Consider the following 243,793-nt stretch of genomic DNA (forward strand, 5'->3'; position numbering starts at 1 on the left):
TATTGACGTAATTTTGAAGACAGAACTGCGAAAATTGGTATGAGGTTTCTTGTTCAGAAAAAAAAAGAAAAGGAAAATGCAAGCATGTTGCAGCACTTTTGGAAATTCAACCACTAAGGGGGTAAAACGTTTTTTGTAAATAATTCATGATTAAAGAATGACGAAAACATTTTAAAGCTACATCTTTGGAAAGTGGTATTTGACTTCTCGGTTTGAAAAAAAAAAGTGTCTCATTGTTTTTGGATTTCAGTCCCCTAAGGGACTGAAACAGGGGATGAAAAGTTCTGTGAAATTATTTCATTATGAAAACATTTTCAAACTAAATCTATGAAAATTTAAGTTTGATTTCTCTACTAGAAAATAAAAAAATACTTGTTTCATGATCTTGGAAATTCAACATTCAACCCCTTAAGGTGTGAAATGGGTAGCAAAAATCGTTAAAAAAATATTTCAGTATATTACAAAATATTAAAATCTAAATCTGTGGAAACTGATATTTCACTTCTCAATTAGGTATAAAGAAAAATGTGTGGCATGATTAACAAAAATCTTGGACACCAGCTACCAGAATCACTTTTTGGTCAGAAGTACATTCAGGAAAGGTCATGCTTCTATGGACTTAGTGTGAAAAGTTTAGAAGATGTTGCAATTTGTGAACAACATAAAAATTTGATTAAAGAAAAACAAAGGAAAAAAATCAGTGCAGGCCATACAGACTACGGTATGCGAGCGAAGCAGCGGGCACTAAACTAGTATTTATATATAAAAATGTTATGCCTTTCTGACACTATCCTCTATGCAGATAACTCAGCTGTGATAGCCTGCTGCAAAGCTGACAAGTTAATTACCCCTATTAAGCAGACACTTGGAGAGAAAGTGAAATATCAGTAGAATTCAAACAGATATGGATACAATGCGAACTGAAATAAGTTCCGCTATGAAAGAGGAAGTTGAAAAAGTTATGTGTAACCTTGAAAAAGCAACTGATGATAAATTGAAATGTGTCTGAGTGGATATGGGGAAAATTACAGATGAAGTTGTAATAGTAAAACCTAAAATCGAATCAGTAGTAAATAATCCTGGGGAAAAAATGGATAAGATACAGACGGAACTTGGGGCCAAGGTAAGTGACTGTATGAAAATGCAAGATGCTCATAAAAGCAATATAAATTTAGCAATTAGTGACATCGCCAATTGAGTAGGTGAGGGGGAGAAAGAAGTGGGCAAAATTAAAGATAAAATAGAGCCCAGTATCACTAGTGAAAATGAATTTAAAAAACAAATCCAACAGATAAAAAGTGAGTTAAATTCATTAGCCTCCCAACAGGCCATGGCGTTTATAAATATCCCTTGGGCAAATACCGGATTTGTGAAATGTTACACCGATGACGGACGATGTCACCCAGTAAATTTATTGGCTGCGTGTAGGGACACTTTTGTTCACGGCATGTCAGATGAAGCGAAAATAAAATACATTAAATGGCATTGGGACGGAGACCAACAGTCTTCGGAAAATGTTAAATGTTGTTCACGTGCATTGTACGAAGATTCAAAAAGTGTTTTTTGAATAAATTTTGGAGCAAGGCAAAACAGATGCGGATCCAAAATGAATTTTTAAATGGGTTGAGTTACAGCTATGGTAATCGGACAGTGAGAGATTTTTGCAAGCGTGAACTTGTCAAGCTTATGCATGTGAAACATCCTTTGGGGGTTTTAACAGGAATCACCACATTAAAAAGGTGATTACCCAAAGATTTGCAGTGGGACCGTGTCCATAGTCCATGTGATTCTGTGGATGAGTTTCTAGAATTTGTAGAAAAATTAGAGAGGGCTTTGCAGTTTAAACCTTAGAGCAAACTGGGTGGTAGTTATCCAAACGGGAATCCAAATAATCACCACCAAAATAATAGTCATGAGAGAAATCAAAGGAATTCTCAGGAAGATAGTAACTGGAATGAGCAGAATGGTTGGAGAACGAACAGGAGTGATAACTTCTGTGAATGGAATCCATGTAAAGAATGCAGATTTGATGGGAGAAATTCATGTGAAGTGCAGTCGTGTAACAACCGGTCGGGAAACTGATGTTCGCCACACCTCAGGTCCAGGGATGGCGATCTAACCGGGCAATGAAAAGGATTGGAGATAATGGTAATGGTAGAAATGTTGATAGGTTTGGAGAAAGACAACAAATATGTAATATGGAGTACGCTAAAGAGGAAGGCTATATAGGTGGCTCTTTCAATAAAAGCAGGCATGGGGAATGATGTAAGTTATGAATGTGTTATGAATGAGAGTGTGAGTGGTGATGAATGGAAAGATTCAGTGGTTTAAAAAAAAAAAAAAAAAAAAAAAAAAAAAAAAAAAAAAAAAAAAAAAAAAAAAAAAAAAAAAGTAAGTTAAAGATGCGATGAATTTTGTGAAAGCAAATTGTGAGGAGAATCCTGAAGAGGTATTAGCAAATAGTAGCAATTGCAGTAAGGAAGGTGTCGTGGCGAAAAGTGTCGATGTCGGTGAAGGTGGTGTAGCTTTGATCTTGCCTGCTACAAGTGAGGGTGATTGTGTTTTGGCGGAAAGCATCAATGTTACTAAGGGAGGCTTAGCATTGGTCTTGCCAGCAGTTGAAGTTAAAAATGTATCTGCGGAGGTAGATGATTTCTGTTTAAAGGAACAGAGTAATGGTAATTTATGTAATGATGTAAAAGCTACTGGTATTGATACTTCGGAAAAAGGAATTTACATGTTTGTTGTCATGAATGAAGGTAAAACGAAGCTTATTGATGAACGTGCGGATCCAAAACGTTTGTCAGAGTGTGAACATGAGAATGTATGTAAAGTAGGATTGGGGGTTAATCTGGATGAACAGTGTGTGCTGATTTCTGTCCAATCACAGCAGAATGTAGCAAGTCTGGAAGTCCCAAAATTGTATGACAAGGTAGCAGCAATTTGTTTTATGTAGCTGTGGAGGATAAAGTTGTGTACGATTCACGTAAAGTTAATTTGTCGATGGAGGAAAGTAAGGTTTCAGATGTGAATTTATGTAGTGATTTAAATGGTGTATCAGCAGGTAAGTTTGCTGAGATGAATATTTATGGTGTGATGGCTTAGGCATCGATGTATTATTTCAGGAAGATAAAGTGTTTAACAGTGAATTGACGTGTAATTTTGTTGAAGCTGCAAGTGTCGATATTTTGGAGGGGAAAAACAGTAATGTTGTGTATGCTGTGGGTGGGGGATTGGCGAAATGTGTGGAAGAACTAACAGAAATTTAGAGAGGGCTGGAGTAAATAGCATGGATGGGGACAGTTTGTGTAATGAAGTTCGTACAAATTGGTATGTGAAGGAGGAGTGTGATTCTAGTGAGACTGATTGACACTGGTATGGTAGAACGTTACGGTCATTACTGCTGCATGTGTGGAAACGAGGTAAGTTTAAAACTGCTAAGGGTATATATAGAAAGGGTAGAAGTGAAAAGCTGTTCTAATCTGTAAATGGTGGTAGTAATTTTGGAGGGATAATTTGTATGTGTATTTGGGGATTCATTAGTAATTTGTTAGTTTATTGTGGCATTGTACGTGTGCAAAAGGGGGAAGTTTAGCACTGAGGGTGCGTGGAGGTCAGTGACCTCACGGGTTTAAGTAAAATATGTATTGATTTATGCTTTGTATAAGAGTGTGGCAAAGAATTTAGTGGTCAGTTTGAAGGGTATTAAAATTATAATTGTATGTGCATGCATTTTTTGGTGCTTGGAGGTAGGAAGGATTGATTAAGATCAATTAAACAGAACTTACGGGGAGTTGAGCTTACTGGGATTCATTCGTTTGTCTTGTGACTTTGTTCCTAAAGTATCGATTGGCACTGGAGGGAATCTTTAGCAAGGATCCTGGTTGGTTTTGGGAAATGGTTTGTTGAGGGGTTTGTACTTTTGGTTTTTGTTGTAGACAGATTTGTCGCGATAAACGGTGGAGCTTGGAATTCAGAGGCAGACACGATTTCTGCAAGGCACTTGGTCAAAAGACTGATGTGAGTTGATCAAGACTTCGTGCAAAAATCTGAGTAAGCATGTGTAGTGCGACAGAAAAAATTAGTGCAAGAAGGTGCCTTAGCGTTGAGTGAGTGGCATAAGAAGTGCTTACAAAATCTCACATAAGTGAAAGTGCATTTAAAAATTTTATATCTTGTCCAAAAAAATTGCATGCAGGCATTTATATAATATGCTGTTTCATTCATAATTTGTGTTAGTTTAAGTTTATTTCGAAATTCATGCTGCTCTGACACCACTACAAAATATTTGAAAACACTATTGGCCTAGCGTTTTAAGCATTTCATTCTGTTGTTTGTAATTTGTTTATATGTACTAGTATGAACTGAAGGGTGCTACTTCCAAACATTCTGGCAAGCCAGAATGTAAATAAGTGGAGGTGTGTGAGGTAACGGGCGAATTGTGGCGACCTGGAAATATTATACGTTCAGAGTTGGTGCAGCCGCACGGGCCGCTCGGCCAGCTGCGGTCCAGCAGCAAAACATGTGGTACCGAATGCTAGCCAGGTGAGAGGGGTAGCCCCAATGCATGGTCCAGCCGCATGGCTGGGAATTCTGCTGTGACAAGGACGGTGTTTTGTGTCGATGAAGGAGATGTCTATTCCGGGAGTGCCAAAGATGGCGGACTTTGTGAGACCTTAATGGCAGACATTTCACAGTCCGCATAGAAATTAATAGTAGCCAGATGAATCATGGTACCTCAAAAAGAAACATGTACATTATCATTATTTGCACAATGATTCTGATGGTGTAATCAGGTTTCCAATATCTTTATTAGTTTAAAGTTTAGTATCTGACGATAAATTATACAAGTTACACCCAGCAACGAATTTCCAAAATCTAAACAGTTCATCTGATTTCATTGATCTACATGTCTTTAGAAAGCTACTAGTGTAAACCTAAATTGGTATAAATTACAGGCATGTAACTTAAATAGTACAGGAGTTATTGGAGGTCAAAGTGGCCAATTACTATCGATAGCGTCAGGCCGTAAGTACTCCACAGTTACACAAAAAAACGGTAGCAGCATGCTTATAAATATATTTATTCATCTATGTCTTTGTTTATATCTGATATTTACTATTCATGAAGAAACTGGTTAAATACCGGGTGATCAAAAAGTCAGTATAAATTTGAAAACTTAATAAACCACGGAACAATGTAGATAGAGAGGTAAAAATTGACACACATGCTTGGAATGACATGGGGTTTTATTAGAACAAAAAAAAAAAAAAAAAAAAGAGAAAGTTATGGGGCCTTTTTTCTTTGAGGAAATGCGTGATTCTGGTTTGGTAACTGCTACCGTGATGGGTGAGAGGTACGCCGATATGTTACAGAATCGCATCATCCCCAGCCTGGCTGATAAACACCTGCTGGAACGTATGATGTTTATGCAGGATGGCGCTCCACCCCATATTGCTAGACGCGTGAAAGATCTCTTGCACGCGTCGTTTGCTGATGATTGAGTACTCAGCCGCCACTTTCATCATGCTTGGCCTCCCGGTCCCCAGACCTCAGTCCGTGCGATTATTGGCTTTGGGGTTACCTGAAGTCGCAAGTGTATTGTGATTGACTGACATCTATAGGGATGTTGAAAGACAACATCTGACGCCAATGCCTCACCATAACTCCGGACATGCTTTACAGTGCTGTTCACAACATTATTCCTCGACTACAGCTATTGTTGAGGAATGATGGTGGGCATATTGGGCATTTCCTGTAAAGAACGCCATTTTTTCTTTGTCTTACTTTGTTATGCTAATTATTGCTATTCTGATCAGATGAAGCGCCATCTGTCGGACATTTTGTGAACTTTTGTATTTTTTTTGGTTCTAATAAAACCCCATGTCATTCCAAGCATGTGTGTCAATTTGTACCTCTCTATCAACATTATTCCACGATTTATTCAGTTTTCAAATTTATACTGACTTTTTGATCACCCAGTATTTACAGTGTTTTAGAAAGCACAGAGACTTTAGGCTACTGGCCTACCTTTTGTTGCTATTCCTTTGGTATAAGTTTATTTAATTTGTTTAGGTATTTAATAACGTGTCTTGGAGTGTGTTTATGGTCCAGCCATAGGAATATTTATTTAATTTCAGTTTTTTTAAATGTAAATCCAGTATTTGTTATGTGTTTCAATATGTTTGTGAGTGCATGTTGTCTTGGAGACATGGAGGGAGCACTCTAGCCAATCACAGCACTCATTACTAAGAGAGACGTATGGAGGTTCGGGAGGAACATCATTTACAGAGAGGACACGAGGTAGTTTGGAATCCTGTTATTCAACTTATATTTTATTTAATTGCTGGACCATTGACACCAATAAGTGTTTTGCAGAAATATACTGCATTCTCAGAGGTACTTCTACTATCATACTCATCATTTAAAGTCATTACGATAGTACCTGAAGATTTTATTAATTGCAATCTTTCATTTATAAATTTGTATGTTATATTCATAATTTACAATTACCGAGTGATAGAAACCTCTGACCATTTGATTCATGTGTGTCTTCTTATCATATACTGTAGACTCAGCAGTATTTGGCCTGTAATGTGGCAACTATGTATCCCAGCCACTAGACAATGAAACCAGCCAAACTCTGAGTCGGCTGAAGGCCACATCATTTCATTCATTGTCTTGAAAGCCTGCATTATTCTGCTTTATTATTTTTTTTATAACTACAGGCTGATGCTTATGATTTCTTGATGAAAATCATGACACCAACTCCCTTGCTTTTGTTGATCAATTACTGAATTGAACAGAAGGAATAATGTTCTATCACAACAGTAATAGTGCTGAAAATGTTACTAGCTCCCCACTTCTCACACCTGCTACGTCCATTACAACTGCACCCACAATGGTGGTGTCAATTAGAGAATAAATTTTTGTGCCATGGTTTCAGTGATCTCCAAATTCACAATATTCTAGCTTTCAATAAGCGAGACATACACCTTCCATTACACTCTTTTTCAAAAACTTATGGTACTTGGGAAAATCTATGGTATATCTGGAACCATCTTGCCTTTTCTGGAAACTAATGTTACTACACTTGTCTTGCTACTCTAGCACAATGACTGAGTCTTTGACCATTACCTCGAATTTGCCTCACAAGACTATGTCTATCCATCACTGTCTCTGGAAGTCTTTCCTTTTACTCTGAAAGTAACTACAGAATTATTCCACTTTCACAAATAATTGTTAAATTCAACAACACCCTTAGTGTTTTTCCAAGATATAGAGAAGTAGTGGCTTTAGTTTAAAGAGTTAGTGGTTTTACTTTATAGAGTTTATCATAGCTAGGAACATCTTTCCTTAGTGGATTTGTATTATCACTGAGTAAGGATCTACATCAAAACACTCGGCAGTGATTCATCCTGATCAGTTTCAGCACCCTCATCATCATTCATATCCTGAATAATTGTCAAATTTGTGAGACAATATGCAATGGTTCAACAAACTCCATGAACTGAAACATTATTGTCTGCTATTGATGGCTTTGTGGGTGAAAAGCAGTTTCAGAATGTGGGTAAGTATTCAGTAAATTTTCTTCCTCATTTGTTAAAACATTGTTTTGTTTAATGTTGCAAAGCTATAGCATGTTTTCATCTTTGGTAAAGTAATTCTGTAATGTGAAACACAAACTAAGCAAATATGAAAAAAATAATATCTCAATAAACATGTACAACACGTATACTAAAAGTGGTAAAGACATGTTCAGCTTTTACCTTGAGATCAAACATTCCCACATATACACATCATGGTTTTGGTTTGTTCCACTTTAACAATGTGATGCCACCATAATCCATGCTATATCTACTGGAGAGGCAGTGCTCCACCCCAGCAGACTTTGTTGGCTGTTCTTTACCTGTGTGACGCTTGTGCTCTGTGCACCTTTTCAATATTGTCTGACTTGCATACATTTTCCTGCACTGGAATTGTATGTGGTAGACTCCTTGTTTTGGAAGTTCTAGCCTGTCCTTAGCTGACCCTAACAAAGCTTTCTTCTTTGATAGTGGGTTAAACACATACTTGAAATTATGTTTCCAGGTATTCCTCCAACTTCCATGTATATGTTACTAACATAAGGAATAAATGCTATTGCTACAGGTTTCTCTTCTTCCTCCGTAAGGTGTTGCCTAGCTTCCTTCAATTTTATTGAAATGCTGACCTTGTGACATCACAGCCGGACTTAAAATTTTTCCCTCACTTCATGAACAATACATATCATATGACCACATGTAATATGCATATATATCTTTCTCTCTCTGTTTGCTATTACTTTTACTGTAATGATAATGAGAAGTGTTTATCTTTGGTCAAAGTGAATTATTTAAATGCAGAGGCTTTTCTTTTGGTTCATGATCTTTTCAAGTGACATTTGTGTGTGATTGTTATTTAATTATCATGGGGGAGTGACAAGTCGATAGTCGACAATACACTGAGAGATTCTCTTTACGAGCGGCGTTCTTTGGAGGACACGACGAGTGTTCATTTTCCCGCGTTAACGTATGTATCAAGTGTGTTTTGTGCGGTACAATAAAGGTGGTCGTTCACAGTATAAATTCCACACAAGTGTTTTCCTTTATGTAGTGAAATTACCCCTACTTAAGTGGTGACCCCGTAACTAAGCAGTGTGACAGTAGGCAAGTTTCTTGAGATATTTTCCGCGACGTCTCGTATCGACATGTCGTCTGCACAGAACCTCTTCCGCGACATCGACGGCGTCATCCAAAACATCAAAAAGGAGCTCGACACGATGCAGCAAAACCCTCAGTTCACAGTGCCATGGACGCCTACATCTCAAACCGACTTCGCCCACGACGTTACGTTTCCAACCGCGCCGCGTCTGCCGGCGGGTCCCGCGCCGCCGCCACAGGACATTGCCTCGCACAACCAGCGCGCAGGACACGCTGATATCAGACCCAAAGTGCTCCCACGCTAGTGATATGCAACCTGGACCAACGTGCGTCGTCAGTGGTATCGGATATAATTATGCAACACCCACCACAACAAGCCTACGCCACTCTCAAGACGGCTTTAATTTCGCGTTGTACAAAACCTGTGGATCAGCGGATATCACAGCTCCTGTACCACGAGAAACACAGTGACAGGTCACCTTCAGACTTTTACCGGCATTTACGTGCTATGGTGGACCCTTCCGTGTTCTCAGACACATTACTTTTGCACATATGGCAACAGCAGTTACCTCCGCAGGTGGGCTTAACCTTAATTGCTTACGAGGGCCGGCCATTAAGTGAGTTGCTGCAAGTAGCCGATAGAGCGCACTCCCTGTTCGACTCGCGCGCCACAGTGGCCGCCGCCGCAACCACCTCGGCCAACGACACCAGCCGAGCATGGCCGGAGCCGGTCGACGCGGCGCCTCCAGCTTGTGCTGCCACGACCGCACGACGAGCGCCGGACGCGACCGAAGATTTCCGATCTCTCCACGCTGCCATTGATCAGCTGACCGCCCAGCTGCAGCGGCTAGAGCTACGCGACGTTGCGGTGGCTGACACACACACACGCGTCGTCGCCAGCCGACGTGACCGCCGCGTCACGCAAACAACGGCACCGGTTATTGCTGGTTCCACCAGCGCTTCGGCGCGCAAGCTACGAAGTGTAAGACGCCGTGCTCACACCCAAACACATCCCACGGCCTGCTTTAGGCGCAGCCGACTGTGACAACAAGCAACTGCGCCTAAACTCACAGACGCATGGAAGGGGAACACCCCCATTTCAGCACGAGCCTACGTTATGTGGATCGACTTCTCCCACAGCTGTAAGGTACGCTGCTTCACAAAGACTTTTCGTTCCTGATCACTCTACAGGATGGGTGTTCTTGGTCGACACCGGCTCAGATGTCAGCACTCTGCCTGTAAATTTCTTCCCTTCAGATAAACGCACTGAAGAGACCACTTTGAAAGCAGTCAACGACTCAGTCATCCACACATATGGACAGAAAACACTGCCAGTGGACATTGGGCTACCAGAAGAATGCAACTGGACCTTCGTTATGGCCGATATCGATCAACCTATACTAGGTGCTGATTTCCTGGCAAAACATGCATTGTCCGTGGATTTACACAAGTCACAACTCGTCCATTCTGCCAATGGATTTGTTATTCCGGGAATACAAGGACGTCCGACTTCTCATGCATGCCAAAGGGTAGATAACCTCAGTGCACCCACCTGGGAGGACACCATAGCAACGAAGGAAGCTGACCGGCACATGGCTCAAACGACACAACAACAGGCTCCTGCTGTTTCAACCACAAAGGCGACACCCAAACCACAACAGGGAACAGGAAAGAGCAGGGCGAAGCATGAGACGGTGCACCACATCCGGACAACTCCAGGCCCACCAGTCTCCTCACGTGTTTGCAGGCTTGCACCTGATCGCTTGCGGGAAACCAAGGCCAATTTTCAACGAGATGCTACAGGAAGGAACTATACAGCCATCCAACAGTCCGTGGTCCTCTCCTCTGCATCTTGCCCGTAAAAAGAATGGGTCATGGCGCCCGTGCGGTGATTATCGAGCTTTGAACGCCCGAACTGTTCCAGACAGATACCCTGTGCCACATATACAGGATTTCACCCCTTCACTGGCCGGGGCATCCATATTCAGTGTTTTGGATTGCCGTAAGGCTTATAATCAGATCCCAATGGCAGAGCAGGACATACCAAAGACTGCAGTGACAACCCCATTCGGGCTGTTTGAATTTTTGGTGATGCCATTTGGGCTGAAAAATGCGGCCCAGACATGGCAACGGTTCCTAAACAGCGTACTAAGAGGACTACCATATTGTTTCGCCTATTTAGACGATATTCTGGTGTTTTCGGAGAATGTTTCTGACCATCAGAAACACGTAAGCGAGGTGCAAAGCAGGCTAAGCGCTCATGGAATTACACTTAACAAGGACAAGTGCGTGTTTGGGGAACCCGTTGTAACCTTCCTGGGTTATAAAGTGTCAGCTCAGGGCATTTTCCCACTGCCAGAGAAGCTGGAGTTGTTGCGTACCCTACCACGGCCTCAAACCTACCACGATCTCCGATGTTTCCTAGGGATGATAAATTTCTATCGACGCCACCTCCCTGGAACAGCAGCAATCCAGACGCCACTGAACAATGCCTTGGCCGGACACAACAAAATTGGCAAGCGCCCACTCCCATGGACACCCGAGATGGACTCGGCTTTCAAGGCACTGCAAAACAGCCTTCACAACGCAGTGGGGCTTGCACACCCTGCACCAGGAGCTCAGCTAGCCATAGTAGTGGACGCAAGCCAAGTCGCAATCGGGGCAGCACTGCACCAGAGAGTGAAGGGTCATTGGCAGCCACTAAGTTTCTTCTCACAAAAACTACAGATGAGTCAAACTCGTTGGAGTGCATATGACAGGGAACTCCTCACAATGTATGAAAGCGTCAGGCACTTCCGCCCCTTAGTTGAGGGCAGGCAATTCACCATATACACCGACCACAAACCTCTCGTGGCAGCTTTCTACAAAGTCAGCGATTCATGTTCCCCCCGCCAGGCCCGCCATATAGAGTTTATATGCCAGTTTTCGACAGACATGCGTCACATCCATGGTGCCGAAAACATTGTGGCAGACTATTTCTCACGTATTAATGGGATAAGTCCAATGTTAGATTATTCCGAATTGGCAAGGGCTCAGGCTTCAGATGCGCAGCTGCAATCCTTGTTGGCGGACCCGTCCACTGGCCTACATTTACAACTTGTGGACGTCCCCTGCAGCCCATGTAAGGTATGGTGCGGCACCTCCACGGTTAGACCACGCCCATACATCACCCCCCAGTTCCGACGAAAGGTATTCGACAGCATTCACAACCTGGCACATCCGGGAACCAATGCCTCAGTGAAATTAGTGACGGACCGTTTTGTGTGGCCTTCAATCAAGAAAGATACACGGGAGTGGGCCCGCAGCTGCTATCAGTGTCAACGTAGCAAAGTGGGACGCCATGTTCACGCTCCAGTAGGACAATTCCCAAACCCAATGGCACGTTTTGGGCATGTACACATTGACTTGGTTGGACCCCTCCCCCCTTCAGAAGGTTACAGGTACTTGTTTACGGCAGTGGATCGTTGCACGCGGTGGGCAGAGGCTACACCAATCAGGGACATTTCTGCAGAGACTACTGCACGCGCATTCTTGGAAACTTGGATGGCTCGTTTTGGGTGCCCATTTTTCGTTACCACCGACCAAGGACGCCAGTTCGAGTCAACGCTGTTCCAACAACTGTCAAAACTCTGCGGCTTCCAACGAAACTGTACTACTAGCTACCACCCGGCCAGCAACGGTTTGGTGGAAAGGTGGCACCGGACCTTAAAGGCTGCCCTGATGTGCCACGAGGACTCATGGACTCAAGCGTTGTCATTGGTTTTGTTGGGGTTACGGACCGCATTAAAAACAGACATCAATTGTTCCTCGGCAGAGTTGGTATACGGAGAACCACTCCGAGTTCCAGCAGAATTCCTTGCACCAGTTCCTCTCCCAAATGACACACAACTACCCCACCTCTTGCAACAAATGAGGAAGCAGGCAGAGACACTACGTGCAGCCCCGACGTCTCAGCACGGCACGCATCCAGTGTTCATACACAAGTCCCTCGATACTTGTTCCCACATCATGCTCCACACAGACCTGGTACGTCATTCGTTACAGCCACCGTACACTGGACCATACCAAGTGCTAGGACGGGACACACACACAATGGATATCCTCCTCCAGGGAAAGTCGACCAAAGTTTCCATTGAGCGAGTAAAACCCGCTTGGACAATGCCAGCACCGACGACAGTCTCACAAACGACTTCAGACACAACTTGCAACGAACCCACACCTTCCGCAGAACCAGGCAGTTGTGTCCCACATGAGCCCCACACCAAGGGGCCTAATGCAGCAACAGAATCAGCAAGCAGCACCCACACCCGCACCATCCGCACTCGGGCAGGCCGAGAGGTGAAGTTTAAGTACCCCACCATACCGGGTGCTCCGCACTTCAGGGGGGGGGGGGGGGGGGGCTGTGTGGGAGTGACAAGTCGATAGTCGACAAGACACTGAGAGATTCTCTTCACGAGCGGGGTTCTTTGGAGGACACGACGAGTGTTCGTTTTCCCGCGTTAACGTATGTATCAAGTGTGTTTTGTGCGGTACAATAAAGGTGGTCGTTCACAGTATAAATTCCACACAAGTGTTTTCCTTTATGTAGTGAAAATACCCCTACAATCATATCCGTTTGAGTCTGCAGTCATTTTTTATTTTTTAAGTCTGATATTATTCCTAAATAATGTTTCCCATAGGGGTAACATTTCTTTTCAAGGTCTACTAAGAATTACCAAACAAATTGTTGTACAAGCTTACTGTGGGCCATAGATACTTAAATAAGTGCAATAAAAATCAAATCACAGCATTGGCAGTTATTCTTGACTTTTACATGCAATCATTCCCAAAATACAAGAAAGTAAATATTTTCGTTTTTGGTTCCAGTTTTTCTTATGATGTTGCCACCAAATACTGAATTTTTGATGATTGAGTTGCATAACTTCAAGCTAAGCTATTAACTTAAACTGAAATTAAGTTAGATATCACACCGTACAAGGGCGGTAATGCTAATACCTGTCAGTGATTACAACCATTCTCCTGGAAAGCTATCTGAAGGTGCTGCAACTCAGCTGCTAAGATCGCTTAATTGGAAATTTCACGGGCCCTGTGCACTGGTGTCCTGAAGATGAAGTCACCCGAGGATGGCTTCCTGGGTATGGCAGCTAGAAGCACTTAAGTATAAATCTGTATGCATTGGTTTATGATACATGCAGTGTCCCAGTGTGCTATCTGGTCTCCACTTGACTAGCACCCAGGAGCAGAAGGTTGGTTGTTCCTCTATCTCTATTGTGAATCTGATGTTATGGTACAGTGAGTTCAGATACTGCAATCACAGGGAGGAGTGAAGACCTTATCTTCTCAATGTACGCATGTATTGTTGGCAGTTCTCCAGTGGTGATGTGGAGCAACACACAGGTGCCTGCATGAAATGAGCTACATATAATCATCCAAAAATTGTACTGGCAGTGATAGAATTGTTCCTTATACTTCCCACTATAAAAGGGCAGAATAGTGAATATGGGTTTGTGACTGATCAATTTTGAAATGACTGTAATGCTACATCGTAAAAAGGTATAAGGATTGTGCAGGGTATGTAGTTCTCTCACATAATGTTAAAATAAATGAACTACTGCTTATATCCTGTTGAAAATCCTTGTTAGTTTTGAAACTACATATGTAACTACTCCACTGTAATTATACTAGTTGAAACAGATACCTACAGTGAACTTTCAAGATCAAAAGCTTTGTAAATCTGCTTAATATGATGTACAGTGCAAGCCATTAAATTTGCAACACTATGAAAATGGTATGCAACTAACACCAAACTGACACAAAATGTACTAGCTTGCTGGCATATGCAAATGATTATCATTCCAATGCAATTGGACAAAATAGGTAGGAGTAAAGCTGTCTATGTTCTGTATATAAGGGAAGATTGCGCCATGGGCTCCTCTATCAAAAATCACATTTGAAAGTTAGTTGTTCATGAAAAGACCCTATTATGCCTACTGCAGAAAGGAAAAACATCTACCATCATGTCAGGATTGTTTCATAATGAGACTTTGGTTTATAATTCTGTGATATTGTTGCTCTTGGTGGTCAGAACCCCATGACTCACATGAATTTGGAACCAATAGGTTCAAGATCTCAACAGCCCCTGTGACTAGTATCTGAGGGGACAAATATACAGGATGGAGAAAAATTGTGTCACGAAATTTTAACCCTGGATAACTGATGCCAGTAGGAACCAAAGTTACTACTGTTGTGTAGGTCAACAATGCACAGTTTTTAAACTATGGAAACTTGGCACCATGCATTCTAATTGGTTGCATGATTGCACAGTTGCTGGATGCTTTGGACAACGCATGGCTGCAGATGTTTTGCCTGCTAGAGATCATGATGTATCCAATGCGATCCGCACACTCGGTGGTAGTGTGCCAGCCTTCCACTATGGGGGTCAATCCACTGGTGTCCTGACACATCCATTGTAGTGTCATAATAAGACGTACCAGGAACAAACCTAGCAATAGCTGTTAGTTCGAGTACAGAAAGTCTTTTACAGATTGTGTAGGCCATGAAAAGGGTCTTTTTTGTAGCTAGGGCATAGTTTACTTAAAGCAGGTGCTCGAACTGGTGACCCTCTGACGTGACACGAGCTTGGTAACGTCGAATGGTGTTTTGCTGAACTCTTTCAGGGATTCCTGGCATTGCCCTGATGTGATTGGCGGCATGTTGAATGTGACCCATTAATTCCTCTTTGTTTCTAGGTGGTTTGCATCCAGGTTGGATGAACTAGAACCCACAGGATAAAGTCCGGTGGCATGAGATCTGATGATTGCAGGAGCCATGTCCTACAAACACCTCTGCCAATCACCTGGCTGTTGAAGAGTTCATTTAAATATCCGCGCACATCACAACTGTTATGTGCAGATGCCCCATCATGCTGCAACCACATGCATAGCTGTACATCAAGGGGAACATCTTCCAGCAGGCTGAGTAGAATTTCTTGCGAAAAGTGAAGGTAATTTGCCCCGGTAAGTCGAGGAGGTAGACGGATCGGCCCAATGTTGAACAAAAATTGTTACTGGTGTCCATGGAGGTAAATGACATGAGGATTTCCCCTTGCCCAATAATGAGCGTTTCAAGTGTTGTAAACGCCATGCCGATTGAACGTGCACTTGTCGGTAAACAACACAATGGTGAGGAAGTCAGGATCTCATGCAACACGTCACAGAAACCACCGGCAAAACCCTAGCCTGTGTTCACAGTCTGCCTCAGGCCTTGGACAGGGTGGAAATTAAATAAATGCAGGCCATCATCCCTCAAAACCTCCCAGACTAACCGATCAATCACCCTCATGTCATGTCCATCCACTTGAGTACTTGTACTTGCTGCCTCAAAGCACTTGAGAACAGTCTCTTCAAAGGCAGCATCTTGCCATATTCGAGGTCTTGCCAAGGTGCTGGTGAATTGCTGTAAACATTTGTGGGTGTGGGTGGCATCTTGCTGGGTACTCTTCCTCATACAACCATCAACCTTCATGCACATTACTGTTGGCTAGTCCATAAACAAAAATCATATCTTGTTGTTCTTCAAACTAATACTGTGTTGCCATGCTTACCGTATGACTAAATCACAGGTGATGTGTGTGTGCTCTGAAGCGAAGCTTACATATGAATGCCTGTGTTGTGAAGTGGAGACAAACAGCAAGACCTATTCGACACATGTGCGTATCATGTTGGAGTAGTGACGAGGCAAGGGACATTTATATGTGAAAACTGACAACCATAGCACTGTCCATCAACTGACAAATGGCAACAGAGCAATCCCACCACCAATTGGAGTGTGTGGCACCAAGTTCACATAGTTTAAAAATGGTACATTGTCGACCTACACGACATTAGTAATTTTGGTTCCTACTGGCATCAACTATCCAGGGTTAAAATTTCATGACACAATTTTTCTCCTCCATGTATATTGTCCATTCAGCTGTGCAGGATTATACAGCTATCTCACATATCAAACTGAGAAGAGGTTTATTTGCAACAAGGCAATTACCCACATGGACAGAGCAACAGTATCTGGAATATCTCAACTGTCAGTCTGCTAACCACTGTTGCACCTTTCCTTGACACAGCAACAGAGAGAGGTACACTGACCAGTGGTGCACTTAATGACAACACTGAGCAAAGGAGTGGCATGACGTCATCTTTTCACAAGAGTCTCAAGTTCTGTGTATGACATTACATTGGATATATCTACACTCCTGGAAATTGAAATAAGAACACCGTGAATTCATTGTCCCAGGAAGGGGAAACTTTATTGACACATTCCTGGGGTCAGATACATCACATGATCACACTGACAGAACCACAGGCACATAGACACAGGCAACAGAGCATGCACAATGTCGGCACTAGTACAGTGTATATCCACCTTTCGCAGCAATGCAGGCTGCTATTCTCCCATGGAGATGATCGTAGAGATGCTGGATGTAGTCCTGTGGAACGGCTTGCCATGCCATTTCCACCTGGCGCCTCAGTTGGACCAGCGTTCGTGCTGGACGTGCAGACCGCGTGAGATGACGCTTCATCCAGTCCCAAACATGCTCAATGGGGGACAGATCCGGAGATCTTGCTGGCCAGGGTAGTTGACTTACACCTTCTAGAGCACGTTGGGTGGCACGGGATACATGCGGACGTGCATTGTCCTGTTGGAACAGCAAGTTCCCTTGCCGGTCTAGGAATGGTAGAACGATGGGTTCGATGACGGTTTGGATGTACCGTGCACTATTCAGTGTCCCCTCGACGATCACCAGTGGTGTACGGCCAGTGTAGGAGATCGCTCCCCACACCATGATGCCGGGTGTTGGCCCTGTGTGCCTCGGTCGTATGCAGTCCTGATTGTGGCGCTCACCTGCACGGCGCCAAACACGCATACGACCATCATTGGCACCAAGGCAGAAGCGACTCTCATCGCTGAAGACGACACGTCTCCATTCGTCCCTCCATTCACGCCTGTCGCGACACCACTGGAGGCGGGCTGCACAATGTTGGGGCGTGAGCGGAAGACGGCCTAATGGTGTGCGGGACTGTAGCCCAGCTTCATGGAGACGGTTGCGAATGGTCCTCGCCGATACCCCAGGAGCAACAGTGTCCCTAATTTGCTGGGAAGTGGCGGTGCGGTCCCCTACGGCACTGCGTAGGATCCTACGGTCTTGGCGTGCATCCGTGCGTCGCTGCGGTCCGGTCACAGGTCGACGGGCACGTGCACCTTCCGCCGACCACTGGCGACAACATCGATGTACTGTGGAGACCTCACGCCCCACGTGTTGAGCAATTCGGCGGTACGTCCACCCGGCCTCCCGCATGCCCACTATACGCCCTCGCTCAAAGTCCGTCAACTGCACATACGGTTCACGTCCACGCTGTCACGGCATGCTACCAGTGTTAAAGACTGCGATGGAGCTCCGTATGCCACGGCAAACTGGCTGACACTGACGGCGGCGGTGCACAAATGCTGCGCAGCTAGCGCCATTCGACGGCCAACACCGCGGTTCCTGGTGTGTCCGCTGTGCTGTGCGTGTGATCATTGCTTGTACAGCCCTCTCGCAGTGTCCGGAGCAAGTATGGTGGGTCTGACACACCGGTGTCAATGTGTTCTTTTTTCCATTTCCAGGAGTGTATATGTGGAGGTTCTGAAGCAAACAAACTTTATCAGGCAGCATTCATTATTATCATATGGCCCCAGCACCTGGTGTTACGGTAGGGGTGCCATTGGGTACACATGATCATCTCTGGTTTACGTAGCCAGTAATTTGGATAGTGACCACTACATTTCTGATGTGTAAAGGTTTGTGGCTGTGCCCTGTATTTGGTGTTTCCAAGAGATCATCTTTCAAAAAGGTAACTCAAAACCGCATCTTGCTCTTGCTGTTATTGTTACAGTGTACAGTAAGCGCCAGCACACCAATCAGGACTGACACATGCTGACCGGCCTCCCTCCAGGACAGACTTTTGGTAGAAGTGGTTGCTACAGGGTGTATACGTGGACAAGGAAAAAAAAATTTCCGGATTTTTCCCGGTAAAAAATACACTTTCTCCCGGGTGAAAATACACTTTTTCTGTGTTAAGCGACAGTATACTCTTCCTCGGCACTGCAAAATTCATCAATCCTTTGAACGTTTATGGTTTTATATACCGACGTAGTTCCCGGCTCTCTAGAAAACATGACTGGGGTGGGGGGGGGGACGTTTTGTACGCCAGTTATAGCTCATGTCACATGATCTCGCCAGCTGATGACAGCATAGGACACGTGATATAGTCAGCCAATAGCAAGATCTCTCTTAAGTAGTGCGAACACACAAGTAAGAAAAGTTAATGGTTTAAATTAATATACGTAGCATTCACAGATAATATTGGTCTCAAAGATTAATAAGCTGGAAGAAAAGTTAAGCCTCCACATATAATGTTGATCTTATTTGCGCGTGTTGCACTCAAGATACACACAAAATGTGCCAGTAAAATTTTTAATAACGACGCAAATGTCTCATCTTCTGGGCTCGAACTTCTTCTAAATGGTCGTCCTCAAAGAGTTGATTTTTAAATCAGAGTCAAACGCTTTGTGATTTAAGAAATTCATCGTACATTCTCACACATAGTTCATCTTGCGCAAAAGGAAATTTGCTTTGAATGTAACGCTTTTCAAACCACCATTCGCAATACTTTCCCACGACCTGTTAGGAACAGGTTCGTTTCAGCAGTTGCAGGAAAGCACCAGATAACAGGCGTAACCGCGCCTGCACAGCTACGATGACGCAGGAAGCCCATATATATGTTTGTAGGTGTGAAACATTAAAAGAGCTTACATTATGTCATAAAAGAAACAAGACATCAGAGGAAACTTAAAAAGCGTCGGAATTTCGTGAAACATACTAAAATGCATAATTCGGCTTAAAATGCACACTCGTATGTAAATTTTCTTGGAGTACCAGTACTGTATTATCTGATGTTTGGTTCTTTATTATGGCATAATGCCATACGTGCACTTGAAATGCAGTGAACAGTTGAAACTAGCCAATAGTGTGAAATTAAATACATCGATCCAAATAAATTGACTTCCTCAGCAGAAAAGATTAATGTAAGCCAAATCTCTTTAGCAAACCGGCAAAAATAACTTCATTGTTCCGCACGGCGATTAATGCTCGACTGTCAGAGAGGTGGAAATAATATCTGGAACTAAAGTGCACGTCATTTATGTTGGCGGCCGAGTTTAGGTTCGTTCTGCGCATCTGACGTCACAAAACACAGTCAGCCAATGAACAGAGAACGACGTTGCCACATCTCGACGGCAGTGCAGAGCATGGACGAGTGTCTTCAGTTTTAGAAACGTTCAGTCATAAATAAAGTAATAGAACAAAAGCAATGTCTTGATAGCAGACATTCTTTTATAGAAAGTTTGAAAAAAGCATTCTTTATACCAATTGCTTCATATTCTATTAATTAATTAAACCAAATAAGCAATAAGACTCCTAATTCAGGCGATAGCAAGGAAAGGTGTTTGTATCACTCTCACAAACTGCTTTTTTGCAATAAAGAACAGCGGTAATTGTTTATTTCCTATTGTACTTCGACGAAGCGTGAATAATTCATAGCCATACCAACAGTGTTTGTCAGTATTTTGCGTGACGTGTTATAGTCCTCATGGCGTTATGTAGTCAGACGAGGTGCGTTAGCGTAACGGTTAAGGTGTTGGGCTGCTATGCGAAAGGTTTGAGCTCAAACCTTATGCGGTGCTTAATACACTCCTGGAAATTGAAATAAGAACACCGTGAATTCATTGTCCCAGGAAGGGGAAACTTTATTGACACATTCCTGGGGTCAGATACATCACATGATCACACTGACAGAACCACAGGCACATAGACACAGGCAACAGAGCATGCACAATGTCGGCACTAGTACAGTGTATATCCACCTTTCGCAGCAATGCAGGCTGCTATTCTCCCATGGAGACGATCGTAGAGATGCTGGATGTAGTCCTGTGGAACGGCTTGCCATGCCATTTCCACCTGGCGCCTCAGTTGGACCAGCGTTCGTGCTGGACGTGCAGACCGCGTGAGACGACGCTTCATCCAGTCCCAAACATGCTCAATGGGGGACAGATCCGGAGATCTTGCTGGCCAGGGTAGTTGACTTACACCTTCTAGAGCACGTTGGGTGGCACGGGATACATGCGGACGTGCATTGTCCTGTTGGAACAGCAAGTTCCCTTGCCGGTCTAGGAATGGTAGAACGATGGGTTCGATGACGGTTTGGATGTACCGTGCACTATTCAGTGTCCCCTCGACGATCACCAGTGGTGTACGGCCAGTGTAGGAGATCGCTCCCCACACCATGATGCCGGGTGTTGGCCCTGTGTGCCTCGGTCGTATGCAGTCCTGATTGTGGCGCTCACCTGCACGGCGCCAAACACGCATACGACCATCATTGGCACCAAGGCAGAAGCGACTCTCATCGCTGAAGACGACACGTCTCCATTCGTCCCTCCATTCACGCCTGTCGCGACACCACTGGAGGCGGGCTGCACGATGTTGGGGCGTGAGCGGAAGACGGCCTAACGGTGTGCGGGACCGTAGCCCAGCTTCATGGTGACAGTTGCGAATGGTCCTCGCCGATACCCCAAGAGCAGCAGTGTCCCTAATTTGCTGGGAAGTGGCGGTGCGGTCCCCTACGGCACTGCGTAGGATCCTACGGTCTTGGCGTGCATCCGTGTGTGGCTGCGGTCCGGTCCCAGGTCGACGGACATGTGCACCTTCCACCGACCACTGGCGACAAAATCGATGTACTGTGGAGACCTCACGCCCCACGTGTTGAGCAATTCGGCGGTACGTCCACCCGGCCTCCCGCATGCCCATTATACGCCCTCGCTCAAAGTCCGTCAACTGCACATACGGTTTACGTCCACGCTGTCGCGGCATGCTACCAGTGTTAAAGACTGCGATGGAGCTCCGTATGCCACGGCAAACTGGCTGACACTGACGGCGGCGGTGCACAAATGCTGCGCAGCTAACGCCATTCGACGGCCAACACCGCGGTTTCTGGTGTGTCCGCTGTGCCGTGCGTGTGATCATTGCTTGTACAGTCCTCTCGCAGTGTCCGGAGCAAGTATGGTGGGTCTGACACACCGGTGTCAATGTGTTCTTTTTTCCATTTCCAGGAGTGTATTTTATTATTTAAAAACAATATCTAAGTGCCTTACTTCACGAATTATATTCGTTTGAATGCAATTTTTTGAAATTTCTAGTGCTTTGTCTCTTCATTAACCCGTTCGCTGCTGCTGACACGTGCTCCCTGCATTCCGCTCTGTGCGCGATTTTGTCATCACTGTACTGCTCGCCTGTGCAGACACATGGTGGCTGCTTTGACACACTTATCATTCGATTTCACAAAACTATTTGGCCCAAAAATTTGATTTTTACACGTCTTCTTGACTGATACCTTCCCCCCATAAATGACTTAATTTTGTTTCGATGTTCAATGCAGTTATTATGCAGCATTAAATGTAGTAAACCATTGCACGAAATTTTGAAGAGTTTGCAGAGGTAGAAGTCCATAGCGTTTACTTTCCGTATGGTCGATTTTAGTTGCCACAATAATGAGAATGAGATGTGGACAAGATACCTAAATTTCATATAAAATTTACTGTGTCTCAAAGCAGTCGGAACACGATGTGTCTGCACAGGCAAGCAGTGCAGTGACAAAATTGCGCACAGCGCGGAATGCGGGGGGCACGTCTTTGTAGCAGCGAAAGGGTTAATGCGGCCATGGTGGCTTTACTTCATGAACTGAACTGCGCGCTTCCCCCTACACGTAAGCTTGCGAACTATGCTATACTATGGTGCTGCTTCTATTGGCGCGTGCGTCGTGTGCAACTGGCAACGCAGCAATCTCCCGCGTCTGGGCGGGCATGCGCGAGTCGCCAAGATAAAAAGCATTGAACTATAATAACATATTTTGGCCATCCGTAACTATGCGAACGTATTTTAACAAAATACACAAAAATCCGTTTTGTTCTTATTTAACGTGAGAGCAATAGACGAAGAGGAAACAACAAAATTACTGAACGTAAACACAGGTCACGTGGAGACGACCCACCTCCCCACCACACTGCTCTGTGCATCTACGATATTTCTGAACAGGGGCAATATTAAGTAGTGACGCCCAGCCACACTTCTGTAACCAAAAGCGGGAGAAGATACTACTCATACGCGACTCAACTGCGCATGTTATGAAGCATTGCAGTCTTCCTAAAGCCTTTGACACACTTTGGTGTTGGCAGACGCTTGTATGAGCACTATTTTGTTGTTGTATATGGCGCATTTCCTTCGCAACTTAAGTTTTATTTTCGTTTTTTTTTTCTCTCGTTCATGTTTTGTTGCTGCCGTATTATTCTGCAGTAGCGGGATACAATAACATCCTTTGTTAGAGTATTGGTTCTTACTAGTCAAAATCACCAAAATTTAACTGAAAACTAAAACAATGAAAAATTCCCGGAATTCTAAACAATTCCCGGGTATTTCCCGGTTTTCTCCCGGATGAAAAAATTCCCGGGTTTTTCCCGGATCTCCCGGGTCGTATACACCCTGTTGCTAGTACCTGAAGTGTAACTTTTGTTTGTCTGTTCTGAAGAAGACATTATTTTGTTATGTTGCCTTTTGATTGCAACGCATCTGTGTAATTGCGCTTGTTGATGATTATGTATAAAGGACTACAAGAGGTCTCAGATCAATGTTAAGTATTTGTATCTGTCTTATTGTAATAAAACTTATTAATGATGTTGTTTAATTGTTTGTTTAGCGAACCAAGTATGCAGTGCAGGATCCTAGACACAACAACATGGTGACGAGATGTACAAATAACATGGTGCTGACGATATAGGAGCAATAACATAGCAACAACTGGTTAACGTTTCGGGCACAGTGCCACCAGCTGCCACAGATTGTCTCTATTTTGTTTTGTCATGGGCTTTTGTATTTTGCTGGTGCCTTACTTCTACCTTGTCTTTTCTTTGCAGGAGTGTGTTTACATGTTTTGACAGTGTTTTTTCTATTCAGTGTTTTCAGGCAGGCTGTGCAGAAGTTTCCTTTGCTTGTGTGCTTATTTTTTTTGTTTGCATTGTCTATTTGTTGCATTTACTTATTCCAAAATGAGGAAACCCTCCTCCCCCAACCCCTGCTTAGGTGCCTCAGCTGCGATCAATAGATACAACACAGCTAACACTGATATTTTAGTTTGAGATGCAGCAGATTGCAATCCTTATAAACACAGTACAGCAGTTACTGGCCAATCAAGCAACAAACGCAATGCAACCACCTGACCAACATGCAACAACTGTAGCTCCAAGTGCCATACTGTCTTTTTGCCAGTTTAATGAAAAACAAGAGGAATGGCTCGAGTGGTTGCAACAGTATGAAGCCCACATCATTGCTCACAAAGTATCAGGTATTGTGAAACAACATTACTTTTTGTCAATGGTGGGATGTACAGTCTTTCGCCTCATTCAGAAGTTGTTCCCTAATGCCACTCCAAGCGGACTTTCTTATGATCACGTTGTATGTTCTCTAACTAACTGTTACGACCAACAAATTAATGTGGTGGCAGCTATGTACCAATTCTTTCATTGCAAGAAAAGGTCAGACCAAACTTATCATGAGTGGGTAATAGATTTGCAGGGTATTATGAGGAAATACCAATTCAAATGTGCTTGTGGTGCTTTATATTCAGATGTTATGTTGCTTGATATGATCATGTACAATGTAACTGATATCAAACTTAGAGAACAGATTTTGAAACAGTTGGATCCATCATTGCATCAGTACTGCAAATTGTACATCAGTATGATTAAGGTGCTGTGGGAGCTGATAAATTTGAGCAGCCACCAATTTGTTGGGCTGAGTCGTCCCTTGTTCATGACCAGTCCAGTAGGCAGCAACAGCATGCGTGCACCAAGTCACATAAACAGTTCTCTAAACAGGTGGCTACATCAGTGAACAGAATTAAGTCATGCTCTCGGTGCTATTCAAGGCACAAACACCATGAATGCCCGTCCAGACAAGTACAGTGTTACACTTGTGGCAAGAAAGGTCAAGCACAATCCCTATGTTTGCAATGGAACAAACATAAGAATTCTGCCCACTCACAAAAATCTAGACACAAGACCGATATAATCAATGCAGTGTTTTCAAAGGCTGCTCCAGGTATTAGCGAAACTAGCAAGCAAACAATTTCTTCAGTGCTACACCAGTCCAACAAACTTTTTGTTCACTTGCATCTTAATGGAAAAGTGTAAAGTTTCAGTTGGACATGGATGTCTCTGCTATATTGATGAATCGTAACACATATGAACTGTTAGGCTCTCCACACCTGTCTAAAATTAGCGCACACATGACAGCTTATAATGGACAAGACATCCCTGTTCTCGGAAAATGTACTTTGCCTGCCATGTATTGCTTGCATATGCGAACTGTGACTTTCACTGTGCTACAATCGCATGATTGTGAGAACATATTTGGCTTTGATTCATTTGGCTTGCAAATTCAGGACAATGTATGTACAGTGATTGCATTCAATGCCAAAGACAGTGTAGCTAACTTGCTGAAAGAATTCTTTTCTGGAGGTTCAGGCAAGGCTAACAATTTTGTTGCACGTATTAATATGAAAGACAATCCTCAGCCGAATTCTTGCCAGGCGAGAACTGTTCCCACTGCAGTACGAGACAATGTGGCTGCTGAACTTAAAGAACTGCAAGATAGTGGAGCTACTGCACCCATAAAAACTAGCCAGTGAGCAAGTCCACTGGTTTTGTTCCCCAAACCTTCAGGTCACATTTGCCTCTGTGTTGATTTTAAGTCAACAGTAAACCCACAAACTGTGATTGATACTTGTCCATTGCCATGCCCAAAGGATCTCATGGACAGATTAGACACTGGTCGTAGCTTTCAAAAATTGATTTGCTAGCGTGTACCTTCAAATACCACTCGATGAAGAATCTCAAACTGTGAGTGTTGCGAACACTCATTTGGACTTGTTTAAATATTTGCGTTTGCCTTTTGGCAGTGCTTCTGCACCTGATATTTTCCAATGGTACTTGGGACAGCTAACTGCACAAGTACCAAAAACGAAGAACATACTCAAAATTGCATACTTTGTTTCATGTGTTATCTGATGCAGGACTAAAGTGTAGACTGGACAAGTGTGGTTTTTTTAAACCTGAGTTGCAGTATCTTGGTCATGTCATGAACAATCAAGGTGTACATCCTCTTCAGTCACATTTGTTAGCCATACATGACATGCCAGTTTCTTGCAATGTGACGTGCCAGTTCCTAGCAATGTCACAGAATTGTAGTCAATCTTAGGGAAAATGGAACTATTATATTCAGTTCATATTGAATTCTGCACATATCATAGCTCCATTGCACAGCAAGAACGTCACCTGTATTTGGACAGAAGAGTGACAAGAAGCTTTTCAAAAAACTTAAAGATGCATTACTCAGTGATCGATGCTTGGCTCACTTTGATCTTGACAAAACAGTTGTGTTGAAAATTGACGTTTCCTCTCACGGAATCAGTGCAGTGCTTTTGCACAGATTTGGTGATAAAGACAGGCCTATTGCTTTTGCATCAAAAGTGATGTCCAAAGCTCAGTGTAACTATTTACAAATAGAGAAAGAAGCATTGGCTATTGTGTATGGTGTCACCAAATTCCACCACTATTTGAATGGCAGAAAATTCTACTTAGTAATGGATCACAAGGCATTGTTGTCCTTGTTTTATCTGATGAAGTTGGTTCCTGTGCGAACTGCCCAAAAATTGTAAAGATGGGCTTTGTTGTTGTCTCAATACCAGTATGAGATTGTGTATCATTTGACAGTTCAACATGGTAATGCAGACGCACTATCATGTCTTCCGATTGGCCCTGATACAGCCTTTGACGCTTCTGATGCATTTTTACATTGATGCTCAGGATTCTGAATTGCTTCAGTCCTTTTCTCTGAACTATAGGAAAATTGCACAGGCCACGGAAGCTGAATCATATTTGAACATTTTGCTAAAATACACTCACACATCTTGGCCTTGCTCACTTCATAGCATAAAGAACTCTGTCATGCACGGAAACTTTGCACATTGGCATAACCTTGCTATACAGCAAGGTGTGATTCTTGTACAAAATGACAGTGGACAGCCATGTGTATTTACTTCAGCAAGGACATTGTGGGAATGTCCATACAAAACAGTTAGTGCGTCAACACTGTACTTGGCAGGGTATGGACATCCAAATAGAACAGATGACATCACAGTGTTATGCATGTGTGGAAAATCAGTCAGCTCTCCCACAAAAATTTTCTGATTGGCCTAAGTTGCAATCACCATTGCAACGTGTGCACATAGACATTGCAGGACCTCCTTGGAACGCTCGTTGGTTGATTGTGGTTGACACGTTTAGCAAGTTTCCTTTTGCTGTGCCAATGTCATGTAGCACAATTCAGGTGTTGTCCTTTATTTTTTTGCCTCAAAGGTTTACCTGAAGTCACAGTGTCAGGCAACAGCCCTCAGTTCACGTCAAATGAATTTGAAACATTCTGTGAACACAATGGAATACAGCATCTAACTAGTGCACTGTTCCATCCACAGTCAAATGGCGAAGCGGAACATTTTGTCAGAACTTTCAAGCAGCAGATGGCCAAACTGCACACCACACGCACCAGGGATCAAGCACTGCAACTGTTTCTCACCTCCTATCATTCGCATCCATGAGATGGACCATCGCCGGTGGAATTGTGTCACAGTCGCCACCATCAGACACTGCTCCACCCTCTCAGCACTCTGGCACTGAAGGAAGCCGCAAGTATCGCTTTGTGCCACATGATGTTGTGTTTTTAGGGTTTTTAGCAGTAGCAGATGGTGGGCGTTGGGCAAGATCCTTCGTCGACTTGGTGCATGCATGTATCTCATTTCAGGTCCAGGTGGATTGCAGTGCTGACATCTCAATCAAATTCGTCACTGTTGTGCGCATGGTGATCCTTCTGTATCTCTTCCCCCAGATTCATGGATCTCAAGGACAGCGCATCCACAGCAGCCACCAGAGGGTGTTATCACGACACTATGGGACGATGCCCATGGATAAGGGGCCTTTGCCTCCTCTCGCCCTACCGATGGAGCTAGACCCGCCCACGCCACAGCATCTAATGCCTTCTACAGTACAGCTTGGTATGGTCCTTGGGAGGTGGATGCATACCCTTCTGGGCATTTTCAGGGGGACTTTCCAGCAGAACAAGAGCGGATGGTGGGGTACAACTGGAAGTCTGACATCCCCTGCAGCCACAGCTTCCAGTCCATCAGAGCATCCACGTTCCTACCTCCCCGCCCGTTGTCATGCTCCATATATGATGATAGTCCGTTTGCTTTGTGGGGAGGGGGCGGGGGATGCAGCATAATACAGTTAGCGCCAGCATGCTCGTCGAGAATGAAAGAGAAGAGAAGGCTGTGAGAAGAGGTCAGTCAATTGCATTCTGAGTGACCTCCCTCCAGAATGATAACATGACAACAGCAGCCCCTAGGTGAAAAAAAACAGAAGTGTTGGGCCTGACTAGCAGCAGGCCACTTTGATGGCAGCTTCAGTGTTAGCCACTTTACTTCATTAGCTGATGCATCGTAGCATCTTCGTTAGCTATCTCAATGTAGCACAGTTAGAGGTCAACAGTCAGTGCAGTTCAGTTAACAGACTTTTGTTGGAAGCAGTTGCTACGACCAGAAGTGTTACTTGTATTTGTCTATTCTGATTATTTTGTATGTCACCCGTTGCTTGCGAGACATCTGCGTAATTGCACTTGTGGATGATCATGTATAAAGGACTACAAGAATTCTGAGATCAAAGTTAAGTGTTTGTATTTGTCTTGTAATAAAACTCATTAATATGAGTTGTTCAGTTGTTTTTCAGGCAAACCGAGTATGCAGGATTCCTAGACAAAACAGTTACGGTCTATGTCAAAACAGAAGGTGTTCAACTATTATTCTATTTAGCACAATCTTCCCATATCTCAGCCATCAACAACCGTTGGTCATGCGTTGTTGAGAGAATTACACACCCTTGCTAGCCAGCCACTATGGCTGATGAAATCTGACAAAGTTGAAGCCAACACAGAATAACTTTCCCATATATAAAAAAATAAAAATTCTGAATCATTGCACAGCTAGGTTAGAGCTGTTGTGGTTGCCATAGGAGGCAGTCCTCATCATTCAATTTCATACCCTCTATATCACCAAACCAGCTACAAATTTAGTCATGTATTCTAGTTACAATATTGTATATGCACAATAAGCAAGATTTCATTGTTTTCTGTAATGTCTGGTGTTGCAGTTTTAATGGCAAGGTGTGTCTTCTTACCTGTCCAATCAATCATTTGCCTATTACTTAATGGGGTAGTCCTCTTTGAAAGTTTCAAAAACTGATATTTTGGGTTAAAATGTTCTCTGCAATCTCTACTTTATTGCAGTGTTTATTCCAAGTTCACCAGAAACTCCATTATTGAGTTACAAGGGAATTTGTGATCAAATGTCTCCAACAACCATTCACAATGGGAAGAAAATAGTTAACAAATAATTTCAGTGATGGCTTAACAGACATTATGGAAATTACGAACATCCTTTAACTTGAGATCGCACCAGCCTGTTACAACTTCTGCACAAAAGCAGATGAAAAGTGTGTCGACCATAAGCAGTGGATGACAGAATCTGCCAAAGATGCCTGCAGAATCACCGTGGCCAAAAAGAAGATGGAGAAGGACTTTCATTTGGATATGGAAGGACTGCTATGTGGGCCAAGAATCACTGACTAGAGGTATGTTTCACTTAACTACAAAAAATGTAACCCAATACTTTAAATATGTTTTTTCAAAACCATATTCTTCAAATTGGTGGAAAACACAACTTGCAAACTGTACATACAATTTTGATTGGAATTTGATTCCAGCATTCTAAATTGAATTATCTGTCAGGATATGTAGCCATTTTGCAAGATCTTCAAAAGTCTATTTTTGGTACTCACTTTTGCCTCGATTTTATTTTGTCAGTGAAAAAAGTTGTTAGAACTTCAAGATTTTTTAATAATCCTATGCATGCTAATAGATAATGATTTATGCAAAGTTATTTTGTTACTGATCCAATAAAGACTTCCCACTGAGGACTAATTTCTGGTTGCAACCTGATGCAGTGGTTAAAGGGAGCTTTTGATGGAACACAAAAATGATTAATTGAAGACAAAAATGTAAGGAATAAAACCATATCATCAGATTCAGCATTACTTTTGCTTTATTTGAGAAAAAATATTTAAAAATTCATTAAAAATTACCTATCTTGTTGTGTGTTCACCCTATTAAGTAACTCATAGTGTAAATGGTGAAAACTTTACATCTGCACCTAACTTTGGTTGATCTTTCCTAAATCGTGGCTTACTTCTCAAATCAATGCTTTTTTACGTTTATTGATCTCACCATAAACTTCAGCTTCAGCAGTTTCAAGCATACAAAGGATATAATTTTCTTCCACTCATGCCAGAAATGTTAAAGCCTTTACATAAGTGCTCCACAAATATTTTACCACAACCACTAAGGAGGCTGCTTTGTACATCACATTATATTGACTTGGCTTGACTTCTAAACTCTGTTATTTTGTAATGATATCAACTTGTTCCCACATTGCAATGTGATTGAATGTAAAAGACAAATTTCTGTATATGTGATTATTTTACTAAAGTTAAAACATGTCTGCTTTTAGACCAGATAAAATGTTCTCTGTTTTCATGCTACATCAATTATATGAAATTCTTGAGCTTTTGTAACCTGCCACTGCCATTGTCCTCAGATCTTACAACCTCAGACTGCCATGATAGGCAAGAAGTCTGCCTAATATATGAGGCAGTGCCATCCTAAACGTTACAGAGGTGTGCTGGATGAATGCATCTGGGAAGATGAATTAAGCAGGCTGCCACAATGCCAGCTCACTGTTGTTCGATGACATCAGCATTCAAGAGTGGCCAGCAAATCTATTTGTAACTACCATTCCACCAAAGTATAACTGTCAAATATTTTACTGTTTCCATTCAGGGTTCAAAGTCCATCTCAATGGTCAAATACACTATGTGATCAAAAGTATCCAGACACCCCCAAATATATAAGTTTTTCATATTAGGTGCATTGAGCTGCCATGTACTGCCAGGTACTCCATATCAGCGACCTCAGTAATCATTAGAAATCGTGAGAGAGCAGAATGGGGCTCACCACGGAACTCAAGGACTTCGAATGTGGTCAGACGATTGGGTGTCACTTGTGTCGTACATCTGTAAGCAAGATTTCCACACTCCTAAACATCCCTAGGTCCACTGTTTCCATTGTGATAGTGAAGCTGAAATGTGAAGGGACATGTACAGCACAAAAGCGTACAGGACAACCTCATCTGTTGACTGACAGAGACCGCTGACAGTTGAAGACGGTTGTAACGTGTAATAGGCAGACATCTATCAGACCATCACACAGGAGTTCCAAGCTGCATCAGGATGCACTGCAAGTACCATGAAGGTAGGCAAGAGGTGAGAAAACTTGGATTTCATAGTCAAGCTGCTGCTCGTAAGTCACACATCACGCCAGTAAATGCCAAACAATGCTTAGCTTGGTGTAAGGAGCATAAACATTGGATGATTGAATAGTGGAAAAACATTGTGTGAAGTGACAAATCACGGTACACAATGTGGCAATCCGATGGCACGGTGTGGGTATGGTGAATGCCCAGTGAACGTCACCTGTCAGTGTGTGTAGAGCCAACAGTAAAATTTGGAGGTGGTGGTGTTATGGTGTGGTCATGTTTTTCATGGAGGGGGCTTACACCCCTTGTTGTTTTGTGTGGCACTATCACAGCACAGGCCTACATTGATGTTTTAAGCACCTTCTTCCTTCCCACTGTTAAGGAGCAATTCAGGGATGGCAATTGCATCTTTCAACAAGATCGTGCACCTGTTCATAATGCACGGCCTATGGTACAGCAGTTACATGACAATAACATCCCTGTAATGGACTAGCTAGCACAGAGTCCTGACCTGAATCCTATAGAACACCTTTGGGATGTTTTTAAACGCCGACTTCGTGCCGGGCCTCACCGACCGACACTGATACCTCTAGTCAGTGCAGCATGCCGTCAAGAATGGGCGGCCATTCCCCAAGAAACCTTCCAGCAGCTCACTGAACGTATGCCTGCAAGAGTGGAAGCTGTCATCAAGGCTACAGGTGGGCCAACACCATACTGAATTCCAGTATTACCGATGGAGGGCGCCATGAACTTGTAAGACATTTTCAACCAGTTGTCCAGATACTTTTGATCACATAGTGTAAGTTTTCTGATGCAACTATTGTTAATCAAATCTTGGCTAAAAATGCTGTCACAAAAGATTCATGGGACACATGCTTTTAAAATAAGTTTATTTGAAAATTTTTCTTACCTTCCACAGAATGTGTAGGGGCTAAGTGCCAAATGCTTTAACACTATCCTGGAGTAATATAACTGAAAACTATACTTGCAATATTTCTCTTTAGTTTATTCTTGCCTGGTAGAAACTTAATGTCTGTTCAACATTTAAATTTGCACTCTGCAAGCTACAGTACAGTGTGTAGCATGTGCAGATATCGCTAACCCATTAATATCTGATTTGCGAATCAGTAGCACTTGTGTGATGAACTGTAAATTAATTTAGTCTTTGTTTTTTGTTCACATGCTTCTGCAAAGAAACAAACTGTATATGTGTATTTTACTTTGTAGACTAGTGGTTAAAAAATTAATCGTAGTTTTTGTTTTTGCGTAAGTCTTGTGAGTATCATTGTGTAAGGCGGCTTCCTAGTGTAAAATTTCCGTGTAGAAAAATTTATTTTTGTTTAATAGCTTGTGATCTCAGAGTACAGTGGGAAATATGCACACCAACTTTTAGTATTACTTTATTCTCCTTTGGTATATTGTCAAACTCAGTAGCGCCATTTGAGACATTATATCTATTTTATACACAGTTAAGATATGGCTAGGGACTGTGCTTGTTATGAGTGGACACAAGGAGAGTTGTCTGCTATCCGTAAAGAGCTGGAAGCTGCGTTGGCTACTGTTGACAAGCTTCTAGGTAATGCTCAAAGTTGCGGGTACGTTGGGGTGCCCGTGACGAGACCTGCAACACCTTTGGTACCACTGGAATCTCTTGGTGAGCCATATGTCGTTGTGGCTTCTGATATGCAACATCTGACTGGTCCATCCTCACTCCACAGTGGGTGGCAGACAGTGGTGGGTCCACATGTCACTGGGTGGAAGTTGAAAGAGGGAGCAGGCCATGTGGCTGGCTCCCTACATCTTAGCAACAGGTATGAGGTGAGGTGCTTCTCAGTGTTGATGATAACTCTGAGCCAGCACAGGAGGCCTCTCCTGTTGGGCCAGCTGTTGATTTTCCTGCCCAGTCCAGACAAGTACAGAGGGTGGGTACGCTAGTCATTGGGATCTCCAATGCTAGGCAGATGATGGAGCCCCTCAGGGAGATAGCAGGCAAGGTGGGAAAGAATTCCAGTGTGCATTCGGTATGTTTGCCGGGAGGTCTCATTCGTGCCCTGCCGGCAGCTATTGAGCACACTTGGTGCAACCAGCTGCATGTAGCGGCACATGTTGGCACGAATGATGCCTGCCGCTTGGGTTCTGAGACCATCCTCGGCTCTTTTTGGTGGCTGGCTGATTTGGTGAAGCCAACTAGCAATGCAAGCGGGGTGCAGGCTAAGCTGTCTATTTGTAGCATTGTACCCAGGGTTGATCGCGGTCCTCTGGTTTGGAGCAGAGTGGATGGTTTAACCAGAGGCTCAGACGGTCCACCAATAGTATTGGATGTGAATTTCACGACCTCCACTATCCAGTGCAGAATTGTAGGGTTCCCCTTAATATGTCAGGCATGCACTACATGCAGGAAGCAGCTACTAGGGTAGCGGAGTACGTGTGGCATGCACATGGTGTGTTTTTTTTTTAATTTTTTTTTTAGAGGACCCCTTCCTTGGGAGCAAAACTGATTTGCATGTTAAATCAGCCACAGTGGCCTCAGAGAGTCTTGGTCATCGCAGATCAGAGATAGAAAAGATTAATATGATTTTAGTAAATGGCAGGAGCATCCACGGAAAGGTCCCAGAATTAGTATCGCTTACTGAAGGTTATAATGCACAGATAGTATTGGGAACAGAAAGCTGGTTGAAGTAAGACGTCAATGACAAAGAAGTCCTACGTTCAGACTGGAATGTTTATCATAAGGATAGGTTAGTTGCCAATGGTGGTGGTGTGTTTATTGCAGTAAAAAATTTAATAAAATCTAGCGAGGTAATCACAGATTCAGAATGAGAATTAATCTGGATGAAATTGAGTTTTGAGTATCAAAGAAGGGTCAAAAATGCTGATCAGATGCTTTTATAGACCAGCTGGGCCAGGATTTGTAGTTGTAGAGCACTTCCGACAGAACTTGTAGAATATCATTAATAATTTTCCTGATCGTGCTGTTCTAATAGGGGGTGCCTTCAACTTGCCAGGTATAGATTGGGAGTGTTATGCCATCAAATTTGGTACCAGAGACAGGGAATCGTGTGTCATTGTTCTGGATGTCATGTCTGAAATTATCTTGAGCAGATAGTCAGAGAATCAACACATGAGGGTAACATCTTAGACCTCCTGGCAACAGATAGAACTGAACTCATTGAATCAGTTAATGTAGAGGAAGGTATCAATGATCATAAGGCTGTGACATTTAGTACAACGGGTCCTACAAGGAATGTTAAGAAAGGTAGGAAGATACAATTTCTCAGCAAGGGTGACAGGATACAAATTTCAGAGTATCTCAACAGTCAGCAACAAATATTCAGTGATGAGGATAAAGTGTGGAGAACAAATGGAAAAAATTCAAAGGCACTGTTCACTATGCCCTAGACAAATATGATCCATGTAAGGTTTTAAGGAGTGGGAAAGATCCACTGTAGTTTAATAGCCATGTTAGAAAAGCGCTACATAAACAAAGAGCACCTCATCTCAGATTCAAGAGAAGTAAAAACCTAGCTGACAAACAAAAGCTGAAAAAAGTGAAAATGAGCATAAGGAGAGTAATGAGAGAAGCACTGAATGATTTTGAAAGTAAAACGTTGTCAACCGACCTGAGCAAAAACCCTAAGAGATTTTGGTCGTATGTAAAACCAGTAAGTGGGTCAAAATAATCTATTCATTCCCTCAGCAACCACACCGGCACCAAAACAGAAGATAACAAAGAGAAGGCCAAAATACTGAATTCAGTCTTCTGAAGTTGTTTCACTGCGGAAGATCGTAACACTGTCCCTCCTTTCAGTCATGTGAATGTTGAAGTGGCAGATATTGAGATAAACAATCTTGGAATTGAAAAGCAGCTACAATTGCTTAGTAGTGGAAAGGCTTTTTGACCAGATAAGATACCTTTAAGATTCTATAAAGATTATGTGATAGAACTTCTAGCAGTAATTTATCATAGATTGCTTGAGCAACGGAAGGTACTTAATGACTAGAAAAAAGTGCAAGTCATTTCTGTTTTTAAGAAAGGCTGTAAGACAAATCCACACAATTATAGGCCTATATCATTTATGTCAATCTGTTGTAGAATTATGGAACATGTTTTATGCTCAAGAATTATGACGTTCTTGGAAAATGAACATATTCTCTATAAAAATCAAAATGGATTCCACAAACAGAGATCCTGCGAAACTCAGCTTGCTCTGTTCCTCCATGAGATCCACAGCGCAATGGACAATGGTGCTCAGGTTGATGCCATGTTCCTTGATTTCAGTACAGTATTTGACACCATCCCGCATTGCCAGTTAAGAAAAAAATACGAACTTATGAAGTATCAGAGCTGATCTGCAATTGGATTCAAGACTTTCTTGCAGACAAAAATCAACACGTCGCTCTTAATGGAACTAAATTGACATATGTAAAGGTAATATCCGGAGTATCACAGGGAAGTGTGATACGACCGTTGCTGTTTACAATATATGTAAATGGTCTAGTAGAAAGTGTCGGATGCTCTTTAAGGGTATTCACAGATGATGCAGTTGTTTATACCAAAGTAGCAACGCCAGAAGATAGTAAGAACTTGCAGAACTGCCTGCAGAGTATTGATGACTGGTGCAGACTGGCAGTTGACTCTGAACATAAATAAATGTAACATATTGTGCATACACAGGAAAAGAAATCCACTACTGTACAGCTACACGATTGATGACAAACAGCTGGAGGCAGCACCTGCCGTAAAATATCTAGGCATAAGTGGAATGACCATATAAAACAGATAGTGGGAAAAGCAGACAACAGACTCAGATTCATCAGAAGAATCTTTCGGAAATGTAACTCATACGAGAAAGAAGTGGCTTATAAGGTGCTTGTTCGCCCGATTCTTGAGTATTGTTCCTCTATCTGGAATCCCTATGAGGTAGGACTGATAGAGGATATAGAGAAGATCCAATGAAGAATGGCACTTTTCGTCACGGGATCATTTAGCTGGCGAGAGAGCTTTACGGAGATACTAAACAAACTCCACTTGCAGGCGTTACAAGAGAGGCATTGTGCATTGTGGAGAGATTTACTATTGGAATTTCGGGGCAGCACTTTTCAGGAGGAGTCAGACAACTTATTACTTCCCCCCACATACATCTCACTAATTGACCACGAGGAGAAAATTCAAGAAATTAGAGCCAATATAGAGGCTTACCGACAATACTGGTAATTCTTCCCATGCACTATTCACAAGTGGTACAGGGTTGTAGGGAACAGAAAGTGGTACCAAAAGTACCCTCTGCCACAGAGTATGCAGAGTATGGTGTAGATGTAGATGTGAATAATGTTCAGGGAAAACAACAATCACTACATCTCTGTGGAAGCCAGAATTACATAATTTAAATGCCACAAAAATCAACGGAGAAATATGTTCGAGACAGTAGTATGTTTATTGACTGTTCTTGGAATGTACAGTAGATCTTTATGTGATGTGTAATGTCTATCCTGTAGCATCTCCCATTGACTACTGGTGAGGCACTATCTTACTGACTAAACATGAATTCATTCATCCATTCATTCATGTTCCACAGTCCTATCAAGAAGGAGAACCTTCTGGGATGTGGTATTGTCAAACATTGAATTACAGCATATCACTGTTATAGATTGGAACATCATAAGGTCTACTCCATCAGACATGCTGACCTTGCAAGATATGCTACGATAGTGTGGTATGTTGCTCCACTCAGTGCAGCCCACTCTATAAGTGCCAGAAATTCCTGAATGGAAGAGACTGATGCAGTCTGTCAGTAACACGTCAGTGGAGTGTTAATGTACGGTGTGGTATTGTATGACAACACATCATTGGCCCATATTTCATTGATGTCACTCCTAAAGGGGGATAGTTTAGCCCCTTCTTGAGCTGTACCTTACTTGAACCGATCCATCTCTTATAATGTGTCAAATAATGTGGTATTAGACTGCACGTCCTGTGCATAATGTTTATTGTTGCGAAATGACAACTAGAGGTACAATTAGTGGTAACACACTTGGTTTCACGTTTCTAAACCTCTATAAGTTCTGAAATATATGGCTTGTTAAGGATAGCAACGGCGTCATGGTTTCTGATGTAATACATCGCAGGTAGTACTGTGATCAGACCAGGGGTTGCCTGCACTGGTGCCTGTATCCTACTGCAAACATACCAAATCACCATGGCATGCACTACCTTCAGTGTACAAGTGTCTTCTAATCTGGTCTGCTCAACTTTTCTCATACTGTAACGTAATTCACATACATTGCCACATTAAAATCTGTTTTCTTGTTGCTTGTTACATTTGCTGTCATCTAGTCGATATGCCGGCCTTCAGTAATGAAGAAAAACTAGATATTATTTTAATTTATGATGAATGTCACAGAAATGCAACTGAAGTTGTGACACACTGTATGCTGACCGCTAACCAGATTGGCGGTGTTTGTCACGTTGAACCATTGGCAACATCTGCAAGACACTCATGGAAACAGGAAACTGGGCTTCCACAAAACGTCGACGTACAATGCCAGTGAATGGCAATCGAAACAAAACTGCTGTTCTGGCTGCTGTAGTGCACAATTCTCAGTTGGGTGTATGAGAAATTGCGTGAGGTGTAGGAATAAGCCATAGTACTGTGTGCAGAATCTTGCATCGGCATTGGTTCCTTCCATTCCATATATCACTGCACCAAGAACTGTATGGGAATGACTTTGAATCCCGCATTGCATTCTATCATTTTGCACTTCAACAGTTGCAAGGTAATCCAGTATTCCTAAGCAATACGTTGTTTATGGATGAGGCTTCAGATACAAATCCTGGTAATGTGAATCTGCAGAACACGCACTACTGATCTGTGCAAAATCCCCACTGGATTCGCCAAGTTGCTCATCAACAACAGCAGAGTGTCAATGTTTGGTGCGGTATCATTGCTAACTGTATTTTAGGTCCCTATATTTACCATGGAACATTGAATGGACAGTGATATGCATCATTTATTCAACACACACTAGCGCTCCTCATGGAGGATCTAGGATTGGAAACTCATCTATCAACGTGGTTCCAGCATGATGGATGTCCCGCACACAATGCAAAAGTTGCCAGAGATGTTCTAGATGTGACATTTCCAAATAAATGGGTGGGGCGGGGAGGTACTGTGCGATGGCCAGAATGGTCCACGACTTGACACCATTCTCTGGGGCGCAGTAAGAGACAGAGTGTATCTAGAACCCCCAATGACAGTAGAGGATATGCAACATCATATTACTGCAACGTGTGTGGCAATATCTGTAGAAACTCTTCAATCTGTGCCACACTCTCTCGTTACCTGTCTGCAAACGTGTATTGGTGCAAACAGAGTGCACTTCGAACAAATGTTGACGTGACACAGTTTCATTGGTCAACATGTGGGTGTATTTTCTATGCTGGATGTAATGCACAACAATACAGTTCTGTGGGTGACAGGGCACTAGTAAATGTGTTTAGTAAAGTGAATTCAAGTGTGTTATCTGTACTTGTAGCTCTATTTGTCATTTCAATAGAATAAACATACATTTACAATTTGAAAAATGTAACTTTACATTGGACATGTTACTTGTTTATTTTTGTGAATTGTGCATACATTCCCTTTGTGTGAGCCCCTGACACGGGCAGTGTGAGGTGCACGCTTGAGTCTCAGGACGCGCGGTAGCTGTGTGCTTCATTTATTTCAAGTGTCAACTTCGCTTCACAATTTCTCGAGATGTAAATGACGTATTGTGATGCAACCAATGCCAATATTTTTGTGATTTTTCATACTGTTGATTGCATACGAAATAATAGAGAGTGTCCATTTAAAAATACACAAGTTTGTGTTGAAAGTAATATTTGTTTACGTTTTAAAATTTTGCATTGTATTTGGTTTCCTAAGCCCCTGCTGTTCATGTTGGTGAAAATTGTTTTTGAATATCTATTGTTGTTCCAGAGATATTTGAGGTGGCAGAGTTAGATGAGACACCCTGTATAAATATGAGTTCTATGTGCAAAATACTATTTAAATTTAACACAAAATTACAGCCCAATTGGTGGGAAAATTTTGTTAATTTTTGTAAACAGGTTAAACTTCCAGAATGAGATTTTCACTCTGCAACAGAATGTACGCTGATATGAAACTTCCTGGCAAATTAAAACTGTTTCAGGTTAAACTTAATTGGAATTACTTTAGTTGTCATGTGTACTCAACAGAAAAAAATGACTGGGCCACTGTAGACAAAATGGCAGGAAAGTATGGCAACAATAGAACAAAAACCATGCATGGGCATGACATCAAGCAGAAGTAATGGATGACTGTTTCAGTAAATGCAAGATATCTGACAGTGACTCTGTATCCACCTATGCCCCATATGCTAAAGATTACAATGCAGATTATGGTTCTGACTGAATATTCATATAGCAAAACAGCACCTGGATACCAACAGCTGTGAGGCACAGAGGCTATAAAACTGTTAATAATGCACTAATAAGGGCTCACAGTCCACCATTCAGGCTTAACTAAGAACGAGAGACCAGTTTCACCAACATTCTTTTTGCCTTTTTCTAAAATCCCTTTTCTCCCATCTTTTGCAGCTTGAAATTATAACTTTGCACGTTTTGGAATCATGTTTAAAGTCACAAAATTACATTCCATGAGCACATGGACTCATGTTTCCAAGGAGACTATTACTTTGATAGTGGTATCGTAATTGTTAGAAGAGCGGAGTAATGATTTAAAGGTGCAGAGTTCAACCTTTTTTTTATTGCTTGTACAAATTCGCTTTGGGGAAAAGAGAGAGAGAGAGTGAGAGAGATAGAGATGGAGGGAGGGAGAGGGGGGGGGGCAGCAATTTTGAATTGAATGTGAGAGTAACTTCATTGTAATTCAAATATTTTGCCTCACGTAGCAGAAGTCACATGAGAAGTGGTGTCTTATGTCATAGAAAATACCCAACCACGTAAGATCTCAATCTGCTGCATGTATTTGTGGATGAGAATTCACCACACCCGTAAGTAATTACAGAATACGGACTAAATGACAATGAAATTGAGTATTACAAACTAGATGGTTATGCGTTAGCAGATAGCAGGCGACAACACAAAGGGGGTTGGGTGGCAATATCTGTTAAGGAACATCTTCCACTCATTCGTTAAACAATACTGCACAGAAGGAACAATTGAAATGGCTGGTGTTGTGGTCCACATAAACACTCATTCAAGCAGGATAGCTAAGCATAAAGTTATTGGTATGTACTGCCCACCAAATACAGATATGTTGTACTATCGTGATAGACTTCATAGGGCAACTAGACAAACAGGCCCCACTGACCTTAGCATAGTTGGAGACTTAAATATTGATGCAACTCCTGTAGTATAACCTATTAGAAAATAACAGATATATTAAACCCATATAATCTCACAAATATAGTGAACTCTTGACACTACAGTAACAGAATCAAGCTCCAGTGAGATAAATTATGAGCCTGTGATAGTCGTAAGTAATAGTCAACAAAAATGTAAAAGATAGTAGTAACGTTCAAAGTGTTGATTTTCATTACTCAGAGCACTATTGTCAGGTGCTAGAATATTTAAGGTTTGCTGTACCAATGGCAACTAAGATAATTGAGAAGAAGTGGATTCTGAATAGCAGCAACATCAGTGCCTTCAAAACTAAGTTAGCAGAGGAGAAATGGGACGCTATTTACCAAACTAAAGGGTCAGAAAGCAAATAGGAAAACTTTTATAGGACAATGCTGAAGCACTTTGACTGCTGCTGCCCTCTCAAAGAAATATCGAGGGTATGAACCAACTCTCGTCTTGAAAGTAATACTAGGCTGAAACTTTCACCTAGGATGATTAAGTTAAGGCATAATATATGTGATCTTGACTGTTTATATAAGGAAACAAAGCTATATATATTTAAGTAAAAGTACAATCAGGCCAAAAAAACTTTTAAGACAGACCTTTTTTTAGACTGGAGGAAACAGATAAACAATGCTGCAGCAGAGCATTCAGCCAAAATAGGTAAGGCATCCTGGAGACTAATCAATAAACATTGTAAAGCCACCGACAAGGGACAGAGTGAAACAGTTAGCATTAGACATGAGGGCCGTCCAGTGAAAGATCCAAATGAAGTATGTAATTTATTCAATAAGCATTTTCTCTCTCCTTTTGACCAACCAGCCCCTATTATAGATCTACAGGCTGGCACACCAAATGATTTCATGGATGGTATAGAGCTCGAATTTATGGAGGTGAATCAACAGGAAATATTTAACACAATACAAAAGCTAAAGAACAAGCATTCATCTGGATGGGATGGTATGAAATAACTAAACCCCTTATCAATGTTATCGACTGTAGTATTAATGAAAACATAACCCAAAATGCCTTAAAAATAAGTGTAATTCAGCCAATCCATAACAAGGGAAGTAAAGAAGGAGTTTCAAATTATAGACCAATATCACTAATCCCTACCTTCAGTAAAATATTTAAAACAGTTATTCTATCACAACACTACAACATTTTTCTCAAGACACAAAATGCTTACCGAATCGCAACATGGGTTTAGGAAAGAACTAAGCATGGCCATTGCTGTTACCAGTTTCTTCCATGAAATATATAGCAATGTAGAATGGGGTTTGCACACAGCCAGAATATTCCTTGACTTGAGCAAAGCTTTTGACTCAGTAAACCACGAGTTTAGCTTAAAAAAACTGCAGGCGTACAATATCAGTGATGCGTCATTGAAACTTCTATTCACCTATCTGGTTAATTGGAAATAGTGTACCAAACTTACACATAAAATTGTCAATAAGATCTTAACCTTTAAATCCACAAGTGAAACAGTGACACAGGGAATCCCTCAAGGCTCAATTCTTGGACCTTTCCCCTTTTTAGCACATGATGACAACATTGTACGCCCCATTAACTCGCACTTTGTAAATTATGCTGATGTCACCTCAGTTTTATTTCATGGTAAAGACTGTGAGGAACTGAAATTTTCAGCAAGTAATGGGATACTAGAATTAAGTTCATATTTTCATGCACAAGGATTAAAGGTCAATGTAAATAAATCCCAGATGCTAATATTTACAACTGGCAGCTCACACCACTCGTATGTAAATGAGATATGCGGTATGGTGGCAGAGGAAGCAAACAAGTGTAAATTTCTACGGGTCCATCTGGATGCAAACTTTCACATTAACGCTGTATGTAAAAAAGTCAGCAATGGGTTCTATCTTATTAGCTAACTGTCCAAAATGGTGCCCACCCACATGCTTAAAGCTGTGTATCGTGGGACAATCTATCCCCATCTTAGCTACAGTATAGAAATATGGGGTTGTGCTGCTGACATTCACCTTAACAGATTACTATTGCTACAAAAAGAGGGTTAAGGATTATACATGGTCTAGCTATAAAGACTCTTGCCATGATGTCTTCACACAACACAAGTACTTCACTACATACTCTTTGTATCTTTATAAATTAATTACAATTTTTGTATCACAGAAAACTGAAGTAACTAAATGTACTGATATAGATGACCACAACACCAGGTCCAAAGAAAATTACTGCCGACAAAGAACAAGATTAAAAATGACGGACCAGATCCCATATACTAATGGATTGATATGGTATAATAAACTGCCAGAGTCCATGAAAAACAGTAATAAAAAGCAATTCAAATCAGAACTAAAAGAATTCGTAATTGAAAAGTGTCTCTATTCACTCAACGAATTTTAAATGGTTAAGTTTAAGAGCTGTAAAATAATGTATAAAAAATAATTGGCTGTATTAATAAGTGTAAGATGTAATGTATTTTGACAAGCATCAATTTACTGTTTAACTACTACCTGTAAGGCTAAGATCTAAATGTATTTTATGCTTGTAACTGTACTTGACGTTTGCAAAGGCCATCATATTGACGACTCCACGCAAAAAAATCTAAATAAATAAATTTTTGGATAGTTATTCTTAAAAGATAGAACAGAACATGAAACCATTAACAGTCCAGCTTAAGAAATGTTACACATTCATACAACTACACCTAATAGTTACTATCCCTAAGTGTGAAGAAGTAGTGATTATATTTTCCCAATAAATTGATGACAGCACACTTCAACCAACAGTAATGATGTAACAAGTACTTAGGTGCCTACAGCCATTAAAGCTATCATGAGTGGGCAGTATTATCAAAATAGTAACACAAATTTACTGAATCATCTACTTTTCAAAAAATATTCACTGTATTATAAGACACCTATAACAGACTTCTAGAAATGTAGTGTGCACACAATTCAAAACTTTGCAGATTAGTCTAAACTCAGACAATGGAATTTTGAATAATGATGTAAGTGTAATTAATTGGTCTTTAATTTGGTAAATTTACTAAATACAAACGAAACATCAGTAAAGTGATGAAAACAGTAAAAATTATGATTCCAAATGTCCTCTTGTCACTGATCTAATTAAGCAAAAAGTTACATCACAATCCACTATTATAAGCCTATAAATCTTGTCCATCATGTGTGCTGAACTATGATTTCATTTTCCAGCCCCATGACTAAAATGCTTACATAGGATCCAGTGCACATGTCGGCACTGTGAAATGCTATTCCACAAACCCATCTACTGCAAAAAGTTTCCAGTTTCTTCATGGGGCTTATAATGTTACTCAGTTTTCTTCAGGCATAGTTAGGTCTTTGGCACAAATTCTAAGACACAGGAAACATCATGTTGATATGCCTCTGGTTATTTGCGAAAAGACTACCCATCCCTGACAGGAAAAATCAGTAGGGGAAGACAAGGAAGAAGAAAAGACAGCTGCAATCATGTGGTGGACCCTTATGGCAACAATAGTACAGGATGCAGAGCTGTGGAATAAGTCTGGAGAGAAGTTTTAACAATAGTAGGACACTAAGTGCTAATCTAATCTAAAGTAAAAAAACATGTTAAATAAACACAAACAAACAAACACACCACTGGATGTCATTATTTGTGACCTAACGTAAACTCGAACAGTTGACCTCTGATTAACTGTAATGTGCTTGTGATGTTGATTGGGGATGGATGACTGTAACTGTCAAAGGGGATTAAGACATATATGTCAGTCATAGCATACTGATCTGATGTTGATGTATCTCTCACCATGATTCAAAGGTGGTATAAAGCAATTGTCTGTGCCCACACATCTTGTGCTCCAACATGAACCTAACTGCATCTGCACAGGATGCAGCAGACATTGCAGTAGATTGATAAAGTGACTTGCTATAGATGCTTTATGAGTTTTTAGGTATTTTACATCCATATAACATTTGTTTTCAAAGGCTGTACAAGTTCAAGCCTATGACAACTGTTGTTGTTGTTGTCATCCACGGTTCATAATTGGGGGTGGGGGTTGCAAGGATGACTATGTGAAGAGAAATTGCCTTTTTATTGGAAAAAGTGGATGGGACCTCAGAATAAAGGTCTGTTCCCAGACTCAAACTCTGGATACGGTACATGCATAGTACTGAGAACAAACGAAAAACAGCCCGACATATATTACACACCTTTGGTGTAGCTAATTTCATATTCTTGAAACTGTCATTCAACAATTAGGCCAAACAACCATTCACTGTGTTTTATCATTTATTACCCACTAAATACACAATAAAACAACACAAATTCTGCATGAAAATCGCTGTGCTTTGGGCCAAAGTGAAATCTGCTGCCTCTGTCTTGCTGCCTTGGTTCTCTAACAGTTTCTGACAACAGGAGACAGTGTGGTACTGGGGTGCATGACTCACATGTCTCTCACAGTTGACTCACATATTGTGTGCAGCCGATCTTCTTCTCGGGTCAGATGGCTGCATCGATCTTCACAAACTCTTCTTCTTCGAAGACTACAGTTGGTTAAGGGAATTTCAAAATAGACTTCTTTTCTACTCTTGAAATGATTCTGTACTCTCAGGATACTTTCGTTCAATTCTGTTATATTTTCTTCTCCACAATAAAACAACTTCATAAGTTTCACACTAGCGTTCAACTCTCGTGAGTCAACCCCATCTTGGACCATTAGATACTAACAGATACAATTACAATATGTTTGGTTTAATAATTCCTATAAAGCCAGTTCTTCTTTCTCGCAAGTCCAACACCAGAAAGTCAAATGTAAATGTCTTTAGTTCAATACATAATTCATTTGTTCACAACAATACAATTGTTACACCACCAAGGAATAGAGCGGTCTTGCTCCTTGTACTGGACATACAGCTTCTATGGCTCGCACTGCAAACACTTGTCCGCACCGATCGACCATCACTATTGCAGTATTCTCCCAATACACGTCCATCCTGCACACACAGAAATCGGCGGTGAGGAGGACACATCTCCACTCTCTCACCCTCATACTTAAAATATTGGGTGTTTGAGACGGTGGAAAGCCGAGAGTCTCTACAACTTACACCGAAATTCTTGGGGCACTACAGTTCCATCTGCAACAAGTGGTCAGCCAAACAGTCCTTTTTATTTACTTAAATATACACATTTTAAAGAACGTATCCTCAAGCACTTCCCTGCTGGAGATGCTAGCTACTAGCATTGAGCAACATTACAGTACAGCTATGAATTATTTGTTTAAAGTCAAGCAAGTTTCTTAGAAACTAGTTCACAAATGATTATTCAGGGACACACATAGACAAAAACATACATAAGGCAAAATCATTCACATCACTGATTCGAATCCACAACTTCCAGAAAAGTGCCTTTGTGTTTTGGCCCACATTATCTCCCCAAGCTGGAGTCACATTGCCTTAAGGGCAGACTTTAAGTGGTAAGAAGTTTTGAATAGCTCTTCCTTCGGGCTGTCACCACTGCTGTTCCTTTATGGAAATACATTTGTTTCTTTCCTAGGCATTGTCATAAGGAAGGCATGCAGAAATCACATCACAGGATGTCATTTGAAATGGCTCACTGGAAGCATTCAGTTCGAGACAAAATCATCACTCCTACTGAAGAAGGCAGGAGGTATGGTGTGCCACCTACTACTGAAAAAAGATGGTGGAGGAATTATGTTGAATGAGACACCACCAGTAGAGTTCCTGGCTCAGGCAGGAATAGACTAACTGCACACCAGGAGTACCCAGAATTTGTGAATTAGACCCCAACAGTTTCCATTCCCAAAAGCAAAGCAGTTTTGATGAGAGACCAATTTCCTCAATACCAGCTACAACTGATGCTCTTTGGGACTGCATTCTCGAAGCCTGGGATGAAGCTGCCTCTTCAGGCAAATACCGTCTGACGCCTCAAGGGTGCCATGTGAAGACAGATGAATTGAAGTTAGAAATAATGGATTCTGGACAAGATATCAGAGCATGAAAACATAATATTTTACTTATTTGATCTTTTGCTCAATTTTCTGTGGGAGAGAGCCAAAGGAAGATCACTTGGCTACAGAAAAGTATCGAACCAGTGATAATAGAGTTAGTTTTCGTTTAAGTTTTTAATTGATTAAGTTTCTTTTACATATGGAGTGTCCCTCAAAGAATGCAGTTTTTACTTTAATAATAAAACACATAATTTATTTGAAAATTGCTAGTATTATCCTGTCAATAATACACAGACTGTGATAAAACATGAAACAAAATATCACTCAAATGTCCTCCATGGTTTAACTTGCACACATCCCCTCTGTGTACAAAATTTTTGACTACTGTAGAGCAAAGTTCCACTTGAATTTGAGCTATGACATGTATAATTTATGCCTTCAGTTGAGGATGGTCCATGGAATGTTCACTTAAACAAAAGCTTTGACATACCTCCCTCAAGCAACTCACAGATGTCAAATCAGAAAATCTTGGCCGGTTCGTGTAGCCAGTTCCAATTGCCATTGTAAGAGATGAGATGAGATGAGATGAAATGAGCAGGGAACCTATCTCTCAGGAACCTAGTCATTTCAACAGCAATGTAGCATGTTGCCCCATTCTGTTGGAACCATCTGTGTTCCACATTCAATTCTTGCAATTGTGGCTATAAAAACTGTGTTATCAGGTGTCAATAATAATCACCAGTCAATGTCACTGCTTTTCCAGTCTTGCCAATTAGTCAGCCAGCCCGTACGTAACCTGCACCACACAGTGACTTGTTCTGGATAAGACATTTCTCACGGAGCATGGAGGGCTTCTCCGTACCCAAAGTCTGGCGATTTTGTTCATCCGCATAACCATTAAGCTGGAAGTGTGCCTCATCAGTGATGGTTATTTTCTTGTGAAAATCACTATTGAATTCTTGTCTTCCGAATACACAATCGACAGATGTCCAATGCTTCAAATGGTCCATCGGCTTCAGCTTTGTGTTAGTTGGACTGTAAAATGACGCAAATGCATATCTTTTGTTAAAATTTGAAGCAAACTGCTTTTTAGAATGGCTAACTATTGAGAATGGTGGCAAATCAACTTCACTGGACTCTTAGCGACATTCTCTCCAACAAGGTGATTTGATGTTCACTGTTGACGCTGTATCTTCAAATTTCCTTACTAGTCTCTACATTGTTGACACATTAGGTGCATTTTGCCTACCAAAACTGGTCTCTGCCTTGCATTCACCATACTTCAAATGCACTTTCAAAATCTTGATTCATTGCTCTATCATGTATCACTCCATTTTGGCTGATAACAGTACGCACAAATGCCAACTGACAATGACAATCAGTAATCACAATATCAACACATGGCTGCTGTTTAAATTTCAGGTCCTGCAACCTAACCAACTGAACGAGGCACTCAGTTTAAAAATTGCATTCTTCATAGGACACCCTATATTTTTTCAGACTATTACATTTCTCTGTTATTTGCTCTCTGCCAACATTCTTGTAAAGTAATAAATTAGCATGGACGTTTTTTAGGCTTTTTTTGTTATTTTGAATCCATATTCCTCTCTATTGCTACTTCTTGCATAAAAAAAAAAGAGAGAGAGAGAATACTTCATCTAATATGTATTCACCTTTTATTTCATCTCCTGCCTCTGCATCCACAGGGTGGCATAGGAAAAACCAGTCCCGAGTACTAGACTGCCCATTGTATTGTTTGAAAGCTGTTGCTGCTACATTGGGTATTGTCAGTATGAAAGCTGTTGTAACTTGGTTAAGACGTGTGAAGTAAAGCTCTTAGCTAGATGAATCCTCTTCAAGAAAGAATTGCAATAATCGAGACATATGAAAATACAAAATATTTTTGCGAATAATTTTCCTGGGATTTCCATATGTGGTATACTACAGAATCCGTTACAAATGCAAACAGAATCTAGCCCTATCCATTCATACACCTGCTGTGATCACAGATATTTGAGCACAAATGCACCTGAGTCCAAAGAAGACAAAACGTTAATTGTTGCAACAAGTGTGCGTTCCGCATAGGTCTTGTGTGCGTATGTTTAAGCGCACTCAACGGTGAGGTTATCAGCACCCTTACACACATTAAAAGAAACGAATGCATAGGATTTTTTCATGTGTTTTACACCATATAAGGATGAAGCCCTTCAATATGACATGCCCAAGAATTGAAGGAGGGAGATAAGAGTGGAATGTTGGCTTCACTGCTGTATTTCACAAGTGATGAAGACTGCTTCCACCTGACAGGACATGTGAACTCCCAGATCATCAGATACTGGTCAAGAAACAATCCCTATACAATTAATGAGGAACTTGTTTTCACTGAAAAAATTAGTGTGTGGTGTGCCATGTCAGTAAGTCATATTGTGCATTCCTTTTATTTTAAACAACAGTAAACGTTGCTGCGTGTATGTGCATCTGTGAGAAATTTTATGCACAGTTGTGTCCCCCCCCCCCCCCCCCCACACACACACACACACATGAACATATGTATGCTGTGTTCCAACAGAATGTGGCAATCTGCCACATGTCCCGGGAGTTCATAAAAGGTTCACAGAAGAAGGGACTGTCAGCAAAAGACTGTGGCTGCCATACTCACTGGACCTAACCACTTGTGACTTATCTGGGAGGCAATCTAAAGGGAAAAAGCGCAATCAAATAACCCAATAACATTAGAAAACTTGAAGGAAAATATTCGTAATGACATTTTGAGAACTGATGTGAGAGAGTTGCTCAAATGTATGTGGGCTGACTGAAAAGTAATGCCTCCACCTTTGTAACTCTTCAACAGTTGGCACCATTGGTATGTGGAAGGTACTGGCTTGTTCCATAGCCTCTTCTCTACAGCTCCAGTTGGCAGGAAGCCTTATCATTGAACAGTTGTGTTGTTACAGTGTAAAGTATGGAACTCTGCGCAGATGGTCGGTCAATGTGATTTAAGCAATGTGCAGACAATTAATTCTTGACAGGAGATTCATCAGAGAATGAAAGCAGTTTATGGTGACTGTCTTGATGTGAGTCCTGTGCATCAGTGGGTGAGTAAGTTTAAGGATGTTGAGGTGGAAACATCTGACCTGCATGACAAACAAAGGGTTGGACGTCCTGTAACAACAACCACCGAGTTTCACAAACAAAATGTTGACAGATTGATTTAGGATGATCGTCGTTTCACTAAGAGAGAAATTGCAAGCACAATCAGCATTTCACAAGAACGTGTGGGTCACATTATCGCTTTGCTTGGCTATCGGAAGATCTGTGCACAATGGGTACCCTGGATGCTACCACAGCAGAATTTCAGAGACTGAATCTCACCACCATACGGCATCCTCTACGTGCAGAAATTCTGTGTGTGCTTGTTGAAGGACTATGTTGTACGGACTGAATAATGTTTTCTACTTCATCCACAGTCTGTTCATTTACATGTTCAGGGCAATACGACTGCTGAGCACTGTACCAGTGTCATGCAGTGTATTGAGAACATGAGTAAACACTCGGGCCAGGTAGTCTGTGGTTAGGAAACCATTGCAGTATTCCTTAGAAGTAGCAGCAGCATTTCCATTACAAAATCCGTACACAAATACCGTATCAGCACACTCGACATGTGTAATTACCGGCAGCATGCTTACATGCTACTGTACAGCAGACTTGGTCACAAATCACAATGGAAACTTCAGTGCAAACTAAAGCACAACTTCACAACATGAACCTCAACACATTACTGCTGACATTCGACAAATATGCCCATAGCAACGGTGTACCAACACATGAAACAAATATGCACTGAACACAGCCGTATCTCCGCATTCGGGACCGATGACGGTCGCAGTCTGGTCCCTTCAATCCCACAAACCAACCAATCTCCGCACTCTATAAAAATTGGACACGTTACACGACACTTTTTCTTGCAGTTTGTCCATACTACTACCTCCTAAATTATTTACCGTTCTTCCTGAAACACCCTGTATTTTACTTTGCATTTCTAGCCCCCACCCCCACCCCCCTGCTCCGGTCCTTCACTTCTCTCTCTCTTCTCAGTTTGCAGTGACTAATGCCAATAGCATATCAGTTACTTCAGACAGCTAGTTGTGGTCTATTATGGAGATTGAACAAGCTACACTTTGAGTACAGAAGGCCTGAAGAAACTTATAATTTATTTCCCTGTGCCAGGGCGTGGACGTCCCTCAGCAGTTCCTGACTTCTGAAGTCGCACAGTGAATAAGTGCAAGACATGATGCCACTAACTGTCAGCAGTGATAGCTCCGAAACAAACTGTAGCTACAGTGCTTACTAACATGAAGGCATAGCTCTTATAATATTTCTGAGGCAGCTAGGAACTAGTGGAGTGGGTGAGTCAGTTGCTGTCCTTTGCCAGGGACAAAAGATAGGTCCCAGTGTCCAAATGGATGCAGATTTTTTTTGGTAGTGTATCAATTTATCAAAAATGACATTTGGGATCTGTAGCAACTGGCCAAAGTCATTTTGGGTACTGGAAGGCTATAAGAACAAGTTCTGTTTTTATGCGTAGGTGTTGAGTTTTGTCACTTCCAGTGATAACTGGTGATCAGCAGTTTTGTTTTTCAAAGTGTAATGCATGGAGACAAAAGAAGACTGTGTAACTAACTGAAGGCAGCCTTACAGAGCAAAATAACTAGCGATGAGAGTTAAAGTTCATTATGAGGTTTATTAAACTGGGAATAAACCATGTTTTTTTACTTGCTTTTTTATTTTGTTGAAATTTCTGGCAGTTTTACTTGATGTTAGTTGAGGGTCAAACAATGTAAGTTTCTAATACATTTTTCCATTACCCAATGACTTTTCATGTTTTCCCACAGTGATTTCATCTGGGAAATTGCTCGTTTTAATGTCTGTTGATCATTCTGGTTTTTCATTAGTTGCCTACCCAATTTTTTTCAGTTTTTTTTTTTTTTAAACGAAAACGAAGGAAAAAAAAGAGTTGGTGAGTAATAATATCTGCAGACAAATAAATGTGATCAAGAGATATCTTGAAGGCACTATTAAACCCATACAGTAGTGTACAGACTTCCTGATTGTTTTGGGACATGTTGAATGCTTCATAGGCTCAGATAAAACAATGAGTGCTATCTTATTTTGCAAATTGCCACACAATATAGCAGTCCATTTGAACAACTGCTCCTTGCTGATTCTCATATAAATATTGTGACAGGTTAAAGAAGTCATTAATATGAAACCATTTGAAAATAAATTAAGAAAAAACTGCACTCACTGTGAGGCATTGCTTTGCAAATGTGCTCCATGCTCAGCTGAGTGAACCAGTTATTTGCTATTTTTCTCTGTCTCTCTCTCCCTCTTTCCCATAAGCAGACTGCAAATTGAATAGCTTATTCATCAGAAGATTTTCAACTTTATGAAGCATCAGCAATGATTGATTGGATACTTACTTTTTGTTCTTTTGATAATTATAGACTGAATGACAGTTTTACTTTAGAATTAAATATTAAAGACTGTACTGTTGACAAACTGTGTTCCATTTTTCACTCCCTGTTTTAATTTCTTTTTGCTTTTGCAGCACATTTTCTGTAATGGCACATTGTTTCTGTGCACAATTCACTTCAACAATTTGAGACTTTATATTACTTACAGCTTATTAAATTTCTCTGGGTTGTTCATGTTTTGCAATCAATACTCTGTTGCTGTCTTATCATTCATGTTCCTCTTTAGTGGGGCTACTGCCAATGACATTGTTCTCAAAGCTGTGTGAAGTACATATAATGCTTACACTACAAGCAGCAACATACGGTGGAAGGGGGGGAGGAGAGGGTAACCACTTTTCACGAATGAGTTTTTCAGTTTTCAGTTCGCCTAAAAATAATCATAATTAAGACAGCTACAGATTTATGATTTTCAGCTTCCAATCAATGCGTATGAGTGTTATTAGGATCTGGACTCTTGTCCCTAGCCTAGTTACAGCAATGAGAGTAAAAGTCATTGACCAATACTTTTGATTTTTTGGCCATGGGTCAACTAGGCAATGCATCTTTGAGATGCGAGCTATGCTTCTCACTTCCAAGTCCGCTAAGGGAAATCTTCAGCTGTGCAAACGTATTACTCCCATGGCTAGTACAATTGGCAACACTGCGTAACATGTTTGGCAACATGAAACATATCAGCCGATTTTTCATTAGATTTTGAAGCTAATCTGGATCACTTTATTAACTGTTAAGCCATTTGGTAGGATTCATATGTAATTTCGCCTTTTGTGCTCTGCAATGTGATTTTCAACAACTTCATGGCAAAGTATTGGCTAATATTACATCCATTCACTGGTAGGAATATGTATTGCTGATTTGTTTAGCTGCAGTAAGGACATTTCATTTACGAACAGTTGGATAAAAAAATAATACATACCATATGTCATAATGTTACAAACCTTTCGTGAAATCTTCTCGGGTGATCAGCCGAGTAAAGGCGTCGTCTTCTCGCAACGTTTCGAATGGTTTCGTACCCATCATCTTCAAGCGAAGTGTCGAGATGCTGTGTTGCGCGGTCCTATAAAGGCTCCTGGACCAGTGACTGATTCCAGGCGCCGACCAATCTGGTACCTGCGGAATCGGCCACCGCGCCAGTGGTGGGGGGTTCGCGGCGCGGACCGGGCGTCGAGTCCCTGCCGGTTCCTAATACGTCTGTGGCCGCTACCGTCTTCGTGCCAGAGCGTTCTCTTCTAATTTTAGTTATTGCGGGATTCCAAGCTGTACTGAGTTGGAAACCAGTGTCTCGATTGATCAGGTTGCTGTTCAACCGAATTTCTACAGCCTCTTTGAAAACTGAATCCCAAAATCCTTTAGCGTCACACAGCTTCTTCGTACCCTCAAAGAGGAAGGTGTGTCCTCCGTTAAGACTATGTTCCGCTACCGCCGATTTTTCTGTCTGACCAAGGCGTACATTTCTAATGTGTTCCGAGCGCCTCTGCGTGATGCAGCGCTGCGTTTGTCCGATGTATTTCGTACCACATTCACATTCAATACTGTATACGCCCGGAGTCTGCAGTCCTAGGTGGTCTTTGACTGAGCCAAGTATGTCCTTAATTTTACTTGGGGCATGAAAAATTGTCTTGATGTTGTGTTTCTCCAGAATGCGGGCAATCTTGGCTGTTGGCGGTCCCGCGTATGGTAGAAATGCCAGGCATCTGGTCTCATCTTCTTCTTCTGGTGTGTCTACCTTCCTGCTCTTGTGTAGGGCGCGCGAGATTTGCGTCTCATTATAACCGTTGCTGCGGAAGGTCTTCCTTAGGTGTTGTAACTCTGCAGGTAGGCTGTCATCATCACAGATAGACTTGGCCCTGTGCACAAGTGTGTTAAGCACTGAGTTGCGTTGTGCTGGGTGGTGGCAACTCTGTGCATGAAGGTATAAATCCGTATGTGTCTTCTTCCTATACACAGCGTGACCCAAGGTGCCATCAGGGTGCCTCTTGATTAGAATGTCAAGGAAGGGCAAGCTTCCGTTTTCTTCCACCTCCATGGTGAATTGTATGTTGCTGTGTATGCTGTTGAGATGTCGCAGGAAGTCTTGCAGGTTCTCTCTGCCATGTGGCCACACGACAAAAGTGTCATCCACATATCTGTAAAAGGCTTTCGGTTTCAATGGGGCGGTGTCCAGGGCTATGTCTTCAAAGTGCTCCATGTAAAGATTAGCGATGCCTGGAGCTAAGGGGGACCCCATGGCTACACCATCCACTTGTTCATAGAATTTGCCTCCACACTTGAAGTAGATGTTTGTTAACACATGACGGAACAGCTTTATTGTGTCCTCACTAAAGTGTGTTTCGAGCAGCGCTAGGGAGTCTTCCAGCGGTACTCGTGTGAAGAGTGAGGTGACGTCAAAGCTGACAAGAAGATCTTCTTTATCCAGGCGAAAGCCTTGTAGTACCTTCACAAACTCCGCCGAGTTCTTGACATGGTGCTCACAGTGACCCACGATCGGTTTGAGCAGTTGTGCTAGGTACTTGGCTAAACCATATGTCGGTGAGTTGATGGTGCTCACTATGGGTCGCAATGGAACTCCGTCTTTGTGGATCTTAGGGAGCCCATATAGCCGTGGTGGTGCCGGTGCTCTGAGGTACAGCTTCCTGATGACGTCCTTTTCCAGTCCAGAGTCATTGAGCAAGGCGATGGTCTTGCGAGTCACGGAAGCTGTCGTGTCCTTGTCCAGTTGCTTGTAGGCAGTATCTTGTAGCAGTGAGTTTATCTTCTGCCAATAATCTTCTTTCCTCAGTATCACCGTGGCATTGCCTTTGTCAGCAGCTAGAACGACAGTGTCCTCATCCTCACGTAGGGCCTTAAGAGCCTTCCATTCAGCAGAAGTTATGTTGTTCTTGGGCATTTTTGCCTTCTCCAGGACCCTGCACGTCTCTCTCCTAACTTCCTCAGCTGCCTCCGTAGGGAGGCCGCGCACGGCTTGCTCGATGCTGCTGATAATGTCTCGCTTAGGTAGTGTCCTGGGTATGGAGCAAAGTTAAGTCCTCTCGACAGCACTGATATTGTGGTCTCGTCCAGTTCTTTGCCTGCCAGATTGATGACAGTCTTGGCATTGGTTGTGTGGTCGGCATGTTGCCGGGCTCCAGACAGTCTGGTGAACTTGCCACATTGTTTTTCCGTGGCTTTTCTCTTGTGGATCTCACTGCTTGCATATGTGTTTCCATCGATCCACTCCCATGTGTGTGGTGGGAGATAGGATGCCAATCGAAGGTGTTGAGTAAGCAGCATCCTTGCGTTCTTATCTAACTCCTGCAACATGCCGATGTCGTGTTATGTGAATATCATTCTCTGTTTAGATTAAATTCTCTCACAGAGAGATGTAGCTGAAATCTTTAACATAGATAAATGAAATCATCTTATTTCTCCCCATGAAGTGTTTGGCATGTCCTAAAATATTCAAAACTCTTGAAGGCTATTGTGGCAACAAGCATCAATGTAGCCCCATGCACTGAGCTGTGCAGCATATGAGGCAATTTTGCCATTAAGTGAAAAAGTTATCAGCACACCTGTATCAACTCGCAAAACTTCAGTATTACTGAAACAGTTTAGGTTAGGGTCCCCATCCTTGATCCAAGAGATGAGGATAAAACAACGTTATCACCAACATATAACTGTTGGCCCTGTAGCACCTGATTTCATTAAGTTCCCAATTCCTACCACTGAACATGAAACACACATTGTTACTGGTCTCCACTTAACTCCAAGCTAGAGCGCTGCAATGAGATAACAAGTGAGAACAAAGAAAAATTCTCGAGACCAATGATCAAAACAAGAAAGATCCAAGGAGCCATAGGAAATCAAGCACATCTATCTCAGGTGAACAATATAGTTCACTCTCCTTTTAAGAAGTCTTTGACCATTAGTAACTTTTGACGAAGTGCTGCCTTTGATTAACACTGTCAGCTTCTTCTACATTTCCACTTTCCACATCTCTACTTTGAACTACAAAATTTCCAACTAGCCATCACTGCTGGCAGCTACCACCAAAATGTCTCACTCCTTTGCACTTAATCACAACACGACTTCAGAAGCCCAGACGTCAGAAGCTACTGATAAATTTCCACGCTCATGCACAAGGACATAACTTATAGCTGACATAGTCCAGTAGCTTGTCCAGCCTCCATAGATCCTTAGGAGCTCTCTCATACTAAGCTGCACGCGCTTGTCCAACATGAATTCCTAAACAAAAGAAAAAAAAGTGTGTATCTCTACTAATAAATATCTACTCAGATGTATGTGGAATGTACCTCAGGCTGTTGTTGGTAGGCCCTGAATACCTGGCATTTATTGGGAGCAGAGCTCGAGTCTAGTAATACAGCCGATTAATTACTGTCATGTGGATAGAGGATACCAAAAAACTCATAAATGTGACAGATACGTGACACACACAGATAGCAAGTAACTTTATCGGCACACTGCATGTGTTTGCTGAATCATGTGCAGCTGCAGCCAGGCTCACATTGGACTACAGACTGGGTAGTTGACACCTTCGGCATTATCAGTGTGTGTTGTGTGTTTTAGGAGTTTATGGGCTCTAAATGGTGAGGCTATCCGAGGGTGAAATGTGCTGTACCTGGTATTAAAACATAAGTAAAACAAAAGGGGCTAAAACAATAACATAGGGAAATGTGACTGGCTTACAACTTACAAAAAACATGGGTGACCCAGTCACCCTGTTAACACATGAAGAACATCTTCCTAAAATTTTTGGAAAGAAGTTGGACAGATCACAAAACTTTAAAAGTCTAATCACATTTGTTACATCACTTAAAATAAGAGGGCAGATTGCTGACAAATCTGCCACTGCCCTAAAGTTGAAAATACAACACTGTCGAGCAAAATGTAGCTTATTCGTTTCTATCATGGCCAAGTTTCTCTCTAAAACCAGCTGTGTAGATTTAACCACAGTGATTGCATCAATATTTATGCTGCACAGCTTTGAGAAGGCATCTTACTATCAAGGAACATAAACTTGAAGACTAAAATTGGGGCCATTGTAATACTTCTTGCTTTGCAGCCATCTTATTCAGATACAAGAAGCAATTCTTAGAGCAGCTGAGAAGGCAGCAGTTTCAAGATGACGTAACGTGTGTGACATACTGATGACAGATGATTTGTTTGGTATGGGTGTCATGAGGAAGACTGCCTAAATTGTGGTCCTTCTCTGTGAGTGGCTGCTGCATTCAGAATTTGCAAACCAAAATAGTAACCTTCTATTATTAATATTTGAAAAATTAAATAGCATATTTACTTGAATTTCAAGTTAAAGCACCTCTCAGTAATTGTGCTATCATTCTGTTATTTCACAAGTATTAATAACCAGCAGAATAATAAACAACCACTAAACAAAAAGGCAGACAAAACATTTCAGTGATCTACGGATCACGCCTAACTTGGATGGCAGGCGAAGTGGTTCGGCTGTAAGATCAGAGCTCGTTCAGCAGTCTCAGAGGACGGAATTTTTGTCTGCCGCGATGTCAGTTAAGACTTAATTTTCAATGTATGGATATATGGGCGAGTAGCTGAGAACAGTGTGATTGCAATTGCAGAAATACGCAGTTCATGACTTTGTTGAAGAACAGAAATTACTTGTGACTCTAAAGTGGAATGTAATTGTGCAGTTTTTAGTGAGCCGCCAATAAAAAGCGAGTGGAATAATGTATAAACAAACCGACTGGAAATTTAATTATTTCTAAAATAACAGTTCCTCACTAAGTGTTTCTTATAGCCTCAAGATAACAGATTCATGACCGGTGTGCTGTTTTCTGTGCAGGGGACAGGAACTGTAGAAGACATTTACTAGAACTTACGCATTCCACTCAGGGCGGTGGGAGCAAATAGGCACCTCGCGAGTACTGAAATCTTAGTACAAATGAGATCAATGACACGTCACCTGTGTTAACACAGAGGAGGTACGAAGGAGAGAAACATTTTTCAGGGAAGAGGCTTATCATATGCACACACGTGTGTGTATAACTCTCTCTCTCTCTTTCTCAACTTGCGTACTGTATGCCTACCAATACATGCACTATCAAAATCACCACATTTGCCATGGAAAATCTTCAAACTCAGTCAGTTCTAATAGATAGACACTGACTTCATAGAACTGAAAGGTTTATTATCTCTAGTACAAGGCACTGCATATGTCCCTAAAGTTTCTATGCAGACATATTAACATTCACTCTTATTTTGGCCTGTTATTACTTTACTGAGGTAATTGTCACTTCTACCAATCTTTGCTAATGACTTGCTTCTAATATTGATAAGTTCTCAAACCCATCCATAAACACTGCAGCATTTAACCAATTTACTGGACTTCTCACAGCACTCAGCAATGTATCATCCAACCATGTATGGCATCCATCCACAACTCCCCACCACTCATTGCCTTCCGTGACAATTGTTACCAGTTAGTGGCAAACTGAGCTTCTTAATCCCTGGGAGCTCTCCTGCTGCTGCATTAGGCTACTATGTGTCAGGCACAGATATTGATACTCAAAGAGTAACTCTACCTGTAAATTACTTATTTATTTCCCCCTCCCCCCCCCCCTGGGTCATCAGTTGTGACTCAGCCCACCATGAATTCCTCTCCTGTACCAACCTCTTCATCTCGAAGCAGCCCTTGCAACCTATGTCCTCAATTATTTGCTGGATGTATTCCTATCTCTGTCTTCCTCTACAGCTCCCTCTAGTAGGATGGAGTCATTCCCTCGTGTCTTAACAGGCGTCCTATCATCCTGTCTCTTCTACTTATCAGTATTGTCCACATATTCCTTTCCTCTCAGATTCTGCACAGACCCACCTCATTCCTTACCTTATCAGTCTACCCAATTTTCAACATTCGTGTGTAGCACCACATCTCAAATGCTTCAATTCTCTTCTGTTCAGTTTTTTCCCATAGTCTTTGTTTCACTACCATGCAATGCTGTAGTTCAGAGGTACGTTCTCAGAAATTTCTTCCTCAAATTCAGGCCTATATTTGATACTAGTGGGCATCTCTTGGCCAGGAATGCCTTGCTGCCTAGGTTGTAGAATTCCTTAACTTCATGTAATTTGTGACCGCCAATCCTGATGTTAAGTTTCTCACTGCTCATTTCTGCTATGTCTCATTACCTTTGTCTTTCTTCAATTTACTCTAAATCCATATTCTGTACTCATTAGACTGTTCATTCCATTCAGCAGATCATGTAATTCTTTTTCACTTTCACTCAGGATAGCAATGTCATCAGTGAATTGTGTCGTTGATATCCTTTCACCTTGAATTTTAATTGCACTCCTAAACCTTTTCTTTTATTTCCATCATTGCTTTATCGATGTACAGGTTGAACAGTAGGGGTGAATGTCTATGTCCCTGTTTTACACCCTTTCTAATCCGAGTGCTTTGGTCTTGGTCATCCACTCTTATTATTCCCTCTTGGCTCTGGTCCATATTACCCACCTCTGCCTATAGCTTACCCCTATTTTTCTCAGAATTTCAAACATCTTGCACCATTTTACATTGTCAAACGCTTTTTCCAGACTGACAAAACCTATGAAAGTGTCAAGATTCTTCTTTAGTCTTGCTTCCATTATCAACCACAATCTCAGAATTGCCTCTCTGGTGCCTTTACCTTTTCTAAAGCCAAACTGATCGTCACCTAGCATACCCTCAATTTTCTTTTCCATTTTTCTGTATATTATTCTTGTCAGCAACTTGGATGGATGAGCTGTTAAGCTTATTGTGAAATAATTCTTGCATTTGTCATCTCTTGCAGTCTTTTAATTATGTTGATATTTTTGCAGAAGTCAGATGGTATCTCACCAGACTTGTATATTCTACACACCAACAGGAATAGTCAATTTGCTCGAACAGTCCACGGGTATACTGCCGGTTCATAGTGTCCAACAGGCACAATATTATGGCGATTCGACATGTTGCCATCGTCAGGTGCGCTGACGAACTGAGCACCTGTGGGTGGGCGGCCGATTTAAATCTCAGATGCAGAGAATCTGCCCCAGGAATTGGAACACCTCAAAACCGTGTTCCGAAAAAACGGGTACTCAGAATGGCAAATTAGACGCGCTCTCTGTCCCACCACCACAGCACAACCTGTGGAGACTGATGAAGTCACGGAAGAAGAGGTAGCCACTGCCTTTATTCCGTACAATGGCGCACTATCGGGGAAAATAGGCCGTATATTAAGAAACACCGAGTTAAAACCGTCTTTTGCCCACTCAATAAGACACGGGCATTACTGGGAAGAGTGAAAGATGACCTAGGTTTGAAGAAGGACGGCGTATACCAAATTCCCTGTGAGTGTGGGAAGACTTATCGGACAAACAGTACACACCATCGAAGTTCGTTGCTGAAATATCCAAATAAGTCGGCGGTAGCAGAGCACTGTTTGTCCGAGAAACACGAGATGGATTATGAGTGTACCAAGATCCTGGCTCGGACCTCTAAATATTGGGACAGTTATAAGGGAGGCTATCGAAATTCGCACCAGGGAAGATCTTATCAACCAAGATTGCGGCTACAATCTAAGCAAGGCTTGGGACCCGGCACTGAATGTAATTAAGAAGACTCTCAGCAAGATGTATGAACTGGTGACCAGGGCGGACGTAGCAAGCACATCGACGCTACGACAGATTCCGACGCCCACGTCTTCGCGGCCGCTGGCACACGGGTGCGGACGGCGAAGATAGCGGCCCGCGGGGAGAGGGGATTTAAATCGGCCGCCCGCCCTCAGGAGCTCAGTTCGTCACCGCACCTGACGATGGCGACATGTCTGATCGCCGAAATATTGTGCCCGTTGGACACTATGAACTGGTAGTATACCCGTGGACTGTTTGAGCAACAAATACGCCGGGAGAAACTGAAGAATCACAGGAATAGTCATTTTGTTACCACTATCCCAATGATTTTAGAAATTCTGATGGAATGTTATACATCCCCACTGCCTTATTTGATCTCAAGTCCTCCAAAGCTCTTTTAAGTTCTGATTCTAATACTGGATCTCCTATCCCTTCTAAATCGATTTGTTTCTTTTTCTATCACATCAAACCAATTTTCCCCCTCATAGAGGCTTTTAACCTATTCTTTCCACATGTAACAGTACAATTCCCATTGCACTCTTAATGTTACCATTCTTGCTTTTAATGTCACCAAAGGTTGTTTTGACTTTCCTGTATGCTTCCGACAATCATTTCTTTTTCAATTTTTTCACATTTTTCATGAAGCCATTTTGTCTTAGCTTCCCTGCACTTCCTATTTTATTTCATTCCTCAGCGACTTTTACTTCTGTATTTCTGAGTTTCCCTGTACATTTTTGTACTTCCTGCTTTCACAGACCAACTGAAGTATTTCTTCATTACCCATGGTTTCTTTCACAGTTACCTTTTTTGTTCCTATGTTTTTCTTTCCAACTTTTGTGATCGCCCTTTTTAGAGATGTCCATTCCTCTTCAACTTTACTGCCTACTGAGCTATTCCTTATTCCTCTATCGACAGCGTTAGAGAACTTCAAGCGCATCTTGTCCTCCCTTAGTACTTCCGTACCCCACTTCTCTGCGCATGATTCTTCCTGACTAACGTCTTAAACTTCAGACTACTACTCATCACTACTATATTGTGATCTGAGTCTATATCTGCTCCTGGGTATGCCTTACAATTCATAATCTGATTTCAGAATCTTTGTCTGACCATGTTGTAATCTGACTCACTATCAGTAGCCTTCCATACTTAATATCATCAGCTTGACAAGAAATATAAATCAACATCAGATCAATATGCTATGTCTGACATAAGACACAAACCTCCTCAACACCACCTCAGACAGTCATCTGTCCAAGGATCAATGAGATCAAGTGATGTGTTTATTTGTTTGTCTACGTATATTTGCTATGTTTGTTGCTAACAATTAGTGTCACACTATTGCTAAAACCCCCTCTCTAGACTTCTTCCACAGCTCTGTGCTGTAGTATTGTTGCTATACTGGTCTCCATCCCATGACAAAATCATCTCATCTTCTCCCTTGTCTGCTCCTTGTGTGTGTGTGTGTGTGTGTGTGTGTGTGTGTGTGTGTGTGTGTGTGTGTGTGTGTGTTTTTGGGCATTTAGCCTGTTCTCAAGTTGTTTGCAAATTACCGCAGGCAAAACAACACAATGTTTACTGTTTCCCAGAATTTGAATTCAAGACCTAAACTATACTTGATGAAAACTTGAAGAATATTAAAACCCGTGACGAATTCTGCCGATGGGCTCAACTTCAGACTCAGAGGGATGACACATTTATCAATTTGATTTTATTTACTGACGAGGCTACATTCATGAACCATGAAAATGTTAATTTGCATAAAGATGTGTTGTGGCCGGCTCGTTCGCCAGACTTTATGGCTCTGGACTTTTTTTCTTGTGGGGATTCGTAAAAGACATTGTTTATGAAGACTTTCCAACTACACCTGAAGATACACGAGAGAGAATTGTCATAGCATGTGCTTTAATAAGTGTCGATGTGATGAGGAATACTACTCAATCCATGATAAGAAGACTGCAGCACTGCACTGATACCAATGGTCATTACTTCGAACACCTTCTGTAAATGGATGTTCATGCTACCTTTATGACCTTCCTTGATCTTCAAAGACCTTACTTTTACACATCATTGGGTTTGTCTTGATAGCCGCTATCAGACAATAGGTACCAAACTTTAGCATCCCATTAACACTTTCGGTGCGGGTGGGTAATGCTCGAGTGCGGGCCGGTAACACTCTGAGCAGACGCTCTTAAGCACACCTGAGCTACAGCCTGACATCAAGACCTTCTAAGATCTGTAGGATCATGTTCTATACCGACTTAATGATGACACCTTAGATGCATTACTTCAAATAAGCTTCGACTGTATTGTGGTCTGTTTGCTGTTGGACACCTATAGGAGTCACAGGGGTCATTCAAATGTTCATGATTTGTTGATAATGTAACAAAAAATACAATTCAAACAAGCAACAAATCCACTGCATTCAGGAAAAATTTGGATTCCAAAACGCAAATTCTTAAGAAGGAAAAAGGAAACTGGATTCATTTGAAATTATATTTACTTCCAATGCGCATTTTTTATGATTGACTCTGACAGAGGTCGTCAGTTTAGTAGCATATTTGCTCCTGGTATGAGAGAATTAGCCGTCTACATTTATCATAGACGCTCAGGGGACGCCCGGATGTGTAGAAATTAGTAAGCGAAACACACCCTACGTGCAGGCTTCTCTCGTGTTCCCCATCACTCCAATTGCGGTGCTATTAAAACAAATTTAGCACAACAAATTCTTTCGCAAAAAAACTTGGAAATTACACAGCTGTTCAAGCAGTATCCAGGTTTGTCTGGGCAGGTTGCACACTCGTATGGTGTATCAGGGCGCTTGCCTTGTTCCGTGCACTTCTTACACTGCTTCCTCATAACTTGCTTCTTCCCTGCAGCAGCTTCCCACTTTTGTACAACATGTGTTTGTTTGTGATGTTTCTTGCTCACATTTCGTGGAACGTCCATTAGTGGATGGAAGCCCTTTATAATGTTCATTCTGTAATCGTACAACGTCATTTTATTTCCTGAGTATTTGTTGTACAGATATCGAGAATTGAAAACTATCATGTCAGTGACATGAAAGAATAGTTTTTCGGCCAGCAGATAGTCTTTCGTTCACATAAATAATGCAATAACATCTGATCTTGTTTATCAGTCCCAGACATACATGCATTGTACCTAATAATAGGCAATGGTTTCGTTACTATTTGCTGGCGCGCATTTGTTACTTGCTCCATAATATTTAGATGTACTGTGGAAATGTAGGAAACCTCTCATCCATCCTTCCATTTTCCAATCATAACTCCATTAGAATACCGCGCAATTCTCTCTCCTCTCCCAGTTTTGCCTATACAATGTCTTCGGGGGTATATTTCCTATTTACTTTCAGAGTACCTGTGGAAAGTGTCTTTAGGTTCAACAGAGTTGTAGCTAAATGAAAATTGTTATAATAATTGTCCAAGTAAATGTGATGACCAACATGCATCAAATGCAAAACGACTTTTTCAGCATGTCCTTTTCCCCATATTCCACTACTTCCTGTGGACTCAGCGCACTTATTTATGAAACCGTCTGGACTGTTGAGCATGTACATCTTAATGCCATATTTACAACGTTTGCTTTTTGTGTATTATCTAAATGACAATCTTCCCCTCCAAAGAATCATTGATAAATGTCTTCCCGGGTAACACATTCAAGACATTCTCGTGTTACAATAATCCAATATAGGTTGTATCTTATATAAACGATCGTTTGGTTTCGGGTTTCCTGGAAGTGGATTTTGCCGGCCGGAGTGGCTGAGCGGTTCTAGGCACTACAGTCTGGAACCGCGTGACCGCTACGGTTGCAGGTTCGAATCCTGCCTTGGGCATGAATATGTGTGATGTCCTTAGGTTAGTTAGGTTTAAGTAGCTCTGAGTTCTAGGGGGCTGATGACCTCAGAAGTTAAGTCCCATAGTGCTCAGAGCCATCTGAACCATTTTTGAAGTGGATTTTTCCAAAAGGCAGAGAGTGTAATATGATCAAATACCGGTCTCTGCTTATACTTATCACTATTCCTCTATTCTCAAACAGCGGTTCTTTCTTCCAGTAGTCTCGTAATCGCGGATATTTAACATTATTCATATGTAACGAAACAACCAGGAAAGTAGTAATTCACCTATACTTAGAGGTTTCTATTTACAGCTCCTAGATCTCTTTTTTGTATTTTCGCTTGGCAATATGCGTTATTGTTCGTTTTGTCAACTACAAGTTGCAACAATTCGTCTGTTACCAATAATCTGAAGAAATCCACAGGAGAATTGCCAGTAGGATGAATCTGCAAAACTTCTTCAAATGGTTCAAATGGCTCTGAGCACTATGGGGCTTAACATCTGTGGTCATCAGTCCCCTAGAACTTAGAACTACATAAACCTAACTAACCTAAGGACATCACAAACATCCACACCCGAAGCAGGATTCGAACCTGTGACCATAGCAGTCACGCGGTTCTGGACTGAGCGCCTAGAAATGCTCGGCCACAGCGGCCGGCCAAAACTTCTCCCCTCGTAAATGGGTGATACTGGATATTATGTGGTTCTTTGTGCCAGGACTCACCTGGATTCTCTCTGTGCGACAGGTTGGGCTCTTTTTCGTCGTCTATTTCCACACAGTTGTCATGACCCGTATCGTCAGATTCGGAAATGTCACGAAACAGATTCGAAAGCTGTGCTTCCACGCTATCATCACTTTGCAATTCTTCTCAGCCTCTAAATGACAATCTCCATGGTATGCCTCGTCCTCACGACACAGAAAACAACTGTCATCTAGTACACTAAGTAACTGTTCCTCTGTCAATTTAACACTTTTGCTGCTCCTTTTCACACTGGAAGGTCCAGGGGTCTGTTCATTAGCCGCCATTACGAACAATATACGTTCGATAACTGACCACACAAAACAGAAGTTTACACGCTTTGTTGCTAGCTTACATGCTGCAACTAGACTGAGTAATCCGACAGTGAGCGCAGACGCTTATCAGCGTCAGCCGCACTGGCTCATGGCTTGTTGTGACGCTTATAAATGTCAGCCGCAGCGAAAGTGTTAAAAAAAAGTTGAACTTCATATCTCTGAAGTAACCCCACCTAGCAACAAAAAACCAAAATCATATTATGGCCCCTGTTGACCCATGCAACTTTTCAGCTCCTATCATGTTTTCGGAGTTATTCTTGGTGTCAACAGCTAGTGACTCACCCTGCACATTAGCACGGAACTCCCAATGTTGAGCCAAAGTGCAGTGGAGATCCTGATTCATTTTTGTGAGACAACTGTTTTTCAGCTTTGGCAATTACAAAATAAGCTACATGAAAGCAACAAACTTAAGAGTGGCTGTTTCTACTATTACTCTGTCTCTGGAGAAACTCTTCTGGAAAGCAAGTTTACACAGCACAGCAAACTTTGTAATTTAAAATTTTAATGGTCTTGTGCTCCTGATTTGCTAAACTGTAAATGATGTTCATTTCATAGCTTTTGAACAAATGAACGTGTGATAAATATAAACAATTTGTTCCAAATTTTGGATATAATGATTCATGCAGTTTCAGTTTATGATGATGCTTAAGATCCTCCTCAACCGAATTTAAACATAGAATAAGGCAAAGAAAATATGGCTACTCTTATTAATAGAATATGCAGGAAGAGGGCCATCTGATTGTTTAAAAAAAAAAGTTTTTGCAATACTGCACAAGTCTGTTTACTAATGAGTCATTTATTCTTAATGCTGTTTGCCCCTCTTCATGTCTGATTGTACCAGTCTCTGCCTTCACTATATCCCGTATTGTCCTTATTTTTGTTATCTGATGTTCTTTTTTATGTACTTGCTTTAAAGTCCCTGAACTTCCTTTAACATTTTGCACTAGGTCTTTTAATGTGCTATAGCATCAGAGCTGTTTCTGACTGACAGTTTCTTTTTTGTTTTACATGATACCTTTATTCCTTGAGTAATCCTTTGTTTCTTTGTAGACTTTGGTCTAATCTGGGTTAGTTTTTGGGGAAAACACTGTTAAAATAAGCTAAGTACTTCATTAATGAAAGTGTTGTATTTTTTGTTCATGCCACTAGCACTGCAAATATCACTCCAGTTCATGACTGAGGAGTGTCCCAAAATAACCATTTTTTGGCTTACTGACCAGGCTCGAATTCAGATTTAAGAGATTCTATATTCTGTTCAGTATTAACATTTAACAAAAGAAACTGCATGCCATGACCTCAGAAGCCATTGTCTATTAGTTTTGTAATATAATTTTGTTCATTAGACCTTTCTATAAAGGTATTATCAATGGCTGGCTATGAGCAATTGGCTATCCTAATTGGGAAGTTTACGATAGAAATGAAGTCAAATGATAGTGTTACTGATTAACAGAATCTTTCTCGGAGAGTTTTTAAGAAAAGCTAAGTTAAAGTGACCGCCAATCACTATTTCTTCATTTCTTGTTATTAAATAAATCAGTAGAGCTTTAAGGTGTTTTATGAACAGATTAAAATTCCATGGAGGTGTTTAATGTACACTTACTATTATGAAGTATTTATTATGAAATTCTACTTCTGTTGTGCTTGCTTCCATATGCTGTACTTGGAAAAATTTATGAGCAGAACGTCTTTAAATTTATGAGAATTCCTGATGAATGTGGCAACTCCTCCTTTCTTCACGTCTGCTCTCAGATTATTTTTCTTCACGAAGGGGAGCCCCGAAGAAAAAAGATAGAAAACCACTGCTGTGGATAATAAGTGTTACTGAATCTCAGCTGCAATTTACATCTCAAACATTAACGACGTCTTAGCTCACATTAAAGCTGAGCAACAATAGTTCCTTTCATAGACTTTAGGGTGCTTTCAGATATATTCCCCTTAATCCCTTGTGTCCCAATTTTAAGCCCCTTTAATACGTTCAAAGTGCGACACTTGTGCTCGCAGGAGTTACAATGCTCCTTGGTATATAAAATGATTATTTGGACCAACAATTTTTCTGAATTTTTTGTTGACAAATGCTTTCACTTGATTTGTATCTGAGAGTTTCTCTTGTAGTCTATCATCCAACACTTTGTAAGATGGAACTGACATTTAATCTATGCCTAATTAATGTACTCCCAATATACTACTTAACTCTTTTTGTTTCTGGTAAATAGTCTATTTCAGGATTCAGAGAACAGTGTAGTGGAGTTGGTGATGACTGGCAATACAGTTTTGTTAAGCATTGCTGTAGAATTCCTTTTTCGTGCTGGAGAAGAAGCAGTATCGATTAGAATTCTTGTGGCTACCACTGGTGGGCCATTATCATAGACTAATATTCCCAAGCTGATGCAGGAGGAAGGCCGTTACTGGCTAAACTTTTGTGGATACTATTGGTGGCCCATAACATCATTACCATGAACCGGGTGAGAAAGGCCTGGTTGCTTTGTAACTTACCTCCTCTTCTGCCAAGGTTCTCCAGTCTTCTGGTGGTATAAACCTCCTGCTAATACAAGTGTTTTACATAAGTCTGCAGGCTTTCGTGGCCATTGTCACTAAAGTTAAAATCTTCTGGGGTGTTAGGCCGCAGGAAAACTCCCCTCATAATGGAATGTGACGCTGGTCGAAGAAGATCCCAGCAGAGGGGTCAAAACGTCGATTATTTTAGAAGGAATTATGATGTGGCCTAACAACCCAGAACATTTCAACTTTAGTATGCATGACATGTGCAGATTGTCTCACTCTTCAGGATTGCTTTTCTCACATAGCGATGTTTCCAGAGGGTCTCTATTTTATCAGGACCTGGAGGCTGCTTCTTAGTAATATTTCCTGTAGTTCTGAAAGCTGTAACCTGTTATAGGACAGACTTGCGACTTGGGGTTGTGTATTTAAATTGTCTTTAAATACTCTCTGTGTTGCAACAACAGACTCGGCATTTAGGATGAAGTTATCATTCATGAATATGCGATGCTCTATCGTCCACTGCTCCAATGCTCCTGAAGTGGCAAACAGTCCCGAAGTGAATGATGTAAGTGCCGTCTCCTTTGTACAGCAGTGTGTTATTCAGTCAAAAATGTTCCATTTCCCGTAGATCTCTGTACTTTTACATGGTATGGTACATATGCCATGATCTTGGCCAGTCAGTGTGTAATCAGCTATTGGGAGGAGTTAGTTTCTATGATAAGTGTTCTAGTTCAGCTTTGCAGGCTAGCAGGGATACTGGAGAAGGGTTTTCAAATATTCCCTTCTTTCACTGTCCCAAGGAATAACATTACAGCTGTGAGCGTGTCCCATTACTGTAATTTTTATTACAATTGACATCAGATTTTTCTAGTTTATTCTCCAGACGATTAGTTTCTAAAGTTCTACATGCAGTGTATTGTTATTTACTGACTACCAAACTCAAACCTTTGAAAAGATGTTTTAATTGTTCACTATATTGTTTTATAAGTGTGTCCACTCAGTCACAATTGTACGAGAAAGATATTCTTATTGCAAATTCTTCACAAATGGGCATGTATAATCTCCTCAGCTGGGTTACATGCACATCATCATTTCTACTCAGATGGTGTCCCACTTCAGTGTTGTTTGTAATGCAGCAAATTCCAATGAAAACTTCTTCGCACTACTGAAACAAGAAGAAAACTCATGGATTGAGATAAGCATTTCCCTGCAAATTGCCATTAGATTATTTTCTGGAGGTCTACAAAAATAACCAACTTTGTAGAAGTAAAGTAGATGCATTCAATGTCTTCATGAACCTAGCTTTCATTATCATTACTCAGTATACATGGTAGTGTAAGGTAGTGGAATGTAACAGCAGCTAACCATTTTATTTGTCACCAAGGAGCACACAGACAAGTTATTTGTGGCCCCATATAATTAAATGTACTTTTCTCTGTTGAATTACTTATATTTATCAAATCTTCAGACTGTATTTGAAGATGAGATTTCGAGGACACACAGCCAATTTCACAGTACCCCAAAAATTAATAAGCTACATTTTGACAGTCATGAAATACCCACCAATTTCAGCTCCCAGATAGAACGTACCATTATAATTTAAGCAACAACTTCTGGTTCTACTGGCTGACTAACTTATCGTTGTCCATCCCAAACCGCTATGGATAGAAATTTGGAATTTGGAGAAGGTGTAGATCTTATACTGTAGGCGTAATTTAAGATGGGATTTTTTGAAACTCAAACCCTAAGGGGTGAAACAGGGGACGAACTCTTTTTTTTTAAAGCTAGATCTACGAAAATTGGTATTTTGTTTCTAAGTGAGAAATAAAGAAATATGTGTTTCAGCATTTTTGGAAATTTAACCCTATTGTGAGGGGGGGGTCGATAGTTGGTGAAAGCTTTTTCCTGAAAATGTATTATTAAAGAGCTACTGAAGCATTTTTACAGCTAATTCTTTAAAAATCGGTGTTTGGCTTCTCTGTTAAAGACGAAAAAATATGTGTTTCAATGTTTTGGAAATTCTACCACAAAGGGGATGAAAGAGAGTCAGACTGTTTCATCATCGCCCAGCCCTAACTGCTGAGGATAGAAACTTGATGTTAGGAGAGGGTGTGGATCTTATACTGCAGGCATTGTTTAAGAGGAGATTATCCGAAATTTCACTCCTATGGGGGTAAAATAGGGGATGAAAGGCTTTTTGAAAGTGTGTCACTGTTAAGGGAATTTTGAAGCTAGAAATGCAAACACATGTATTTGGTTTCCCAGCCAGAAAATAAAAAATACCTGTTTCAACATTTTTGTAAATTCAACCACTATGGGGATAAAATAATGGGTGAAAGTTTTTTGAAAGTAAATAATTACTTAAGAACTACCAAAGAATTTTTAAGGTTACATCTAGGACAATTTGTATTAGACTTCTTGGTTAGAAATAAGAACAATGTACGTGTTTCTGTGTTTCTAAAAGTTCAACCCCTACAGGCGTGCAATACGGGATGAAAATTTTTAAGAAAATACTCCTTTAAATTAAAAAAAAAAAATTTATAGCTAAACTTGAGAAAACTGGTATTTTACTTCTCATCTAGATATGAAGAAATATTTGTTAGAGCGTGAAAGTTGCTATGGAAATATCTTCACAAAAATGCGAAGGGTATGACTAACAGATACTTTGGACTACCAGAATCACTTTTTGCTCAAAGTACGATCAGAAAAGACCATGCTTATATGGCCTCAATTAGTGTGAAAAGCTTAGAAGGTGTTGCAATTTGTGAACAACATAAAAATTAAAAACAAATCAATCTCTGCAGGCCATACAGTCTACATGTGCGAAGCAGCGAGTTAGAGATCTACATAAAACTAAATATTTGCAGCACATTGGAAAATATTTCTAATCTACACGAGTCAAATTACATGGTGTTTGGAAACAACATAAATGAATGGTAAGTTCGATGCTCCACTTACTGAAGTCACACAGATGGTGAGAGGAAATAGGTATGCTCCTCTCTAAAGAATTTTTGTGTCCTTATCAGAAGCTATGAGAAGATGGCACTAATCAACTGAACACCAAGTCTCAAAGTTGAGTGCATCACCAGCTCATAACTCAAACAGCTGGTGCTGACACTACCAGCAGCGAGTATGGTAGGCAACATGTCTGGCCTGGCCATGCCAGTGCTATGTTTAATTTCGACTTCAACACGTCATCTAGTTTACCACAAGCTTTGACCTACGCTTGTTAGACCACAGTTTCTATTAGGACTGTTCCAAGAATGGGTTTTGATACTCTATAGTGTTTTACATTCCGCTATGAACATGAACTTTCGAGTTGAGCTGTTCATTGCAATAAATCAGAGTTTGTGTGAACTCTTAAATGAATAATCTTAGGATTCACCCCAAGTGATTTAGAGGTAGGCCAGCTGGCCATTTGATTTTCATTGCACTTAAATTTAGTAATGGGGAAGTTAGTGAGGATTTTTTTTCCTTCATAGATTGATTTCATTACTGCTATGATCTGATTGACAAAAGGAAGATTAAACATCCTCCAGACGAAGACGTCGAGTTGGAGGATGATCTTGGAGATGGGAAGGACTGACAAGGAAATCAGCCATGTACTTTCCAGTAAAGTCATATTCAAATTTGAGGCAAATGATCGAAAACCTGCAGATGGGGATTAGAGCCTTCACCATCTTAAAAACACGCCCAGTGTTTTACTGTGTGTTTTTTTGCTAAGTGCTTTATGATTGATAATGGTACGTTAAGTTCCGATTCTTCACTAAAATGTGGTATCAATTTTGAATATAGGGAAACTGGAGAGTAGTCTGGAAAAATACTTACTTTCAAGCTGTTTCAGAAGCTGCTTAATATGACTGTGCCACATTTCAAGTTTTTCACTGAAACTAAGTAATGACTTTGGGACATATAAATCTAACTTGACAGACAATATGGTTCGATAGTATTTACAAACCAAGTAGCAGATTTCATTTTTCATACATTTGCACTAACACACTGTGTGTCATGCACAACTGACAGTGCTCAAGAGAATTAAAAATATATCCCCTTTAAGCAGGCCCTTCCTCAATTTCACCGTATTAATACTAATGTACATCACCGTATTAATACTAATGTACAGTGATGTTGCAGCCACCTGCACAAAGTTATCAGCCTGTTTACACTTAAAAACACAAATTTATGTGGTGTATTATCCGTTACAATCACAGTATTAGTTAATGCAAACGAACTAATTTATTAAAATGTTACAGACATTCATCAAAAGTGAATTACTTATTTCATTTAAAAGTATTCATTTCAAGACAAAATTGCTTTAAAAAGCATAGCTGGTGTATACTGCATGACAACCAATTTACATCTGCCATCTGCTTTCCTGGCAACGTCTCGCCTGTTCAATGACAATCAAACAGTCATGTACGATTTTGACTGCTGCTATAAAACACTGGTTAACAGACGAATTAACCAATTATTATTTAAAATATTATCTTTGATAAAATTGCAATATAAGAAATATATTAGCAGTCATGCAGAAATAAAGACAGACCTGATGATGCTCTTAAACCAAGTGCTTTTTTTAGTCTACAGAAATAGTTATGTTGCACACAAGAAAATTACTTCAAAATTATTCATGCCACAGCAATTAAAAAAATAGTATGTACCAACATTCTCACTTCATTTCGTAAGACATATTTCTGCTCTGTAATTACTTATTCCTCCTGCGATTTGTGCGTTTGTTGTTATTCCCTTGTACCTGAAACAAAGATTAGATTAGGGATTAGAGTAATTATTCATTCCATAGACCCATAAAAGAGGGAATCCTCCTGGGTGTGGTACATATCAGATAAACACATTACAAAAATGTAATTAGAAAAACTTGAGTTTCATTAATTTTAATGATCCTCAGTCACTAAACAGTAAAATTATGTACATAAATTAAATTTAAACTTCTAATATTTACAGGTTTAACACTTGCATCTGCTTTCATTAAATCCAGCATTCATTCAGACATTTGCTAGTTTCTTGGCTATTACAACCAATGGTTGGTTGGTTGTTTGAGGTTAAAGGGACCAAACAGCAAGGTCATCAGTCCCTTGTTTCAAATAGACTCCATTCTGCTAACGGGACATCTCAGGAAAGTCAGAACAATAAAACGGAAAAAGGGAAAACGTAAAAGGGCAGTCACGTTGTCATTAGTAAAAACAAATGAGGGAAGTTGGCAAGAGAACGAACCCAACACTATGCTGAAGCAGCATAGGCAAAACCACCTGTGACTTAAAACGTACAACTGCTATAATGCAGAAAGTACGTATGGGAATAGAAAAACTAACCAAGCCTTAAAAAGAAGGGGTAAAAACAGAGTAAAAGGGAAAGAAAAGAGGATTAACACTGTATTACAACCAAGTATTGTCAGAAATTAAAGTATAATAAATTTTCATTAAAATGGTCTACTGCACTTGTTGAGAAACTCATGGATGGAACAGAAGGAGTTGGTCACCAAAAATTCTTTTAAATTATGTTTAGATTGTGCCTTGTCTGAAACTAAACTCTTCATGGTTGCTGGTAACTTACTGAAAATATGCTTTGCTGAATACTGGACTCCTTTCTGGGCAAGAGTAAGTGATTTTAAATCTTTATGTATATTGTTCTTATTCCTAATATTGATACTGTGTACTAAGCAGTTAGTTGGAAAAAGAGATTTATTATTTACAACAAACTTCATTAAGAATAAATATACTGAGAAGCTGTGGTTAATATGCCCAATTCTTTGAATAGGTTTCGACATGATGTTCTTGGATTTACACTACTCATTACTCTTATTGTACGCTTCTGTACTCTAAAATTTTTTTCTCTGTTTGTGAAGTTACCCCAAAATATGATACCATATGACATAATGGATTGAAAATAAGCAAAATATGCCAATTTTTTTTTATATATATTTATATCTCCTATGTCTGACATCATTCGCATTGCAAACACAGACTTTATTAGGTGCTTTAGCAGTTCGTTAGTATATTGCTCCCAACTGAATTTATTATCAAGTTGTAATCCCAAGAATTTTACACGCTCAACTTCTCCTATTTCCATGTAGTCATATTTTACACACACACCAGAAGGAAATCTCTTGGAAGTTCTGAACGGCATATAGTGGGTCTTTTCAATGTTTAATGACAGTGAACTGGCTATGAACCACTTATTATGTCAGTAAAAATTTGATTAGCTGCACTTTCTAGATTTATATTTGATTTACTATTTATTGCAATGTTTGTATCATCTGCAAATACGACAAACTTGGCATCTGGTAATGTAACAGATGACAGGTCACAAGGAAACAGTAGTGGACCTAGTATGGAACGTTGGGGAACACCACATGCAATTTCTTCCCAGTCAGATGATGTCCGATTGCAGACTGCTGAAGTGTTACGTAATGACACCCTTTGTTTTCTATTAGTAAGATATGACTGAAACCACTTTGCAGCACTACCAGTGCCGCCATAATATTTTAATTTACTTAAAAAAATGCTGCGATTCACAGCCTTTGACAGGTCACAGAATATGCCAGTTGCCTCTAATTTGTTGTCCAATGAATTAAGGACATTTTTGCTGTAAGTGTAAATAGCTTTCTCAATATCAGAACCCTTAAGAAACCCAAACTCTGACTTCGACAGTATGTTATTTTCACTAAGGTGCTTAAGTAGACGCTTGAACATAACCTTTTCAAAGATTTTTGAAACAGCTGGCAAAAGTGAGATCGGTCGGTAATTTGATGGAATTTCTTTGTCCTCTTTCTTGTGGAGAGGTATAACTTCAGCATATTTAAGCCAGTCAGGAATGTTCCTGTGGCAAGTGATTGATTACACAAATAAATTGAGATATGACTAAGCTCACATAACACTCTTTTATTAACTTTGTTGATATGTTATCTTAATCACTAGGATGCTTTGATTTCAAGGACTTTATGATGGATTCTATTTCTTTGGGTGAAGTAAGTGTCAATTCCATTTTACTGAGATTGCTTGTGTGCATTGGTCTCAGATATTCCATTGCATTATTTACTGAACCTGACAACCCCATGCTGTCAGTAACAGAGACAAAATACTTGTTTAAATCGTTTGCAACACAACATGTGTTTGTTACCAGGGTTTCATTTATTTTTAGAGCTACTTGTTCCTCCTCATTTCTGGTCCTACCTGTCTCTGACTTAACTATATCCCATACTGTTTTTATTTTATTGCTGGATGTATTTATCTTCTTCTCATAATGCAGGTGTTTAGATTTCAGGATAACATTCTTCAATATTTTGCAGTAATTTTTGTAATGAGCTATAATGCTAGAATCAAAGGTGTCCCTATGTATCAGATAGTGTTTCCTTTATGGCTCACAAGATATCTTTATCCCTTGTGTGATCCATGGTTTCTTATTAGATTTCTGCTTAATTTGAGTTATCTTCAGGGAAAAACAATTTTCAAATAAGGTGCTAATTTTATTAACGAATGTTTTGTATTTTCCATTTGTCTTTTGGATGCTGTAACCATCAATCCAATTAATTTCTTTGAGCAATCTCCTACATTTCTCAGTTTTTGACTGCTTTATTGGCCTTCTGTACTCAGTTCTGATAGATGTTTTACCCTGACAATTTTCAAACTTTAATGTTAGGTGTTTCATGTCATGGTCAGATAGCCCATTTATTACTGGTTTTGTAATGTGACTTAGTTGCCTAGAATTGTCTATAAATATATTATCAATGGCAGTCTTAGAACATTTGTATACCCTAGTTGGGAAATTTACAGTAGAAATTAAATTGAATGACAAAGTAACTGATTTCAGTAACTGTTCACTGACAGTGTTTTTCAGGACATCTATATTAAATTCACCAGCAATCACTAGTTCTTTGTTTTTTAATTTTAGATGAGACAATAAATCTTCAAGACTATTTATAAACAGGTTGAAATTTCCTGAAGGTGCTCTGTATATGGCTACTATTATAAAGGACCTATTATGAAATTCTATCTCTGTTGCACATGCTTCTAAGTGCTGCTCTAAACAAAATTTATTAATGTCAATATTCTTAAATTTAAAACTGTTTTTAACAAATGTGGCAATTCCTCCTTTCTCCATCTTTTGTCTACAGAAGTAGGACTACCTACAACTACCTAACAACAAAACTTACTTTCTCTTTGCTGATGTTCAGAGAGGCAGATTATGTCAACTGGGTTCGATGACTGATTCATCAATACACATAAGTAGTTCATTAATTTTACTTCTAAGCCCTGGAATATTTTGATGCACTAAAGATAGTTGGCATTTCACATTTACCGACATGAAATTGGGTGGAAATAAAATTTCTGCTGATTGCTGTAAATTTTTAACCAACAGCTGTTTTCACTGATCCAATGTACCAAGATTATTCTGTTTGATTTCTTTATCGAACTGAAGGTTTGTTTCAATCTTTACTCCTCTCAGAACTTGACTTCGTTCTGTCCTACCTATCCTAAAGAAGGTGGTGCTCCAACACCTATGACCAGTGGTATATTACCACTCATGGCAGTGCCTCCCCCCCCTTACATTTCCTGCTATTAGCCCAGCCAGTTTACCCTACTCTTTTCTGTTGAGGTGTAGGCCATGTCTAGTATAATCCCACCTACTGAGAGAATCAACAGGAACCAAACCAATATGTGACCCCGCACCTGACCCAAGCAGCTGTTCCAACTACAAATTAACTCTCCCGACAGAAGAGTTTAAATGAGGTCGGTCATGGCATCTCGGAACAGACACGAACTCAACACTGGTATGTCTCATTGCTGATTCAATCTTTGCCACACTCTATATTGTACCCAGGATCTCTGTCAATACTATTGCCTGGCCCACCCAGAATAACCACGGTGTCTTCCCTGGTAAAATCTTTACTGAGTGAACCTAAATCCTCTGTCACCTGACCCAGACCAGCACATTGTTTAAAAAATTTGTGACCTGGTATTCTGATCTTAACTGGTCCTTGCAAAAGTTGGCCTACACCTCTGGCATGTGAACTACCTAACAACAAAACTTTCTTTCTCTTTGCCGACTTCCCTACATTCTTATTCAATTTTCTACTGAAAGTTTGTTGTGCCCTCTCTACACCTACCTCTGTCTGAGGTTCATCAGCTTCTAACTGAAGCAACAGGTCAAACTTATTCTTCACATTCACCACAAAGCTGTCTGATAAAGTTCTAGGTCTGTTACCCCTGTTAACTGTTGCCACTTCCCACCTCTCTTTACCCTTCTCCCTCCTTAACCTGTTCAGATCTTCCCTAGCTTGGTCTAACTGTGCCTGAAGGGCAGCAATTTTCCCCTCCTGTTCCACTATTTTCCTATCTCTACTGCATATCCTACAGAACCACTGATGAGTCTGATCCACTTCCCCATTTCCCCACGCTGCTACAGTCACCCCAATGGAAAAACTACTGCACCCATCACACCAAACCCCAGAGCTAACAATTCTACGGCACGTCAGGCACTTTTCACTTATGGTAAAGATCTTACTTTAGCGAGAATAGGTCAAATTAAATTACAGAAAAACAAGGAAACACATTTATGAAAGATTAGGTCTAGTGCTCAATCGTATGTAAACAAACTTACTTTAGTGACAATAAGTTAGATTACCGAAAAGAAGAAGAAAAACACGTTTACAAAAATTAGGCCTAGTCGCAACTATGTAAACAAAGCTACTACCGCATGTGCAAAGTTTCCAGATACCGTAATTTAAAATTTACACTGTGTTTCGCAAAGTAAGAATTAAACAACAAAGGAATACGCTTTTCTTAACTTGCTGGAATGGAACAGAACAATTAAATGAGATTCTGGGATAAAATGTATGCAAGAATACGATCGAAACCCTACTTTATGTTTCTTTCACGTTTTCTAGAATAATACACAGAGAGAAGTGAAACGTTTAATAGTAAGCTTGCAAAACACACTAATACATGTACTGAACTAGTTTCCTGAACTAAACAGAATTTTATTACACTCTAAATCGCTTATCTGTACGGCAGCAAAAAAACTCACGCGTCTCGCCTGGTGCACGGCTACTAAACATGGCGTTTATCACACTAATACTTAGGGATTAGAAAAACAGTTTGAAGAAGAAGAAGAAGAAGAAGAAGATGATGATGATGGCACCTGCAAAGAACTTTTGAGAACTAAATGTTGCGGCGATCTTCAGCGTCTACATTTTAATGAAATGGAATGAAACCCACATTTTAACACGAATCACCACCAGAGACTTTTCTTTTTGAGACACTGCAGTATCAAATCCACCTACATGCAGATGATGTAACAGGTTGTTAATTTGTTAGAGGATCTACTCCCATGTGTAGTCAAATGGGCAGATGAAACACAAACCAAATTATAAAACTGAATACATAACACCTCTCAACAAAACACAGCAGCACAGCAATTTAAGCACACTTGTGGAGATAATCACTGTGTTTCTAATTTGTATGTGACCTACAGGCATCTCCAAAAAGTAGCCTGCTCTTTGTCTGCAAGTATTGTGTAGACATTTCTGAAGAACTTAGCAGATGGACTAGGTATATATTGTCTACTTTTAAGTGAATATAAAGGGTCTTAATTTACACAATCAATGTGTGTGTGTGTGTGTGTGTGTGTGTGTGTGTGTGTGTGTGTGTGTGTGTGTGTGCTGAAAACAATATGAAGGAGACCATGTTCACCAACACTTCAGTGTCCTTTAGAATGACGTCTGGGATGGGTTTCCTTATCGTTATATCAGAAAATCCAATACATCGTAACATGTATGCTTTTAAGCTAAGCCAGTCCTAGTGTAAGGAAACAATATGTTTCTTTTATCAATTAAGGGAACATATTTGTCCCATTTTACTTAAATGTTCATTCAGCTTGTGACATGTTTGTAAATAAGTAAGGAAGATACTGCTAAGGTCATAAATTTAACTATCAGATACTCTTCCATGGTTTGCTAGCAGGTACAACTGGATAAAATGGTGGAATAGAGAAGCAAAGCTGCTTAAGTGAAGATAATAGTAAATGCAAAAAATCTGTGGGGACAAAAATCATATCAGGTTGATGTTTAAGTGTGCAGTAGTTCTGTGTTACATGTTGGAACTTCAGTTGCTATGCTTTTATTTATCGATTGTCATTTTGTCTTCGCAGTTCACTGAAGCTTTTTGAGTTTACTTGTTGTCATTTGGAGATAGTGAATGGAGCTGTGGAAATTAGAATGTGCAGTGCCAAGTGGAGAAATCTGAACGTTTCCAACACATTCTTCTGTTTGAGTTCAACAGAGGGGTGACAGCAGCAAAGGCAGCCAGAAACATTTGTGCATGTCAAGAAAAGGGTTTACTCATTTTAAGGAGCATCATTTTAACATTAGTGACTCTCCCCATTCAGGAACACCTTCGGGGTTTGACGAAAATCATTATGGGTACCACTTGCTCTAAGCTAGAATCACAAAAATCAGGTTGTGATCATACGTACATCTCTGCTTGGTCATCATCAACTAGCTCGTGAACATCACCAAGCATTCCTATCCTGTATTGTTACTGGTGATGAGAATTGGAGTCTTTATGCTAATATAAGGAAAAGAAAGGAATGACTAGGGCCAAACAAATCAGTAAGTCCCTGTACAAAGACCTGTGTGCATCCACAAAAGATAATGTTATGCATCTGGTGGCACAGCAATGGTGTGGTGTACTACAAATTGTTTCCCCTAGGTGTAACCATCACTGCTGTCATTTACTATCAACAACTGAGATGCTCGCAGACACAATACAAGAACAATGACCAGGAAGAATATCTGAAGCGATACTATTCCACGATAGCACCTGGCCACATTCTCCTAGACTGACAGAAAACACTATCCTTGAGTTGTGTTGGGAAGCCATTCTGGACCCACTTTATTCAAATGATCTTGCACCCTCAGATTTTCACCTTTTCCATTCTCTATCGAACAATCTTCAAAGAGCTTCCTTTTTGGATGAAAATGAGCAACAAACAAGGCTTGACAAGCCCTTGGCCTCAAAACCATTCGATTTCTACAGCCACAGAATTGAAAAGTTACCTCAGCATTGGCAGACTGCTGTAAATAGTGAAGGAGACATATTACTGATGACTAAAGTCTCTGTTATGTGTAGCTGTTGTGTTTATTGAACTTATGGAAAAAGACCATGAACTTGTGCATCAACCCAATATAATCAAATAGTTATTGTCTTCACCTTAAAATGTCAGCAGTTACATTGTGCAAAACTGACAGATACAGCTGCTTCATATTCTGAGATAAATTAACAGCAAAACTATTAACAAACAACAGCTACAAAACAGAAATGTATCATTTGTGTACAGTAAATAAGAAATAGTAACAAAAAGCTAAAAAAAATATTGTTTGATGACACCACTGCTTCATTGTATGCTTTCAGCAATTAACTATTTCAAATGTGAACTTAAGATAATGAGATGGAGAATCATCTCAAAATTGGACCTGAAATGTTTCCAAACACAGTAATCAATTAAGAAGGTCATTGTGCTCTTTTCCGGCCCAAATAAGGCAGTATGAGGATTCTAACTATTACGCCAATTTTATTACTTCAGTTTGCCTCTGCTGCAGCTAAACAACGAGTCAAACGTCATTTGTGATACGTCTTCACTGAATTTCCCAGACAACAACCGGTAATTCCTGAAGCCTAATTAACAGTCCAATGTACTACGGTTGGATTCACAGTGGCACTGATGATTGCCAGACTATCGCCAAAGGTCACCCAATTCCATCAGCTGACAGTTCAGTCTCTCAGTTCTATCAAGGAGGATAGAATCTTGTTCCTGAGTTATCTGAGCAACCAGACAGTTTTACGAAATTTACAAGATGAAGAGAGAAATAATCTATTGCATACTCATGTGATTCATGGTGAAACTCAAAAGCAAGATTACGAACACTCTGAAGGCCTTTAATAAACTCAGCAAAATAGACGAACGTCAAACTTCAATGACTGTATTCAGCATATGTCTCAAAGACAAACATAAGTTTCAGAATAAGGCGCACTGAACAACTGAAGCACTGAATTTGCAAAACACCTCAAACAAGAGAACCACCACACTATTGGCATAAAAATACCAGCAAGCAGTAATAAATATGGAAAAAAAGTTCTGTCAGAATGAAAATAATTTATGACTGCTCAGACAGGCACTAACCCCACAACCCACTTCCATAAACAGGTTTCTCGTGCCACATCCTCACACAACCCTAATCCTACCACTACTACAGAGAATCAGCGGCAAAGAAGTACTTCCCTTACCACTCAATATCACTGTGCCCAGAAATGAGGGACATCCTACTGAAGATCCTTCCCATCCCTCTTTAAGTGCTATTCTGTCGCCTACTCAATATACACAACACCTTCGTCTTCCCCACTCCCAACCCCTTTTGTTGAGGAAGACCCAGGTGCAAGACCTGTCTAATTCACTGACCCAGCACATCCTACTCCAGTCCTGTCGCAGGCTTATCCTACACATTCAGAGGCAGCGCCATGTGTGAAAGCAGCCATGTCATATACTTTGCTGTAATCACTGCTAAGCATTTTATGTGGGCATGAGCACCAACTAGCTGTCCACCAGAATGAATGGCCATTTCAAAACTGTGGCCACGAACAAAGTTGACCGCACAGTGGCACACCACACTGCAGAGGACAACATAAGTTAAACAGCTGCTCCACAACCCGCACCACCTGGAACCTCCCTCCCAGCATCATCTTTTCTGAACAATGCACATGAGAGTTATCCTTGCAACACATCCTTCACTCCCGTAATCCTACCCTAAGTTTCCACTAATCCACTGTACCAACAACCTCTACCCAACAGTTTCACCTTTCTGTCCTGTCACCCCCTCCCAACCATGCCTCCATATCACTGTCGTCGTGTCACACCTCGTGTGCTTTGGTACCTGTGTGGCACAGGCCAAGTCTGTACACCTGCCATCTCTCACTCCCACATTCATAGTATGCACACTGACCAACTCCCTACGAGCTGCTAGCCACGCACTAAAATTTTAAAAAGTGGTACTGTATTTAGAAGCCTGATTGACAATTTCAGAAATCACAGATGTTATCTGTTGCAGCTTCACGTTGCATCTAATGAGATGCAACGTAACAGCAGACACTGCTACAAACTGAAAATAAACTGAGATTACAACTTCACAGTTTAACTTGTGAATCTGTTTTGTTACACACTATCAGCAGCTGATGCAACGTTAACATTTTTATTTGTAGCACGACTATTTTGAACAGCACACTCTTAAAACAAAAATAGTGTTACTACCTAAAACATTACCTTTTTTAACAGTTTTCCGATTGGTGTTGATGTATCTTCAGTAAGTTTGATCTTTTCTGTAAAAGAACAACAAGCACCTATTCAAAACATTGACTCATTTACCAGAAGCAAGGAGGACTGCATGGTCAAAAATATAAAATGAACACAAACAAAAGATATGAACACAAACAAAAGATATGAACACAAACAAAAGATATGAACACAAACAAAAGATATGAACACAAACAAAAGATATGAACACAAACAAAGGATACGAAAAGCTGGAATGTACCACAATCAAAAGTGACATTTATCACATTTCTGGAAAGAAAGACTCATATTTTTTTTACATTAATGAAAATCATTATTTGTGGTGATGCCAAGGACAACTGAAACATCTACAAGTATCATCATAGGTGTGTACAATATTAATGTTGATTGCAAAATAATTTGTCAATTAACACTATACCAATAGTAGAAAAATGTACTGCTAGTTTCCTGTAATCCCAGAGAAAGAAATATAGTACTGCAAGATCTGTGGGCTTTATAGGGCACAACAAATGCAAGCATTCCCCAGATAACACAACAGCTACTCAAAGGATTGATTACTGAAGCACAGTGTTCAGTCAGCACTAAGTCTAGTAGCCATCGAAGTACTGCTCTCCCAACATCCTCATAGCAGGCGGAGGACTCTGGTTAATGAAGACTTTTTATTCAGAGAAAAAAAAACTAACCAATTTCTTGCCTTTCTCAACTATTTTCAATGACTACTAATTAAAAGAGGGTCATATCCATAAGTTTTCTTGTATGTGATGCTCAAAATTGTTTTGTCCAAGAGGCAGGAGTGACAGAACAGAGCAAGGTGGGACTGAAGAAAAGGGTGTGGGTGCAGGTAAGTGAAGTTAGGGTCCTATTGTAGGCTGGAGGTGGGCATGGGGCACTGGTTAGCAGACACTGATGCCAGGAGGATTGGGTACCAAAAAACAAAAACCTAAAAATGCCATGCAACAATGGGCCAATGAGGCAGAATCTAAAGCCTTCAACCAGAGTCTTCATGAACAGCTGGAAGACTAGCTAAAAAGTAAAAGTAACAGCATCTGAACCAAATACCAAACAGGTTTCAAACAAGCATAGTAATCACATTAATAAATGTGAAAATTATACTAAAAAGGCCACTTTTTTATACATCAATTACAAAAACGAAACAGCTGAATTTCTCAAACAGTGCTACACTACAGTCTCACAACTATTTAAAATACAGGTACTAAAGAGTAGACCATTAGTTTGGGGAACTCATGCTGGAAACATGCTCTCAGACATTCCCCAGAATTCAGTGATAGGTCTGTTGCTCTCCTCCCTATACTGTATGTGAATGACATCTCACCTGTGTGACATGCTTGTTTGACAGTATTTTTGTAGTGCCTGTCTGCGACTCAACATCTCTGCTGTATGGTGAGCAGCAGTATATGCTTCTCATAATATTGTCATCATTCTACCCTTGATTTTCCACTGTTTTATTTTACATTCTTATAACTTTTTTTTGAGAGAATAAACTGCCATTTGATTGTGTATTAGTGTATTTCTCTTCAGTACTACCTATATTTCAGCTTTTATGTCATTATCAAGTATAATGCTAAAAGTTCTTATATCATTAACATTTCATATCTGTTAAGACATTCCAAAGCACACGAACAGGAGTAATACATACCTTTAAGATGCAACTTTCAAATAATATATACTGTATAAGACACAGTGAATATATTTGAATCTGGCAGAAGGCATGGTAACCCCTCAAAAGGTTTGAGAATGGTCATCAGTCAAATGTGTTTCACGGAGGGCAATATACAGGGGGTGGTGCGGGAACTTCCTTATTTAAAAGAAATCATAAATCAGAAAGCATTAGAGACATCAATTTAATTATTTTTTCTTTACAAAGAGTAATATCTGAAGTTTTGTTCCATTAAGTTTTGAAAATGATATCTTGAAGGTGGCCTCCGTTCTGTTCAGTGAATTTTGGAGGGTCGAAATCTGAAGTTTTGATCCACTTTTACCGATGTGTGAGTCAATGTTGGCAATAGCAACATGTATATTGTTCCATAGCTCAGCCAGGGTCTGCGGACAAGTGGAATACACTGAGGATTTGAGATAGCCCCATAAGAAAAAATTGCATAGTGCTAAATCTGGCGAGCATGCTGGCCATTGGAGATCGCCCCTCAAAGATACGAGACGATCGGGGAAGTGTTCATGCCATGTGAGCTGTGGTGCCATCTTGTTGAAACCAGACATCACCCACATTCATTTCCTCAAGTTCTGGAATGAAGAATTGATAGGTCATCTGGACACAATGCCCAGAAGTGATTGCCTATTGACTGACCCTATCATTCTCTTCGAAAAACCATGGGCCAATAATGCCAACTTTAGATAGTGCACATCAAAAAGTCACACGTTCTGTATGATGCAGGGGCTGCTCATGAAGCTCTTGGAGTTTCGTGCCACTCCAATACCGCATATTTTGCTTATTCACACGGCCAGACAAATGAAAATGTGCCTTGTTGCTGAAGAACACTAAGGCTTCATGATGCAGATCCTCGAACAAGGCTTCACACACATTTTTTTGTGTAACAAAATAATGTGGATGAAGTGAATGCACCACTGACAGTTTATACGGATGATATTTCAACTACTCACAAAGAATTTATCTCACTGTGCATTCAGAAATTGCAAGGCCAGCTGCACATGGGGGAATTAAAAATCAACATCCTTACCCTCTCGGTGTTTTCAGTCGTTCTGGTGATTCTTGAAAGTCCTGGTTTCTTTTTCTGCATACTGCCTGTATCCATAAAGGTGTCTACCCACATAACAGTTGATTCCCATCAGGAACACAACCTGGAGGTGGGATGTTAAACTGTTTCCTGAACGCACGCCGAGTTCTGATGACCGAAAGTCCATTTGAAAAGTAGGCCACAACAGCGAACACATGCTACTCTCTTGCCCACTACTAAACTAAATATTTAAAAAAAAGAAAAGTTAAGTCTTGCACTTTTGATGGCACTGAAACCCACGCAACAATGATTACAACCACTGTGTGCCGGGTGTTCCAAATAAGAAGTTCCCACACCACACCCTGTAGAACAGGACACAACTGTTGGAATGTGACAGTAACATCCATTCCAACTGCATTGAATTATCACATTAATTGCATCCTGGTTAGGTGTGAAGGGACCAAATGGACGAGTAATGCCCCTGGATCACTGTCGGTCACTGGTGTTGGCGGAACAACATTGACAGACACACTCATGTACAATGTCATCGATGGATCTGATGCTTCCTGATTCACTGGAACAGTCTTCTCCTGTGATTTCTACCTTTTCTTCGTAACTACTTTTGAGAGTCAGAACTCTTATGAGGGCTTAGCTGCTGTAAGGAAAAGAACTGAAGAAGAGTTAGCACCCCTGGGACTTTAAGTCCGTGGGTCCATCAGTAAATGGCTGATGTTTGGTCACTAGTCTGTAGATTTCTATGGAGAAGGTTTCCTAAATGGAGTCTGTCACTTGTAGACAGCCTGGGAGGCTGATGCTTCTATAGCTGGATACAGTGAGGGAAGATTCTAGGAAATGGTGCTACAGGAACCACAAGACGGGGTGGGATGGGTGGGGTTCTGTCTCCCCATGGGCTAATTTTTACTTGTGCAACTACCTGTGTTTGGTGTTTGACATTGAGGGAGACTACTGCTGATCTAAGTACGGTTATGGCAGAAGTCAATACTATTAGGACTGGATATATGTGATTGTATATTTTCCGGGCTACTAAATGTCAGATTCAATCTGAGGCCTTAAGTTCCTAGAATTTATATTCCTTAATTCAGTTATCACATTTTGAGGGTCAAGGGAGGGGTGCCTCTGACATGATGTATGCCCACAGCAGTGACATTTAAATCACTGCATCAGTGATGGGAAATACAGCTTCACATCACAACAGTAGTCTATGTTTCTGACTTTCTTAGGAAGCAAGTCCCTCTTAAAAGTGAGGATGAACGTCTTTTTGTTGACCTAGCTGTCTGGCAAAGTGGATCCCTCTTTTCTCCAAGTTTTTGCATAATTCCTTATCTGCTTGCAGTGTTTAGTCCTCATGAAAAATCAAATCTCTTAACAAGTTCAAGGTCTAGTGAGATTTTATGGCGACAAGTATGCCACAAAATTGCTTGCGAGAAAGTAATGCTCAGGACTGGGTACGAGTCACTGTTTTAATTCAGGCAGAACTACTTTGTGGTTTATGGATGGAAGAAATTTCTCCGAATAAATTTTGGTATTACCTACGAAGAACAAAGGCTTAGTAGTTAGGAAGGACCCGCCATCAATGTGAGTGCAAACCAGGAACTGGCGGCAACAAGTTTCAGCAATTCACTTGACTTTGCTTACGTCCCATAGTTTGGCAAGGAGGAAAAGTTCTTGGGTTTGTAACAATCCGAAACTGAATAATTCAAGTTTGTTTGGAGATACTACCAGAGCCTCACAGCCTTGGACCTCTACACTGTATGAAATATCAACTATAATGCCACCTGTCCCAGTCGAGGGCTCTTCTCGTGGGTGCCGTCTAGTCAGAGCAATGGTCCCCTGGCGTGATGGTCACTGCACATAGGCCCGTTGCCCCCAGACAAACAGGCACCTACTCTTTGGCATGCAGCACCTACTCTTTGACATGCACTGTGTAATGGTACTTGAATTACGTAACCATTGCGGGACCTCACCTCAACTTCTCGATACCAGCCATATTCTACTGTGATTCGGTAAAGTAGTTAACATATTTCTGAGACAACATTCAGATTTGATTTCATTAATGTAGAGGTACTTTGATACATCGATATGTTTATATTGCAATGATATTATTCTTATGTGAATTCTTTCTTTTATCACTATGATCTTTGACGTACTTGTAACTCTGATTTTTGGGCGCGTAAGCGGTTATTAGAGAGAGTCAGGTCTTGGTCGTCATGTTGAAAAGACACAAATTGTAGTCAGTTTATATAACGTTAAACAGTGAGGAAGATATTTTCAAGTATGTTTTATATAGTGAAGTGATGTTTTGTGAGTTACGTGATATTGCAACAAAAGTAATAAAAAAGAAGTGTAACTTAAATTCGGAGTGCTGATTACTTTTTTACATCACCATTGTGCTAACTTGCAAAGGTTTAATCTTCAAGAAGAGTTTGTGAAACACATCTATAAAACTTTCGAATATCACATAATAACACCTAGGTCTCTTTGCATCCGAGCTTGGAATCATCACCTAGATTTTCGACAATTGAGCCATGAGTTCACAACGAGACCAGCGTGGGAAACATGAAAAGATGAGTGCATAGTTTATCCATTATTTCATGAAATGACTTTATTAACTGTGCGCTAATGACACTTGCCACATAATATAACATCGTCGTTGCCCGAAAATGCAATATTTAGTAGCGTGAGCAACATTACAATCATAATTAATTTTTTACCTTTGTTGTGGTAGGGTTGTTAGAACTGGGAGATAACAGGTTGATCAATGGCGTAATTCCAGTTTAGTCAGGTGCTACCATTATGTGGGCTACACTACATGGACTGGCAATTTTTTTGAGCAGAGGTCAAATCCAAACTTTGGGACCAAGCATGAGTTAACTCAAATACAGTAAAACTTCATTTATACATCTCTCTCTCTCTCTCTCTCTCTCTCTCTCTCACACACACACACACACACACACACACACACACACACACACACACACACACACACTTTTTCAAAGTTAAGCATTGGTCAAATTTACTGCATGGAGAAATCAACCACTTGCAGTGCTAGCATCGTTGCAGCTGTCTGACACACAATGTTTATCAATAAGACTCCCAAATTTACATGGGGCTTCCCGTATATAACGAAACTGACAAATATTCGAGGCAGATGAAGCAATGTGTAGCTTATGAAATCCTGGAAAAATATATAATAATAATAATAATAATAATAAGTGAGAACCATAAAAAAATTGCAGATCCTATTAGCCGTGAAGTAAGGCCAGGATATACCTCTGGGAAAAAGGAGAAAATCTACAACTTCTGCGGAAATAAAAGTTTTCATGACTACAGTACGTATTAAATTTATTTGCCTTCACATATTCCTCCTCCAGTGCATTATAAATAGCTTCAAATGTTTCTGGTATTATTTTTGTCATTGTGCACTGTAGGATTTGAGCGCAATACTGGTATTGTAAACTAGAGTAGCTAGAAATTGCAGTATTACGTAATTCTTTCTTTTGCAGATGTAGCATTTCTGAGGAATGTGTTTCACTTCATAATATGAGGAGCCACTTTCTTGAGCACATACTGAAATGTGCTCTCGTTCATTCCCAAAGCGATTTTCATGCGACGATGATGAAAACCTCATCACTACAGAACCTATGGCTATCGCTGAGATAGTTCAATGTGCACTGCAGGACCTGGACAAGGAAGAAACTGACGATAAGGATGATACAGAAAAGCCTCAGCATTCCTGTGACATTTAACGATGCAGTAAATGTGTTAGAAATAATTAAACAATTTGTGACGCATCACAATGTTTCTGTCAAAATGATGAAAAAGTTATCCTGTTTTGAGGGTACAGTCACGCTATTGCCGCATCAAAGAAAAAACAAACAAAAATTATGGACTTTTTTTTATGAAATGACGTTTTCTTCTGTGTAGAGGATTACATTTAATCATTAGAAACAGTTTTAAGCTGTTGCTGGAACATTCTGAGAATGATGCCTATCTGCTTACCATAGCGTTTCTGGAAAAATCCACATATCATGTCTGTGGAGATGTAATATGGCACAACTGAAACGTGTGGGGATGTGGGAGACTGAAAACCTGCATGTTAAGGTAGGGTATGAGCACCACCACCTTCAGAAAGTGTGTTTTGAAAGGTGTCAGTTTTGTAAAGGAAGCAGTGAGCTAAGCTAAGCAGCTGTTAGTTGGCTGGGATGAATTTGTTCAGCAAACCAGATGTGATGAACAAAAAATCATTCTATCTTATAGTCAGATTGGAGAGAAGCAAAAACAAATAGGTGAATGAAGCAGCGTAAAACCTCTTTAAATGACACATGTTAAAGGGCCTATCATTAATATGTTCATTGTTAAACAACTTGTTATTTTACACAATCTTCAAAAATTATCAGATGATGCTATTTCAATATCCTGGTCAGTTATACATGAAACTTCATAAAAATAATTTTGCTGTTATGCACAGCATTCAATTTCTCTTTTACATATGCTGTATAAAGACACGGTTCACTCCTCCACTTTAAGAGATTCATATATTAATGTAATGACATTTTGTTCACAGATGACAATTTCTGAAGTGAAAGAAATTTTCTGTCATAGTGTCAATACACCACAGTTATCTTCCTACATGCAGAAGATCAACACTTCCTATATTGAATCCACCAGAATTTCCTCAGAAACTCTTAAAATCTGCAGTATGGTATTCTACAGATTTTATGAGGGCTGTTAAATACATTTTCAAATCACATTTATTCTTATGAATTAAGATTTTGTGGTAATGCAGTCTCCATCATGTTCTATAGCCTTATGCCAGCACTGTGGAAGAGCATGCGAAGGCCTCATTTCAATAGCGGTACTCCTACAATTTTGTTCGATTTGAAATACTGAGGCTTACAAATAACTGAGTGATGACAACAGAAAGAAATGGTAATCCCTTGCAACAAGCAATGCACTGCAATAATTCTGATATCTCAGGGAACGGTCATCACTCAGAATGTTTAACACCCAGCATTCTGAAATGAACAAAATTTGAGGTGTACCACTATTGAAATAAGCTCTTGTATACTCTTGTTGGCAAAAGCTCTTGTCTTCTGCTCTGCTGCGATAGTATTAGTCTTAGCCGTAGGAAAGGGGAATTTTGTTACAATTCAGTATAGGCGCGGCTGAGCGATGAAGTCTGGGCCAGCCTTTAAACGAAAACGGGACTGCTTCAACTGTTGCCGGGCAGTCCCAGTGAAATTAGGTAATGCACTTGTAGGTGCACAGACAAAATGCTGCTTATTCGAGGTTTCTGGTTGAGATGAGGGCGCACATGTCTTATTAGTCTAGACTTGGTTGGCAGGAGAAGGCTTGAGTCACCACGTTATAGGTTACATGGGGTGAGGGATAATAAAGTGGAGTCATTGGATACGACAGTACTTCAATTTATGATTGCAGGGACTAAGTTTAATAAGCAGGTAGAGGTGTTACCCTGTGTGGGTGAGGGGTATTCAGTGATTCTCAGACTGGACTTCCTTGATAAACATCATGCAAAGATAGATCTTTGGCAACAAACAGTGGAACTCTGTGGAACAATGTTTTGCATGGGGGAAACGGTTGCAAATGGATGAATGTCACAAGGTGCACTTAACGCGAAGGTGACGCCAGCTAAACTGCAAACGGATCGATTAAAGGTTGATCAACAGGATAACGTACCAGCAGGTACAGGGAAGGTAGTTTGGGTTTCAATAAATATGGACTTACCAAAGGAGACATTGTACATGGTGGAGTCACTCTCGAGCAATGAGGAGTTGGATAATGCGCACTGTTTTGTGCGGAGGAGTTTAGCTCACGCAAATTATGTGGAAGGAGATTAAAGGGTTCCTGTACGTATACAAAACTTCGGCAGAGCGGATTTTAGCTTGTCGAAAGTGGTGTTGTTTGGCCACATTGGGGTTTTTTTTGAAGAAGATGACCTCGATAGGGAGGATTTAGAGGCGAGCCATAAGCAAAATGTCAATGCAGCGCAATTGAGGGGAAAATTACAGCATATGCAGGGAGACGACAGGGTCAGTTGGAGGAATTGTTATTGACATTTAGCGATTTATTTGGAACGGAGGGTAGGTTACTAGCAACACCGATTACGAAGCATCACATACCAACAGAGGCTAATACACCAGTGTTTTGGAACCTGTATAGGGTAGCACGTCATATGCAACCACTACTAGAGGAGTTTATAAAACAACAACTACGGGATGGAATCAAGCATAGCGATAGTCCGTATTCAAGCAATGTACTTCTCGTACCTAAGGAGTCAGTGGATGGTACAAGGAAATATAGGTTTTGTTGTGATTATAGGTTTCTGAATGTGAAAACCATTTTGGACGCATATCCAATTCAGAATATCACGGACACATTGGATAATCTGGGACAATGTAAGTATTTTATGACAATGGATTTATGGAGTGGATACAACCAATTGGAATTAGTGCCAGAGGATAGTGCAAAGACAGCTTTTACTGTTCCTGGGGGACACTATCAGTATATACGTATGCCATTCGGGTTGAAGAATGCACCGGCAACTTCTCAGCGATTATTAGATGGGATTTTAAGGGGATTGAAATCAAAGACACGTATGGTTTACTTAGATGACGTAGTATTTTCGAAGGATATACCAGAACATGTATCGCGTTTAAGAGGAGTCGGCATGGTTATAAGTTTACAAAAATGTAATTTTGCGCAGAGGCAGGTCAAATATTTAGGCCATGTAATCAGTGAACAAGGGGTTGAAGCTGATCCTTGGTTAACAGAGGCAGTTCAAAATTTTTCCACACCACGTACAACGAAGCAATTACAATCGTGTATTGGGTTATGTTCATATTATCGTAAATTTGTAAAGGATTTTGCTAAAATAACCGAGTCGCTAACAAAGCTTTTAAAGAAAGGGTTTAAAATTCAATTGGGGGTGGTGGGTGGGGGGGTGGGGGGGAGGTATGCCAGCAAGCTTTTGATGAATTAAAAATGAGATTAGTTTCTGATCCGGTGTTGGTGTTTCCGAATTTTGAAGAAGACTTCATCTTATCATGTGACGCTTCAAATGGCACAGTAGAATGTGTTCTGGGGCAAATGGTAAAGGAACAGGAGCAGCCAGTGGCAGATGCTACCAGACAGTTAAATAGCGCAGAGTGGAATTATTCCACAACAGAAAAGGAGATGTTGGCTGTAATATATGGAGTAATGTATTTTCGTTGTTACCTTTATGGTAGGAAGTTTAAGGTCGTGACAGATCATCTGGTGTTGAGATGGTTTCTGGGACTCAAGGATCCTTGTAGTCGGTTAACATGGTGGGCTCTAAAATTAAGTGAGTCTGACTTTGAAGTAATTCGTAAGTCAGGGAAGAAACACGGGAATGCAAATGCATTAAGTTGCAAGTTAGACGCATTAGAAGTAATGGGTTAGAGCGTCGTGGAATGGCAAAGGGCACAAGCAGAGGATGAGGAGTGCCAGGGTTTTAGAACTCAACCACATGTCATTGTGGAGAGAAATTTGTTGCACAGAATTACCAGTTGTGGACCATGAGTAGTGGTACCAAAGAGTTTGAAAAAGGAAGTCTTAAAGCAGGCCCAAGATCGTGTACTTTCAGGGCATGGGGATCGTCGAGCAATGGAAAGATGGGTAGCGGAACGATTTTGGTGGCGCACTCTGAGAAGGGATGTGGAACAATATGTAGCAAATTGTGTACCATGTGCACAGCAAGTGGATGTGAAGTGCGCAAGAATTCCATTGCAATGGGTACCAGAGGTTTTGAAACCTTTCGAGTTTATTGGGCTACATGTCTGCAGACCATATAACAAAAACGCCGGCAGGGAATCGTTACTTTTTAACTATAATTGGTTACTTTTAGCAGTTTCTAGCCATGGTTGCAATACCAGACCAACAGGCAATTACAGTAGCACAAGCTTTAGTCAATAACTGGTTATTGAAGTTTGGGGTGCCTGATACCATAATTACTTATCAGGGAATGAACTTCATGTCCGAATTAATGTCACAGTTGTGTCGGTTATTGAGAATAAAAATTTCGGACCAGTCCATTTCATCCACAGACAAATGGGTGAATGGAGCAAGTACATGAGAAAATTTCAAAAATGCTAAGTTATTGTGTGAATGGAAACCATGATAACTGGGATGTTTATCATCCATATGTGGTATCGAGTTGTAACACTAAAATACATTTGGGGGGGCGGAATGTCATCGTTCGAGGTGGTCTATGGAAGAAAGCTGCCATCACTGTTTGGCGTTCTACGTCCGAAATCGAGAGCTAAAGCGGCCGCAATGAGGAAATTTGCACGGACAATACGAGAAGTATGGAAGAGGATACAGAAGGCAAATACGAAAGCACTGGAAAGGCAAGAACAACAGAATAAGCTTTTGGGACCTTTACCACAGTACAGTGTAGGTCAATGGGTACTGATCACGCAACACACCTAAGGGAAAGACGAAAAAATTCTTGACAAAGTACCACGGACCATACCAGGTCGTGGAGATGGCTTCGCCTGTAAATGTTAAAGTGCAGCTGCCAACAAAAACATCCGTTATCCAGTAAGTAGAGTAAAGCCTTTTAAAGGAATGGTGGACGGATTACCTCAATTACAAGGAAGTGAGCCAATTGCAGCGGCTAAACAAAGCGAACGGAAGGAGGAAGTCATGGTGGAGAGACAACAGCGGACGCATAACGTTCCGTATGCATTACGGTCACTGGGGGAGTAAATTATTGTGTGTATAGTACTGTATGGCATGTTTTCATTTTGTGTTTTTGTATCAAGGGATAATTTGCGGTTTTTTTTTTTTCCTCTCTCCAGAAAATTCTATAGGGGCAGAGTGAACTATTGGGAATGTTTGAGGATGTCATGGTGTAGTGACTTGTAGTGGGAAGGGGTTCTGGAGATATTAGCAATGCAGAATCTGACATATTTAAACTCCATGTTAAACCCACAGTTTTTGGAAACGTTGCATTCCTTCATTAACACACAGGAAGGATCTATAACGGTTAATGAAGTACTGGAGCACGTTCGAATGTTACAACAGCATCGGAGCAACAGGATAATGACAGATCATTTCAGCCACAGGGTGTGCCATTTTTCAATTTTTCTTTGGTATAGCTTTGTGGAGAGTGTGGAAATGTGCACCAGTAAAGGAGGTGCCAACACATCAGTTGCCTACGGCATGGGTGACAGGTGTAAACAGTGTATAGGGGTAGCGTTAATGTTTCTATGTTCTCGTTAGTTTTAGTCTGTAGCATATAAGTTTGTGAACTAGGTATGTTTACGCAGCCACAAGCCATGACTGTTATATTTCGATTCACGACGAATCTTGTTGAAAGGAGGGAGGTGTGCTGCACTAGTATTAATCTTAGTCGTAGGAAAGAGGAATTTTGTTATAATTCAGTAAAGGTGCGGGTTGAGCAATGAAGTCTGGGGCCACTGGCAGTGTGTAGTAATAGTCAGAAGTCAGTAGGCCACGCAGAGTCAACAGGGCCGGAGCTGCGATGGCGTTGTTGCACGTGACAGCGTTATTGCACGCACGATATGTTTGGTGTGAAGCAACAGCGAGGCAGGGAACTGCAGTGTTGCTTGAAGTTATTGTGATGTATGAGGCTGGGGCACTAGGCCAGAGCCAGGAGGGTGATGTGTAAATGGCTGACGCATGGGAATTTACCCCTGCCCAGTTTCTGTCTCTCTCTGACACTACATTGGAAGCGAGGGGAAAAAGCAGTAAAAATAGACAGGCAATTTTAGCTAGAGACAAGTGGGTGCCAGGTCAGACGAGAGTCTAGTCGGACCTGTGCTGGTCTACGCTTATAGGGGCCAGTCTGGCAGCGATGTTGTAAATATTCTGTGTAACCTGTTCATATTTCTATGTACTTGTTTGGGTTGGAGTCCACCTCTGGGGACGGAACGGCAGCCGGGGTACTTGGAGATTGCACGGTCTGCCTGATGGAGGGCAGTGACAGCGGTCTAATTTGGGTCCAGGACAGGCCACGTTTGCTTCCCTCCTGGCGTACTGGAGTCTGAGCGAAGCGTATGCTGCGGGAGGCACAGCAATGCTGAAACAGTGTTTGAGACTGCGGCGGGTGTTGCCATCCAGCAAGCACCACTAGTGGCAAGTTGCAGCACAGCATTCATAAGGGCACAGGTTCGAGTCTGGTTCTGTCCTGGGAGCAGCGGGCAGCCCGAGGGGCCTGGGTGAACAGTACAACCACCTCCGTCCCATGGTCGGACAGAGCAGGCCAAACAGGGTGGAGGGCGGCAGGGATCAAGGACTGTAACAGTCTCCGGAATCGTGGACAGAACGGCGCCAGTCGCTACGCCTCAGCGAACAATGACCGGGCGAGCACAGCTGGTTTCCAGCTGAGCGGCCTTGCAGACGGCAGCAGTGGTGTCTGCAGTCCAGGAGTGCTGAGACGGCCGGACTCAAGGAACAGCATATGGGCGGCGCGCCTACATTATGCTTCTGTAAATTATGAGAATAAAGCAATGCTTCCGAATACCGCTGTATCACTCTGCACTGCCTCATAACGCTATTGAACTTGCTCGGTCTCCTGGTTGTGTATTCATGAATTCTGAAATGTGCACGAGAGTGAGCTGTAGTGTTGGACCAAGATCTATTTTTGATTCTTGTCAGATTGAACACTTCGGAAACAGTTCCTGAGTTTATTCAGTCTCTTTACATATGCCTCTGAATTAATAGTTGACCCTTTTGGCAACACACCCATGAGATAGACACAATTACTATCCCAAAAGATTGTCATTGTGACTAATGCAGCTAAGAAAGCTGCCTCAGATTTCTACACTTACAGTGAGTATGGGTAGTGCCACTCCACTGCCTGCCTTTCCCTTTCCAGTTCAAAGTGATCTCTCCATTTGCTGTAAACTGCTCCAACAATACCTATTACATGTCTTTTGATCTTGTGCTCTTTTGTCAGCATTCTTGGAACCCATCTTGAGCACAACTCTCAGTATCCAATATTCAGAATCATTGTACACATCTTTCCTATGCTTGCCAATAGCTCTGTCTAGTAATTATGTACCAATCTGCACATGTAATGGCATCTCCACTATTCACTATGTCAACAGCAGTGGCTGTGACATGGAAGTCCTGATTGTAGCCAGTCACGAAACTCAGTTTCTGCACTTTCTGATGCTTTAACTCTCGTTGTATAAGGATTTTCATTTTTAAAGACAATCTTTTATTTTTTTATTTTACAGTTTTTTAGTAATGAGAATTTATTCTCACTAACATGCAAACAAAGTCCACACTCTACCATTACATCATAACATGTATATTAGCACCTTTACTTTACAATTATCTATGTTACCAAGGAACTATGTTGCTAAGGAAGTATCCCGGAACCCAGTACCAGTGGAGGTTGCCCAACTAACGGATTTGTGGGGCAACAAAACTTTGATTTTTAACATTTCGCAGGGCTATGACAGAGTTTAAAATGTTGTCATAATCTACTCATTAAGAGATATAATCTTATGTTAAAGATTCACCACAGTAAGACAAGTATTACTATGGGGCACTGTGTGTGTGTGTGTGTGTGTGTGTGTGTGTGTGTGTGTGTGTGTGTGAGTGAGTGAGAGAGAGAGAGAGAGAGAGAGAGAGAGAGAGAGAGAGAGAGTGTGTGTGTGTGTGCAGGTACTTTGACTTTAGAGCACTTAGTGGCTTCCAACAAACTAAACTTTACACACACTTTCTTTCAAATGTTTACAAAACTTTTTCTCACTGACCGTCCCTCGTCAATGTCTACCTTGTGGAGCTATGTAACATATCATGGAGAACTGTCACTCAACAATTATGGATCTCAGCAGTCATTTTCCACAGACATTGTGATCTTTATTGCTTGAAACTGTTCCTGGTTGCTTGCTGTTTAAAGTGTGGGTCCGATGATTGCCAAAAAACTGTCAACCGAGGACAAAATTAGTAAATTAGGAACAGCATTAACATTTCTGCAGCAGTACCACGATTAGAGCAATGATATGTGGGTTGCTAACTTTATCACGGAAACGATGCAGCAGTCGATGCATTGGTGGCATGTGGATCTTTGGTCAAGACAGAGCAAACAGACTGTGTCAGTTCGAAAAACTGATGTGGACAGTGTTCTGGCATAGGAAAGGCATTCTGCTTCTTGACTTCCTGCCCAGAGGTGAAACATGGATGCTATATGAAACACTGGAAATTCTGACAGGCTACAGAAAACTAGCAGTGAGGAGTGCTCAATGCAAGTGTTGTTCTGATCTATGACAACACTCGATCACGTATGACTCATTATTAAACAATGGTTCTGGATGAGCTTCTCAGTTCAAAATACTAATAATAAAAGAAGATACAAGTGTTTCATCATTTTTGGGAATTCACCCACTATAGAGACGAAAGATTTTATGGAAATATTTCATTGTGCAAGCATTTTTGAAGCTTAAGTATGAAAATTTGTATTTGGCTCCTCTTTCAAATGCGTGTCACTGTTTTTGGAAATCCAACCCTTAAGGAGGTGAAACATTTTATGAAAATATTTCGCTGTGAACGCATATTTACAGCTAAATTTTTGGAAATTGGTGTTGGCTTCTCAGTTGGAAGTGAAAAAATACGTGTTTCACTGCTTTTTGTAATTCAACCACTAAGGGAGTGAAATAGGGTCAGACTGATTCACTGACATCACCGCTCAGCCCAAACTGCTAAGGACAGAAACATTAACTTGGGAGAGGGTGTGGATCTCATATTGTAGGCATAATTAAAGAAGGGATTGTCCGAAATTCCACTCTAAAGGTGGTGAACTAGGGGATGAAAGGCTTTTGGAAAGTATGTCACTATTAAGGCAACTTTGAAGGTAAAATTTTAAAAACTGGTATTTGTGAACAAAATAGAAATTTGATTACATAAAAACAAAAAAAATATCTGCAGGCTATACAGTCTACACCAGTGAAGCAGCGGGTGTGACTGACACACACACACACACACACACACACACACACACACACACACACACACACACAGACACACACAGAGGATGAACATTAATAAAATGACCTGCAGGGGGAAATGCAGTGTTGCCATGGTAGATGGTGCTGGACAAATGACAATTCCTGCGACCACATTTCGTGTGTTCCTTGCATGTTCCAGGCTGTGTAACTGACTGTACCACAACAACCAAGTGTCATAATTTAATATAACAGGTACTTACCCAACGTAACGTTAACGTTCGATGAAGATCTGAAAAGATAATGTTCTATTAGTAAGCATTAACGGAATGGACTTTATGCAAATGTGAAAGTACTTAATTCGAAATTAGCTTTCCTCATGATAAACCACTTTCCACTTAAATATAACCAAATAAATACCTTATACATTTTCATATTGTGGCACAAATGAGAGCAATGTGAAACATATCTTACCTACTGTATTCAAGAGGACATGGTTCCACATTTTCATCCGCACCTGCAATGAGAAAATAAATGGCATGTAACAACTACTTCGCCTCAAATGGGTTTTAGTATGTACATACACAAGTACACACAAAACATCTTTACAATAGCAACACACTACTAAAAATCAGATTACACTATGCAATCTTTCATTGCTCAAGTTTAATTCTTTGATGAGAAGGAGTGTTTGTGGCTTAGTGCGATCTTGTTTAAAAAAATTTACAATAGGGGAGAGGGCGCAAAGGGAGGGAGCGGGCTGAGGACGTGGCAGCGGCAAAGGGAGGGGGGGGCCAAGGACGTGGCAGCGGCAAAGGGAGGGGGGGGCCGAGGACGTGGCAGCGGCAAAGGGAGGGGGGGGGCCGAGGACGTGGCAGCGGCAAAGGGAGGGGGGGGGGGCGAGGACGTGGCAGCGGCAAAGGGAGGGGGGGGGGCCGAGGACGTGGCAGCGGCAAAGGGAGGGGGGGGGCTGAGAACCTGGCAGCGGCAAAGGGAGGGGGGGGCCGAGGACGTGGCAGCGGCAAAGGGAGGGGGGGGGGCGAGGACGTGGCAGCGGCAAAGGGAGGGGGGGGGGCCGAGGACGTGGCAGCGGCAAAGGGAGAGGGGGGGGGGGCCGAGGACGTGGCAGCGGCAAAGGGAGAGTGTGGGGGGCCGAGGACGTGGCAGCGGCAAAGGGAGAGGGGGGGGGCCAAGGACGTGGCAGCGGCAAAGGGAGGGGGGCCGAGGTCGTGGCAGCGGCAAAGGGAGGGGGAGGGGCGGCCGAGGACGTGGCAACGGCAAAGGGAGGGGGAGGGGGGGCCGAGGACGTGGCAGCGGCAAAGGGAGGGGGAGGGGGGGCCGAGGACGTGGCAGCGGCAAAGGGAGGGGGAGGGGGGGCCGAGGACGTGGCAGCGGCTAAGGGAGGGGGAGGGGGGGCCGAGGACGTGGCAGCGGCAAAAGGAGGGGGAGGGGGGGCCGAGGACGTGGCAGCGGCAAAGGGAGGGGGGGCCCAGGATGGGGCAGCGACAAAGGGAGGGGGGGGCCGAGGAGGGGGGCAGCGGCAAAGGGAGGGGTGGGGCCGAGGAGGGGGTCAGCGGAAAATGGAGGGGGTGGCGAGGAGGGGTCAGCGGAAAAGGGAGGGGGGGGGGGGCGAGGACGGGGCAGCGGCAAGGGGGGGGCGAGGACGGGGCAGCGGCAAGGAGGGGGGGGGCGAGGGGGGGGCAGCGGCAAGGAGGGGGGGGGGGGCGAGGGGGGCGCAGCGGCAAGGGGGGGGGGCGAGGGGGGGCAGCGGCAAGGGGGGGGCGAGGGGGAGGCAGCGGCAAGGGGGGGGGGGGTGAGGGTGGGGCACCGGCAAGGGGGGGGTGAGGGTGGGGCACCGGCAAAGGGGGGGAGGACGGGGGGCGAGGGTGGGGCACCGGCAAAGGGGGGGAGGACGGGGGAGGGCAGCGGCGAAGGGGGGGAGGGGGGGGGCAGCGGCGAAGGGGGGGAGGAGGGGGGGCAGTGGGAAAGGGGGGAGGAGGGGGGGCAGCGGCAAAGGGGGGGATGACGGGGGAGGGGCAGCGGCAAAGGGGGGGATGACGGGGGGGGGGGGGGGGGGTGGGCGGTGGCAATTGGAACTGGCAGCAAAGGGGAGGAGATGAGGAAAAGGATAGGGAAGGAAATATGGTTTCACGTGGACCGATAGGGCTCACGAGGCAGAATATGCAACAGAGAGAGAGAGAGAGAGAGAGAGAGAGAGAGAGAGAGAGAGAGAGAGGCACATGACACTCTTAAGATGAGAATGTTGCTTTGCAGCAACAAACTGCATTTGTGTCCGGCACATTTCACTCAGAAGCCCTTACACAATCTAGATACAGTTGCAATCTCTTCCTATGCATACGAAAATGCCTACAGAATAGGAGTAATTATTATGCCGAAGTATTGAAAGTGGTTCCGAGGAAACTAGATTTTTTAGACCAACCACTGACTTGACTGCTGTGGATGCATCTAAGTATGGTCTGAGTTTTCCTTCATGTTATTGGTGTGCTGAGGTGACCTGTTCTGTCAGCCCTCTCATTGCTGCAGATAAGTTCAAGTGCACTCCGCAACAGGTACCTGCATACACTGGACATGTTAACACCCAAAGCAATGCCTTGCTAGAGAATTTCAGAGTTCCAGCTACATCTGTGTTTGCTGCTGTAGTCCCTCAATGCAAATATAGACTTTATTTTTCGTGTTTTTGCCCAAACGTTAAGTACGTCCATTCTTGTCTCATCGAAATGGTTGATCAGTCTATAGAGAACCTTTAGAACTCATTACGAGTAACAGTGAGTGTTAATTATGATGTCGGTGAGACTTCAATAGAATCTTAAAATGACAGTCACAAGCCCTGTACATCAGAAGAATCAAGAAATGATAGAGAAACATTTCAGGAAAGTGCATGCCTTAGTGACCCTTTTGATTGGAAACAAACCTATTTCCAGCCCTTACAGCATGTATTTGATGAGTGCTTCAGGGCATAAATGTCAGCTGGTTAATGACTCAAGCATTCTCGTATTTTTCGTGATACTCCTGTCAGAAGACCTGCAGGTGAAACAACTCTTTTATGTATTTACCTACAAAAGTACTTCAAAACCTGTGCATTGTCTGTCACAGTGGAAAAATACTGGTTTTGAAGAACTTAGTTATGCTTTGCTTGTTTTCTAATGGCTCAAGTTAAAGTTACTGGATCAGAGAGATACTTTTAAACACACCAATTTTCAGCAAAATCAGGTCCTGAGAATTTTACTTTTGAGAATGCTGGGCTTTTGTGACATTTCTGTTAGTATTGGAGATGACAGTTTGTTTAAAATTAGGAATATCTGTGATAAAGATCTCATGAAGTTTCACAGTGCATTTAGTTCATGTCAGGTGGTTTGCATTTGTGAAAGTCTCGTTCAAAAGTCGAATTATCTTTTAAACAATTTATTCCATCCAAGGAAAGTAGATTCAGAAGGAAGAAGGAACAAAGATTGGGTTTAATATCCCGTCAGCGTTGAGGTACATTAGAGATGAAGCACAAGCTCGGAATGTGTCAGGGAAGGGGAAGGGGGGAAGGGGAAGGAAATCAACTGTGCCTTTTCAAAGGAACCATCTCAGCATTTGCTTGGAGCAATTTAGAAAAATCATGGAAAACCTAAATCTGGATTGTAGACATGGATTTGAACCGCTGTCATCCTGACAGCAAATTCAGAATAAAAACATTTGTGTTGTATGACTGTCAGACTAGGTACATTTTGGACTTCACTGTATATAAAAGTGAAACAACAAATACTGGGTTTGACAATTTATGGAAAAGTGGCGACGTACTGGCAACACTTTTGAGATATATTTAGAGCGTGTTCTGTACGTCGACAACTGGTGTTCTGGCACAGACCAGCTGCTATTGCTTGACAATGAGGGAAGAACTGCAGAAGAAATTGAAATGAGGTGAAACTGTTGCACTGTGCTCTCACCCTTTGTTGAAAGCATCAGCTATCACTCTTTGCTTTGGATAGTATTAAATGCTTTACTGCTGTTGCGTGATGCTCTACAAACAATGTCTACAATTTCCATTCGTTGTCCACCAGCAACATGTTTTAAGATGAGGAGTGCTGTAGCTCAAAATTAATTTTACAGTTTCTCATCCAGTCAGAATATCTCACTAAGTTGTTTAATGTTATAGAAAGCTTTATATCTCATTTGTTTTCCTTTTAGAAGCAATTATTAATGCAATTTTTTCGTGGCGAATTCTTATGTTATCGCGCCATAGTAACTGTGGTGTAGTGTGTTTCACTGTCATCGTTTATGTTGTTATGGTAAACGTATGTGGTAAACTGTGTGAATACCTTGCAGTGCATGCTCTATAGCAATACAAGTACACTGCACATTTTGCCATGTACGGATTCATAGAAAACTTAACAGTGATTGAATTGGGTATTTATGGCATTCAATTAAATTTAAACCAATAAAAGTGCCCATGTTTTGTAGCTCCTGGAGCAGTAGGGAGTTACTAATACTGGTATCAGCAAAAACATCTACAGAGGTTGCTAATTGCTTTTATATAGGCTTAGCACAGAGCGTATATGAAGTACAGCGCACTTGCAGTACAAAAATTAAATGTTCCGTCTCTCTCTCTCTCATATTACGTGAGAATGCCAAAGAAATTTAGCGGAACAATTCAGGACCACAAGCTGAAGTAAATGCACAATCACAGGGTTGCCAAATATATGCACAGATGTTGTCAATTCTTAGCTGTGCTACGGGCAGCTATGTAGCAAAATGCTTGCCATGCTCATCTTATACAGGATCCCAGACGGAAGGCACGAGCATGTTTGGTTTTTATGCAGCATTATCTCCAAACACATTCTAACGTTGCCTTTCACGCTTTCTATGTTTAAGGCATTCAATTTGAGATAATCTATAATTCCCCATTTCTTGAAGCTTTCTGGCATGGAAAGGGGCTTTAAAGTGTGTGATATATAATTTCATTGTTGGGATAGCAAAGCTAGTGATATTCGTTTCACCTAATGCTGTATATGGGATTTGAAATATTGAGGTATATATTTTTTCATCATGATTGAAATTTCCCTAAAATATAAAGGAATAAAACACTTACTTTTTAAGTTTTCAACGTAACTTATTTTAATGAAATACGAAGTAACTGGAAATCAAACTTGACACATATGTCATGAAACATTAAGATATTAAACAATTTGCACCTCAAAATCGGCTTGTCTAGGTGCACTCGTGTGCCACATACAAATAGAATTTCACAATTACTACACGATTGCAGAAGTATGTCACCAGGGATGGAAGCAATCCCCATCAAATCAGAAAGAAGTTACCTTGAAATGTCTTACTGCGGGTAGTATGTAGTTACCGTAAGTCCATCTAAAATGTGAAGTCTGCAATCCATCACAGACTTTCTAATTTTCGTTCCTGCACTCCTTTTTTCTTCATAAATTTGACAATAGTTAAATTTAAATCAATAAATAATTCCAGGCATGGCTCTTGACTTAACCAATGCACTTTGTAGTAATTTATGGAGTCTCTATACTCTCCATTCATTCCCATTAAAAACTGTTGCAACTGAAAATAGAATAATGGATACAACATCAGAAATTTTACTATTTGTATCACCAGTTTCTTCAAGTGTTCCATGCTTGCAAATTTAGCACAAAGTGCTTCTTGATGTACAGAACAATGAATACCGTCTGCCACCATCTTAATTTTTTGCTCTTTCATTGTGATCTAAAAGTTTGAACTCTTCCTACTTGGTATTATAATGTCATTTCGTAGCAAATAAGCAATATCGTTGCTTATCCGAACAGAAAATTCTTAACCCTCTCTTCTACGATTCCCATTCAATTTTATGGGTTATGATGACAGATCACTAGAATGCCTCTTTTAGTGCAAACTGCCATCAGACCTATGAACATATTTTAAACCTCAAACAAATAGCAAAGGATTAACAGCAGTGACACATGACTCTGCCGAACTTGGGGAGCTGTGCCGACCGGAAAATGCCGCACCACAATGCTAAATGAACTGCTGTGCTGTTCCGGGTACTTCCGAGACGGACTGAGCAAAGTTGAGTGACAGTGCCAGGTCTTGGCCCGCATACACTGCACACATGAAGTTTGGAATGCTGTGGCTGGCCCTGATACAGATAATGTGTCTATACATTTTGATGAGATAGTTTGTGAGCATCAAAATATGTGACAAATGGCGACTGCTCTTGATTGCATTGATTTTGAATCTTAAAACATTTACATTGCCAAGGGACTGTAGACATTAGTATTTGACATAATTTTCAACTTGATACCTTTTTCCTATTCCTAAGAGAAAGGAGTCTTAATACACTAATAAAGTCGGTTGTAATGGTTTGGTTTGGTTTGTACCGACTGAGATATGGAACCATATAAATATGTAACCTATGTCCACCCAAATATTTCATAATACACTCCTGGAAATGGAAAAAAGAACACATTGACACCGGTGTGTCAGACCCACCATACTTGCTCCGGACACTGCGAGAGGGCTGTACAAGCAATGATCACACGCACGGCACAGCGGACACAACAGGAACCGCGGTGTTGGCCGTCGAATGGCGCTAGCTGCGCAGCATTTGTGCACCGCCGCCGTCAGTGTCAGCCAGTTTGCCGTGGCATCGCAGTCTTTAACACTGGTAGCATGCCGCGACAGCGTGGACGTGAACCGTATGTGCAGTTGACGGACTTTGAGCGAAGGCGTATAGTGGGCATGCCAGAGGCCGGGTGGACGTACCGCCGAATTGCTCAACACGTGGGGCGTGAGGTCTCCACAGTACATCGATGTTGTCACCAGTGGTCGGCGGAAGGTGCACGTGCCCGTCGACCTGGGACCGGACCGCAGCGACGCACGGATGCACGCCAAGACCGTAGGATCCTACGCAGTGCCGTAGGGGACCGCACCGCCACTTCCCAGCAAATTAGGGACACTGTTGCTCCTGGGGTATCGGCGAGGACCATTCGCAACCGTCTCCATGAAGCTGGGCTACGGTCCCGCACACCGTTAGGCCGTCTTCCGCTCACGCCCCAACATCGTGCAGCCCGCCTCCAGTGGTGTCACGACAGGCGTGAATGGAGGGACGAATGGAGACGTGTCGTCTTCAGCGATGAGAGTCGCTTCTGCCTTGGTGCCAATGATGGTCGTATGCGTGTTTGGCGCCGTGCAGGTGAGCGCCACAATCAGGACTGCATACGACCGAGGCACACAGGGCCAACACCCGGCATCATGGTGTGGGGAGCGATCTCCTACACTGGCTGTACACCACTGGTGATCGTCGAGGGGACACTGAATAGTGCACGGTACATCCAAACCGTCATCGAACCCATCGTTCTACCATTCCTAGACCGGCAAGGGAACTTGCTGTTCCAACAGGACAATGCACGTCCGCATGTATCCCATGCCACCCAACGTGCTCTAGAAGGTGTAAGTCAACTACCCTGGCCAGCAAGATCTCCGGATCTGTCCCCCATTGAGCATGTTTGGGACTGGATGAAGTGTCGTCTCACGCGGTCTGCACGTCCAGCACGAACGCTGGTCCAACTGAGGCGCCAGGTGGAAATGGCATGGCAAGCCTTTCCACAGGACTAAATCCAGCATCTCTACGATCGTCTCCATGGGAGAATAGCAGCCTGCATTGCTGCGAAAGGTGGATATACACTGTACTAGTGCCGACATTGTGCATGCTCTGTTGCCTGTGTCTATGTGCCTGTGGTTCTGTCAGTGTGATCATGTGATGTATCTGACCCCAGGAATGTGTCAATAAAGTTTCCCCTTCCTGGGACAATGAATTCACGGTGTTCTTATTTCAATTTCCAGGAGTGTAGTATCGTGCAGAAAGTTTTAAGTACACTGGTAAAAAACTTTTCAAGGTCTTTTTATTTATTATAATTTCATGTTCTGTAACTTCAAAGTGGGGACAGCTGCAAACACTACCGAAAACTGTATCCTGAAACAATTACCACAGATACTACATATTATGTTGTACATCCAATTCCCATACATATTTATCAAATGCGAGGCACTGCCGGTTCGCTACTTTCTATGTATTGGGAAATGTAATGGTGCTACAGCATTCACTTAGGGTAGCCCAAAGTTAATTTTTTGTCTGAAGATGTCTCATCTCATTTTGCATGAATATTTAGCTGAGTAAGAGATATGTACCCACTGCATTCCACACAATTTGATGCAAGTTCAAAAACAAGCTCATCTCAATTGGTGTAAAGAAACACTCAAAAAATTCAAAATGTATAATCTGTTCCTCATCATAATGTGGGTGGGTAAGGAGGGGGCAAATACATTCATGAGCCACACACTAACCAGCAATACACTTTGTTTGTTTGTTTGTTCTAGATAAATGAAAATCAACAAAAGTTAAGAAAAACATCAAATTAACATCTCACTGCCTTCATTCACCTGATTTATTACCAAACAGGTTCATTTTTCCTTATGTAAAAAAGACAGAAACATGGATAATTATTTTAATCATTTCACGTAATTATTGTGCTTGGTTTTCTTTCCGGCACTTTTGAATTAATGCCATAGCTACCAACTGAACAGTCCCTCTGCCTGTTTTGCCACTCGTTGTAAGCAGGGATTTCACACGCTGCTATTATGCTATTGGATGAAGCTGTCGCTTTCTGGAGTGGCCATTAGGCATTAAGTGCCGCCTCGCAGCCTCTCAGTTTGCCATCAGTAACTGCAGCAACAGTATTAAATTTTTGGAAGGTGGTTATTAGCAGGCATCAAGTAATGTTTGTTTCACCAACAGCCAATTTTTTTTTTTAAAAAAAAACCCAAATATCAATCAGTTTCAGTCACAGACCACCTTGACAGATTCTATATAGACACACAAAAAAATTACATGTAGTACACAGGAAACATTACACATTCAAAGATTTTTAGAATCAAGAAACTTGTCATCTAGATGTTTTTATGCCATATGATGAAATACTTTTGGTAGATCTTCGACAAACTTCAATATTTTGTACAATTATAATATTTATAACACTGATTTTCTTTTCAGTACGGCTCTGTTTACATTTATTAGTATGTTTGCCTCTAAAAGTTCTGTGTTGTATACAGGAATTCATGACATGTTCTACACGCGAGATTTGGCCGTTATTTAAGTAATGACAGATGTGATGTCGTGGCTTACACTGTTCTGATCCTGTTAGTGTTCATGTATATTTTGCACTTCATAGGAAGATAATTCGTAAAATTTCCTGTATACTACATGTAATTTTTTTTGTATATTTGGCTAGAACCTGTGAAGATGGTTTGTGACAAACTGGTCGGTATTTGGTTCTTAAATAAAAAAGCAGCTGATAGTCAAATTTTGTTCATTTAATAACAGCATTGTCTAGGGACTCTATAGTGGTGATGGTGAGTGTGGCATTTGCTGTAGACCTGGTAGTCAGTCTGGTTCCCGAAGACATGATAGCAATTTAGTGGCTTGGAGTAGGGTAAAAGGTTTTATTGTGTGTATTGCTTAACAGAGATGGGCAAACTGAAACACTTAACTGTTTCGAAACAAATGAAACAGTACAATGTAATGTTTCGATACGATGTTTTGAAACAGTGAAACAGTTTGTGTTTTGTAATCTAATAAACCTACACATTTTATCATCTTGAATGTCTACTGTATAAGTATGTCCATATAAACATAAATGAGGTGCGAGAGCGCTAATCATATCGCAGAAAGTATGAAACTATCACTTAGGCGTCTTGGCAGTTTCGTATTTCCTGAAGCAAATGCGCTGCTTTCGTGTCGTGTGACTTTCATACTTTTCAATTGGCCGAGGACAGCCCTAGCTGAAGACAGAAGAACGAACTGGAGGTGGGAGCAAACTGCAGAAACAACGGATATGCTACTGGGATTCCCACATTCCGTTAGTATGGGTAATATACCCATCTTGCTAATTTCCATGCACACAAAGGGAATCATTGTGGATAATAGGCACAGTGACTATAGACTCACAAATAATGCCAAATAATTCGAATAAATAACAAAATATAACAGAAAAAAAGTTTTGTCTTTTAAGATGTTTCGAACCGTTACTATAAATTCATTATGCTTCCCAGCCCTTCCCGTTCACCATTACACTATCAGTGATATGTCAAACAGATTGCTTGCAGTTATACCTACATCAAATTTATGTATATGTCTAATAACTGTCACTTTACGCTTCTTTTTATTCAAAATGTTGTAGGCTTACTTGCGTTTCTTAATATGATTACTGTACATGACCAGAGAAACGTATGTTGTAAAAAAAAGTGTAATTTAACTGAATGATTTTCACATATTTATTATTTTGAATGTGAATAGAATACGTTGTTTTATTGTTTGGTTAGTGTTTATAAAGCAGATGTTGCGCCATTTCGGAATAGGACAGTCAGATAGAAACGAAGCTTTATTTTCGGATATCTTAAGCTTCATGCTATTGCTTGTCAAAAAGATTTCAACACTCTTGAAAGTGTTTCACGAAGTGGTATGTTGTGTTTCAGTACCTATGCCGAGCCCGAATCTTGCCCGACACAGTGCTGAATGAAACATCACTGTTTAGATACAATTAGTCCATTCCAAGCAGAGGTGGACTGAAACAGCCTTATTTTGAAACAACGATACAGTTTCTGCGTCTGGCTCGAGATCGAATCTGGTCCTGTTACCCGAGACAGGGGCGGAATGAAACACCACTGTTTCGAAATAGTGAACCACAGCCGTTCCGAAACACTGAAACAGTTCCACGTATCGGTACACTGTATCGAAACATATAAACAGTGGCCAAGTCTATTGATTAACAACCCACACTTGACAGGTTACTCGCCAGGCCACAGCGAAGATACAGGCCAATGTAATTTAATAGTGCTGTCATCGTGAGTGTTTGCTGGTGTATTTGCAACTCGTCACACCGTTGCTGGTGGAGCGGTTGGTGGTATCTAAAATCCACTGAGTTACGGGGGTTGAGTTGTTTGGGGGAAGACACCAAACTGTGAGGTCATTGCTCTCATCGGATTACGGAAGGACGGGGAAGGAAGTCTGCCGTGCCCTTTCAAAGGACCCATCCCGGCATTTGCCTGGAACGATTTAGGGAAATCATGGAAAATCTAAATCAGGATGGCCGGATGCAGGATTGAACAGTCATCCTCCCAAATGCGAGTCCAGTATGCTAACTACTGTGCCCCTTCACTCGGTCTGAGTTAAGGTTCAGTCACTGTTTAACACCCAATTACAAGGAGATATGTGCTGGAGTGCACACTGCCAGGGAGTATATAAAATTTCTGTATGTTGCTACTATATGTTACAGCAATATCTGATTGCAGTGTAACGGTTAGTTGGTTTCACTTGTGACCAAGTGCTGATTATTGCTCAGTTCAAGTAGATGAGCTATGGAGCCATGTGCTACGGTGTTGTGAACGCTTACAAGCTAAAACGGCTTTGTGCTTTTGGTGCCCTCAATCTGGTCATTTTCTGTAACTGATTGAGTGAGTCTGGCAGAGCATAATCACTTTATCTCATTTTGGTTACAAGTCTGTAGACAAATTGTGGAAGGATTGATGTGCGTTTGAATTATGTTGTCGACAGGTCACACAATTTCGGGAGTGTAATTGTGCTTTGAAATGAATTGGGTCTGGTAGTGATTGAGTGGCTTCCGCCCCAGACTTCGAAGAACCTGGTATTGCACAACTATTCCGTCCTCTGTGGCAGTTATTCTAGATGGTACCTTACTATTATTTTATAATTTATCTGATGATGTTATCACAGCTTTAATTTGCCCAGCTAGTTTTGTTAAACTTATTGCTGAGTTATGATGGCCCACTGCATTTGTAATTTTAGAGTACTCACAAATAAAGTGGTTACAAATGGCTCAATGGCTCTGAGAACTATGCGACTTAACTTCTGAGGTCATCAGTCGCCTAGAACTTAGAACTAATTAAACCTAACTAACCTAAGGACATCACACACATCCATGCCCGAGGCAGGATTCGAACCTGTGACCGCAGCGGTCGCTCGGCTCCAGACTGTAGCGCCTAGAACCGCACGGCCACTCTGGCCGGCCTAAAGTGGTTACAGTTTTAAGGCAAGTTTCACAGTCTCATTAGGTATATGTAGTAACTGTTTTGCCTGAGCGAAGAATTCTGTTATATATACACTGAGCTTTCAATAGTAGTGTATTTCAGTACAAATTACTTTGTCATTTGTGGTTTCCCTTAATTGTTGCAGTGGACATCAGGGTCCTTACTAAGCTATCATCAAAACTTTGGTAGGGATTTATAGTGACAGTTTCCAGTTTCCTGTAGCAGTACATAGGAGATTACACCTCCCTGCATCCAGAGCAACAATGGGACATTATGTACCAGTCATCTTTAAGAGATTCAACTATTCTGTCTAAACTTTATTCTAACAACTCAGAATCAAATTAACCCTGTCTGAATTAATACCCAGCCTTCCACTCCCATCATATGTTCCTATCCTGCTTCACTAATAAATCCGTCAAAATCTATGTTTCAAATGCACCAACAATATAATAGCAAAAAATGGCTTCAAAGTAGATTCAAATGCATGCAAAAGTGTATAAATTTTGTTGTAAAAGCATGAAAGATGGATGTCATAATACAGACAAAAATGTATAGAGGCAAATAAGACATATATAATAGATAGCAACGCACGAACCTTGTTTAGCCGCCAATTTCTTGTTCCTGAAACAAAAGGAGATGAAACCATCAAAATTTTGAACATACTAAACATTACACTGTAACACAAAATAAAAATTATACCTACTGCTTATTATTTGTTACAGCAGCATCTTTACTTGATTCAACGGTCTTTTTCTTTGCATTTACAACTGTTCTCATTCGTGTACCCTGTAAATGCAAGCAGATGGAATGAAACTAGGAACAATCTAAATAATGTATGGTAATACATTACATCTGAAAAATGCATTCCAAATTTTTGCTGCAAAAGATTAAGTTTTCTGTTGGGTCAAAAACTATGCTTTTAAACAGAGACAACTGAAGAGAAGAGCTTGGGAAAGTAATGTGTGCACTGGAAGAACAGCAGATACAACAAAACCAAAGAAAAGGAGAGAGATTGGGAGCGTCAGACAGAGAAGGTTATCCAGGGCACAGTGTAAACACATCATGAAGGTAAGCAGACCAGAGCAAACAGGGAAACCGAAGTTGAGAGAGGGGGGGGGGGGGGGGCAGTGAAATGGGGCAGGTTGAAGGAGTGGGATAGGGCACATGGAGAAGGTTGAGGTTGGCCGAGGGCCACGGAAGGGTGGGCCGAGGAGTGGAAGCAGAGAGGGGCGTGTGAAGCGTGATAGAGTGATGTAAGACAGGAATGATGGGACCTAGGCCTCAGAGGTTCGGATTAGTGCGGGGAGGGGGAGGGGAGGGGGGGTGGAGGTGGGGAAGAGCCAGACCAGCTGCTGGGGAGGCAGGGGGGAGAGACCAGCTGCTGGGGAGGCAGGGGGGAGAGACCAGATGCTGGGGAGGCAGGGGGGAGAGACCAGATGCTGGGGAGGCAGGGGTGGAGAGACCAGATGTTGGGGAGGCAGGGGGGGGAGAGACCAGATGCTGGGGAGGCAGGGGGGGAGAGACCAGATGCTGGGGAGGCAGGGGGGGAGAGACCAGATGCTGGGGAGGCAGGGGGGAGAGACCAGCTGCTGGGGAGGCAGGGGGGAGAGACCAGCTGCTGGGGAGGCAGGGGGGAGAGACCAGCTGCTGGGGAGGCAGGGGGGAGAGACCAGATGCTGGGGAGGCAGGGGGGAGAGACCAGATGCTGGGGAGGCAGGGGGGAGAGACCAGATGCTGGGGAGGCAGGGGGGAGAGACCAGATGCTGGGGAGGCAGGGGGGGAGAGACCAGATGCTGGGGAGGCAGGGGGGAGAGACCAGATGCTGGGGAGGGATGGAAAGATGTGGAGGAAGGAGGTATATAGAGGAGGGAAGGATTGAGGGAGCAGTGGATGAGTGATGTAGGGCGATATAAAGTGAAGAAAGGAGGGAGAGTGGGAGAGATGGGGGTGGGGGAGAGATGGGGGAGAGGGTTGTGAATTGGGTCATGGAATTGCAGAATGTCATTAAGAGACAATATGGAAGATGAAGAATTACAATTGAGGGTATGAGAGTTCCTTTTTGGAGTCTTTCAATGTAGTCTTTCCATCTATCTGCTCTTTCCTCTCATTTCAAAAATGTAATTCATCTTGCAATCTAAATATTTATGACTTTGCCTTTAATTTCACTGACACTTGTTTTAACATTCCTACAAGCTGACAACTGTTTCTATTGTAATTTCTTCAACTTTCTCTTGCACCCTTTGCTTTCTGCAATTTCTTTTTATTTCATTCCTAAATGGGTTATGTCTTCCTGAAGTTCACTGGACATTTCTGTACTTCCTATTTTCATCAATCAACTACAGTATTTCTTCTGTTACCCACAGTTTCCTCATAGTTATCTTCCTTGCACAGTGTCCACCAACTTTTGTTATTACATTTTTAGAGATGTCTATTCCTTTTCAACTGCACTGCCTACTGTGGTATTCATTATCGCAATAGCAATTGCTTCAACACACTTCGAACGTATCTTATTAACCCTCATTAATTCAGCAGCTCATTTCTTTGCATACTGATTCTTCTGGACAAGTCTCAAACAACAACCTAACCTTAATCATTACTAACTTTTAATCTGAGTCTGTAACTAATCCCAGATACGCCTTACAAGCCATTATCTGATTTCAGAATCACTCTCACCACAATGTAATTCAGCTGGAATCTCCCATATCTCAAGGCCTTTCCCAAATATATATCTTGCTCTTGCAATTCTTGAAAGAGTATTCACTATTACCACTGAAATTTATTGCAGAATTCAATTATTTTTTTTCTCATTTCTTATTCCTATTCTAAGCCCACATTTTCCCGCAAGACTGTCGCCTATTCCATCCCCTATTACCACATTCCAACCCCCAATGATAATTAGACTATCATATCCGTTTACATAGTGAATTACCTGTTCAGTACCCATGCAATATCTCTTCATCTTATGCTTGTGTTGTCAGCATGTGTCCAAGACTATTGCTTGCACTGGTTTTCTCTATATTCTGGTGATAGAGCAATGCTATCACTGTACTGTCCATACTAACTCAACTCTCTGCCCTACATTCCTATTTATAATGTACTGTACTACTGTTATACCATTTTCTACCGCTGTTTATATTCCCCAATATGATTTGAACAGAAATCCTTATCTTCTAATGCATGGTTTCCTAGCGACATACACAGATAAAATTCTCTCTCACTTTCAGCGGCACCAAGTGGTTTAAAATCCATGATCATTCAATCGAGTACTCGTGGACCACTGAAGTTATGACTGTCATGTGATTACTGCTGCCAACATTATATAGCTGTGCTACTACCTTTAACATTACTGGTGCCCAGCCCAATGCCATATAAAGTAATTCAATTGTATATCATGTAAGACAAGTGTAATGTGCTGCGAATACGTAGAAAGAAAGATCCTTTATCATTTAGCTACAATATAGCAAGTCAGGAACCGGAAGCAGTTAATTCCATAAATTGTCTAGGAGTAGGCATTTGGGGTGATTTTAAAATGGAATGACCATATAAAATTAATTATCGGCAGCTGCTTCAGCCCTCCAGTAGCCAGAGCTGTGCTTAATTGGAGAACGCCATCTTTATTGAGTGTGTTTCAGAAATTTTTATCACAATCACTTCTTTTATTATGCTATCCCAGAAACTATTTGTTCATTTAATAATAGATGTTTCATCAAATGCAACTTGGCATCCATTTTGCAGAGTATGCTCTGCTACTGCTGATTTCTAGGGATAACATAGGCAGAAAAACATGTCCTATACAGTGCTGTTCAATAGAGCACACAGTCTGTCCAACAAAATATTGTCCACAACTGATGGTATTCTGTATATTCCTGGTGTCCTGACACTTATATAATTTTCACAGACTGCATGAGTTATTGAATTTTTTCTTGGGGCCTGAAGACAGAATCGACTTTATGCCTGTTTAGGAATAGATAATTTTTCCAGTTACTGTGACACACAATGGCAAAAATGCAAACTTCTTGTGTCCTCCTCATGGGCCTTTTGCTTTTAAGTTTTCTGTTAAATGGCTTGCGAAATCTGTTGATTTTTGTAGCAGTTCTATTGGAAGGTTTTCTGTGTCTGCAAGGGCTTCTGCCTGATGTACCATGGCCCCAGAACAGAATGTTTCTGGCCTTGGTGATGGTAGCTGGTAGAATGTAGATGCCCATCCATGTAGGTAGGGTTTCAGGTAATACTGTGGTTTCGACACCCATTTGCTTTACAGTGGATGATGATGTCAATGAACAGCCTGGCACCACCCATCTCAACCTCCATCGTGAAATTGACAGGGTCATGGATACTGATGATGTGATCTAAGAAGTCTTGACATGGCCGAGAAGTAGTCTGCCAATATCTTATGGATTTTAAACCGTTCAATGTGGCCAGAAGCCCACACAGAATTTCATCAATCATTATCTCCTTTTTGTTTCACTTCACTGACCCCCTCAAATATTACGCCTGAGCTTTTACATTTCCCTTTTGAGATTTTCTACCTTTCCTACCATGTATAAACTTCAAACATTCCACATTTGCTAACTCATAGAATGTTACCGTTTCACTGGTTATTTACTCCTTTTTTCATGATTAAGTTAGCTGTGCTACTGGTAGAAATTTGACCTTAATTTTCGAAAGGAAGCTATCTAAATCTAAGTTTGCACCCCCCCCATGGACATTGAAATTTTGGATTTCCTTCTCTGTATGTCTTGGGATCATTACATGATTAACCTGGAACTCTCCTAGTAGAGAATTGGGAGAGACCCATGTTTTCTGTTTTCTTAGAAGATGTGTAAATGCTGCTGATTTCATTATCAGATCAAAACTCTTAAAACACTTCCACCAGATTTTCACCATTCTGATTAGTCCTGTTGTTGGATGGATAGTTCCCAATGATGATCTTGAATTCTTATTCTTTCCAAGTTGAGCATTTAAGTCTCCAAGTATAGCAAAATTCTTTGTTGAAATCCCGGGTGGTCTCTCCTACATACATTCCCAAAAGTCTTGTATTTTCTCTGTTCTGTTTGTCTCATTTTCAGGGTCATGTGCATTATTCACTGTGTATATTTTATTTGCTTCCCTAAAATAAGTGTGGAAAAACTTTTGTTCTTGGAATTGAAGTCAGTGATGACTCCCAGTATTTGCTTACTGATTATAAAACCTGTGCCGAGGTGAGGTACATTCTTCATTATTCTCTTGCCTGGCTTTTCCTTCCAATCTAATGCTGCATCATTTGTGTGTAAACCTGTTTAATGAGTTTTTGTTTGGCCATGGTATCTGTAAGGTGTTGCAGTTTTCCTGCTGTGGAGAGTGAGTTAACGTTGAAGGTAGGAAAATATAACACTTTTTTACTTTTAATCTCTTGCATGTTGGTGTGAGCTCCCCAGAATCCATTGGTGCAGACTTCACTGACAACAGTAGATGGTTCCCACCTGGGTTAGTACTCTCAACGAGAAAATAGTCTTCCTTAATGGAAGAAATAATTTCTTTTATTTTATAACAAATTTTTCCATTCTCTTGATTTTGGGTCAATACTTTGCATCTACCTTGGCCTTTGATGACCCATTCACTGTACTGTTTATAGTAACTTAGTTGCATTCATGTTTTCTTGCTCATTATTGGACTTATTCCAGCAATACCCCGTTTGATTTTGTACTGATAATCCTGTACTGACCTGAACAGAAATCCTGTTCTTCCAGCAACCACACTTCACTAACTCCAATTATACGTAACTTCAACCTATCCCTTTCCCATTCAAATTTCTGTAACCTACATGCCCGATTAAGGGATGTAACATTTTATGTCCTGACCTATAGATTTGGTTTTCCTGATGACATTATCTTAGTGGAGAGAGATCTTCATACAGTTTAGGTATGCGAGCCACCCCACTGTGTCAAGATCTGTGGTATTTTTTAAGGAGGAAGCTTCAAAAATATGTCACCCTTAACCACATTCCCAAAAATGTGGAATTCCACCTTAACCAAATTTTAAAGATTTTTCCAGCTGTTGCCAGTTGATCCACTTCTCTATATGAAGCTGTTTGTGAGTTTGCCGGTAAATCACAAGTACTGTGAAGTCACAAGATGAGGCTTTCAGCTCCAAGTACTGCAACTTGCCTGGAACAGGCAACAGTCTAATCCTTGGAAGGAAGATTATGACGAAGCTACTAAATTTTAAAAATCTGTTTTAAGAAGTAAGTATGTTGTCAAAAACTTGTTTGTGAAATGATAAATCATTTCTGCTTGTGTGACACCCACATATTATATCACTGTTTTATTTTCAGTTGTTTCTCTCTAAAATAATGTTTCATTTAATTTAATTAAACTTTATCTTTGTCATACTGTGAGCTGTTACATTTTTTCAATCATTGGGAATATGCTTACTGAAGCCGACAATCATTTAACGAATTCAGACTTTCTTCAATGCGAATAAATGCAGGGTCCTCAGACATGCTACAACTTGGTTGCATATTTCCATCAAATTCTGATTCTTTGCTTTCAGTTATTAAAGAGTTCATGTTTCCTTTCTCTGGACAATTTCAGTCTGCTCGAAGTGCAGATTTTAATTCATTGTACCATATTAAAGTTTAGGTGAATCATCAAAGAATTTACATTCCTAATATCAACCATCCACTATGATCCTTTTTTAAAGGAATTCCACCCAAATTTTGATTTTTCATCCTTGGCATTCCTTTTGAGAAAGTCACCGAAATATCACAACGACGAAAGTGAAAAATTCAGATAAAAAAATAATATTCTGTAAGGACAGAATAATATAAAATACTTTAAATTACACAATATTAAAAGAAAAGTGTTAAACACTTTTCAAAATCTCATTTTACAAACTCAGTAATGGAGTACAGCGATGTTTAATAATAATTTCCTCTAACTCAACTGAAAACTATTGCATTCCATGTAAAAACCTACACCTGTCTGATAAAGGTCATAGATGACTTGTGAAGTTCACATATTTTATGAGGTATATGAGTACTATACATTCACACACAGCAATATGCTCCCTCCTAATGGCAGCAGGGTTTGGCTAATTGTATCTTAATGTTTTCTCGCTTCTGAAGTGGATTATATGGCCAATAGAAGGGCTATATATTTTTCCCTTTTTCATGAATATATTTTACAACAACTAAATTAAAAGTGATATTGAAATAAAAAATATATTTTTGACAAGTCTGATAGCTGTAATAAAAAAAGGAAAGATGAGAAAAGACAGGGTAATAATGGAGTTGACATACAAGGAATCCCTACAATAGAAAATTGAAGAAAAAAAGGCTAAAATGGTACGGGCATAGGAAAAAAAAAACGGATGAGATGAGGATGGTTAGGAAGATGTGCAAGACTGAGCTGGAGGGCAAGAGCCAAAGCGGACGGCAAGGGACAAGTGCCTAGAAAGGGTGGAAGAAAGTATTCGAAAGAAAGGGGAGGGCTGAACTGACTGAGAAAAGAGAGAGGCTGGTGTTCAAAGTAGACCCTGCTGGTGATGGGAAACTGTAGATGGTTATTTATGATGAAATATATAATCAAATATTCCTTAGATTTTTATGTCACATATATGACAAAATGATAAGCTTAAGTGTGGTTAATGAACACACATTAATTTCATTTTAACTGCAGTTTTATGAACCAGCCTACAAGCTATGATCAGCTAACAAAGCACATTACAAAATAATTATGTTAATATGATCCCACTGAAATACCACATGAAATTTAGCATATGTAGTAACAAATAGTACATGAAATATGTATTAAAGCAACTCCATATTTGAAATTTGGAAATAAAAAAAGAGGTTCCAGTGTGGAAAAATTTAGCATTTTTAGGAATATGGTCAAAACAACACGTCTTACTTCATGCTTGTAAGAAACCAAATAAGAGAGCAAGCACAAATTTACTGTGTGTACATCAAATAGTTTGAGGGATGGTCATTTCAACTTTTTAAAACACACAAATCAAAGGTGAGGCAGGCCACTCAGGGACTCACCAGACCGCATGGTCCCCCCCCCCCCCCCCCCCCCTCACCCCAGGGGTTGAGTAACCTGCCTCTCCTCTAGTTTCCCCAAGCTATTCCTCTTTTCTTCTTCGCGAAGGGAACTATCAGTTCTGAAGGCTAGGACAGTTTCTTGTACTTTCAAATGCAAGTGTTATGTTTCTTCTTCGTCATCTTCATCAGCATTTTTCTATTGCTTTACTTAGAACTTCACCTCCTGAAGGTATTCGTCAGAAATTCTGTCTTCTCGCACTTTTGTAGTTTTCTCAATGGAATATTGTTTTAGACCATTTTTAATGCTTTCACTAGAGTAATTTTTATCTCTACTATTTGATGTTTTGCCCATTTTATGTTTCATTTCTTTTAGGTATGCTAGCTGCATAACAAAATTTGTTATTTCCTGTTCCAAAAATGTAATTTGAGGAAAAGTGTGAATTTTGTCAATGTCTCTGAAGCAATGCCACAAACCTTCCTGGTATTTGAAGTACTTGTGTCCACTGATCCATTTTTTATATTTTGTAAAGGATCATCGTTTGTCTCATCTGATGACTTCATCTGTTGGGAAAAGAAAAACATTACTTTTTTAACATCACACCCCAAGTAAGTATTACTTACAGGCAATTGCATGTATTACCTTTTTTGCTTCTTGTTTCTGTGATGCAACTCGTTCCTTCTTTGATCCTGAAAATACAGACATTTTTAAAGTGATTCTCTCTCTCTCTCTCTCTCTCTCTCTCTCTCTCTCTCTCTCTCTCTGTCTGTCTGTCTGTCTGTCTGTCTGTCTGTGTGTGTGTGTGTGTGTGTGTGTGTGTGTGTGTGTGTGTGTAAAACAACTTATAATTGATTATGAACTTATGCTAACCTTTGGCCCCTCTTTGACCTCTTTTGGTTCCTCTGTTAACTCCAAGACCCAACTCCTTAGCTTCATCCTGGATAAAACATATACAAATAATAAAACACAGAAAAACTATTCAGCATCATTTAGCAAAAAATACAGAAAATTTTTGGCTCTTATAATATCATCAAATAGTAACCACAATCAAATTCATACCCAAAAGCTGGGTCTTTAATCAAGTACAACACTTAGCACCAAATTAGGTGTAGTATGTACATCAACATACAGATGGAACAGAACTGCCTCCTGGATGAACGGTGCTACTATTTATACAAACATCGAATACTCCAGAATATGCAAATATTACAAACAAGGTTTTGAGAACCTTCTAGAAACATTAAATGCTCATAGATGAGCAAAAATAGTTTATTAAAAGTATTTAAACACAAAATGCTATTTTTTAGTTTCAAATGTAAATACAAAATGGTTTTAAATAAAAATATTTAAATACAAAATGCACAATACATATTTTCAAAATATGTTTATTGAAATATCTCCAGCCAGTGAACATTTTCATGCTATTTATTCACCAATTTTAGTATCAATAATTGTTCAAATACTTCATCTCTCATATCCTGCCTAGGTGGCCTCATTATTCCACCAAAGAAAAATAGTTGTTCAACAGAACAGAACTTTTTAAATGTTGTAGTGTTTACAGATCTATTGTAGTGTTGGCAATACCTCTGGCTACAGAAGTATCAGAGCCATCGACAAACATATAAAGGGAGTCAACCTCCGTGTTATCAAAATGTTCCAAGTTCTTCCCATGTTCTTCTTCTTGTCTGATCTTCTGCACTTCTGAAATTAACAGTTGTTTAACGTATTCTCAGATAGCCTTCGGCACCCACTCCAATTCAAAAAAGGATAAGGTATGGGTGCCAATATGCCTTTTTTCTGGTTCTTCTAATTTATTGAATTTTTCAAGATGCCTATGAAGACGTTCTTCAATAACTGTTATCAACACACCACAATTCACAGGTTTACCCAGTTGCAACCTGCTCAGCATTCTCATTACTTCTGGCAGAAGACATTCATAGTAGGTGCCTTTGTCCCTTACTGAAGTTCTGATGCCATAAGCTACAGGTTCTGAACAGCTTATGTATTCACTAAGAAATTGTATTTCAATTTTTTTAAACCCCAATAATCCAAGATTACTTAAAATTTCATTTACAGTATAAAAATTGGTATTTTGCATTTCAAATACATGTATTTAATATAATTCATGTCTCTGTAAACACTAAATAACAAATATTCGCTAGTGACTGGATCTGAACGGGCGGCACACAGCGTACTAGCTAGTAGCAACAACTGCTGCTCCACGTTGCATGACGTGCAACTCACAGCATAGACTTCAAATGACATGGTGCCTTCCACTTGGTCAGCATCAGCTTATGTCTCCACAGTACTCTCCAAGTCAGAGAACAACAACTCTGTGATTGAGAATGTGTGTCTTGCAGTTGTTTGCGCAATCACTAAGTTCCAATCCTATTTACAGAGCAGACCACTCACTACTGACTCACTAGTCTTCATACTATCAAATGACAAGGATCCATCAAGACTCTCAGTATCATGGGTATTGAAGCTTCAGGCATAGGACGTCAAGGTAGTATGCAAGAATAAATGCAAACACAAGGATGACAACTACCTTTTGCAGAATCCACTGGATGCACAATACAGTGCTAATAATATCTCGTCTACATATATATCTACATGGGAAAAATTATATATAAAACCAAAGATGAGGTGACTTACCGAACAAAAGCGCTGGCAGGTCGATAGATACTCTGCAAATCACTCTTAAGTGCCTGGCAGAAGATTTAACGAACCACCTTCTCAATAATTCTCTATCATTCCACTCTAACAGTGCATAGAAAAAACAAGCACCTATATCTTTCCGTGCAAGCTCCGATTTCCCTATGATGATCGTTTCTCCCTATATTGGTCAGCATCAACAAAATATTTTTGCATTCAGTGGAGAAGGCTGGTGTTTGAAATCTCATGAGAAGATCCCACTGCAACGGGAAACACCTTTGTTTTAATGATGTCCATCCCAGTGACATTCTCTTCCCTATTTTGTGATAATACAAAATGTGCTGCCCTTCTTTGAAATTTGTAGACGTATTCCGTAAATCCTATCTGGTAACGGTCCCACACGGAGCAGCTCTATTCCATAAGAGCATGGATAATGGCAGTGCAGGCAGTCTCTTTAAATCTGTTGCATCTTCTTGTGTTCTGCCAATAAAATGCATACTCTGAGTCACCTTCCTCAACATTTTCTGTGTGTTTTTGCAATTTAAGTTGTCTGTAATTTTAATTTCTACGTATTTAGTTGTATTTATGGCCTTTAAATTTGATTGCTTTATCGTGTAACCAAAGTTGAAGCAATTTCTTTAGCACTCGCGTGGATGACCTCACACTTTCCATTATTTAGGTTCAATTGCCGATTTTTTGCACCATATGGATATCTTTTCTAAATTGTTTTCTAACTGGTTTTGGTCTTCTGATGACTTTAATAGACAATAAATGACTGCATCATCTGCAAACAACCTAAGAAGGCTGCTCAGATTTCTTTCCTAAGTTGTTTATGTAGATAAGGAACAGCATAGGGCCTATAACACTACCTATGGGAACGCCAGAAATCACTTCTGTTTTACTTGATAACTTTGCAGCAATTACTATGAAATGTGACCACTCTGACATGAAATCACAAATCCAGTCACACGAACTTTCCATAAGCACGTCATTTGATTATAAATCACTTGTGAGGTACAGTGTCCAAACCGTTCTGAAAATCTAGAAATAAGGAATCAATCAGAAATCCATTTTCAATGGCACTCAACACTTCGTGTGAGTAAAGAACTAGTCATGTTTCACAAGTACAATGTTTTCTAAATCCATGTTGACCATGTGTCAACAGACCATTCCAAAATCCTGCTGCATATCAACATTAATGATATGGGCCTGTCATTTGGTGGATTACTCCTAATGCCTTTCTTGATTACTGGTGTGACCTGCGTAACTTTGCAGTCTTTGGCTATGGATCATTCATTGTGTGAGCTATTGTATATGATTGTTAAGTATGGAGCTATTTTATCAGCATACTCTGAAAGGAACCTAACTGGTATACAGTCTGAACTGGAACACTTGCTTTTATTAAGTGATTCACTGCTCCGAGGACATCAACTTCTAAGTTACTCATGCTGGCAGCTGTTCCCGATTCGAATTCTGGTACATTTACTTCATCTTCTTTGGTAAAGGAATTTCAGAAGGCTGTATTTAGTAACTCTGCTTTAGCAGCTCTGTATGAATTGTATTTGCATGTTGCACTAACAAACATTTCAGCTGTAAAAGGGTTTTTGGAACACTGCTGGAGCAAAAATAATTCTAAGTACTATTGCAAATAGCTAAATAGTACTTCTCAGAGACAGAGAAAGTCCATAGAAAATTTTGTGGACAGAATTATGAATCTAAATATTAATATCTAAGACCTTACAAAAAATGAAACCACTAATAAAGCTATTCTACATGAAGCAGAACATAATGCACTGGATGAATTCCTGCAGAGTTTGCCATCTCAAATTCCCCTAAGGTACAAGCACAGTTTTAGAAATCATAGAACAATGCAGTGGCAACTGCATTGGCACTAGCAGAAACAGATGCAGTGACCTGCCTTGGAGAAATATGGATAGTATTTAATATACAAATCATATGTTATTGGTATGGTCAGGCTCATCAAATTCAGCATACTGCAGGAAATCTGTGTGGCAACCGTAAACAGGTTGGACATGAGGGGTGGGAAAGTCGGTAAAGATTTTCACAAGCACAGGCTAGTGTAATTCACACTCTGGCATTAAATAGAAGTGGACCACTGTGCAGCTTCTGTAAATTTAAGCATAGAAAATCCATGTGTGGAATCACTGGCAGACTACTGCATAACCAACTTCGTGAAAGGAAGAGTACGTAAGTTTTTATTCGACACGGAGCCACATGCTTGCATGGAAGTACTACAAGTCAGCCTCGGCTATGATGTTTTACTCTATGTTTCCTGAGTAGAGATCATGCTAAAGTCAATATGGAATGGTCCGTAGGAAAGATGGATGGTACATCATTCTGTTTAGGTTCTACTGCCAAGAACACCAAAAGCACTGCAAGGCACGTCTCTAAGTCTGAAGAAGCCACCTAAACTATACACACAGTCTTTTGGAATTGAATTGGAAGATAAAATACTGCAGGGTACAGTAAAACTAGTCCGAGTAGACACAGGAGTAGATTTGCCACTCAGTATTTTATCTTAAGTGAAATACTTAGTGGACTGTGAGGAACTGGACAAATTGCAATGTTTTGTGCACTGTAATGCATCATATGTGCAATGGATAATTTCAGTTCAGTAGAGGTAGAACTATTATGAAATACGATACTAGTCTACCTAGAGGTAATGGAGGAGGAATATTTGGATAGAGAATTAAATATGGAGTACTCTAAGCCAAGACAGTCTGCAAATTTAGCCAGTCTGCAGGAGAATATGTTACCTTTACAGAGAAGTGATAGGGAGGAAATAGAGAAGTTGCTAGAGGAATATGTGGACTTGTTTAACCCTCCTGAATCATTGCCTCCAATAATACAAAATATAGAATTCCCACAGAACGAACAGCCAATGTACAAGAAACAATATCAAGTTCCACATCACCTCCAACTGGTGATAAAAGAGTTTTTCTTTTAGCAGTTGCCTGATGTGATTAGAAAAGAGTAGCAGCCCTAGAGGGCACCCAGTGGTAATTGTACCCAATAAAATAAAGGATTGGACCAAGGCACATCAGTTTTATTGACTGTCAGTATTTAAATCAGTCACATATACATACCCACAGCCAAATATGGAAGGAAGAAAATGAAGACTTATGGCACACACAAAACATTTACAGCTTGGTGACAAATTCTTTGAATATCAACAAAACTGGAGATCTCTTACACAGTGGATCAGCAATGAGCTTTTGCCAAAATCAATCTCCAAGTACAAACCCAGGCGGTTTCCGCAGAGTGCACAAATCAGGGAGAATAGAGAAAATAAGCTTTAGTTTTCAACAGGTCTAAAGGGTTAATGCATGAAGATAATGAATTATATGTTGTAAAAATTAAATAATTCTAGAAATACATGAAAACAAGGCTAAATGAACAGGTAGGATGTACATGGTTGGAACTTATATAAAGGACACGAATACTCAAGACAGATAAATTAATGTCATTAATGTATCAAAGTGGACCTCATATAATACAACTTGAATTGACATTACACTTCTCTCTTTACAGGCAACTCAGAGTGTGTCATTACAACACAAAAAGCTGCCCTCCTAAAATTTAAAATACACTTAGCACAGAACTCAGAAGGTAAACTATATTGCGTGTTCTCCCAACAGAGTAAGTTGCTGGATGAAGTCTTGTTGCATGTGTTCCATAACATTGATAGATACTGCTTATTACTGCTTCCTTCCAACTACTATTGTGCAGCTGTCCTCAAATGTGAGGTAATACCAGACGCCACAATCACCCCAATGTTTCTCTTAGAAGTTACCATTGGTTACACTGAAACTGGCATAAGAAGTCTTGCTACTGGCAATCTTTTTAACAAGTCCCACTTTACGCAAAAAAATCTTGCTTTCAACAAATAAATTAGAATCTCCATTTCTGACAGGGTACTAACTCCTACGAAGGTTTGTGGTTAGTCTTCATTTTTAAACATATTCAGCTAAAATTTTAACTGAATTGACAGCAGTAATTCAAACTGATACTTTCTGTTTATAGGTAGATCACAGTTTTCGGTCAATATTTTCCATCTCCATTTTAGGGAGTTAAATGATACACTAATGCTTCCTGATGAAGTTGTACAATTGTGCATTTGAGGTTGTATTGCAGATGGTGCATTGAGAAAACATCTCACCATGTGACATACGGTATTTGTTTTGAAATCGGAGATGCCCAGATATATGAGTGTGCGAGTACACCCTTGTCTTATTTTGCCCACTGTAATACCTTTTCTTTATTTCATTTTTTTTAGGGGGGGGGGGAGGGGGAGGGGAGTGGATGAGGGATCATGCAAAATATTTGCAGCCATTCTCATAAAATGGTATATGGAATGATGAGTGGAAATATTTCTTTAGCCAGAAGCAATTGAAGTTGTGAAATACTTGGAGAAAAAATACTTTATTGGAGCTGATACTAGACATGGAGAGAGCATCTGTCATTAACAAGGCCAAAGACAACTTCATTTCTCAGGAACATCAATGCAGTTGTTTCCCCCTACAAATTGAATCACCTTCAGCTGTGGAATGAGGCATGGTTTTCACTGCAGGAGCAAATACAGAGTTACTGCTCTGCAGGGGAACATTTTCCTATTGAACCCTCCACATCACATCTGGATACGTACAACGGCACCAGGCTGATGGCAAACTACACTCAAATATGCCGCAACAGAATCTGTGCGGGCTGGCCACCAGCAGCTTAGGCACATGGGACGATACCTACCATACCGCACATCGGAGCTCTGCTCTATATAAGGATAACGTGGAAGGTGTCTGTCCTCAGATTGTATTCTACTGCTTATTGTAACTTTTCTTCATTTGTTTTGCTCACTTCCACATGCTCAATCTATTCGGTTGTTCTGTTGATTCTGTGCTCAAATCTCCCCTCAAGAAGAACCAGCAGCAGCAACAAAATGTGTAAGTTGTTGTCCAATTACCCTTGTACATCCATCTTTCCAACCTTATCTTCCTCATTTCCCAGTATTCTTAACCAATGCAGTCTTAAATTTCCTTTTGCCAGAACTTGATGTATCAAAACACATATTTTGCAAACCTATAAATTCTTCTTATTACTGGCAGCAGCTGCAATAGTACAAGTAATGCCAGTAGTAACATTGTTAGTTCAGTCAGTATAATTACTCACACTACCACCTCAAGAGACCCCAGTCTCACTTCAGTACCAATTGTCATATCAGAATTGTTATTTCTAAGGTGCCTATGATTCAATATATATTGTATGCAGGGTGTAAATGCGCACAAGGGAGGGGGGGGGGGATTCTAATTTCCCAGTTGAAAATTCACTTTTTCCTGGGTGAAAATAGTCTATATCCCTGATGGAACTACAATTTTTCTATGTTAAGAGACAATACACTTTCCCTCTGAGCTGTACACAACTTATCAATCCTTTGAATGGTGAAGGTTTTATACACCAGGATAGATCTTCCTGGCATTTAGGAAACGAAAAACAGCGCGTCTTTGGAAGATCTTTGGTGTGCGGCAACATTTACGCTGCACGTTTCTCATAACGAAAGTATAAATAGCAATTCCACCAAATGCAATACGGTAGCTTCCGAAGCACTGAAATCAAGATTGTGACTGCTTTTATCAGCCATATTCCATGTCACGTGATCTGGCCTGCCAACAACAGCAGATATTCAGAGCACAGGACACACGATGCAGTCCGACAATAGTAATGTCATTGTTAAGTAGCGCAAAAGCACAACTAGGAAAAGTTAATGGTTTAAATTAATATATCTTCAGCACAGCTACAAGAAAAGCTAAGCTTTCACATATGATACTTGAAGTAAAAAGGGTTTTTTGTAAGCCAGTCTTAGCTCATGTCACATGATCTCGCCAGCCGATGACAACAGATATTCAGAGCATAGGACACATGATGTAGTCAGCCAATAGCAACATCACTGTTAAGTAGCATGAACACACAAACAGCAACAGTTAATGGTTTAAATTAATATACATAGTATTGCTACAAGTAAAGCAAAGCTTTAACGTATAATATTGGTGTCTAAGGTTAAGAAGCTGCAAGAGAAGCTAGGCTTTCACATATAATGTTGGTCTTTTATGCGCGTATTACACTTTATGATATATCACACAAATGAGCCAGGAAATTTTTTAATAAAGACACAAATGTCTGATCTTGTGGGCTCAAAATTCTTCTAAATGGCTCGACATTGAAGAGTTGATTTTTAAATGAGAGTCAAACGCTCTGCGATTTAAGAAATTCATCGTACATTCTCGTACACAGAAAATTTACTTTGAAAGTAACGCTTTACAAACCACCATTTGCAATATTTTCCCACGGCCTTTTAGAAATAGGTTCGTTTCAGTAGTTGCCAGGGAGCTCCAGATAACAGGCGCACATTAAAAGTGCACATTAATATGTCTGAATTCCCAATGAAGTAGGCCTCGACCTGATATTAACCTTTTCAATGTGATTTTCGGGATGTAAATTTTCTTGTAGTACAGTACTGTGTTATCTCATGTTTGGTTCTTTATTATGGCATAATGCCATACTTGTTAGAAGATGAAAACGTGCACTTGAAAGGCAGCAAACAGTTGAAACTAGCAAATAGTGTGGAATTAAACACTTCGTTTCAAATTTTGCCTCAGCAGTAAAGATTAATAAAAGGAAATTTCTTTAGCAAACCAACAAAAATAACTTCATTGTTCAGCAAGACGATTAATGCTTGACCATCAGAAAAGTGGAAATAAAATAAAATCTGAAACTAACAAATTTTTGCCTTCCGTAATTATGTGAATGTATTTTAATTCACTTGATAGCTACTGGCCACAAAAATCTGTTTTGTTTTCATTTGACGTGAGAGCAGTTAACAAAGAGGAAACAGCAAAAGCACTAAATGTAAACACGGGTAACATTAAGACTACCCACTTCCCCGCTACAACTCAGACTGCTCTGCGCGTCAGCCCTGGCTCTAAGATATTTCTGAACTGGGGCAATACTAGATAGCATTGCCCCTGTAGCATCTAGCTGCTTGCTGCTACTGCTTACACAGCCAAAAGTCACATTTCTGTAGCCAGAATCTCCTATTACAGGCTCCCAGATTGCAGCTGCTGTTGCTGCTGATGTAGTTTCGTGACAAGTTGTTCACCTCATTCAGCTTGGTCGGGCAGGCCTTCTGATCCTTTATTTAACTATTTTGCCCTCCATCACCATTTTTCAAGGTCTGATGGTGGTGGTGTTCTCTTAGGTATAAAAGAGCTCTCACCCAGGGTTGTAGTCTCAGCTGCCCTACGGTGGAATGTGCTTCAGCCAGACCTGGGGATATCTTGTACCAAGTCATTGGTCCATTGATATGTGTTTTGATTTGGCATCATCAGCGACATTGGATGTCTTGTCTGGTGTGCTACACTCCAGGCAGCGTTGCAGCAACCCTCTCGCCACAGCTTGCACAGCGATGTCTGTGGGAATATGTCCATGTTGATTTTGTAGGTCCCTTCCTAAGTTCTTACTGGGTTTGGTTGTTTTCTCAACTACTTTACTTTATTTGCTATCCTTGAACGTTAACGGTTGAGGCCCTCTCAAAATTTGTGACATAATGGCTCACTGTTCATGTTTCAGATCTTAAGCATTTGCCACACAACTGCTCTTCCAGCTCACCCCCAATCTAATGGTGGGATAGAATGGCTTGTCCCACAATTAAGGTTCAAATCAAGAAGTATACTGTGGACTCTTCCATGGAAGATACCTCAATGTTCTTCTTGGTCTCTTATAGGTTCGTGATGGTGGGGACTTAGGCAGTCCAGAAGAAATGCTCCAAGGTCGCCATCTGCGTACCCTCCTGCATCTGCACATATCGCTTCACCAATGTCCTCACTGCATCAGTGCAGTTCGTCGAGGGCCTGTATGTTACAAAGCAACCAGTGCCCTTGTCGCTGGTACTTCGCAAATGTGCAGTAGGGGAGTAGGGTGAAAGGGCGGACCACTGCACCTGTCCAGGATCACACTGCTTCCATCCCTACTCACCAGTTCTGATCAAGAATCCCTTTCCCATCATCACCCATTGCAGAGGCCATTGATGTGTCTTAAGTCGCCCTGCTTCCCACATTGGTTTAACACCCTTTCCCCAAAGTGGCAGGGGGGTCCTATAACCTTGTACATTGTATCTGGATACGCACCTGGCAGCATGCCGCTGGTGCACAGCACTCAAATATTCCACAAACAGCATCTGCGCAGGGCAGCCACCGCAGGCAGCCTACAACTTGTGCACAAGGCATAACATTCACCATGTTATCTACCTGAGTTCTCATCCATGCAAGTGCAAAGTAGCACGTGCCATTCCTCAGACTGTGTTCTATTGCTGTTGCTAGCAATATTGTACTGGTGTTACGTTGTTTACTTAAATGTGGATACATAAACTTTAGTACTCTGTTGTTGCACTATGTCTAGAATTAAGGACTTTATAGTACTAGTTAAGCTATTATCTTCAGTTACACCAGTTCTTGCAGCATCAACCAACTGGAGCAACAGTGCTTGCCAAAAGATTAGGCTATAAGAAAGAACCCAATTACTTTTTCTTAGAAAAATAAGTAAGAGTAAGAGGAGGAGGAGGAGGAGGAGGAGGAGGAGGAGGATGATGATGATGATGGGGGGGGTGGAGGGTGCGGGGACACTGACTTGCGGAAAATTAAAAATTCAAGCACAATATAATCATGAAGTTAATCCAAACAGCTTGTCTGTAGCAAGTTGACAAAGAAAGATATCCGACAGTTATAGTGCACTAGGCACAGCAGCTCCATGTGCCCTTCTCAACCAATCATGTGATGTGATTTCGTAAATGTCTTTATGGTAACGCTTCAGTGTTGTTGCAGCTATATAGCCCACTATTATTTGTGTCTGCAACCATTAGCACTATGCAGCTGAAAGCTGGCAACAGTGCTGCAAACAGTCAGGGATCATCTTGCACTGACTTGATTACAGTACAATGTTGCAAATGCTTCAAGAGTGAGTTTAGCTTCTGCTACACTGTTCATAGCTATCTTGTACTATTATTCACAGTCATTTCTTTCCATATCCAAGCACAAATGAATGGAAACAGTAATTTGTTCAGCAACACTACATGGATACTTTATGTAGTAGTTTTCAAACATTTCTAATGCAGTTTCACAGCTTTTAATGTTCTTTTTAATAAATATGTCAAACGGAAATTAAACTGTGTTCATTTTTCATGGTTTTGTTATCTGTGCAAACTTAAGGCTGTACACCAGACTGAACTGCGACTCCTGACTTTTGAAAGCAAGTACACCTCCAATAGTGTCTCCTAGACTATCAGCCAATGGCTCTCTTCAGAGTGGCTCTTCCTGTGTGTGTGTGTGTGTGTGTGTGTGTGTGTGTGTGTGTGTGTGTGTGGAGAATGAGGGAGGGAGGGAGGGAGGGAGGGAGGGACAATTCTTCCCCTCGTTTCCTTCTGCCCTGCAGCTGTCCATGATTTGTATTATTGGCCATCTAACAAATACTGACTTACTACTAGACTTCATTGTCAGCCTTGTTCGGTTTCGCTGTTCACCTATTCATGGTCTCCCAAATTCTTTAATTTTTATGTACAGCATCAGTGTCACAGGGAAAAATTCTAGTGAAACATGCATGCATGTGTGCTTGCGTGCATACATACATAACATACTTCTTCACTGTGTGTAAGAAACAAATAAGAAAATCGTACCATTTGAGATGTTTTAATTTGATAAAATGAAACATACATCACAGGGGCGGGGAAGGGGGGGGAGGTAATTCAGTTGTTGTATACATTATTTATACTGCCGCTTCAGATACCATGTAAAAACAAATAAAGAATTTGACCAACATTATTCCGGAAGTAGAATGCTGAAGCAGTGAGACTATTCATAGCAAACAAATACGGTATTTGACATTCAAACCTCATCTGGTCAGTCACAGTTAAAACATTAATGTAATTGCATTCATGAAAATGTTTTTAGAACAGTGCATACTATTCTGCTCTAGAGCATGTCACTATGTGCATTGTGCTCACTGCTGTATTCCTGCTGTGTGTGTCTTCTCAGCAGCCGATAGTAGCTGTCTTTCTTCAAATTGCTTTTTAAGAAATATATAATAAATGCAAACGAGATTCTACGCTTTCTGTAACATAAATAATCCACTATATACTATATTTGTACCATGAGATAGTATTGTCTTGATGCATAATGAATTTTATAACTGTGGTTTTTTTTCTCTCTCAGTTGATGATATACTTACCACCATTACTTGTTGCTCCTCAGTGAGTGATTGTTCTGACAGGCTTGTAAGAGCACAATGCTCAGGCATATTCTCTATTGATTGCAGCAGACCTCTTTTCTCCCTTTGTGTATTTACATTCAAGAGCTCTTCTTTTCCAAGTGTAATTTCCTTTTCTGCTATACCATTCATATGCAACAAAATAAAATACCTATTGTTACTGACAGATAATATCAGGAATCAGTTTAAAAGCATATATATATATATATATACTTGTTGTTTGAGGTTTTCTAATTCTGACTGGGATATCCTGTTGTTTTTGATTATTACACGGATTTGATCAGCTAGTCGTTGTTCTGTTAAAAATTTTAATTCTGGGTATCTGGTAATATATGTTGTGTATACTTGTGATCTGTATCCAGTTGTGTTGGTTCCTAAGTTTGTTGCTTGGTAATAACAGAACATGAGGTGTCGGTTAACTTCATCTGACCATCTCATCCTCTGTCTTTGTTTTCGTTTCCATATATATATATATATATATATATATATATATATATATATATATATATATATATATGGAAACGAAAACAAAGACAGAGGATGAGATGGTCAGATGAAGTTAACATATATATATATATATATATATATATATATATGGAAACGAAAACAAAGACAGAGGATGAGATGGTCAGATGAAGTTAACCGACACCTCATGTTCTGTTATTACCAAGCAACAAACTTAGGAACCAACACAACTGGATACAGATCACAAGTATACACAACATATATTACCAGATACCCAGAATTAAAATTTTTAACAGAACAACGACTAGCTGATCAAATCCGTGTAATAATCAAAAACAACAGGATATCCCAGTCAGAATTAGAAAACCTCAAACAACAAGTACAACAAATACTGGTACAAATAATGTGCAATCAGAAGAAGAAGAAGAAGAAGAAGAAGAAAATACAGTAATGGACTCTAACATCACAGAGCAAACAAAGAACAACACGCATAAATTAAACAATCAGAGGAAAACGATGTCTTAAGACAGCCACCAGAACAAGCACAAACAGAACACGAAGTGATACACATGTTAGATGGAGAAGAAAAATTTAAGCTGACTGTTGTGACTCGCTGATCTTTCAAAGTGCCACCACGCAGTTACGCACGTCCTCTACATGCGGCGCTGTCTGGCAGCAGCCACTAGACTCAGACTCAGATATGATTTGACTGTTAGGTGGCATACGTCTTACTCTGTTTACTTGATCTGTTACTTTCATGTCTTGCATCGTCCTTGAAATATAGTTGTTCAACTTGAATTTATAACAATTGGCGACGAGGTAGTGAATTTTTCTTTTTCATCGTTGACCCACGTGTTTCCATGGCTACTTTAGAGCAACTATTGCAAGGTCTCAGAACAGCAAACACTTCTCACAAATGCGATTCATGATTTCGTCTGGGCATCAAATGCGGGGCGTCTCTCGTCTTCGTCTCTACCTTCTTTTCCTCCTTACGAGATGGCAGAAGACTGGTCTGATTTTGAAAAAAGGCTTCAACAACACTTCTTGGCATTTCGTGTTGCAGGCGACCAAACATGTAAGTCTCTGTTCCTTTCATGGATTTCCCCTCAAATGTATCGGTTGTTGTCGCAATTGGCTCCTTTGAAAGATCCTGCATCTTTTTCCTTTGCTAAAATGTGCTCACTTCTGTCCGTCTATTTTCAAAAGCATACGCATGTGGTAGCCTCTCGTGTTGCCTTTCATCGTTGTCAAACACAACCGAAGCAATCCTATCGCACTTGGGCTGCTGAACTTCACGGCCTCAGTAGAAAGTGTCAATTTGTTACTGAAGTTCACAAAGAATCCTACGCTGATTCCATGGTAAGGGATGCTATTATCCGGTCGGCGCCCGACAAGGAAGTTAGGCAACATGCCCTTCAGTTGGCAAATCCGACTGTAGATGAAGTCCTATCCATCGCTCAGTCTTTTGAAATTTCTCGCGCTGCTGGAGCGCAAATAGAGGCATGGGGTGACATTGGGGAAATACAACCTCTGTGCACTGTTGACGAAGCGTGTGGCGCATCCCCCCCCGGTCGACGTGGCCTCAGTACGCTCCCAAGCCCAGCCTCAGCCTAACCGTGAACAAACCTTTAAGAAACTGCAGCAAAACCCACGGCAACTTCCTTCATGTCCGCGGTGTTTCACGGAACATTCACCATCTGACTGCATACATGATGTTCATGAACATAGCGCTGATTCTGATTCTGTGTTGTCTGTCAATTGTACTTCTTCCCTTTCAGGGAAGTTGTTCCTCACTGTCCAAATACTTGGTCGAGATGTTCGCATGCAGGTGGATACTGGTTCTGCTGCCACTATCATCAATTCTCAGACATATCTTCAGTTGGGTTCTCCAATCCTGTCACCTGTCACTAGGCAATTACGGATTTAACAAATAAACAGAAGATTTCTCTCTTGGGACAATTTGATGCTGAGGTATCTTACAAATCTGTCGTTCGCACTGTTCCCATATTTGTGGTCGACCATAGTAATGCGGAGAATCTTTTTGGTTCCGATGCCTTTTGCGTTTTTGGGTTCTCCATAGATGACTCTGTCAAAATAGTCTCTGATGCGATTCCTTAGGCTCAATTGGATTCCTTGTCGACGACATTTTCGTCTCTTTTTTTCTCCTGGGTTAGGCCGTGCAAGCGACTTTGAAGCTCGTATCACTCTCAGACCCATTGCTTGGCCCCATTCCTGTGGCCCTTCGTGATCAGGTCAAACGGAAGCTGGATCGTCTCGCTGCTTCAGGGGTCTTGCTTCCTGTCACTTCCAGTGAGTGGCCCTCTCCTGTCGTTGTTGCTAAGCCAAATGGTGATATTCGTCTGTGGTGATTTCAAAGCCATTGTAAATGCTCAATGCCTTATCGACACTTACCCTATGCCTCAACCTGAAAAATTGTTTACTAAACTTGCTGGAGGCCAGTATTTTTCTAAACTGTCAGAAGCTTATCATCAACTTCCTCTCGACGCTGCTTCCCAGCAGTTTCTGGTCCTTAACACGCCTTTCGGCCTCTATCAATACCAACGATTGCCATTTGGGGTTGCCAGAGCCCCTGCTCTCTTTCAGCGATTCTTGGAACAATTATTGCTCACTGTCCCTAGGTGTATAAATTACACGGACGACATTGTTGTCACTGGCTCCACCACTGACGAACATCTTCAAAATCTCCGCACACTTTTTCATGTCCTACAGACTGCCGGTCTTAAGTGTAATCTTCAGAAATCAAATTTTTTTCCGGCATCTATCACGTATTTGGGGTTTCAACTCTCTCGGGATGGTATTTGTCCGCTTCAACAAACTGTTGCTGCGATCGATGCCCTTCCTTGCCCTACATCTGTTAAGGAACTGCAGACCTTCTTGGGCAAAATAGCATACTATCACAGGTTTTTACGGTCTGCTGCTTTGGTGGCTCAGCTGTTGCATCGCCTGTTGCATAAAAACGTGCATTTTCATTTTCACTGGTCCGCATCATGCGATGCGGCTTTCCAGAAATTGACGACTATGCTGAAACAGGCCCCATGCTTGGCTACTTAACGACCTGGCCAACATCTTGTTCTTGCCATGGATGCCTCTCAATACGGGTTTGGTGCAGTCCTTGCACACCGTTTTTCTGACGGTTCTGAACAACCCATTGCTTATGCCTCCAAAACGCTCAAGGATGCCCAACAAAAGTACTCTCAAATCGAAAAAGAAGCTTTGGCCATTATTTATGCTCTTCATACATTTGGTGTTTTTCTCTATGGATCCAAATTTCATCTTGTTACGGATCACAAACCACTTGTTTCCTTGTTTCATCCATCAACGTCACTTCCCGACAAGGCTGCACACCACCTCCAGTGTTGGCTCTTTACTTGTCTCGTTTCAATTATGAGATTCATTTCCGGTTGACGCCTCAACATGCGAATGCTGATGCACTGTCACCTTCCCATGGGTCCTGATCTGGCATTCGAGAGGGACGAACTTTTGTGTTTCCACCTGGATGTTGCCGAGCAGCGGGTTGTGGACGGGTTCCCCATCACCAGGGACCAGCTGGCGGCTGCCACGGGTTCTGATCCTACCCTCTCCCAGGTTTTATGCTATATTCAGAAGGGTTGGCCAGATCATCCGTCCGCTAAGACTTCTGATCCGCTCTGGAACTACTACGCTTTGCGTTACCGCCTCACGGCTAGAGATGGTGTTATCCTCCTTTCCACCGAAAATGCTTCGCCGCCTGTTGTGGTAACTGCATCTTTGCATGCTTCAGTCTTGCGCCTCCTTCACCGAGGGCACTGTGGTGTGTCTCGCACAAAATCTCTAGCGTGCCGTCATGTGTACTGGCCCGGCATTGACTCTGGTCGCTGCCTGCAGCCCTTGTGAGTCACAGGCCGCCGCCCCGAAGTCATCTTTGTCGCCGTGGCCTTTGCCTGAGAAGCCCTGGGAGAGTATTCATGCTGACTTGGCGGGACCTTTTTTAGGTACTTATTGGCTTCTCGTTATTGTACGTTGCTCGTCGCCTACCACCGCGGAACCACCAATGCTCTAAGCTCGCATTTTCTCTTTGGAAGGCCTTCCCTCTACTCTTGTTACTGATAATGGTCCGCAATTTGCCTCTTCCAATTTTGCGGATTTTTGTGCCCGTCATGTCGTCATGTATGTCATGGCTCCTCCGTTCCATCCACAGTCAAACGGTGAGGCTGAATGACTGGTCCGCACATTTAAGGCTCGGATGAGGAAACTCCTTACTTCTTCTGCTGCTGATGATGCGCTTCTCCAATATTTGGCTTCTTACCGTTTCACCCCCATGGGCGACCACAGCCCGGCTGAGCTCTTACATGGCCGACAGCCCCGCACGCTACTTCATCTTCTGCGGCCTTGCACCTCACGGCCGCGGGTGCCTTTGCTTGGCCAGTTCACCGCCGGCAACCTTGTATAGGTACAGGGATATGGTAGGCGGCCAAAATGGAGTCCTGGCCGCATCTATGACACCGTGGCTGACGCCTGTATGAAATCCAGACTGACACCAGCTTCGGCCCCGTGTGCCGGCAACGCCTGTTCCGGATACCGCTACACCACCTTTGGCTCTACCTGACGCTCGGGATCCTGGAATCTCTCAATACTCACAACGCAGTCCTCTCACCATCATATCGGTGCCAGCACAAGAACTGACGCCAACAGGAGATATGCCCATGCAGGAAACGGATGACCATCACCTGTTGGAGCAACTCTACTCGCCTCCTTCTCCTGAGGACGCGGACATATCACCCATGTCTCCTGTTATAACAAACGGACTTGCCGCAACGGGCAGGTTGGTGCACGGGACCCCAGCAGATTCGACCCCCATGTCTCCTGTCATCTCGACCCGTTATCATCAGGGACACTTCCGTCCGTATGGAAAGCCTCCTCCTCCAGTCAAACAACACCTATGGATGTTAGCAATATACAGGCCACCTCCACCAAGACCTGTGCAAAAAATTCAAAGGAGGGAAAAGTGTTGTGACTTGCCAATCTTTCAAAGTGCCGCCGTGCAGTTACACGCGTCATCTACATGTGGCGCTGTCTGCCAGCCAAGCAGCAGCAGCGCCACCTAAGCGGCCAGCCAGCCAGCGGCAGCTAGACTTGGACTCAGTTATGATTTGACTGTTAAAGTGACATGTCTTACTCTGTTTACTTGATCTGTAACTTTCATGTATTGCGTCGTCCTTGAAATATATTTGTTCAACTTGAAGTTATAACACTGACATATATAGAATGCAAAGACACAATACAGACATTAGACCACTATTAACACAATCATACACAACAAAATAAATGAAAATACAACTATGGAAGTGTTACAACTACTAGTTTATATAGGAGCACTCACTACACTAAATATACACACTAAGCAGAGATCAGAACCAACCAACACACAGAAGAAAATTCCACAAAACCAGCATGGCAACACAGGCTACAGATCAGAATAGAAAAACTGAGAAAAGACATTGGACAGCTAACACAATTTATAAGAAATGAAATATCAGACAAAAAACGAAAAAGGTTAGGTAAAATCTCACAACAAGAAGCGATAGAGCAATTAGATGAAAGGAAGCAGAAATTACAAGCATTGGCCAAACGACTTAGAAGATACAAAAATAGTGAAAATAGAAGGAAACAAAACCAAACATTCAACACAAACCCAAAGAAATTTTACCAGACAATGGATGCCACACACATTAAAATAGACAATCCACCAAACATAACAGACCTGGAACACTTCTGGAGCAACATATGGTCAAACCTGGTACAACGTAACAGACATGCATGGTGGACACAAGCAGAAAGACACATACAAGATGATATCACAAATGCCTGAAGTGATAATTTTGCAACATGAAGTTACCCGAGCAATTAATTCTACGCACAATTGGAAAGCCCCTGGAAAAGATAAAATAGCAAATTTCTGGCTAAAGAAGTTCACCTCAAGACATTCGCTTCCAACTAAATTATTTAACAGTTACATTGCAGACCCATACACAGTCCCTGATACACTTACACAAGGAATAACTTAACTGAAACCTAAAGATCAAGCAGACACAGCAAACCCAGCAAAATATCGCCCCATAACATGCCTACCAACAATACACAAAATATTAACTTCAGTCATTACACAGAAATTAATGACACATACAACACAGAACAAAATTATAAATGAAGAACAAAGAGGCTGCTTCAAAGGAGCACGAGGATGTAAAGAGCAACTGATAATAGATGCAGAGGTGACGTATCAAGCTAAAACTAAACAAAGGTCACTACGCTACGCATAAATTGATTACTGAAAAGCTTTTGATAGTGTACCCCACTCATGGTTAATACAAATACTGGAAATATACAAAGTAGATCCTAAACTGATACAGTTCCTAAACATAGAAATGAAAAATTGGAAAACGCCACTTAATATCCAAACAAATTCAAATAATATCACATCACAGCCAATACAGATTAAGCGTGGAATATACCAAGGAGACTCATTAAGTCCTTTCTGGTTCTGCCTTGCTCTGAACCCACTATCCAACATGCTAAATAATACAAATTATGGATATAATATTACTGGAACATACCAACACAAAATCACACATTTGCTATACATGGATGATCTAAAACTACTGGCAGCAACAAATCAACGACTCAACCGATTACTAAAGATAACAAAAGTATTCAGCAATGATATAAATATGGCTTTTGGAACAGACAAATGTAAGAAAAATAGCATAGTCAAGGGAAAACACACTAAACAAGAAGATTACATACTGGATAACCAAAGCAACTGCATAGAAGCGATGGAAAAAACAGATGCCTATAAATATCTAGCATACAGACAAAAAATAGGAATAGATAATACAAATATTACAGAAGAACTAAAACAAAAATCAAAGACTAACAAAAATACTGAAAACAGAATTGACAGCAAGAAATAAGACAAAAGCTATAAATACTTATGCCAATATTGACCTACTCATTTGGAGTAGTGAAATGGAGTAACATAGACCTAGAAGCACTCAATACACTTACACTATCACAATGCCACAAATATAGAATACATCACAGCAACAGGAAGATTCACATTAAGCAGAAAGGAAGGAGGAAGGGGATTTAACAACATAAAAAACCTACATTACGGACAGGTAGACAATTTAAGAAAATTCTTTATAAAACAAGCAGAAACTAGCAAAATACACAAAGCAATCACTCATGTAAATACATCGGCTACACCATTGCAATTTCATAACCACTTCTACAACCCTTTAGATCACATAACATCAACAGATATGAAGAAAGTAAATTGGAAAAAGAAAACACTACATGGCAAGCACCCATATCATCTAACACAGCCACACATTGATCAAGACGCATCCAACACATGGCTAAGAAAAGGCAATATATACAGTGAGACGGAAGGATTCATGATTGCAATACAGGATCAAACAATAAACACTAGATATTACAGCAAGCATATTATTAAAGATCCCAATACCACAACAGATAAATGCAGACTTTGCAAACAACAAATAGAAGCAGTAGATCACATCACAAGCGGGTGTACAATACTAGCAAATACAGAATACCCCAGAAGACATGACAATGTAGCAAAAATAATACATCAACAACTTGCCATACAACATAAACTAATAAAACAACACGTTCCCACATACAAGTATGCACCACAAAACATACTGGAGAATGATGAATACTAATTATACTGCAACAGAACCATTATAACAGATAAAACAACACCATATAACAAACCTGACATCATACTCACCAATAAAAAGAAGAAATTAACGCAACTAATCGAAATATCCATACCCAATACAACAAATATACAGAAGATAACAGGAGAAAAAATTGAAAAATCATCCAACTGGCTGAGGAAGTCAAGGACATGTGGCATCAGGATAGAGTTGACATTATACCAATTATACTATCAACTACAGGAGTCATACTACACAATATCCACCAGCACATCAACGCAATACAGCTACATCCAAATATATATATATACACACACACACACACACACACACACACACACACACACACACACACACACACACACACACACACAACTACAGAAATCTGTAATTATTGATAGATGTTCAACTACCCGAAAGTTCCTAAATGGAATGTGGCATATACCGTACAGTTAAAAGGAAGTCATGCTTGATCAAGGTCCACGTCACTTTCCATTTTTAACCAGACATAATGTCTGAGAAAAGAAAGAAGAAGAAGAAGATGATGATAATAATAATAATAATAATTCCCAATTATGGTCTGTTCCTTCCCCTTGGTGTCTCCATTCACTTCAACAACTTTGTGTTATTTAGTCTATGAGACCTGCTTTAATTGCGCGCACTACATTTTTATTTCTTTATTTGCTAGTTTACAAATCTGATCTACTGCCAGAGTATCACAGCTAATTGTTTGCATTTGTCATTAATTTATTATTTTAATTAACTGTACATATATCCAAAGATCAAACAATTGAAGATTACCTTCCAGCTGTGTTAGTATAAGCTGTTAATGTACTATAGCTATGTGTATTACTATAATGTGTCAATACTTTGGTTAGTTGGTTTAAAAGGGGGGGGGGGGGGGGGGAAGAGCCATAAGAATGACAGAAGGACAACCAACACTACCATGGAAAAAACAGAAAAAGAAAACCATGGAGAGAAGCAAGAAACAGGTAGAAGGGGTAAAAACAAGAGAGCAGGTGACTGTGGCTGGCCGACCACAATAACAAAAAGGAAAAGCCAGCCATTCTGCAACACATCAAAACATCCACTCTAACATCCACTCTAAAAGCAGCAGAGTGGAAAACACAAAAGGACAAATGACATGCGCTAAAACTTATATAGAATGATATTACCCACAGTCAAGTATAAAACTTAAAACTAAATTTGCCGATGAGGCGTTGTCAGCTAAAATTAATGGCAACGAGTCTGGCAACTGAAGAGTCCGTCGAAGGGCAGCCAAAGATGGACAGCTTACCAAGATATGGGCCACTGTCAGCCGGGTGCCGCACCGATACAGGCGGGTCATCACGGCGCAGGAGGTAGTTGTGCGTCACCCAAGTGTGGAGCTGGCAGAGAACCACAGAGTCCCTGTGAGAGGCCCACATGGAGAACTGCCACACATTCATAGTCTCCTTAATGGCAAACAGTTTGTTGTGTGTGCTGAGGTTATGCCATTTCATCTCCCAAAGCCACAAAACCGGACTACTGAATGCAGGTCAGTTGCAGAGAAGCCGATCTCCATAAGCGGTATCTATGTAGCCTGTTTGGCCACCCTGTCAGCAAGTTCGTTGCCTAGGATTCCGACGTGACCTGTGGTCCAGACAAACACCATTGAATGACTGGACTGTCCCAGATGGACTCGTGGATGGTCACTACCAAAGGATGACGAGGGTAGCACTGGTCGATAGCTGGTAGGCTGCTCAAGGAGTCAGTACACAGAAGAATTGACTCCACAGGGTATGAACGGATGTGCTCAAGAGCACGAGATATATCCACCAGCTCAGCAGTGAAAACACTAAAGCCATTGGGCAAGGAATGCTGTTCAATATGTCCTTCAGGGACATACGCGAAGCCGACGTGACCATCAGCCATCGAGCCATTTGTGTAAACCACTTCACTTCATGGCCTCAGTACATATCAGTAATCTAGAGGAAGGGGCAGCCAAGGTTAACTGAGTCCTTAGGGCCATGTGAAAGGTCCAGTGAAGCTGCAGCCTAGGCGTTCACTAGGGAGGCGTACGTGAATGGACCTCGAGTATAGGTGGTAAAGGCAAGGACTCCAGTTTGGAAAGAAGGGATCAGACACAAACTGCAATTGGAAGCCCTGACCTGGGCCGCTGATACGGGAGATGAACTGCTGGGGTGGGAAAAGGAGACTGATTCGGATGCGCAGGAAAACTACGAACATGTGCAACATAACTGGCCAGAAGCTGTGCATGCCTAACCTGCAAGGAGGGGCTCCGGCCTCCACAAGGACACTGGTCACTGGACTCATCCTAAAAGCTCCTGTTGCTAGGCTAATGCCACAGTGGTGGACTGGGTCGAGTAAACGCAATGCTGAGGGCTCTGCCGAACCATAAACTAGACTCCCATAGTCAAGTCATGATTGAACGAGGGCTTTGTAGAGCTGCAGCGGTGTGAAGTGATTTGCACCCCAGTTGGTATTGCTAAGGCAGCGGAGGGCATTGAGGTGCTGCCAGCCACTTAAGCGGATGAAGGTGAGGAAGCCAAGACAATCAGGCATCAAAAACCAGTCCTAAGAATCGATATGTCTCCACTGCAGTGAGTGGATCATCATTAAAATAAAGTTCTGCTTCTGGATGAATGGTACAACGCCGACAGGAGTGCATAACACCCGACTTTTCAGCCAAAAACTGGAAACTGTGGGCTAGAGCCCATGACTGTGCCTTGTGGATGGCTCCCTATAGGTGCCGCTCAGCAACACCAGTATTGGTGGAGCAGGGCAGGGGTCTGCATTGCAAGGAACCAGGTTTCCTGGAGGGCAATGCAGAAAGCAAGTGCAAAGCTTAACAGTTGCCATAGCTCAGCCAGGAGGTGGAGAAAAAAAATCGCCACAATTCCACTGGAGGATGACGTCATTGTGAGACTGGGAAAGCATGGAACATACAATGAGGCAGTTTACACCTAGTCACCTGCTGCCACAGACTTTTTGCCCGAGCATTCTATATCCATTGTGTCTGAGGGTCCAGCAAGATCTAGGTCCTCAGCAGACGCCAGAATCTCCACCTCATCTGCAGACGCAGAGCTTGTAGGTAGCGGTAGTGTGGATGCCATCGCAAATCCCTTCGTCTTGGGGACCTTCTCTTTGGATTTCTCTCACTGCTCCTTGGGTTTCCCTGGCTGGGAGGACTTCACTGATTCAGTCTACAGGACTGAGGATGAGCACGAAGCCCTACAACCAGCTGCTTTTGGGCTCTTCAGCCTCTGGCGGGTGTCATCTTTCCCACTAGCAGAAGCCTGGGAAGGGGGTGACCCAAGGGACCCCTTCCTAGCGACAGGAGCCGAAGAAGACCTATGCTGCTATGGCTCAGAGGTGGGATCTGATATCCTCGATGGTTGGGGGGTGTTGCTCCCGAAGTAGGTGGTGTGGGAGCAACAGGGAAGGAAATGCCCCCCACCATCAAGGGAGCAGGTGTAAGTCTTCTGGTTCTGGGAGGCAACAGGAATGCGAGGAACTGATGGAGCGACAACTGTTCTTGTAGCGGTGGCATAAGAGCAGGTCATGGCCACAGCATGTAGGCGCACAAATTTACTCTTAGCCTCAGTACAAGTCAGTCAGTCCGGGGTCTTATATTCCATGATTTTCCCTCTTTCTGTAGTTAAACTTAAAATGTTTAATTTCAAGACTCCTTTTCCTCAAAGTATGTCCACTGAGTCAATATTAAAAGAGTGGCAGTAGTAGACTGAGAAGACCTCCGTCAGTCACATGGTAATGGAGGTTACAATGATGAGAGATGTAGCTCAGGAATAAGTTATCTGTAAATGCTGTCTACAAGTAATGTGATGCCGAGTCAACACAATAGCAAACAAAAGGTCAAGCAAACAAAGAGTTTAATAAAATTGTCCAAGAAGCAACCAGCTTACAACCTGTGCGCATACCCATATGATGCCACGTACCTCCAGATATCTACCAGAGACTTGATGTGTGATGATGTCACCAAGATGAATGGTTGAATCCATGTCACACATAACTGCCACTGTGTTATCACTGGCATTAGATTCAAATAGGAAATAACTGCTACAAAAGGTTTTAATGTTTTAATGGCTGCATTTATACCCGGATCAGAACAACAAAGTGATTGATATCTAGCTGTCCACAGGACTGCTACCTCAGCAACAGCTAATCATAAAACAAGATTGGCTGCATCTCCTGTTCTGTTCACCATTGTCAAATCTGTGCTACTGAAGATAACGGCTACTGTAGTCAGTTGTTGACGACTTGCAGTCTGTAACAACAGTTGTCATCAGTTTTCTTTTGCACTTCATTTCTCTGTGTTACGAGTTTGTTTTGCGCTACCAAATGACTGCAACTTGTAGTGGAAGTATGCTAAACAGAAAGTTCAGTGATCTACTCATGTTTTATGTGATCAGACATGTGAGTGTGCGCGCTCAGTGCGAGAATATTTCAAGAACGAGATAGACAATGGTGCAACTCTATTGCCTCTAATGAAGGTAATTGAAAGAACTGCTGATGCTTTGATGATACACAAAAATACTGCCACCAAAATTTGTAAGAAGAAATATTGTGCGGAAGAGGAAGAGCCTGATTCATTTAAACTGTGAGCACCTGGAAAGAGGAGGATAGAACCACATGTAACAAACTTAGACTCTTTTCAACAAGATGCTGCTCGTCACCACATATACGGTTATTACGAGAGAAAAGAACATCCAATTATTAAAAAAACTGTGCATCAGTCTTTGCAAGGCATAGCTATCCAGTGGCAGCAAAACATCTTTATTAATGGTTGTCAGAGCCTTCAGTTTATGGCATAAAGAATTAATGGATGGAAAATTAAAATGGAGAGACTTGACACCAGAGCATGGCGGCATAAGTTTTTTAGAGCTATTGTAAAGTGCCATTTGAAGACACTGTGTGGCTTGACGAAACCTGGACAAATGCCAGCCATTCTGTCAGAAAAAACTAGACAGATGATAGCTTATGTGGAAGTTCAGCTATTCTGATGGGAAAGGTTGCAAAAATTATTGCCTTGCACGCTGGAACTGCATCTGATTTCGTACCTAAGTGTCTCCTCGTTTCAAAATCTGACGACTATCATGACAAGATGAACCACAATATTTTTCTGAAGTGGTTCAAGGGGGCAACTACTGGAAAACTTAACTTGGCCATCTACCATTGCAATGGATAATGCCCCATACAATTCAGTTATTAAAGATAAAGCACCAACAATAGCAACGAAATAAGCCAACATCGTTGAATGGTTGAGATGCCACAACTAGTAAATTCAGGACAATTTATGTAAACCAGAACTCATGAAAACTGTAAAGAAAAATAAGCCACAGTTTCAACAGTATGTTTAGATGAGGCAGCTAAAGAACATAGCACAGTGCTCTTAGGCTTCCACCAAACCACTGCCACTTTAAAGCCATCAAAAGGATTTGGGCACAAACTAAAAATTATGTGGTAACAAATAATAAAAGTTTCACTATGGCAGAAATTCAAAGACTGTCAGAAGAAGCAGTGGCACAAATAATGCCAGGAAAGTGGAGAAATGTTGTACACCACACAGAAATGATTGTTAAAGAAGCATGGAAAAGTGATGGGAGTGTCAAGAATAATATAAAAAATATTATTACATCCCTGGGAAATTCCAGTGGCCCGCCCACAGACTAGAGCTCAGATAACAGTGTTGAGGGGGGGGGGGGGGGGGGGGGGGGGGAAATATTCTGAACAAAGTGGCATTTACCCTTTGCCCTTTATTCATCTTTATCTTTGTGTCTGTATTTTGTATTTTTGACTGAATGGTGTGTACTGCAGTTGCACAATAAATCTCATCTCGTAATTAAGGAATACTCCTCTGCACAAAGATGACACACTGCATGCACACTACAGTGACTGGGGAGCGCTGAAGCAGTTTATATCAATTCTAATGCCCCTTACTTATTGATTGCGACAACTGAATAAAGTTCGTTGTGATTGTTACAACAGTGCTCTTCCTGTTGCTTTTGTTGAGATATACAGATAATAGGAACACAGAATCATTTTATACATGGGAGAGCATTTATTAAGCCACAAGGATGTAATGATCCTGTAAAGCAAACTCAGTACTGCACATTAAAAGGCAGCATGAGAAGGTAGTCCACTAAGGAACTACACAGCTGTTCTGCTACAGGCATAATGCGCATGCACGCACTGGCCAACTGACAATGTCACCTCCTTCAACACTCAACTGTGCTTTGCTGTCAATCACTTTGTTATTCTGATTTGCATATAGAGCCCAATATGACTATCCTAGTTTGCCCCTCCTTAGGGGATTGTGCTTAAGTGGTGGTGGTGGGTAAAACCACACCCCCAAAAGGGGAATTTTTTGCAGTTTTACAGTTACCTTTAGTAAAGGACTCACAATATTGAAAACATGGTCCTATTAAAACTGTAGGGCATTAAATTCTGCATTGAACAAGACCAGACACACACTTTTTGACAACCCATCCCTAAGTTGGACATATTTTGTATATTTGTGAGAAATTTTTGTTTTAACTTCTCCTTTTTGGTAATAACATCTAACTTAAGCCTTCTATCAGTTAAGTAGCCATACGAAAGTTACAGATCCATAAATTCTGTGTTCGATGAGATCAAAATAGTGAATTTTTTTGGACAAAATGTTTCCGTACAGCTCCACCTTAAAGTTCAAGCAGATCACATTAATTGTGTATGTTGTGATAAAGAACACGGAATTTTTTTTGCATCACATTTTGTATTGAAAATACACAAACGGTAGAACATAGTACTATAGCACATCTTAGTACTAGTCTTGTGCCTAATAAATATAATAATAAGTTACTCAACTTTGAAATTTACAATTAATTTTGTTGCATGTTGGAAACAAGCACTTGTAAAAATCACAGATTGTGTCCTGTATGTGAAAAGATAATATAGGAGAATGAGGCAGTGACTTTGAAAGCAAGAGGAATCAGAACTTTGTGGGAGTGCAGTAAGACGAGACATATTGGAAAGGATGTTCTTTTTAAGATATGTGATACCGTAAAACTTCATGCCTCCTTATAACTCACAAATCTTACACCAGGGAGGAAAATGTGGCTGCTAGTGGAAGGGGAGTTGCATGTCCAGTCCGATCACAACAGCCAGTTCTCTCTCTCTCTCTCTCTCTCTCTCTCTCTCTCTCTCTCTCTCTCTCTCTCTCTCTCTCTCTCTCATAACACAGGTGCCAATGATGATTTCATTTCCAAACAACTAAGACTGAATGTCTATTGGTGGTTTGCTGTCAGTACTGTAATCCTTCCTCTCCAGCAGCTTGGGTTGGTTGGTTGGTTTGGGGTATGAAGGGACCAAACTACAGGGTCATCAGTAACTTGGGTGTAAGAATGGTGGACTATTCCAATTAATCCTAACCAAACAAAGTGCAACACGTGTTGTAAGGGGTCCGTAGGCCCTTACTATGAATTTGCACTCGGCACAGGTCGATAGGGCGAACAATCGATTGTGTCGTGTTGCGAGAGCGAGTGTAGAGTTGGGCCAGTGCCATGTTGCGGGTAGAGGTGTGCGGAAGCCAGTTGTTGTAATGCAAGGCTTTAACGACGAAGGGAGTTGCCATCGCCACGGTTTAACACCTTTGTGCTAGAATAATACTGGGAAAGTGAAGAAGTATTGTTATGAAAGTGATTAGTGATATTCTAGAGCCGATATTTTGGTTTCGCATCTACCGCACCGGCATCTCTTTGGATTGCAGTGATGGATTAACGTGTGACGATAATGAAAAATGAAGAAGCCTGTGCTGAGATTAGCCGTAATTAGATATGTATGACAAAGGCAGTGGCTGTCTCCTCCTTTTTGTGTTTTTGAGACGAATATAGGTTCGTAATTAGTGAAACTGTGTTGGTGTTTTTCTTGTTACCAGACATTTTCTTATTACAGCATTTGAGAAGGACGAACTGGAAAGTAACAACTTCCGTAGCAGCCAATTCCGACTGCCAGCCCCATTAGGTATACGGTCACATTAATAATAATTATTGGGCTGCTATTCGACCAGATCAGATCAGGTCGGCTAAAATAAACGGAGGTGTTACAGTGTGGTGTTTGATGGCTACTCAGAAGACCTGCCCACCAAGAGTACCAAATATGCTGAGCGTCTCCACCGAAACAAAAGACACTACTCCCGAGGTCATCTTTACCAATAACGAAAATAAAGTCATCTCATTAGCTTGCTTCCTGAGAGTCTTGAAGGCTTCTCAGTAAAGCAAGCTAAGGAAGACACAAACCACCTGATTATTACCAGGGCCCTTAGGGTACGACAGGAGCATGAGAAAGTTGTGGTAGTTGGTGAGGATACGAACCTTCCCATCATACTACATGCCCTAGACACACCACCAGCAAACATATATTTCTCAGAAACTGAAAGAGGAATGACCCCCTCAAAAGTATTTGGTCCCAACAGCTTCAAACTGGCAGACAATACCAGAAGGCTACTTCAATTTCTCCGCATCATAAGTGGATGTGACAAATTCAGCACTCTTCAAGCAGAGCAAGAAGAAGGTGATCTAGCTGTTGGTTGAAAATAAATGTCTTATAGAAGGCATCAAACTTTTCTTCAAGCATGACACGCGAGCTGAAGCTATTGCCGAAGTTTGCTAACGATTTTTAACAATCCTCTACGGAGGTAGGGCAGGAGATACTTTAGATAAACTGGAATTCGAACTGTTTTCCAAACTCCTCGTGAAATCCAAAATTCAACCTGGTACCCCTAACACCAACAACTAAGAAGCCACCAACACAGCTTGAGAATTTACCTACAGGTACAAATGTGGTTAGGACATCCAACAGATCTGCTCCTCTGGGGATGGCAGGCTTCGAAGTTTGGTCTTGATCCCATGTCTATCTCCTAGGAACTGGCTCCACAATCTCTTGTCTTCACAATTTTCTGCAAATGCAACAAGGACTGTGCAGGTGGACGTTGGTGTCTGATGGCTGTGATTAAGTGCTCACTGAGTTGTGCCAACTGCAAGGGGAACTCTTACACTAACTCCCTCCAACCAGATGAAACTGACAAACCAGATGTTGATGAAGACCTGGCCTGCATATACAGACTGATGTAAAGCAAAGAATTTGAGGAGCTGAGTGATGGAATCCAAAACACAAATTACAGACTCTGAAGGGCTGAGAGGCCCAACAAGTCAAATGTCGATGTTGTGTACTTACCTATTAATGCATTAGCTAGTTTCAGCCCTTTTTCTGCTCAAACCAGTGTCTTCCTACTTTACACAACTACCGCTTCCTTGATACATTTTCTGAACGTAGTCAACCTTCCAGTTCCCTTTTTTGGAAGGTTTCCCAGATCTTTCCTTTTTCCACACTATCATATGCTACCTCAATGCCCATAAAAACCGTTAGTAAATCCTTACCATATCCATATTCTTTCTTGGAGGTGTCTTAAACTAAAAATTAGATTCATTGTCGACCTTCCTAGTCTGAACGCATATCGTGTCTCTTTCAGGTGTCCTGATATTTTCTGTACTGCCTCTTCCAGAATCTTCTCAAATACCTCGGCAGCATGACATCATAGCATCTCCACTATAATTTTGACGGTTTCCTACAACACTCCTTAAAACTTGCTATTATGATTTCATATTTCCAGTGTTCAAGTGTCCTTTCTATACTATTCGCAAGACATCAAAGAGCCACTGCACTACAATGATGCCAATTGCTCTCACCACTTCCACACTTTATCAGTTTCTCTACTTCTGTCCAGGTTAGGTCCATCTTGACATCCCCTTCATCTCCTGGCTCCACATTTTCCTCTTAATTATTTTCATTTGGGTTTAGCACTTTTTTCAAAATATTCCTTCCATATCTCTGAGTTCCCATAAACTCTAATCATCATCTCAACTTCATTTCATTGTTTATTTATCATCCTGATACTCCTCTTAGCCTTAATCATTTCACAGAAGACCTTTATACTTCACTCACCATACTCTTCCATCATTTTTGTCCACTCTTCTATCCATTTCCTCTTTTCCCCTGCTGAAGTCCAATCCACAAATGATGGTAGTTCACGCATGTCGGGGCATGGACGGGGATTGCATTGTTGATGATGCCAAGCGACAGTTGCAGTACACGCATGTGCGTGCTATCCACTTGAAGAAAGCATATATCCTGCAAATTATGTCTCTTGGTTGCTTATGCAGAATTTATCACATACCACCACCATCAGCAATGACAACTTGCAACAAATGAAATAGAAATTCACTCAACAACTCACATTAGCTATTTCATTCACAGCAGAGTCAGCACATTGGCTGTCGGAGAATGTGTGATGTAGATGCGCAGAACATGCCTAAACTCTACAGCCATCGTTCAAGATTCCAAACATAGTACTCTCTTAGCCAGCTTCTCAGTATATTCCTTTCCTGCTTCCTCTGTTCTTTCCTGAAATCAAGCATGAAACACTTTATTTTTCTTTGCATCTTCCTCCCTTATTGTATCACTTCACCAGGGTATTTTGTTTCTTTCCATCCTTTCTCATCACTGATCCTTCCCCACATTTCTTGCTGCTTCCATCACTGCAGTTATGAACATTTCCCATTTCCCATTTCTCCTCTACTGGTATGTTGCTCTTTACTATTTTCTGAAATTATTCTTTGCATCTCTCTTCTGTCAACTTCCTCACTCTTATCTTTCTTTCCCGTCTTTTAGCCCTCTTTTCGTCTTTAAGACAGCGAACAGTATCTAAGTGTTTGTAAGTTATTACCTTGACATCTGTGACCATTTTCTTTGTGTCCTGGTCACACATTGTAGTCTACTACAAATTTACTCAACAAATCACAGCTGTACTATATCACCTTATGGCTTTCCTCCTCAAATCAGGTGTTGCCTACTGCTAGTCTTTTTCATTTAACAAAAGTCTAACAATTTCCATCCGCCTTCCCCACTCTTCCACACCTAATATTTCAACATACCTTTCTCCTTCCTTGTTCAAGTGTGCATTTAGGTCTCCCACTTTCGTGACCTTTCATCTGGTTAGTCGCATCTGCATTTCCTCCGCCTCCTCAGAAGAAGAACATCCAACTTGTGGTGTATACACTTGCAGAACTTCCATACACTTAACTTTCACTTTCACTCTGACTATCATCTTGTCACTTATTCCCTTCATCATTTCTTTCAGCTATCCTCTTCTAACTGCTGCCACTCCATTACCCTTTCATCTGGTTTCTCACAATCCTAAAATATCCACTCTGCTCCTATTCATCCAGTCCACCACTTTCTTCACCTTCCCTGTCTGTATCTGTACGTTCAATGTACCAAATCTCAGTCCTTGGGAATACCCGTGTCATCTTCCACTATTTCTATTCTATCTGAGGCTTTTTCCATGTTTGAGAGCTTGTATTTTTTCCACTACTGGATTGCTTAGCTAAATTTGTTAATTGAGTACTCTCTTCTGACTTCTTGAGTCACGTGAAGTAATTTATTTCCCTCCTATCTTTCAACAGCTAGGAGCCATTGACAAGAATTCCCTGATCTGCCTCCTATGTGCACACCCTTTCTAAAGTTAAGGGTCCCACCCTAATGGACATATTATAATCTGACAAGCAAATCATAGCTACAGACAAAAACCAGAAAGTTACTTGCAAGTGTGTGTGCTGTGTAGTTAAACATGCAGAGAGAGAGAGAGAGAGAGAGAGAGAGAGAAAATGGGCACTGTATAATTATTTATTAAGTTATTAAGCTAATTTGTTCCAAGTATGCAGATGCATATGAGAACTGCAGGTATAACCAAATGAAGTAGTACATTTGCTAAGGCACTAGCCCCAGATTTGAGGCTCATCTTCTGTCTGGCCATATTGATTTAGGTTTTATTAAATCACTTCTGAGGATGATTCCTTCCAAAAGGCCACCGCCACCTGTCCTATCCTCATGTCATTAAACATTTGTGTGTATTCATATGTCAGTGCATTGATTTAGTTTCTCCTTGTATTAAGCTGATATATCCTATAGTATTGCAAAATAATCCTTATAAAAATAAATTACTATTACTAATATAATGTGATTTATTTGGATCTCCAAAATATACAAGCACTACAGAACCCGTAAGCATTATTTTAGTAAGTTGTTATTTCACTGCAAATTGTACAGACCAGTAGTATCTGACTTACATATTTTATGTATAATGTAACAAAGTTTTTTTTTGAACTTATGTACAGCACCTGGACAGAAGTTTGGGCACAGGTGTGGTGTACGGATGGACAACAACATTTTGCAGATTGAGCAGACAGAAGGGGATGGAAGGATTGAGAGTAGGATTTTACTGATTTCAAGGCACAATAACAAGCAATTGGAGCCACGACAAAGGATCTCAACTGGTTCCTGGGGCAGTTGGAAGATAAATGGGAATTCTGTTTGTGGATCAAGTTTGATGGATAATGAGTGTCTGAGAGGGCCATACTAGGACCTTCAGTGTAGTTAGTATGGAATTATTCATCATTATTACAGAACAACATCCACAGGTGGTCAAGCCTATATAGGACAGATATTCTTAGTGTTGAAAGTACCGTTGATGGTTAGTGGGCTCATATGGACAGAGGTCTGCACAGAGCGATTGCAGAGGTGGATGCTAACATCCAGGAAGGTGACACACTGGTCTGAGAAGGAGCAAGTATAGTGGATTGTGAACAATGTGTTAAGCCTGTGGAGGAATAAGAATGTCTTGGTCATGGGTTCAGATAATCAAGATATTATCAGTGAATCTGAACCAGACATGAGATTTGGGATTTCTGGAACCTGAGAAGGTTTCCTAGAACCAGTCCCTTAAAAGGATAGCGTAGGAAGGCGCAATGTTGGTATCCACAACTGTGCCACATGCATTCTTGTGTATCTTCCCCACATAGGAGGCAGTTACACTTAAAGATGTAGGGTGTCAGGTGGTAGGTCCAAAATCTGTAGACCTTTAGGAGTGGAAATTCTCGACAATGGCAAGGACATGGACATGGACACAGACATGGACATGAGGGATGTTGGGGTGTGGGAAGGTGACAAGGGTGGTAATGGAGTGGAGGAGGTTCAGAGGGGGTAAAAAAAATGGCTCATGTCTGTGACATCGAAGCTAGGTTGCTGGCCACGGATTGGAGGTGTTGATCAACAAGAGCCCAGATTCATTCTATGGGAACACAGTAACCAGCTACAACAGGGTGTCCACGATGGTGACAAATATGGATTCTGGAAGCCTGTACCTTCTAGATCCTCCCATCCCAATGCCAGTTTCATTAAATACATAGATGTGGATTGTCCTTGCAAAATATTCTTTTGGTCCTCTAATCCCCTCGGCCACCATTCCTGGTAGTCTCTGCCCCACCTCCACCTCTGCCCATGACCTTAACTTCTATCACATTGCATCCACAACTCTTTCCCCACAACTTCAACTTCTCTTCCTCAGTTCTCTTTCTCTCTCCCAATTCACTTGTCTACATCACTGCATGTTGAACACAATTCCCTCAGTATGTGGCCCCAAGATCATCAGTGTCACATTCCTATCACATGCACTTGCTGGCTGGCTCTCTCTCACACCTGTAAGCCATCCTTCCCCAACTACTACTTCCAATCCCCGCCTACTATCTCCCTGTACCCATTACTCCACTTGAGCTGCACTGTTGGCCAGCACAAAGTAATCAGTCAGGACATGTAGTTGTGCTGGTGCTTGTGTATTCCATGGTTCTTAGGGAGGATTTGTCTGAAAGGTAGCAACGTCTTTTTTGTGCGCCTACTGAAGACTCTTTGCTTCGTCTATTCAGTTAGTAGTTAAATCTACTACCGTATTTACTCGAATCTAAGCTGCACTTTTTTTTCCGGTTTTTGTAATCCAAAAATCCGCCTGCGGCTTAGAATTGAGTGCAAAGTAAGCGGAAGTTCTGAAAAATGTTGGTAGGTGCCGCCACAACTAACTTCTGCCATCGAATATATGTAGCGCTACACAGGCATGCTTTGCCTGTCTCTGCATCAGTAAAAAAAAAAGTGGAAGACGAGCTTTTTTTCGATGCCACGAGTTTCGACCACTGCATTTATTTTCACACATCATACAACGAAGTAAATAGAAATTCCATATTGTTCATCTTCGAATGTAGCAGCATTTCAATGTACTACAAAAATCCGACTGGCAAGACTATTTGGGATGTTTGTCAATACGGCCAACTCTACATTCTGAATTTTTTTCCTACCTGTGAGAAGAGATGGTTGCTAATAGGAACTTTTATGAATTGTGAATCACATGCAGTATTCCCTTCACCATAAGAATAATGCGAATATAAACATTTTGCCATGTATTCTTTCATGTTTGCTGCTATCTCATTTAAATCCTGTCTGCCTAATAACCTACGAAATTAGCGTGAGACAGCAGCAAATGCGGAAGAACATACATATCATGTCATGTTTATGTTCGTATTATTCTTATGCCTAATAGTGATACAATCAGAAATGAAGCACGGCAATTGACTAGATTTTTAAATCTAAGATGACTAATTTTTGTGCAGTATGTAATGTACAAAAGAGGCGTCTGCGAAGATTTTCAAATGGAGAAAATTTTTAGCTAAACTCTCGTTCAGAACATCTATCATACGCAGTCTATTATTTGGTTCTTGTTGATCATTATCAAAGAAAGCAGCAGTGTAAGTAACAACAAATAGCAGTCTCTTGCCATTGTTTCGCTAATGAGACAATTCCTCTCTTTTTTTTTATTGTAAGCGGCGGTAGCGCGCACAAAAGCAAGCTATGCCGCGAGCGGCGACAGGTCGTGAACACTTATTATCAGAATGTGACAAACAATGCATGACACAGTACAATGATGCATTTTCAGCCTAGAGTGACGTAAACACCTATAACAAAGAGAACGGCACTTATTAAATCAAAGAAAAATAAGCAACCGATCCAAACCAGACGAAGCACGCCTGACGCATAGCAATGGCTACCTGGTAAAGCTTAACTGCTAAGCTTATGATTCGAACCAAACTACTGTAGCTGTATCGTCATTCATTTGACCTAAATTGTGTCTCATATTACAGTAGACCAACTGTTTCGATTTGGAGGTGCGGCCTAAAACTTTTCCCTCTCCTTGAATTTTGAGTCTCAAATTTCAGGTGCAGCTTTGATTCGAGTAAATACGGTATTTCTGTTATTCATATTCCACCAAGGACTTTCCATTACCATGAAATATAATTTTGCTAGGAACTGTCATTGAGTTCAACACTATTTTACAAAATTTTCCGATAAGTTGTAAAAATTTTGTTCCGAAAATGTACAACAACAACAATAGCCGTTTTGACACTGGAAAATCTGTATACATAAGAAACCTTGTGCATGAATAATAAAAAAGTCAACAGGTTACTTAAAACAGAAAACAAGATAGTAAAAAAGATCTTAGTCAACAGATGAGTTAACAAGACCCATATGAAGTACAGAGCAACATGGAGCCAATAGTTATTTTAAAAATGATTACTATTCTATGGGGATATGTTCCTTATGAATATGATCAGTTCATGAAAATTTACAACTGCAGTCAGAATGATTCCAAGAATGTGAGGGAGTTCTACGAGAAATGGGCGCTGTTGAAGCTAAAAATAAATGATAGTTTCAAAAGGACAACAAAAACCTATCAGGATTTAATGGTGGAATCAAAACCCAGAAGATGGAGAGTGTCTATATTGGGATCTAAAGAAAATGCTGAGAGCATGTCACAACCAGCTGACAAGAGCTGGACACTTGAAAATGAGAATAATAATAATAATTATTCAAGTTTAGGTCACTAGAGGACCACGTGAAGCATCTCCTTTATGTGATATTTTCTCAGACATCACACTACTTTTATCTTCTCACTATGCATTTTCCTCCTTTCATTTGAGCAAGTTGTTCCTGTCTCTTAAGTTCTTGAATTCTTCACTCAGTTTCCACCTGAGTATATTGTGCTTGAATGTCTGTCATGTGTATCTGATATTACGTCAGCATCCTTCAGGTAGGTCTTTTTTGATTCCAGTGATCCGCCTCATGTTCTTAAAGCCCTCTGTGCACTCCAAGATCTATTTAGTTTTGTGTGTGTCCGGCATTCTTTTGATATGCCAGAAAAATTTCAGTCGACATTTCTTCATGCCGTGTGCTATATTAGATATACGTTTGATCTCTTGTGTAGTCTGCAATCTGCAACTTTCTTCTGTCTTATTGGGACTTAGGATTTTACTGAGAATTATTCTCTCTACTTTCATGATATTTTCTAGTGCACCTTTCTGATCCATGACCAATGTTTCTTGTGCATCTTCCATAATTTTCTACTCTTCTTTCGATTTCTCAGACTGTGAGCTGCTTTCTCTATACCGTTTGCCTCTATCATCTCGCTAAAAGATACTTCAATATGTGAACTACCTTGATCTCACCATATTTTGTCGCGATCTTTTTGGTGCATCTTTCCAGTTCTTACATGTATTCTGTTTACTCAAATGAGATCTGTGGTCCTATCTTTTCAGCCTTCTTTTTCAGAAACTCTGTTTGTTTTAATACAGTTTGTGTGTTATCTGTGACTATTACCATATCAACAATTGCTAGACAGCCAATAGCAAGTCTTTTGGCTTTCCTTCCCAACCTGATTGGTTTATAAAGTCAATTGTTTTGCTCATTCCCTGACAACTTCGTTTATTAGTGTATTTAATAATAGCAGTGAAATACTATCGCCCTGTCTCACTCCAGTTCCAGTCTCGAAGGATTCTGATAACTCTCCCATGACTAATTTTAAATTTGGTGTCCACCTGAGAATGTTCACTGTCTTCTCATTGAGGCCCCAGTCTTCCAGTTCGTGGGTCAATGATGGTCTATCTACAGAGTCATATGCGTTTTTGAAATCTACAAAGGTGCACATGGTCTCACTACTTCTCATTGTTTGCTATCTCAGGACTTCTTTAATCTGAGTATCTGTTCACCACAGGATCTTTCCAGTCTGAAGTCTGCTTTGTATTCCCCTACCTTGTTTTCCAGTTGGAACTGTGCCCTATCTAGCAGGCATTATGACAGAACTGTGAATGTGGCAGGCATTAAAGATATCCCTCTGAAATTGTTTATCATCAGTCCTATCCCCTTTCTTATGCAGAGGGTGTATGTAAGTCTCCTTCCAGTCTTGTGGTATTACTCCGGTCTCCCATATGTTTTGTATAGTATTTATTACTTCTCTGAAGGAATTCGGCCCAGCTGCCTTCAGCAGTTCAGCTACAATGCCATCTCCCCCTTCTATTCTACCATCTTTCTATTTCGTGATTTGTCTCTCTACCTCCAGTTTGTCTGGTGCTTTTGACTTATCTCTCCTGGGTCTCTTGGCTCCTTGGGTTTAGGGTGTGACGTCGCTAGTTATTACGGGATAACATTTATTACAGTAAGATACCTAGACGTGGAGCCCAGTGAATGTACAGGAGGCTGCAAACTTGTGTCTTAGCCATGACTCTTAGAACATCTGTCTACCGGCCAGTGTGAGAACAGGCTTCTGTGTCACTTAGAAAGACCTTATAATCATATCCCCTTAGAATCTAGAATAAAACATACTAAATATTAACCGATTTCCTTTAAACTTGGTATACAATGTTTTGTTATTCAGATGAAGATCTCCACCAAATTTCCAAAGCTGTACATATAATAGATTTGGAGATGCAGAAAATTACCTAAAACCCACCAAACCAACACTCAGGGTGAAAAATTCTGTTAGGAACAATTACAGTTTGCCTTCTGTTACCATTTGAAATCATTCACAGAGTTCTCAATATATCAAATCAATTAGTCTGGATTTTTATTTTCAGAACATTAATTATTCTTCATCTGTAGTACAAAAATTCAGAAAAAATTAGTATCTGTTTCTCGTGTTGTTGTGTGAATAAATGAGAATGAGTGATAGGGTGTATGTGGGACATACGAAAAAATTCGATACTATATTATGTACAACATTACGTAATTTGAATGTGGGAAAGATTTAATTTCCCACATTGCTGATGACGCGTGTCTAGGGGTGACTGCTTTTGTAAGAAGGCAGCCGGAGTATCAGTTTAAAGTGTAATCGTTTTCTAAATTATTTTCAAAATTAATTTTATTCCGTTTTGTTTTATTAAACATTGTGTTAGTAATTGCATTTTGGGATGACATAAATTACTTTCTGAACAGTGATTGGCTTAGGCAAGTTTTTCTGTGAGAATGATCTCTAAGGATCATTCCGATTGGTCCATCAGACTGATCAGCCAATCAGTAGTAAGTAGTTCCCGCACACAGCTAGTTAGATATGCTGTGAGGGAGGCAGTATCGAGGAAGTTGCTCGCCAGCTTCGGACGCAGAAGGACATGTTAAATGTGATGGATGATTCTCATTATGTGTAAAATGGAGGAATATTCAGTTCCTCGCATTCAATAAATGTCGGGACTAACGCTGATGTAGATATGAACAGTTTGATCTAAGTTTGGAGTTTCGGGAGTGTTTTGTTGGAAAATTAGTCACGTGTGAACTTTCGACCTTTTTGAAAATTCCATGTGGCGTATTCTGTACTCAGTTATGGAGTACTTGGCGAGTAGTTTGTTATAAAGAAACCCACTGAAAAGGACCGAATGTGAAACTCATTTATAATAGCGGATCTGTGACTGAGATCGCGTCATCAATCGGGTCGGACTTGTGAAAATTTCTAGCTGCTTTGTGTATGAAATTGTTTGTATGAACTGTGAACAGAGAACTATAGATACATTAGTTAGGTAAATGCAGACTTGATAGGCCATTTTCAGGTGTGCTAAAAGCAATAAAAAGGCTTATCTACAATTTTTTTGAACATTTATTGTCAGAAAAAAATGCTCCATATCACTACCTGAAATCTTGATATATGTGAGACTTCAGGAAATGAAATACTACTAGAGTTTACACAGACTTTGCAGGACAGATATTGGGCACAATTTTCTTCAATGCAGTTTTTTCGCCATCTAGTAAGTACCTATGCTTGCAGAGTAAAGGGGCGTCTAGCAGAAGCCGTACTGAGGTAGGTGAACATTTATTTTGAATAGTACAACTAACTTTTTTTTTCTTTTTTAAACCTGCCCCACCATAAGGGCAATTCAATAGTTCAGTGAAGTACTTCACCAATGACTCAAAGTGATGTTTGTTGTTTGGTGCCAGTTCTTCGTCCTTTTTTTCTGAAACACAGATTTAGTGGTTGATATCGAGCGATTCTGATTTTAACAGTTTTGTACAAGTCTATCATGTTGTCCTATAGTTTCAGAAATGCTTTTCTATTTCTTTTAACATTCTCTTCTGACTCTCCTGATGTCTGTTGTTTGCTTTCTCACCTTACATATACTGACAGAGTAACTTCTGTTTTGCCACCGTTTCATTTGCCATATGGTATTTTCCAGTTTTCAATTGCTTTACCGAATATGTCATTTCACCATGGGCGTCTAATATGGTAAGAACTTTTATATTTCACTTTACAAACTATCTTCTCTTTGAATTTTTTCCACGTCATGGTTCTCTCTTCCTCCCATTCACCACTGATCTTTGATGATCTTAATTTGGTTGTATGAAACTTTGGTACCAGTGTGGTCTTCTCATTCATTCTACTTGGTGTTGGCCGGATTTTAATTCTGGTGGGATAATGATCAGAGTAAAGGTTTGTCCCACTTCAGACGTGTACATGTGTGATTTTTTGTTGGCTATTGTTGTAAGGGTACAAAGATGTGAATTAATAATTCAGGAGTTTGCAAGCCACCTAACCCAGTAATAGCTGACATAAGTCAGAAATCATGAATAGTTGGCAGGCAATCGTGTTATGTTGTTAGGGTTAGTCGGTGTGTTGAACCGATTCTGGGTTTGCTGGGTTTGGATTTTTTTGTCAGAGGTGCTCTTGCGGCATCATATAGCAAAGAAACTGTTTTATGATGAAACCATATCATCGTAAGTAGCTACTGAGTCTACAGCGTCTTGCATTGCACCACAGGGGCTCTCTACGGTGAAGTTCCATGATGATGGTCTATGCTGACCTGAAATTGAATGAATAAAAGGAGGTTTCTGCCAGTAGCCTTGGAACAGTTCAGTCATGCTAGTACTACTAATGAGTTGTTACTTGATTTGTGAACTTAAGTCTGCTTTTAATCTGGCAAATAAAACCTGATTATTTTCTACAACAGCTGAGTAGTTGTTTTTTGTAAAAAGCAATTTCCAGGAAGAACTTCTAGAAAAAGTGGGGAGTTCTGCCAGCTGAAGGTAAAAGTTTGGATTCAAGATGGCAGAACCGCACATGGCGATCAAGGTTCTTTGACAAAGAAAGAACACCAATATGAAAACAATGTCTTGAACCTGATGCCGTGAGACAAGAATATTACACAGGAAGATATATGTGACAGGCAACCACATTAGTAATAGAACTGATAACAATGGCGGAAATTTAGCAAAAGAGAAAGGTACGAACTCAAACATGACACTGCTGCAATAATACCACTGACTGTGTTGTAATCTTAGCTACCATATAATTTAACGAGTTAAGGTTATGACTGCATAATAAGCAGTAAGGTGAAATAGGCCCTATTTGCTTGAACGGGTTGCCAAGCAAATAAACAAAAAGGCAAACCACTGATATGGTGTACTGCGAAGAGCTTATTCAACAGCAGTTCACTCGATACAACCAAGAAATCTTTGAGGAGATTAGTTTCACAACACACACTGTAATTGCAATTCTCAGGGTGACTACAGTCAAACCAAACAGATGATCATCAATTCACCCGATCACCATTACAATAAGCAATTATAGGAGCAAAGATTGGCATCATTTATCAACAGTTATACCTCGACAATGAGGCATTACAATTAGAAAGCAGTCGGATGCAGTAGTGGCAGCCCACCTCTTCACCAAGGGGAATGCAGCTGAACCAAGAGGTCTATAACAATGTGATGCAGATGGACACTGTAGTAACAGCCCACCACGCTGCTGATAAGGGGGCATTCCTATGCAGGGACTACAACCAACAGAATTAAGCTACCCAATGCATCGCACAATGTTTTATAGTGAGCATTCTCGCACTTTACTGTGAATCCTTATTAGTGTGTCACGTATAGTGTTGGCAGTAACAAACCATAAGGTCATTGTTCATTTCAAATTTATTGCACAAAATAATAACTTTTGCCATACTTAATAGTGAAAAAATTATCAAATAACATTTTTATAGTTTATTAAGTGTGTATATCGACAATTGTTTGTTAGTAATGGGTTTTGGAGCAAAGACGGCTTAAATGGAAAGTCAGACAGCAATTGAAGTGTATGTGGAGAATTCAATGGACAAATTTATCCAATTAAATTTAACATGGATATACAATTTAATCAATCGGTAACAGAGACAACAGACAACAGATAGACAATAGATTTACGCAAGTGAACACTAGATTCAACCAGATTGACAAAGCATGGGAAGGATGGATATGTTGGAACATCAATTGGATGTGGGATTCAAGCATGTGGTGGAAATGGATACCCAACTGGAGATAGTAGGGGATAAACCAGAAGGCAAATTAGAACATGCACATACAATTAGCCTAAGTCAATGCAAGACGAATTACTTCAACACATTAGTGTATCAGAAAAAGAATTGTTGCAAACTAAAACCAGTTTAGAAAAAGTTATCAACATAAACATAGAGACTATTTCAGCGACGATTAATTAGAGCCCAGGGTAGAATGGCTAGAGAACAAAAAGAGATCAACTGAAAATAGGGTACAATTTATAGTAAGCCTTTTTCAGTAATTCATTGTTTAATACAACCCCTTCATTCTTGAATTCAGCGTTGAATAGTACAGAACATGCTTTTAACAGTAGTAGACATGTAACATATATAAGCATTAGTCCACCTATGGTTGACTAGACAAGTCAGAACACTGGAGGTAGATGTGAGGAAGAATCAACTAGTATTAAGGTAGATTATTCCTAAAATGAAGATTAAACATCCCAGTGATTTTAGGTACAGACTGGTTGTCTGAACAGGGACTTGTATTAGATTTCAGGAAGGGGGGATAAATTTCCCTTATGGAAACAACGTAGGACTGGTGACATTACTGTTTGAAACAACTGAATTGTTTGGTTCTCACATGTCACTAGCAGTCTAAAACAACTCTTAGATAATTTTGGACCAGAATTTTTATACAATTATGATAAGCACTTAAGTGAATACAACTTAATCAACAGCACTAGTAAATCACTAGGATAAGGGGGAGAGGAGCAGAAGTGGAGATGATAACACTACTGAAGAAGCATATGAAGATATTCTCTATGGCACTTGGATTAATACATGACTTTGAATGCTGTGCAAGTTAAACAACCGCATAAACTATTTTTTGTCGAATCATATCAAATACCAACAGCTACCAAACAGTCAGTAAAAAACAAAAACAAAGAAGATGGTTTCATGGAATTTTATTGTATCTTCACATAGCCATTACAACAGTCATTGGTAGTGCTTACAAAACCTCATGGATCAGTACAACTGGTACCGCATGCTTTTACATTAAATAGGATAACTGAGCCATAATGAGACATGCCATCACTTACTGAGGCATTACTGATAAAATTCAGAGGAGCTAAGTATATCAGTACAATGGATTTGACGACAGGATATTGGCAGATACCACAACATTAGATGCAATAAAACATTACCCCACATGAACAAATTAAAGACAACTTAAGTCGTTCCTTGGAAGGACTCTGATTTTATAGCAAATTCCTCTTGAGTAAAATAATTATTGTACAACACACAATGAACTTACTAAAGGCCAACACACCTTGGAAGTGAACAATGGAGTGTAATAAGGAATTTGTACAGATCAAAGAACACACAGCAGTAACACACTTGCTAAATCTGAAATTGAAGCTACCCTTCCTTTTAGATACAGACACCTGGACTATTGTCTTCGAGTACATTTGTACTATGAAGAGAATACTGCAATTGCAATAGAACATTACACAACAGCATTTGCAAGCCAGCTGTTAACACATCAAGAAATGAATTATGGAGTAAGAGAAATAGAAGCATTAGCAGCAGTGTAGACTAAGAAGTTCAGATACATACTAGCAGGCTACGAAACCACAGTCCACAGCAACAACAAAGCACTGACATTTCTATTAAAAAGTAAACTATTACATGCTAGACTGATGAGGTGGGCGATGGCTCTACAGGAATTTAAATTTTCAATTGAGTACATAAAGAAACAGGACAAAACAGAACCAGATGCTTTATCTCCATTACCAATAGGCTTACACCCAAACAGGGTTGCCACAAGTGAAATTCCCTGATATTTCTCCGATTTACATATAAGTTTAGCATTTTTCCCTGTCAAATTTTGAGATCTCAAGGACAAGTTGAGATATAAGTTGACAGTCTGTCTTTGCAACTACGGTACAAGAAACAATAGTGCAAACGAGGAAGAAAAAAAAAAAAAAAAAAAAAAAAAAAACCTTGCAAGCAGATGGCGTTTTCTGATGTGAGCAAAAATCTTAGGTACCAACACTAGCATCTTTTGTAATGGAACTGTTTTTAAATGGAAAACGCAAGCCAAATGATATATGTCTGTCATTAAGACCAGTGATATTTTGTTTCAATAATAAGACACACATTTGGGGACAAAAATATGCATTTCCTTGGAGTCTCAAACGGATTTAAAATATGTCCACTGATTTCAGAAATAAACTCAGAAAGAAGTACGCCTGTTGAAAGAAGTGTATAAAGTGGGGAAGAATTGTGTAAACCAACACTGTAGGTGACCGCCAATAAAATGTTGGTTTTACTCTGTTCGTTAGTGTCAGTTACTACCCACTGTGTTATATCTATTATTTTACTGATATTGTGTGATTTTTCTTTCAAGAAATACATGAGTACATAGCATGCAAACTGCCAGTGACTGACATTTTCTTCTTATCATCCATACTTTCTAACATATAAACTACTTTTGAAGTGCCAAAATCTACTAGAACAAATGAAAGTCTATAAAACGCCACATTGTAGAACATATTTGGGGTGAGACAGTCGCAATTCCTGAAATCCATCGCCCAAGGCCTCTGGCCTGCCGAGAAGCACCTCAGTCCTACGTCCATGGATAAACCATGAAAATCCAACACATTACGCCACACACAAACAGACCCAGCCTGCGCGCAGATCGGTGAGACTAGATCCGACAGGCAGGACCTGCACATTAGTGGGAAACAATGAGCTTTAGATCAGCAGGCCCGATCTGGTAGAGATAGCTGCAGAGACGGCCCCTGGTTTTGGCCTCTCGTGGAAATCCACTCGTGGCCAGCTATTCACAAGCCACGGACAGCATGTCGATGAAATGAGGTTGCAGTGATTAATCCATGCAACAGATAACTTGTTCAAATACTCTGAGAATCAATAATAATGAGGATAAGTAGCAACTCGCCGTAAAGGTGATTGCTGAGCCACAGACAGGAACATAGAGAAGATAATCACACTCTCACAACTAAATTTCCGGCCATAGCCTTTGTCAGAAAATGAGCGCGAACACACACATTCACTCTGACACAACTCATGCACACATGACCGCCATCTCCAGTCACTGCATCAACAATATCTAATAATCGGATCCAAACAAATCACTCCTCACGTCTCCCTGCCTCTTGTCGGCAGCTGCTCGGCTAGCTGTAAGAAGTGGTGGCAGCACTGACTGCAAGCTGAGGGGAGTGGTAAGAAGGGGAAAAGCAGTAGGAATGGGGAAGCAGGGAAGCGGCACACGTACTCAGATGCACCCAGCCAGGAACAATGCATGACACTTCAGTGAACAAACTATTTCATCTGCTGAGACAAAAATGAGATTTTTTCCAGTGTTTTTTTTCCAAATTTCCCTGACATGTTTGAAATTCCCTGATATTCCTTGATTTCCAGAACCTATGGCAACCCTGCCAACTGAAGGCGTGAAAGATGAGGGAACTTTGTGATTTATTTTCTGAAAGTCAATAAATAGGAAAAGAATATTATATGTTATGGTGAAAGATAAGACATGACTAATACCAAGATGACGTTTATAAAATACGTATCCAATAATTAGAACAAAATACAACGGACATTAACACCAAATGGATACACCATAAAGGAGTTTTATTTCAGAATAACAGATGGTCACTGTGTATGCCTCACAATACCCTTATCTCTATGATACATACATCTAGGCTGTGCACAGTTCAGGCTGAAGAAGTGTGTCTGGCATATGAGGCAATATAATTGTTTCAAATACATTCAAGAACAGTTAAAAAGTTACTGAAGTCATGTGAAATATGTCAAATCAAAAGTATAAACTTTGAAGATACACTTCAAACTTTAACCCATAATACTGCAGGATTTGGTTTGTCATTTCGATAAACTACTACTGTTATCGCTCATCACAGGCTTTCTGGGATCAAGTAGCAGTAGACTTCTGTAGTCCATTGGCTATGAGGAGGGGAGATGTAGAGTATATCTTTGTAGTTTCAGAATGTTGGTCAAAGCTAGTTAAACTATGTCTTTTCAAAAGGGCCATGACCAGGAGTATAATAACTACACTGAGAAATGAGTACTTCCAATACGTGGGGAGAATAAAAAACTTGCTTTCAGAAAATGACACAGTTTACTGCCTATTGGTAAGAAGTTCTTAGCCTGGGAAAAAGCAAATCACATTTTAATATACAAATACCATCCACAAGCCAACCCAGACAAGAATGTTACGTGTAAATTAGGTAGACTGTGCATGACATTGTGAGAACAAGCATTCTATTTCCTACTGAACGAATGTATCTATATCCACTGTTTAAGAAGGGCATCCATCTTTTGGAGTTTTCTTTTTTGTCAATCATTTCTTAATTCCCCTGTTGGGGTGCCTCTCTGCCTTCCCCTCTTTCAACGATTCAATAGCTCCATCGTGCAATCCCTTCCCATTTCTGTTTGTCAAAACTTTCACACATAGTCCGAGGTAGCGCTGACCCAGAGAGCTTTTGGCATTGGTAGGCTACGATAGTATAGTGTGGTATAAAATGGTATAGTATAATGTTAATTTAAAAGATACGGCTAAAGTGAATGGGCTACCACACTATTAGTGTAAGCACATGCTTGGAGCTAATGATAACAGCACACATTCGAGTAAGTGCTTGTAGGTCAAGATGATATGTTGAGGATTGTTAATAAAGGTATTTTATTGAGGATTGTTAATACATACGTGACAGAATCAAGAATGTCCAACTATTGACTGTAGTAAACCTGAACTTCTGACGAAGGGTAAAGACTCATTAGGTGTGATAAGTTAGTATTTTAAAACCTTACTCCTCTCGTGTCAGAAGCTTATAAGGAAGGAGTTTGCAAACTCCTGAATTATTAATTCACATCTTTGTACCCTCATATTTGCTGCCTCCATAATTAATTATGATAATTTGTGACTAACTTAATGCAATTAGGCTATAATAATTAAAATTGTCATCATATGGTCTCAATAAATTATTCATCTTTGAACGAAATCTTATAATAGTTGGACATTCTTGATTCTGTCACATATGTATTAACAATCCTCAACATAATATCTTGACCTATAAGCACTTACTCGAATGTGTACTGTTATCAATAGTTCCAAACATGTGCTTACACTAACAGTGTGGTAGCCCAATCACTTTAGCCGTATCTTTTAAATTAACATTATAATATACCATATTATACCACACTACACTATCATAGCCTACCAATGACGAAATGCTACTGCACAGCAGTTTGTTTTGAATCACTATTATTTATATATATATTTGACGATGCTGGCACTGATTTTGTGTTTAGAATTTGACGACACCACTATGGCTCCAGTATATTAGTACACGGTTTTATAAAACAGGTATGCCTCTTCATATCTAAAATGCACATGTATGTCAGTAATACTTTTCCTTATGGTCTATTTTATTGTTTTAAGCTGTAGGCAATCTGCTAATGTATTAACTTTTTTCTTATATTTTGCCGCAGATCTGAAGATGGTCATTATAGACTAAAACTGGTAGTGTAATGACAAATTTGTGATCATAGACGTAAAGTAAAGGAAACTGATTATCCTCAAATAAAAAAGGCTACAAAATTTAAATACCTAAGTGAAATAATAGAACCAAATGCTTTAAACAAAGAAGCTAACCTAGCAAGGGCAAGGAAAATTGAGGTGGCTTTTCAGCTAACAAAAAACCTGTATGATGATAAATCTATTTCCATAAATGCAATGGCAAGGAAAGCATTTGTGAAGAAGAGAAATTTGTTAACATCGAGTACAGATTTAAGTGTCAGGAAGTCATTTCTGAAAGTATTTGTATGGAGTGTAGCCATGTATGGAAGTGAAACATGGACGATAAATAGTTTGGATAAGAAGAGAATAGAAGCTTTTGAAATGTGGTGCTACAGAAGAATGCTGAAGGTTAGATGGGTAGATCACATAACTAATGAGGAAGTGTTGAATAGGATTGGGGAGAAGAGAAGTTTGTGGCACAACTTGACTAGAAGAAGGGATCGGTTTGTAGGACATGTGTTGAGGCATCAAGGGATCACCAATTTAGTATTGGAGGGCAGCGTGGAGGGTAAAAATCATAGAGGGAGACCAAGAGATGAATACACTAAGCAGATTCAGAAGGATGTAGGTTGCAGTAGGTACTTGGAGATGAAGAAGCTTGCACAGGATAGAGTAGCATGGAGAGCTGCATCAAACCAGTCTCAGGACTGAAGACCACAACAACAACAACAACAACAACAACAGCAAAACTTCAGCATCACAATACTGTCATTAAACCAGAATGCCTTTATGCATCAGAATGCATTTCGTTAAATGCAGCCAAACAATTGGTTAAAACAGAAGGGAAAAAAAAATCAGGAAAATCTTGGGAGCAAAATATGAGATGGGAAATTGAAATTAAGAAGTAACAAAGAAGCTTATGAAAAAATTGAGTGAATATCACACAATGAGGAACAGAAAAGTTGCATTCTATGGAAACCTAAAAAGACTGTATGAAAACAGGATAAAAAATATTTAACTTCTTTGGCAGAAACCCCAAAATATTAATGATGTGGATAAAACATTCAAGCAGATATAATGGAAAAATGGAGGAAGAAATATGAAAAAGAGAAAGGTTCAGAGCAAAAGTCAAAGGTTTCAAGGGCTTCCAGAAGAAACGAGAAAACTGCAGGTGCAATATGGACAAAAGAAAGAGAGAAACACAGGGAAAGAATGAAAAACTACTGTAAAGAAATAAAGAATGAGTACGTAAGTCATTTCATAATGTAAATGGATAGATAAAAGAATCTACTCACTAAGCGGTGGAAGGAGAACAAACGCAGAAAAGGTTTAACTTTTACAAGCTTTCAAAGCCAGTGACTACTCCCCCCACGGACAGAAGACATGAAGGGAAAGGGAGAGGGGTGAAGGAAAAGGATTGGAGAGAGTAGGGAAAGGGTACAGTTCAGAAAAGTCACCCAGAAGCCCAGGTCAGGGGAGACTTACTGGACAGGATTCTCATCCTGTCTGTTAAGTCTTCCCTCACCTGGGGTTCTGGATACTTTTCTGAACTGTACCACTTTCCCTAAACCTCTCCAGTCCTCCTCTATCCCTCTTCCTTCCCCTTCAACTCTTATGCCTCAAGGAGTGACTGTCTCCAAAAGCTTGTAAAAGTTAAACCCTTTTGTGTGTGTGTGTGTGTGTGTGTGTGTGTTTCTCCTGCCACCACTTGGTGAGTGATTTTTTTATTCTATCAATTTACATTATATTGTCAATAATTGATTATTTTCGTTGTTGTAAGGTATGTCATGTTATCTCTAGTAGGTGAGACCAATCAGAAAATAAATAATAATAATAATAAATCTTCCCTAGTTTCTGCCAGCCAGTTTATTCTGACCTCCCTCAAATTAATAATGTTGAATCGTCTTCTGATGTGTCTAGTGTTGTACATTCTATAAATGTGGCAGAGAATTTCAAGCACCTTTCATGCATCGTGGTGGTGGTGGTGGTGGTGGTGGTTGTTGGGATGTTTAAGGGGGACTAAACAGCAAAGGTCATCAGTCCCCCATTCCAAAAACAGGCGAGCCGAAAATTTGCAGAGCAGGTAAAAACCAAAGGGCGGAGGAGACTCTCCCCTCCCCCCCCCCCCCCCCCCCCAGGCACTAAAAGAACACAAATGCAGCAACAAACACTACAGACAAGAGGAGTACAGATGGACACCAGACAGAAAGAAACAGAAGAAAAGAAGATGGCCGGAGACTGGTTGACTGACCACCAGAACAAAAAAAAGGGAAAGAGTCAACCATCCGACGACACACCAAAACAGCAACAAATATGGAGAGACGCGAGGACAAAAGACACAGAAACAGAAAGGTGCAGGACCCCCCCTAAATGGATCCATAAAAAGGACTAGCACGGATAAAATGTAAAACATTGTCAGCCATGGAGGCATCGTCGGATAAAATCAAAGGCAAGGTGCCCGGGAGATTAAAAGACTGCCGAAGGGTGCGCAGTCGGGGACACTCCAATAAAATGTGGGCGACCGTCAGCCGGGACCCACACCGACACAGGGGGGGATCCTCCTGACGAAAAAGATGGCCGTGCGTCAGGTATGTATGGCCGATGCGGAGCCGACACAGGATAACAGAGTCCCTGCGAGAAGAAAGCAGGGAGGAGCGCCACACATCGGTCGTCTCCTTGACAGCCCGCAGTTTATTAGGCACAGTCATGCCTCGCCACTCAGCAGACCACATCCCAAGCACCTTACGGCGCAACACCAGCTGCTGATTGGGAGCCGTGAGGCCGATCTCCAAAGCTGGGGCGTCGAGCGCCCCTTTGGCCAGCCTGTCAACACGTTCGTTCCACAGGATGCCAACATGACCTGGCGTCCAAACCAAGGCCACCGAACGACCAGAACGGGCAATGGCGGAAACAGACTCCTGAATAGAGGACACCAGAGGAGAAGAGGGATAGTAGCGGTCGATGGCCTGAAGGCTGCTCAGAGAGTCACTGCAGATGACGGTGGACCTACCTGAGCAGAAACGCATATGCTCAAGAGCGCGCAATATGGCCACCAGCTCTGCAGTAAAAATACTGCAGCCAGCCGGCAAGGAGCGCTGCTCAACATGGGCAGCGTGAGCAAAAGCGTAGGCAGTGCGACCATCAACCAGGGAACCATCAGTGTAGACAGTCGCACAGTCCGAAAATGAGGCGAGGAGCACAAGAAAACGGCGATGGAGGGCCACAGGCGGAACCGAGTCCTTGGATCCCTGTGCCAAGTCCGGACGGACGGACGGCCGGGACAAACACCAGGGAGGCGTAGGTGCATGGACCCGGAAGGGAGGCAGAAGAGGGAATGACCCCAGTTCCGACAGCAAGGACCGGATGCGGACAGCTACGGAAAGCCCAGACCTAGGTCGCCGTTCGGGCAGATGGAGGACCATGGCAGGGAAAAGCAGGCGATGATTGGGATGGCCTGGCGAGCAATGCACGCGGACAGCATAGTCGGCGAGCAGTCGATGGCGGCGAATCCGCAGCGGGGGAACCCCGGACTCCACCAGTAGACAATCCACGGGGCTGGTACGAAAAGCGCCAGTTGCAAGTCGAACCCCACAGTGGTGGATGGGGTCTAACAACTTCAACACTGAGGGTGACGCAGACCCATAGGCCAGGCTCCCATAATCAAGCCGGGACTGCACAAGGGCTCTGTACAATCGCAGCAGCGTGCAGCGATCTGCACCCCAAGACGTGTGGCTAAGGCAGCGGAGGGCGTTGAGGTGCCGCCAGCATTTTTGCTTCAGCTGAGTAGGTGGCCGTCGAGGTAAAGTTCAGGATGAGGGTGGACCGTCCGACGCCTGCAAAAGTGCATAACTCGAGCCTTGGCAGCAGAGAACTGAAAACCATGAGTCAGAGCCCATGATGCTGCCTTGCGAACGGCGACTTGCAGCCTGTGTTTGGCGACTCCCGTAGTCGTGGAGCTAAATGAGATGCAGAAGTCGTCGGCATACAAAGAAGGAGACACCGACGACCCCACTGCTGCAGCCAGACCATTAATGGCCCCTAGAAATAAGGAGACGCTCAACACCGAGCCGTGCGGGACCCCATTTTCCTGTATATAAGATGAACTAGAGGTGGCACCGACTTGCACCCGGAAAGAGCGGCGCAATAAAAAGCTTTGAAGAAAAGCCAGGAGCCGACCACGAAGACCCCACTCATGCAACGTGGCGAGGATGTGATGCCTCCATGTGGTGTCATACGCCTTCCGCAGATCGAAAAATACAGCAACGAGATGCTGACGTCGGGCAAAGGCCGTACGGACAGCAGATTCCAGCCGCACCAAATTGTCCGCTGCAGACCGGCCCCGGCGGAAGCCACCCTGGGATGGAGCGAGGAGACCGCGCGACTCAAAGACCCAACACAAACGCCGCCCCACCATACGTTCGAGCAATTTGCTCAAAACGTTGGTGAGGGTAATGGGACGATAGCTGTCCACCGCCAGTGGGTCCGCACCGGGCTTCAAGATGGGGACAATAAGACCCTCTCGCCATTGCGACGGGAACACGCCCTCACTCCAGATGCGGTTAAAGATGGTGAGGATGTGTCTCTGGCAGTCCCTGGAGAGATGCTTCAGCACCTGTGCGTGGATGCAGTCCGGGCCTGGTGCTGTATCAGGGCAATCGGCGAGGGCAGCAAGGAATTCCCTCTCGCTGAAAGGAACATTGTATTTTTCAGAACGACGCATGCGGAACGATAACGGCGTCTGCTCGGCACGCTCCTTGAGAGAGCGAAAGGCGGGGGGATAAGTTGCAGTCGCAGAGCTCTTAGCGAAGTGCGCAGCAAGGTGTTCAGCAATGGCGGCAGCGTCCGTGCAGACAGCGCCGTCCAAAGAGATCCCAGGGACACCCGTAGGGGTCTGGTGTCCATAAATCCGCCGTATCCGGGACCACACGAGCGAGGGGGAGACACGGGAGCCCAAGGAGGAGACATACCGCTCCCAGCACTCCCGCTTACACCGTGTAATAAGACAACGGGCGAAGGCATGGAGCCTCTTAAAGGCGATGAGGGTCTCGAGAGACGGGTGCCGCCTATGACGCTGGAGAGCCCGCCTACGGTCGCGAATAGCCTAGCAATCTCCGGCGACCACCAGGGTACAACCTTCCTCCAAGGGAGTCCAGAAGAGCGGAGGATGGCAGCCTCGGCCGCCGAAATGATTGACGTGGTTAACACACGGACCACCTCGTCAATGTCACCCTGTGGGGGAGACTCAATGGTTGCCGCGGAAGTAAAACCCGGCCAGTCAGCCCTGTGGAGAGCCCAGCGGGTCAGGTGCCCAGAAGAATGACACTGGGGCAGTGACAAATAGATGGGAAAATGGTCACTACCACACAGCTCAGGATGCACTCTCCAGTGGAGGGATGGAACAAGTCCGGGGCTGCAAAGAGAGAGATCGATGGCCGAGAACGAGCCATGGGCTACACTGAAATGCGTGGGAGCACCGGTGTTCGAGAGGCTAAGGTCGAGCTGAGCCAACAAATGCTCCATGGCACGACCGCGGTCATCGGAGACAGTCCCACCCCATAGAGGGTTGTGGGCATTGAAATCGCCCACCAACAAGAAAGGTGGCGGCAGTTGGGCGATCAGAGCAGCCAGGACATGCTGCATGACAGCACCATCCGGTGGAAGGTAAATACTGCAGACGGTAATAGCCTGTGGCGTCCACACCCAAACAGCAACAGCCTCTAAAGCTGTTTGTAGAGGTACAAACTCGCTGTGAAGAGAGTTAAGGACATAGATGCAGACGCCACCAGACACCCTTTCATAAGCTGCCCGGTTCTTAAAATAACCCCGATAGCCACGGAGGGCGGGGGTTCGCATTGCTGGAAACCAAGTTTCCTGCAGAGCAATGCAAAGGAAAGGATGAAGGCTGGTAAGTTGGCGGAGCTCAGCTAGATGGTGGAAGAAACCGCAGCAGTTCCACTGGAGGATGGTGTTGTCCATGGCTGGGAAAGGCGTGACGGGACAGGGAAGGCAGATTACGCCACTGGGTCACCTGCTGCCTCCGATTGAGCACCTGCGCTAGTGCTATTCATGGCATCTGAGGAACTGGCGAGATCGAGGTCCTCAGTGGACGCCAGAATCTCCACTTAGTCCTCAGACGCAGAGCTGGAAGGTGGCAGTGGGGTGGCTGCCACCGCGAGTTCCTTGGGCTTAGTGCTCATCCTCTTTGATTTCTCACGCTGCTCCTTGGGTTTAACTGGCGGGGAGGGCTTCACCGATTCAGTCTCCGGGACTGAGGAGGATCGTGAAGCCCGTCGACCAGCTGATTGTGGGCACTTACGCCACTGTTGGCCGTCAGCCTTCCCGCTGGTGGAAACCTGAGAAGGGAGGGACTCAAGGGACCCCTTGCGAGCGTGGGAAGCCGAAGAAGTTGGACACTTCGCCGGCTTAGAAGCGGGGACCGACGTCCCCGATAGGGGGGATGGTGTTGCTCCTGAGGGAGGTGGCACAGGAGCAACCCGGTGGGTAGAGCCCCCCCACTGGCAAGGGGGCAGGAGGAGTTGTACCACTCGTCAATCCGGCCGGAAGTCGCGAAACTGACGGGGTGAGCACAGGTGTTGTAGCAGCGGCGTAGGAAGATGTCATTCTCACTGGATGTAAGCGGTCGTATTTTCTTTTGACCTCAGTATAAGTCAGCCGGTCCAGGGTCTTATATTCCATGATTTTGCGCTCTTTCTGGAACACTCTGCAGTCTGGCGAGCAAGGTGAATGGTGCTCCCCGCAGTTGACGCAGATGGGAGGCGGGGCACATGGAGTATCGGGATGAGATGGGCGTCCACAATCACGACATGTGAGGCTGGAAGTGCAGCGAGAAGACATATGGCCGAACTTCCAGCACTTGAAGCACAGCATCGGGGGAGGGATATAGGGCTTGACGTCACATCGGTAGACCATCACCTTGACCTTTTCCGGTAACGTATCACCCTCGAAGGCCAAGATGAAGGCACCGGTGGCAACCTGATTGTCCCTCGGACCCCGATGGACGCACCGGACGAAATGAACACCTCTACGTTCTAAGTTGTCGCGCAGCTCGTCATCAGACTGCAAAAGGAGGTCCCTATGGAAAATAACACCCTGGACCATATTTAAACTCTTATGTGGTGTAATAGTAACGTTAACATCCCCCAACTTGTCACAAGCAAGTAACCTGCGTGACTGGGCGGAGGATGCCGTTTGTATCAGTACTGACCCAGAGCGCATTTTAGACAAGCCCTCCACCTCCCCAAACTTGTCCTCTAAATGCTCGACAAAGAACTGAGGCTTTGTGGAGAGAAAAGACTCCCCATCAGCTCTCATGCAAACTAAGAATCGGGGCGAATAACTGTTACCTCTATCCTGAGACTTACGCTCTTCCCACGGCGTGGGATCGTACTTCTGAGCATTAAATTGAGCCCGAGAACGCTTAAGAGACTGCTGGCGGCTGGCCGCCAGCGAGAGATGATGTACCACGCTTCATTGCGGCTCATCCGCCCTGATGCCACCTACTCCGACCAAGGGCCCTCCCCACGGGCGCCACCCAGCCACAGCAAAGGCCACCTGGCAGCATGGCAGCATGGCCGTTGCCGGGAGTCCCGATACCCCAGTAGGATAGGCATCTACTCCTTGGCATACGTGGGGAGTTAACGGCGCAGGCATCAGTAGAGCGATCCCTGTGTTGTCAGGGGGGCTACAACCAAGAGGCTACATGGCGGCCCCACCACAACGGACTGGCTACCGTGCTGGATCTTAGGTGCAAAAATGTCCAAGGTCGTTGTCACAGTTAAAAGAAACACTGCAGAGTGCAGTGTGGTAATCGCACCCAGGGACGTTCTACCATATCTTCCTTCGCCGTCGGCGTTGTCGTGGTTACCGTGAGACACCGTTATACCAAGAGGAAAGGCGCGTCGATTTTAGAGCATGAGATATGATGACCTTAAGCCATAGACAACACACAACGGTCACGGTAGCACCTGATTCCAGAATAGCTGCAGTAGTTAAGATCTACGAACTATCCCCTGTTGACCAGGTCCCCAAAACTTAACTCGTAACGAGTTCCCTTCAAAGCAAATTGTCATACGATCGTCTATAAAGGCTTCGTACAACGAGAGTACATGTTACGATTTATGGAATAATAACAGATACGACCAAACTGTCTTGTCTCTTCTGCTTTATTTAACATAACTTCGTTCACAGTTTCATTTCGCATTCACCACTCATTCACCGAAACCCTTTGATGAACAGTTTTGGTTGCATAACACCAACAGTCAGTGATAATGATACAGCTTTTCTCCTTTTTATAAATTGAAGCCCGCTCTCCGTGATATAATAAAAAAAAAAAAAAAAAAAAAAAAAAAAAAACGGTCTCAATACCGCGTGCCTCGTGAGACGCGAATAGACTTATCCTGGAATTGACCGCCCTGTAGGTGTACTCAATTTAATGACCACACTTCACTGTCCGCTATTTCGCGTAACTGAATGTCCATTTGTTAGTCTGATTATACACTGTAGCTATTTAAAATTCGCCCCTATATTTTTCACAACGCAACAACGCACAATTAGCACTTCGTTACTGGTTTTCTTTTTCTTCTTCTAAGAGTAAACGGAAAAAAAAGACGCTGTATCATCGGCTTAGTCGATATAAAGCAAAACACCTTAATATACCCAATTTTACCTCTTCTTATAGGATCGGCTACCTTAATCATTAATTTATTACATATTATTTCCAATAACGCTAAACAGGTATCGCCGTTATATTTTAATTGTATTCAAAAGCATGTTACTACTATTATGACTGACCAAATCATAACAAATTGCGCGGCGTGCGTTTTTAACGATAACTTTACGCTATTCAAGTTCCGTTACAGCTGTCTTGACTCGTAATGTTACACGGCCCCCCAGACTGTGATGTCTTGAAGAGGGTTCCAGACAGAACAGGCTTATTTTATTTTATTTTATTTTTTTTTTTGTGTACTGTGACAGGAGAGGGTATTTGTTTCGACGAATACACTCACTCTCAGATTCACTCAACAAGTCAGTACATACATTCTACAATATTTAAGTTGAGTTAATGGGCCTAGACAAAATGCCCTTAACTAAATTCCACATTTGTTTATAGGTTGTCTTAGAAGCACTTCGCACCAATCACTTCATATTCACACCACATTTTTTTTTCTTGGATGAAGCCCTCAGTTCTTCAACCGACTGCGCAAGGCAGGGATCACAGCCGGGTTCGACGATTGGCATCCTAGGCCAAAACCCTTATTAGGCCACTTGTTTAACCGGAGAGGATTTAGTCCTTTTCTTTTCCTCTTAATTCCACTTTCAAATCATCCATCCTCACCGTTCAGTGAGAGGATAAATCGTATTTCAGCGTCGTCATTGTTTCTGATACCAAGAAGGTATCTCATGGAAATCATCGGTACATTCTTTAATTTTCTTTGTAAGTTAGTATAAGTACGTATTTATCCATTGGTGCTTTTATTTAGTCCACTGAGTGTAGTCTTGGTATCATTCAGTGTTTCTTGAATCTATATTTTGCTCATTATTGATAATACTTCTTCAGGTCTATGTGAGGGAACAAGCCTTTAATTACATCAGTATCACAATCTGTCAGGAGGTAGCTCCCTTCATGAGGTATTTTCATTATTTTATATGGACCTGTATATAAATATTGCCATTTCTTATTCAGTCTTTTCCTGGTTGATGCTTTTGGGTGATTTCTCAATAAAATTTCTTCCCCTACATCATATGTGACTACTTTCTTCACATTTTTATCAAAACGGGTTTTTCTCAATTGTGCTTGATGCTTCAGGTTTTCGTAGACCTTCTTCACCATATCTTCTTTCTTGGTAATCTTTTGTCCTATTGCAGGTAATTTCTTCATCCATTCTGGCACAATACTTTCACCAAATACTATTTGGTTAGCTGAATAACCTGTCGATAAGTGTGGTAAGTCGTTATACACCTTCTCAAATTCATAAATCCAATCGATCCATTTATAATGTTGTTTGGGTATGTACGTCCGTAAAAATCGGTTCAACTCACGGAAGATTCTTTCAACCGGATTTCCACAAGGGTAAAATCTTGAGATGTAAATGTGCTGGATTCCTTGTTCTTTCATAGTGTCTCTCCATACTTTGCTTGTATAATAAGCAGCGTTGTCTGTCAAGATCATTATAGGTTTGCCAAGCTCAGTTATATAGTTGTTGATAAATTTGCGTAACATGGGTCGAACGTGGAGATTTTTCAAAGGATATAATTTCACATATTTTGAAAAGAGATCATAGAAAGCCAATACATACTTGAACCGTCCACGTGTCATGGGACATGGCCCACAGACGTCACATGACACCAACATTAAAGGTTGTTGTGGGATGATAGGATGTAATTCTATCTTCCGACAATAGTTTATGGGTTTCGCCTTCTGACATATTTTGCACTTCTTAATAATATTTGTAGCTATACGTCCCAAATTTGGATGATAGCAGTATTGTGCTATTTTGGCTGTACATTTAGCGGCACCAAAATGACCCCAATTCAAGTGAGTGTACCATACTAGTGATTCTAAATATTTATTTGGAACACAAACTTTCCAAACATCATCTTCATCCTTCCTCCGATACAATATTCCGGATTTTAATTGATACTGTTCTTGAGAGTGACTTAGCGTTTTGCTTTCAACAGCCTGCCTAATGGCTTTCCACAACTTATCTTCTTGCAGTTGTGGAAGACTTCGAGATAGCTGTGAAATCTGCCTCTCACAATATTGCCTTGATAAATTCATGACTTTAAAGTCAATAGTCCGTTCTTCACACTCGTCAGCATTCTTTCTTTTCGGTAATCTTGAAAGAGCATCGGCTATGATGTTGTCTTTCCCTCTGATGTATTTGAGCATAATATCATATTCTTGCAGTAGCAAGGCCCACCGGGTTAAACGTGAATGGAACATCCTTCCTGTTAAAATAAAAGATAAAGCTTTGTGGTCGCAGAATACAATGATCTTCTTTCCATATACAAAATAGCGAAACTTTCTAAGTGACCAGACCACGGCCAGTACTTCCAATTCAGTAGTACAATATGCACGTTCACAGCTAGAGAGTGTTCTGCTGGCAAACCCAATTATCTTGATGGTACTGATATCTTCTGGATTGTCCATCTGGAAAAGAGTGGCACCCAATCCTGTTTCAGAAGCATCCGCAGCAATATAAAAATCTTGATCAAGTCTCGGATGATGTAACAGTGGAGCATTAGTCAAAGCATTGCGAATGTTATCAAAAGCTTGCGTGCATTCGGAATTCCACTCCCACATGACATTTTTTCTTAACAGCCGTAACAAACAGTCTTGGTTTCCTAACTGATTGGGTAAAAATCGTCGAAAAAATGAAACTAAGCCGATAAATGACTTTAATTCCGTTCTATTCTTTGGATAAGCACATCTGTTAATCGCATCCATCTTTTTAGGATTTGGTTTTATCCCTTCAGGAGTGATTATATGTCCAAGAAATTTCAACTGGTTATGAGCAAACTTGGATTTGCTCAAATTTACAGTAACTCCGTATTCCAAAAATTTCGCAAAAACTTTTCTTAATAAGTCCAAATGTTCCTCCCAAGTTTCAGAAGCAATTAGCAAATCATCCACATATAAAGTAACTTCATTCAAAAGGTCTCTGCCCAGTACGGTATCTAATGCCGATATGAAAACACCACCGCTTATTTTCAACCCAAATGGCATGACAGTAAACTGGTAACTTCAGCCCAGAAAAACGAATGCAGTATATTTTCTAGATTCTTTCGATATTCTAGTTTGCCAATATGAACTACGCATATCCAAAGAAGTTAAGAAGCGGGCACCATAAAACTTTTGTACTAACTCTTCTAGGTTCTCCGGTCGCGTTTGTTTACTGATCTCTCTGGCATCCAACACCAATCTGATGTCACCATTGGGTTTAATTACCGCCACAAGAGGGTTACAATATTCAGAATCTGAGGGCTCAATAATACCCCATTCTAACAATTTACTGATTTCCTTTCTGACTACTTCTTTCTTTGTCCATGGGATAGAATAGGAAGTACGACAAAAGGGTTTATGTGCATACGTCTTTATATGGTATTCAAAGTCTTTTATTATACCCGGACGTTTACTAAAAATTGACTGATATGCTTCCAACAAGTAGTACAGTTCATCCCTTTGGATAACAGATAAATATTCTGATTCTAACACCTTTTCCTGCAATGACATTTTAGCCATCATTTCTTCAGAACATTCAATAAGGCATATATCATACACATTTTCATCATCAATACTGACATATTTTACCATTAGATTCATACACAATTGATTTGGAATTACTCGGCCCTTTCTCAGGGTGGTTGTCAAAACATTACCATTGGAATTAAATATACATTCACCTTTCTCTAAATTAATGATTGCACCGGTCTCACATAAAAAATCCAAACCCCACATACATGGTACTGTCATTTTAGGAACAACCAGGAATGTACTTTCTATTTGAGCCCCCTGTATTGTAACGTCAACACGTACCTGTTTCACAACTTTTAGCATTTTTGCGCTGAACGCGCCAGACACGGTACATCCTGTGATAGGAAAAGTGGGCATTTTTACCCCTCGGCTTATCTTTTTTAAACAGTCCAACGTCATGACACTAATAGTTGCTCCAATATCAATTAATATTTCAACATCAACATTATTTATATTTGTTGGAATTATTGCCTGTAAAATTTGTCCACATTTATTAGAAACTTCAGGTTTTTCTTCAATTAATTCATTCCTTATATCCTGATCATTATTGTACCTTAATACTCTCAGTTCAAATTGATGCCTGCCTTCCTTCTCCTTTCCAGTCATCCTAGGAAGGCATTTGGTGACGTATTAGTTTAATCTATCTCGTTGAGTCATCGGTGGGGGTTCATGAGCTTCCACAATCCGTACAGTATGATCCGAGCTATGGTATTCACCCCGTCGCACATTGGAGGCTCCTTCGCCCATTGGTATAACTCCTTGTGCTGGATGAGGACTCGAGGCATTTGTTCCATCCTGCCGATGAACATTATGCTTCGAATTATCTTCCCAAGGTCGAATGCAATTGGGTTCATCGCTTGGGTACCTGTTACTCTTATTAATATCACTACTATGCACATTCGCGTCACCATATCGAGGTTTACCTCTAGCACAGTAAGTATCTCTTCTATATTTATTATAATCATTGTTTTTATTGCAACCATAGGATGAAGATTGTCCACGCTCCTGTGATGCGGGTTTGACCTGGTTTTCGGTATTATTATTATCATACATTAAATTATTATTATAATTATTCGTATTACTATGAGTGTGAGTCGACATTTGATTACTACTCATTTGTCTTGCGTCTTCCATAATCATATCTATTGAGTCAATCACCGACAAGAATTGTTCTACATCGTGGTCAGGAACATTTATTAACTTTTCACGTATATTTATGGGCAACCTTCCCTTCAAAATTCTGATCACTTCCTTGTGAGAAATTGGATCACTCCAATAACGTGTCTCATTTATGTACTTTTCAAAATACTGCCTTAAAGTACTCCTTTTACTGTTAAAATACTCAGGTTGGTAAATCTCTTTTCTTAATTTCTCTTGTTTACTCGACGACCAGTATTTAGCCAAAAAAGGTTGTTCAAACTCAGCGCAAGTATGGCAACTTTCACTTACTTCGGCGGCCCATAATGCGGCTTCTCCGGTAATTTTGGATACTATAAATTGAAGTCGGTCGTGTTCTGACCAGCTACGCGGAAATATTCTTTTGAAATTATTGATAAAGATTTTCGGATGCAGGTTGTTCTTTTCAGTGGAGAATGTTGGGAATTGTCTACTTTTAAAAATGCTGTTCTCCACCTTTAAAGAAGACAAATATCCTCGCTGACCAAAAGAATCATCATCTTTACCAACCGAATCATCAACTTCCCAATGCAAATTTTCACCACAATTGTACTTCGTATTATCACATGTTCGGTTGTTTTTCGACCTATTCTCCGAACGTTCGTCCTCTGTCAACAAATTTTGTGATGACTTTCGTTCTAACTCCGCCGATTTATGATTGGTTTCCTTTTGCCATTTAGGTAACTCATCAACTATTTTGTCTTTTATTTTCTGAAATTCGCTAGTGAAGAGCTTAATTAATTCATCATTTCTACTCAGGTGCTCATTGATATTTTCATTTGGCTGGGATCCAATAGTAGTCTTAACCTTGTCTACAATTTCATTTCCTTTTATTTCTATCCATTCAGATAGATCTTCGTCAAGTCTTTTAGTTTGATCTACTAAATACTTGTCAATCCCCTTACGAGCATCGGACTCAAACTCGACTATTTGTTTCGAAAGCTCTTCTATCTGTGCGCTAGCATTGAAACAGCTGCTTTCACACTTAACCATCCTATTGGACAAGCCATCATAACTCTTCAAAACTACCTCATATTTCTTTTCTACTTCATGAAGTTTTCCCATTAAATTATTATATTGCCTTTCTAAGGTGTTAGAAAACTCTACATCTAGTTCTCCAAATTTCGCATTTAATTGAGTCTCCCAGTCCGCCTTTAATTCTTTCTTAGTATTTTCCAGTTTATAATCAAAGGTGTTCAGTTTGCTTTCCAAAGAATCCATTTTAACTTCTAATGAACCAAATTTGGCCTCAAATTTTTCATTTAACTTTTGATTGTCCTCTTTTAATTGCTTATTATCTTTTTCTAGTGAACCAAGTCTTCCATTCATTACACCCATTTGAGTATTTATTGATACCAGCATATCAAACATTTTTTGATTAATATTTCCATTTTGAGGATCAACTTGCTGATCTACTTCCCAAACCTCAAGATCTTTATGTTCTCCCACGCTGCTTACCTTACTTATCATTGTATTTGAATCTCCTAACGGCTCTAAATCAACAACTGTATTATTATCTATACATGTCTTCTGTCCTACATTGAGCTCATGGGATGCATCATCCCTATCCTCTTCACTTTTCTCACTCTCTCTACTCATTACTCTACTCAACTGCACATTATCATGTATTCTTTTCGTTCGTTTTGACATGATTATTCACTACCAAGACATACACTTATTTTCACTATGTATTTATATATATTTATCTTCCGAAATCACAAGTCTCAACTTCCTTTTTTTTTATAACTATACAGTTATTTTAATCATACCTGGTAGTATCGCTCACTTTTAGCGATTATTGAAGAATACCTCTTTCATTGGACAGACTCACTGGCTGCTACAATATTTTCCAACTCTAGGGTTCGTGAATCCGGATGACACCCGACTCGATGCAGCAATCCTCCTCGATCGAGCCGCACGCTGTGGCGCCACTTCTACCGTATCTTCCTTCGCCGTCGGCGTTGTCGTGGTTACCGTGAGACACCGTTATACCAAGAGGAAAGGCGCGTCGATCTTAAGAGCATGAGATATGATGACCTTAAGCCATAGACAACACACAACGGTCACGGTAGCACCTGATTCCAGAATAGCTGCAGTAGTTAAGATCTACGAACTATCCCCTGTTGACCAGGTCCCCAAAACTTAACTCGTAACGAGTTCCCTTCAAAGCAAATTGTCATACGATCGTCTATAAAGGCTTCGTACAACGAGAGTACATGTTACGATTTATGGAATAATAACAGATACGACCAAACTGTCTTGTCTCTTCTGCTTTATTTAACATAACTTCGTTCACAGTTTCATTTCGCATTCACCACTCATTCACCGAAACCCTTTGATGAACAGTTTTGGTTGCATAACACCAACAGTCAGTGATAATGATACAGCTTTTCTCCTTTTTATAAATTGAAGCCCGCTCTCCGTGATATAATAAAAAAAAAAAAAAAAAAAAAAAAAACGGTCTCAATACCGCGTGCCTCGTGAGACGCGAATAGACTTATCCTGGAATTGACCGCCCTGTAGGTGTACTCAATTTAATGACCACACTTCACTGTCCGCTATTTCGCGTAACTGAATGTCCATTTGTTAGTCTGATTATACACTGTAGCTATTTAAAATTCGCCCCTATATTTTTCACAACGCAACAACGCACAATTAGCACTTTGTTACTGGTTTTCTTTTTTTTCTTCTAAGAGTAAACGGAAAAAAAAGACGCTGTATCATCGGCTTAGTCGATATAAAGCAAAACACCTTAATATGCCCAATTTTACCTCTTCTTATAGGATCGGCTACCTTAATCATTAATTTATTACATATTATTTCCAATAACGCTAAACAGGTATCGCCGTTATATTTTAATTGTATTCAAAAGCATGTTACTACTATTATGACCGACCAAATCCTAACAAATTGCGCGGCGTGCGTTTTTAACGATAACTTTACGCTATTCAAGTTCCGTTACAGCTGTCTTGACTCGTAATGTTACAACGTATCCTCGCCCAAAAGATCGAAAACGAGCGGGATGCCATGGCAACGACGAGAAAGCCGGCGAAAGGTCTAATTGCACGACGGATACAGTGCACCATGTAAGGCGCCCTTCCCCAATTGGCTCGCTCTTCGGAATGATTTAGAAGATGGAGGTCAAACCCGAGAGGGGACCATCACATAAGGCCGAAACATGTGAGACTCCTTTTAGTCGCCTCTTACGACAGGCAGGAATACCGCGGGCCTATTCTAACCCCCGAAACCGCAGGGGGTTCATGCATCGTGTTGGTAGACCTATCTATTTGTTGTAGATGTCAGATGTTCTCCTCTTATCTAAAATCTATTTTCTTGTGTTGTGCCATATATGTTCTAAGAACTTTCCACTCAGTTTTTCAGTTTCTGCAACTTAAAAGAGTTGTCTCCAACAGTTATGGTCTGTGATGCATGTAACACCTCTAGTAAAAGAATTGTCTTGTAATGTCACAATTTTGCATTGTGTGATGTTACTTTTAAGCTATTGTACAATATGATTCTGAACACCTTTCAAAGTTTCTAGGTTTGCACTACTGCCCAACCCTGATGGCAGTACGAACCCTGCAAGATATTTGAAGGAGGATACCTGTAAAAGTTTGCTATATACCATTTTTAGTGGAACTTTCCTGTTTGATGCAGATGCAGAATAACTACATGTATACCAAAAGGCTCAGATTTTGCCAAGACCCTGGAAAATTAGTCCTCTGGCCTCTCTCTACTCTAAGCTCTCCTAGAGTATCAAAAACAGTGTCTTTCTACAGAGTCATAACCTCCTTAAAAGTCCACAAAGATGGAAAATCTGCTTGTACATTGTCAAATTTTCCATGCTGACTTCAAGTTCTATATCTGTTCAGTGTCTAGGTTTTTTGGGTCTGCCTTATCACATTTTTTATGCAATGGCTGTACTGATGCACATTTCCAGTCCTGTCGAATAACTGCAGTTTCCCAGATCTCTGTTGCGTGTTTCTTCTCTTTTCTTTTCATAAGTTCATCTCTTCCTAACTTCAACATCTCAGCTGTAATTCAACCTTCACCATGGAATATGTTCTTCTAAAGTGAACTACTGATGTCTATGTTTCCTGTATTGATGGGGAGTCTGAATCCACATTTACTATGTATTACATTTGAGTGTGCGTGTGTGAATGTGTGTTCTCTTATGAGGAATAGAGCAAGAGCTTGAAAGCTAACATTGACTGTGTTGTTTTATGTATTCCCGTGTGCCACACGCCAGTCCTCTACAGGTAAGTGGTTGTTTCCCATATTTTACAATTTATTATTATTGATATTACTGAAGAGTAATATTTAAGCAATTTAGCATACTGCTATCAGCCTCACAATACATGACTGCCCTATAAAGTTTGTCATTAACAACAACTTACAATTATGTTGGCTGCGGAAGATGGGGGGGTGGGGGTGGGAGGGAGGGAGGGAGGGAGGGAGGGGGGAGGGGGGGGGGAAGCTGCACACAGTATTTATGGATATAATACTGAGGGTGAACTATTTCTGCTGCTCATAACTTAATATTATGAAAGCAAAGAAAAAAATAAGTTCTACAGTTAATAGAAAAATCTACTCCCATCACTTATGAATTGAAGCTGTTGAAGGACAACACTTTTAACATAAAAATACTACAAATTTCCTGTTCAGAAAACTTTCTATCCAGAAGGCAAATTTTTAACAAATTTAAATCTACATTTATTGTAAATATTTCCAGAAGTCACATGTGAAAATAAACACTGCATTGCCATAAAAATAATTTAAAAATGTGTTACCTATGTAAACTACGTGACAAGTTTCATTTATACTGAAATGACATAAAAATGATCCATGGACATAAGCAGATAAGTACAAAGGCCTTCACTCCAACATAAATTGCAGAACTATATTGTCAGAATGAAATGGAGTACTATTGAAAATAGGAAGAACTTTATTATAAGTTCATTTAAAATAATTTTAGATAGTTCTGAACTAAAAGTATTTCGAGTTACTTACTCTGTTCTGAATTAGTCACAGCCTCATCTGCAAATTCAGTGCAGTTACCGTGTTCTGCTGCCTGGGTGAAAAAAGCACAATTAATTGAGTACCCTGTAATCCATGCCATCTAATCTAAAATTGTATAAATACACTACTGCTGCCATTGAAGTGAAAGGCAATTCTTGCATAATTGTGGCCAAGAGTATAAATGTTGTGAAGAGAAAGACAGTGCTGAGAGCTGCTGCTAGATAGCAGACATGGTAGGGTTCTAGACCCTCAAATACAGGAGAAGCTAGGAGAAGAATATCAGGTCACAGAGTGCTGGACTAAATCAGGTGACTGGGGGGTTTAGGGCTCTTGTCTAAAGATTTCACCTGCAAAACTGTAGACCTACAAAAAAATCTTCAAGGAATATAAATTGCTTGCTTTTTCTAGGACACTGGCAAATCAAATCTGGGTTTTAAGTGTATATGCAAAACATGCACGCTAAGTTTTCTCATTTCTGCACTTCATAATAACTAGTTTTTGGGGAGACATTTTCAAAATTAGCCATTTCTAAGCAGCAAAAGAAAATAAATGGGTAACGGGGGCGGGGGTTTAGAAAGTTCTCCCAGACAATTAAATTTCTCAGTTATTTAATAAGCAATCCACTAACCCATATTTTCTATATTACTATCACAGGTGTAAAAAATATGCAGAAGGATACACCTTGTTGCAAAAAAAAAAAAAAAAAAAAAACATTCATCATACAATGCCAAAATAACACACAATACAGAAAATAAAACCAGAATAATGTGAGATGTCAAACAAGAATCTGGAAGAAGGCAGACAAGTATAACAATATACAAATCAAAGATGAGGGTAGAATACTAGAAAATCCTCAGGAGTTTGCCAATTTTGTAACTGATTTTTTCTCTGGTATTGCTGAGAAGTTGCTGCAAAACACATGTAGCACCCAAACTAACTTACACAGCAAGCATAATGCTGTTCCCACAACAGAGCTTCACATCAGGAAGATAAAACAGAAATTAAAATATGAGAAGACAGCAGGTGTAGCTGAGAATCCGGTCTACATTCTGAAGGGGTGTGTAGAAGCCCCATTAACAAACATAAGTGAACCCTTCAGTTCATGTATTTTTGAGAGTACCTAAAGCATGAAAAAGTTGTACCCTTACTGCAGAAAGTATTGAAAACTACAAGCAAGTTTCACGTCTGCCTGTAAAAATAATTGAATCAATCACTAAAGATAAACTAATGACTTACATGTATAAATACAATCTTTTTAACGAAGCACTGTCTGGTTTCCAAAGTGGGTGAAGAACAGTATTGGACATTACAAAGTTTGCAAAAGTGGTACTTGCGGTTCTTGACAAGGATGACTATGTTACAGGTATATTCTTATATTTTTCCAAGGTTTTTGACACTGTTGGCCTTTAAAACACTACTAAACAAGCTAGAGGCACCCGATGCAAAAGGAATAGAGAATGAGTGGTTCCAATCTTACCTGGAAAACAGGGTGCAAAAGATAGACACCGTTCATACATCTGCCAATGATAAATTTTTAGTAATACAATTATCAGACAAGGACAGGGTAGGGTATTGCGATCAATTCTGTTCTTAATATAAATCAATAACTTTCCAGTTAGTATAAGATATGGTGAAAAACTCTTTTTGATGATGATAGGAACACAATAGTCACTTATAAAACACCAGAGCCCCTATTAGGGAAAGCAAATGAAACCTTCACAGATGTTTATGATTGGGTAGTATGTAATCAATTAACATGGAACATAAAGAAAACAAACAGCATACATTTTAACATAAAGAGGGGAAACAATACTGTCACATTAAGCACAAATTGTGTAAAAAACACACAGTTTTTACGAATAAGGTACAATCATCATACTCGGGAGGATGGAGTTTGCTCTGTACAGCTACTTTGATTAGAGTTTTCTGTGGTTTTCCTAAATCAGTTCACACCAATGCCCAGGTGGTTCCTTCATCAAGGCAACAGCTAGTCACCTGTCATATACTCAAAGCGTGCTTGTGTGTGTGTATTAGTGTATTATCATGACCTTCCTGTTTCACTGTAAGAATATACTTGGATGAATAAAAATAAATAAAAGTGGCCTCCCACCCCTGATGGGTAACAAAAAAAGTGTGCACACAACATTAGCCAACAGCCAATTAAAGGGGAATGACAGGCTGACGGTTGAAAAAACTCAATTTGTTTTTTTAATTACAGAATTCTAAAGTATATACATTGAAGAATTATTACCCAAAATATTAAGCGCAAACCCCAAGAAGTAACAATTCTGCGAGCATTTGAAGCTGAGTGTGCACAGCATGCCTTGGCATTTAAGAACCAGTTCTGCATTCACATTCCCTTCGTTGCCTCTGTGAGATGTTTAGGGCTGATTCGAATGGGGAAACACACAGTAGACTTTCACTTTTCTCATGCTGGTCCCCTGGTAGATGCTCAGTCAGCTGTTTTGTGGCTGAGTTAGCGTCAGACAGAGGTACTCAGAGATGAGTGTTTGTATTGTTCAGTGTAAAGTGAAAATCATTTTTTTTTGTATTTTTTTTACATTTAAATTAGCAAAATTGGATCAGAAAGGCTCTCCAAGAACAGCAAAATCTAGAAGTAGTGATGGTTTTAAAAAACGTAAAGTAATGAATCATTACCAAATAGAAAATAATGACAGTGCTGTACATACGGTGGAAAGGAATATTTATGCATAGGGATTGGGACATGTATCAAGATGTGTGACAACTGGTTACAGACTTTTCAATTTTATCACAGTTTTTGTCTATTTCGAATTATATCATGTGAAAAGATAATAAAAGTGTAGTTAATTTTGAAGAGATAAGCTGCTGGAGACAGGTTTCAAACTTGTGTTAATACACATGGCAAATGCCCTTTAAATCAAAATCGGCGATGAAATGCGCCAATTCTGTGAAGACGGACACCAGCAGCACTGTACTCAGTGATGAAAATGAGGGCTTATCAGGACAAAGTAGCAGAAAATGATCATCCACTAGCTGGGGCGATAATTATTATGGAGCAGGCATGAGAATACCCTGAGAGTTTCAAGCTTTGTCCTTTTTTCATATAATAAATACTTGTCAAACATTAAACACATTTTTCTTAAACTCAAGTTTTTCGGTATGGTTTTTGTTGTCCGTGCTACAATTTTCATCCAATTTTAATGATTTTTTTTGGTGTCTCTTGAAGCAAAAAGAATTTTCTTCATTTCATCATAGCTGACCTTTTTTTGTTGATATTTGGTATTTTTCAGCCAAAAAAGACGGATCCAAAAAATTGCCATTTTTTCAAATATTTATAATATCTAAAATCCATACAATGAACTACAATTACGTCTGCAGGGATCAAGATAACATGTTAATTTCATGTTTCAGATAACTACAACCAGAGTTAGTGACAACCATTGATCTACCTCCTTCCAGAGCTGCCTCGGGAAAATCCCAATTACACTGTGAAGATATTTATATTTTTCAATAAAAAGTACCAATTAAAACTTCAATGTATGCTTTATTCATTGCAGTAAACCCCATTTGTCTACTACATTCCATTAAGTAGGAAAAAGTCCTGAATTTGAGAAATATTTTTGTCTACCACACTGTCACTCCCCCTTAAAATAAGCAAACCAGGACCATAACACGTTTTTCATGAAAAATATTCTATGAGAATGCAATGTGGTTGGAACATTTGTGAAATGTTAGCACAAGAAAACACAACAATGAATAGGGTTTTACACTCCAAAGACAATAAGATCAATAGACACTGAGCACAAGTGAGGATTGAGGAATCATGGGGAAAGGAACTGGGTATCATCTTTCAAAGGAGCAATCCTAGCATTTGCTTTAAGTGATCCAGAGAAATCTCAAAAACCTAAATCTGGACAGTTCAATGGGAATTTGAACTGCCATCCTCCAGAATTTGTAGTTAAGCTTTCAGCCAAAAGCGTCAGTCTTGATGTTGTGCCTGTTACAACATTTTTTTCTAGTGTTCTATCTCCTGTTCCTCACATCATGTATCCCTTTTGATGCAAACAATTATGATGATGCAAGTTCCGCCAGAGTGTGACCAATGTACAGCCATTAACTTCGAGCGTGGCTTGCTATCGTCAATAGTGAGTGGCCATACATTGTCACTCTTTAGCCCAAAAACACAACTAATAATGTTAATACCAAAACCTTATAATAGGAGTGAGACATTAGAGAATAATTTAATAAAAAAAAATTGAGGTTGCATATGTTGGTTGAAACCCCATAGGATAACAACACTGCTCAAATAGATTGATTTTAGCTTTGATGTAACCCTCTCTCTCTCTCTCTCTCTCTCTCTCTCTCTCTCTCTCTCTCTCTCTCTCCACACACAAAATTTGAAACTGCTTTGTGCAGACAGAACATTTACACCCTGCAGAGTGCACTAAATAATAATGCATAAGTCCCAGTACATGAAAACAACATTTGCAGCATACATGCTGCCCATAACTTTTTCCAACTCCAGTCGAAACTATGAGAAAAATACCTCACGAAAACTCCAGATGCAAGACAACAGGTGAAAGACCATGAGCTCTGCCCTGCACCCTTATTTAAAGATTCGGTCACATGATCACTCCTTGACTCAGTGCAGGTACATTCATCCTGACCGCCATTTGTGATTTTCACAATAATCTCAGATAAATCCCTAAGACAAAATACATAGAAATTTTTGCATTCATTTTGTGACCTCTTAATAAACTCATTTATATATTATTTCCTTAATTTTAAACATTTCTCAAACACATTAATCACCATATACGCACTTCAGTCAAAATCCTAACGCACTATTTCATACATCAAAATTATAATTAATACACATCGAAAGTTATTTGAATATTAAAAAGGGAAACTCAAGCTGACAATATCATTTGTGTCTCTGAGGAAGATAACAGTTATGGCACTATTTGTGCAATTAACTAAGTTGTTTGTAATTTTTTTTATTTGCTTAGTTAAAAAATAATCTGTTCATTATATTGCAGCCATTATCCTCTTCCATGAGGCACATCACAAGCGTGACTTTTGTGATGGGTTCAGCTGTTACAATTCATTACAAAGAATAGTGGTAATAATGTTAATAACTATTTAACTATTAAAGCTCCATACACTCACTCAATGAGTTCATCTCATTGTCGCAGTTTCAAAACTGTTATTGGTTTTTCTTTAGCAGACTTTTAATGAATTTTATGTATTGTTCCTCAAAATTATATTAGTCATGACAATCGAAGTCTCAGGTCCCTCATCTTAGCTTGTCCTGCAACCATGTCGCCGTAACACTCCCTTCTTTCTGCCTAGGAAAACCTTGATAACCTCTGGGCTTCGTGACTTGCTAGCTACCTTTACTTGCATTTAGATAAACTGTCAGCGTCCATCTGACAGCTAGCTGCTCCGACAAACATTCATGCTATCCCATAGCTGACCTGTCAGATTAAGTCCGTACTGTGGCAGTCAAACCAGCTACTTTTAACATTACACTGTCTGTGTCTCAACATTCGTCTATATGGTGGTTAGCAATCTATCCTTTTCATGACATCATTATTGTTCCAAAGCTTCTTTAAAGTGCCTCACCTGCATATGCTTGCTTAATCACTGTCCATGTTTCACCAAGGGCCCCGAACTTAAAGTTCACTCCGCTTACAATCAACACCCATTATGTTACTGTAACTAACAAGCCAAAAACAGTATGCTGCTAAGCAAAGCACTGCCACACATAGTGATTGTGTGGAAACATGGCCAAGGTCATTTCAAGGACACACACATACCACGTAACATAAAAACATTTGTTCCTTTTTTATTGCAAACTCAGAAATAAAAAACTTTTCCTGGAACTTTTCTGACAAAGGGAGTATAATGAACTACTGTCTGGAAAAAAGAGGTACTCCACAAGTATTAAGTCAGATCTTGATAGGATTTCAAAGTGGTACACAGATTGGCAATGCTCTTTGAATGTTCATAAATGTAAAATTGTGCTCTTCACAAAATACAAAAATGTAGCATCCTTTGACTACAACATAAGTGAGCCATATTTGCACACAGACTGCCATAGATAAAACTAGTGGCAGACTTCAGTTCATTGGTAGGGTACTGGGAAAATTCAATGAATCAGCAAGGGCGACTGCTTACGAACATTCTGGCTCCCTATCCCAGTACACTGCGGTACTGCTGAAGTGTGTAGGACCCATATCAAATAGGACTAATAGAGGATATTGAATGTGTACAGTGAAGCACAAATGGTCACAGGTTTGTCTGACCCATGGGAGAGCAACACTGAGATGCTGGAAAACCTGAACTGGCACACATTTGAAGATAAGACGCCAACTATCACATGAAAGCCTACTTACAATGCAACAAAAACAATGATTAGTGAAGGATCTACACTATAGTACAATCCCCATCAACATACTGCTCCCACAATGACCACAGAGACAAGATTGGAATAACTACAGCACAAAGTGCCATTTAAGCAATCATTCTTGTTGTGCTACATACATGAGTGGAACAGGAAAAAAGAGATTACTGCGAGAAGTAACCTCTGCCATGATTTTCACAGTTGTTTCCAGAGTACAGATGAAGCTGTACATTCTAACAATAGGTTGTATAATTTGCACAGTCAGAAATGTAGTGACAAAATGAGATTCCAATTTTAAGTTAATCCCATTGCATATACTGCCTAAGTGAAGAATTTGACAAAATCTGACATGACCTTTTTAAAACTACTATAAGTTTTTGTAAAATGTAAACCTCAATTGAAATGATTGTTAAGGAGGAAGTGAAGCAGAGAGACAAAGCAGTGTGAGTGACCCTGTCCCCTCCCTCCCCCATTTTCATTTCCCCTCACTTTCCCATATTCTTTGTTAAGAAGGAACAAATAATTTTTGAAAGGTAAGAGTTTTAAGTACACCTATTGGGATACATTGTACACAAATAGTTAATAGTTAAAACGAAAAATGCTATTTTTTTCCATTGACTTCAATTTCATCATTCGCAGCAAAATTTTTAAGTTTCTCTCTTATCGTGTAATATCTGACACGGTCTAGTCCTAGATATCCATGAACTTTTAAAATACTCCCAGCTTGAAAAACCTAAGTGCGCTGTTATGATTTTCTTAGCTGAAAGGAAGCCATTTTAGAGACCTGTACTTCTCTATCAGGGTGTAGATAACGGACATGGAAAATAAATTCCCGGATTTTTCCCAGTTAAAAATACACTTTCTCCCAGGTGAAAACACACTTTTCCCGTGATAAGTGACAGTATATTTTCCCTCGGAACTTGTCAATCCTTTGAATGGTTATGGTTTTATACACGGGCGTAGAATTTCCCGGCTGCCAGCAGCAAGTCGTATACTCTTAGCTCACTTACTTGTTACATAGTTTAATTCTTAATTTCTTTGCATGTTTTTAGGTACTTGATTTGTTTAATTCATAAATTTCGGGTGTATTTTAGTATCTGAGAGTTGTAGCATTGCGTTTTAGTACCTGAATAGTGTAAAATCGCGTAGTCTCCTCCTGCCGCCAAGCAGTGTATCAGCAGTGCGCAAGTAGCAGCATTACTGCATTTACTAGGCAATTTTGTATTTTAATAACCGTTTAAATTTTGTGTCTAATTGTTTGTGCTCTCTGTAGATTAGTTCAGACGTTCTTTGCGCAACATAATTTAGCATGGATAAGGACTGTGACTGCTGTGTTCGGATGCAGGCTGAGTTGGCATCCCTTCACTCCCAGCTTCAGGCAGTGTTGGCTTCAGTCATACAGCTTGAGGCTGTTGCTAATGGGCATCACTGTGGGGGTTCGGACGGGGGTTTGTCGGGGATGGCCAGCTCGTCCCATGCATCCCCCAATCTGACTACGGCTGTGGCTGCCCGGGATACTGCCCACATTGTGGCTGACCCCTCACCTGTGGTAGAGTGGGATGTTGTCTCGAGCTGTGGCAGGGGGGGCAAAAGACATTCTGGAGGGCTGAACGGAAGGCCTCTCCAGTTTGTCTAACGAAGCAGTTTCAGGCTCTGTCTCCGGCTGATACTGATCTTCGGCCGGATATGGCTGCTTGTCCTGTTCCAAAGGTTGCCCCTCAGTCTGCAAGATCCAGGCGGTCGCAGAGGGTGGGCTTACTGGTAGTTGGGAGCTCCAATGTCAGGTGCGTAATGAGGACCCTTAGGGATATGGCTGCAAGGCAGGGGAAGAAAACCAATGTGCACTCTGTGTGCATACCGGGGGGAGTCATTCCAGATGTGGAAAGGGTCCTTCCAGACGCCACGAAGGGTACAGGGTGCACCCATCTGCAGGTGGTCGCTCTGTCGGCACCAATGATGTGTGTCGCTATGGAGCGGAGGAAATCCTCTCTGGCTTCCGGCAACTATCTGATTTGGTGAAGACTGCCAGTCTCGCTAGTGGGATGAAAGCAGAGCTCACCATCTGCAGCATCGTCGACAGGACTGACTGCGGAGAGGAGTGGAGGGTCTGAATCAGAGGCTGCGACCATGTGGGCTGCAGATTCCTTGACTTATGCCATAAGGTTGTGGCGTTTCAGGTTCCGCTTGATAGGTGAGGAGTCCACTACACACAGCAGTCGGCTACACGGGTAGCAGGGGGTGTGTGGTGTGGACTGGACGGTTTTTTAGGTTAGATGGCCTCGGGCAAGTACAGAAAGGGCAACAGCCTCAAAGGGTGCGGGGCAAAGTTAGGACATGCGGGGACCAAGCAGCAATTGGTATTGTAATTGTAAACTGTCAAAGCTGCGTTGGTAAACTACCAGAATTTCAAGGGCTGATAAGAAGCACCAAAGCTGAAATCGTTATAGGTACGGAAAGCTGGCTTAAGCCAGAGATAAATTCTGCCGAAATTTTTACAAAGGCACAGACGGTGTTTAGAAATGATAGACTGCATGCAACCGGTGGTGGCGTGTTTGTTGCTGTTAGTAGTAGTTTATCTTTTAGTGAAATAGAAGTGGATACTTCCTGTGAATTATTATGGATGGAGGTTATACTCGACAACCGAGCTAGATTAATAATTGGCTCGTTTTACCGACCTCCCTACTCGGCAGCAACTGACAGAAAATCTGGAGTACATTTCACATAAATTTCCTCAGCATGTTACAGTATTAGTGGAGATTTCAATTTACCAGATATAGACTGGGACACTCAGATGTTTAGGACGGGTGGTAGGGACAGAGCATCGAGTGACATTACGCTGAGTGCATTACCTGAAAATTACCTCGAGCAATTAAACAGAGAACTGACTCGTGGAGATAACATCTTGGACCTACTGATAAACAGACCCGAACTTTTTGACTCTGTAAGGGCAGAACAGGGAATCAGTGATCATAAGGCCGTTGCAGCATCCCTGAATATGGAAGTTAATAGGAATATAAAAAAAGGGAGGAAGGTTTATCTGTTTAGCAAGAGTAATAGGAGGCAGATTTCAGACTACCTAACAGATCAAAATGAAAATTTCTGTTCCGACACTGACAATGTTGAGTGTTTATGGAAAAAGTTTGAGACAATCATAAAATGTGTTTTAGACAGGTACATGCCGAGTAAAACTGAGGGACGGGAAAAAGCCACTGGTTCAACAACAAACTTAGGAAACTACTGCGAAAGCAAAGAGAGCTTCACTGCAAATTTAAACGCAGCCAAAACCTCTCAGACAAACAGAAGCTAAATGATGTCAAAGTTAGCGTAAGGAGGGCTACGTGTGAAGCGTTCAGTGAATTCGAAAGTAAAGTTCTATGTACCAACTTGACAGAAAATCCTAGGAAGTTCTGGTCTTACGTTAAATCAGTAAGTGGCTCTAAACAGCATATCCAGACACTCTGGGATGATGATGGCATTTGAACAGAGGATGACAAGCGTAAAGCTGAAACACTAAACACCTTTTTCCAAAGCTGTTTCACAGAGGAAGACTACACTGCAGTTCCTTCTCTAAATCCTCGCACAAACAAAAAAATGGCTGACATCGAAATAAGTGTCCAAGGAATAGAAAAGCAACTGAAATCACACAACAGAAGACAGTTCACTGGACCTGATGGGATACCAATTCGATTCTACACAGAGTACGCGAAAGAACTTGCCCCCCCTTCTAACAGCCGTGCACCGCAAGTCTCTAGAGGAACGGAAGGCTCCAAATGACTGGAAAAGAGCACAGGTAGTCCCAGTTTTCAAGAAGGGTCGTCGAGCAGATGCACAAAACAATAGGCCTATATCTCTGACATCGATCTGTTGTAGAATTTTAGAACATGTTTTTTGCTCGTGTATCATGTCATTTCTGGAAACCCAGAATCTACTCTGTAGGAATCAACATGGATTCCGGAAACTGATCGTGTGAGACCCAACTCGCTTTATTTGTTCATGAGACCCAGAAAAAAATTAGATACAGGCTCCCAGGTAGATGCCATTTTCCTTGAGCTCCGGATGGCGTTCGATACAGTTCCGCACAGTCGCCTGATAAAGTCAGAGCCTACGGAATATCAGACCAGCTGTGTGGCTGGATTGAAGAGTTTTTACCAGACAGAACACAGCATGTTGTTCTCAATGGAGAGACGTCTACAGACGTTAAAGTAACCTCTGGTGTGCCACAGGGGAGTGTTATGGGACCATTGCTTTTCACAATATATGTAAATGACCTAGTAGATAGTGTCTGAAGTTCCAAGTGGCTTTTCGCGGATGATGCTGTAGTATACAGAGATGTTGCAGCATGATTATATGATAGTGGAACAAACACTGGTAGCAGTTACTTCTGTAAAATATCTGGGAGTATGCATACGGAATGATTTGAAGTGGAATGATCATATAAAATTAATTGTTGGTAAGGCGGGTGTCAGGTTGAGATTCATTGGGAGAGTTCTTAGAAAATATGGTCCATCAACAAAGGAGGTGGCTTACAAAACACTCGTTCGACCTATACTTGAGTATTGCTCATCAGTGCGGGATCCGTACCAGGTCGGGTTGACAGAGAAGATCCAAAGAAGACCGGCGCGTTTCGTCACAGGGTTATTTGTTAAGCGTGATACCGTTATGGAGATGTTTAGCAAACGCAAGTGGCACACTCTGCAAGAGAGGCACTCTGCATCGCGGTGTAGCTTGCTGTCCAGGTTTTGAGATGGTGCGTTTCTGGATGAGGAATCTAATATACTGCTTCCCCCTACTTATACCTCCTGAGGAAATCATGAATGTAAAATTAGAGAGATTCAAGCATGCACGGAGGCTTTCCAGGAGTTGTTCTTCCCGCAAACCATTCGTGAGTGGAACAGGAAAGGGAGGTAATGACAGTGGCACGTAAAGTACCCTCCGCCACACACCATTGGGTGGCTTGCAGAGTATAAATGTAGATGTAGCACTTTAGAGAACGAAACTTAGGGAAAAAGAAACGTTTTGGAAATATCTTTGATGTGCGTCAACATGTACACTGCATATTTTCGTATTATGGAAGTGTACATTGGAATTCCACCAATCACCACATGTTACTATGCAAATTATTGAAATCAGGATTGCGATGCGCTTTTGTAAGCCAGTCTTAGCTCATGTAACGTGATCTCGGCAGCTGATGACAGCGGATGTTCAGAGCATACGACACGTGATGTAGTCAGCTTCCAGCAAAATCACTTAACTAGCACGAACACACAAACAAGGAAAGTTAATAGTTTAAATTAATATACATAGTGTTGCTACTAGAAAAGCAAAGCTTTCACATATAATATTGGTCTCTAAGGTTAATAAGCTGCAATACAAGCTAAGCTTTTGCATATAATAATGACCTTTTTCCACGTGTTACTCTTCGAATATGCCACACAAATGTGCCAGTAAAATTTTTAATAATGACATAAATGTCTGATCTTCAGGGTTCGAAATTCTTCTAAATGACTCATCATCAAAGAGGTGATTTTTAAATGAGAGTCAAATGCTCTGTGATTTAAGAAATTCATGGTACATTCTCCCACATAGTTCAACTCCTGTGAAAGAATATTTACTTTGAAAGTAACACTTTTCAAACCACCATTCGCAATATTTTCCTGCGACCTGTTAGAAATAGGTTTGTTCGCACAGCTACCATGATGCAGGAAGCCCTTATGTACAATGTGTAAAACATTGGAAGATCGTACATTATGTCATAAAAGAAACAAAACATCACAGGATACTCCAAGAGCATCGGAATTTCGTGAACCATACTAAAAATTTGCACATTTTAAGTGCATACTTAAAGTGCACATTCGTATGTCCAGATTCCTAATGAACTAGACCTCGACCTGGTATTAAGCTTTTCAGTGTGGTTTTTGGAATGTAAGTTTTCTTGGAGCACCAGTACTGTATTATATCATGTTTGGTTCTTTATTATGGCATAATGCCATACCTGCTAAAAGATGAAAACATGCACTTGAAATGCAGCAAACAGTTTAAACTAGCCAGTACTGTGGAATTAAACCTTTCGTTTCAAATACACCGAGTGCCTTTTCAGAAAAGGTTAATAGAAGTCAAATTTCTTTAGCAAACAGACAAAAATAACTTTATTGTTCTGCAAGGCGATTAATGCTCGAGTGTCAGAAAGGCGGAAATAAAATAAAATCTGAAACTAATAACACATTTTAGCCTTCCATAACTATTTCCCTCTGTGGAATTTGAACGTGTATATTTTGTAAAATGATGCCATCAGACTATATTCCGGACAGTGGAAATTGGAACGCCCTGTGGTGCCTCTCCTGCTCCCAGTCTGCCGGTATGACAGCCTGCCCCTCTTCTTCTTCTTCTTCTTCTTCTTCTCCTCCTCCTCCCCCTCCTATTTTTTTTTTAAAAAAACTCTCGCAATTAATAGCAAATGGGATTGTTTGTAATCAAAAGAACAAGAGCTCTTCAGAAAATTTGCACTCTTTATTGCCTATTAGCTAATAACTTGCTGTTTTGTGTGACATAAAATTAAATACAGGATACATAAAACCAATAAAAACAAGAGACAAGCAAGAAAGTACACATTTCTTCAATCCTTAGCTCCTAGCATTTTTTTCTCTTTAATCTTGCTAGAGCTTTACATGGCATGCTTTCCTTTCTGCGAAAGAATCTATTACCTCATCAAAGTTCGTCAAACGTTTTGCCACATGAAAAATCGAGATGTCGTTACCTAATATTGAAAAAGCTGTTAATACAAATAATACCCAAGCCTGGTGTTGTTTCTTGATCTGATTACGTCTATTTTGTCACTGTCTGCTAGATAAAACAAAATAGGCCTTTCTAATACTGCAGCAATTGTAACACGCACCAAATAAACGAGACTGTTTTGGCACAAATGGTCATTTTTATAACACAACAGAATATAATTCACAACGTATCAATATAAAATGCCTATTATGCCTACTACAAGCAAAAAGCTTTACGCTCCAGTTTCTCAAGCATGGGATCGGAAAGTAGTATTATGAAATTTTCATATAAAATTGGAAATGTCTTATTCTTTCATAATTTGTGTGATGTCCCCATTTCTTCTCCTTCCACATTCTAACAAACAATCTTGTCATCACCAATTCCGTAGCTATTCCTGCCATTGTCAAAATTTGTTCATCGATTAACTTCACTAACCCTGCCAGAATCACAGGTTTAGTTATTCTCCAGTTAGGTGTCGTTACATGTCCGTATAACATGTTTTCCGCGTTACTTCCAGAATAGAACTTAAGCGACTGGTTCTTACTAGTGTCGCCATCTGGCCAAAAGTTTCCTGTCAAAATTTCATTTTCTTGGATACACCGAGAAGATAATACATAATATTTCTCACCTGTTATTCCTGTTAGTCATTTACTTCCAGTCTGGTGGTCTGAATCTATGGACTTTGCTAGCAATTAGAACAACACAAATAATTCGCCAACCCAATCAACCACATAATCAGACAGCGATTGGCATTTATCCGTTTCCGTTTGGCTTTACTCCATTGAGCTTGTATAGCCCCATCCCCTTTTGTCTGTGGAAAGTCTATTTCTAGATGCGACGAGGATTCTCCTGACAGAGACATCACGTACACTATGCACACATTCAAAAATCAACTTAAGATTCATTCAGAAATCAACTTACAAATGGTCAAAAACCAACAGGTATGCGCTTCTAAATCTTATGAATAATCGATTTGTGAAACAAGTCCCCCCCCCCCCCCCCCTTCCCGGTAGCGTCTAGCTGCTTGCTGCGACTGCTTGCACAGCCAACAGCCACATTCCTGTAGCCAGGAGTGGGAGAATCTACTACTAAAACACGCCTCAACTGTGCATGAACCCGCTCTTACCTGCTAAAACGAATCTAATGTAAACAGTTCTGACTGCACACTCAGCGGAGGCAATTTGTTGTTATGAAGCATTGCATGGTCCTCCTAAGGCCTTTGACACATTTTGGTGTTGGCAGACGCTTCCATGAGCACTGTCATTATATATGGCGCATTTTCTTTGCAATTTAAGTTATTTTCGTTTTTTTCTCTCATTTTTGAACTATTATTCTGCAGTAGTATCGGTTCTTACCAGTCAAAATTACAAAAATTTAACAGAAAACTAAAACAATAAAAAATTCGTGGAATTCTAAAAAATTCCTGGCTTTTTCCTGGTTTTCTCCCGGATGAAAAAATTTCCGGGTTTTTCCCAAATCTCTCGGTTGTCCCAGGTCGTATACACTCCAGAAGAAATGTGCTGTCTGGAGACTAAACCAAGGGAATGGGAGTGGGATTCGCAAACAGAGTGTCAAAGTGAGAATGCCATGCCATTCCTCAAAGTTCTAATGTCTAGGCCTATTGAGTTTCAGCAGCTTTCATAAAACCATACAAGGATTTAGTCCAGTAAAGAGTCAAAGTTTGTTGTTATGCTACAGTTTTAAAGGGAAACAAATCAATACATGTATGGTGTTCTGATGTATACTTTTATCCCTACAATTTTGGAATATGACTACAGAGTCCAGGAAAAATAATGAAGAACTATCAGAACTGGGTTAGGAAATACAGAAAACAAGTGTTTAAACCTACAGTTTAAATTTTAACAAGTATGTTTACATTACATTAAGAAAAAACACACAAACTTACTTCTTTCACTGGATTCTTGAGTGACAGCTTCAATAATCTTAGTTCTTCATGTGCTGCTGCTAGCTCGATTCCCAACATCTCTCTCTGCTTCTCTAACTCTAGATTTTTGCTGTTCAACATAGAGATTTGGAAAGTGAAATCACGTTTCGAATTTTTAAATTTTTCGTCAAATTTGATTTGCATATCCATCATTTTTGCCTGTTTTTCTTCTGCAATTTTCCTAAGCTTCATATTTTCTCCTTCATACTCAATCAGTTTTTCCTTGAGTGCTTCCTGTGATAGCAAATCAGACTCAAGCTTACGAATTTTTTCAAGGAATTGTTCATTTGTCTTGTGAAGATACTGAAGTTCTCTCTTATACGTTTCTTCAGAAGCTGAGTGTATTGTATTAGGTTCTCCCCCAGCACCATTCTTCTTGCTAGCACCTGGTTCCAATCTCGCGTAGGCACAGCTTTTCTGAAAGATAGAAATAAAAATTATTTCTCATATTCAAATAACAACAAAACAAATGTCCCAATCAAATGTTATTTCCCAGTACTCTCTAACATACTACAATGGTGGTGGTGATAACAACAACAACGTTATCGTTATTTATGCTACAGCAAATGATTAGCGTATGTCCAACGGCAGCAAATTTTAGTTTATTTCTTCTGACAGAAGTACATTATATTTTAAATATTAAGACACAGTAAGAGAAAGATATCTTTCTTAGAGTTCAGTGCGACATTCATTTCTTGCAAGATGATATAGTCTGCCTGAAATTACAGTATTTTTCATGGGCAAAAAATTTCTGGAAGTACCTTTTTTAAAGCAAAATATAAATGTCAGTGTTCAAAGACTTGAAACAGCTCTGTACAATACATCTGCTAATTTGATTCCTGCATGCAGTGAGTCTTCCATGCAATGCTATCCTGTAGTTAATATGGTATTTCTTTAGTTATTTTGTTATGTTGGTGTGGACTGATGTTGCAGGCTGGCTGCAATGTTGTGAACAATAGAAATTCACTTAAAACACTCATTAATTACTGTTAAAGTAACAGTTTTTGGGAGTAAACACCATCAAAACACTTTGGGTCAAGTCCCACAAATGATTTTCACAGTATTTTCTACAGGACCAATAACATATAATGAATTTGCATTGAGTAGCTGCTTCCCACATTTCTATCCCATAAATACTGCTTGAGGAAAATAATGAATGATATGCAGTCTTTAGTGGAACAGTCTCTTTACAGTATTTGGCTAACCTATTTAGTGCAGATATATTCTTGGGTATTTCATTTGTTGAGGAGTCTACATTATGGTCCAATTTTAGGTTGTCACAAATGGTTGTTTCCAAAAACTTTACATGAAATTATGTTTTTACAATTTTGTTACCTATTTATGCTTCTACACCAGTATCACTTTGCCTATTTCTATTAAATTCCATGTTGATTTTTGCTGGTGCTTACACTGAGATGGCTTCCTTCATAATACGGTGCTATTTTATTTAAACCATTGTTACAGCACGTCTCTAATTTATAGTAGGATTAGTGTTTGTAAAGAACAGATGCATCATTTGTATACGGAGCTACTTCATTAGAGAGAGAATAGCCTTTAATTCATTAGCATATACAACCGAGAGTAGCAATAAAAGTAAAGAACCTTGAGGCATATGCTAAGTAATGCTAGTTGTTTAGGACCTTAATACATGACTTGCTGTTTTTATAACTACCGACTGTTTTCAATTTTTTATCTTAAGATTTCATTAAGCCATAGACAATACCTCTAATTTCAATATTTTGTGATTTATCTGATAATACTGAAACAGTGACAGTCAAATAGTTTCTCGAGATCATGGAATATACACATTCCTTGTTTTCTAGACAACTTCTTACCTCTTCAAGAAACTGATCTGCTGATTTTGATTTCAAAAATTAAATTTTAATTGTTTATACAATTTAAGATTCTGTTGTAGATCACCTTTACTATTAGCTTAAGGGAAGACTGGCAAAACAGAAATTGGCCTTAAATTTCTATTCTTTGTCATCTTTCTTCCCAGAGCCATTTTTTTTTAAGACTTTCTGTAAAGGCACCTATTTTAATGATGTTTCTCAATACTGTAGAAAAAGTTTTATCAACATGTTGATTAGTTCATCATGTCCTGCAGATATAAAATATTTTAATGAAAAATGAAGTTGCTCATTTCTCTCATCAGTGGGAGCTAGAAATAAGCTGTCCTTCGAGAGATTGCCCTTGAAACTGTACTGAAGATTTTTATATTTATGAGCGAAATCACTATTAACTGATGAGAATAGTCACTGAACATATTTACAATTTTGCATGGGTCATTTAAGACTCCTATTGTGATTAGTGGTGGATTCACTGTAGCATTTGCTAGTTGTTGCTCTAAAGCTATTAACTGTGTCCCATATGCCAACAATTAAATTATTTGCATTTTTGTGCTTACTGGCAATTTAACTGCTTTTGGTTTCAGTTAAACCTTCTCAATATTCACAGCAATTGCTGATTTTTTTTATTATTTATTTTTATATTGACCAATAAGGATCCAGCAACAACTTCAACTCATCTTCTTTCCATGTTTTCTGTTATTACAGTAGTACTCCAATCCTCTCCCCATATTGTCCTTTCCTTTCTTCTGATCATCTTGTTCCCAATTTCTTATCTCTTCTGCATTGGAAGCCTTCTAAATTTAATATTTTATTCTTGAAAAGACTTCTGCCTTATGGTGTTTCTTTCCAGAGCTTTCCTTATTTCTTTAATCCATTCTATTGTCGATTTCTTCTTCCAGAAGTACAGAAATATTTGTGTTGTGTGCCTGTTCTCATTCATTTGTTAGATACGCCCAAAAAATATTAAGCTCCTTTTAGCTATTACTTCTGATATTTTCTCTAAGTTTTTGTAGATCTCCTCACTACTTCTTACTTTCCAGCTATCTGTAGTTTGTATTGCATTGATTATTTTCTATCTGTCTTTCAAGTATCTCTATTCTGTCTAGCTTATAGTTCACTGCTAGGCACCCACGCCCATATAAACATTATCATCATACTAGTGTGGTCTAGTGTTTGGGTTTTGTTTCTCTAGATACGCATTTTCTTGTTGTTAATATTCTTTGTCAAACCACATTTGATTTGGTGAAGACTGCCAGTCTCGCTAGCGAGATGAAAGCAGAGCTCACCATCTGCAGCATCGTCGACAGGACTGACTGCGGACCTTCGGTACAGAGCCGAGTGGAGGGTCTGAATCAGAGGCTGAGACGGTTCTGCGACCGTGTGGGCTGCAGATTCCTCGACTTGCGCCCTAGGGTGGTGGGGTTTCGGGTTCCGCTGGATAGGTCAGGAGTCCACTACACGCAACAAGCGGCTACACGTGTAGCAGGGGTTGTGTGGCGTGGGCTGGGCGGTTTTTTAGGTTAGATAGCCTTGGGCAAGTACAGAAAGGGCAACAGCATCAACGGGTACGGGGCAAAGTCAGGACATGCGGGGACCAAGCAGCAATCGGTATTTTAATTGTCAACTGTCAAAGCTGCGTTGGTAAAGTACCAGAACTTCAAGCGCTGATGGAAAGCACCAAAGCTGAAATTGTTATAGGTACAGAAAGCTGGCTTAAGCCAGAGATAAATTCTGCCGAAATTTTTACAAAGGTACAGACGGTGTTTAGAAAGGATAGATTGCATGCAACCGGTGGTGGAGTGTTTGTCGCTGTTGGTAGTAGTTTATTCTGTAGTGAAGTAGAAGTGGATAGTTCCTGTGAATTATTATGAGTGGAGGTTACACTCAACAACTGAGCTAGGTTAATAATTGGCTCCTTTTACCAACCTCCTGACTCAGCAGCATTAGTGGCAGAACAACTGAGAGAAAATTTGTAATACATTTCACATAAATTTTCTCAACATGTTATAGTCTTAGGTGGAGATTTCAATTTACCAGATATAGACTGGGACACTCAGATGTTTAGGACGGGTGGTAGGGAAAGAGCATCGAGTGACATTATACTGAGTGCACTATCAGAAAATTACCTCGAGCAATTAAACAGAGAACCGACTCGTGGAGATAACATCTTGGACCTACTGATAACAAACAGACCAGAACTTTTCGACTCTTTAAGGGCAGAACAGGGAATCAGTGATCATAAGGCCGTTGCAGCATCCCTGAATATGGAAGTTAATAGGAATATAAAAAAGGGAGGAAGGTTTATCTGTTTAGCAAGAGTAATAGAAGGCAGATTTCAGACTACCTAACAGATCAAAACGAAAATTTCTGTTCCGACACTGACAATGTTGAGTGTTTATGGAAAAAGTTCAAGGCAATCGTAAAATGCGTTTTAGACAGGTACGTGCCGAGTAAAACTGTGAGGGACGGGAAAAACCCACCGTGGTACAACAACAAAGTTAGGAAACTACTGCGAAAGCAAAGAGAGCTTCACTCCAAGTTTAAACGCAGCCAAAACCTCTCAGGCAAACAGAAGCTAAACGATGTCAAAGTTAGCGTAAGGAGGGCTATGCGTAAAGCGTTCAGTGAATTCGAAAGTAAAATTCTATGTACCGACTTGACAGAAAATCCTAAGAAGTTCTGGTCTTACGTTAAATCAGTAAGTGGCTCGAAACAGCACATCCAGACACTCTGGGATGATGATGGCATTGAAACAGAGGATGACACGCGTAAAGCTGAAATACTGAACACCTTTTTCCAAAGCTGTTTCACAGAGGAAGACCGCACTGCAGTTCCTTCTCTAAATCCTCGCACAAACGAAAAAATGGCTGACATCGAAATAAGTGTCCAAGGAATAGAAAAGCAACTGGAATCACTCAATAGAGGAAAGTGCACTGGACCTGACGGGATACCAATTCGATTCTACACAGAGTACGCGAAAGAACTCGCCCCCCTTCTAACAGCCGTGTACCGCAAGTCTCTAGAGGAATGGAGGGTTCCAAATGATTGGAAAAGAGCACAGGTAGTCCCAGTCTTCAAGAAGGGTCGTCGAGCAGATGCGCAAAACTATAGACCTATATCTCTGACCTCGATCTGTTGTAGGATTTTGGAACATGTTTTTTGTTCGAGTATCATGTCGTTTTTGGAAACCCAGAATCTACTATGTAGGAATCAACATGGATTCCGGAAACAGCGATCGTGTGAGACCAAACTCGCTTTATTTGTTCATGAGACCCAGAAAATATTAGATACAGGCTCCCAGGTAGATGCTATTTTTCTTGACTTCCGGAAGGCGTTCGATACAGTTCCGCACTGTCGCCTGATAAACAAAGTAAGAGCCTACGGAATATCAGACCAGCTGTGTGGCTGGATTGAAGAGTTTTTAGCAAACAGAACACAGCATGTTGTTATCAATGGAGAGACGTCTACAGACGTTAAAGTAACCTCTGGCGTGCCACAGGGGAGTGTTATGGGACCATTGCTTTTCACAATATATATAAATGACCTAGTAGATAGTGTCGCAAGTTCCATGCGGCTTTTCGCGGATGATGCTGTAGTATACAGAGAAGTTGCAGCATTAGAAAATTGTAGCGAAATGCAGGAAGATCTGCAGCAGATAGGCACTTGGTGCAGGGAGTGGCAACTGTCCCTTAACATAGACAAATGTAATGTATTGCGAATACATAGAAAGAAGGATCCTTTATTGTATGATTGTACGATAGCGGAACAAACACTGGTAGCAGTTACTTCTGTAAAATATCTGGGAGTATGCGTGCGGAACGATTTGAAGCGGAATGATCATATAAAATTAATTGTTGGTAAGGCGGGTACCAGGTTGAGATTCATTGGGAAAGTGCTTAGAAAATGTAGTCCATCAACAAAGGAGGTGGCTTACAAAACACTCGTTCGACCTACACTTGAGTATTGCTCATCAGTCTGGGATCCGTACCAGATCGGTTTGACGGAGGAGATAGAGAAGATCCAAAGAAGAGCGGCGTGTTTCGTCACAGGGTTATTTGGTAACCGTGATAGCGCTACGGAGATGTTTAATAAACTCAAGTGGCAGACTCTGCAAGAGAGGCGCTCTGCATCATGGTGTAGATTGCTCGCCAGGTTTCGAGAGTGCGTTTCTGGATGAGGTATCGAATATATTGCTTCTCCCTACTTATACCTCCCGAGGATATCACGAATGTAAAATTAGAGAGATTAGAGCGCGCACGGAGGCTTTCAGACAGTCGTTCTTCCCGCGAACCATACGCGACTGGAACAGGAAAGGGAGGTAATGACAGTGGCACGTAAAGTGCCCTCCGCCACACACCGTTGGGTGGCTTGCGGAGTATAAATGTAGATGTAGATGTAGATATGCTCTTTCCCATTTGTTAACACATCTAATGCAATTTTTTCTAGTTCATTCTGTTGTATAGTATCTGCAAGATATTTGAATTTACTAACTCACTCTATTTTACCAATTTGTGTTTCTATGAATTTTGGTAACAATTTATGTTTGTCATTAATTTTCTTGTTTCAGCTGAAATTTTGAGACCCGTTCTACCTGCCGTTTCTTGTAGAAGATTTATTTGAATAACCGCGTGTGTCAGAGTTTCTGAAAGTACTGCAAAATCTTCTGCAAAATCCTAGCAGTTTACCTAAATTCCATTTGGTTTCCTTCCTAGAATTATTGGTTAAACTCTGTGACTAACTCCAAATTCCAGATCCTCACATTTTTGTCTAGAATGCAGTCAAACAGTAAAGATGATAAACCATCTCCTCCTTTAACCGTAGTTTTTATTTCAAATTGCTGAGATAGTTCCTCCATAAATTTAAATTTAGACATGATCTTTGATAGAGTTTCATGAATTATGTTTGCTAATTTGGCTTTATACCATCTCTAATGATTTTGTCTACTGTCTCTCTGTCTATCGAATCAAATGTTATCTTGATATCAATAAATAACACTATTACAAGTTTTGCTGGTTAACTTTGTGTGGCGAATCATTGACTTGAAGTAAAAAAATCTAATCCATTTTGAAAACCTCTCTAATATTCTCCCAATTGTTTGTCTGAAGCTTCTGCACAATGTCCACGAGAATTTTTGATAATATTATATATGCCACTGACAGAAGTGGCACTCTTTTATAATTACTGACATTTTGTTTGTCTTTCTTTCTATGCAGTGGGTGGATTAATGCTATTTCCCACCCTTCTGGAATCTCTTCAGTTTTTCAAATGTTCTCAAAAAGAAGTTTTAGATTATTTGTAATCACTGGTTCTGACCATTTCAATAATTCTCCTGTAATAGATTCTTCGCCACTTCTGAGTGATTTGATAGCTTTATAAATTTCTCACTCTGTTGGTGGGAAATCTTCCACTCGAGTTTGTGGAATTGCTGGAAACTCCAACCTAACCGTTGGAACTGGACAGTTTAAGAGTGTCAATGAATGATGTTATTTTGTAATTTTCTTTGTTATTTAAGCCTATTTTGCTGTTTTCATCTTTGAAATACATACTTGGTGCTTGATACTCTTTAAGGGGGGGTAGGGTGTCAAACGGGCCGTCTTGGAGCAGGAGAGACACCACATGACATTTTAATTTCCATTGTCTATACTTTTACGAATAAATTCATAAAAGTGTCAGTATGACCAGGAAGGATTCAGGATTCACTATCATAGCACTGGAAGTTAAAAAAATATAACAAAATAATTTTTTTTTTTACATGTGTGTTCATTTTTTCACTTCTGTTGGCTGCGTTTGTTGCTATAGGTACACGTTTCTTCGTAAGTAAGAGAGATTCTTCAATGAATTTTGCACAGCATACAAACCACACTTACAGGTGTAAGTAACTCTAGAAATTATTTAATTCATGAAAAAATGAATGTGCTGTTACACTTTAATCTTTATGTTTAGAAAAAACTCAAATATTATAGTTAATTATCTCAATTTTTACCACAGTTTTTAATATATTTGGTAAATTCTACAGTTTCATACATCTGTAAGTATGGTTTGTATGCTGTGAAAAATTAATCGAAGAATCTCCCTTACTTATGAAGAAAAGTGTACCTATAGCAACAAATGCAGCCAATGGTAAGTGAAAAAAATGTGAAGCATAAACGTAAAAATATAAATTATTTTCTTACATTTTTGAACTTCCACCACTATAAGTGTAAATCCTGAATCCTTTCTGATCATTCTGACAAAGTTTTATGAATTTATTTTTAAAAGTATAGACAGTGGAAGTTAAAAATTCCTGTGGTGTCTCTCCTGCTCCAAGTCCCCCGTTTGACGTCCTAACCCCCCCTAAGTACATGTTCAAAAGTTTGGTAAAAATTTCTGGTATTACTTTTATTAATATTTTCTTGTATTTCCATAAGCAGAGTTTTTCAAAGGTACTTCTGATTTTTTGGATTACTTTTGGCACTTCTCTTCTGTGTTACCTGAATTCTTCTAAATAGTCTTTTTTTTAACATTTCCATTTTTGAGCTCTTCATTCTAGTGCTTCTTCACACTTCGTTACACCATGTTCTCTTTCTATTCCTGGCGAGTCCTAAAGTTTTCTCTGCTGCTTTAGTAATATGTACAAGGAGTTCATGCCAATTACCTTGTTTTGCTGTCAATTTTTTCCCTATATTTTTCTATATTTTCTATTGTAATATTAGCTGCAGTGGAGTTGTATCTGATTACTTTCTTGGTAGTACTTTTTGTTTTAGATGAGAGAAATCTTATTTTAATCTTAGAGAGATGATGACCTGAATCAATTCATGCAAATGCAGCTCTCTCTCTCTCTCTCTCTCTCTCTCTCTCTCTCTCTCTCTCTGCTATATGGTGAGTAGCAATCTGTCCGTTTCATAATATTTTCATTATTCCATCCCGGGTTTTCCATTGCTTGATTCTATTAACAGCTATTTTTAATAATTATTGCAATTATTTATAATAATGTAGTTATAATTTTCAGTCATCTATAACTTCAAAGGTTACCATTCTGGAAAAATCTACTTCTAAAGATACTTGGTACTTTCTAGAAAATTCTGAATACATCTGTCCCTCACTGACACATGGACACATGAAACACCACTCAAAACATTTTAAACACTATTCATAAGCACAATGTGTGGCAAAACTGTTTTTGCCACCCACACTCACCCATTTCCACCCATCATAACCAAAATCCCTTACTAACAGCAGAAGACAAAGGGTTGTCTACCACCACAATCACAAGTGGGTGGTCATGGAGAAGAGTGCCTTGTTGGCCAAAAGCTCACTTCCAACAGTCTTTTCGTTGCACCTGCAACTCAGCATCTATGCTATATGGTGAGTGGCAACTATCCTTTCCATATTATTGTCACATTCCATCTTGGATTTTCCAATGCTTGATTTTACAATGTAATAGACCATGTTGAAAAAAGGGAAAAAGTAATTCACCATTGCATGTGGTGTAAAATATTTTCAAATGACAAAAGACAGAGTCTGAGCTAATGAAGCAATACAGAAAACATGGAAGGTGTAACTGACATTAAGAACTAATATTGGAACGTGAGCCCCACATGACCCTAATGAAGAAAGGAGGATGGGTTATAAGATGCTCTTCTGTTCTCTGCTGCAATCACTTTTCAGATTGCATTGCAATGGTTACACATTTTCGTTTGTCAGAGTACTTACTGCTTATTAGCTAATTACCATAATTCCTAAGTTATGGATCAGGTGGCCTATGGATGTAGTTAAGAAACTATCAACTAGTGCTCCAGGTGACCTATATACACACCAATGAATACTAAGCATATATTTTTCCATTTTGATTTTACTATTATTACTTCAGCTACTTATGAGGGACGTTTGAAAAGTCCACGCAAAGTCTGAGAGATGGCACCACCGGTGCGTATCGAGGCGATGTTTAGTTAGTAGCATCTTTGGAAAGAATGCACACCACGTTTCAGCCATATTTGTCTATTTATTTGTTTGGCATGCATGTGAATCAAGGAAGTCTAGTGATTGTTAAAAAATGGACGAAAAAGAATTTCGTGTGGTGATTAAACATTACTTTATGAAAGGTGAAACATCTCAGGAGACTAAATAGAAGCTTGATAAACATTACGGTGACTCTGCACCTTCGATTAGCACAGTTTATAAGTGGTTTCAAAATTTTCAGAGTGGCCACATGGGCACAAGTGATGCTGAATGTTCTGGATGCCCTGTGGAGGTTATGACTCCAGAAATCATTGATAAAATCCATGATACGGTGATGGATGACAGAAAAGTTAAGGTGTGTGAGATTGCAAGTGCTGTGGGCATCTCGAATAAACAGGTACATAATATTTTGCACAAACATTTGGACATGAGAAAGCTATCCACAAGATGGGTTCTGCGATTGCTCACGCTTGACCAAAACCAGAATTGTGTGTAGTGTTGCAAGGATGGTTTGCAGCTGTTCAGGAAGAATCCACAGGACTTTAAGGATTGTTTCATCACTGTGGATGAAACATGGATACATTAATATACTCCTGAGACCGAACAACAGTCTTAACAATGGGTTACCAAGGGAGAATCTGCACCCCAAAAAAGGCGAAGACCAGTCCTTCGGCCGGGGAGGTTATGGCGACTGTCTTTTGGGATTCGCAAGGGATAATCCTCAACAACTATCTGGAAAAGGGTAAAGCTATTACAAGTGCATATTATTCACCATTATTGGACCATTTGGAAACCGAGCTGCAGGAAAAACGCCGGAGATTGGACCGCAAAAAAGTCCTTTTCCATCACGACAATGCACCAGCACACACCTCAGCAGTTGTGGTCGCAAAATTATTGGAAATAGGATTCCAGCTCATTTCACATCCCCCCCCCCCCCCTATTCTTCAGACTTGGCTCCCTCAGACTACTATTTGTTCGCCAATTTGAAGAAATGGCTGGTGGGACAAAGATTTTATTCAAACGAGGAGGTGACTGCAGCAACTAATAGCTATTTTGCAGACTTGGACAATTCCTATTATTCGGAAGGGATCAACAAATTAGAATAGCGTTGGACAAAGTGTATAAGTCTAAAAGGAGACTATGTCGAAAAACAAAAAAGGTTTACCCCAAACTCTTACGTAGTTTTTATATTTTTGCACGGACTCTTCAAATGCCCCTCGTAAATCTATAACACCAATATTTACCTACAACACGTTATGATTGATCACAAAATGCATGCATCCCACAAGAGCCACATCCCTTTTTACAGAGGGAGAGGCATATGTGTAGATCTGGCGAGATGGAGGGAGAGGGGTGTTGAAATGGATCATTCATAATGTCAGTGCTTTATCTTTCCTTATCCACTCTTTTTAAATTAGATAGGTCTAGTATAACTTCCTATGCTGGAATCACAGCTCGCAATTTTACCTTTTATGATGATCCACTGCATGAAATTCATATGTTAATTCTGTTTCTGACCATATGCCAGATTCCTAATGAAACTTGTTTGATATTTTTGTTTCTTAGGGCACATAAACTTTCCAGTGTTTCCTATGTAACAAGATGCAATAATTATACAAACTGAAAATCGAGGGGAGAGAAAGGAAAGGGAATGGAATGGAAGGGAAAAAGTGTTATCAGTCTCGTCTACGTCCTCCATGCTGGCTAATTCTAGATTTCCATCAGATGTCTGCCATTGTTGTAAATCCACACTGAAGGTTGTGGATTCACAGCCCATTGAGGTGAATTAATTGTACGAATGCATGGTGTCTTTTTCTTTCAGACGTGTCCAAAAGAACAGACACCAACACATTCACACAAGACACAATAAGTTGCACAGAATTTCTTTTTATAATGTCCTGAATAAATCAAATTGCATGATTAAACTGAAATTCATGGCATTATTATAAGTCTAGATTTGTACTGAGCTAATAACCAGGTGCATTCATACTCCATTAATTAATAAAGTGAGAAAATATATCTTTCTTTTTAAAATCATGAGGTGAAATAACTTTAAGCATTCAAAATGCTACTTTTAACTAGAAATATTTACAAATAAAAATTATGGATACAACTTCAAGAGGTCAACTGATTATTCGCTACCGATGGAAGAAATACAGCCTCCAACTGTTGGAGAAATGAGGAGCTGTTGGGTGGGGGGATGATAAAGGGCACCAAGAAAAACTGTACCATGCTCATTTTGCTATCATCCAAGGTGGAAAACGGGTCACTAAGCAACCTGCCTTTGCTCTATCGTCTGTACAGAAAATTCTTGTTTGTGCGCCTTATACATGTTACTTCAAGAGTATTGAGGTCTGACTTACCACCACTCTTGTCTACAGAAGGTAACTCTACCAATTGTGGAGAATTACACTGTTTTCCCCTTATATGCTAAAGAGGCAAAGACCACAGTCTTCTAGAGGTGGGTCATATCCCTTCAATTAGTGACACTAAATGCAGTTGCTGTTACTACAAGTATTTTGCCTTCCAGATGTTGCCACTGAGCAGCATGGAGTGCACTGAAGGAATATGTCTGCTTCATCCGTTCTGGTCCCCTAATAACTGCATGTAACACTGAATATGTTTTGCATATTGGTGCAATGGATGCAATCAGAGAAGGCATCAGTGCCATTAGGTGTGTCTTACACATTAACCCATTGCTGCACTTGACAGTAAAATCATGAAGCTAGTTTGAAACGCAATTGGAAAAGTTTTTAAAATGTAGACAAAGTAAAAGATTTGTCACAATGTTAAGACTAAATTTAGTGTCAGCCTTTACAAAAGGAAAGGGCAGTGATGGCATCAATCTTGAAATCAAAATCTTATTTGGAATATCCATACATACAATGCACTATTATGACCTCATCTGAAAGATCTTGTTAATTTTGGGCAACTGAAGATGATAAATGAAGAATTAACTGGACTAATGTTTTTTATATCACACTGGAATATCAGTATCAAAATCATAATTATCTTGTTTAATGCAGTCATCATGCCAGAACCTCATAATACCTTTCATTAAAATAATGACACAGAAGTGGTAACCAGTACTTACATTCTGTATACAAAAAATTATTATTTGCAACTGCCTTAACGTAGCACTAGCCGTGTGGACGAGGTCGTTTGCGTGCTCCGCATCCGGAGGGCTATGCCGGCAGTAGCATAGCTACCAGCAGGGTCACCCATGCCATGCCGGACAGGCCAAAGGGGAGGAGCCAGACGAAGTGTGTCCCACAACAACCTATATTAACCTGTCTCCTATCCTATCCTAAACCTCTCCTTTTCCTTACCATTACAAACCCTTGCCAGGGATATGGTGAAGTCCTTAACAGCAGCTACGGTGGAGAAGAACATCTTTGGTATGGTGCAGCTAGTGGAGGAGGAACCCTTCCCCTCCTAAGGGCAAATGAGGAGTGGAACCACTGCCTTGTGGTGAAAAGGGATCTTCAAGGGCTGAAGAAGTTAACCCTGAAAGAAATTCCTCAGCTGCGTTAGGCTTAGCAGGCCAGTAGATGAGAAAAAGTTATCATTGCTTTCAATCAAAGAACAAGCACCAGATTAAAAATACTTAATGTAGACAGCACTTCTTGTTCCCCTGGAACGAATGACAGCTCTTCACAGCGTGAAGAATAACCGAGGAATGCAAGAAGATACACTAAACAAGAACAGAAAACTAGAACCCAACAAAAAGACAAAAACAAGTTGAGAGTGGGAACACTAAATGTAATAACCTTGACAGGAGACACTAAAGAGGTTGCAGACATGATGGAGAGGAGAAAGATTCATATCCTTTGATTGTGAGAGACCAAGTGGAAGGGGAAAAAACTCTAAATTGCTGAGAGGTGGGTACAAATTATACTGGCAGGGTCGCTGAGAGGTTGGTACAAATTATACTGGCAGGGTCACAATAAAGAGGCAAAAAATGGAGTGGGGTTTGTGTTTCACAAAGACATTGACCCAGTTGCAGATGTGAGCTTTGTAAGTGAAAGGATAATTGGAGCAAGAGTGACCATGGGAAAGAATAGTTTTCCTATACTCCAAATGTACGCACCTCAGCAAGGGTGCAGTAGGAAATAAACTAAATTCCTTGACCAACTGGAAGACCAACTAAGATAAGATAACATTACGATAGTTGGGCATCTGAATGCTCAGATCGGCACAGATAGAAATGGATATGAGGAGGTGATGGGCCCTTTTGGATATGGACGATAAAATGTTGAGGGTGAAGAAATTCTATATCTGTGCATAAGGAATCATCTTTTAGTGAAGAATACATTCTTCAAGAAACAAGATAGCCATAAGATTACTAGATATGGCTGGGATGGCAAATCTAAGACAGTTATAGGCAAAAAAAAAAAAGTCATACCAACTGAGCACTTGGATAGCAACCACAGGTTACTAGTAGCTAATCTAAATTATAAGATGAAAAGTTTGAATGCTATACAAAGAATGCCAAAAATTAAGCAGTGGAAGTTGAAAGAAGAAAAAAGTAAAAGTTTCCAAAATCTAGTAGCACAAAAATTGCCAAAAACTGAAAGGGTAGTGTAGAGGGAGAGTGGAACCTATTTAAAACATCAATAGTTAACAGTGTTGTGTAGATATGCAGGAAAACAAAGGGTAAAGTGAAAGACAAAGAAACCAGTTGGTGGAATGATAGAGTAAAAAATGCAATTAAAAATGTAATATGGCAAAGAAAAACATGGAGTTTGAAAAAAGAAAACAAAACCAGGGGCTGGTACCAAAAGATGAACACAAGGTGACAACACTGGAGAAGGAATACTGACAAAAGAAACTCCAGGCAAAGAGAATTGTGACAGAAGAAAAGGAGAAGAGAGGGGAATATTCACCCAGAAACTAGAGCAGGATAGCAAAGGGAACCAAAAACTGCTATATGGCTTATTGAAATGTAAAAGATCTGATAGAGGTTGAAACAGAGGATGGGGATATTATCAGGGACATGGAAGGTATCAGAGAAGAAATGAATTATTTTGAAATCTTACTGAATGGGGAAGGTGCACAAGAAAGTGACACCGAAGTCATTGAATTAGAGGAAGAGCAGGATCCAATCTCTTTGTTAGAAACTAAGAATTCCCTGAAACAGATGAAAAGTGGGAAGGCGGCTGGAGTAGATGAGCTAACAGCGGATATGATTATAGCCGCAGGAATCCATAAAATACAATGGTTACACCGGGTACTGGGGGTGACATGGAAAGAAAACAAAGAGCCGGATGAATGGAAAAAAGGAATTACAATACCATTGTACAAGAAAGGTAGTAGAAAGAAATGCACCAACTACCGAGGAGTCACACTGTTATCAAACTGCCTTAAGATAACAGAAAAGATCATTAGAAAAAAAGATTGCGGAAAATTCTAGAACACCAATTAGAGGAACAACAGCATGGGGTCAGAAGTAATAGGGAACAAAAGATGTCATTTTCTCCCTCCATCAGTTAATGGAGAAATATTGGGAAAACGGAAAGGACTTTATAGTCGTATTCGTGGATTTGAAAAAAGCATATGACAGTGTACCAAGGGATAAAATATGGGAATGCTTGAGAAAACAATGTTCCTGATTCATTAATTAAAAAAGTCCATGTGCTGTACAATGGTTGAGAGCAGTGTACATGTAGGAGGTGGAAGATCAAAATCGTTTAAGACAAAGAGTGGTGTTCAGCAAGGCAGTCTGCTATCCCTTTTACTCTTCATTACACTTATGGACACAGTCATGAAAAAAATCAAGGAAGAAGAAAATTAAGGTCTCAATGCTTCTGGTTTTGCTGATGACATCGCCATTTCGGAAGAGACCGAAATGGAGGTTCAGAGGAGACTAGATTAATGGAACATAAAATTTAAAAAATTCAAGTTAACTGTGAGAAAGAACAAGGCAGTGGCAATGAAGATGAACAGGGCACCCACACCTTGTCACATCATACTGGAGGTGGGTGAAGGTTGAATGTGTGAAAAGCTTCAATTATCTGGGTAGCATCATATCACGCAATGGAAGTTCCAAACTAGAAGTCTTAAACAGAATAACAAAAGGATCTAGCTTCTTCCACCAACAACGAAATCTAACCTGGGGCAAGGAAGTCCCTCAAAGAGCCAAACAGATCACGTATAAAACTCATCTCCCGCCAATCATGATGTATAGTCTAGAGGCTTGTGTCATAAGAGAGAAGAGAGTCAAATACAAGCACGTGAAATGAAGTTCCTTAGGTCAGCTCTACAAAAAACTAGGAGAGAGAGAGAGAGAGAGAGAGAGAAAGAGAGAGAGAGAGAGAGTCAGGAATGATTATGTAAAGAAAGACCTGCAGGTGACACTGACTACAGAGGAGAGAATGAGTGCTCTGAGATTGAAGTGGTTCGGTCATGTGAAGCGAATGCACCCGACTAACGCCACGCCAGTATTCGGAGATGGAGGTACCAGGAAGAAGTCCAATTGGGTGGCCTAGAAAGAGATGGACAGGCCAGATTAAGGAAGATCTCAAGAGGAGAGGAGTAACATGACATGTAGTGGAGAGGGAAAAGTTATACCAGGACAGAAACCAATGGAGGCATACAGTTCACCAAGTTCCTACCAGGCCCACTGGAAGGAAATCCTGATGATGAACATAAACCACGCAAAAGATAGTTTCTTAGTTTTACAACAACTAGTTTCTATTTACAGCAATTATTCTTCCTCTAAAAACATTTTTATCTCTCACCTTTTCATTCTTCCCCTCCCTCCACCACCACCACCACCGGACTGAAGCTGGGACTGTGCTTACCAATGTACTATCTTTGACCTCATGTTCTATGACACATCCCTTTCTCCATCTTTGTCTCATCTCGTCTTCATAATTGGTGAAACCGTCTCATCCTGAGGTCTACATGAACTGCCCTTCCTTTGTATGCATTCCCCATCTCTCTCTCGCTCATCCCAGAGGAAGGAAATAATAGTTCTGAAAGGTAGGATAGGTCCGTTGAGTGTAACACATGTCTACTGGCAGAACTAAATTTTTCACTTTCTGAATACAGAACTTGGTCAGCAATTCTGTGTCTCAACTTTATAGTTCCCCCCGATAATTTGTTGATACCATTTATTTCTTTCCCTTCGTGTATTTCTTCTACAAGTATGAATGTGCACTAAATACGATACGCTGTGGCATTTCAGTAACCTCAATAATGCATTTCAAGTGTGTCAGTTGAACATAATCAGGAGCAAGATTCTGAATGTATAGAGTGTGTTCCCACATAATGAAATACAGGTTTCAACATATTTTGAGGGAACGACTGACAATATTATCATGCAATCAGTTATGCACTAATCAAACACCTCCTGGTCACAGACTGATTGGCGCGTATTATTAGTTGGTCTTCACAGATCACACTGTACCATAGTAAGCAGTGTTGAGTCTTTTCTCGAATAATTTTTGTATGGCTATATCGCTACTCGCCATATGAACGAAGTATTGTGCAGCATATAGGTCATTTAGTAGAAAACTGTTGGATGTATTCCCAGCTATTGGACAAAGTTGTGTGCACTTTAAAGAGACTATGCATACGTATGATTTCAGTATCTTTTACCAATAAGTCTCGAATAGGGTCGCTGGAATGCTTAAGTGGTTTTGTGCAGCAATGTTGTCCGCACTTGCCTTGAGGTATGATGGGAACAAAAGAAGGTGTGCCAGCTGTTTGTTACACGGACAATGAGAGCTGCAGGCAGACCACGTGTTTTGAAGCAATACATTCAGAAGAAAGAGTGCTGTGATGCTGTAAATGAGGATTATAAAATTAATTGTTCTTTGTTTGAGTCACAGCTGTTTACACTGTGCTACTATCTGAAAACCAAGGACAGTGTCAAAACCCCCAATACATTCGAAGGAGCACCAAAATATTTGTTTGCTCTGTCTTGCTATGCAATCTATCTGCGAGAGCAGACCAGGAGAGTGGATCAATGTTTGTTAATTAAATCATGGGGAGATGTAGGTGCATCACTGATTATTAACATGTTGAACATGCCACAATCATATATAAACAATCATCCACCTGCCTTCTCCAACGATTTAAGTAAAAAACACTGATCTATGTACTTAGTGTGCTTGCGCAGACTGACTGCATATTCATTTCACCACCACATTTGATACATTTCTCTGTCTCTGCAATTAATCCACAGACACACACAATATCAGTTCACTTTATAGCACTCACTGCCATAATCTCAGAATATTTCTCTCAAAACTAGCTAATACATCGACGAACAAAGGCAATGTTTTCAATGTTCTACACACTATCAAAAAAATCAAACAATTCCCTCCAGCATTCTTCAGATTTTGACAGTAATCCTTTGTAAAGGGATTAAAGGACAGTGGGACTACTTGGAGTTAATTCTGATGTCTTTTTGTTCACTCAAGTCAGCAACCTTTTTAAATCAAATTTTGAAAACTTCTGATTCCATTTGAGTTTGAAATATGTAAAATATTTCACTAATTATTTTAATTAAACTCAACCTTTGGTTTGTCATCTCAGAATCATTGCTGGACAGAAGCTTCGAATACACACATCTCAGTTAACATAGCGACACGGTCAACATAGTGAGTATGCCATAGTGCTTGGCAATAATCTAAATCAGCATAACCAGCAGGTGGATCAAATTATTCATTCATTGTCTAGGTTTCTGTGTGGGGTTAGGTTAGGTTAGTGGTGTTTAACGTCCCGTCGACAACGAGGTCATTAGAGACCGAGCACAAGCTCGGGTTAGGGAAGGATGGGGAAGGAAATCGGCCGTGCCCTTTCAAAGGAACCATCCCGGCATTTGACTGAAACGATTTAGGGAAACCACGGAAAACCTAAATCAGGATGGCCGGAGACGGGATTGAACCGTCGTCCTCCCGAATGCGAGTCCAGTGTGCTATAGGTTTCTGTGTGCTTGTTATGATGTCACAGAAACAGAAAGTGCATTCTGTGAATGATAAACTAAAAATTATTCATTATGTGAAGAATGATGAAACTTTAGCAAGCTTATAAAGTGAGTTGGTATACCTGAAGGAACAATCAGCAGATGAGTGAAAGAAGAATACTATTGAAGTGTGGGAATGAACAGAAGATTGACTAAACTAAGAAAGGCAAGTGAACTTGACAAATGCCTTTAAAGGCAGTTTTTAATAAAGAGAAGGCGAGAGCCATTTTGTGAGCCCAAGCTGAAAAATTTCAGCTTTGATTTACATGGCAACAAAGATTTTATAGCTTTTGAGTATCGGATTTTAAGATTGAAATGTTACTATGAAGTTCACCAAACAACTGCAGAAGAAGAAGGAAGGTCTTTGAACAGGGAATCTGCTTGTTTCCTGAAATTCTACATAAAGCAATGGTAGACGAACATTTAAATGACCATCAAGTGTGTAATTGTGACTGAACTGTGCTTTACTATCGATTGCTTCCAACCAGAACTGTGTGTGTGTGTGGGGGCGGGCGGGGCGCGTGCGTGTGTGTGTGTGTGTGGGGGGGGGTGGGGGGGGGGGGTAGGTTAGAAAATGAGTATACATAATAACCGCCCTCCTTGCCACAAATAAATTGGGCAGCAGTAAGCTGAAAAACAGGTGACAGTAAGAGACCAAGGTAAGCAAGTAAACATGTCATCCTTACAATTCACTTACAGGCATTCAAAGAATACTTGAATGATGTGTGACAGTTTTACCAACTGGTTTCAAGAAGAGTTTGTTCCATCAGTGAGACAGCACCTACGGTTACTCAAGCTCAGAGAAGAAGCTCCACTAATCCTTCATCACTGGCCAGCTCATCTACCTGCTGATGTGTTGCAATCAGAATATGGAAAAATAAAAGCTTTGCTTTTGCCAAAAAAACATGACAGAATTAATTCAGCTGCTGGATCAGTGCATCATACGAGCATTTGAGACTCTTGATCGCAGTGAATTGCTTGCTTGAATAATAAATTAAGATGAGAAAATGACCTAGAAATCTGTAAATTCTAAGTGTTGCACATTCAGTAGGCTTGGCATGGCAAAGCATTCGTCCAACCACTATTAGGAATTGCTGGAAAAAATGTTAAATTGAAGAAAATGAACAGATGTACACTGTATTGACATAGACTTCAATAGTGGTGACATCCAGTCTGCATGTGATGTTCTACAGCGCAATATTGATCTAGAAGCCTTCAACCACTGGTTAGTCATCAATAATGAAGGACCAATTTTGGAGATCATAGATGACAATGAGATTATTGATGCCGTTTGAAATGAGATTAGTGAAGCAGTCAGTGATGGCGATGAAGAAGCTGAAAAAGGAGGTATAGATGATGTTCCCAGTACACACAAAATATTGGATAATATAAACAAAGTGAGAATGTGTATGGAGCAACAGAGTGAACCAAATCGAACTGAGTTGTTGCACAAGATGAGCACAAAACAATAAGCACTAAAGAAACTGGGTGAAATGACCTGCCAAAGAAAGTTAACTGACTTCTTTAAAGCAGCAGAATAATGACGTACTGTAGGTTGCAGGTAGTGCTGTAAATTATCATACTGTAGGTGACAGTATACTTTATAAACCGTATTGAGACTTGTGTTACTGTTTTACATTTGAGCAAAGTTTGTCTAATTTCTGTACCCTATTTGATAAATTTCTGAAATGTTTTACTTCTAATGTTCTTTAAATGTAAATATACTATTGTATAGCATATATAATATTGCATTGTGTGTTCTTCCTAATATTCCATGCATATTTTGTCATTACACAGTTCACTCTCAATATACCATTGGTATGATATAACGTGGAAGCACGTCCCCCAACAACTGCGTTATTTCAGGCTTCTAAAGTACTTTCTTGTTGTCATGGCACATTCATTAGAAACATTTATGAATTTTAATATAAAATGGGAATGGATTATACATTAAGGACATTTATGAATTTTAAAAAAGGAATGGTGTACAAGTAAAATTGAAGTTTCAGAAAAGGAATGATCAGCAGCAAACTTAGTGCCCAAAACAGAACAAATTTACTTATCTCTTAACTATACCATTGAAGGGTATTTATTTAGTGTATATGGCCCTATTTCAAGGAGACTAGTGTTCAACTTGGGTGTGGTGTTGAGGTCATTGGCAATAAAGTGTTACCTTACATTTGTCTAGGATGGGAAACTTGTCCTACACTAGTTTATTCGAGTTCTTTGTGGCTTAATTTTACCACTAAAGAGTAATTCTGTAACCATATTTAGAATGTGAATTAACACCAAACAAGGGATAGGGTTATGAACGCAAAAGTTTTCTAAACCTAAAATCCTACCACCAAATGAGCTTGTGTGTTTACAAGCAAATTAACTAATTTTATTCATTCACATATAAGAATATTCAAATGGTATCAATTTTTTGATACAGTTACTGGATTTGCAACTGCTGCAAGGAAAGGAACCTACTTTATACACTAATTGTTAGCAGAACACGTGTAAATTATGACAATATATTGCTTACCCTTTCATTGATTTGAGATAAATCAGCTGCTATGGATATATTGTGCTGTGTCTGGTTCAGTCTTGTAGCTTCAAGCTCCTCCTTCAGTTCTTTTATTTTATTTTTGCAGTCATTTAGTTGAAATTTATATTCATCACGATCCTGCAAGTAAAACATGCTAAAAATTATCAAGCTTTGCTTCTACAGAAAAAGATTTCTTCTGTGAAACTTCCGGGCAGATTAAAACTGTGCTGGACCGAGACTAACTCGAGACCTTTGCCTTTCGCGGGCAAGTGCTCTACCATCTGAGCTATCCAAGCACGACGCATGCCCCGTCCACACAGCTTTACTTCTGCCAGTACCTCATTTCCTAGCTTCCAATCTTCACTGAAGCTCTCCTGTAGGAGACAAGGTACTGGCAGAATTAAAGCTGTGAGGACAGGGCTTGAGTCGTGCTTGGGTAGCTCAGATGGTATAGCACTTGCCCGCAAAAGGCAATGGTCCAGAGTTCGAGTCTCGGTCTGGCACACAGTTTTAATCTACCAGGAAGTTTCACATCAGGGCACACTCCGCTGCAGAGTGACAATCTCAATCAAGATTTTTTATATTTTCTTTTATGTGGTTGCTAAATGCTCCACATTCCAAAAACTTATATTTGTTTTCCCAAACACCATCAATACACATAGCAGTAAGTCAAATGTATAAGAAAACTAATTAATAAATTTTAAGATTACCTTAACTTTTTTTTTTTTTAAGTTCAAATTATGAAGTGACCTTACCATTCACACTACAGATGTCTCACATAAAAAAACAATACCACAATAATAATGTCCGCCGTGACGTTATTTGAAGCACATCATAGTTTCGATCTATTAAAATTATACTCAAACTATAAACTATTGCAACACTGAATTAATGTCACTTTGTATACCGATAAGCATTATCAGAATGTACACCTTGTAGCACAATTTACAATGTAGGCTACCGACATCAATTTCAGGTAAAACATTTTTATAAAAATGTTATCTAGTTCGCAAACATCTTTTTTGTAAGATTATAACTTAGCTATGCAACGAAACACCCAAATCATCATCATAAACTGAATACCTAAAAGGCCAAGAAAAAGATGATATACAGCTCAACAGGATAAAGAGGTTTTATTGGCAAACTAAGCATCACTAGGGAATTCTTTTCCACAAAAACATTCTTGGAAATGTGCATTTCTTTTAACACACGGAAAAGACTCATTCAAGAACAACACATGTTGCAAACAACATAATTTGACTGGAGAAGAAAGGGAAACAAAACTAGCAAACCAAGTGAGGGGAAATGCCCAGGGTGAATTTTGCAGCATGGCAAGGGAATGTAGAGTATTTGTGGCACATCAACTGCTTCTAGAAGATTGCTCAAGATTGGTTCTGAACATAAGTAATGGCTATAAGTCTGGTCTCTGCCAGTTGGCACCTGGCCCATCTCCACACAACCTAACGTTCAGCAATTCAGAAATGCTGCCATTCGTAAATGCCCATTACCTTCTCATCAGCACACTGTCTATGACAGCTGTTAAATTTTTCGTAAAAATGGATGCTGAAATAATACAACTCTCACACTCCATGCTGACATATCGCACGGTAGCTGATGAGAGTGACCATACAGGCATTTCCCATTTATACTCACTCCCATGAGCCACAATGCTGAGTTGCAGCTTGGACTGCACAAATAACAGAAATGCCAGAATACGTAAGTAACCAATTTTAAAAAATCAGTTGTCTGGTCAAGAAGAAAACAAAATAACAAATTATTAACTGAGCAGAAATTTTGATACAGCTTCCAACTACATATACATTCACAAATCTTAAGAGCAGAAACACGAATTACAGAGAAACAATACATAATTACGTAAAATTTAAACAAACTGAGAAACTCATTTTTCTAAAAGCTTTCTAATATTAATGATACTTAGAAAATTCCTTATTATTACAAGTAAATAATTTATTGACTCTGTAAATGAAGCCAAGGCAGACATAAGCACAGCACTTCTGAGTCTTTGCAAAATAAACTGGCACTACAAGGAGAAGTGTCTGAGTCTTGAACCGCACAAGTTGAGGCAGATGGCAAAATAACAAGTGCACTAAAACAGTAAGTTGGAGAGGGCATATCTCGGTTCAATGAAGCAAAGTTGTGTAGAAAAAGCATAAGGCCAATTAAGAGGTATAGCATCATTTAATCACAAAAAAAAATTAAAAACTGATGGTTTGTATCAGTAATATCAGGGTATAACACCATGTATGAATGCATTATCTACTACATTTCAGCCAACTTTCTGATGTGTCAGAGGTATGGGCTTATTAAGTGGACACTTGGGATTAACCAAAACACTCCTTTACCAATTTACAACCAAACTGTTACCATTCAAACAAACCTAGACTTCAGGTTACCCTACAGATCAGTATTTCACCACACCTAAAAATTCATAGGCTTCACTAACTCTCAACCAAACTGTCACTTTCCAGCCAAACCCAGACTTCAGCCCATGCTATCACCACAACCTACACCCCAAAAACTAATGTTGCTGTAAAATAAGTATTCTTTGTTCTATTCTCTTCAAGTTTGCACACTTATGTCATGCAGATCAGTAAGTTACTGGACAGGGCATGCATCTGATATATGTAGGGGTTCAGTAGAACCAATCCTTTTACTTTAAGTCCAAAATACAACTTCACACGATTAAGAATGTCAATCAGGTGTTTAAGTATTGGAATGACAGTAGCAGAACCTACTTTCAGAACCAGCATAACCCAAGAATGACAGCACACTGACTGTTAGTTAAGAGGGAAGGGGCTTTTTTATCTTTCACTGGCCTACTGAGAGAGAGTGACAGGATTCTGATTATTATCTGTTCTTCAGTGAAATGAGTTTTTCGTTATAACAATTTAATCCTATTTAAAGTTGAATTAATTCAAGTGTGTTTATTCAACAATGTGCCATGAGATGGCAACAGATAAAACATTTTCAATGGCAAATATCTGAGGTTACAGTAGGCTGTGCATTTTCGCAACAATAGGAATTAAGAACAATAGGAATTAATAATCACATTTTGCAGCTGCAGCCCAGAAGATCTACACCACCCTGTCCATAAGTGGCCGTCACTTCTCCAGGTCGAAGAGGACAAGCACATTGGATTCCTGAGGCAACTAATGAGGAAAGTTGGCAGTCTTTTGGGTCTTTCTTCAGTTCCAACTCCCTAAATGTATTACTCTTACACCAGAGTCATTCCATGTCAAGAGAACCAGAGACCCCCACTCGACCATCTCCAAATCTAATGAATTTTTGTGTGGAGGTCCTATATGGTCTTTGTTGGCTACATACCAAATTTCAGTTCAGTATCTTCAGTGGTTAAATTCTTAGGGGATTTTAAAGAGAGGCTACTCACCTCCACATCATGTACAATGGTGCCAATGTGCCAAGTTTGCTAGGCTTTTTTAAAAGTTCTAGCAAACATTTGCTTTAATATACACAGACAACTTTTCATGCTGAATCACACCGTGGCAAAAATTAGGGATTTAGCCTTACCTAAATATAGATACAAGCCTCTAAAGTGGCTAAAAAATTCGTTGTGCTATTCTGAGAGCCATGGTTTGACCAACCACTGCTACTTTTCATATGGACCAATCACACCAAAACTTCAGAGGGTTATTCATATCTATGATGTCTATATATCGACCAGATTTAATTAACATTGGATGCCCAGATCAAAAGATATGCACCTACAAAGTTGGCCAAAATTTTCTAATTGATAACTTTAGGGTATTTTTGGGGGACAATATGTCAACTGCGTTTTGTTCAATCCTCTTTCTTGCTACAGCTGGAAAAAGAATGCTTTACGCTTTGAAAGAAATGTTGTTTAATTCCTGGATCTTTCAGTTTGACGAGTAAGAATACATTTCAAAAGTTGTTATCTTAGCACTTCAAGAAGATTGAAAAGCCAAATATTTTGCTCATTAAGTCCCATAATTATTTTTATTGACGTGTATAAGTCAGTTTCAAACATTAGTTTAACACATGACATAAAAACAAATATAGTCAAAACACAGCAAATTTGCAGGACAAAAATACTAAAGAGTCAGTTCCACTTTTCATTAAGCACTTCTACAGTTTTGTCAATGACAGATCGTGGATAACTATTGTCTTCCTGGTGATGATGATGATGATGGGGCTTCTAAAGTCATGAAGATATGTTGCTCAGGAAACCAGCAGGTATTTTTAGCAGTCAACTGGTGGAATGAACAGGCATGACCAAGTGAGTGCATAAAGGTGATGAGGACAAGTTGTTCGTCAGTTCAACCAGGGGCTCCAGCTCATAGTCTCAGATTTGACTAAAATTCAGTACACTAATTCTACCATGTGTGGAACACTCGTGTACAAAGTATTAGTTTCCCCTGCCAATTAGTTCCAGAATTATGACTTGTGAAAAAAGGTGGCGTGACCTGGAAATTGCAACCCGCATCTGGCAATCTATCTTCAGACCCAACTTCAGGTCTTAATAACTTTGGAACTATTCCACACAGTCCAATGACTTTTTACAACCCAGTAACATCCATTTAAAGAACACACTCCATTAATCAATCCACCAACAACATATTTCTGAGGGAAAATAAAAAATTCCAAAATGTGATTAAACATGTAATACGTTAAGAGGTACATATTGTAGGTGCCCTCTATGCAAAATATAATTCACTCAAAAAGGGCATAAATTTTTTTGTGGTAAGCTTAATGTGGCCTAAACACACACAGAAAGCACCATGCCCATATCAGTCACACAAACAGAGTTACATGCACACGAAAATACAAAAATTTGAAAAATTACCTGAAAACGTGGATTTTCGAAGTGTGGTAGCACAAAAGGGACAAGTGGTATCCATGCCAAATTTCACACACTGCATAAGTAGACCATAATGATATATATCTCGAAATTTTAGCATGTTATTGCAAGACATTTGTGTACAATGGAAGTTGACAGATGTATTTGGTGATGTGGTCATTGTTCCACACCACAATTTTGTAAAAACATATCATAAACTGTTCGGCCTCTTCTTATCCTCTCCCACAACTGTTTCATCACTAAGCAACAACATATAGACAGATTAACACAACCTATCATTAATGTTTACTGCACTTTTAACTGCTAAAAACCAGTCAATTGTGCTTCGAAACAGAAATTCTCCCACACTTTAGTTACTGTACTCTGTACATTGAGTGGCAAATTGTACTGGCTTCGTGACACTGTGGTAGGAACAGGAACTGTCATAAGAATACGTTCAAAAGGAATCCAACACCTGTCTGCCAAACGTGGCCAATGAAATGATCTTGCTGGTCCTGCTGGTGCCATGAAGTTCACAAATACATCACTTTCTGCTGCAAAGCACTCTGCAACACATCCTAAGTACAATATGTTGTCATAAACTGCAATAAAATAGCAACCTGGTTGTATGTTGCTGCTTTTGCTTCTGAATCCTGAGTCAGACACACTGAAGACACATGTTGTGCATGAACCTATAGTTATAACCAGACAGTCTGCTCATCTGCACAATGTCAGAGTCCACTGGAGAGAAGCGATGATCACTCCTTGTGCCTGCAACAGTTTTAACGTGTTCTAGTCTGCTTTTTAGCAACTCTTCCACTGATTTCACCTCATCTTTCGAAACATAGAATGATTGTATGCCAGACATATTTTTCTGTACCCAGGTAAATAATTGAAGAGGTGTTAGAATGTGACCTCCTGTAGGGTGCTGCAGACTAGCTCGTGATGCCATGCGCTTAATGGTAGCACCAATACCATCACATACATTTTTACCATGACCTGTTGCAAAAAAATTCCATTCTGCGTGAATCTGAAAATCATGGTAATGCATGCATAAATTTTTGAGATTTTTACAGTTTTTGTACTGACTAGCTGCCCCATCACTGAAGTATTTTGCAAAATGTATGTGAGGCAGCAAGTTTTTCACATATGCCATGACAGTGCGAATGTGGGCACGAACTCCAATGGCATCATGAATTAAACAGTCACTAAAAAGGCACAGGTTCTTGACAGACACATCACCTGATTCACCTCTATAGTAAATCGCAAATGTCTGGAGAGTTGCTTGACTGTTGTCCCAAAAATGTCCTTGGATGGCACCTTGAACTATAAATGCATAATTTTCAGAAAAGTCTAATATTACTATAATTTCATCTTGTTTCAAATTATCCTTACAAAACTGGAGATAAGCCGATTGTGCTGTTGCTGTGAAGCTGTGTGTGGTCAGTTTGTCCATTTTTTGACAACATATTTCAACAAAATCTTCCACTGTACTTACAAGGGAACCTCCCCATCGCACCCCCCTCAGATTTAGTTATAAGTTGGCACAGTGGATAGGCCTTGAGAAACTGAACACAGATCAATCGAGAAAACAGGAAGAAGTTGTGTGGAAAAAAAAAAAGCAAAATATACAAACTGAGTAGTCCATGCTTAAGATAGGCAAAACTTAGAACATCGCCATTTCAGTAGCGCTGTGGTCCTGTGGTTAGTGTGAGCAGCTATGGAACGAGAGGTCCTTGGTTCAAGTCTTCCCTCGAGTGAAAATTTTAATTTTTTATTTTCAGACAATTATTAAAGTTCAGGCACACACACACAATCAACTTCGCTCTCCAAAGTTCCAGGACATGTTCAGATTTGCTTGGACATATGCAGGATTTGACGGTGTACACACGGAAAAATTTGAAAACGTTAAAAACATATGTTTTGACAGAGCACAGGGAAAACTGTGCGACTGTGAAACTGTTGCATTCATTTGTTGCAGTTTATGAGACAAACTCTTGTGATTTCATCAATTTTTTGAGAGTGATTATCACATCCACAAGAAAACCTAAATCGGGCAAGGTAGAAGAATCTTTTTACCCATTCGCCAAATTTACAAGTTAGGTGGGTCGACAACATATTTCTGTCATGTGTCGTATAGAATATATCAGACGTGTTTTCCTGTGGAGGAATCGGTTGACCTATGACCTTGCGATCAAATGTTTTCGGTTCCCATTGGAGAGGCACGTCCTTTCGTCTACTAATCGCACGGTTTTGCGGTGCGGTCGCAAAACATAGACACTAAACTTATTACAGTGAACAGACACGTCAATGAACGAACAGACAGATCATAACTTTGCGAAAATAAAAATTAAAATTTTCACTGGAGGGAAGATTTGAACCATGGACCTCTCGTTCCACAGCTGCTGACGCTAACCACGAGACCACGGCGCTCCTGAACGCACACCCTCCTTGATGTTGGATATCTTTGACATGGACTACTCAGCTTGCATATTTTACTTATTTTTCTCATAGTTCCACACAACTTCTTCCTGTTTTCTCGATTGATCTGTGTTCAGTTTTTCAAGGCCTATCCACTGTGCCAACTTATAACTAAATCTGAGGGGGGTGCGATGGGAGGTTCCCTTGTTAGCTTTGTTTCAAGACTTGTGTGATCCATGTGCATCCATTGTTAGTAAGAAACAAGTTCATCGTCATCCATAAGGAGTTCACCATACAGTTTGTTATTCGTGTGTTCTGCAAGATTTGCCTTACCAGGACACTTTTCAGACCTGTGTATCATGCACTGGTACGAACTGATGTCACACACTAGCAGCTTCATTGCACCTTTGTAATCCAGACCAGAATCCTTTATAGCAGCAAACATCAGCTTAGCATTTTGATGGGTCTCACATACACAAGCATTGTGCCCCTTGCACTTACAGGCACAAACCATTTTGGCCGAAGATTGGAAAAAGATGATACAACTACTTTGGTATTGGGATACTTTTCCTTGAATTCTACATATAGTTCTGATATGTTGCATAGCAACAGTCTTTTGCATCTGTACACGTACATTTCCCATTTTCACCGTTACATAGTCTTTTTTCCAGGCATTATTCGGCTATAGTCATTATTTTCATAAAACTCCGACATTAGCATCTTTATTTCTGAACTCAATTGCTTACCCTGAGCCTGCTGAAGTTATGGAAGCACTCATTGGGTTGCTTTTATTTTCCTAGCTTGCTTTACCATATATGTAGAAACATTGAATTCCTTTGCAGTGTAGGTAAGAATAGCTACTTTTTTCTGTCATGTGGATATGGCACATTTTTCTTTCAAATCATGCACAATTTTGTCCAAATCAAAGCATTTCTAGCATGATTTCTGTTCCTTTGGAGCAGATAGTTCTTCCTCTTCCACCATTAGTGTGTCAGCTATTTTATGTTTTAATTGCATTTGAGCTTCTTGTAGTTTTCTTCTACCACCCATAGCTGCGCCTGTCTCTTTTCCCAACTTTGTGTGTCTTCATGGGAGACAAACCAAGAGCAGTCACTGAAATATTTAATTGCTCATCTGCTGTGGTTGTAGGTGGCTGATACTCTTCGTCACTGTCATGTAAATTATCAGAATATTCTTCATTTTTTAGCTGTGTAACACACCTGGAACATAACTTTTGTCCTGGTTTCATGTTAAGGCCCATGCACTGATTCACTTTCAATACTGATTTTATATCAATTTCTCTGAGGCTACACTTCACTTCACTGTCTGAAATGGTTCAAAACAACTTCTTTGTAGGAAAGAATACTTATCCAGAAACACTTTCATATGATGATAAACACTAAAGTTTCCTGGAACTGTAATTCTTGTGCCCACAGGGTGTATCCTGGATCTCCATAGCAACAAATCTTGGTCCGATTCGTCCAGATCATACAGTACAAAGCAAATAGAACATTTTGTTCCATATGTTGTTTTATGACATTCAGATGCTTGTGCTCTACCAACACTGCAACTTGTTTGAACAAAAGCACCACTAGTACACTCTTCTGCCTCCATACTGACTTTCCAGAACAGTACTGACCAGTCTGAACTAGAGTCTTAAAAGCATGAGTAACCTGTAATTGTTGCTTGTTTCCTTTGTTGTTCCTGCAAGAAAACTAACATTGTTTAACTTTCTGTTGCCTAATGGTTCCCAACAGTTGCTGCAGCTTTATCTGAAACAAGCTGTCTGCATCATCACTATTACTTGCTAAATCGTGTTAAAAGAAACTTAACCAAATACATCTGTCAACTTTTATTGTACACAAATGCCTTGCAATAACAAGTTGAAATTTTGCCACATATTATATTATGGTCTACTTATGCAGTGTTTGAAATTTGGCTTGGATATCACTTGTCCCTTTTGTACTACCACACTTCGAAAAGCCACGTTTTTCAGGTAATTTTTCAAATTTTTGTATTTTCGTGTGCACGTAACTCTGTTTGTGTGACTGATATGGGCATGGTGAGTTCTGTGTGTGTTTAGGCCACATTAAGCTTACCACAAAAAAATTTATACCCTTTTTGAGTGAATTATATTTGGCATAGAGGGCACCTACAATATGTACCTTTTAACGTATTACATTTTTTTAATCACATTTTGAAATTTTTTATTTTCCCTCAGAAATATGTTGTTGGTGTTTTGATTCATAGAGTGTGTTCTCTAAGTGGATGTTACTGGGTTGTAAAAATGTCACTGGACTGTGTGGAATAGTTCCAAAGTTATTAAGACCTGAAGTTGGGTCTGAAGATATACTGCCAGATGCGGGTTGCAATTTCCGGGTCACGCCACCTTTTTTCACAAGCCATAATTCTGGAACTAATTGGCAGGGGAACATGAGTGTTCCACACAAGGTAGCATTGGTGTGCTAAATTTTGGCCAAATTTGAGACTATCAGCTGGAACATTTTCTCAAACTGGTTGAATTGACATGGAATGACCCTCATGTGAAACTTCATTGTGTTTCCAATCCACCAAAAATTGCCATACATAAAAGTAACATACTGTCCTGGTTGTAAACTTTGAATTGAGACTGCTGGAATTTCTTCATCTGCTTCGAAGGCATTAACTGTGAATATTGTAGCATCATCGGAACTCTGCTTATTCTGAGCTGATCACAATTAATTGTTTTTCTCTCGTTCCAGATACTGGATGTCCCGTGGTAAACCTTGTTTTTGATCTGGGAGGATTTTTTCAATTTCTTCTTTTGCTTCATAAAAAGCTTTACACCTGGAATACTATCATCACAGAATTTGAATAAATCATATGGAGTCAATATTTCGTTATCTAAGGCCCTCTGCAGACTAGCACAGGCTGCAAGTCCTTTTGCTGTTCCCCCAATGCCGTCACAAGGCAATTTACCATGGCTTGTTCAAAAAAAAAAAAATTCTATTTGGCAGTGATGCCAAAATCCTTTTCGTGCAGGCATAAATTGATGAAATTTTTGAGATTCTTATATTGAGCAACTGAATCATCAATAAAGTAATAAATGTTCTTAATGTATTCAGTCTGTCTTTAAACATGTTATCAACTTTATTTGAAAAGCATGGACAGCAACGGTATCTTGACAGAACAGTCGCTGACCATACAAATGCTAATACTCTGACATTCTTTGCCATTGAAATAGACAACAGATTGATGAACTGTGGCCTGACTATTTCTCCCAATGGAATCCTTGCACAGTATCCTGAACACCAAATGAATAATTCTCAACAAAATCTATCAATATAATTAATTCATTTTCTGCAATTTTTTTTTTTTTAGCTGCTTAAGATGTAAACAAGGGCGATGTACTTGAGGACAATATTATGGAAATGGAAGGGGATGTAGATGAAGATGAAATGGGAGATATGATACTGCGTGAAGAGTTTGAAAGAGCAGTGAAAGACCTGAATTGAAACAAGGCCCCGGGAATAAACAATATTCCATTAGAACTACTGACAGCCTTGGGAGAGCCAGTCCTGACAAAACTCTACCATCTGCTGAGCAAGATGTATAAGACAGGTGGAATACCGTCAGACTTCAAGAAGAATATAATAATTCCAATCCCAAAGAAAGCAGGTGTTGACAGATGTGAAAATTACTGAAGTATCAGTTTAATAAGTCACGGCTGCAAAATACTAGCGCGAATTCTTTACAGACGAATGAAAAAACTAGTAGAAGCCAACCTCGGTGAAGATCAGTTTGGATTCCGTAGAAATGTGTGAGCACGTGAGACAATACTGACCCTACGGCTTATCTTAGAAGCTAGATTAAGGAAAGGCAAGCCTACGTTTCTAGCATTTGTAGACTTGGAGAAGACTTTTGACAATGTTGACTGGAATACTCTCTTTCAAATTCTGAAGGTGGCAGGGGTAAAATACACGGAGTGAAAGGCTATTCACAATTTGTACAGGAACCAGATGGCAGTTATAAGAGTCGAGGGACATGAAAGGGAAGCAGTGGTTGGGAAGGGAGTGAGACAGGGTTGTAGCCTATCCCCAATGTTATTCAATCTGTATATTGAGCAAGCAGTAGGGAAACAAAGGAAAAATTCGGAGTAGGTATTATGATCCATGGAGAAGAAATAAAAACTTTGAGGTTCGCCAATGACATTGTAATTCCGTCAGACAGCAACGGACTTGGAAGAGCAGTTGAACGGAATGGATAGTGTCCTGAAAGGAGGATATAAGATGAACATCAACAAAAGCAAAACGAGGATAATGGAATGTAGTCGAATTAAGTCAGGTGATGCTGAGGGAATTAGATTAGGAAATGAGACACTTAAAGTAGTAAAGGAGTTTTGCTATTCGGGGAGCAAGATAACTGATGATGGTCGAAGTAGAGAGGATACAAAATGTAGACTGGCAATGCCAAGGAATGCGTTTCTGAAGAAGAGAAATTTGTTAACATCGAGTATAGATTTAAGTGTCAGGAAGTGGTTTCTGAAAGTATTCGTATGGAGTGTAGCCATGTATGGAAGTGAAACATGGACGATAAATAGTTTGGACAAGAAGAGAATAGAAGCTTTTCAAAAGTGGTGCTACAGAAGAATGCTGATGATTAGATGGGTAGATCACATAACTAATGAGGTGGTATTGAATAGGATTGCGGACAAGAGCAGTTTGTGGCACAACCTGACTAGAAGAAGGGATCAGTTGGTAGGACGTGGTCTGAGGCATCAAGAGATAACCAATTTAGTATTGGAGGGCAGCGTGGAGGGTAAAAATCGTAGAGAGAGACCAAGAGATGAATACACTAAGCAGATTCAGAAGGATCTAGGTTGCAGTAGTTACTGGGAGATGAAGAAGCTTGCACAGGATAGAGTAGCATGGAGAGCTGCATCAAACCAGTCTCAGCACTGAAGACCACAACAACAACAAGATGTAAACTTTGGTGTTCTGACACAAAGTGATGGCTTCTTAAACCGGTAATTTTCAAAAATCAATGCCTCCATGAAATCTTCAACAGTTCTCTGACAAGTCTCCAATGTGTGTCTGCCAGCATGGGCCCACTGATTGTATTCCGTTGTTTCTTCACGGTCATGGTCTTTAAAAGAGTCTTCAAGAAAAGCATCTAGTCGCATTTTTTCTGGACATTCCTCACAAAGCTGGAGCATACAATTTTTTGGTTCCAAACTGCATACATTTTTTCATCAAATCCTTGTAGTCATCTTGAATGGATGTTGCTGAAACCAGCATTAATTTGAAATTTTGATTAATTGCACATACGCTTTCTGAATGTGATCCAGAAGCACCAGCTGTACTACATTTCAGCCTGAGCTCACAAAATTGAGAAGCTTCGTTCATTTCCATATAGCTTACAATAAGAAATGAACATTTCTTTAAGGTTACAAAGGAGCAGGCATTTCTCCTTGTGAATCTTTCCCCATTTATTCTTCCTGCAACACAATCCTTTTTGCCTGGACATAGACGAGAAAACTCATCTTCAAAGAAAGTGAGGACATTTTGTTTTATTTCACCAGTGAACTTTTTTCCCTTTTCGATTTGCAGGTGTTGCCAAAATCCCATCTTCCATCTTTAGTTTCCCAGCCTTCTTCACCATCTTAGTTGAAACAGCAAATTCTTTAGCCATTTTTTCAGTAGTGCAGCTATTTGTACCAGGGTCAAAATTTGAACTTTACTGCTATTGCTTGAAGTCTGAAGTTTAATCTTAAGCTGTGTGATTAAGATGTCCATACCTTTACATTTCTGGCACTCTTCTAATTGTAGCTGAGCAATAACTACTTGGCTCACAGCAGCAGCTATGGCAATTACCTTAGTAATGCTGCCTTGGGCTTTCAGACTTTGTGTGTCCCATTGAATCCCTTTTGCTGGTCTGTTGAAGCTTTAGTAGTGATTCTCCAAGTGACGATAATGAAGTGTTAGTGGTAAAGCAAGCAAAAACAACACCCATGTCTTCAGTGGATGGTGAGTCTTGCTTATCCTGGTGGGATGATTCTTTTTGGGCATTTCATGTCTACATTTGGTACAAATTTTCTGACCAAGTTTAAAAGCTTGGTCAGTCAGTAACTTCAACCTATCAGACATCGCCGTGTTTACTGGTGTTCAAGCCTTCTTGGTTATATGTTTTTCTTTACCAAATGGGTTGCAGAAATTTTGCAGGAATTGAAATTTTGTTGTCAACAAGGCATTCTGGTATGAACGAATTATGGGCATCGGCAGTAAAACCAAGGCCAGACCTACAGTGAAGAAGTTCCTTGTCAATTGGTGACATTTCCTTAACTGATTGTAGTTCCCTATTGCCTTGATAGAATGATGATGACTTCAGACAAAATTCTGGAATATTCAGTGTAGCTTTTATATAAAATATACAAATTAGGCTATCAAAACGCTGTTTTAGTGCTTCCCTTCAGCTAAAACCATTATTATTTATTATTCAGAAACTCAATACTCAACACTAAGACTGTACAGCACAAAAGACTGACATTGTGAAAATTACCAATAATGAAAGTAGCAATTGAAAGTGGCGATTCAGCAATGTATGTCACTGTATTGCTGCTTTAAAATACCAATGGAAACCGAGTGACGATGCACTGAAGGGTTAAAACCTTCTAAAGCAACATAGCATTCCATTATAATCTAGATTTTATAATTCTCAGGGCACTTTCTGAGGTTTTAATATATTTATATTCTACACTGAAAAATGATGTAAAAACACTTATTAGCATAGTTACTTTCTCTAAACCATAGGAAAATCTTATACTTTATAAGACCCTACAATTACACATCTTTTGATTTACAACTTCAAATTGTATTAATGTTTGTATTCATCAGTAATACATTTTCCCACTGTTGATACGTATCCTTACTCATCAATATGCAAGAACCAGAAATTAAACAAAATAGCTTTGAACGCTTGAAGGATGCTCTATCCAACTTGGGGGCAGCGGGGGGGAGGGGGGGGGGGGGGGCGGATTAAAGACACAGCTGAGACATTGCCCCCCAAAAACACCATAAAATTTGCAAGTAGAAAATTTTGGCCAACTTTGTAGATGCATATCTTTTCATCTGGGCATCCAGTACTACTTAAATTTGATTGATATATACAAATTGTAGGTAGGAATAGCCATCTGAAGTTTTGGCATGATTGGCTGATACGAAAAGTAGCAGTGGTTGGTCAAATCATGGCTCTCCGAACAGTGCAACGAATTTTTTAACCATTTTGGAGACTTGTATTTATATTTATGTATGGCTAAATCCGTAATTTTTGCCATAGTGTCATTCAGCATAAAAAGTTGTCTATGTATATTAAAGCAAATGACCAAATGTTTCCTAGAGCTTTTAGAAAAGCCTAGCAAAGTTGGCACATTTGCACCTCTTCGTACATGATGCGGAGGTGAGTAGCCTCTCTTTAAAATCCCCCAAGAATTCAACCACTGAAGATACTGGTGGGTCAGGTCGTGATATTGTAGGCCACAAGTACTGAAATTCAAAAACCTTTTAATCACCATAAAACTTTGTGCTATTTTGTTCAGAAAACTATGTAGTTTCATATGCTACAGTCATTTCCCTTTTTAAAAAATTATTAGTGCGATTTTTTTCTCACACATTAGAAAAAATAAAATATTTTCTGTTACAGGAGGATGTTTCATTTTATATTATTTGTATCACAAACATTAATGATCCTGTGACAAAATCTATGTAGGCACTTAAGTTAGCCTAACAGGAATACATTGTTATTAAAAGAAGGAATTTGGTATGTTTATCAAAGACATAAAATTTCCCCCAAAATTGTTAATGTCCTTCCGTAACAAATTGTTGACAGTCAATATAAAATATAATGAACAGTCAATATAAAATTTTCTTTTCCGTAACTTCAGTGCCATAAATCCACATGAAACACAACTATTTAATAAATATTTATTTTGTAAAACTTGTTACGGAAGGACCTAGCTAGCCAATGAAACAATTATGTCAGATGTTTTCTCTCCAGTTTTCCGTTCTCTCTCTCCATTGTTATATAGGTTTCAAGTGACTGTTCATGTTGGAAGTGTAAATTTGCTGGTTATAAAGGTTATAAACGATTTGAAAGTCAGTATTAGTTTAATGTAAACGAAGTTTGTTTATTTATGCGTAGTTCTGAAAATTTTTTTCGAATAAGCCTGATTACTCTAAAAGCCTGAGTGAAGAATGTAGGCTATAATTCGATGTGCTATATAAGCAAGAGTATCAAATATTTAAGTGCTGAGGCATCTTGTTAATATTGTTAGTATTTATCTGACAACTTCCAAATATTTTTATAATTATTAACAGTGAAGGAATATCGTAGTCTACTCTGCAAAGACTAGGCGACATTGTTATGTGCAACACTTTTAAAAACATGTAAAAAGAATTTCCCAATTCTTTGGCTTTGTAATTTTTAATTTATACTCTAATCAAACATGGCATATCTCCTTTAAGCTGAGCATATGTTCACTCTTTGAGCTTGAAAATAAAATGTAATGTACATCATCAATGGCTTACTATGAATTTTTTGGAAATGTAATGTAAATTCAATTGCTTCTTTCGTTCAGTTATAGACTTAACAAGTTTCTTGAATATATGTGCAGGTGTGATGGTCAAAACTGGTGCCAATCGTGACAAGGAATGCAAAAAACAAAAAATGAATGATCCAGGAACAGCAGAAGTTTATCAAAAAGATCGTGAGAGAAAGAAAGCAAAATGACAGAAGTTAATAGCTGAGGGAAAGATAGGTCATTTACGAAAATATGAAAAAGATGCAATGAGCCCTTGCTCGTCAAACCAGTGCAAATCCAACATTAAAAATGTCACCTAGCACATTAGGTAAAGCTACTGCTAGGATCAAGAGATTTCTCCCAAAATCACCTTCCAAGCATCCCAAAGTTCTTGGAAAACTCATCAAATCCTTTTCACCTCAAAAACTTAATAATTTTTTTGAAGTTGCTGGCTTTACTGCTAGGAATGTAAAACCAAAACAATCAATATTTGAAAGAAAAAAAGAAGGGATTCTGTGCCAAATCAAACAATACAGAAGGTGATACAATTTTACAAAAGAGGTGACATAAGCTGGCAATGCCTTGGTAGAACTTTATGAACGTTTCTGCAAAGAGTATGGGGAATTACCCACTGGACTGTCAAAATTTAAACAATTACGACCAAAGCATGTTGTACCTACAACACTAAGAGGTCGAGAAGTTTGTGTCTGCACTTATGAAAATGCTGCTATTTTATTAAAGTCTTTGAACAAGCATGTGCTAAGCATACCAAAAAGTTTAGATGAAGTACTTGAGTAAACAGTTTGTGATTCCACCAATATCAGCTGTATAGACAGGAGTTGTGAAGAGTGTGGCACTTGACTTCTTGACAGTTATTTTGAAGGGTTAGATTTAAACGAAAGAATAACTTTTTATGAATGGTGTCTAGAAGAAGGCCATGCAAAGAAACAAGAAATGCAAACAAAGTTGTCAGAAGCAAAGGCACAACTTTATTTACAATTACAAACTTTGACCGGGCATGTTTACAATGCACGTACGCAGCACTCCAAGTTTCTCATGTTAAAACGTGTCCTTCCCGAAACAGACATTGTTGTACTAGAGGATTTCTCAGAAAACGTTTTGATAAAACATCAATTTGAGATCATGCAGGCTCACAGGTGTTCACCCAATGTGTCTAGTTTTACAGCCATTGTGTATTACAAGTGTCTTGAACTGAAGCATATAAACTACTGTGTTGTATCTGATTCTTTAGAACATAGTAAGGACAGTGCCCATGCTTTCAATCTGGCAATTTTAGCACATCTGAAAACAAAAGTTAGGTTTCCAATTTCACATGTCCATTACTTTAGTGATGGAGCTGCAAATCAGTTCAAAAGCTGGTTCTCCGTTTGTGATGTTCTTTTTAATGAAGATTTTGGTCTAACAGTTGATCGAAGATACTTCGAAACAGCTCATGGAAAGAGTCCACATGATGGCATCGGAGGAGAACTTAAGAGAGCCATTTTTCGTTCCATACTCCAGAAAAAAAATAGTAGTAAATAATGCAGAAGAATTTGCAACAACTGCAAAAGATCTTGCCAAAAGTATTATTGTGATTTACATTCCAGTGTCAAGAACTGAAGCAGTAAAGAAAATGTTGGAAAGCCGATGAATTAACCGTTTGCCTATAAGGGGCCTTAGAAAATATCATTTTGCACAACCCTTTTCTGAGAAAAAAAAAACCACATCACACTTTTGGAAAATTCTGTTTTTTCTGGGCAGCATAGTACTGGAAGGACCTACAAACTTATTCAGAGTGCAAATGTTTTCAAGCAGCAGCAGAACCAAGTAGTTCAAAGCAAGTTAACAAATGATTCAGTCTTGTCTAATGGGTCATTTTTACTTTGCAAAGTGTTTAGTGATATAGCTGTTGTATACAGGTATGCTACATGCACTATTCAGAAGTTTCATGCTGATACAGACATTTACAAAGTGATGGGAATGAAGTCAACAGACAATACTAAAAACACATTTTAAATTGTCCAGAATGATGTCCTTAATGTTTCTCCTGCTGACATTTTTGTTAAGTGAACCACATATTAATGGTAGTTCTGAAAGACTTACTTATAAATTTTCAGATCCTGGTGATGTTTATGAACAATAACTAAATGAAAGTTTTTTCCCTGGTATTTTCTTAAAAAGCAAAAAAAGAAATATCTTTATTAAATGTAAAGGGTACTTTCTCAAAACAGTGTTTTAATTATGCATGTACAAAGTCTATATTTCACTAACAATAATTTCACTTTCCAATGCTACATAATTTTCATTTCAACAATGAGCCATTCCGTGCCAAGTGGTCTAATATCGAAAATTGTTCCCACATGACCATAATGGATTTTGATGAAATTTTGTATGAACATTCACACATGTTCTCAATTAACACTGGTAAAACTTCAGTTTCAGAAATTAAATACTTGCAGAGATATAGTCACTTGTTTGAAACCGTAGCACAGCTTTCTATAGCGCGTCCTTGAATTTTCAGCAACTTTGAGATGAGATATCTCTAAGTATTTGCATGAAAGAAACAAAACTTGGCCATCTTATACAACTTTTAGAGCTCTTTAAAGTAAAATATTAAGAAAAGGATTTCTGATCAATTTTCATATAGATAATTTGAAGCAAAGTTGGGCGAAAAAATAGATGTTTTAAAAAAATGTGAACTTTAGTTTTTTATATCTATAAACGTAATTGTGAGATGTACATGAAACTTTGCACACCATAACTCACCAACACAAGGTCTTAGAATATAAAATTTCATTCTCCTATTGCTTTCCATTATTTCACAAATCTAGGGTGAAGTTGACGATTTTTCAAAAAGTGCTAAAAATGGGTATTTTTAGTCAAATTTTTCAAAAAAGTGTTTTCTCCAAACTCTTCTAAACTATGGTCATTAGAAAGAGCATATTCTAAACCATCTAGAAAAGTGGATTTGGTATTGCAATGCAAGCATATAAGGCCCTAAAAAGTAGCATCATCAAAGAGGTGCACTGGAAGTTTGAACACATTTTCCTGGCACTCAAATTATACCTGAAATCTTTTATTATGCCTATTAAATGTCATTTTTTGTACTTCTCAAAATTGTAAATATTTACAAGTGGAAAATGAAGACCTAATTTTTGGATTCAATTGTATAAAACATTTTTCCAAAACAGAATCGGTTTGCCTGAATCATGCATCAAGTGATGTAAATTTTCCAATCAATATTGCAGAGATTTTAATACCTGGGTGTTGTAACCTGTGAAGTTTTGTCTTAAAGTTATGAGGGAAACGTGAAATTGGTTGGTTAAACATCTAAGAGTTTTAATTTTGTATTTAATCACACTTAAATGTAGCCTACTACCTTGGTAAATACGTAATCACTAGTTTCACAGAAAAAATTCACAAGATTCACCGTTTATAGAAAATACAGGGTGATTCAAAAAGAATACCATAACTTTAAAAATGTGTATTTAATGAAAGAAACATAATATAACCTTCTGTTATACATCATTACAAAGAGTATTAAAAAGGTTTTTTTTAAACTCAAAAACAAGTTCAGAGATGTTCAATATGGCCCCCTCCAGACACACGAGCAATATCAACCCGATACTCCAACTCGTTCCACACTCTCTGTAGCATATCAGGCGTAACAGTTTGGATAGCTGCTGTTATTTCTCGTTTCAAATCATCAATGGTGGCTGGGAGAGGTGGCCGAAACACCATATCCTTAACATACCCCCATAAAAAAATCGCAGGGGGTAAGATCAGGGCTTCTTGGAGGCCAGTGATGAAGTGCTCTGTCACGGGCTGCCTGGCGGCCGATCCATCGCCTCGTGTAGTTGACGTTCAGGTAGTTACGGACAGATAAGTGCCAATGTGGTGGCGCTCCATCCTGCTGAAATATGAATTGTTGTGCTTCTTGTTCGAGCTGAGGGAACAGCCAATTCTCTAACATCTCCAGATACTGTAGTCCAGTTACAGTAGCACCTTCGAAGAAAAAGGGACCAAAAACTTTATTGGCTGAAATGGCGAACAAATGTACAACTAAATGAAACTTTATAGCTCCCTTAATTCGCTGACAGATAGTGCTAAGCTCTGCCTTTTGTCGTTGCAGAGTTTTAAATTCCTAAAGTTGTGGTATTCTTTTTGAATCACCCTGTATAATGGCAACAATTACTTTAACAACCAGATTGTTTCATTATTGTGAGCCTTGTTTGAAAATTCAAGGAAGCACTATAGAAAGCTGTACTATAGTTTCAAACAAGTGACTATATATCTCTGCAAGTATTGAATTTCTGAAGCTTAAGTTTTACCAGTGTTCATTGAGAAGATGTGTGAATGTTCATACAAAATTTCATCAAAATCCATGAGGGCCATGTGGCTGCCTCTAGACTACTTAGCATGGAAAGAACCTAATAAATTAATAAGTAACCTGTAAGATAGCATTTATTGTTATACAATTCAATAAATAACAATATATTTTATGTTAAAAGTCCTATTTGTATGGCTGGGAAAAAATGTCCTTCCGTAACACTGCAGCTACTCACTTTCTTGGATGCAGCATTTAATCGAAGAGCTAAAAAAATCTATTATGCCCTTATTTGTATACTTAACATATGCAGTTGACCAATTAAAAACTTTGCTAAGTGAAATATAAACATCAGAGCAGGAATTAATCTTTATATTGAAGTCCTTAACGATCAGTAAAATAATTAATATTGAAAATATAGAAACATTATATTACTATTTAAATGCATAAAAAATTCCTGTTGCTTGTAACAGTTTGCAGAACGTATGTTGTGCCCTAGTTTTCCATTTCTAATTAAAGTTTTTTACTACCCAGATTTCACAGAAAAAAAAAAATAGAACGGCCTGCCCCCTAGACTGAAATTTGGTATATAAGCACCAAAGACATTGTAGAGCCTTCACACCAAATTTCATTAGATTTGGAGATGGTCGAGTGGGGGTACTTTTTAATATTGGTCCCTTTGATGTGGAATGACCCGCCAGTCAAAGATGTATATCTGAGAACCAGTGGCAGCAGCGTACACACATACTGAATTTATTAACAGGTAAAAGTCACTGTTGGTTGGTTGATTTGGCGGAGGGTACCAAACAGTGAGGTCATCCGCCCCATAGGATGGATGGGGAAGGAAGTCGACCGTGCCCTTTCAAAGGAACCATCACGGCATTTACCTCGAAGTCATTGTTGCCCAGGATACCGAAGCAAGAGAAGTGAGCCGTCATTATTTCTAGACATTACATTACTTCGCATTTTAAATAAACAGAAGAATAAATATATTTGAAAAATATTTCCTCGTCGAGATCAAATCCCACAGCAAGAGTTCGTAGTCAATGCCACTTTGCCAGCCGGCATATCAAGTGACTAACATAATATTTTCATTGATGTTCTATCACTAACTGAAATTCAAATGGCCCTGAGCACTATGGGACTTAACTTCGGAGGTCATCAGTCCCCTAGAGCTTAGAACTACGTAACCCTAAAAACCTAAGGACATCACACACATCCATGGCCGAGACAGGATTCGAACCTGCGACCGTAGCGGTCGCGCGGTTCCAAACTAACGATTAGAACCGCTCGGCCACACAAACCGGCCGACCTGAAATTATATGTATCATTATATACTTACCTCTCGAGCCTTTTGATAAGCATTCAGGATCTCCTCTTTATCTGGCCACCCTGTATTTCGAACATAATTCAGAGAATTTAGTCTGTCAATAACCCCTTTCACCACAACCTCATCGTCCTTCAACTCCTGTCGTCTCTTGATACACAAAACAGAAAAAAGATTAACAATTAATGCACTTTCATCGAGACTACACAATAATCGCATAAATTTGTTGTATTAGAAACTGTAAAATCCGTTTACCTTACATAATATTCTTTCCGTGTGGTCACTTAATGTTGCTATTATCTCGCGTATATTGATTTTCTCTTCCATTCCGTAATTCGTTACAATATCACAACTTCACCCATTCGAATACAACTTTGACAACCGCACAATTCAGTGCAGCCAATGGAAAACTCTGGCACTTCAAAGATGCTCCTGCACAAAATGGAGCCACAAACTAGAGCATCTGCAAGTTTTCGATGCTTGTGTAAACTGAGCTTTAACAAACATTTAACTGCAGTAACATCACTTCAATGGCGTCATCGAAAATGCATTGGGAAATAGGCACACTTCGGTCCCACCATTCGTTTAACGCCACCTCTGTTTAATTTTGTGTCTCCACTACTTTGCCCTACCATAGATTATGGTGTTTCGACTTCTGCTTCTGGGTGGATTCACGTGCATCTCGTGGACCCCAAGGTATCGCTTCAAAACGTCATCAGAAAGGCCGAAAACTTGACAGTGACAGAGCTGCCTGGTGACTAGACCTGTAAGCAGCTCTGTTGGCATAAGTGACGTCACCTGTTGGCGACAGCCTTTA

At 40.4% G+C, this 243,793-nt stretch overlaps 1 protein-coding gene across 5 annotated transcripts; it reads right to left on the bottom strand.

Moving 5' to 3' along the window:
* Window positions 1-69,152: 69,152 nt before the first annotated feature.
* Window positions 69,153-243,392, bottom strand: LOC124804323 (centrosomal protein of 112 kDa-like). Of its 5 annotated transcripts, none has more exons than XM_047264743.1 (16): window positions 243,232-243,392; window positions 242,992-243,126; window positions 221,508-221,648; window positions 200,180-200,635; window positions 185,106-185,166; window positions 131,328-131,485; window positions 119,256-119,322; window positions 119,028-119,074; window positions 118,862-118,948; window positions 111,068-111,150; window positions 110,960-110,985; window positions 98,734-98,776; window positions 98,523-98,551; window positions 82,539-82,594; window positions 72,873-72,960; window positions 69,153-69,369 (listed from the first exon to the last, which is right to left on the bottom strand). In XM_047264743.1, exons 1-15 carry the CDS (start codon window positions 243,301-243,303, stop codon window positions 72,913-72,915), a joined length of 1,509 nt encoding a protein of 502 aa, XP_047120699.1. In that variant the 5' UTR covers window positions 243,304-243,392; the 3' UTR covers window positions 69,153-69,369; window positions 72,873-72,912. The 5 variants fall into 5 exon arrangements, with proteins under 5 accessions (XP_047120699.1, XP_047120698.1, XP_047120700.1 ...); XM_047264742.1 differs by having other exon boundaries at window positions 69,153-69,372; XM_047264744.1 differs by lacking the exon at window positions 69,153-69,369 and having other exon boundaries at window positions 72,425-72,960; window positions 131,328-131,482.
* Between the last annotated feature and the right edge of the window lie 401 nt (window positions 243,393-243,793).

Source organism: Schistocerca piceifrons, chromosome 1 (assembly GCF_021461385.2).
Source record: "Schistocerca piceifrons isolate TAMUIC-IGC-003096 chromosome 1, iqSchPice1.1, whole genome shotgun sequence".
NCBI classification, from domain to species: Eukaryota; Metazoa; Arthropoda; class Insecta; order Orthoptera; family Acrididae; genus Schistocerca; species Schistocerca piceifrons.

Coding starts and splice junctions, on each gene's coding strand:
- LOC124804323 (XM_047264743.1), bottom strand. CDS start 243,303: ATGGAAGAGAAAATCAATATACGCGAGATAATAGCAACATTAAGTGAC. Junction 200,636..221,507: donor TATCTCAAATCAATGAAAGG/GTAAGCAATATA, acceptor TCTATCTTTCAG/AAAAGCTGTGCCTACGCGAG. Junction 98,552..98,733: donor TGTCCTCTTGAATACAGTAG/GTAAGATATGTT, acceptor TTATCTTTTCAG/ATCTTCATCGAACGTTAACG.